Source organism: Spermophilus citellus (assembly GCF_964194105.1).
Source record: "Spermophilus citellus genome assembly, chromosome: 2".
In the NCBI taxonomy this organism is placed as follows: domain Eukaryota; kingdom Metazoa; phylum Chordata; class Mammalia; order Rodentia; family Sciuridae; genus Spermophilus; species Spermophilus citellus.
In genome coordinates this window covers 13573150-13851008 of record NC_138183.1, presented here as the reverse complement: position 1 = coordinate 13851008, position 277859 = coordinate 13573150, and the positions used below count along the sequence as shown (strand labels likewise).

The following is a 277859-nucleotide window of genomic DNA, read 5'->3' as shown; positions in this document are numbered from 1 at the left end:
GACTTGCAGAACCACAAGAGATGGTCAGTTGTCTCCCTTAGGGCAGGATTCTATTGCAGTCGTAGCATATTGTCTTTGGTGATAATGAGGGAATGGTAACCTAGGAGGAAAGACTATGGTTTTGAGAGCCAGATTAACCTTAGTTCCATTTCCAACATAGCTCTTCATTAGTTTTTCGACCTTAGGCAAATCACTTAACTTCTCTGACCCTCAACTATAAAATGGGGTAGGAACTCTAGTTCCAGAGAATTGTTGTTTAGATCAACTGGGGAAGTGTAACTGCTGACATAGTATCTATCCTGAGACACTTGCTTTACTAAGTCTAAGTCCCATTCTGCTCAGTGCAACAATAATAGTAGGGAACTCCTTTTCCCCAGTCCTAGTTTCAATGAGGAAAGGTTTGTTCTGAGCACCTTCCTGGTTCCTCTCCTGCTTTATGCATACTTGGGAAGAAGAAAGACTGATCATTTGGGTAAACATGAGAATACTTGGTCATGTGTAACTCAGCATGGTGTTTCTTTTTTTACTGAGAGAGAGCCGTTCCTATAGCTCCCCCCGCCACCCCTTGGTGTAAGGTGTGCTTTTGTCTTTGAAGCTCAGGTCTAGGGACTAGTATTAGCACTGCCCTTCAACTACCAGATCTAAAATCCTCTTCTCTAAAACAGTTATATCAGTAATAAAGGGGATAACCTGGTCTCCCTCTGCTTATACCTCTTTTGTTGCTCAACCTGTTCAGAACTAAAGCTACAAAGGGATGCCATATTCAAAGTCCTGTAGAGAGCCCCAAACAGGCATCCTGAACGAAGGACCCTGGTGGGAAAGGTCTTGTGTTCTACTGCTCCTCCCATTCCTCATCTTGGTGGCTTCAGGGATTAACTCCACCTTCCCTGAGCCTTCAAGCTGCTCTAATGCCTGCCCTCACTTAAGCAAAGGAGTCAAGTGTGGCAGAAATGGCTAATGGTTTCTCAGTACCCATTCATGTCTTCCTCCGTAATCCTCCCAGAATACAGACTAAATTTCCCAGCATCCCTTGTAGCTGGGTGTGGCCAGGTGAGTCAGCAATGGGAGGTGAATAGAATCAATGTGCATAACTTCTGGGTCATACACTTAAAGGCATGCACGTGGCGTCCAATTATTTTTTCTCCCCTTTCCTGGTGGTAGAGACACTAAGTACTGTGAGATGGAAGCATGTCTTGGGGGGTGCCTTCAAGCTGCCATATCAACTGTGGACTACCTACCCAGATATCCATGTAGAAGAGGAGTAAATTTCTATCTCATGAAAGCTGCTATCATTTGGGGGTTTCCTGGCTACAATGTCTGAACCCAGCCTCATCAACAGGTAGACCCTGTCTCCGAAATGAAAAATAAAAAGGCTGGGGTTGAGGGGAAGGTGTAGCTCAGAGACAAAGAACTCCTGGGTTCAATCCTCAGTAACAAAAAAGAAAAAACGGGCAAATAAAAGAAAGGGAAAGGGGAGGGAACAGAAAGAAATAGCAGCGCAAGAGAGTATAACAGAGCCGAGAAATATAACAGGAAACCAAACTGACAAGTCAGAAATTACCGAACGCTATAATTGGTTGTGAGCCCAGCCTCGCCTCTTAGTAGCTGTGAGGCTTTGGATGAGTTCCTTAAGGAAAGTCTCTAATTCTTCATTTCCTTGTCTGTAAAATGAGGAAGTAGAAGTATCAAATTCCTAAAGTAGTTATTAAGATAAAATGAGGCAAAACAAGAAAAACTCTTAGCATGGTGCTTGGTAGGGAATAAACACCCAGGAAGCAGAAGTGGCTATTATTATTTCTGAGACAGTCAATAGCGTCTGAAGCAGTTTCTCCATATAATTTGGGAAAGAAGAAACCTTTATCTGATATCATGTATTTGAACAGAGACCAGAAGCATTTCCAAAGAGTAAGATGAATAATTAGAGAAGAGGGAAAGAATGGGAAATAGGCCTCTGCAGGCTTCACTGGTCTGGAAGGTTGGCTAGCATCCAAGACAATCTGGGCTGGGTCTTCCTTTTCCTGTATCCCCTGTACCACCCCAAACACGCACATGCACACACACACACAACCGTGGACAGTCAGGATGGATTCAGAGTCTGACATCACAACTCCCCGTGGTCAGAAGCGAATGTTGCCTTTACAGATAGATTACTTAGGCAAGGCTAGGTTTTGGTATGTAACAAAAGACTCCCAAATTTCAGTTAACAACCACCACAAAGGTGTGTTTCTTGCTCACCTCTACATCCATAATATGCCAACTACTTCCCTGTGCTACATCATCTTCCCTCCAGCACCCAGGCTGTTGGAGCGTTCTCTCCTCCCTCTCCCTCACCCCGCCTTTGTCTCTCTCTCTCTGAACATTGCCATATTTCATAGCAAGGGGAAAAGAGACCTGGTGAACAACCTACTCAGTCTTCAAGCTTCTGCTCCAAAGTAACCCAAATCACTTCTCAAACTTCAGTCTTCTGGCCTTAAATTGATAGTATTTGGGTGTATAATTCTCCTAGATAGAGGTGAATAGATGGTCAGTAGGCCAGTTTCCCACCGTGTATTTTCTTCCTATCCAAACACACCCAAGAGCCAGAGAGACAGATAGCAGATGAGAGCGGCCCTCTATAAAATGTGGGGTAGCAGTTCCCGTCCTGTGAACCTTACCGAGAAGGGGTAGGAATTCAAATGAGACCACAGATAGAAATGCGGTTTGTAAACTGTGAAGTCCCATGCTCCCATAAGGGAGTTTCCTTACCAGTATGAGTGTATCAGGAGGGACACTAGTGCTTTTTATAAAAGACCCCACTCTCTCTCTGCACACAGGAGTGATTTGTTGGTTTAATTAGTGTATAATCAGCCACCTTGTTAAGTATTTTACTCAGATTTCAGAGTTACACTATGGGGTAGGGAATGTTATTAACTCTACTCATATCTATGGATGAATGAAATGTTGTCTGTACTTACGATGGGAAATTATTCCACCTTCAAAATTAAGTAGATTCTGATACATGCTACAGCAGGGATGAGCTTTGAAGACATTATGCTAGTGAAATAAACCAGTTGGAGCTGGGTATGGTGGCACATGCCACCTGTAATCCCAATGGCTCGGGAGGCTGAGTTCAGAGCCACCCTCAGCAAAGGCAAGGCGCTAAGCAACTCCGTGAGACCCTGTCACTAAATAAAATACGAAATATGGCTGGGGATGGGACTCAGTGGTTGAGTGCCCTTGAGTTCAATCCCCAGTGCCTGAAAAAGAGAGAGAGAGAGAGAGAGAGAGAGAGAGAGAGAGAGAGAGAGAGAGAGAGATTCTGATACATGCTACAGCAGGGATGAAATTTGAAGACGTTATACTAATGAAATAAGACAGTTGAAAAGACAAATATTGTGTGATCCGCTTAAAATGCTTAAATACATATTAGTCTGGTGATCTGAAGATGGTTTCTGCTCATCTATCAACCTCTGAATCCTTAGGCTGATGTGGTTGGTCTTCATTATCTAATCAATAAATAGAACTGAAAGTCCCCTACATTATAGGTTCCTCATGATATCATATCTCTATTTGCTTAATGCAATTATTGGGAGATTAATTAATAGTGCACAAGTAGATTTACAGATTTCTCAGGAATTTGAAAGTAACCACCCTGAAAAAAAAAAAAAAAGGTTTAGAGAGTACCAGTTCTGGGAAAGTATAAGGATTTCTGAATAAAATCTTATTTCCTTTTCCTTCCTCTATGTCTCCTTTCAACTTTTTTTTTTTTCTCCTATCCTATCTCAGGGTCACTGGTTTCCAAAAACTACTGTTTACACTGTCCTTGTCTAATCTGGTGTCAAACGGAAAACCTAGTGAGCAGAGCATTTCCAACATGCTCCACAAGAGGGTGCAGCAGGTCTACACCAGGGCAGCTCTAAAGCCAGACCGCCTCGCCTTTGCCTGGCTGTTGGTGTCCTTCGTGTTGCTCACCGACCTGGCTTGGCAGCAGACTTTCCTCAACCTCCTTGTTACTTCCTCACTTTTCACGGCCTAGGAGGAAGTGAAACAGCACTGAAGTCAGGTGGATTTGGATTAAAATCCGGCTCTGCTGTTGGCTGAGATCTTGGCAAATTAGCCAGCATTCTGAGCTGCTGCAATAAATAGGTGACTTACCTTCAAGGCTGGGGAATCACAAAATTATAGATTCTTGGCACAAGAAGGGGACTTCAAGATCAGCAAATAGAGCCCCTACATCTCATGGGTGAAGACACAGAGGCCCAGGCTGGACCAGAGCCTATATCTCTCAGCATTTGACTGTCGTTCTCTCAGCCACATCCGGGGCCTTCTCTCCAAAATGCATGAAGCACAAAGAGCATTCATTAGTGAATGAATGGGTGAATGCAAAGATGAAGAGCTCTTTTAACCAACAAGTTCATCATCACACAGCTTCAGCAGTTACTAACTTGGGCAAGTTACCTGACCTCTCAGTTTCCTCATCTTAATGGTAGGGGGGCATGATATGGAGATTAAAAATATAGCCACCTCATAGGGTATGGTAAGAATTCAGTTTGCACATGCCAAGCTCAGTACCTGGCACCTTGTAAACATCAAATAAGCATTAGTGTTTGTTTGTTTGTTTGTTTTTTGGCTTTTGTATTCCTGAGGATCAAACCCAGGGCCTCATACAGGCTTGCCAAATACCCTCCCGCTGAGGTATACCCCTAGTCTTAAATATTATTTCTTAAAATCTAAGTCTCCCAAGCTTTCCAAGCCTCGGTGTTCTTATCTATAAAGAGGAGATTATTCATAGGGTGATGGGGAGGATTAAGTGCCACAATAAATGAACTCTCAGCATAGAACCTGCTTCCTAGTGATGATACAAAATACAATAGATAATAACAAATACTAGCTTATTCCCTTTCAGGAGGTAAGGGGTGGCTATTTCTAAAACTGAAGAGGAGTAAGACCGAATTCTTACCAATTCCAAAGACCTATCAGATATCATTCCCAAGAACACATCATTATTCTATGTCTCACATTCCTACAGAGCTCCTGTCCAAGGTCTTGTCACCAGCTCTGTTTTGAGCCCTTTTAAGACCACTCTGATATAGTACCGGTGTTGTGAATCAGGATCCGGGTTCCGCTCCCCTGGTGTTGAAGATTGAACACCCAAGAAATGCAGAGGCAAGATCATAATATTTTATTTAAAGGATAAAACAGAGAGAGAGGCTCCTTGCAGAGGAGGGGGTCCAAAGCTGGTGCCCAAGGGAGTAGGAGTGTCCTGCCCCTTTTATCCTTTCTTCTCATGCCCCCTCTTCCTCTTATCCTGCCTAGTGACCAGTGACCAATAGCCAGAAGAGGAGAGGCCCAGAAAGGCAGGAAAGGAGCCACCCACAGGATACTCATTAACAGCTCCTTGTTGGGCTGGGCGTGGTGGCACATGCCTAGAATCCCAGCAGCTCTGGAGGCTGAGACAGGAGGATGGAGAGTTCAAAGCCAGCCTCAGCAATGGTGAGGCGCTAAGCAACTCAGTGAGACCCTGTCTCTAAATAAAATACAAAATAGGGCTGGGGATGTGGCTCAGTGGTCGAGTGCCCCTGGGTTCAACCTCTGGTACTGCCCCGCCACCACCCGAAAAGAAAACAACTCCTTGTTGGGAGGAATACTTCTCTGGAGGTAGATAACCTTGGCAACAAGCCAGGAGGAGGGGAAAGTGACCTGAAGGTATTAGCATTTTATTTCCTTTTGAACCAGCCCCCTTCTTCCTGACACAGTCATTCATTATCTGTGATGACTGTCCTTTTGCCCCGGTCTCACTTTAGACCACGGCATAGATATCAAACATGGCTAACAGGGGCTTGGAAAAAATCATTCACTGCATTGATTAGAATAGCAAGGTGGTGGCTACCCCATAAGCAGAGTAGCCAGGCAGCAAAGTGACCGTGCCACAGACAGAGTGGCAAGGAAGCCAAGGGTGAACAATGTCTATATAGTTATGAATCAGGGATTTACTTCTTTATGGCAATATTTATGATCATGTTGTAATCTCTTGGGGTGCCATTTTCACACTTAAATGTGTCTAAGAATGTGTTAAGCCTGCCCCCCTCCCCCAGGCCCATCTTTTAACACGGAAATGCATTTAGATGAGGGTCCTGGTTACTTCAGGTCAGAACTGCTTACCCCATTTTTGACAAACAGGAAGCCCGTTTTTTTTAGTTTTTTTTTTCCTTAAGCAAAAAGGATGCTTGTTTTAAAAAATTGTTTCCGACTTCAGCTTTAACTCTATATTCCCATCCCTGCCATTTTTTTTTTAAATATAGGACATGTAGTGCCTTTCTGTTGACTGTCACCGACTTGTAGTCCTGTGCTCGCTCCTGCCTCAGCCTCACAAGCCAACTCAGGGATAAAACCATGGTGATTCTTCTGTTCTCACCTGCTACAGCTATTGCAGTAGGTGAATTTCGTCTTTTGTCCCTGGACCTTTGCTACTGCATTTGTACCTCCGGAGGCAGGAGCAGTGTCTCTGGTGACCACTCACCCCAAGGCATGTCCTCAGGCTCCATACCACCTGCTTCTGCATTTTGCAGTCCTTTTCCCAGTTTTCCTGATATTATATCTCAATATAATATAGGGCTTCTCTCCCTAGGCTAGGTGCTTCTAGGAGACAGGAACTTGACCTTGGCTTTGTATTAGTTTGCCAGGTGTGTTCATCAGCTTTCCATCACTGTAACAAAATACCTGACTTGATTATTTTAGGTCGCAGTTTGGGAGGTTCCAGCTCATAGCTGATTGGCCCTGTTGCTTTGGGCCAGTGAGGAGGCAGCATATCATCAGGGGAGCACATGGTGGGAACACATGGTGGGAATACATGGTGGGAGCACATGGTGGGAGCACGTTCAGGAACAAAACTATTCTCCTCACCCAGAAAGCAAAGGGGAGTAGGAAGGGGGAGGTGTCCCACAATCCTCTTCAAGGGCATGCCCCCAAAGACCTAAAGACCTCCTTTAGCCCCCCACCCCACCCCACCCCCACCCCCCTTAAAGGATATACCACTTCCCAAAAGGACCAAGCTGGGAATGAAACCTTTAGCACTGGGCCTTTGGGATTCAAGATCCAAAACTGTAGCACTAGGGGCTGCCAGAACAAAAGATCACAGAATGGCTGGCTTAACCAATAGAAAACGATTCTCTCACAATCTTGGAGGCTGTACAAGTCCAAGATCAAGGTTTGAAGGGCTGGTTTCTTCCTTGGCTCATGGATGGCTCTTCTTCCGGTGTCTTCACATGACCTCCTCTGTGTGGGTCTTGGTCCTAAGCTCCACTTCTTATAAGGACACCAGGTATTAGATTAGAGTCTACCCTATGACCTCATCTTAACTTAATTACCCCTTTAAAGACCCCGTCGCCAAATACGGTTTGAGGTACTGGGTGTTTGGACTTTAGTTCAACTTGGAATGAGGGAAGGGACACAATTTGACCTTTAAGTCCTTTTTAAATTTTTAATAACTCAAAGAAATTTAGGGCTGGGAATGTGGCTTAGTGGTGGAGTGCTTGCCTCGCATGCTTGAGGCCCTGGGTTCAACCCGCAGCACCACAAAAATCAAAAAGAATTTAGAAATGTATTATTATTATTATAACATTAAACAAAGCAGGTAAAGCACAGTCCTCCCTTCCCCACCTTGACCACCCCTCTCCATTCTACACTGCCAGCTCTATTTCTAAGCCTTTGCACATATGAGTGCACCCACCCAAAGATATAGCTTTGGTGTGTTTTTGCTTTTACAAGCATATGATCATATTATATGCAGTATTTTGCAAATCCTAATCTTATTCACTTTCCTTGTGTCCACCCCACCCCTTTTCCTGACCTAAAGTTTATCTATGACTAAGCCTGTTCAGAAGAATCATTGAAATATTGAAAAGAGTGCAGGCATGGAGTATAGGTCTGCTATGAATTTTCTGGTACTTGCCTAATATTGTAGTGTCTCCTTTTCCTTGTATGCAAAATAGAGAACAATAATTACAATCATCTCCTAGGGGCCCCAAGTTACCTGGCATTTAGATGTTACCTTTCACTTTAATATTTAACCATCAAGCATCCATCCTGCATGGTCCCCTGTCACGTCCATAGCCTGGTTGTGCCAGGGCTGTGGGGTAGGTTGCGAGAAAGCCAAAGACAGTGCCCAGAGACAGCATGGGAGACTGTGATTTACTGGGAAAAGCTTACAAGAGATCAGTGACCACTGAAAGAAGAGTTCACTGACGACAGGCTGACAGATGACACCGTGGTCCCTCAAGGTGCTTCGCCAAGCAGTGCCTTCTCTCCCTCTCGGTATTTTGTCCAGCTGTGGCGGGTGGATGAGAGACACATGTCCTTTTCCACAGTGCCCTCACATCTGCACCTGTCCCTACTCTAAGAGGGGTTCTATATGTTAGGCTGCAGAAGCAGTGACATCGTCAGCATGACCAGCATCCCAAGGAGCTACTGTCCTGAGTGGAAGTAGCTTTTCAGCAGAAAACACTGACGTTTCCTGGTTCCCAGTGTGCATAAGAGGAAGCCAGGGTCTTTCAAGAGAACATGATCTGGACTTTCTGGCCCAGCCGTGCTTTCATTGTTCCCTTAGCTTGGCTAGGTTTTAGGGAACAGAAAAAAAGACATTCAGGGACATGGTATTTTACTGTCCCTTTTTCTTTAGGGACAATATACCTCCAAAACTCTGATATCTTCATTCAGTTTCACTTCTCTTTCTTCTTCTTTCCCCAGTGCAGGGAATATCCCCAGGGCCTCACGCATGCTAGGCAAGCGCTTCGCCCCCAGTCCCAGTTTCAGTTCTTGGCTGTTTCTGAGAATCCCAGGTAATGCTTCCACATTCCACAAATCCCCTGGTGGAGCGGACTCCTAGATTGTGCGGTTCTGCTGGTTCCTGCCTACTGCTTCCTCTGCGGCTCCCATACAACAACTACCTAGACTCTGCCCATTTCCCCAAAGCACATCTAATTTTTGGAGGCTCCAGTTAAGGATTTTTACTAAAGCCCTTGTGATTCTTACCATGCTCACCTCTCATAGAATAGAGCTCAGGTGAATCATTTCACGAGTCCCGTATCCCTGCATCTGCCAGAACCCTAGATGGTAATATCTGTTAACATATATATTTTGCAGGTGAGGGCTCAGAGGCTCAAAGAGGTCAAGAAACTTTCCCAAAGTCTCTTTGCCAAAGAGTGATGAGCTAGGATATGAGAAAATTAAACCATAGGTAGGAAAAAGCAAAAGGAATGACAAGGAGCTTCAATCTAAAAACTTTGTGCTAAAGTTCTGCATACCTTTCTCCTCAAGCCAGTTCTCTTCTGGGACTATCACTCTGTAAATCAGTTCTTTTCTGAAGGCTGTCACTCCCAAATTTCTGGAAAACCTACAAATCTTCACTCTCAATCTTAGAGTTACTGAAAATTCACCCGCTTATGAAAATCGCATTGTGCACAGTTAGCCTACATAATAGATTAAGCAAAGAGAAAAATGATTTTTTAAGAAACCTGTAATCTAGGGTACTTTCCAAAGTTGTCTACTAATCAGATAATGGAGACCACATCAGCCTAAGGATCTGAGAACTCCCAAACCACCATGAAACTGTTTTGTGATCAGTAGAACAATAGCTTCCCCACGTAACTTCCCATGCCCACACCTCACCAACTCCCCTTTAAAAGAAAAGTCTACACGAGGGAAGGTACCAGGAGCAAATTGTGCTAAGTGCATATGTGAATATGTCACAATGCCCCCCACGAGTATGCATAATTACAATGCACTAAGAAAAAAACTAAAAAGAATGCAAAAAATGAAGAAAAAAGAGTCTGCACACCCCCAAAGTTCCTCTCACTTTGAAGACAGCCTGCATTTCCCCCTGAATGTGTCTCCACTTTCCTAAATAAACCTGTCTGTACCTCTAACAGGTACATCCTTAAATTCATTTCTGTGACATTTGTCAAGAGCCCCACTTGTCCTGAGTTGAGGTCTCTCATTCCCAGGAGCTCCTGTCTAAACCTTTTGCCAAAGTCTGGCTATTATCAGTGGTGGAACCTCAGCTAATTTTAGCTGTTTTGCACAAAGATCTTGAGTAACTAATCCACTAGGGCAGTGATCACTTCATCTTCAATTGTCTTTTGTTCTTCTGATTAAATCAAGGAAAGCCTCGAATTGTTTCTAATAGGCCTTTAAAGGTTCTCTAATACCTGCCCAGCCTCCCTTTCCAACAAAGAACAGGCAACAAGATCTCACTAGAATTTAATCACATCATTTTGTTCCCTTTGTATTTATTTTTATGGAAATGATGCTGATTTCCATCAGAAATTAGATTTTTTTCAATTAAAAAAAATGGACAAAGTCACATAATTGTTCTCTTAAAATAAATCTATTAAAAAGGAATAGATGTGCAGAAAAATACTAAGCAAACAATAGTATGGGCCCTTCATTGAAATGGCAAAAATTGTGAGATTTGGGGCATCAAGGCTGGAGGACACCATGTTTAACAAAGAGAAACTTAAAACTGAATGCCAGAATCATCTCCGTCCTCTCCAGTGCTCAGAGGCTGCTCCTCTCTCTCCTCCATTCTTGGCAGGGATCCCAAGAAGAGGTCCCATGGTCCAGCCAAGCTCCAGCCCCAAGAAAAGCCAGTTCATGTGGGCGAGGAAAGCTCAGCCTTTCCATTCTGCAGCTTTCTTGTTGGATACTTCTCCATTTCAAGGGGGTTTCCATCTTCCTCTGCATAACAACGTTCTCTGACTGTGTTTTTCCCCAAACCACAACAGAAAAAGAGCAGCCTGTTTTCTCTTCAAATGCAATTAAATGACAGGCCGCTTTGCAAGGGCAGTATATTATTAAAGACCTGGTAGAGCATTAGGACCTCAGAGTGGCCCCCTTCCCAGTCCAGCCCCCTAATCCTACCGTTCCTCCTGATCTAAGTGAAAACTCTAAATCCCAGACCTGACTTGGGCTCTTCTGCATTCCACAGGCCCTGTTTCTCTAGCCAATCTCCTTGGCATGACCTTCGAGGACATTCACAATCAGCCCAGTAAGGTGAAGTATAAAAGCATTGGCCTGAGTTGAGGTCAGGGTTCTAGTGCTGCAGTGACACCCAGTTTGCTATATGCTGTCTCTGGGTTCCCTTCCCTCTTCAGGCCTCAGTTTCCCCATCCATAGAAAGAAGGAATGAGATTAGAAGACATTCAGTGGGCTGTCACATGAGTCTGAATTTATTAACCAGATCCAGATTGAAGAGAATGAAAGAGGCCAAGCTGAGGCCTAAGTCTCAGACCTGACTCGCCCAGCCTGGCCACTAAGAGGACTTTAATGCTTTGCCATTTTCAATAGGCTTTTTTATGCCTGAGTGCTCTATATCAGGAAAACCAGGTCTGCTGGAACTGAACCTGGCCGGCCCCCTTCCAGAAGGGACTCCTTACATCAATAACCAAGCCCTGCAGTGAAGAGGCCACTCACATTTGACCCCAGACACTGTCTCCTTCCATCCCAGTGACCACTTGCAACAAGAGAACTTCCTGGGTTGTCTTTTTAAAAATAAGATAGATTTGTGTGGTCATTGTCTATTTGTTTTAAGTTGCCATAAAGCAAGGGCCCAACATAAAAATGTTTAGAGAAAGGCTGGGGGTGTAGCTCAGCAGTAGAGTTTGGCATGTGTCAGGCCTTAAGCTTAATTCCCAGCACCAAATAAATGAATGTATGAACAATATGAAATGTGTAAAGAAGAGAATAAAAGTAAAATGGAATATTATCCATCCACCCCACCCAAGAGATCCTTCATAAACCCTTTTATACTCATCCTTTCAGGCATTCTCTAAGAAATAGAAAGGCACACATCTAGAGAGAAAGGATGGGAGAGGAGGGGAGGAGTAGGGGGGGATAGGAAGGGCAGCAGAATAGAATAGACAATATGATTGATGTATGTACATTCCATGTATGTATTATATGTCAAAATACATTCTGCTGTCATGTATGACTAAATAAATAAGAAAGGCACATATCTATCTTATAATGAAGATAGGATTATTCTGCAAATAGTATTATAATTATACTTTTTCAAAGGTAAAATTATAATGTGTACAAATATAAAATGATCACTTGTCAAAGATTTTCTTCAACTCATTGTTTAATGAAGTAACCAGTAATATATCAAAAGCAGTGCAAAGGAGAATCTGATCTATCACAGATGTATATAAAAGAATCAAGAGTGCAGGAATAAATGCAAAGTTAGTTATTATCTATAGGGCAATAACGTCATATTTGGAATCATCTAAGTTGTACATTTACTGGACAAAATCAATTTGAGTTCTAATGTGGATAAGAATAATTTTCGGGGCTGGGGATGTGGCTCAAGCGGTAGCGCGCTCGCCTGGCATGCGTGCGGCCCGGGTTCGATCCTCAGCACCACATACCAACAAAGATGTTGTGTCCGCCGAGAACTAAAAAAAAATAATAAATATTAAAAAATTCTCTCTCTCTCTCTCTCTCTCCCCCTCTCTCTCACTCTCTCTTTAAAAAAAAAAGAATAATTTGCATTGATATCACTTTTCTATAGCCCCTAGAATTGCAAAATAACCTAGAAGGCCCCTATAGAACCAGGTAACCCCTAAAGAATCTAAACAACATCCAACTTGCCATTGAAAGGACACACTCAATAGATTTCTACAATTTTCATGGGATTGTATAACATGGTTATAATACCTAACATTTTGGGTGTGCTTACTATGTGCCAGACATGATTGTAAATTCTTACTATGAATATCGTTTCTCTTCACAATGAGCCTGAGACATAGATCCTCTCATGGTTCCATTTCTACTGATGACACAACTCATGTGATGGAGAGGTCATGTAATTTGCCCAACATTGCAGAGATAGGAAGTGGGAAAGCCAGAATTTGAGCTCTAACTACTTTCTAGCACCATTGTTTATTTATCCAGCTTGCAGTTGTTGGATATTTGGGTTGTTTCCATTTTTTTCCCTATGATGTATAGTGCTTCAATGTGTATCTTTAAATCATCCTCTGCTTCTCAAGAATATATGCATTTTTATATTCCACAGATATGATTGAATTGCTCTCTAAAAAGTTGCATCAATTTAACACTTCCACTAGCAGTCAGCTTTGAGTTTGTTTTTTTTTTAAACAATGAATAATAACAATCTTTTCAATGCTTGCTGGTCCCATAGGTGGAAAAATGCTATCTCAGCATTATTTTAATGTATATTTATTTTTATTCTTTTTTAAAATATTTTTTTAGTTGCCAGTGGACCTTTATTTTATTTATTTATATGTGGTGCTGAGAATTGAACCCAGTTTCCTCGAATATGTTACGCAAGTGCTCTACCACTGAGCTACAACCCCAATCCTGTGTGTGTGTGTGTGTGTGTGTGTGTGTGTGTGTATTTTTTGACACAAAAATTCTTCAGGACTTTTCTGGAAGGGTAATTGTCAGTGCCAAAGATTACTTTGTTCTCCCTCCTCTCCCTCAATGATAGAGTTGTACACTCAAAGCAAGATGCAAACAGGAAATGGGACCTGTCCAAAGCCATCCAGCATGTCTGGGGTAGAACTGGACCCTGACCAGGGGGTTCTGACTTCTTTCTGGGAAAGACAGAGCCTTTTCTGAGGGCTCCTCTGCCACCACTGCTTCTTGCAGACGAGTGCCAGTGAGGTGACTGGGGAGCCATCAACAGTAAAGGCTCCTTTAAGTAAAGCAGTCAATGGTGATGATATTGATGAAAGATGCCTTTGAACAACCATTATTTCACAGGCATTATTTTTCCTAATCCTAAAATTATTTGGCAGTTGGTGAAGGCAAAAATGATTATTTATTTATTTATTTATTTATTTATTTATTTATTTTTGGTACTGGGGATTGAACTCTGGGGCCCTTAACCACTGAGCTACATCCCTAGCCCCCCCCTCCACTTTTTTTTTTTTTTTTGGTATTTTATTTAGAGACAGGGCCTTGCTAAGTTGCTGAAACTGGCTTGAATTTGCCATTCTACTGCCTCAGCCTCCAGAGCCACTGGGATTACAGGTGTACAAACCTCTGCACCTGGCTCACAAATGATTTCTGATATGTGCTTGAAAAGTAAAATTTTGGATACATTTTTCCTTTTTTTTTTAAACCCATTTGTAGTAGATTTGGGGGGGTTCACTGCTTAGATATTTTAAAGCATTTAATATTCCAATGTGTTAAAGTTTTCTCTTTTTTTTTTTAATAAATTGCAGAAGCTACAGAACAAAGTTTTCTCATGGTCTGTTTATTCATTCATTCATTCAAGCGTTTGATCCATTGGTGATGAGGTACATGTTGGGTGTTTAGTTTTAGTTTTTTTCTATGGTCTAGTTAACCCTTCCAGACTTGGCCTTCATCTGACTGTTCAGCTGTTTCCTTTATTGTGTTCTTTAAGGAAAGTGTTTCCCTGAGTTCTGAAAGCCGCTGCAGCAAATTTATTGAACCTGAGGAGCAGGTAGTGGAATCCCCGATTCATAGCTGGTTGGTGAGAAGAATAGGTGACCAACCTATTGCTCTTGATTGGGGTCTGAAGTGGGACGGTCTTGTGGGACTAGCCCTCAACCTGTGGGATCTGATACTATCTCCAGGTCGGTGATGTCAGAAGTGAACAACGCGACCCTCAGTTGGTGCTTGGTGGGGAAGAGCCTGGTGTGGGAGACGCCCCACGCACCCACATCTGATGTGTTGTGTTGCATGGTGTGTGAGCGAGGGAAATACACTTTGGTTTTTGGTGTTTCTTTCTCTCTCTTTAATACCTGAACAAATCAAAGGAGGATGAGTGTGCCGGAGCCTGAGCAAGACAGTTGCCTCTTGGGCTCAGCATCCCCAGCTCAGGAATTCTGGCTCCAGCATCCCAAAGAAGGTTCATTTCACTTTGAGTCTGGACATTCTAGGACCAGGAACTCACCCCTTCTGAGGTGACCTGGTCTATGTGGGGGTTGATTAGTGCATCCAGAAATGCAGATGCAACCTGCTGGCTACTGTACCTCAACAGTCAGGAGATAAACAACCAGCCCAAGTTCTTGACCTGAGCTCTGACGCAATCAGTCAACTCTCCTTTGCCAAGTCCCACTTTCCCTTCTCTGTCACTTATCCTTTGTTGTAATTACCTACTCGTAACACTCTCCACTATCCAGGAGCTCTCTGTGAGAAAGGAAGGTGCCTGCTTCTCCCCCAGTCCCAATCGGGTAGCACAGCCCCTGTGCATATGAGATGCTGCTCAGGGTAGGTTTGTTGAATGAATAATAAATGATGTTTGTAAAGGTTTATTCATTTGATCTTAAGTAACACTATCCCCAATAATAACTATGTTTTACTGAGCGTCTACTGTGTGCCTAACAGATTGCTTATGTTATCTCATTGACTTGCCTTTTGTAGATTGACATTGTTTTTCTTCATTTCCCCCTCAGCTCTTTGTTTTGGAGAAATTCAGATAAACAAGTTGAAAGAATACTACAGTAAACAACCCTGCAATCTTCCTCTATATTCTCTGATTTTGCAACAGTTGCTCTAATCTCTGTGTGTGTGCATACACACATACACATGCTCACTTTTTTTTTCCTGAACAATTTGAAAGTTGCTGATATGACTTTTCACCCCTAAGTTAGCACATCTTTCCCAAGAAAAAGGACATTTTCCTACATCATCATGGCTGTCACAATCAATAAATGTAAGATATAATAGTATCTAAAGATAACCCAGGTTTGAATTTCTCCAGTTGGCCTGATTAGGTCCTTTGATCACTTCTTGATTTTCCTCCAGCAGCCTCTAGAGCATTCCATATCTCTTTGTCTCCGTTAACTTGGAATCATTACCTCCATGTTTTGTTTGTTTATCTTTCATGGTAAAATTTTAGGTTCATTTAACATCTCTTCATTATTAGATCAGGTTATCCATTTTTTGGTAAAAATGCTGTTCAGATGATGCTGCATCTTTCTAGAGAGTCATATCAGAAAGCAAATGGGATCCACCTGTCCCATTATTGGGATGATAAATTTGATCAGTTGGTCAAAGTGGTGTCCAAGCATGTCTTTACTGTGAAGGCACCCTCTCATCTTGCTAGTCAATAAGGCATTTATGGAGAGACATTTTGAGATCATATGGATATTCTGTTCCCAAATAACTTCTCACCCAGTGACCTTAGCATCCACTGACAACCTTACCTGAGTCAGTTACCACCATGGTGTTGCCAAATGATCCCACCATCCGTCCTTCCTTCCTACCTTCCTTTTTTTCCTTCTTTCCTTTTGCCTTTCTTTTCTTCTCTCCCCCACCTCCCTCCTCCCTCCCTCCCTCTCTTTCCTGATAGACTATCACTGTGCACTCATGGATTTTTTTTTTAATCAATGTGTAGCAATCCTTTGTAGTCATGATTCCTTCTGATGTTCAAATTGTCTCCAATTTGACCTGGGGGAGCTGCTCTGCGCTGGCTCCTGTGTGCTTTGATGTGTCTCCAATAGCTTTGAGCACTTTTTTGTTTTCTGGCACAAGATATCCCAGACTCTCCTTTTATCCTTATCTTACAGAGGAGGAAAAAGACAGAATAAATGGCTTGCCTCCTCACAGTATTTGGGATATCCTGATCAGGCTCAATTCCAAATTCTTAGGAAAGTAACTAACCTAATAAGCCAACCAGTCCTAAAGTACAGAAAGGACCTTATCAAGATGTGTAAATGGTTGCAAATACAACGAAAGCCTTACCTGACTGCACAGTTTGTCTGAGAAGATGGAGACATCTGGATAATAACTTTGAACTTTGATAATTAGCAACACATTCTAAGGATATCATATCTATGGGGGAAGCTGTAGGGTGCATTTTGGAGTTGGGAAGAACCAAACTTTCCTTTAATACCCAAGTAAATTCTTCCCAATGTGTGCCTTTGGGAAAGTTACTTTGCCTTGTTGAATCCAGACTTTTCCATTTGTTTTTAATATCTCTCCAGAAATGCCTTATTAACTACCAAGATGAGTAATCATACCCACCTTATAAAGTTAAATGGATGCATTTAGAGGAAGTGCTTAGTGTAGTATTTGGCCCATGTAAATTGCTCCAGAAACAAAAGCTGATTTTACCAACAGTACTTTTGTTAATATTATTAAAATATGAGAAAATCCTGTTACTCAGTGAGTTGGTCTGGTAGAAGAAGCTGTGGATTTTGGATTCTGAAGATCTTTGTCCAGCTGTTACCTCAGACAATTCCTGTCCCCATTCTCATTAACTTCATTTGCTTCACATATAAATCAGGACTCATAATCTCTCCCTTGCAAACTCACAGCATCACTCGACAAATATCATGAGCATCTGCTGTGTGCAAGGTAATCACATTCCTAACGTAAAGCCAAAGGGTCAGCACTGTTGTCCTCTTCCTTTAACTCAGGATCTATTGATGATCTTGAGCAGATGAATTAGCTGTGAAAATGCTCTGCAAAGCTACCAAGCCCCGTAAAGATAAAGATCATTGTCATCACAGAACAGCATTTCCTCAGTGGACTCCATCATTGGGAGGAGAGCAAGAGACTGAATACGTTCTCCTCTTTTTCACCTTTGTGGTGACTGGCTTGAGTCATAGGTTAATACGATTTACCAAGGATTCCACTATCCTCCTGTACTTCAAATGATAACCAGGTGAAGGTAGCAGAATTCCAGCCCTGGCAGAACCAAGTAGCTCAACTGAAGATGTTGGCCAAAATGCCCTTTGAAATTACAATTCATTTAGGAAATTTTTTTTTCTAAGGAGGAGAGAAGGAAAAAGCAACCCAGTTTCTTCATTGGATGTCACATCTCCAGCCAGTTCAACTGAGACCTGGGAAGCAGGGAGGAAATGTGATCCAAATTTTCAGCAAACTGCTGACCACAGGATCCTGGATTATGAGCGCTTGTGGCAATGGAGCAGGCACGGGTTCCATTGCTTCAAAGATGGGGACGATGCTGGGAAGAAAAAGAGAAAGATGAAATGATAGAGAAAAATTTTAACCTTAAAAATACGAGAGGGTCTGCAACTTACCGTAGTTTGTTTCTGGAATGTTCCTCAACAGGCCCATGTTAAAGGTTTGGTCTCCAGCTTGGTGCTCCTGGGAAATGGTGAAACCTTTAGGATATGGGGACCAGTGGCAGGTCTTCCGGTCATTGGAGGCATGCCTTTGAAGGAGGTAGTGGGACCCTAGCCCCTTCCTCTTCCTCTTTTTTGCTTCCTGACCACAAAGTGAGCGGTTCTGCTACACCATGTGCTTCCCACCGTGATCTATTGCCTCATCACAGGCCCCAAAGCAACAGATCCATGGATTGAAGCCTCTGAAACCATAAGTCCAAATAAACATTCTCTCTTTATAAGTTAATTATCCTGGGTATTTTATTACAGCAATGGAAAACTGACTAATAAATACTTATTCCAGATTAATATGGGAGAAACAGAAGATCTGGTGATCCCAAATCTAATTTGTTACAATGTGGTTCAAAGTGGATTGGCATTCTTGGAGGTCAGGGCCTAGGCTTACTTCATAGGGTGTCTTCAGTGCTAAGAAGAGGGTCTTGCATCCAGTGGGAACTAAAGGAACATTGATCCAATCGAGAATGCCACTGAACCTTTTCTTGACACCTCAGGGCCTTGATAATGATTACAAAAATTGTAGTCTGCATAGATGAAAGTCACACTTCAGTTTTGCCTTGGGGAGGGGCATTAGTCAATGATTCCTTTTCATATAACTCCTATGGTGGAGTTATAAGAGTAAAAACTTGCTTGTTCTTGCATCATATGGGGGAGTGTACCAGCAAATGAGCAGACTCCAGTCTTGTCATCATTTTAAAGCTTTGGTATTTTATTATGGTGAGAACCCTTAACATGATATCTACCCTTTTAACGAATTTTTAGGTAGAGGATGCATTATCAATTCTAGGTGCAATGTAGTATGGCCTTCTCTAGAGCTTATTCAATTTTGTTATCTTGACCCAAGAGCAGGGGGAAAGGGGGCATTTGTGTGTGTGGAATTGATCAAAAGATCTTTGTTTAGTGCTGGAATTCACAGAACAATGGCAACAGTTAACCATTGACAAGAACCAAAACTTCAGGGCTCACAGGCATTTCCTTGAGGAAACATCCCCTTTTTTTCTGTGTTTGCTTTGTAGCCTGAAAAGCCAAAGTGGCCAATGAAAGCCTCAGCTTCCAAGTCAGAACACGGTGGTGTCCCCTGGTGGAAGCTTTTCCTCTAGGAGCTTTGTGGCATATGTAAGGCAGCTGCAGATTCCTTATCACTTCCTGTTGAGGGATGAAATTTGTTTCCTCTCCCCTTAAATCTGGGTTGGCCTGAGACACCTTACCAGTAACATGCGGTGGGAAGAGAAGATCGGTCAGTTTTGGAACAAGTCTTTAATAACGCCGGCAGCTTCCTCCTTTCTTGGATCCCTAAGCCACCTTGCAAGAAGTTCAGGCTATTTTGCTGGGGACACAGGCCAAGGAAGAGCACTGAGGCACTGTAGGTGCAAATGCAGAAGTCATCTTTGATGTCCGGCCCAGTCAAACCTTCAGATGTCCCTCGCCCCACCTGTCATCTGACTGCAACCTCATAAAAGACTCTAAGCAAGAACCCACCCAGCTAAGTCCAGCCAACCCACAGAGCCATGAGAGGTAACAATATGTTGTTGCTCTAAGCCACAAAGTTTTGGGGTGGTTTGTTACAAAATAATAAATGACCAAAAGAAGCCCTAAAACTTGCAGACTAGCAGAGCCCAGAGTCTCAGGACAGAAAGCCAAGCATTGGGAGTAGATGGTTCAATGTTAATCCAAATGATTACACACCTTGATTCCTGAACTAATTGCATTGGCTGAGATTCAATTTGGCCTCAATGGGCAACAGAAAGCCCCAGACAACAAAAGTCTCAAACAACTTGGAAGTTTCTTTCAAAAAAGTTCCCGTAAGTGATGGCAAAATCAGACCTGGTTGTGAAATTAAATTATAAAAATGTTATGGCAAGAAACTCAGCTATTCTCCAGGAAACCTGACCATGGGTCCCTCCCTACCTTTGGGATTGTAGATTACTTCCCCCCGGGAGGCTTACCACTCTCCTTAAAGTGTAAACTTCAGGGCTAGAGATTTATGGAAGTCCTCGTAAAAGGAGCTGGTCCTTCCCCTTATCGCACTCTGCTTCTTAAACATGCTTTCTGCTAGAAACCCAGTGTACGACTGTATACTCAGTAGACTAGAAAATTTATGACACTAGAGACTAGTTGGAAGAAACTGTGGATAGGCTCAGAATTTGGGGTTTTCTTTTCCTCCGGGCCCAATGGCACAAAATAAAGTTTGGAGTTCTCCTCCTCTCCCGGCGCTGCTTGCTGCTTTTCAACCAGTCTGTTTCCCGCAACAGTCCAGGCTGAAATATCTCCATAAGTTGTCAGGGACACTGGCCTTCTACTTTTTCCTGTGCTGTGTGTGATGTCAGCCTTATGGGTCAAGATGATGCTTCAGGCAGTAGGATGAAGGAAAGGACAGGAACACAAAGCATAACTTCTCCTGGATGACATTGTTTAAAGCTATCACATGTCACTTCTGCTGGTCAATAGATATCTTGTGGCTATGCGTAGGAGGCTGGATTTGCTGTCTTGATTCTGGAAGGCCATGCACCCAGCTCTACATCCTGCAACTTTTGATAAGAAAGGCTACTCGGAGACTCTTAGCAGACAGAGGCTGCCTGAGCGCTGTCTTAGAAAGAGAGACAGGAAAGAGCATCGCAGATGGGTGCTGACTCACAGCAGGGATCTTTTCTGCTGGGGAGCAGGCAGTTCTCTCCCAGTAAATGCTGGGGCCTCTACAAAGCCATTCTACTCTTATATATGGTCAGATACTCCTGGATCACAGGTGGGGCCCATCAGGCAAACAGTGAATCCTTTGGGCATTAGACCACGGCCACTTTTGCTGTGAAGAGAATTCCTCCAAACAAGGCAGAGTTATGTGAGATACGAGACTGTGTAGAAAGCTTTCTCTAAGCCTATGAGCTATGGTGATTGTAAAGGCAAGGAGAGCAAACCCAAATCAAACAAATATTGGACATTGCTGGGAGAACGGTTGACCCACTCTGGATGGAGCCAGTTTCCAGCTGAGCAGTAGGGAGGGCTGAGGCATGTGGAAAGTGTTAGCTTCCTTCTCCTGGAGGAGGATGTGGTTGTGGACAGTTAGTGGGTAAGGTTCCCTGAGTCCTCAGCAACCTCCAGATAATGCCATCCATTCATACAGGAGGCCTGGCAATGCCACACGCTTGGCTGACATTGAAATTAGCAACTCCTAAAAATCTGAGTTTGGCTTCAGTATCTCGAGCCCCATGTCCTTAATAAAAAGTTTTTTCACCTGGCTAAGGAGAAGTCCTGAGTTTCAATCCGCACCTTGTGGCAAACATCTCAAGACTTGGGTTTTTTTTTTTTTAATCACCCTATGTAAGAGATGCCATACTTTTGGAAACAGCTGATCTACTGGTTTCAACATCTCTAGGCACACTTTTTGGTTGTTGAGAGTTTTGGCTTTGACTTGTCCAAAGTCCTCAATGACTAAGATACACTATTTATTTACCCACTAGGGGTCCATAGGCGGATACTTGCCATTCTGGAATATAATTAGGATTCTCAGTGCCTCACTCCTCATTCAGCTCAAGAACCATGGATCAGCTAGAGGAAAAGCCAAGAGCCTGTTATAAAAAGGCAAACGCAAGTGACCTTTTCATAAGCAAAGAGAGTGGTCCAGAGCAGCCAGGAAATTTTGATTTTCCCCTAAGGGCAGTGTTTTCTTCTGTGTAGAAGCTGGGTTGCCCTCATATCTGGATTCTAGCTCATCATTTCACCTTATTCCATTAGTGAGAATTCAGACCACTCTACATATAGAAGACTGGCAAAGCAGCCATGTGCCTACAATTCTTCACGTAGACAACCAAAGGGAAGAGAGGTTTTAGTAAACATTAGCGGTCTTTACCATACATCATTCCAAATAGTTCTTCCTTCCCATGCGAATTTCCTATGTGAATTTCCTAGGACTTCTATGAAAAGTACCATACACAAAGTGGTTTAAAAACAATAGAAATTTATTGTCTCACTTTCTAGAGGGCAGAAGGCTGGAATCAAGATGTTGGTAGAGCCACGATCAGATGCTAGGGAAGGAACTCCTGTCCAGCCTCTGTCCTAGCTCCTGCCACTGTCAGGCATTGTGGCTTGTAGATGCCTCACTCCACAATGTTCTGTCTTGATACTCTGTGTATCTTCACAGTTTCCTCCCTCTTTGTATGACTGTGTATCCAAATTTCCCCTTTCAATGACACCAGTCACATTGGATTAGGGCTCAGTCTGATGATTTCATTTTAACCTGATGACCCCATAAAGATCCTATTTCCAAATATGGTCACATGTGGAGGTCCTAGAGGTTAGGGCTTAACACATCTTTTTGGAGAAGACACAATTCACCCCACTATAGGGTGTATTATTTGTAGCCAACTCCTGGGTGCCAATATATTTGTCATTTGCAACAGAAGCAAATTTCAGCAAAGAAAGAGCCTACATTGGAAGAATATTGACTAGCTCCTGAAATCAAAGGAAAACTTGAACTGTCAGACCATGGGAGAGACAGAAATCAGGGCAGCCCCAGGCTTGCCTTCCAGAAAACTCCACTCCAAAGTCCTTCTATCCAGATGTCTCTTCTCTCAAGATATACATTCTTGGAAGAGTTCATTGAATTTAACGATGGTGGAAACCAGGGCCTCTTTGGGGGCATGTAAATGAGATCATTGAAATCTTGCCAGGACCTCAGAAGCAGAGAAGAAATAGTTCCCCAAAGAAAGCGAGGGGCTGCCACCAAAAAAAAATGGAGGAGGGATATGTTGCACAGGTGTTGTCTGCACCCTGGATTCTGTTGAGAGAGACTTCTAGCTCAGACAGCTCTGTCTCAACGGCACTTCTAAAGGAACCATTTGGTCATCTGGAAAATGCGGAGTTGTGGAAAAATGTAGTGTCATGTGGGAAAAAAAAAGAGCAGTTGTGGTGGAATCAGAAGAACAGGTTTTGTTTTTCTGTTCTAAATATTTGCAGATGGTATAATTTTATCCTGAAAACTGAAGAGAATCAATTGAAAAGCTCTTGGAAATGAGAAGAAAGTTCAACCGAGTATCACGTTACTAGCTGGAAATAATAATAGTAATGCAATACAAATCAATTAGAATAAAGTGTAACAGAGCCAAAAATGTTATTCAACTCAGCTACAAAGGCAATTTGTAAAGGGATAAACTCAGCAAGAAATGCAAATTGTTGGGCTGGGGTTGTAGCTCACTGATAGAGCACATGTTTAGCATATGCAAGGTCCTGGGTTCAATGCCCAGCACCCAAACACATTAAGAAAAAAGAAAAGAAAAACAGAGAGAGTAATGAAAAGGGTTTTTATTGACAAAACAACAGCAAATTCTCCTAGGAAGCATAAAAGATGAGGGTTGGGAAGGCTTGAGATAACGAAGATGTCCTTTCTCCCTAGGTGACTGCAGTGAAAAATCTCAGCTGAAAAAACAAACAAACAAAATGAACCTCAGCTAACCAAAATCTTAATGAGGCTTTCAAACTTGAAAATATGAATCTACACAGCACAAGGCCCTGGGTTCAATCTCCAGCACGAAAAGAAAGAAAGAAAGAAAGAAAGAAAGAAAGAAAGAAGGAAGGAAGGAAGGAAGGAAGGAAGGAAGGAAGGAAGGAAGGAAGGAAGGAAGGAAGGAAAGAAAGAAAATATGAGTCTAAAATTCTTAGGATCATTTTCTATCTTTAGATATTAGGGTCTCATAGCCAACAAATTTCTTCCCCAGGTTTTGATTCTGGCTCTGTCATTTAATGCCCTGTGTCACCCTGAGCATGTAACTTCTTTGGGCTTTAGCTTCCTCATCTGTGAAGTAGGTTCGTCTTATCTCCTTGCTTCTCAAAGCCATAGGAAGAATCAAATGAAAGAAGTATCTGGAAGAATTTTAAGAATTGTAAACTTTTCGGGGCTGGGGTTGTGGCTCAGAGAAGAATACTCACCTGGCATGTGCGAGGCCCTGGGTTCCATCCTCAGCACCACATATAAATAAAATAAAGGTATTGTGTCAACCACAACTAAAAAATATTTTAAAAAAGAATTGTAAACTTTTCATGTATAATTGCTATTCTTGTCTTTGTTCCCTAATGATGCCAGATACATGGGGGAAATCACAAGGAAAAAAATGTCCATTGCTCTGATTTCAAAAACAGACACGTACCCTTTTCTCTTGTTTCAACTCAATTTAAACATATCTGCTCGGTTTGAACATATCTGCTTCCTATGAAGAGAGAAAAGCTAACTCGAGCTGCTTGCTGTACTGGAAGGGAGGGGACAGCCACTCATTAGTCACTCAGCAGAGAAGATGCTTCTACACCTCCCTGCACTTAATCCCAAGGTGGTTGACATTCCCTGTCTTAGTTTGTTTTCTGTTGCTATAACACAGTAACAGAGACCAGAAAATTTATAAAGAATAGAAGTCTATTGGCTCATGGTTCTGGAGACCCGGAAGTCTAAAAGCATGGTGCTAGCATCTGCTCAGCATCTGGCAGGGGTCTTCCTGCTGCATCATAACATGGTGGAGAGGTATCTCATCATGAGAAAGAGCAGTGTGCTAGCCTGGGTCTCTCTTCCTCTTCTTATAAAGCCACTAGTGCCATCATGGGACCCCCAATTTCATGACCTCATATAATCCTAATTACCTCTGGCTATGGATATAAGGTGCTCCCCAAAAGCTCCTGTTAATACAGGAAAATTCTGAGGTAAATTATAGGATTATGAGATCTGTAACCTAATTAGTCCATCCTTCTTTGAATGGACTGACGAGGTGGTAACTGTAGGCAGGTGGGGCATGGCTGGAGGAGGTGGGTCACGGAGGCCTGCCCTGGGAGGGTGCTTCTTCCCTGTGGCCCCGCTTTCCTCTCTCTGCTTCTTGACACCAGGAGCTGAGCAGTAACTCCACTAGTCCCACAAATGCCCTGCCTCACCTTGGGCCCAGAGCCATGGAGTCAACCGTCCATGCACTGAGACCTCTGAAACCGTGAGCCCCAAATAAACTTTTCCTCCTCTTAGTTGTTATTAGAGTATTTTGGTTGCAGTGATGATGGGCTAAAATACCCCCTCAAAGGCCCTACCTGCAAACACCATGAACATATGACTTGAGGGATTAAATTTTCAACACATGAACTTTTGGAGGACACAATATGCCATAGCATTTCCCGCCTGTAAAATGAAAGATTTTGAATTTCAGGGTATTTTGAGAGTATACACTTTAGAATCTTTATACATTGTGGTTTGAATCCTGGTGCCTGCACTTAGCATTATTTTTCTAGGTTCCAAAGTCTACTAGACAGGCATGATCATAAACATCTACCTCACAGAGAAGACCTGAGGATTAAATTCGATAATACATGCAAAGTGCCTGGAATCCAGTCAATACCCCAAAAATGAACATCATCAAAAATTAGCTGTTATAATTACCATCATTATTACTTTAAGGGCTTTTGCAGCTCTGAAATTCTAGGATGTCAGAGGAATGCTAAAACAGGAAGAGAACAAGAACAGTTTCCTTAACAGGGTTTGAGTCAGTACTTGGAAGTGGGATGCTTTTCTGCAAGATGGCCTTGTGTTCAGAAGGCCTCATTTAACCTTGGTTAAATGACTCACAACAAGGGCTCAGTGGGGCCTGCCTTCTCTGCAGAGGAAGAGAAAGGGGTGGAGCCAAACGGTGCTGGACACGGGAAGCCCTGGTCTGGAAGGCTGCAAGCAGGGATCCCTCAGAGTCTAGCTCAAGAGGTTTCCTTTGCTTTTATAAAGTACATATTAAATAAAGAAACTTTCTCCCCCCCGGGGGGGGGGGGGGCTGGGAATTGCACATGCCAGGCAAGCATTCTACCCCTAAGCCAGTCTTCCAACCCTTCCTGAAAATAATTTTTAAGGTAGGCACTATTGGTCACCAGTCCAGAGCTATGCCTTCCTCCTTCCTTAAGGGCAGATCCTGATGTTGTTCAGGATCTGGGGCTGGGAGGCTTAGGAGAGAATGGGCCAATCTCCTACAAGGGGCAGAAGGAAGTTGATTATTCTTGTTAGTGATTGGCTTAGGAAGGAGCATGTGACACAGTTCTGGCTAATGAGGCTTTGGGGAGGGAGTCAGGGGGCCTGTGCTCCAGGACTTCTGGGAAACTTTCCCTCATTCTTATAAAAGGACATGCCTTCCATTTTTGATGAGTTTTGTAAAACAGGACAGCCACTGTGGAAGGTACATTCCTTTCCTATTGCTCCTATAACAAGTCATCACAAGTATGTCTCTTTAAAATCTGACTTCCTTCCCCCAACCTAGTGCATTTGCTATTCATCCATATAGGGGTGAATTGCTGGAGTTGGGAAAGAAATACAACTTCTCCTTCCTCTTAAGTTCATGGTTTGAGCAGAGCCCTGTAACAAAAGACAGATTCTCAAGAGAAAAGCAAGCTTAGTAACACTTAGGGTGCAGCTTGGTGCACCTCATGCAAGAGAAACCTGGATGAGGGGTAACTCAAAGCAGTGGTGTAAAACTCTACAACAAAGCACAACGACTTTTAGGCAAGTAACAAGACAAGGGAAAGTGGTTTTAGACTTTTAGAAATAGGAAACAACAAGAAGGCAAATACATGGGAGCAAACTAATGGAATAAGGTTTGTATGCAGACTTCTCTGGGGCCATCTCTGGACAGATAAGATTTGTCTCCAGCAAGAGAATTTCTAGCCCATCTTTAAGAGGATAATGGAAGACAAGAGAAAGAACTCCTTCTCTGCTTGCAGCTTCTTAATAATTTTGGGTTCAAAACTATTTTGACAAAGAATGTGTTTTGTGGTCAGTAAAACACGGGTAGTCAGGAACCAGCCAGGCTCAGGAAGCGTGGGCTAACACGCAAGGGCGCATCTACAAATGCTTCCACATAAGGGAACCCTTGCTCACTGCTGGCTCATCTTGGTTCACTTCTTACATCACCAGGGTCTTAAACACGTCCCATCTGGCTTGCCAGACAAGTGCAACATGACAAGGGTCGCCTCCCACCCGAAAAGCTTTGAATTTCCCTCTGCCTTCTGTTTTGGTACAGTATTGTGAAAGCCCTGATTCACACAGACAAGGAACTGCATGCTGAAATGTTTTTTCATCATCACCCACTGCAATGTCAGGTTCAGGTCACTGTGTGTGTGTGTGTGTGTGTGTGTGTGTGTGTGTGTAAAGGGGAGAGGTGCTGGGGCTGGTACCCAGGGCCTGGTGCATGCTAGATAAGCACTGTACACTGAGCTATGCCCACAGCCCAAGGCACTTTTCAATTAAATGGATTCAGAAGCTTGAGAGAGAAGCCAGTAGAAAATGTTGGAATCCGAGTTGAAACCATTACTAGCCAGTAGTTATGGCTATTATGTAGTAGTCATTTGAATCAGGAGGAAAAGAGCACCCAAGAGTTAAGATAGGTACAAAATATAGCCAAATAGAATGATGTCATCAAATTTGCTCAGCTGTTCCACTGCAGTCCCTAATGAATCCAATTGTTAGCCTCACCTGAATCTTGTAATGACTCACTGATAAAACACCACTGACCCCCCTCCCCTCCCCACCCCAGGGCCCCACCCACAGCAGGGATTACGGACTATGAAAGCATTCCCCTGAGAGCTGGGGATGTAGTTAGTTAGGAGAATACATGCCGCACAGTGGCCAATTCATAATAACTAATATTTGCATAGAAATTGATAAAGTACTTCCACATTCTCTTCTTTATTTGATCCCCAATAAGCCTGTGCATTAGGTGGTATAGATGTTATTTTATATAGGGGACTCAGGGAAGAGCTATAATATGTCCAAGGTACTCACAGATGGAGGAGAAAACAAGCGTTATAACTTCAAGCCTTTCGGCTTTTTCCTTAATCCTTTCTTTCTTCCTTTCTTCTTTCCTTCCTCACTCCCTCCATTCTCCCTTCCTTTCCCTTGCCTTCCTTCTTTCCTTTTCCTCTTCCTCCCTCTGCGTTCAGCCCTTCCCCCTCCCTCCTTCCTTCCTTCAGCATCTGTGGATTCCTACTGTGCCCCAAGCCATAGGTTTGGACCTGGGGATTGAGACATGGTGACTCCTCAGAGAGAACACAGCAGAGGAGACAGGTGTATCCAGAGCTAAAAATGGACACAATGCAAAGGCATCCTGGAGGGAGAAAGGACACTTAACTGGACCTTGTAGAATAAGCAGCATCACTGGGCAGAGACAATGGAGATGGGAAGGGCACAGAGAGAGAGAGCAAATGCTTTAGAAGATGCAGAAACACAGACTCACAGACTGTTGGTGCAAAGGGGACAGGAAGAAGTCCTGGGGAGAGGAGATGGGTCTGGTGCCAGGTCAGGAGGTGTTGAGGCTGTGCTAAGAAATTAGGAAGGCAATGGGGCCATTGGAGAGTTTAAGCAGGGAAATGTTAGAATGATATGTTTGTAAGAGAGATCATCATGTGGTGGAGGATTAGGACAGGACGAGACTGGAGGCATTGAGATGCGTTGAGAGGCTGTTGCACAACCTACACCAAAGATCTGAGCAATGGAGGTGATGGGAGGGCGCCACTGTGCAGAAGATTGGAGACAGGATTGACAGGATTTGGCAATGGAGGTGCACCGTGGATGAATAGCAGGGCGTGCAAGACAATGGCTGTGAAGGGGGTCCCACCGTTTAATTCCTTCCCCAATAATAAGTCCTGACATTCATTTTTTCAGTCTAAATTTATGTTCATGTGTATATTTATATTTAATGTCATTTCTTTCTAAAGATACTGTCTTGAGAATACTTCTCCCTCTTTCTGATTTTAATATGTAGCAAAAGCTTTTTCTTTCCAGTCTATTTTCTGGGGTCTGGTTCCTCTGTAAATAGGCCATGGGGAGAAATAGCCATGTGTACTCCTGGGGACTTTCAACCCTGGTCCCCAGTGAGTGGACCAGGTAGGCACCTGAGCAAGTAAAGCCAACCAGAGTCTTTCTCTGGGATCTTGAAATTGGAACAAAGACTGTGGCTGCTGTTGTCTTGAAAGGAGATGGAAACCAGGTGGCTGTTGGCTGTGATTCAAGTGGCTGTTTTCTGGGAAGTAGAAAAGGCTGGGGTTCAGTGAATGAGAATAATGAAGAAAACAGGGCTGAGTGTGTCCCCTACAGCACTTGGGACCTGGTTCTGCTTATCCTGAGCCAGCATGAGATTCTACCCTAAAATACCATGTTGCTTTAGCTCCAGCTTATGTTATGGTACCCAAGAGAGCTTTACTAGATTTAGCTACAGGTACCCTTCCAACACTCACACACCAGTGATTGTTGTCTCCTAAAAGCACCTTTGTGATTATAAAACTGACTCTCAATAATTTTTGGTTTATTATTCCTTTAAAATTGAAGTATAACATACATACAACCAATGCTCTTGTGTGTGTGTGTGTGTGTGTGTGTGTGTATGTGTTGCTGGGATTTGAACTCAGGCCCTCTTGCCTGCTTAGCTACCACTGAGCTACATTCCTCAGTCCCCAAGGCTCATCTTTAAAGGACCCATTTGCAATTATTTTAAAAAATATATTATTTAAAATTAAATATAATATAAAGTTAATCAACCCCCTTCCCCAATATCTAGTGAAATGTCCCCATTACTGGTAGGTAGTGGACTAAAGGGGATGAAGGAGGCCTGGTCTGTATTACCAAGTTCATGACTGATTGGGGGTGGGTGGATGAAAATGAAGAAAAATATGCAATTTAAGTATCATTTGAAAAATTTGAAAGTAGAAGCAATTCTTCAACAAATATTTATGTAGTGCCCACTATGTGCCAGGTACTATGAAAGATGCCAGGAGTTCAGTCTCACGGAACTGAAGTGCTAACAGAAATATATACAAAGAGATGTGGCCAAACCAGGAAGGGTCAATTAACTTTATCCTGCAGGAGCAGAAATGGTGAAGATAGTATTCAATCTGGATTTTAAAAATAGAGAAGGTAGAAGAAAGGAATTCCTAAGGAATGAGGGGTTGATGGTTCAAGGACATGCTGGAAAACTCTTGTGGACACAGGTGGATGATGAGTCTGGGAAGGGGAACAGAAAATGAAGCTGGAGGCTCCTGGGGGCACATTGCCAAAGGTCTAGAATGCCACGTAGGACAGAGATATTTTCGATTCACCAAAGAGCTTTTTTCTCTCCACATTTCCCCTTCTTTTTGTCTTAGGTGGAACTCGTCCTGATTAGTTTCACCACTGGACTTTAAGTAGAAGTCACATATGTCATTTTTCAACTAACAGCATAAAAAAAAGCAAGTGTGAGTTGCACTTAGTTTTTCTATGTTGCTCTATGAAGTGAGCAAAGAGCCCACAGTTCATCTCCAAGGTGGTAGTCCCTCCATCAGCAGTCCATAGGTGCTCATGTGGAGCACATGCATTGAATATGTACTCTGGGCAAGAAGTAAACTTTTGTGGTGTTAAGGCACTAGGATTTGGGGATAAATTTGTTAATAAAGTATAGCTGGTCTATGCTGACTAATACACCAGGCTAAGAAACTTATGATTACCCTTGGAGGAAGAGAATAGTTTGACTTGGTTAATTTGTGCTGCTATAACAAAGTACCATAGACTGGAGGGCGTAACAATAGAGATTTATTTCTTCCAGTTCTGGAGGCTGGATGTCCCACTTCAGGGTGCCAGCCTGACTGGGTTCTGATGGGGTTCTCTTCCAGCTTGCAGACTGCTGACTTCTTATTGTAGCTTCACATGGTTAAAAATAGATGCAGTGTGCTCTTTTTTTTTTTTTTTTTTTTTTGTAGTACTAGGGATTGAATACAAGGGTATTGTACCCCTGAGCTACATCCACAATCCTTTTTATTTTTTATTTTGATACTGAGTCTATGTTGCTAGCCTTACACTTAAAATCCTCCTGCCTCATACTCATGAGTAGTTGGGATTATAGGTGTGTGCCACTCAACTCGTTCTTTGGCTTCTTCTTATACGGGGACTAATCCCATTCACGAGGACTCCACCTCATACTAAATTGTCTTCCAAAGTCCCCACTTCCAAATGCAATTAGGCTTGAAGTTTGAACATATAAATTTGGGAGAGACACAAACATTCAGTCCATTGCACGACCTTGGGCAAGTTTGAAGCAAATGACTAACATTGTCAGATTCGCCAGACGCCTGCCATCCAGATTGCCCCCATACTCTTACAGCAACAGTATCACTAACCTGCCTCAGGAGGCATTGAGCTTAAATTCAGCCCCTACCTTTTGTTACCCATCCTACACTGAGCACAGATGCCCAGAGCTTTCTTGTCACAACTCCACTGAGGCCAGAGTCTCCTTCTTTGCTTTGGGCTTAGAGGTTTTGTCTGGGGCACTGTGTAGGTGTGTGTGCCACCTGGAGTAATGGGATAGGTTCATACTGAGGTCACTTGGCATGGATGGGCATCTCTCCAGCCAGGCAGGTGTCCAGTGAGTTATCAATGCTGAAGCAGCCACACAGTCCCCAGCTGCCCACAGAGGAACAATGTGCACAGATGGGTCGGTGGAGGCAACAGGAAGCTCTCTCTGGTCATGGCTGAGCAATCTGTGACAATGACTCAGGTCTCATCCTCTTCCTTGCTGCTCCGGTGTCTCTCAAAGCCTTTCTTTGCTAGCTCCATTCACCTGTCTTAGTTGAGCTTTGGGTCCTCTTCCTTTTTGGTTATGCGTCCCAGATGAGCTCCCAGGCTTCGAAGCCTTGGGAACCCTCCTTTTGCTTTTTCCTACTCCCCAGTCCTCTGACTTCCTTACCGTTTTGAGAAGTCCTCCTTTCTTCTTTGTGGGCTTCCTCCATGGCACTTCTGTCTTTAGCTCTCCATTCTTCTATACTATATACAGAAGATATATATATATATATGTATATATATATATATATATTACCAGAAACTTTGATGACCTATTAATATAGAGTCTGGATCACCAGCAATTAATACAAACCAGAAAATTAGAAGGAAAAAAAAAAGACTTCCTTTTTTTAAGGAATAGAGATACATTATGGCTTCAAACTGTCATATGGGGGTACAAACAATTGTGATAGGTGAACAGAGAGAGGCAACTATGAGATGGTTCAGCTTCTGTCTGAAACAGTTGTCGGCCTTCACAACTCATCACACAGGTGATGACGGACTTGGTCTCCCTCAGTGACATCACAGCTTCTGGCATTTATGAAGAGCAATCCCAGTTCCAGGTCCAGTTCTTATTTAGAACTGGGGTTTTTCTCTTTCCTTTTCTCTCTCTCTCCCCACAGTGGCCCAAACTCCATCTCTTGGGTCCATCCCAGAAGAGGTACAGGATTATTTAAAATCAGAACTATGTCCTCATCTGAAGAGCCCAGCCTCTCCTTCATGATAGGCTAACATTTCTCTTCCAGTCTGGACTCTGGGCTTTGGCTTTGCACTACCAAAAGCCATTTAGAAGATATTTCTCCCTGACACAAGAGCAATTTTCTCCCAAACATGAATTCTTCTACCAGATGTGTAGCAACAAGCACAGATAGCAATATTTGCATGTGTGTGTGTGTGTGTGTGTGTGTGTGTGTGTGTGTGTGTCTACGGCTAGGGATTGAATCTAGGGCCTTGCACATGCTCCTATGGAGTATTCTCAGCCCTTTTTATTTTTAATTTTGAGACAGGGTCTTGCTGAGTAGTCTAGGGTGGCCTTGAACTTGTCATCTTCTACCTGGAATTACAGGTGTGCACCTGGCTCTATTATTATTTTGAATAGGTAATACATACACAGATTAAATTCAATGAAAAGAAAAGCACAGAAAAGTCTTTTTGACCCCATCTGCCAGCCACCCAGTAAACTCCTGGAAGAGACCAATATTGATAGGGACGGATAGATGAGAGCAGTGGGAACATGCAGTTAAGGGAATAATTCTATAAACTGGGCACACTGTGCTGACCCCCACTTACCTACAGTCCTGCCTGGCTTAAGTCAGTAGGATATGTTACATTCCCCAGAAAACAACCTGTTTTCTGCAGGAAAAATGCGGGCCTAAATGTCAATAAAAAGATCACAAGTTACCCTGAAGGAGGGGAATTTTGTGACCCTTACACAGACCAAATCCCGGGACTCAGGGTGATGAGGATAATTCCCTCTGACATAACATCTGTAAGATTGGGTTCTAGTTAGAACTGGTGCACATGGGCCAAAGTAACCTGGAGTTGTCATGAGAGGTGGGGATTTGAAAGTCTGATGTCAGTCAAAAGTCAAGATATGGAGCTGAGTAGAACTCTCTGGAAACGTCCCCGGGACCCCCAATAAAACCAGAGGTAGGAGGAGCGTTCCCTACTTATTCTCTCTAAGAGAAACCACACTCTTCCTTGAGAGTGTCCCTTTTCCCATCCCTTCAATAAACTCATGCCTGCTTCTCTGAGCGACATGTTGAAATCTCTGGCATGAACACAAGAACCAATTGAAGGACTGCCAGGCTGCCTCAGCCTGTGTGGTTGGCCTTTAACTGGTATCAATGTTACCGATATTTTATGTATCCTTCCAAAGTATTTTATACAAGTGCATGCAAACACTTATATGCTCCCTCTTCTTCTTTTTAAAACACATGCCAGTATTTCATATATATTATTTGCACGTTGTTTTTCACTTAAAACTATAGATAAATCTTGGGAACGCCCCATTTAACTTCTTTCTTTATTCCTTTTTTACAGTGCATTGATATACCAGTGTAGGCATGCTTCACGATTTATTTAGATAATCCTCTACTAGGGGACAGGCAGAGGAGTTCCAATTTGTTGTTACTATACACAACACTTAAATAACCTTGTAGACATGCCATTTTGACATGTTTGAGTCCATTCTTTGAGGTAAAATTGCTGAGTCAAAGAGAATGAAAGATGTTCCAAATTGTCCCTTTCTTTGCTTATCCCAAATTACACTCTTTTAAAAAAAATTTATTTTGGGGTACCAGGGATTGAACTCAGGGGCACTCAACCACTGAGCCACATCTCCAGCCATATTTTTATCTTATTAGAGACAGAGTCTCACTGAGTTGCTTAGCACCTCACTAAATTTCTGAGGCTGGCTTTGAACTCATGATACTCTGGCCTCCACCTCCTGAGCAGCTGGGATTACAGGTGTACACCACCACGCCCCCCAAGTTACACTCAACAGCCATTAAGAAATTCTGTTTTCCTTCACTCTGTGTTTCTAGAAAAATTCTTCTGTGGCCAGTAGGGATTGATTAGAGGGAGAGGACCTGAAGACACCTATGGGAGAGATAGTGGGCTGTAGGTAAAGAGAGTGTGGGGGACACTCACTCTTTTTTGGGAGGGGGTCGGAGAAGGCTTTCTGGAAAGGGGAATTTTCAACTGGGCCTTAAAGGATCGGAGCTTACGAAGCAGAAGGGGGCACTGGGTGGCCATGCTGACACTTCTTGGGAGTTTAAATTGAAGAGATAAGTTTTTGAGAAGAAAAAGTTTAGTGGGTCTGAGGGTGTACTTTGCAGAATGACCTGTAGGAATTAAGGAATAGGAGCTCATTTGGTAACAATTAACTAATCCTGATACACTCTATGGAAAAGGAAAGTAGGACAGCAACAACAATAAGAACGGTAATAACAGCAGCTACCACTTATTAAGAGCTACTTTGTGTCAGGCACTAGGTTAAATATTACATGTGCATTTTCTAGAACTCCTTTAATCCTTACACCAACTCTCTGCATGCAGCACTGTGATTTCTAGTTTGCAGGTGAGAAAACTGAGAATCAAAGATGATAAGGAATTCGCAGAACCAGGATTCCAGAAAGATGTGAGACCCCCAAAGCCCGTCACCAGCTAGAACAGCTCATTGAACTCTCAGGTTGGTAGAGTGGGCGTGATTACAAAGCTGAGAAAAACTGAGGCTTAGGTTGAATAAATTGTCAGAGGAATATAAAGAATATGGAGCAACATGGAAAAAATGCTTACTAAATAATGTAATGAGGAGAAGACACTATGTGTATAATTCTTTAAGTGTGATGATCACTACTATGTAAAAAGAGAAATATCCGTGGGTGTGCTGAATACCCATCTGGAATATTTTGGGGCACTCCTGGGTCTGTTTGTTGACAATCTTGTATCAGGTGCTACTCTCTGATTTTGGGAAAATGGGAAAGATATGGCTACTTAAATTAAGCTAAAGACTATTTTGAAGACACTTCAGTCGCTACAGTGTTTTGTTTTAATAGGAAACAGAAAAACTAAGGGATGATATCCGATACAAATCTAGGAGATTAAGGGAGCAGACATTTTGAGACGGTATCTTAGCCTTACTAATTAATGTAAATTGATATCAATGTCTTGCCTAGTCATTAAAAGGCTACTCCAGTCATTGGATTTCGGTGGTGATTGTATTTTCAAGGTTGACCTGGACCAACTCCATTATAAGTTGCTTTCCCCCGCCCCCCAACAGTACAAGTGAGCAGAATCAAAAAGAAGACATATTGATTTCAAATAGTGGAAGTAATAATTATCAGTTGGTTGTTTCTGTAAGGTTATTTGGAATTCCTTCCTTTGATCTTCTTTTCAACCTGCTTTAGGTTAGTATTCATTCTAATTCATTTCATCCATTCCTCTGATATTCACTAATGTCTAATATTCCCCATTTTGTGCTGGGCACTGGGAGCATAATAGTGAACAAGACTTGGTCCCTGACCATTGGGGATCCACTGGTGGAGCTAGAAACATAAACGGATAGTTATCACACATTGTGATAATCTAATTGAATTATCAAGTCAATTCAGTGTGTTGAGGGTCTGCTCTGTCCAGGGTATGATGCTGCCATTTTCACAGGCAGTGAAGAAAGAAATATCTGGCCCTGTCCCCAGGAAGCTCATAGCATAGTGAAGGAGACAGTAAACAAACCAGTAACCAATCATTGCAAATCATCATGGTCATGAGGGAAGGACAGGGAGTTCTGGGATGCAGACTAACAGGACAGGGAGCGACGCGGGGAAGGCCCGAGAAGGAAACAGGAACCCAGACAGGCAGCTAAGATACTTTGGAGGAGTTGGTGAAAGCTTTCCAAGGAGCCAGGGGAAAAGTCATGGTGGGCAGTCCCAAGAGACAGAAGTGGGGTGCAGAGGCTTACAGGCATCAAGATGCCAGGGAGCCTGAGCGCCCAGGGACTGGCAGTAGTTCAGGGGCGTAGGAGTTCAGAGTTCCTGTGGGAAGGGGGCGAGATGAGGCTGGAGTGACAGAGCAAGGCCAGATCGTGGGTGGCCGCCAGTCCCAGGCTAAAGAAGCTTGGAGTTTGTCTGGATAGTGGTAAAATGTAGAGCTCATCAAACCCCAGCCCTGGGCACTCGAGGGTCCCAGAGCCTTTTCTGTGTTCCCATAAAGCCGGACCTCATCGATTGTATTTTATGCCATGATCAAGCTGTACACTTTAAAAGAGATGTCACGGGTGACCTGCTGACAATTTAAAGATTTAACTGATTTTCTTTTTCACTTCTAGAGAAATCCTGTTGCTGTACTTTGCCTTTAACTGCCTCAAGGCCACGTTTCATCTTTAAAGGGGGACATGGAGGGCATTTGGAGATCAGTAGAGGGTGGTCAGAGTCCCTAAGAGGGGATATAAAAACAAATTTTGATACAGGGCTCCTGGCTGACGAGGGCCTTGGAGAACCGCTGTGTGAGAAACCAAGCACAAGTCTGGGCTAAACAAAGAGGGAGCTGGACAACTGAGCCCCATGGCATCTACCCAGTGACCTGGATCTTCAGGGTCACCTGTCTGAGGTCAGGGTCAAAACAGCAAAACTGCACAAGAAGGAAGGAAACACTTCAGCTTCCCTACCTGGTGTGGGCAGTGGTGACCCCTCCCTCCCTGGTAGGGCCTGTTCAGACCCAGAGTTTGGGGAACACCAGGCAGAGGCAAAAAGCTCCATAAGGGGAACATCGCGCTTCTTGCTAATCAGATCCTGGGTGTCTCAAGTTCAGTGGTTTTCATTTGAGAAAAAAATGAAGTGCTTAATGTGTATAGTGAGTTTCTTACAAGTTACAGATGTAAAATAAGACAATCGGGAGTGACTTGCCTGAAGGGCTAAGGAACCCAAGGACAGTTTTTTGATCTTTTGAAACAAATGCCCTCTGGCTGTCCTTGGGTCCAGAGCCCAGGTTGGGGCCAGCACAACCAGAGACTGGGAAGACTCCTGGTCCTTTACGCCAGGCATGATCTCACTTAGGGGTAGATACTTCCATTGTCCCAGTTTGCAGATGAGAACATGGAAGTCCAGAGAAGTGAATGACTTGCCCAGGGTGGGTCACTGACAAGACAGAGGTAGGAGAGTGGCGCTCCAGGGGCCCTCCTCAAGCAAGGCTATTTGGATTCCAGCAAAGTGCTGTGGCTGCTGAAGTCCTGGGTCAGAGAGGAGAGCAAGGAGATGGGGGAAGAGAAAAAAAAAAAAATATATATATATATATGGAAAAGAAATCGAGAAGCATAAAAAAGGTGGGGGGAGGAAAAGGAGGAGGAGGGGGAAAGGGAGAGAGGAATAAAGGAGATCAACTTTTGAATAAAGGCTTAATCCCATCAGCTGTCTTTTTTATTTTCTTTCTAAGTTTTTTCAGATTTCTGAGAAGGTACTGCATTGCTGGCCTGACAACACGGAGACACAGAACCACATTTGAAAAGCCCTTTGTTCCGCGTGGTGATAATATAACTCTGTAAATGGTGCGGACCAGTGTACAAAGTACCGCCCCTCCCCCCCACTGGTGACCTGCAGGGACAGCTGAATGCCTTCTGGTGCCCTGAGCCTAGACGAGTAGGGTTGGCCTTTCAGAAACAGCTGGCCTGATTCATCTAGAACAAAAGCCAGCTCTTCCTGCTAAATCCCTGGCAGCCATAGGCTGTGAGGCCACAGGCCCCTGTGCCCCTCTGCAGGAAATGTCTTCTTGATCCAACTCCAATGGTGTCAGTCTTCTGCCTCTGACAGCTTCCCACTGCCCATTCTCCGGGCTTGGCATGTTCCCAGCCCCACACAGGAGGTGTGCCTCAGAAGGAAATCTGAGTTCTAGTCCCAGTCCTGCCATTTTGCAGCCATGCAATGGAAACAAGGGACGTTGCCTCACTGAGCCTCCAGCTGTGAAGTGGGAGTGTGAAATTTGTTCTTGGGTTTGAAGGAGACAATGCCCAGAGCAGGTACCCAGGCGTCCAGTTGTTCTCCTCTTTCTTGTCACCTGGATGCATTGTGCTGTATGGCTTGGTCCATAACTTAGCCCCTGAACCTTGCAATTCCGCAGGCTGGCACATGCTTACCCACCTTAAACACCTCCCTGCCTTTCCCTAGGGGGCGTCCCATAAGGACACCAGTGGCTGTTTACAGAGCCCTTCTATGCCCAGGCCTTGGCATGGATAATTTCACTATTATCAGAAGAAACCAAAGCACCGAAAGGTTGAGTGAGTTCGGGTGTCTGCCAACACCTACAAGAACAGAAATAGCACCACATCGAAGATTTTTAGTGTGTGTGTTTAAGGGATTTTATGAATTACTTTTGTGTGTGTGCGCGCACAAGTGCGTATACTAAGATTGAACTCAGAGGTGCTTTACTGCTGAGCCACTTATTTTTCACTTTGAGACAGGATCTCTCTAAGTTGCTGAGTGTCTTGCTAAGTTGCTGAGTCTGGCTCCACACTTGTGATCCTCCTGCCTCAGCCTTCTGAGTGTGCCTGGCATGAATTACTTTCTATTTCTAAAGCATGGCACCTTCTAACCCCTTTAAAAATAGTTTTATATATTTTTTAAACAACTCCACTCCAAATACCTTCCATATAAGGAAAAAGTAAGTAGCGGCCGGGTGTAGCTAAGTGGTAGAGTGCAATACTTAGCATGTGTGAGGTCCTGGGTTCATGTCCCAGCAGAGAGATCAGTAAGTTGTTATCAATACTTGTCTAAAGTAGACAAGAAGAGGCCAACATCATGTCCTAACATTGTTGAGATGAAATAAAATAATTCCTGATCCTGTATAGGAGGCCAAAAAGAACTTACCTTGCCCTTGGCCTTCTTCACTTTGGCTATAAAAAGAATCTGTGCTTTGGAGACAGATCTGGATTCAAATCCTGTTCTATTGTTATAGAGACTGAAATGGATTACTTAACTTTTCTGAGCCTACTTTCTGATTTGAAACATGGATGATAACAATGCCTGGCTTAGTAGTTACAGAGTTTAACTGAAATAATAAAGTGGCCAGCACAGAGAAAGCACTCAAAATAGAGTCATTATAATTGTGCTTTTGGTTATTATTATTATAAATACCACTGTGGTAGGGTCAGCTGTATGGAGCTTCAGGCAGCAGTAGTAAGCCCAGCAGAAGGAACAACTTGTACTTTTGGTCTTTCCTTAAAAAATCTAACCTGGGAGGTGGGCTGGCTGAGAGATCTTCTGCTGTGTGATGATCAGTGACCTTTGCTGATGCCCATGCTTTATGGCATCTTACTGGCATTTATGGGGCATAATTAGAATTATGCCTGCTGGGAGTCCAGTGATGCAGAAATCCACAAACTTTGGAGCTTAGGACTGAGTTGTTAGTGATTATGTGGAACTCAGAGTCTTAAGTTCTCATTAAAATAAAAGGACAGGGGCTGAGGTGTAGCTCAGTGGTGGAGTGCATGCTTAGCATGCATGGGGCCCTGGGTTCCATTCCCAGAACCCAAAGCAATAACCACAAAATAATAAAACAGAGGAACAAACATTCCTGCAGAGGGCATTGGGAAACATTTGGATTGGCAGCTCTTGCATCCTCTCTTGAGTCCACCGTAAGTGTTCCAAATCCCTCTATCTGACCAAACTCTTCTCATTCACTCATTAATCCAATAAAAATGTTGCTAAGCATCTGCTCTGTGCTAGGTATTATTTTGACACTGGGATTATACCAAAAGCACAATTATAATGACTCTACTTTGATTATACTGGAAAACCAAGCAAATACACTTTCTCTTTGCACTGAGCTCCCAGTCTAATTAGGCAATACACCATAAACACACAATCTGAATGCAGAGAGTTGAACAGGGTTGGCAAGGGCAGGAAGGGGACCCAGGACACAAGTCAGTGATGTTCTGGGAAATGATAAACATTAGGTTACAGATTTTACTGATCTGTGGTATAAATATTCCTACTTGGCTGATTTCAGGCCACCAATGTGGTATCACTGATGTTATTGGAGTTGGGAAGCAGTGTGCCATAGTACACAAATATAGTATTTCTACCATCTACATAAATAGCTAAAATAATCTTAAGAGCATAGACAGTTGTGAAGTATAGTAAAATTATTGGGAGGCTATGGTTTGAGAATTACCGTTATAATTTCTTTTAATTATAAGTTTATATGAATTGTTATGGAAGGCTGTAACAGCTGGCTGTAAAAATTCCTGGAGATTTAATAATAGGCTCTTGTGACCTAGCACGAGCTGGTTCTAGTACACCAATGAAGCAAGTCCAGGGTGGAACAAAATGTAGTCTCCCCCTCCCCAGTCCTTCCAGCTCTTTCTTGCTCCAACCTCCACACCCTTGCTTATTCTGTGCCTTAGCAGAAGAGTCTGTCTCCTTCCTCACCTCCATTCTTACCCTTCCATCCTTTAAAGGTGGCTGAGACTTCTGCCTGGTGCAATCATTTTCTCTTCCAGGTTTTCCCAAACTTTTCTATGGGAATTGCACCCCTCCACCCACAGCAGCAGGAGTAGCCAGGTTTGGATGGTATGACCCTGTCACTCTGGCTGACTTTAATTGAAATAAAGAATAGCCATCTAACCCAGGTTAGAATGAGGACCACAAAAAACGATTGCATCTTGCTGCTGGTAAATACTTATTTATGAAAAGCAGAAACGTTTGTGAGACATGAGGCAGAGGAATGAAGTGGTGGGCAGAGAGGGAAGATGGGGTGAGGGTAAGTTCTGAGTTCTCTTTAGTACCCAGGCCCTACTGTGGTCTAACCTGGAAGCCCAGCTGCATCCCTGCTCTGCATTCCATGGGGTGTTCCTGACCTCCTGAGAGCACACCTTTAAATCATCCTTGATAATATCCCTGTATTGCACAGCCACATCAATGTTTATAGCAGTTCAATTCACAATAGCTAAACTATGGAACCAACCTAGATGCCCTTCAACACATGAATGGATAAAGAAAATGTGATACATATATACAAATGGAATATTACTCAGCCTTCAAGAGGAATGAAATTATGGCATTTGCAGGTAAATGGATGGAACTAGAGAATATCATACTAAGTGAAATAAGCCAATCCCAGAAAACCAAAAGCTGAATCTTTTTTTCTGATAAGCAGAAAGCTAATCCATAGTGGGGCTGGATGATGGGGAAGATTAAGGAAATTTGGTTTGTGTAGAGGTGAGTGAGGGAAGGGGTGGGATTGTAGGGATGGGAAGGACGGCAGAAAGAGACAGACATTATTACTCTACATATATGTATGATTTCACTAGTGGAGTGACTCTGAACCATGGACAACCAGAGGAATGAGAAGTTGGGCTCCGTTTGTGTACTATATGTCAAAATGCATTCTGCTATAAAATAAATAAATGATTTAATTTTAAAAAAAACCCTGTTTTGGCTCTTCTTCTAGGAATCTGCTGTAAGCCACTGGATGATCAGAAAATACATCCTTTCATAACTTATTTATTTTTTTTAAAGAGAGAGAGAGAGAATTTTTTAATATTTATTTATTTATTTTTAAGTTCTCAGTGGACACAACATCTTTGTTTTATGTGGTGCTGAGGATCGAACCTGGGCCGAACGCATGTCAGGCGAGCGCGCTACCGCTTGAGCCACATCCTCAGCCCCTCATAACTTATTTTTTAGTTAGCTCTTAGAGAAATCGACAACCAAAAGAGCCCCACTGACCCAGAAGTCCTCCCTGGCCCATCTAGCCTTCTGTGAGTCACTTAACAAGACTCTTGCTACCTTTCTCTGTGAACATGATGGAAGATGGCCAGCCTCAGAAGGGCATACTTGGCCTTGAGAGATGACCAGTCTTCACAGGCCCAATTAACCCTAATTGTCATGTCCAAGTTCCAATTACAAATTCTGATAATCCAGTTTGGTTCAGGTGTCCACTACTAATGCTGTCAGCTGTGTTGCACGTGATGAAGGTAATTGTTCAAACATGGGTGCCCAGTCAGAGCCTTCCCTGGGTGTGGCAAGAAGTGTTCTCGAGGAGGGACAGGCACCCCAGTTGTTTCTTGCAAGACCTGCATGAGGTCTTCATTTCTTCCATCCTCACTGCAGGGAGGAGGTGGTCTTCTGGTAAAAGAATATATCCAAGTTCTTTATCAGAGGAGATTCATATCAGCAAGATATTCACTCTGAGGTGAGGATACAGACAAATAGGCCTGACCGATGTCTATACCCAAGGAGTCTAGAAAAGAATAAGGACACGGCACCCAGACAAAGTGGACTTCTAGGCACCCACATGAGGCAGGCGTGACCTAGAAGGAACAGGCTGGGATATATCCTGACCGGCCATGAAACACGTGTGTTAATGCACAAAGCAAAGCACTGGGAACCTGCTTGGCCCTCCTAAATGAGTAGAGGTTATCATCACCATTGTCATCCTTTGGTGATAGCCTGTGCCTATGTGCCTTTCCAGCCACCAAATGGAGAAATCACAGGGTTAAGGGTGTGTAAGTTCCTCTTCTCTCTTGGTCTCAATTTCCCCATCTCTAAAATGAGAGGTCGGATCAGATACTCCACAATTTTTTCTCCTGATTTGATATCAATTCCTGATTTGATATTTTCCAGCTCTACAAAAGTACAGATTCAGGGCTGGGGATGTGGCTCAGGCGGTAGCGCACTCGCCTCGCATGCGTGCAGCCCGGGTTCGATCCTCAGCACCACATACAAACGAAGATGTTGTGTCCACCGAGAACTAAGAAAAAATAAATAAATGTTAAAATTCTCTCTCTCTCTCTCTCTCTCTCTCTCTCTCTCTCTCTGTCCCCCCCTCTCTCTCACTCTCTCTTAAAAAAAAAAAAAAAAAAGTACAGATTGAGAGGTCCACCTCCCATAGGCTCAGAGAAGTTTCTGGGTTTGGAAACGCCATGTTAGATAATTCCAGGGTATGTTTGTGGTGGAGCTTGTGATCAAAGAGCCCAGAGCCAAGCAGCCTGTGCTTCTGCCTTCCTCCTCCACAACTCCAAGTGAGCCACAGAGAGCCTCTGGAAAGATCAGAGTGGCAGGGAGGGTGTGAGCCTCCCTAGGGGTGGACACCCTGCTTCAGTACTCAGAGAAAGTAGAACTGGGTAGTTGCTCAAGCCATCAAGGATGGCAGAGTGTGACGTAGGACATTGAGCAAAGGAGCCGGATCAAGGATTCTTGCACAGAGGACCAGATTGCACAGTATCCAGAGAGCTACTTAACCCACTGTGGCTTGGCCTCATCATCTGAAAAATGCACGTGGTAACACAAACCCTGAGAGGCAGGCAGGGGTGGGGACAATGACAGTTGATAAGGAGCAGGAAGCCTAGAGCCTGATGTGAAGCATCAGAGAAGTGGTGGCTGTGATCTCTGCTGTTGTACAAAGAGAGTTGTGCAGGAGGAAGAGCCAGAAGGGATTCCCCAGGCCCTGCGGCTTCCCTGGCTGCTTCTCAATGGAAAAACCAGGAAGGGAGTTCTGCACTTGTTCTTTCTCTGCCATTTGAACACCACCAGCCTTTCCTGCTCTGATCTCTGGCACCCAGCAGTTACTGACTCTGGTGCATTTTGTCTTGCATCACAGGGAGTTTTACTCTGGTCAAACATGGGGCTGCTGCCAGTAACTAGACTGGGAATGGACACCTTGCCATCTGGTCCAGTCCTCTGTTTGGTACATGAGTTATCCCAAATTGGAGTCATGTAGCACCTACAAGAGACCAGGGAACTCATGTTTGTACCAGGACTTTTGAGAGACTGTCCTATGCCCTGCTCCATTATATATGGCTGTTTCTCAAATGCATGTTTGATACTGTTGTGATAAATAAGATCTTTTGTTTGTTTAAAAGTGAACTTGCACTCATCTCTCTGGCCAGTGTGGATTTTCTCAATTGACCTAAGATAGTAGGCACCATCACACTACTGAGCACATCCATTTATGGAGAACACTGTGCTCAGTCTTTCTCCCACTGAGTCTTTCCACTGCTCCATGAAGAGGCAAATAACGGTGCCCATTATGCAAATGAGTAAACTAAGACTTAGGTATGTTAAGTCAGTTGTCCAGAGTTCCAGGCAAGCAGATGCCAAGGGTTCCAACTCTGAACTTCTGACTCCAAAGCCCCAGCTGACTGTTCTCATTTTAGGCCAGAGACGCACTTGGCGTTTCTGGGTTCTTCATTCTGGATGAAGCTGGGAACGACTCTCCTTTATTCCCTTCCGTGGGTCTATCTGCTTTTGTCACATGCCATCTACTTTTGTGGGGAGCCCATTTCACCAAAGTCGGCCCTGGGCTGAAATCTGCCGCCGCTGGTCCTCGCTGAGCATTGCACCCGGCTCACCCTACTGAGCTCTTGGGCCGCAGCCCAGTTCCAGAGCAGCTGTCTGTCCACCCAACCCCTAGGCTCCTTCAAACCCCCGCCATAAGTTCCTGGCCTCAGTTTCCTCCCAAGCAGGGAGCTTGCTGCCTTCAAGCGGGGCACAGTGAGGGGTTTCACAAAGTGAAACAGAGCGCTGGACGAACGCTCGCCTGGATCCAGCGTCTCCAACCTCCCTGCTGCCCACGGGCGGGGCTGGTGCTCCTCCCCCCACCGCTGCCGGCCGGGCCGCCCCGCCCCGAGGGCGGCTCCCGCCCGCGCCCTGCCCACCGGCCGCTCACGCCGTAGCGCCCCCGCCCAGCCGCCCGGAACCAGCTGAGCACAGCTGGACCCAGCAGCCGCCGTCGCCAGCTCCTCGGTAGCAGGTAGGGGTGACCGCCGGGGCGTCGGAGGCCGCGGGATGATCTCTCTCCTCTCCCTCCTCTCCAGCTCCCAGCTTGCGCGCGCCTGCAGCTCGACCCGGCCGCCGGGCATCGCTGGAGAGGGCTTCCTTGCCCCCTTCGGGGGTCTTCCAGGGGACCGGGAATGTAGTCCCGGGGCTGGGCAGGAGCGGGGGGTTGGGGGTGGGCAGGCCTCCACCCACAGGCTCCGCTGCGCTGCTAACCTTGCCTCACCCCCCCCGGGGGGGGGGGACTGGGCCGGGGTCGCCCTCGCACTTGGGGTGTTGGACCGAGAAGGCAGGTGAGTGCCCGCCGGCGGTCTGGGCGGTGGCTTCGCAGAGGTGTCTGCGCAGCGGTTTCTCTACTCCTGGGTAACACCTTTGTCTGCTCTCCCGGGCGATGGGGAGCCTCCACCTCCTCCTTCTTTCTGGGACCAGGACTGTTAGAAAGTTCTTCCTTGTATGGGGCTGAAATCTGCATGTGTCTGTCACCTGTAGGCACTGTCTCCTCCCGGGCTCTGCAGGGTGCGTTACCTTGCCCGACGCACGCGCGAACTCCTTTCAGAGTTGAAGGCAGTGATTGGAACCCCCTTCTCGCAGAGCTCCCGTCTCTTCTCAGGTCCACCCTCCCCACGACCTAAGTAAACCACCTTCTCTCTGTCCTGTGCATGCTAGCTAGCTGCCCTAGGCAGGGCCCAGGGACTGGGGTGTGGGTGCGGAGACGTTGGCTCTGCTCAGACATCCATTCCCTATGCTGCCCTCGAACCCTCTGCAGAGCAGAGAGGGCATCTTTAAAACGCCCAACCCTCATCCCTGGCTGTCCCCACGATTGAGCTACGTGGAAGGCGGGGCCTCAGGGGAGGTGCCTCTCTCGCTTTTGTTTGGCTTTTAGTACTTTTCAAAGACTTATTAATCCTGTATGTCCTGTTCTCCCAGGACCACATTTCTGACCAGGGCACAGGGACCTTTTGCCCTTTGCCCTTTATACTGACCATAGCTCCTTGGAGACTCACCCCCATCCCCATTCCACAGTGAGGAAACTCTAGGGCCGAGTTCATGGGGCTCTTAGTCACATAGTAAGGCAGCCAGGCCAGGACCCAGTTCCTGTCTGCCCTGTGCCAACTCCTGGCTGGTGGGACTTTCAACTCTTTCTCTGGTATTCCATTCACTGAAGGACCCAGTCCACTCCTGACATACCCTTGGGGTGCTGGCTGATATTTCTTGGGGGATATTAAGGGTAAGTGGCTTGGGACAGAGGAGGAAGGATGGGAAGAGGCACAGTTGGTATCCAGTTTCTTTGAAGCTGCATTTTCCTCTCCTGGAGCCCCCCCCCCCCCATTTATAAATGCCTAGGGAAATTGTAAGCAGCTGGGGGAGCTTGGTTTGGCACTTGGGTGAGTTACATAGCAGCAAAGGTTTCCATGTGAACCAGGAAAGGGAACTTTACTCCAGAATTTTCCATAGTCTTGTTATTATGGACTAATATGAACCCCAGGGGAGCAGGACAATTAGCCTGTCATGGCATTTCCTTCCTTTTCTCCTACCCCATTGTAGTACCCTTCTGGGGCCCAGGAACCATCCTCAAGGTACTTCCCATCTACAGTGGTTGGCACAGCTGTGCCATACTGAGATCAGTTTTAGCTTGTGAGAGGGGTGACTAATTCTGGGGGAACCAGATCTCAGAAGTGAGGAGTTATTTACCAGGAAAATAAAAATGGATCCTGGGGAAAGCTATTCTAAGAAGCAGGGACAATTTATGCAAAGGCATTGAGGTTTTTCTGAACAATCCTCATGGCTATAATGGCGGGTGGGAGGAATGGCGGAGTGGTGGAATTGGGATTGTAAATGAAGATGGAGCTGAATTATAAACTAAGGACTTGGACTTAATTCTGAAGACAGTGAGGAACTGAGAAAGGTTTCAAAGAGAGCAGTGATAAATACTGTCATTAATCTGGTGGCTGATATGGGGTGCAGTGGAAGGTGCTGAATGGGAGGCAGGGAGACCTACAGGAGGCTATCCCTGGTCCAGGTGAAAGGGCAGGCAGGTTTGAACTAGAGCCAAGCCTGAGGGATTGAGCAGAGTGGCCCAGCTGAAGGTCTCAGAAGCTGCCACAAATTTTATCTAAGAACAGATAGCAATTGGAGAAAGCAAACCAGGTAAAGCGGTTACATTATTTTCAGTATGGTTGTTTTCTTCCTCTTTGTTAGTTTTAAAACAAGAAAAAAAAATTTTTTTTAAGATTTAAAAATAGAGAAGAGTTCACACGCAATTTTGTCCCTCCAAACCCTCTTCTTCCCCAGAGGTGGCCACTGGTTAACAGTGGTGTGTGCGCTTCACCGAACTGTTACAAGCAAGAGCTGTTGACCAGAGGTCTTCAAGCTTCAAGCCATGCAGGGCCATTCCATGAGGGCAGTTTGGGTCCTTCATGACTCTATGACTTCCAGGTCACAGAGATGACTTCTGGTGAGACACTCTGTTTTTACAACCTGTGTCTGCAGTTTCTGAGTGTGGATTTGCTTACTAGAGACCACCTGCTTGAGGGAAGTTAGAAGCACTGGCTTAGGAGTACAGCTGCAGTCTTAGTTCTTCTGGGTGACATTGGGTTCCTCATCTGTAAAATAGAAGGCTTTTGGTCTGCATGATCATGATCATCATTGTCATCAAAAGTTACCTTTTAATATACCACACACTGGAATATTGATTATTTCACGGATTCCTCATAACTGTTCCTCTGGGGCAGATAGAATGATTCGGTTTTACAGATGAGGAAACTGAGGTTTCCAGAGGTTATATAACGTGCCTCAGTTGTGTGGCTATTTAAGGAGATGGTATCAGGATTCCAGAAGTCTGACTGCAGAGCTGTAGCTCTTAATTACTGCACTAAATGTTCTCCCACAGGTTCTGTCTAGTCTGGGCACTGTAAGAGGTGTGGAGTGTGTGTGTGGGGGTGTCTGCTATGGCTGTTAGGAGGGATAGACTTAGTGGCTCAGCACCATAGTGGAGAGGCCTGGAGGGGCCCTCTTATTAACAACTCCTCCTTTTCTTTACCATCAACAGGGTCCCTGAGTTTAGGCAGTCTCTTGCATATTTCAGGAAATCGAGGCTCCTAGACACAGACTTTGACGGACAAGGTCATTTGGTGAAATGGGAGCCCAGCATAGACTGGTCCCCTCTTTTCACTATTTGAGCCCATGTTGTTGAAATCTATCTAAAGAAGCCAGGGAAAGTGGGGTCCCCTTGTGCCCCCTGGTTATTCCCTGAGGAAGTGTGGGCTAACGCAGAGAAAAGCAGGTCCCAGGAGTTAGGCGATTTTGGGGGGAGGGAAAGAAAGAGAGCAGTGTTTAGGCAGCTGAGGGATGTTAAGTAAAAATATCTCCTGCCTTTCAGTGAGCGAGTGTGTGTCATATTTCAGCTTGATGTGGTTTGTGAAGTTGGAGACCACAGGAAGCTCAGTTCTTGCTGCTGACCAGCTTCCCCTCCCCCGTCCCCTCTATAGGCCTGCTTGCCCCTGCCCTGTCCAGGACCACATCAGCAATTAAGGGAGGGCAGAGAATAGCAATGGGCGTGGTGGGCAAGGCTAAGCTGCTGGAGGCCTGGGCTTGGGTCCTGGCTTTGCCACTGACAGTGCTTGGTGACTTGAACTGTTGTGTGCCTTTCTCTGGGCCCCAGACTCCATTCCACACTATGGCTGGACAGCATGATGTCAGGTTTTCAGTGCTGATGGCCTCCAAGTCAAAAGGCTTTGTGTTCAGCGCAGGAGCATGACATCTACATGTCTGAGAGCACAAAATGAGCTCACAGAAGTCATGCACCTACGTTCAGCTACTCTTGAGTTTGGCCTTTTGGGGCTCAATTGAGGGCCCTCATTTTGCAGACAGGAAATTGAGGCCTAGAATTCATTTGCATACCCCTGTTCTAATAAAAAGCAATGATAATTATGCCACTGTATGTAGATGTTAGCTGTGTGTGATACCTTTTGCTTTTACTGTTTTTTTGTTTGTTTGTTTGTTTTTGGTACCAGAGATTAAACTCAGGGATGCTCCACCACTGAGCCACATCCCCAGCCCTATTTTGTATTTTATTTAGAGACAGGGTCTCATGAGTTGTTTAGTGCCTCGCTGTTGCGGAGACTGGCTTTGAACTCATGATCCTCCTGCCTCAGCCTCCCAAGCCGCTTGGATTACAGACATGCACACCGCACCCAGCTGCTTTCACTGGTTTTTGACAGTCTTGTGAAGGAAGAGGACTCCACTTTATAGATGAGAAAACTGAGGCTCTGCCTAGAGAAATGAAATAACTTTCTTTTTTTCTTTGAGCCTCACAGTATCCCTCAGGTTGTCATGAGCATATTTTGCTGATGAGGAGAACTGAGGCCCAGAGCTGTGAGCTCCCTTGCCCAGGGGTCACCTGGACAGAGAGGTTCCTTCCCAGGCCCTCCTGCCTCCCCTTGTGCTGGCTTTGCTTTTTCTGCATCACAGGGCACCTCTGCCTCTCTTGTATTCAGTACTTGGATTAAGGAATAAGAACAGTTTTTTCCTGGGCTGTGAAGTATCCCTGAAACCCATTCGTCCTAGAGGGATTCAGAAAGAATTGGAGCCATGGAGCCATGTGGACCAGGACCAGGCCAGTGGGAGTGGCTTCATTTATTCTTCTGAGCTAATTAAACAAATAGGTTTTTTTTTTTTAACTTTCTAATTTCAACAAATATATCATCTGGGTCAGGCTTATTTGTCAAACAAGGTATATATATATATATATATATATATATATATATATTCCATATATGTGAGCCTTCAGGGTGGGGCTGGGCCCAGCTTCAGTGGCTGTGGCTGGGCTGGGCTCTCGTTGGCACTCTGTAAATACTAGTTAAATTTGGGGAGTGGCTTAGTGACATTGGTGGCATATGTATTTTTCTCTTTCCTTCTCCATGAACCTTTATCCCCCTTATAATAAATGCTTTTGATGGAAAATTTAGAGGAAAAAATATTTAAAAAAATAAGACCTGACTGTAATTCTACCAAGCAGAAGCAATCACTGCTGACATTTGGGTACATTTTCTTCCTGATATTTTCAGTGCCTTTGTTTTGATGCCATGTAAAATTGTGGTCATACTGCTTTTATAATTTTCTATCCTGGCTTTTTGGGGTTTTAAAAGTCTACTATATTTAAGTAGTATCAATGCATATTTAGTTTATTTCACTCTGAATAGATGAGGGGATTAAAATGAAACGATGCATTTTATTAAAAATTTTTTTTTTTTTTTTTTGACAGTGCTTAGAATCAAACCCAGGCCCTCAAGCAGGCTGGGCAACTGCTAAACTCCATCCCATCCTTACTGTTTTAAATTATGAAAGTGATTCATGCGCATAAGACTTTTCATCACTCTCTAACATGCCATCTTTGATGTGCATATGCCATGTTTACTTGATAATCCTCTATTATTAAATATTTAGGCTGTTTACAAACACTAGTGTAATGAACACCCTGGGGCATAATTTTTTTTTGTATCTGCACAAAGGTATCTGCGTGGTCCACTGTCAAGAAAGGCTAAAGAGTTAAGATTCCAGGCTGAGAGCAGAGAGAACTTTGTTCTGCTTCCAATTTCTGCTTTGCACTTGCAATAAGACCTTGAGCAAGTCACGTCTCTGTGCTTTGGTTTCCTCATCTGTAGAGGTAGGATTTCAACACTGAGTTCATAGGAATTTAAAAAATGCTTAACATGGTGCTTGACAAGTGCAGTCCTTCAGGTACTAGGAGTTTCTATTCTCTCATTTGATTCAGAACTGCCTTGGGAAGGGGCAGGGAGGGGTAGGTCATTTCCTTCTATGGATCTGCTCATGTGTTCTTGGCTTCCTGAGTTCCGTTGGGTTGAAGAGTGCTATTTAAGAGGTAGACTTTTGTGGGCTACCCTGTGGCCCTAGCCCCACGCCACTCTTCCCCAGGGTATCTCTGTTTCTCTTACAAAGCATATTCCAGTTCCAATGACTGCCTTCTTTCTAGAATATTCTTTCAGAAGTAGAATCTATCAGCCCAGCTTTTTTAGCAGTGTTTAAAAAGACCATAGCATTCATGGTTGTATACAGTTCAGCATTAGGACTTCATCTGAGAGCTTTTCAGAAATGTGGGATCTCAGGCTCTGCCTTAGAGTTGCTGTATTTAGCAAGTTAAACACACACACAGGATGCTAAATTAGAATTTCAGATAAAAATGAATAATTGTTTAAGCACAGTATCCTTCCTGCAATATTTAGGACATACTTCTACCAGAAACTTTCACTGTGTATCCAAAATTCAAGTTTAAGTGGGCATCCTGTATTTTATCTGGCAACCCCATCTATTCTGGGCCTACTGAGTTCAAATCTGCATTTTCACAAGATCCCCATGGGATTCATGGGCAAATTCAAGTGTGAGAAACATTTCACCAGGGCCCCTGCCATCAAAGTCCAGGGGGGAGTTTTTTGGTAATGAATGCGTTTGTAAAAGAGAATGCCCTATTTGTAAGGAGACTGATCATTCCCAAATCAATCATTTGTACACATCTGCATTGTATTTGTTTTTCTGTTTTTGTTTTATAGTGGGTTTTGCAGTGCTGGGATTGGGCCCAGGGCCTTTCATGTGCTAGGCAAACACTCTATCCCTGAGCTGTATCCCCAGCCCTTAGGCTTTTTAAATAGAGGGTCCTTGCACATTGTCAGCTGAAGGGAAAAATTCTTTGGTAAGAGGCCCAGGCCTCTCTCAAAGCCTTAGTTTCCTCGTCTCTAAAATGGACCACATCCTAAGCATCCCTGCCAGTGCTCAGGCCAGGTCACTCCTCTGCCTCCACACTTATAACTGAAGGACTGGACTTTGTATTCCCAACTCCAGAGACTTAGGTATGTCTGTGGCCACTCTGGGCAGAGGACACTTCTCCTGACTCAAAACAGATTCTTTCCAGACTCCACTTTTATAGCTGGCTCTTAGGAATCAGGAATTGCCTGGCTGCATCTCATGGACCTCATGGACCCGATGTTCATGCCCCCAAGACAGCAAGTGTGTTTTCCAAAGCCCACAGCAAGCTGTCTGACTGCTGTTCTGCCACTTGTGAGATTTCAAAAATACTCACCTAAACCAAAATGCTATCAGTTATTACCAGACTTAAGCCCTGGGAGGATCAAGGAACTTGGCCATGGTCATGCCCCTAGTTTGTCTGGGCTGTGTGGTCTTGGGTAGGTCATTTCCCTCTCTGACCTGTCCCCCACCTTCCAATCCATGAACTGGGAATGGCACCTTCTCTTGTTCTACCGGGGTCTACTTCTCCACCTGTCTAGGGTCTGATTGGAGCTGTCGTGCCTCCTAGTGTGGGTGTGAGATCAGTGACCTAACACTAGGACATGAAAAATGTCTCAGGCCCCTTCTCCCCTCAGACTAATTAACCCATAACTATGAGTTTCTAGAATCTGGACAATCCTTGAAATAGTTTACTGCCTAGTTGCAAAGTGAGGCAGGGCCCTCTTTAGCAGAGTGACTCAGTAGGAAGCCATCTGAAGGGGGAGAATTCGCCAGAGGGCTTAGTGTTTGGCTTAGATAAATGTTTCCACCAGAAGGTTTTGTGCTTAAGATCATAAACATTATTCTTTGTGTATCTGTGAATGCAAACTCTAGCTCCTGGAGAGGTCCCAGTTTGTTTTTGTCCCTGAGCTAAGAATGATTTTTATATTTTAAAAAAGCTATTTTTAAAAAACAAAAAAGAAACGGGGAAGAATATGCAGCACAGGTTAAGTAGGTATGCAAAGACTTAAGTAGGTATGCCTAGCCCTCTGCAGAGGAGGTTCGCCACCCCGCATCTAGAGCAACCAAAACTTTGTGTTTTTCTCGAGTGAGCGAGAGGCCTAGCCTTACAGTTGACATTTAGTAAGACCAAGGATAGGGGAGGCAGCCTGGTTTGGTGGGAACTGTCCAAACATCTTAGCTGTGTGACTCTAAGTCTTTGTATTTGCTTTGCCAAAGGAGAACAATATTATCTACCTGGTAGAGTTATCGGGAGGCTGAATCATGGCAACTATGGAGTTTAACACTTGGTGTACAGAAAGTGATAACTGCTTGTCGGGGGTAGTAGTTTGAATCCTTTTGGCGTTACTGGACATCGGACACCTGAAAGTCCTCCCAATGAATTGGGGGTGGTCCCTTAGGATGGAAAAAGGCTCTGTCCCAGCCTCCCCCACTCCACCCCTGCTTCCTACTCCACCCTTTAGCCACCCAAAGTTCTGCCACAGCTTGCACATTTTGACTAATGAAGCAGACTGAATTGAGGGGGGGGGGCTCTAAATTTAGGAGCAACTTCCTCATGCTGAGAATGGAAGTGTGGGTTGCACCCCTAACCCTGGGAACACAGATCGCCTGCCCACTGTCTGTCTCGTGTGGGCCAGCTAAATCTTCCTATGTGCATTTCCTGCCTTTTGTCCCTCTTTGGCCAACTGAGTCTGCACATGTGTGTCACCTGACTTTCATTTCTACAATTTGTAACTTCTTTATGGGACTAGGGACAGGTGACCTAGCTGAGTCTCCCCAGTTTGGTCAAACTGCATAAAGTTCACTATTCATTTTTTCCATCTTTGCTTATTTCTGGGATCTGGGCAGAGTCCCTAGGCAAGGCTGCTGGTAATGCTAGGGGTGCACTCTGTCCCCTGGGCTGGCCTTCACACCGGTGGACGGCTCTGATGCAGAATATGCCCCTCACCTTGTGCTGGGAGTTATAATTCAGCCAATAGGCACTGAGTGAGCACCCGCTGGGGTTATGAGTACTGAAAAGAAATCTCTGTCTTTTCTGGCCCTGGTGGGAGCTTGTGGGCAGTGGACTAGAGTCAATGGTTTGTGGACCTTGTTTTTAAGTTGCTGTAGCCTCAAGATCCAAAATGGAAAACAGACCCACTTAGAGTTGGTTAGCTGGGCTCATTGTAAACCCAGCCAAGTTTGAAAACCAGGCCTCCTGCTGTCCTGCTCTTGGGGAGAATGAGGTGCTTTTCTTGCCCATAGATGGCAGCATCTGTACTCTCAGCAGGCTCTGTGGGAGTGCGTGTGGACACACGTGTTATGCGTGTGTGCTAGCATATGATTTTCTGTTTTCTTCCTTTAGTGAATCTGGAGCTGTGGTGGCCTTGGCCCAAGGCCAGGCTCTGGGATATATGAGCGGCTGACGTGTAAATACCATTCCAGTGCAGTGTGACAGGGAAGACCTGGGGGCGGTGTGGACTCAGAGGAAACAGTCTGTCTAAGGGTTGTGTGAAGGAGTCAAGGGACAGAGTGCAGTCGTGTCTGGCTGGAGCCTGGCGGGGTGCAGGTGGAAGACAGGAACCGGTGAGAGCTGAGGCTGGAGGGGTGGGCAGGGGCAGATCATGAAAGGTGATTGAAAATTATGTTAAGGGTCTTGCCCTTTGTCTGGGGGCCTTACAGGAGCCACGGCAGAGTCTGTGCAGAGAAGCAACTTGGTCTGGGCCTGCTTTGAAGAGGTTGCATTGTTGGGGAGATAGAGGAGGCAGGAGGACCAGTTGGGGTGACTGCAGCCATCCAAGTGAGAGGAGATGGTGCATGGACCAAGATGCTGGTGTCAGGGGTGAGGCGGAGGGGACAGTGAGAGCAGCAGGTGGAGGAGGGCGATCCCTGGGATCTGGCCTGGTCCCTTGTGTGTTTGATGGATGGTGGTGCTGTTTGCTGAGAGGGCGACTCTAGGGGAGAGGTGGCACAGAGCAGGTTGCCCGTGGGAGCATAGGCAGCACCTTGGGTGAGCATGAGCATGGGATTTGGGGTGTGTAGCAGAGAAGGGGGCTGGATTTGAAAAGTTCCATCTCACCCAGAGTTGACAGAGTGTGGAAGGTCATTCGTCTCTCTGCAGGAATGACCAAACCCAACTTTGCTTTAACCTATCCCTTGGAACCGGGAAGTTTCTCCAGGACTCTCTGAGAAAGGCCATTTAACTCCAGGTCCAGGGCCCAGATAAACATCTGATCTCTGGCCCCCTAGGTTTTGGGTACCTTGATTCCAGGTCCACTGCTGTCCACTTGTGTCATTAAAAATGCAGAGACTGTCAGCAATGCCTGGGCCATTTACATCAGCCTGAGAACAGGGTTTATTGTGTCCTAATCCCAGGCACTTGCAGAGCCCCCCTCATTGGGATCTTGGACTCTCCCTTTGGCTTGGAGAAGCTGGTTTGGGCAGAGAATTCTTCCAGTGTGAGCAGGATGGGCTTGCTCACCTGCTCCCCTTATGTAGATAGATGACTCTGGGTGCTAGGCATAATGGTGCACGCCTATAATCCCAGCAACTCTGGAGGCTGAGGCAGGAGGATTGTAAGTTCCAGGCCAGCCTGGGCAACTTAGTGAGACTCTGTCTCAAAATAAAAAAAAAAAAAAATTTGGAAAAGGATTGGGGACATAGCTCAGTGGTAGAGGCGCATGTCTGTGCGCGTGCACACACACACACACACACACACACACACACACACACATACACACACACGAGAACTCTGGGTAGTGAGGAAGGGCAAAACTCCAAGTTGTATCCCCTGGTCCTGCCGTGCACCAGGTCCTGTGCTGGGCTCAAGCCTCAGTGGTACAGCAGACAGAGCTCGTGGCCTGTGGGAGACGAAGACCATCACCAGATGGTGACGGTGCAGTCTTGCACAGTCGTGGAGCAGCAGAACAATAATAGAGCATTCTGTAGGTGGAAATGTCACGTGTAACAGATTGGGTCCCCAAACTGCTCACATCCAGGATGAAAAAGACACAATTCATAGGAAAAAGATTTAGGAATTAAATGACTAATAAGTAAAGAGTAAATATATGCAAAACCCTTGACTTTTTGTGTGTGTGTGTGTTGTTTAATCCTCAGGATGACTTCATGAGGTAGGTTTTAATATTATCCTGCTGGTGGGGCTCAGTGGTCGAGTACCCCTGAGTTCAATCCCCACTAATGTGTGTGTGTGTGTGTGTGTGTGTGTGTGTGTGTGTGTGTCTCAGAGAAGTGATGTGGCTTGCTTGGTTACACAGGTGAGGGGCCAGTTGGTGTAACTCTAGAGTTATACAGTCCTTAGGTTGGCTGAATCCAGACACACAATAGGGCTGCCTTAAATGCTCAAGGGATTTTAGGCTGGATGAATAGAAGCATGTATCTCAGGTGATGGAGGCGAGAGTCCTGTCCACCCTGCATGTCTGAATGTCTAATTCTAGGTCTTGTGCTGTCAGTAGGGATGGGGTTCATCTGGAGCATGTTGGGAAATGGAGTGAGGGAACTGGGTACCCTTGTGTTGGGAAGAGCTAATGGAAAGAGGATACGCAACTTGACTTGGGGGTCAAGAATCACTATTTTCAAGTGACCAAGGAGCCATTGGGAACCAGGGGGACGGAAGAGTTCTGGGTGACCCCAGAAGGTAGCACTGCGGCCAGGCCAGCAGATGCAAGTTATGAGGGGTTTTAGTGCTCCTAGGGACAATTCTTTTGTTGGCAGCCTTGACGGGAACTGAGTGCCCGGTGGCTGCTGGAGGTGAAGTGTGTGCTGAGGTTCTCGGCCCTTTGTTTTCAGGTGCTGCTGACTCCCCTGGTCCCGTGCTTCACTCTGCCCTCAGAGCAGCTCTTCTCCCTGCACGGCCTGGAAGGTAGGTGCAGCATGGCAGACGCCCATCGTCCTCCTGAGCCCAGCCCTGGCTGCCCAGGGGAGTCTGGAGGGACTCCAGGGGGAAGCAGCCTCTGGTGGCCATAGTGGATCCAAAGAGAGTCCCGGGTTTTCCTCCTAAGGCTCAGAGCACGCCTCTGGGTTACCTCCTTTGCTCCTCCTGGTCCTCGAGAGGAGGCCAGGTGACCCTGCAGGGAAGAGGCAAGGACCCGGCTGGGTGCCCCTAGGCCTGACTCCCCCCTGACTGTGCTGCTCCCTGGCAGCGTGAAGTGACTTTCCTTCTCAAGGCTCAGAGAGCTCTTCTGTGGAAGGTCCACTCCCTGTGAGGAAGAGGGACGGGAATTCTGCCCCGAGATTTTGGAGAGGCCTGGGGTGTGGCCCCAGGTCCCTGGCTGGTTGACCTTAGGAGCAGCACCTGAGAGTGAGTCAAGGGTGTGGATGAGTCATTCCCACAGGTGGCTGGCAGGGTGGGGCCACCTGACTATCAGATTCCCAGGTGAGCTGAGATGGGTGGGGCGCAGAGGTGAGGGCGGAGTCCCGGGCTGGATGCCAGGAGTGCGGGTTCCCTTCCCAGCGTGGGCCTCAGTTTCTCTGCCCACGAGTTGAGCACCTCTGTCCCCCCTCCCCACCACCTATCAAGATTGTCCTGAGGACAAAATAAGCTCCAAGATGCCAGAGGGCTTTGCAAGGTGTGAAACAGGAAGCAACACTTCCGGGGCCACAACCTTCTGCTTCTGACAACGGAAGAGAAGGAATTCTGATTAGCAGTTGTGGGGAGCGCCTGGAGTACCTGCCAGATCATGCTGTCACTCTCGGTGGCCAGAAGGAGGAAGGGATGAGTGCAGATGGCTTGCCGGTCCCTGCAGCCACTGTCTTTCTCTCCCAGAGCCTAGGTCCCCAGCCCTTTTTATGTTTAATTTAGAAACAGGATCTCACTGAATTACTTAGTGCCTTGCCAAGTTCCTGAGGCTGGCTTTGAACCTGCGATCCTCCTGCCTCAGCCTCCCAAGCTGCTGGAAGGTCGCATGCGTCCCCACGCTGGGATGAAAATGCCTTTTGATGGTCTCCAGGGTTCTTTGACCTCAAAGCCAGGGATTCCTAGAAGGACCCGTGGGCCCAGAAGGGGGCCTTGTCCTACTTCAGGTGCCCAAGGACCATGTCTCAGTTCTGATGCTCCTGCTTTGTCGCCCCCCAAAGCTGAACTGCCTCAAAGTTGTCTGCTGATAAAGAGCGTTCTAGTCTGCTCATGCTTTTGGTAATGATGTCTTCTGCCTGCCCCAGAAGGCCCAGCCTGTCACCTGAGAGCTTTGCCTGTTTACCCTGTCAGTCCTCTGTCCCCTGCAGTGTACCCACCTCACAGTCTCCAGGAATGTTGGTTCAATTGAGGAGACCCCAGTGACCTGCTGGTCAAACCCTTTTCTGCCTCTCTGGCGCATGGATAATTCCTCCTTCTAGAACTCCTTCCTCTTTGCTCCTGGGATGCTGTGCTATTATTTTTTCCCCCAATTTCTCTGATCTTAGTTGGGGTCCTGTTTTACTGTCTCAGATGTTCCCCAGGATTCTGACCACTTCTTGTCTCGAGTTGCATAAGTAGGTCCATTCATGCATTCATTCACTTATTTATTTATTTCTGAACCTGACAGATATTTAGGGCCTTAGCTGGGTGTTGATACCACAGATTCGTTCTCTCTTCAGCTATGAAGGAAATGATGGGGGAAAGGGTGGGGTCTTGTCTTGGTGGGTCAGGAAGCCTCCCGTGGGCCCCTGAGGAGGGAGCAGGAGGCGGTGGGGTGAGCATGGATGATGGAAGGATCCCCCTGGTAGAGCAAATGGCTGGGGAGGCTCAGAGCAGAGACAGGAGGGAGCCTGGGAATGCTCAGGAACTAAAAGAAGGGAGGGAGGTCCGCCAGGGAAGGGGCCATGGTGGAAGAGGAGTCAAGGGACCTGGAACAACCACGTCATGTGGGCCCTGGAGTCTGGGTTTAATGCTAGGCACCAGCGAACCGCTGGAAGTTTTTAAGGGAGGCAGTGACTTGCTGGAATCTCATTAGTAGAACCCCTGAAAGAGACACTAGGAGGACCCTCCGAAGCCCTGGGGGTGTAATTTTGGGTTCTTCCACACTGGGGTGTCCTGATGCTACACCATGATATGAGGCTTGGCCTTGGGCAGTCCTGGGAGTGAGCACTTTTCCAGGATTGTCTTGGCTCTTCTGTTTTTTTCACACAGAGGCCAAACTTCACCGACTTGGACGGGAAGCTGAGTCACCATTCCCTTGCCCTGGAGAGCCACTCTCGTCCCAGGGGGAGACAGTGGTGGCTAATGCCCGGAGTGCATTTCAGCTGCCAAGGGGCCCAGGGAACCAGCAAGGGCTTCTCTTCCTCTTGAAATAAGGAATGGGCTAAAGAGGGGAGTTGGGCACTCTGGGAAGAGGGTTGTGTTTGCCACCTGGAGGAGCCCTGTGCTTGGGGACTAGTGACCAGCATTTGGGGGTTGAGGTGGGAAGTGGCAAAAGGGGACATGGAAAGCAGGATTGGGAGAGGCCTTGGATGTTTAGCTCTGACCCTCAGGGCACCAGGGATCAGTGGATTTCAGAGCAGTCAATCACAGCAGGCGGAGGGGAGGGTGGATCGGTGAGGGCGGTGCGGGAAGCCGGTTGGCAAGAACAGTGTCACTGGGGGAACGTTGTCACCCGCCTTCACTACACACACAGAAAGATCCTCCATTCCCTTTTCTGTTCCTTGCCTTTGATGGGTTTTGCCCCCATTGTCCTGCCTGAGCTGCCCAGAGCTAGGCCACTGCAGCTGGGCTCAGGGGCAAACAGGTCTGTGCATGACCAGGGCTTGCTATGTGTCCCTTAACACTTTCTGAGTTCCTCTCAGACTCAATTTCCTCATCCGTTCAATGGGGCAATGAGGTCGTTGAGATCTAAGTGATGGGGAAAGGGGGGTCCTTCGCAGTGCTCGGTGTATGGGATGGCATCTTCATCTTATGGCTGAGGAATCTGGGGTCCAGAGAGGGACAGTGGCACATCCAAGGTCACTTCCGTGGAGGCCTCAAATCTGATCATTTATTGCAATTCCAATTTTTCAAATGGTGATCATTTAAATATTCCCAGGTCAACTAGGGGAGAAAATAAAACAGGCATCTGAGGGGCAGGGGTTGTCCCCAAACAGTTCCAGAGAGTATCCTGGATAGAAGGACCGGAGGGCATTACATCCAGCCTCCCACGTTCACCTGTGGGGACGCCAAGGCCCAGGGAGAGGTAGTGACTGGCAGCCAGGGTGGGGGTCGGGGAAGGCGGAGGCCGAGGCAGAGCACAGTGGTGTATAGTAGGCAGTGGGGCTCTTCGCACTGCCTCAGGCTTAAGAAAGTGAATTGCAGCGTGAACAATGGTTTCCCGAGGAAGTTTTGGTTTTTCACTGTGTGGAGGAGAAAGGCTGTTTTGGGAACTGCATGCCCGTGAGGTCTGTGGAGTCCGGCTTGGCACAGCTATTTCCGACTAAGCCCTGGGATCCTATTTATAGTCCAGTGTGAATAAGTTGGCCCTGTCAGAAGGCCGGCTTCCCTCTGCCCAGCCCTGCCATGACTGAGAGGAAACCCTCAGGGACAATTGTGACCCATGGGTAAGTAGCAAGTGATCTGAAGTGCTCAGAGGAGGGGCTCCTGGGAGCCTGCGGGGAGCCACACTCTTGATTTCTGGTTCAGCCACCAGCAAGGATGAAACCTGTTCCCATCCTGTTCTCGCTCTGCTTTCAAAGTCCCCACCGTCTCACACCTAAAGCCCGACTGTAGCAGCCAGGCCCTCGAGCCCCCTGGCTCCAGCTACACCTCCACACTGAGCATGCCCTGTGCGGGCCACACCGCCAGGCCTTTGCTTCTGCTGTTCCTCCCACCTGGCTGGCTGGGTCCCCTGGCGGTGCATCCTTCAAGGCTCTACTTAAGTGTTTCCTTTTCGTGGCTCCATCTGGTGTGGGTTCCCTTTTTTGTGCTCCTGCTGCCCACAGCCACTTGAGTGGCTCCCTGTCTTCCTGTGTGTGCTCCCCAGGGGGCCTGGGAGTCCTGAGATGAGGCCTGACACTGAGGAAGAAAGAAAGGAGGAACACCTTTGTGACTGAGCACCTGTCATGGCTGCTCACTTTGTGTATCTGATGGCACCTGATCTGCATGCCCTTCCGTACGAGGCACTTTTTACAGGTGTGCAGGAGAAAGAGTCAGGCTCAGAGTCAGATGTTCCTGGATGCAAGCTGTGCTCTGCACTTTTTTGTTGCCTTTGGCTGAACTTCTTTGAGCCTCAGTTTTCCTATCTATAAAATGGGATGATGTCACCATGGGTTTGGGGGAGGGTTCAGCTTGACCAATGCAAATGAATTATTATGGAGGTGTCTGGTCCATAATGAACTTCTGTGTGAGGTAGGAGATCTTATTTCTAGGTGGGGAAACAGGCTCTAAGTTGGGGAGCTCTTTATCCAGGGCCCCACATGGGTTAGTGGCCAAGAGGAGAGATCAGGTCTGGGAAGTCTGGGCCTCCTATTCCACCCTGTGTTCTCTCTCCCCGCCTTTCTTGGCCCCTTGGGCCTACTCTGTTCCCCAGATCAGGGAAGCTTTGTTTGGGATTGTTTTTCCTAAGAACTTTCCTCTGTGGTGCCACAAGATGACTCAGAGCCCTGAGTCACTGGAGGATGAGGGCAGGGGGAGGCGTGGGAGGGAGGTGGAGGGAAAGGAGAGATGGGAAAAGGAAGGGGCCCCAGTTCTAGTTCTGGCTCTCTCTTTGCCTGATTATGTGAGCCTGCTGAGTTCCCTCTCTCCTGGCCTTGGTTTCCCCAAGTATGCGAAACCTCAGATTCGGGGACCCAGCCCAGATCTACAGACCCAGAGGCTAGGGATGGGCCAGGGCATCTGTAGTCTTCCTGAGCTCCCTAGGGATTCCCCTGGTCTGCAGAGGTGTTGGACATCCACTGGCTGGTGTAATGCTGCAGGGTGCTCTCAGCTGTGCCTCCAAGTGGTAGCTCACGGGATGCTTACTTCTCTTGCCAAGGGCTGGGGCACAATGGTACACCAGAAGGCCAGTGGCTTTTATTTTTCCTTTTTAAAAAAAAAAAAAAAAAAACCAGCATTCTTGATATATACTTTACCTAATTTATTGAAGTAAATTTACATACATGTAATCCACCCATTTTCATGAATTCAATGATTTTGAGTACATTGACAGAGTTATGCAACCATCTTCATATCAAGTTTAAGAACATTTTCATTATCCCCAAAATACTCTTCGTGCCTGTCTGCAGTCCGCCCCACCCAGCCCTGGGCTGACCACTAATCTGCTTTCTGTCTCTTTGAATGCCCAGCCCCCTTGTCCTCTCCCAGTGTCACCCTTTCTGGTTCTTTGACTTTGTGCAAAGTTTTGCTCTGCTCTGAACCTTGGATTTCTCCTCATCGAGAGAGGGGATAATCACACCCTCTTTGCAGGAGATTGCTTGAATGTCACCAATGTGCACAGAGTGTCTCAGGCTCAGTAAGAACTGGGCACGTGGGAGCCTGGTGCTCAGCACACAGGACATCTGTTAACAGTCCGAGCCCACATTTTAAAGTACTAACTTTGTGTCAGGCCCTGGGCTAAGCACCTTAAATGCATTATCTATTTTAATCCTTGGGACAATCTTATTAGATGAGTGTTCATATCATTTCCATTTTGTAGCTGAAGAAACTGAGGCACTGAGGAATAGCTTTTGCAAAGTCAGGTTGGTGATGACAGCTGGGAATCCCCCTGTCCCAGAGTCTGTCCTACTTAATTGCTACACTGCTTACCTGCCCTTCTCCTCCAACTTTGAATGTGAACCATGGAGCAAGGACCTCAATGCATAGATTCAGGACAAAATTGATGACATATACTCCAAGGGATAGGATCTGGATGTGGGCATGGGATTGGAAAGATGGTACAAGTGCAGGGTATGTCATACAACAGACATGACGTGGTGCATGAAACATGATTGGGGCTTACATACTGTGGGCTGCAGCCTCCAGGTAGATACCCAGGATGATGATGTGTGGGGGACACAGACCTAGTGTGTGGCACAGTCACATGGAATATGTGACGCTGGGCCCAGTACAATGTATATGATACAGAGAAGGGGTCACAAGAGTATAGGACTTGAGATAGGGCAACCACGCAGGCTCCAAGGCAACGGTGGGACCCTTTTTCATCTGGGATCCTCCATCTTGTCAGTTCCTGGGGCCCCTGAGGGTGGTGGCAGGAGCCAATTTTCTCCTCCTCACAAAGGCCTGCCTGTTTTCTTCCCTTCTCCCCCCACCCTTCTTTGGATGCCAAAGAGTGGGAGTGTCCCAGAGGAGTGGTGGGACCAGAGTACCCACTAGCTCAGAGAGAGGTCAGGGAGTGGGGCCAAGTCCACACTCAAGAGGGGCCTGCCAGGCCCCCAGATCCCCTCTCAGAGCCTGCCAGCCAGCATTGGCTGAGCTGGGTGTTGGAGCCGGTAATTTTCCTCTAAGCCCTGCTCCCCTCCTAGCTGCCCCTGCTGGCTCACAACTTGTCTGCATTCCAGAGCTTAGGGGAGAGCGTGCTGTTGAGATCCAGGAAGCAAATGGCTAACAGCTGCTGTGGAAGTGGTAGCAGTGCAGGGGAGGAGGCTGTTGTTTTAAAACAATTTATTTTAGTTGAGATGAACACAATAATTTATTTTATTTATTTATTTTTATATGCAGTGCCGAGGATCGAACCCAGGGCCTCACACATGCTAGGCAAGCTCACTACTGCTGAGCCACAGTCCCAGCCCAAGGCACACATTTCTTGATTCCTCCTAGCACCTGGAACTCAGGACCAAAATGAGTCTTATCTGCACAAGAGCCCCACTAGCCTGAGAAGACTGAGGCTCAGAGAGGCAAAGAGCTTGTCTAAGCTCATGCAGAGAGGCAGAGCCATGGCTAGCCCCCAGGGCGCCTGCAGGCAGGAAGCTGAGGTCATACAGAGACCAGGTTAGATGGCACAGAGGTTGTTGGTGGTTTGTCAGTGGGCAATGAAGTTTTAAGGGCACGTGGGCACCAGATCATAAAGGGCCAAGCTTAGGAGTCCTGACTCCTCCTCTTGAGCAGGGAATAACACAACTTGTAGGGACAAGGGGCTGAGTGGGGAGAGAACTCAGGCCAGTGAGGAAGCTGGTACAGTGATCTCAGGACACTGAGCTTGTATAGTGGCTAGTGTGGGAGTCTAGGGGCTGGGTGTCAGGGAGGGACAGAGAGTGCAGTTGAGTATCTCTGCTGTCGTCTCAGCTCTATATACTGTCCTCATGGGATGATCCTGGTTGGGATCTGCTTCCAAGTGTCCCAGAGCATTTTAGAAGCCTACAGAAGGAGAGGGTCAGGCATCTGTGGAATGATAGATGATTGGCAGGTACCTGATTGGAGGTGAGGCCCCAGAGCACCTGGGAGAGAAGGCAACACACATTCCTGGAGCCTTTCTTTCTGTCTGTGTAGTGTTTTGAGAGGAGGGACATCGTTCCAGTGTTGTGCCTCAGTTTAAGTTAAAAGTTTGAAAAATACTTTTATAAACCTATTAGAATTAAAAGGATTAGTAACAATAACAATATCTTTGAGTGTTTGATATTGTAGCTCAAAGTTTGAGATAAATTTCAGTCTCTAATGATGCTACAGTGTTTGGATGCTGCAGTATTTTTCTTTAAAAATAAATTTTACTGTGTATATTTAAAAAATATAACACAATGGTATATGATGTATGTAAGTAGTGAAGCAAATGCACAATCTATCGCTTCACATCTATACCCATTATTTGTATCCATTTTGTGATGAGGACAGCTAAAATCTCACTTAGCCAGGATCCCAAATACAGTTCAATTTGATTGCTGTGCTTAGCTCCTACACTTCTTTATCCCACACATCTGCTACTTTGTATCCTTTGGGCTTCCTTGTCTCATTGGAGTTTTTCTGTAACCAATTTTTACTGGTATTAAGGACCAGTAAACCTGTTAGATGATCTGACCAGTCCGTGTTGTGTGTGTGTGTGTGTGTGTGTGTGTGTGTGTGTGTGTGGTGCTGGGGATTGAACCCAGGGCCTTGTGCATGCAAGGCAAGCACTCTACCAACTAAACTATATCACCAGCTCTGTCTGACCAGGCTTTACCTGAGGACACTAAAAGCTCAGAGAGGTTGAGTGCCTTGCCCAGCTAGTGGTTGTCAGGGCTGGGATCCTCGGGTGGAGCAGAAAGGCTAAGTTCAGAGAGGAGGGGTGTCATAAGGAGACACAGGAAGGGTGAGGGGAATGAGTGGCAAGGCTGCCTCTCCTGAAATGATTTTCCAACCCTGGTACCAGCCCAACCCCAGTTCTCCAGTCCTGGGTTGGAACGTCCCAGCCCTCCTCTGCTTTAGAGGCAGACTCAGGTGGTCCAGGATAGGTGTGGAGACAATAGAGCTGAGGCTTGCAGGGTCTGGATAGGTGCAGGGTGGTCATCTTTGGATGTCAGGGTTACCGAGCACTTACTGAATGCCAAGCACAATGTCAGTGGCTCCTTCCATCCTACCAGACACCGCACAGGCTAGGAATCATTATGCCTTTTACACAAGTGTTGCAGAAGGAGCCTCTTGCCTGCGTCCCCTGGTGGTAGATTTGGGCTCTTTTCAAGTTCATCCCTGGACATGGCTTGGTATTCCCTTGGTGGGAAGATCATTCAGCCTTCACGCTCTTGGTCATTCTCGTGTCTCCACCTCACGGAGACTCAGCATGTGCTCCTGGATTCTGGTCTCCCGCCTTTCCCCTCCATTTACCAGCTTTTGTTCTTCTCAGGGAGTTCTGCTTGCAGGTACAAAGTGACACCCAAACAGTGGGCTTGACCTTCCTCCCAGAGCCAAGCACTAAGGGAATCTGAGCTGTTCGGGGCCCAAGGACAGAGAAGGGCTTCATCTGGAGCCCATGACAGGAGGACGTGGCACCATCACATGATGGCAGGCACCCTTGTTTCCATCAGCATGGCGACTGGCCCTGGTGGATCATAGTGAAGGATGAACTTGATCCCCAGACAGGCAGGAGGGGACTGAGGGCAGGGGGCTTCATGTACAATATTATTGGCTTTTTGCTTTTTCTCTCAACATCCTTGAATCTCAGGGTCCCAAGGTCCTTAGAGATGGTCTGGTTTGCTTGTCACTTGAGTCCTCTTGGCTGGGTCACCATTTAGCATCTCATTACTTAGCATCTCATACACACACCATAAAATTGATCACCTTAATCACTTTAAAGCAAATGGTTTGGTGGTATTGAAGACATTGATCATGTGTAACCATCACCCCCATCCGTCTTCAGAACTCTTCCTCTTGTGGAACTGAAACTCTGTCCCGCTCCTGCAGCCTCTGACAGCCATCAGTCTACTTTCTGCCCCTGAATTTTGGCTACTCTGAGTTCCTCATATAAGCATTTGTCTTCTTGTGAATGGCTTTTGTCATTTAACATAATGTCCTCAAGGTTTTTTCACTGGGCAGAATTCCCTTCCGTGTTAAGGCTGAGTGACATTCTGTGGTAGAGAGGTGTATTTTGCTTATTTATTCATTCACCCACGTACACTTGGCTTGCTTCCATGTTTGAGCTCTTGTGAATGATCCTGCTATAAACACAGATATGCAGGTCTCTTTGAGACCTTGCTGTTGGAAATCAGCATCTTTGAACATCTATTTTATGAAAGGCATGGTCCTAGGCTCTTTCACATTTATGGTCTCATTTTGTCCTCCCAACTATCATTCAAAAAAGGCATTTTTTTTACTCATATTTTATACATAAGGAAATCGAGTTTCAGAGAGATAGAAACTCACCCAAGTGCACTGCCTAACAATAATAGCAGCTTTCTTTACATAAGCTTAATCTGCAGCAAGCCCTGTGCTAAGCCCCAAACATATTTTACCTTATTAAGTTCTCACAATAATCCTAGGAAGAAGGCATTTGCAGATGAGGAAATCGAAGGTCAGAGAACCAAAGTGACTTATCAAAGCCACTCAGTTGCTCAGAGCCACTCTGGTAGACCAGAACTTAAACCCAGGTGTTTCTGGGTTAGCATAATCACAAACACAAGGCTACTCCCTTTGTTTTTCTCCCTCTTTGAAAGTCCTTTCCCTATGTAGCTGCCTCCCCTGGCTTCTCCTGCTCCTTCTGGCTCTGGTGGGGCACCATGGACCCTGCCTTCTCCAGCAGATTTGAGGACAGGTTGTCTCCTCCACCCCCTGTCTTCTGCTGGTTCTGCACTCACACTATCCGCCTCTGGACCTCTCTGTCCTGCTGCTGGTATTTGTGCCAGTGGTGGTGGACTAGGACACAGTTATATATATAGTTTCTCTCTATATAGCTGTTGATGGATCTTTATTTTATTCATTTATTTATATGTGGCGCTGTGAATTAAACCCAGGGCCTCACACATGCTGGGCAAGTGCTCTACCACTGAGCCACCACCCCAGCCCCTAGGACACAGTTGTTTGCAGCCATTTGTAGCCCCTGCTGCTGGCCTGACAAGTCTCCCAGGGTCAGCTCCTCCCCCAGAGCAGGGGAGATTGATTGCCAAAATGGGTCCTGGCAAAAAAGAGGGCCAGGCTCATACCCATGGCCAAATCTGACTGCTTACAGGGCACAAGGTTAGGAAGTGTCTGGGTCAGGCCCTTTCCAAATGTCCTGTCCTGGCTCTCAGCACTAGGTGGGGTTGGATCCGGAAGCTGGGAAAGGGCCAGAGGCTTCAGTCCCTGGGATAGTTGCCCTCCCGGAGGAGGCTTCAGCCCAGCCCACTGGCCATCTTCCCAATATCTGTCCACACCCAGAACAGCTTGGCCAAGGCAGACACCCAGCTGGCCTGTTAGGGAGCCCTGTCACATGCAGGCCAGGCTTTGGCTCTGACCTGGTTGTCAGAGAGACCTGAGTTCTAAATTTCTGCCAGGCTCTTGCTTTCTGGCTCTGAGACATCATCCTCTTGTTCTTGGTATGATTGTCCACAAAGACAGGAAGGACCTATGACCATATTTGCTAAGAAGCCCTGCTCAGTGCTGTGCCCTCCAGCAGGCTGTGCCCATTCCCCAGACAGCCCTGTAGCTTGAGGCACTATCCCTATTTACAGATGAGTGACCTGAGGCTCACAGAGAGAAAGAGCTTGCTCCAGGTCACACAGCCCAGACCTCAGCCTAAGTCCTGCTGTGGAATCTGTAACCTTTCTCTTCCCCCAGTCTGCTGCTCTCCTCAGTGCACATGGGCTGAACTCAGGCCTCTGGGAGAACTCCTGCTGTGTGTCAGGCCTTGGGCACTCTCCTTGCTGCACGGGCTCAGTACCATTCTCCCCATTTTATAGTTGGGGAAACTGAGGCCTCAACTACAGGGGGCCTAGTCTGCTAGATTCTAAAACCTGTGTTCTTTCAAGTCCACAGGGCTCGCCAGAATTTGTTGAGGCCCTGTCCAGTTTCACCGGGTTTCATAACTGGCTTCTCTGTTTACTGACCAATGTCCTTGTTAGCAAGATCCCAGGCCAGAGGAGTGGGTGCACCCAGAAGGTCCAGAAAGATGAGCCAAAAGCAAATGAGCTCCAAGAGAGGGCTTCCCATGAATGGCTGTGTGCCTGGGAATCGAGAACAACCACGTTTGGGGTGAAGAGAAAAGAACAGGGTGGTGTCTTCCAGGCTTGGCCAAGGCCTTTTGTGCATTGTGGCCAGGGGTGGAGGTGAGGGTGAGGCACCTCCTCTAGTATCTGGGAGCTGTCCTGAGAGGCCCACAGAGACACAGAGAGTGGCCTGAGGGTGTAGAGGGAAGAAGGGCCTGGAGCTGGTTGTGGGGGTCCTGGGTCCAGCTGTGGGGAAGGAAGGCCTGCCAGAGGAACATGGCTATACCACTCCATGCTATAGCAAAGCCACCTGCTATTTGTGTGGCACTGAGGAGGACCCAGGAACAGCCAAAATCAGAGGTCAGGGGATCTCCAAGCAGAGAGCAGGGACTAGGCCTGGGGATCTTTCTGGGTATGCTTTTGTCCCAGGTACTGAAACTGTGACAGGAGAGCTAGAGGGCTTTCTTGGTGCCTCCTGTCCTGGTCTGGGAGGTGTGGCAGAGGCAGTGGCCCTACATGCTCTTGGTTGCCAGCTTGAATTGGGGTAGACTTGGGTTTGACTTGTTTAGCAACTGCAACCCTTTCTGCATAGAGCCCTGCCGCTCCCTGCTCGGGTCAGGTGGTTCCAGGGAATTCCTGCTTCATCCCCCAAGACAGAGCTGGGCTCTGGAGCAAGTCAGACATGTGTGTGAATCTCAGCAATGCTTCCTTCCAGCAGAGTGATTCTGGACAAGTGACTATCCTTCCCTGAGTCTCAGTTGCCCCAGCTAGGCCCAGAGGTAAAACAGTGTGCTGTTTGTTATGAATGCCTCCTCCCTCAAATCAGGGGCTCTAGACTGTCTGATTCAGAAGACCTGTAGAGGCAACCTGGCCCAGTGTCCCCATCTTAAAGATGGGGGTAAGAGAGGCTCAGAGACATGCAGGCTCTGGGTATGACTGCACAGCCAGTACCTGGGAATGAATGTTGTGGCTAGAAAAGAGGTGTAGAGTGGGGACATTGGACCTACCCTGTCTTTGCTTATGGAGATGCTGAGGCCCAGAGAGGACTTGTCCAAAGTCACCTGGAAGTCAGTGGCAGAGCTAGCCCTAACAAACTCCATGAATTCAGGCAGGAAGCAGAGTAAGACAGTGTTGCCCCAGCAAAGCCACCACTTCTCCATGCCCAATAGTGAGGGTTTCCGGGCTCTGGGATCCCAGGGAGCAGGGACAGGGGCTTGGTGTCCAGCTATCTAGGACTTAGAGCCGGACCCCACAGCTACATGGCAGGCAAAGTATAGGGCCTTTGTGATCATTAACTTGGGGCAAGTGACCCTGGGTTGGTGGTCCATGACCCCTGGGATCTAGGCCAAGCCACAGCAGCTCTCTGTTAATCACCAACTGGGCAGGTCCAGGCCACACTGCTCCAGAGGGGGTTACTCAACTGGGCCAGCTGCTGGCTTGGGTTCACTCTGGGGGCTGGGAAAACAAGGACATTTTTCTTTCCTGTTTGTTTGGATTTTCCAAATTGTCTAATGAGCAAGTATTGCTTTAAATATATTTTAAAAGGTATTGTTCTTCATACACTAAAAAACAAACAAACAGACAAACAAACCCATATTGGATATATATACTTGTAACATTTCAAACCCCCCAGCATTGCTTTTACAATTTTTTCAGTAAGTATCTTGAGGTAAAATTCATATATATAACAGTTCACTCACTGTGCGCATAGAGATTTTTAGTTTAATCAGTTGTGGACTCATCACCGTAATTCAGTATTAGAACATTTTCATCACCCTAAAGAGTTCCATTTGCCAACTGTAGAGGATCTGGGCACTTGCTGCAGCTGCAGGCAGCCCTGGCAATGTCCAAGAAGGAAATATCCCCTTCATTCCTTACAAGCAAACTGCCTTGACAGGTTAGCGTTTACTGGTTTCTTAATGGTGCATGAAAGACAGAAAGGAAGGAAGGAGGGAAGAAAGAAAGAAAGGAAACAGTTGAACAATAACAACAAAAAGCTCACAAGGAGGAGAGGAGCACACTCTAGTCATTGTTAGACAGTTTGCTTTTTGCACCTGGAGATCTCTCTGCTTATTGAGTGCCTACTATGTGCCAGGCACAATTTGATCTAGTTCATTCTTTTTTCTGCATAGTGGTCCATTGTACAGCAGCTCCATCATTTATTTAACCAGGACATTTGGGTCTTTTCCAGTTTTCTTCAGACAATGCTTCATTGAACATCCTCGCACATGTTTTGCTATTTGTAGTTCTGTAGGAAATGTTGAATTGTGCATTTTGAATTTGTATAATTAAATTGTTATCCAGAGAGATGAAACTTGTTTACACTTCCATCAAGTACCTGTGAGCAGTGGGGTTTCTGATGCTCCTACAGATGGCTTGGAAGAGGGAAGAACTCTGTGAATTTAGGCCAGGGCAGCCCACTTCAGGCTCTGCAGGCCTAGGGGTAAGCTTACTAGGTCTTGGAGTTCTGAGAACTCAGGTGTCCCTCTGGGGCCGATACCCTAGATACAATGGAGACTCTTCAGTGTGGCCTCTGGGCACCTGCCACCCCTTCTGGCCTCATTTCCTCTTGTTCCCTGTGTTTCAGACTGGACCCTTGTCTTCACCAGAGGTGGCCCATATTTGCCTGCCCTTTGTGCATGCTATTCTCTCTCTGGAATGCCTTTTCTTTTCCATCTTCACCCTCCCTGATATTCCGGCCCCTTCTCCAGGAAGCCTCCTTATAACCCCTCTAGTCTCAGTTGCCTTCTGAGTTCCCTTAGCCTTTGATCTGATCTCTCCCCTACTCCCTTTTAAGAAGGAGGAAATTGTAGGCTGGAGAAGGCAAACTTCAACCTGATTAGATAGAAGTTATCTAAGAGCTGACTATAGCTACGGGGACAGGCAGGGACACTCCCATTTACCCATGTGCAGGCCAGTCTGTTTCCAAATGATTTACTCCTCAGCAACTTCTGTACCCATGCAAATGTAAGATTTAGGCATCAAAGAAAGAAAGTAACTTACAAGAATCAAACCCAGATCTCCCGTGTCCCAGTTACAAGCCTGGGACTGGGAGAAGGCTCAGATCCTGTCTTCCCCAGGACAAATGGATAGGAAATGTCCAAAATGGATGAGAAACTTCAAGAAGCAACAAGGGCCTGTATTTTTGGAAACATGAAGGCAAATCCCTGAGACACCAGCTAATGGAGGTAGATAGAAATGATTGTACCCAGGAAGAGGTAAATAGAGTCAAAAGAGAACAACCTTGCACAACTATGTGACTAGGTTTTGATCAAAATGAAACCTTTGAGAAGCAAAGTGTTTTTAAAAGATGAGGGGAACCGCTGCTTTGAGTAAAGTAGAACCAGCAAGCCCAGAAGTTGGGAGATTTACAGGCAGGTGTCTAAGTCTGGCGTGCTTCACCTACCCCTCAGTGGTGGCATGCATGCTGCTGAGCTGGGGGTTCTGATCCTGACAGTAGCATTTGTTAGCGGTGTGCAGGTTGTTTAATCACTCTGCACTCAGTTTCTCCCTCCCTAAAATGGGCTGTCTTTGGTACCCATTCTGATGCACCAGTGGAAAGTTTGCAATGTTCCTGTTGTTGGCATTATTATTATTATTATTATTATCATCATCATCATCATCATCATCATCACTGGAGATAGGAACAAAGAGGCTTGTAGAGATTGCACAAGAAGATGAGACTGAGATGGGCTCTCCGCGGTTCTTTGACGCGCCCATTTAGCTCGCATTGAGTTGGCACCCGCTGTATGGCAGGCCCTGTGCTGGGTCTTCTTGGGGGAGCAGATGTTCAGGGCCGGCCGCGCCCAGTGGGGTTGGTCCGGGTGGGAACCCAGATGTCTCCGAGATCCGGGACAGATCCCCGCCTCTCCCGCGGGCCCGCAGGGGCGCAGCCCTGCCCTGAGCCCTCCCTGAGGGGCGGTCTCCTGCTTGGGCGGGATGGGCGATCGGCTACTTAAGGTCTGCGTCCCGGGGCCAGGCTGCCGACTGGGTGTTCTGCCGCCGCCGTCGCCGCCATGGCTCCGCACCGCTCCGCGCCAGCCCTGCTCCGCGCGCTGCTCTTGGCGCTGTGCGCACTGTCACCGCGGGTCCGCGCGGCCACCGCGTCTCGGGGGGAGGCCCAGGCGCAGGCGCCCCAGGGGCGGGCGTCCCAGGCACGGGTGAGTGCCCAGGGGGGCCCCCCGGGGCTCCCGGAGTAACTCTCTATTGTAAGTTCTTGCAGATACAGCGCTAGGAAAAGGGGAGTAATTCAGGTCTAGAATGGAAAAACTGTTTTGTTGCTTTGTAAGTATCTCTTGCTGCTTCCAGGGCTCTCGTGGGTGAGGGTGGGCGCCTCGGGGCCCTGGCTGTTTCCCTCCCTACAGGCTAACCCTCCCCTTGGCCGGAGCTCTTTTCCTTCGTCGCCTTCTGATTTCTTACCCATCGCTGCCGCCTGATTTCTCTTTTTCGTGTCTAATTTCTCCTCCTGTCTGCCTGACTTCTCTCCTTGCCTCATTTGATTTCTTCTAACATTTCTGACTCCTCCCCATTAGATGTCCCTCTCGGGCTCCAGTTTTCTCCTAGTGTGATCTCACCTCGAACTGCTTATCGTCATTCCTATTATTCATTTTCCCCTTTCTGCTGTCTCCTCTGCCCCGATTTCTCCTCCTCTCCTTTGATTTTGTGTTTTTCCACCACTCGCCCTTCTGCCTGAGCTCCAAGCGCAGCGTGGTCCCTCTGACTTCTCCCATTTGACTTTTACTCCCACCAGATCTCCCCTCCGGCCTGAGGAGACCTGCGCCTGCTGATTTCCGCCCGCTGACTCCAGCCTAACCCTCCTGCTCGCTGTCTCCAGCCCTAGCGCATGTCTGACAGCCTTCCCCCTCCCCTTGACCTCCTCCTCTCCAACAGGCTCCTGCAGACCCAGGCTGTGTCCTCTCCGCCTTTTCCAAGAAATGAAATTTGGGGGTGGGTGTTGGGGGGCAGAGGGAGGAGGCAGACAGCTCAGGAGGCCACTTGGGCTCATCTATCCTTCTTGAGGGTGTGATGAGGGATGGATGGGACAAGGGCAAGCTTACCACTTCCAAAAAGCAAAAGCAAACAGGGTATGTGACCTTGGGCCAGTCCCTACCTTTGTGGGCCTCAGTTTTCCTATCTATAGAGTGGGGGTAGACAATGAGCTGAGAACACTGTAGTTCTAAGAGCCATGATGGTGCTGGAAGGGAGCAGACTGAGCCCCTGGGGACCCCTAGATGTATCACTACCATCTGAGGGAGTCTACCCAGAGTAGCTTGGGGCAGTTCCTGTCCACTGTTTCCTAGCTGAGTATCAATTCACTTCTCTGTGCCTTAGTCATCACAGCCAATTGGCAATGAAAACAGAGGGAGAAGGGAAGTGGAGCCCTCTGCCTCCCCATCACCAGAAAATGCAGATCGGGGAGCTGAGCTGGAGAGACAGATGCTCACCAAGCACAGGATTTGGAGCCTAAATTCTTGCCCTGTTTGCCAACTCATAGAAAGGGGTCGACTGACCCTGGCCATGGGGAGGCTCAAGTGAGACGCTCTTGGTGCTGGAACACAGCCTCCCTCGAGCCCAGGGTCTCTCCCTGCCAAGACTTGTGCCCCTGCTCAGGCTCTGCCTTGTCTCTCCCCAGCCCAGCAGCATGGTGGTGGAACACCCCGAGTTCCTCAAGGCAGGGAAGGAGCCCGGCCTGCAGATCTGGCGTGTGGAGAAGTTCGACCTGGTGCCCGTGCCCCCCAACCTCTACGGAGACTTCTTCACAGGCGACGCCTATGTCATCCTGAAGACTGTGCAGCTGAGGAATGGGAATCTGCAGTATGACCTCCACTACTGGCTGGGTGAGGTGCCCCTGCTCAGCACCTGCCTGGTCCCAACCCCATATAGCCGCAACCTCTGAGGTGTGGTCCCAGGAGGTACCCAGGAGGCTCACTGATGACTGAGAGCTAAGTGTGTGCAGGCTCTTGGCTAGTGGTTACCTGTCCCCAGACCCTAGAGCCAATCTGGGCACGTCCTGACCTCAGCTGTGATCTGCCCTTTGGCAAGACACCAATGTCCCTGTGGCTTGGACATGGTGACACAGCTGTACTACCTCAAAGGAGGGTCATGAGGGTGCAATAAGTTATGGTGAGTAACTTGGACACAGAGGACCCCTCCACAGCTTCCCTGGCCCAGCTGTAGTCAAACCTCCTGCAGTTTGTTCTTTAGAGACAGGAGCCTGGGGTCTCTAACACTGCAGATCTGTTCTGCAATGGTGTAAGTCCTGAGCCCCATTATACAGGTGGCCTCACTAAGGCTCACAGAAAGAAGAAGCTTGCCCAGATTCTGTGGTGAGGCCAAGGTAATGCTGGAGGCACCACACTCCTGCCCCCAGGGTGCTGAAACCACTTTTGGGAAGCCAGGCTCATGCTGCTCTGATGTCTGCTAGGCAACGAGTGTAGCCAGGACGAAAGTGGGGCAGCCGCCATCTTCACTGTGCAGCTGGATGACTACCTGAATGGCCGGGCTGTGCAGCACCGAGAGGTCCAGGGCTTTGAGTCAGCCACCTTCCTCGGCTATTTCAAGTCTGGCCTGAAGTACAAGGTAAGTTGGGCTTTATCTTGCTTGAGTGGCTGAGACAGATGCATTCACGGCAGGGCTCACGAGGGGTCACCTGTCTGTCAGCTTCATAGGGCGATGGGCAGACAGGTGAGAGGTCAGACTTTGGAGTCAAGCAGCTCTGATTGTGAACCCTGGGCCCTTCCTAGCAGTGTGATCCTGGACGGATCCCATGCTCTTTCTCTGAGTCTTTGATTCCTTATCTTAGAATGAGGAGAGGACAGTTCCCTGTAACTTCATAGTGTTGTGTTCCTGGCCCCAGCAGTGAGGAGTGGGCCAGAGGTGGAAACCTAGCTCTTCTTGCAAGCCCTATTTCTGTACCCTGTAATTCTTGGGCCTTGCCAGCAAAGGACCTGAGTAAGGTATTTGGTAAGGCACTCTTGGTCACATCCCTCTTTCCAATCACTAGAATCTCTCCTGAACCTGAACTCTTAGGACATTGGTGAACTCTTAGGACATTGAAGACGGCTCTTTCCCTAAGCTCCAAGCCAGGTGGGACTGAGCAGAACCAAGCTGGGAGCCCCAGGAGGCTGCACCCTCATATTTTGTGTGACCTCCATCTAGCCACTTGACTTCCAGAGCCTACCTTTCCTCTCTGGTTACAGGTGAGCCAGTTGTACCTGCCCTGCAGGGCTGGGAGAGGATTTGGTGAAAGGGAAGCTGGGAAATGACCTTGCGTGGGGCTTGGCTCCTTGGAAGGGCTCTCTTGGTCAGGATGGGGAGGGTATCACAGGCTTTCTTAGCTAGATGAGACTTAATGTCAGGGCACAAAGCTCTCCCTTTATGGAGGGCAGAGGAGACTGAAATACAGAGAGGAATAGCAACCGGCCCAGGGTCACACTGGTACACCTCGGTGTGGGTGCTCAGACCACAACCCAGATCTCCTGACTGCTGGCATTTTCCCATCAAACCAGCATCCCTCTCATGACCAAGGTGCTAGTAGGTTAGACTTCAAGCCCTGTCTGTGCCACCCATGAGCTGTGTGCCCTGAGAGAGTTGCTGCAGGGTCTTCTGTGTCCATGGGACAGTGACCCTGTCTTCCTGAAATCAGGCACAAGGGATTGAATAATGGAGAGTGCCTGTGAGACTCAGGGAGCAAAGGGCAGGGCAAGTGCTGGCAGCAGCAGCCAGGCCTGGGGTGCTGGGCTGGATTCCCTGGTATCCACCCAGCCCCATCTGCAAGCTTCCTGCCCAGTGTGCCTCTCTGCCTTCTTCCTGAAGTGCTTCTGGGCTTTGGTGCCTGAGGAAGGAGAGGGGGAAAGGGTGAGGATCAGCCTCTGGGCTGGGGAAGATCTTCGGCAACTCCTGGAGCTGGAAGTGGGATAATCACTTGGCCAGGAATCAGACTGAGTTTCAGGTCACCCCATGAAACTGGGGTGAGACTTCGGGCAAGGTGTGTACCCCAGTGTTCTCACCCCCTTCCCAGCGGCCATTCCCTCAACACACAGTTCTGAAGTCCCTGTCACAGGGACTTTAGAGTGTGGCAGGCCCGGCACCAGGAACATCCTTTGTCCACCTTAGGTTCCACGGCTGTCCTAGGAGACAGAGCTCCACTTTACAGAGGCTCAGGGAGGTCACAAAACCAGGAAGTGGTGGAAGCCAGCTTCACACCCAGGCCAGTGATCCCCTAATTCTGGCAGGCTGTGGGCCAAGCCCTGGGGTGCCAGGGGAAGAGGTGAGAAGATGGGCAGGCCCAGGAGGGAAGGCCCAGGAAGAGCGAGCCCATGGTACATGGGTGGGCGGCAGATGGTGGCCACCTCTTGAGGGTGTTCAGGTGTCTGCCCAGCTGTCTTGCCTCGTCCTGTTTCTCAGGTGATAGCTCAGTGTCCAACACAGTCACACACAGTACGAGAGTCCTTAGGCACCGAGAACGAAGCAGCACAGATCATGGATTCCCCTGCCTTGTTTTCTTTTCTTTTTTTGTACTGGAGATTGAACCCTGGGCACTCTCCCACTGAGCCACATCCCCAGCCCTTTTTATTGTTATTGTTTATTCTGAGACAGGGTCTGGCTAAGTTGCTGAGACTATCCTTGGATTTGTGCTCCTTCCTTCTCAGCCTCTCTAGTGGCTGGAATTTCAGGCATGGGCCACCACACCCTATTTACTCTCTTTTAGAAATGAATAAGGATGATCAGAACCACAACCATATATTGAGCATTTACTACAGGATCTCATTTAATTCTTACTGTAGCCTTCAGGGTGGTTGGTAATATTGCCATTTCATAGATGATGAAACTGAGGCTCAGTGGAGTAAACTAATTTGCCCCCACATACAGCTAGTAGGTTCTTATCACCGGAAACTTGTGTTGCTTACTATGTGTCAGAGACTCTTCTGAGCGCTCTACTTATTTAACTCATTTCACCCTATGAGGCAGTTACTAGGATTAGCACCATTTTGGAAATGATGAAAGTAAGATACAGAGATGTTAAGCTACTTGTCAAACTGCAGGCTCTGGGATTCAAACCCAGGTATGAAGGGGCTGGCTCAGAGCTGGTTCGGAGTAGACATTTCAAGATTCCCTGATCTTCCATCTTAGCTCAAACGGGGCCTAGAGTCTGCATATTTAACAAGCCTCCCTCACCCCCAGATGATTTTCTGGGTTGTTCTTGACCATGTTTTGAGGCATGTTCCAGAAAGTAGGACCCAACCAGGGCTCAGATTTGGTTTTTCAGTCCTGAAAGGCACTGGTCCCTGATGGAAATGTGAGGTCCAGGCGGCCCTGTTTACTACCTTGTGCAAGTCCCCAGGCCACCCGCCCCCGCACTTGACAGGCCCAGCCAGGTTCTCAGCAGGGTGCTCTCATCAATTATAGATTCCCAAGGAGCAGGGCTTGTTACGCAAGACTTGTTCCTGTGACAGCCTCTTCCTGGGAGTCAGTTCTGACCTCCTAGTGTGAGAAGGGGCAGGTAAGAGACCGACCTGCTAGGAGTAGCTGGCCTGGGGCCCTCTTGTTCTGTGACCCCTGCAAATCTTAAAAGTCATTGCACACTGCAAGGTGGTAATCCCTCACCTTTCCATCCTGCTTGGCCCCTGCCTTTCTGTTTTCAGACAGAAGGGGGGACCCCCCTGGGGCTGAGTTATTTGAAACCCTTTGTTCAAACCCATCCTGGGCCTGGCAGAGTCCTCAGAGCCCTTGGACCAGGAAACACTATTGAAAACTCAGAGAATCATTGGAAACGTTTTCTTCTCCCATTTATTGTAAAAGGAACTTTGAATTTAGAGGGTAGAGGGGACCAACCCTGATCAAAAAAATTTTTAGTTTTATAAACAGTTCAATGTTTTTTTTTTCATGTAAATGTGTATTGCTTTCCCCCTTCTTATTATAAGAGTAATGCAAGTTTACTGTAAAATATCAAACGATACAGATGTACTTAGGTTTTAGACAGCAGAAGTCCCCCAAGAGTCTGTCCTTGTAGATACATCCCAAGTGCTGGTTCAATTTTTGCTCTCTCTCCATGAACATATTTGTTTCATTGCTTCAATTTGGAAAGTGGCTTTTTAAACAATTTATCCTATTGAATTTCAAATTATTTAATGCCAATCTCTTCCCACCTAATGATTAGACTTTTGAAAGCAATCTAAAGATTATAGTAAAAAAAATAGCAATAATCTCCAAAAAATTCCTGCCTTCCTCCAGCATTTGGAAATCCACTAATGTTTTCTCAGAGCATTTATTTATGTATTTATTTATTTTAACTTATCTTGCCAAATCTAATTTCCTAGATCAGTAAGATTAAAGGAGTTAATAGGAAACTCATGGCTACAATCATGAGAAATCAAGTAGTGTTTTATTTTATAAATTTTATACAGAGAAGTCCTCAGAATTGAGATTAATGATATAAAGTAACCTTTTTCCTTTTTTTAAAAAAAAAGTTGTGTTTTTTTTTTTTTTTTTTTCCTCGACAGCCCCCTCCCCTGCCCAAACCCCCGGGGACACTCTACCACTGAGCTACATCCCCAATCCTTTTTTTATTTTATTTTTTATTTTGATACAGGGTTTTGCTAAGTTGCTGAGGCTGGCCCCAAACTTCTTACTATTCTCCTGCCTCAGCCTCCTAGGTAGCTGGGATCACAGGCAAGAGCCACTGTACCTGAGTAGTGTTTTCTATTTTTTCATAACAAAAAGTCATGCTGAGTCAAGTTAAGAATTTTAGGGGTGTATTTTTCAAAAAGCGACTGGGTTTCCTTTGCTCTTGTCTCCTCATATCCATGTCTCTGAGGGACCAGTAGAAACAGTTGGTGGGTCCTTCTTGTACATTTTGGAAAAAGCCATTCAGAGTCACTCTCCCTTGATGACCAGCTGAGTGGACAGATCATGGGCCCTGTCCATGGAAGGGAGAACAGGGAGGTGAAACCCAGCACTGCTGCCAACTAGCCGGAACCCTGGCACATTTGGTTGTGAATCTCCCACAGCCTTCTTTTCTTTGCTGGTGACAGGGGGTGACACAAGCCCCTACCTCGTGGGCCTGTTGTGAGGATTGCATGTGTGGAAGGCAGGCCCAGCCCGGGTGGAGCACAGTAGGTGTGGGCCTTGTGTCCTCCTCCCTGGCTTCTCCTCACCTGCTCCCAGCCAGCTCTCAGAACTTTCCTGCCGCTGCCTCCCCTCCATCAGTCCCCACCAATGTCCTTCTCACTCTGTGCTGCTCACAGATCCCAAGCATCAGTGCCACCCAGTGCCTGAGACCCCTTAGACCCAGCCTGCATCCCGGAACCCCGTCTTGTTTCTTCTGATAATGGGGAAGGTGACTGGTTGTTGGTTGCTACTTAGTTGTGGGTGGCAAAGTCAAGAGTGGAGGCTCTGAGCCTCCCCTGCGCTGCACACCAAAGTCATTCACAGAGTGGCACCCACAGCTCCCTTGAGGGTGCAAAGGCAGAGTCAGCTCCAAAGGCTTGGCATAAGGAAAGGCTCTGTGCTGATCCCAAGAAGGGACACCAGGGGGCGTTCTGGCTCCTGGCACCAGGAAAAGACTTTCTACTTGAAAAATGACTCTGAGTGGAGCTTGTTCCTCCCTCTCATCTGGGTGACTCCAGCGACCTTTGTTTGCTGTAGGAAGCCTGATGTTGGGGGAAGAACGTGGGTGTCACATGCTGGGTTGGAATCCCAGCTCTACCATCTGCAGCTGTGAGATCTGGGGCGAGTCCTCACTTGTGGGCTCTGCTTCTGTCTCTGTGAGATGGGGATAATGATACCTCCCTCACAGACAAGGCCTGCAAAATGCTCGGCACAGTGGGCATTATCATGTCACAATGTTATATGTCGATTGCTGTGATTGGCATGACAGAGGCATGATTCGAATGGCTCCCTTTGCCTCTTTGCCCTGAGCAAATGCGGCTTGCATCAAACTTCACACATCCCTGGAGAGAGAGGTGGGCAGAGAGGGACCTGGCTAGGGTGGCTGCATCTCCAGTCTTTTTCCAGCATTTCCAGGGTGGACGCCCTTCTGCTTCTACCCTCCTGGAGTGTGGAGTAGGGAGAAGTATCAAAGTGGGAGTGGGAAGCAAAATTTCCAGTCTTGACTGCCACAGGCTTGCTGAGCACTTATAAGTAAGTCACTCTACTTTTCTGGGCTTCAGCTCACCATGGATAAAATGGGACACTGGGTTAGGACCTTTCTAGCTCTGATCTTGAGAACTGTGGCTGATGGGAAGAAATCCCAGCCAGTTTTTCTTGGCTTTCTGCTGAGCCAGGGGCATTAGGGACTAGAGCAGGGAAGCCCCCTGAAGGCCCTGCTCCAGGACTTGGTGATGGCTGCAGAGGGTGGGTGAAACCCTGAGGCTTACCCAAGCTGCCCAGCACTGTCCTGGCAGGGTAATTGTCTCTTACCCACAGCTGCCTCCTAAGGCTCAATTGGTGGCACTTGCTGTATTACCCCAGGAGGAAACAGGCAGATGGTGTGGGTGCGGCCAGTCCCAAAGACTTCCCAGGAATCCTTGAAGGGTGGGAAGGATTTATAGTGCATTAGCCCTTCCCAAAGTGGGTTTTGCAGAACACTTGAGCTGGAGGCAGGAAGTGGTAGAGACAGGTGGTTCTTGAGGAATGCTGTGTAAGGCCAGGGAATGCTGTTTAAAGAGGTGGCCAGCAGTGCCCCCACGGGATTTGCCAGAGCCTCATCTGTGCTCATGTGTGTCGGGTAACAGTCAGCAGCAGGGAGTAAGGATCATCCTCTACACTTTCTGATCATGGAACCCTTTCCTTGCAGACTATCCTGGGGGAGTTGGGTGTCATGGAACATTCCTTGGGAGATGCTGGTTTTGAGAAAGGAATGTTTTCAATTTTTTGATTTAGGGAAGTGGCTCCAGGGATCTTTTTAGTGGAGTGGCTGTGAGATTCAGTGGGACACAGTGTGTAGGGAATTTAATACTTCTAGCTGTGTGGCCTTGGACAAATTTTGTTCCTTTTTCTAAAAGTCAGTTTCCATCTCTGAAACGGGCATGAGAATGTCCCAGTCTCAAGTGGTCGTGGATGTGAAAGTCCTGCGTTGACTGGTTGTCACTGTGATGCTGTCAGGCCACTGGTCACAGGCACAGTTTCCTTCACCTCGATTCTATGCCCTTGCTGCTGGCTTCCCTGAACCCTGACCCTGGACTCACGCTGCCTCCTTCACCCAACAGAAAGGTGGTGTGGCATCAGGATTCAAGCATGTGGTACCCAATGAAGTGGTGGTGCAGAGACTCTTCCAAGTCAAAGGACGGCGTGTGGTCCGTGCCACCGAGGTGCCTGTGTCCTGGGACAGCTTCAACAATGGTGACTGCTTCATCTTGGATCTGGGCAACGTGAGTTCTGCCTGACCCTTCCCCAGGGGCTACTGACACCAGGGAGGAGGATACACTCATAAACAGAGGCATAGACTTGGACAGGGCAAACCAAGGGAACCAGCAGGCCCTGTGCCCTGTGGGCCAGTCAGAGACCCACGTACAGATGTGTCCAGCATGCACAGATTCCTACACATGTAGACTCAAGCCCATCATGTGCATGTGCATAGACCTGAGTACACCTTGTATGCACAGTGTACTTGGGATTTGATTGACGCCTAGATTCCCTGACACTTTCATTTATATCTCTTGTTTACCTTCCTCCCAACACATACTGGGGAGTGAACCCAAGGGTTTATTTATTTATTTATTTTGGTACTAAGGATTGAACCCAGAGGTGCTTAATCACTGAGCCATGTCCCCTTTATATTTTTTATTTTGAGTCAGGATCACACTAAGTTGTTCAGGCCTTGCTAAGTTGCTGAGACTGGCCTTGAACTTGCAAATCCTTCCTGCTGCCTCAGCCTCCCAAGTCCCTGGAATTCCAAGTGTGTTTCACCATGCCTGGCTAACCCAGGGTTTCTTTAGCACTGATTTATATCTCCAATCCTTGTAAATTTTCACTTCTGGAATAGGGTCTCACTAAGTTACTGGGGCTGACCCTAAACTTGCCATCCTCCTGCCTCAGTTTCCTGTACCTTTCTACACAGAGACACACACTTATAAGTACATGGCCAGCATGGACAAAAACTATCAACTCTTGCCCACCAGATGTGGACATCTGCACCACAACAAATACCCTCATGCGTAGCCCTGGGCCCACACATATATGTCATACACATGGTTGCACGTGTACATCATACATGACAATGCACTTCCTTAGATGACCCTATAAATGGATGATATAAATTTGTACATACTTGTCTCACAGATCCATGTGAGCGCAAATCTGCAAATGGACCCACAGGACATTCTACCCCAAGACTCCTGTGTGTATATGCCCATGGTCAAAGCCCCTCCTTGAGTTAGCATGGACTTTTTAATCAAAGAGAGTAGACACACAGAAAAGTATATGAGTCCTCAGTGTCCAGCTCTGTGGATTTCACAGCATGAACACACCCGCGTAACACCAGATCAAGAAACTAGCTCACTGGGCCTTCAAGGCCTCTTTTGCCATCTTCCAGTCCCTTTACCCACAAAAATAATCCTCATCCAGAACTCTCTTAACAGCATAGATTAGTTTCACCTGTTTCTGAACGATACGTGCCTAAAACCTCACTCTTTTATGGCTTACTTCTTTGGCTTAACATTGCATTTCTGAGATTCACCTGTCTGTTGCATTTTGTAATTCAGTTATTCTTCTCGCTATATAAGATTCACTTTCATGGTGTCCCACAATTTATTTATTTTTTATGTTGTTGATGGGTATTTGGGGTGGTTTCTGGTTTGAGCTACTCTGAACATCCTTTCCCTTGTCCTTTGGTAGACGTGTGGGTACAGTTCTGTCAGATATGTTCCTAGGAGGTTTGCTGGCTCATAGGGTGTAGGTATAGTGAGCTTTGGTAGCTATGGCCACATGGTTTTCCAAAGCGCCTGTACCAGTTTGTATTCCCATCAGCAAGTGTCTTAGTTCATTTTTTGTTGCTGTAACAGAATATCTGAATCTGGGTAAATTTATAAAAAAAAGAAAAAGAAGTTAATTTTGACTCACAGTGCTGGAGCCTGAGAAGTCCAAGATCTGGTGGCTGCATCCAGTGAGGGCCTTGTGCTGCTTTGTAACATGCCAGAAGCAGGAAGGGCAAGCAGGAGCATGTACAAGAGGCAAGACACGAGGAGTGGCCTTGCTTTAAAACAAGCTGCTTTCCAAAGAATGAATGCATTCCCACAGAAAGAAATGAACCCTTATAATGACTTAGTCGCCTCTTAAAGGCTTCTTCCCAATACCGCCACAGTGGCATGAGTTTTAGAGACAAAGCATTTAAACTGGAGCAGCAAGCAGACATTTTTTGTACATAATCTATAATGGCATAACTGTGATGTGGTTATATCTGTGAAGTCACATCTCCTGTAGTGTAAGCTGCACACTGATTGCACTTGGATAATGCACATGTGTGCATTCTGCCAGCCTTGCCTGGGCAAGCGCAGAACAAGATGGACTTGTGCACACCCCACAGCCTCATCCTTGCCGTGTCACCAGGCAGGGCTTATATAAAGTCTGTGGCACTGACTTCCTGGGATCTCTTTCTTACAGAACATCTACCAGTGGTGTGGTTCCAACAGCAACCGCTATGAGAAGCTGAAGGCCACACAGGTGTCCAAGGGTATCCGTGACAATGAGCGAAGTGGCCGTGCCCGAGTACATGTATCCGAGGAAGGTGCCGAGCCCGAGGCCATGCTCCAGGTACCCATGGGAAGTGGGTGGGGTGGACAGGGTAGGCTGCTCTGGATCTGGTTCATGCATTAGGCAATCGGAGAAAAATGTGAGGAAACCGTGTTCCCCACGCCTCCTTCTTAAGGCCTTTTGTTTATCCACCAGGCCAGAACACTTCAGGGAGTGGGGAGGATCGGCTTCCCTGGCAACTTCCAGACCTCCTGAGAATTGCACAGATGTGGTGCATGCTGGGAGTGTGAGCCACACCCTCCAGTGAGAGGGCCAAGTCCTCCAAAGGAGTGGGGGAGGAAAGTCTACCAGCATCCCCTGGGGTCAGCTGAGACAACCAAGACCCAGTCCCTAATTTCCTCCCTTGGCAGTTCCTGATAGATTATGGCTTGTTTAGTTCATAAGATGATGGGATCACCAGTCATTGTTTTGAGACTTGTCAAGAGAGGCAAAGTTCACCACCCCCTACTTGCCTCCTACTTGCCTGGGAACATCCAGTTCCAGTTTTTGGAAAGAGCAGAGGGTTGACTATATGGAGAAGGAGAGCTTGGACATCAGCCATAGTTTTGGAGGGACAGTAGCTGTTGCTGTTAAGACTGGACACACCCAGAATGGAGGAGTGAACAGAGGCTCTGAAGTGAACAGGCATCAAGGTTCCAATTCTGACTTAGCCACCTCGTAGCTGTGTGGACTAGTGACTTCATCTCTCTGGACCTCAGTTTCCCCTTCTGTGAGCGGAGAGTGATACCCTATGTCTCCTGGCATGCCGTCTCTTAAAGCCTGTGGTTGGAGGTGTTCAGAGCTGCAGCCAGCTCTAAGAGAAGGCAGATGACCTGTCTGAAGGGCTGTCTTGGAAGAAGGGGGACGGGCGGTGTGTATGTGTGTGTGTGGGGGGCTTTTGACAAGTAGATCCAGCAGGAGGCCTGTGAACAGATGCAGGATGTTAAGGGAGATGGGCTCCACCAGGAGGGTCACCGTGGGTGCCTGTGTGGTACCTGCCTGCCAGGGGAGCTCTCTCAGGATCCCTCCCTCATGGCCACCCTTCCTCTCCATCTCCTGTAGGTGCTGGGCCCCAAGCCAGCTCTGCCCGGAGGTACTGAGGACACAGCCAAGGAGGATGCTGCCAACCGCAAGCTGGCCAAGCTCTACAAGGTGAGCTCCTGGGCGTGGCGTCAGGACCAGGTGCCAGGAGACCTGGCTGTCCCCAGCTCCTCTGCTGTAGGACCTTAAGCAAGGCAGAGCCCCTGGTGCAGGGAGTGGGCTCTGCTTTCTGTGTTTCTGGTGGATGCTCATGTATTTCCCTGTTGTCCCCGAGCGTCAGTCAGTAGACCTGGCAGAGCAGTAAAGGAAAAAGAAAAAGGAGACCCACAGTGCTCAGAGGTGGCGGGCAGAAGCAATGGGTGTTGATCAGCCATGCTCCGTGTGTGGGCTTGGGCATCCTCTAGCTGACGCTCACATGCTCTGCTCACCTCTCTGTCCCCTCAGGTCTCCAACGGAGCAGGCAGCATGACGGTCTCCCTCGTGGCTGATGAGAACCCCTTCGCCCAGGGGGCCCTGAGGTCAGAGGACTGCTTCATCCTGGACCACGGCAGGGATGGGAAAATCTTTGTCTGGAAAGGTACGGCGGCGGGGGAGAGGGCAGGGCCAAAGTCTCACCTGGTCTCCAGGAATTGGTCTCCTGTGACTGTCAGGAGCTCCTCCGGGGGAAGGCAGAGTTTTAGAGGCACCCTGGTGCTCTGCAAATCAGGAGTCTTGTTGAATATCTTGGCTTTGCAGTTGACTTGCTGTGTGATCTTGGGTACTTTATTTAATCCTCTCTGGGCCTCAGATTCCCTATTTGGGCTCACATTAGTGTTTCCCAAGCACATTACAACATCAGTTCTCGGAGAGGTTCCCTGGTGTCATGTAAAAAGATGTGAAAAATGTCTAACTCGGTGGTCCAGTACGTTCTCGGACCACAGTGAATTGGATGTTAAACGTCAGACTTTTAATTTGCTAGTGTACATTTGGCCTCTCATGAAGGTGCTTGGTTTCTGTTTGGGGAGCATCATGCTTGAAGTCTGCAAAACTCTTTGAGGAATATTTTATGGGAGGCTCTTGGAAAACGTTGGCTCACATGATTCTGAGAGGTCTGAGATGTTGAGGGGATCCCTCTGTGTTCTCCCCGCATTCTCTAAGGGTAGTCACAGGGAGGATGACAAAGGGAGGAAGGCAGTGGGTGGACAGAGAGCCACAGTGCTTGTGGCTGTTATTGTTAATACTCTCTGGGGCCCTGGGGCCTGGGCTAGCTGACCTTGGTCTTGACCTTGGCAATGGGAGGTCTGGGCACTAACTGGCAAGGAGCTTTCAGAGTTGAAAACTTGAGCACAGAGAGTGGGACAGATTCCTCGCTGTAGAGGGAGGGAGGCTGGAGTGTGGAGTGCAGGGAGTCTGGGTCATGGGAGTCCCACTTGCTGAGTGGTCTGGGCTAAATCACGGAGCCTCTCTAAGATCCTAATATTCTCATATGTAAACGGCAACAATAATGACATTGGTTGCATGAAGTGTGGTCTGGATTGAATGAAGTAATCCATGTGGAGTTGTGAGCACAAAATATGTGCTCAGTAAACAGACCCACAGTGTTTTTATGGTTGCTGCTGTTGACCAGGGTCCCAGCTGGACACCCAGGAGCTCCAGGTGCCGTCAGCTCTCGGGGAGGGGGATGTATCTCTGGTCTTGGCTGTCCACAGACTAAAAAGAGTTTGGCCTCCAATGCTCCATTTCCCTGGAACATTGGACATTAGCAGGACCCCAGGCCCCAACCCTCTATTGCCTTCTCTGGCTGCCAACAGGCAAACAGGCCAACACAGAGGAGAGGAAGGCTGCCCTGAAAACGGCCTCCGACTTCATCTCCAAGATGCAATACCCCAAGCAGACCCAGGTGAGCCTTGGGGGTCCGAGAGGGGTGGGTCCAGTTTGGGGGATATGTGCTGAGGGGCGATGTCCCACCCTCCGTATGGACTGGGTATCTGAAGACCCCTGCTGGGCACCCAGCCACATCCTCCTTCTCCCCCTTCCCTTCCCAGGTTTCAGTCCTTCCCGAAGGTGGCGAGACCCCGCTGTTCAAGCAGTTCTTCAAGAACTGGCGTGACCCAGACCAGACCGATGGCCCAGGCTTGGCCTATCTCTCCAGCCACATTGCCAACGTGGAGCGTGTACCCTTCGACGCTGCCACACTGCACACCTCCACCGCCATGGCCGCCCAGCACGCCATGGATGACGATGGCACCGGCCAGAAACAGGTGCCATTGGGGGGTGGGGCGGCGGGGGTGGCTTGCACAGGGAGAAGGACACTTAGGTTGGTATCAGAGCAGGAGTAGGAGTTTGCCATGGAGAGAAGGGGCGGAGTGATGGGCATTGCGCGCAGGACTTCCTGTTTGGGGAAAAGGCTGCTCTGGAGAGGCCCGAGCTGACGGCAGCCTGTGGGAGGTGCTGTGACAGCAGGCTGCTGGACTTGATCCTGGACCTGACGGGATTTTCTTTTTTGCGAAAGCAGACTTATGATATGCTCTGTTCTGTGCTCTAGAAACTCACTGCGCAAGTGGTTAGGAAGTGGGTGAATGGAGATAGAGAGCCTGTGGGGATGCCGTTGTAAGAATTTAGGGGAGAGAAGGTGATGCCCTTGAGACTCAGGAGGTCACGGTGAGGATGGAGAGGTGGGGGTGAGGCAGAGTCCACTTCAGGGCAATGTGGGCTGCATTCCTATGGCAGGAATAACAAGGTGTCCATTTTGATATACGATTCTTTTGATTGTTTTCTCGTTGGTGGTGTTATTCATTCACTGCTGCACTGGGTTGGGGAGGATGTAATGAAAATATATTCAGGGCAGGGCAGTGTAGAAGGAGCCTGGCAGCCTAGCTGTGACCTGGAACAAGGTATTTAACCTCTTGGAACCTCACTTTTGCCTGTAAAATGGGGTTAATCCTGCTCCATTACTTTCAAGAATTTCCAAGATCCTGAGACTGTGGGGCAGTTTCCCAGGAACTGGAAGAACTGGTGTCTCTGTACCACCAGGTGGCACTGCAGGGCCTCCTGACCACTTAGAAGTGCTGCAGAGACCTGCCAGCAGGGGTCTTTCTGAGGCCACTTAGTGATGGCCCTGTCTCTGGAGGTGACCTGTAAAATCCAGGAGATTCAATAATGATACAGAGAACGGTAGCATTAGTAATATAATAATAGTTATATTACATCTACAGAGCAGTGAGTTGGTGCTAGCACCCTGTTGGACTTCCATGAACGAACTCTGGGACTTCACAATGCTTCCAAGAAGCTACTGTGATTATCCCCATTTTTCAGATGAGAAAACTGAGACTCAGAGAGGTTTAACAGGTTGTCCAAAGTCACAGGACCTGTAAAGGGTGGAGCCTGATCCTGGGTCTGGGCCTGGCTCTTAACCCCCACCGAGCTACATTCCACAGGAGCTACCCTGATGCTCCTTCCCAGGGGAAGGTCCAGGATGGGCTGGGGGTGTGGTTTGAAGATCCAGAGTCTCATCCCTGCCCCTTGGAGGCTCTTGTGCTTTGGGCAAATTATTTAACTTCATCCTGAGTCCAAGTCGTGTTACATGGGGAAAGCTTGTCCTGTGTCCTCCATGCCGTGGTTTCCAGGTGGCCTGCGTTGGGGTAGGCGTGCTGCATGGTGTCTGACCCCAGCTTTGCCCTGACAGATATGGAGAATCGAAGGCTCCAACAAAGTGCCTGTGGACCCTGCCACGTACGGGCAGTTCTACGGAGGTGACAGCTACATCATTCTGTACAACTATCGCCACGGTGGCCGCCAGGGACAGATCATCTACACCTGGTGAGGGCCTGGGGCCATCTGCTGTGTTGGGGGGAGTAGGGGGCACTTGCTGGGCCTTGGGCGTAGCAGCAACAGGAGGAGAGTGGGCAGGATGGAGGGAAGTCTGGGGTGTGTGGGCCTGAGGTGGGACAGCCATGCCCTGCTAGGAGAGCCCACAGTGCTACCTATTTCTCCAAACAACATCTAACTCACTCTTATCAAAAGATGACATCGTCAGCAATGCGGTTAACAGGTGGAAACAAACAAATCCTACTTCTCCCACAGTCCAGGCCAAGCACCGAGCACACTCGGGCTGACCCTTCCGTACATTTCTATACCCATAAATACGTACAATTATTATAAACATATCAACTAAAAATAACTAACTAAACCATTATTTTAAAGTAGAGGGCACACTCATGTTGTTCTGTTACTGAACTCAGTTCCTGGACCCAGAGTTGGAGGAGGATCGCTGAATCCAGAAAGAACTGCAGTGCAGCCCAGGCTGCGTTGAGGGACTTGGGCTGGACCAGCAGGTAGTCGCAGCACTGATAGGAAGGGTGTCTGGCTAGATCCGGTGGAAAAACGGTCAGAAACTTCTGCCCAAGGCAGAAGGGAGACTGCACATGGGGAAAAGTGATCCCAGGCTGACTCGCGCAAAGAGCACAGGGGACGCGTTTCATGGCACCTCTGGGGTAGGCAGGTACTCAGTCTCTAGGTGTGATCAGCTGCACCAGCGCCCTTCCTCCTGCCTCCTCAGGTGTCCCGTGTCTCATTTCCATCTTGAGTCTCTACCCAGGATGGGCCTTCTACTCTGCTAATAAGGTGAAAGCAGCTGTGGGTTTCTTGGGTGACTGCCACATCCTGCATTTGCCCCTGGTCACCTGGAGTTGCCCTTCTCATTGGGGAAAGTCTCCAAGGTTGTTATCTTCAGAATAGTGCAGACCCTGCCCTGGCTGGCTGGAGCTGGCATTTCTGCTGACCACAGTCTCAGGAGGCTGAGCTGCCTTTCCTGGCCACTGTCCCCCGGTGAGGTGTCTCACCCTCTTTGCCTTGTAGACTGGCACACCGCTAACTCCTCTTGTGGCTGTCAGACCCCGAAGACTGAGAGCTGGCCCTGCTGTCTCATTTCCCTTGACAGGTGTTTATCCTAAGGGATCCTATTTTCACAGGGGTCCCCTTCTGTGTCAGCTCCCAAATCAAAATGATAAAAAGGTATTATTGAGAAATCTCACTCACACCTTCTGTACCCCATGCACCAGAACACATCCTGTAGGAGTCACCACTTTCAGTAATTTCTGGCACATTCTTCCAGTTATTCTTTATGCAAATGTAAACAAATATAACTTTATATTCCTAATTTCCTTCCTCACACAGAACATACTGTGTATATTGTTCTGCACTTTGCTTTTTGGACTCAGTTCTTCCTGGAGAGGAGTCAACGTCATTGCGTAGCTTTCTCTTCTTGGGGTGGCGGCGCTGTGGCTGATTGAATCTGCTTCCTGCTGAGACAGAGTTGGGTTGCTTCCAGTCGTTAGCTATGACAAGCATCTCTGAGATTAGTAATCTTAAACAAACATTATGTGGAATGTGTAGAGAAGTCCCTCTAGAGCGAGTTCCCAGAAAGGGGGTTCTGGGTCGAAGAGCTGGTGCACCTGTCACTTTGATAGATGGCGGCCAATTTCCCTGGAGGGTATTTGTGACGTTTTGTATTCCCACCAGCAACATGTGACAGGCCCTGTTTCCCTGTATCCACACCCCTGGACTGTGCTGTTAAACTTTTAGATATTTTATCAACCTGATAGTTTATAACTTGATGTCTCAGTGTGCTTTACATTTGTGTTTGAGGCTGAGATGTGGCTCAGGGGTAGAGCACTTGCCTGGTATGTGCAAGGTCCTGGGCCCCATCCCCAGGACCAAAAAACAAAACAAAACTCCCCAAATAACCAAAAAAACAAAACCAAAACAATACTAAGAAAGATTTTTTTAAATTGTGTTTTGCTTTGTATATGGTCTTAGACTTTTTATTTGATTATTGGCTTTTGTATTTCTTCTTGTTAAAACTTCTTATTCTGAAACAATTTTAGGCTTTAGGGAAGTTGCAAAAAATCTTAGACAGTTCTTGTACACCCAGGACCCAGGTTCCCCTGCGGTCACATCTTAGGTAACCCTCATTCAGGAACCTACCATTGTTACAATGGCTCGTGTTGTCTGTGGGCTTTCCTGGAATTCCCCCAGTTTTCCCACTCATGTCCTTTCCCGTGGACCCAGATCTAACCCGGGAACCCACATGGCATTTACTCCTCGTCTCAGACTCCTGGACCCTGTGGCACTTTCTCCCTCTTTCCTTTTCTTTTTATAACCTTGACGTTTTTGAGGAGTGTCGGGCAGTTAGCTTGTAGAATGGATCTCAGTTTTTGACAACTTCACCCTTTTTTAAAAGCTGCTTAAAAATTTTTAAAATAGATACTACGTGCACATGGTGTAAAGTCTTAAGAAAGCCCTTTTAAAATAATTGGCCATGGCAGCACACTGATTTGTCAGATTTTGCTTATTCAGATAGTAGACGTTGGTAGTGGGTCATTTAGACAGCACAGGAAGGGGTGGGATAGAAAGCCCAGCCACCCCTAACTGTCCCCTCTCTGGACAGTCACCGATCTGTGCAGACCTCTCTGCCTGTGTCCACATGAGGCTAAATCCACTGATGTCTTTTCCCACAGCTGGGCTCAAGTCCGCTTGCTATTCTCCGACCTGCCTTTCCACACAGAGAAATGTCCTGGGCCATTTTACTGGATCTCAGATTTGTGTCTCAGAGCACCCTCTCCTGTGGCTGTCCAGCACAGGATCACCCAGCCAAGCCCCCGTAGGGCAGGCACATTGAGGAGAGGGAAGCCAATCTGTTGTACTCAGATCTGTGTAAGACCAGTGCTGAGCCAAGAGCTGGCCGTGTTGGTTTGGCTCCTGGCTCTGGTTTCTCTCTCGAGAGCCCCTTGCTTTCTCTAGCTCGGTTCCATCACTTGCAGCGTGGAGCTCTGTGGGTTTCTCAGGCCCAGGACTCTGTGCAAACCTCAGTGCCGAGTCTCACTTCCTTTTCCAGGCAGGGCGCCCAGTCTACCCAGGATGAGGTCGCTGCGTCTGCTATCCTCTCTGCTCAGCTGGATGAGGAACTGGGAGGAACCCCTGTCCAGGTGAGCCAACCCACTGCCTCTCTGGGCTGTGGCCTGAACTTTGTCCATCTGGTCACTCCTCTGTCTGTCCATCATGCCTGCAGGCACCCTGATGGGCCTTAGAGTCTAGGGGAAGGTAAACATTCAGCACACATGTACACTGATGGATATGTGGGCCATACACGGTGACTGCACAGCCAGCAAATGATAAGACACTGTGGGAGAGGGCAGTGGGACAGGCAATGGGGTGGTTATAGTAAGAAGATGGGTGTGGAGCAGCCCGCTCGGGTTTGAACGCTGTCTTCATCTCTGGGCAGCCTTGGCCAAGTCGCTTAGCCTCTCTGTGCCTCTATGTTCTCCAAATAGGGGTGATAATGGTACCCACCTCACAGAATTCCTCTGGTTGAGGAGTAAGAGTTAACATTTGTAAAGCAGTTACAATCTCGCCTGACATGCAGGGCTCCTCCTGTGTACATGTGTGGTAAGTATAAGGACATAAATGCCCCCAAAGATCTAATTAGATTTGAGAAGCCATTCTCCTGCTCCCAGGAAGGAACTCTTCAGGTGGGGCCTAACAGACAAGTCGGAGTTGGCCAGGCCAGGAGTGAAGGGAAGTGCATTCCAGGTGGAGGGAGGAGCATATGCAAAGGCCCTGAGATGGAGACAGCAGTTGGTGTGAGGGTGACATGACTTGAGGTTGGAGGGGTGGTCAGAGGGATTGGACCACATGGAGGCCACAGTGATGGATGCTGACCTTGACCCAGAGAACAGTGGGGAGTTGCTGAACGGTGAAATTCACCTTGGGTGAAGGGATTTCTGGTTAAAAGGTCACCCTGGCTGCTGACTGAGCCCTGGAAGGCCACAGAGCCAGGCTGTCAGGGGATTGTGGGGGAAGTAGACAAGAGTTCCACCTCCATCCTGCCCTTGGGGCCGGTGGGGCTCTGCATGTGGATCAGTGATCAGCTTCCTGATGACTGGGACAGTCTGGGTACCAGACAGTGAGAGGGTACTGTCTTTGCTCATTCATCCCAACAACAGCCTTGGCAGTAGCTCTGGGCCCCACTCAGAGAGGAAGAAGCTGACAGGTTGAGGCGGGGCCAAGTGCCCCCATCAGGTGGCTCTGAGACATGAGCTCCAGCCCAGCCAGGGCAGGTGGCTGCCCCGATGTAGTGAGCAGAGACCACGCCTGGGCTGGAAGTGAGGGAGGTGCTCAGGCAGAAACAGATGTGACACATCTTGGGGTAACTCTTGCTCCTGTCCCTCCACCACCGAGCCCCGCGTGCAAGAGGGGTCTCTCCAGATCTGGAAGTCCTCTGTTGCACCGGCTTGGTGTCTGGAACTGACGTCACCATTCTGGAAGAATGTCCACCACCAATCCTTAACTTCCATTTAAGGGAATATCTGCAAACATGGGCTTCCCTGGTTCTTGGGCTCGACTCAGGGTCAGTGAGGCAAGTCCTCATGGGGGTAGAGAGGGGGAGCAGCCAAGGCAGCGCCCAGAGGACCTCAGGAAATAGCATTGTTTCCAGCCTTCCTGGAACCCCAGTTTCCCTGCGCAGCGCCTGTGTGCAGCAGGGTCACGTTCAGACACTGTGTGATGGCCTTGTTTGGGGGGTGGGGGTGGGTGCAGTGCCACACAGAAGGACTGATCAACACCCCCCCTTTCCCGACTTGCTCTCCTGTCTCCCTCTAGAGCCGTGTGGTCCAGGGCAAGGAGCCTGCTCATCTCATGAGCTTGTTTGGTGGGAAGCCCATGATCATCTACAAGGGCGGTACCTCCCGCGAAGGTGGGCAGACTGCCCCTGCCAGTACCCGCCTCTTCCAGGTCCGGTCCAGCAGCTCTGGAGCCACTCGGGCTGTTGAGGTAATGCCCAGGTCCTAGATCCCAGAGGGATTCCCTGGAACCTGCCAGGCTTGATGGGCAGATCCACAGGCCCAGGAGTAGGTGGGGATGGGTGAGGGGCTGCACATGTTCTACCTTCCTACACTGGCAGCAGGACTGTCTTAGATGTCCCCCTGTTTCAAGGATGCCCAGGGTCTTTGCACATCCTCCATAACACAGCTCTTTCCCTGTACCACCTGGACACGGTTCCTGATCCCATTCTAATTGCACTGTCCCTTTCATGGTGGGAGGCACAGACCCAGATATAACTCTCCAAGATGGTCTGAGTCCTGGAGAAGAAGGGTGAAGCTCTGTTAATGGAGCCTGGAATTCTAGAATCATCTTGGCTCATCACTGTGCATTAGAGACTCATGGGAGTCAGCTGCACCCCTCAGTTTCCAAAGTCTGTGCACTCAGCTATGCTAGGGTGTGTTTTCCCACACCTGGGCACTGGCCCCAATGCAGGGTCTCCTGGGCTGTGAGGAGGGGCCTGGGGCTTTGTATCTGGTTCCTGACAAAGTGAGCGCTTTCCTCACAGGTAATGCCCAAGGCTGGTGCTCTGAACTCCAACGATGCCTTTGTCCTGAAAACCCCCTCAGCTGCCTACCTGTGGGTGGGTGCAGGAGCCAGTGAAGCTGAGAAGACGGGGGCCCAGGAGCTGCTGAAGGTGCTGCAGGCCCAGGCTGTGCAGGTGGCAGAAGGCAGTGAGCCAGGTAGGAGCCGGCAGGCTCTGCAGCTGTCAGCTTTCCCTCCTTCCTTCTGCTCAGGGCTCCGTCTTCCCACCTGTCCCCAGCATGTGTTAGAGAGAAGTGATTGGATTAAAATGGGGGCGGTGGTCAGGGAGAGGGTGGTCTCCAGGAGTTGGACAGGGGAGTGCAGCACAGGCAGGGGCAGTCTGGGAAGGATGCTGGAGGAGGTGGTCACTTGCCAGGAAGCCACCAGGGCTGATGGCATGAGGGCAGTCACGCCATCAGGCTGCTTCTCTTGCTGAATTTAGATGAAGAGCATCTTCCCTTTTCTGGGAATGAGGAACTAAACTTTGGTTTATATTTAATTTTGATGAGTTTAAACATCAGTATGCTCGTGTGGGCAGTGCAGGCAGAGACAGAGCAGGTGTAGTGGGAAGAATATGGAGATTGAGATCAGAAAGGATTTGCATCCTGGCTTACTGATTACCAGCTCTGTGCCTTGGCTGAGTTGCTTAACCTCTCTGAGCCTCAACTGCCTCATTGATAAATGGTGACAATTATCCCCCCCATGTGCTGTCGTGCTGGCTGTGTCTCTGCCAAGGGTACCCTCTGTAGGCCTCCCTTTCATCATCTTCAGACTCCCCAGGGCCCCTCCCCTTGGTCCCCGGGGATTTGAAGGTGGAGTTGGGGTGCAGAGCAGTTGGTTGGGCTCTGGTAGGGCTTGCCACCCATCTAGTGTGACAGTGGCATCCCTCAGCAACCACTGTGGCCTCCCCTCATAGACAGCTTCTGGGAGGCCCTGGGCGGAAAGGCTGCCTACCGCACGTCCCCACGGCTGAAGGACAAGAAGATGGATGCCCACCCTCCTCGCCTCTTTGCCTGCTCCAACAAGATCGGCCGCTTCGTGGTGAGCCTCTGCAGAAATGGTTCCCAGGGGGCCAGTGGGCCCCAGGGGCAGGAGAAAGGATCCCCTGCCTGGGAGGCAGCCCTGCAGCTCCCTCCTGGGGGAAGGGAAGGGTGCTGATGCCCTTCCACCATGAACCTCCTTCTGTCTTCCCCAGATCGAAGAGGTTCCCGGCGAACTCATGCAGGAAGATCTGGCTACCGATGACGTCATGCTCCTGGACACCTGGGACCAGGTGAGTGAGAAGCAAGGTGAAGGCCAGAGGGAGGGGGAGAGGCTGGACCTCTAGCTCTAGGTGCAGTGGCCAGGTGACCTGCAAACAAGCAGCACCAGGTGTTCTCAGGAAAGTCCCCCAGTCGGCAGGCCGCTTCCCCTCCAAGCCTCTGCTTCATCTGCCGTAAATGGGAGTGAGGGTTCCTTACCTTGGGGACGCAGTGCACCATGTCGGTGCAGATAGTGAGCGCTCACCTAAACCTGTTGGTAAAGAAGGCTGAGCTCCTGTGTCACCTGGGGATGGGGGGCGGGATTGGAAGTGCCCCTCTTTCTGTTTCAGAGGGCTCTGGGCTCTGCTTCTTCTTACAGGGGGACTGTTTTGCTGGACTCAGTTGGGAAAGTACTGTTCATTCATTCACTTAACCAGAATCCATTGAGCGTGTGCCTGCTTTGTGCCTGGTGCTCTCTGTTTTGGATGGTGGGAATAGAGGGATGAATGGAGTCCTTGTCCTCCCAGGGCTCATTCTCAGGGTGGGTGTTGGGTCACCCCTCCCATCAGATTGCCTTCTCCCAGAGTCCTCGGGGTTGTGGAATAGATGGCCACTGGGGCATGAGCCTCCCCATCCCTGCAACAGGGCTGCTTCTTGGGTTCCTAGCTGGAAGATCAGCACCAACATGTCATTGATTGATCCATGAGCTACTTAATCAGTTTGTCCATCTGTTTATTGGTCCACTCAGCCAGCACCACCATCTTCCGGGCAAATGCTGAGTGCTGGGAATCCTCTGATGAGCCAAGTAGATACAGTACCTGCCTTGGAGGGGCTTCCAGTTTAGGAGGCAACACACTGATAAATAAAGAGCCATCGAGTCAGGCATCTTATTGTCCAGGGCCATTCAAGGCAATGTTAGAAATGCATAAAAACAGATGACATAAAAATAAGCTGAATAGACTTTTATGTGAAATAGAACTTTTCATAAGGCTCAAGCGGTGGTAGTGGTGGTGAACTGTTTTTATCCCAAGTCTTAGACCCATGTTGACCCAGACAGAGATGGGCATGTAGGAGACTTTGAATATATATATGTTGGGTGAATAAATGAATAAGAATGTGTTACTCATTTGTTCAACAAATAAATCTCTTTAAATGGATTGTTCATGAACTTTTTGAGAGGTGTCTCCAACTCAATATCTGATGGCACCTGGTCAGGCGGGGGTGGGGAGACGGGAAGGAGTGGTGGAGCCTGAGGCAAACTGCATCTGCCCAGCTTCATCCAAGTGAGAGTGGACACCCAGGGCGGCTGGATCCTCTAATTTCTTAAGCGAAGTTGGAAATCTAAACTTCTATGTCATCATTGGTTCCTGAATTTGTGGAAGAAGATATTACGTATGGCGGGTGGGCAAACACATTTGTAGGTCACCACTTTGTGACCTCTGTTCCACATCCTTCCAGCTCTGGGCTCTGTTAGTCGGCCGAGGGCTCTGTCTTGTCCAGTACCTGGCGCCTCCCCATTCCTCCTCCAGCAGGGAATTTGGTCAGCGCCCCTCATGTACTTTTCATTTCATACCTCCAGGTCTTTGTCTGGGTTGGAAAGGATTCCCAAGAAGAGGAAAAGACGGAAGCCTTGACATCTGGTGAGGATGTCTGTGTGATCTTTGGCTGTGGGGTTGTGGGCACAGCTTAGGGCCCTGGTCTGGAAGTTAGCATCAGGAGTTGAGCACTTCCTCCCTCACAGTCAGTCCCTCGTAATCCCTGCCTGGGGTGGTGTATTAGTCAGCTCTCTGTTACTATTAGAAACACCTGAGACAATCATTTTATAAAGAGAAAAAGGTTTATTTTGGCTCACGGTTTTGGAGGTTTCAGTCCACTGTCAGTCAACCCTGTGGCTTTTGGGCCTGTGATGAGGCAGCATGTGGTAGAGCAAAGCCATTCACCTCAGGTTGTGACTCAGAAAAAGAGGAGGCAGCAAAGTCCACTGTCCTCTTCAAGGGCACAAGTCCAGTGATCAGAAGACCTCCCCAAAGGCCCCATGACCACCCACTCCTTCCAATAGTGCCCAGCTAGGGACCAAGCATTGCATAGGCTTGTGGAGGGCATCCAGAAGCCTATTATATAGCAGGCAGTGAAAAAAAAAAAAAACACGTCGGTTGCTTTAGGAAGCCTCAGGGGAAGGAAGGGCCAGAGGAGAAGCTGCACCCAGTGTCCAGGAGGTCTGAAAGCTGAACTCAACAGGGTTCTGATGTAGGAGAGCAAATCCCTAGTGGTTTCATGGAGCTGATTTCGGAACTGGGAACGTAAATGCAGGTTCTCTAATGTCTTCCAAAGGACCGATCCAAGGAAGGGCTGAGAGTTTTGTGGCAGCTCATGTCCTGAACCACCCTCTCCCTGGTGGGGGAGGCACTAAAAATTCTTGGGGGTTCCTTTTCCCACATGTGTGTCTACAGCTAAGCGGTACATCGAGACGGACCCTGCTAATCGGGACAGGCGGACCCCCATCGTTGTTGTGAAGCAAGGCTTCGAGCCCCCCTCCTTTGTGGGCTGGTTCCTCGGCTGGGATGACGACTACTGGTCTGTGGACCCCTTGGACAGGGCCCTGGCTGAGCTGGCTGCCTGAGGAGCAACAAGACCCACCGGGGTCACTGTTCAGTGCCTTTTAGAACTGTCTGTCTCCCAGAGTGATCTTCCGGCAAGCTAGACGTGTGTGAGTGTGGGGTTTTTTTTGTTTTGTTTTCTTTTTTTTTTTTTTTTTTTTACAGTAGACAAAAACAGCCCTGCAAAATCTCAGGGTTCTTGCAGAATTTCCTCAAATATCTTCACTTTGAAAATTAAATTCAATAAAAGCTTTTTGAAGTGTGTTAACTTAGCATGCCTTACCTGTTCTCCTTGTGCAACAGCCCTGCACACCTGATAGCAACAGTGTCTTCCTGCCTGTGTCCCTCGTAATTCGGAGAAATGCACAGAGAGGCACCTTGCATGTGCTTGGGAACCAGTAGATGAGCTACATGCACCCTGGGTGCTAATCCTGGTCCTCCAAGAAGCAGATGCTGATCTGAGATGAGATGAGCTCAGACTGTACCGGGGGAAATGCCACGCAGGAAGACTGGGAGGGCCATCAGACCCGGATGCAAGTATGACCTAGGTGGAGAAGGAGAGCAGGCTGGCAGAAGCATCCTTCCTGACGTCAGGAAGGTTGAGCAAAGTTTTCAAGCAGTCCTGAGCCACAGTCCTATTTTTGTTGTTTTTGGTTGTAGCTAACTATACGTATCAAAATATATATCCCTTCAGCCATTTCTAAGTGTACAATTCAGTGATATTATCCACTATGTAACTCAGAGTAGCAATCACACTATGTTTTTCATACCCAAATCTTTTTCATAATCCTCAATATACGTAATGTAACTTGCACATTAATCAAATGATAATTCTTCATCCGCCCCCACCCCCGCAAACCCTGGAAATCTCTGTCCTACATTGTCTCTGAAGTTGCCCACTCTGTGTGGAGTCGCAATAGCTGTTGTCTGTGTTGGACTTGTTTCATTTAGAATAGCATTTTCAAAATTCATCTGTGTTGGAGCATGTACCAGCATTTCATTCCTTTATCTGGCAGGATAATATTCCATTGTATGTATACGCCACATCTTGTTTATTCACACATCCACTAACGGACACAAGGGTTGCGTCCACACTTTGGCTGTTGTGTTAATGCTGTTGTGAACCTAAGTGTACAAATATCGGTTTCATTCAAAGTGTTGTGGGCCAGAGTCAAAGTCAGTCAAGGAAGGAGTTGCATGTCTCTCACAAGCAGGTGTGTCTTATGTCCCCACTGAGTTCTGTCATCAAGGGGCATGGCCTTGAGGCAGCTGTGGGGTAGCCTAAAGCCAGCAGTTGGGGCCCTTAGTTACATTCCCTCATAGAAACTGGGCAAGGTGCATCATCATAGCTGTCACACCCTGTGACATCTTTCTGGATCTTTCTCTCTATTGCTGGTTCCCACAGGTACATTCTGCTGTCCCAGAGCTGTTTGTAGAAATCTCTGCTGCTGCAGCTACCATCCTAAGAGCTGTCCCTGGTTGTGCCCAAGTTTGCAGGCTTTGGGACGTGGGGGAGGGATTGCTCAGTGCCCTGTGTGATCTCTTGGGTTTGAATCTCTGTTCATGCTCAGGGTGTCAGAAGTCCCTCTTAAACATTTTCATGAACTGCTTCAAAATCTTTTCCCTGTGGACATTGCAAACCAGTCCAAGGAACCTGCTGGAGGGCAGAGCCCATTCCCTCTCCTCCTTCATCTGGATTCTTCTCACCAAGTTTCCCCCTCTTGTTCCATGCTACTCCCTGCACCCTGTCCCAATCCAAGTTATGAGTGAAGCTCTTTTTTTTGTGGGACTGTAGAAGAACAGACACCAGTGTGAGGGTGATGTGATGGGAAGAGAGAGAGTGTGTGTGTGTTTACACTGTTGTTTCCAAAGCTGGTTGGGCCCTGAAATTATCCAGGGAGCTTTTTAAAAGCATGAGTTCCCATGAGCCCTACCTCCTGAGATTCTGATTCATCACAGAAATGACGAGGGTAGTGGAGAAGGAATTTTCCGGGTGAAACATGGGGGATTGGTAAATCCTCTCGGGCAGAGGGTGCAGCAGGGACACCGGCAGGAAGCCAGGAAGGAGAATGGTGTGCTCAGGGGCAGACAGCGGATGTGGCTGGATAGAAGCTGGGTGGTGCCAGGCTTTGGAGCTGAGCCACTTGTGGGCAGGGCCCTTGAATGCCACATGGATGGGTTTGGACTTGATCCCATGATGTCTGCTGCCTGCAAAAAGTTGCTTTCAAGTGGTCAAAGCAAGCAATCAACTTAACACTTGGAACACAATCAGCAATTACTAGCTGAAGCTTGTAGGGATTCCCTAGAGGCAGGTGGACACCTGTTGGAGAAAGCCAGTTTACTTCCTGGGAATTCATGGGAGGTTACTGGAGGTGGACCTTCCTGGCAGTTCTTTTGGTCTACACGGTGGTGCAGGATGTGGCTGTGACTTCTAGGGAGAACTGTGCAATGCGCTGAGAGAGGAAACTGCCTGGGGCCACTGGATTGCTCTGACTTCCTAGTTTTCCTTCAAGGGCAAAAGAATGAAATCAGTAACAGTTTCACTTCAGCCATATATTTTCTCTTCCTGATACTTTTAGATTTTAGCTGTCCTACAACTGAGATTTCACCATCACTTTAGACTGTCCCACAACTGAGAAGCCACAGTGAAACTAGAACTAGATGCCAAAGTGGCATCTCTTAGAGATAGGCCAGGATCTTGAAGGATCCTGGGTGGGATCTTGGACAATTCAGTTCAACAGATAACTTACTTTATACTTATTTTGTGCAAGCCATTAGAAATTAATTAAAAATTCTCTGAGCTGGGGGTGTAGATCAGTGATAGATTCATATTTAGCAGCATGAGGTTTCAATCCTTAGCATCAAAAAAATTTTTTTTCTGAACTTCTAATTCTTCATTTGCAAAATGGTAATGTTGTATTCATCTGTTACCTCCTGAGAGGCGATATACTATCGTGGGCAATAGCTGGGCTTGGCATCAGGGTTCCGATTCCAGCTCTACCACTTCTTAGCAATGCGGTCTTAAGCTCTTCAGTTTCCTTAGATGCAAAATGGGAATGAGAACAGTGTCTAGTCACTGAGAATTTTTATAAAGATACAGGAGGCAACACCTGACACAATATATGACCAGAGTAGGTGCTCAAAAATGAAAAATTTAAAGTGTTGTCCATGGTATACATTTATGGAGGTAAAGGCCCTGGGTGCTGTGGGCCAAATAGGATGTATTAGGCTGAGAGCAATGGGAACCAACTCAAACCAAATCAAACCCTGAGCACACCGCAGTGCTCACACATATGACAGTCCAGGGTTTAGGGGGCCTTTGTGGTTGACTCAAACCAAAGAATCCTGTTGATTCTCCTGGCTCTGCCCTCCCCAGTCTGGTAGTGAAATATCTGGCTCTGCACACATGCATGGCAATGCCCAGAGGAAAAGCGAAAGGATGTTTCTAGAATTTTTCCAAGAAAGGGAAGAAGAAGCCCCTCCCAAATTCACAAGACTCCATATTGGGTCACATGGCCTACTGTAGACCAGGAGTGAGGAGTTATCCATGGGCTAAATCATCCCAGCTGCTGGGGGTGACTCCTCTTCTGAGGTAAGAGCTCTAAGGGGGCGAGGGGACAACTAAACAAAGTCGTGGCTCCCAGGAAGGAGGAAGAGGTAAATGAGTGCTGGGTAGACAACTATTTTAGTGGAGACATTTTGGATCCTGATGCTGAAAATAAAGAATATTATTGGTAGTGAATCCTTATAATCTCGTGGCATCTTGTAATTTTCAGGGGGCTTAATTTATAGCCATTTTTTTTTTCTCTAGGAATGTTTTGGGAAACTTCCTAGCCACTATGGTTACTAAACCTCTAGAACTTTCTAAAAAAAACTTTTTAAGATGCTGGAGGTCTAACTCAGGGGCCTCAAGCATGCTGGGCAAGCATTCCACACTGAGCTAAGTCCCCACCCCCAACACCTCGGTTTTAACAGTGGTTTCAGTGTCCTCTCTCCTGGCTGTGGAGTAGTTTGAAAAGGGCTGAATTTTATTAACAAGTCCAATTCCTTTCTTAGCATGATCTGAGGCTGGATCTGCTGTGGGCCTGCTGTTATCAGCATCATTGTATGAGATGGTCACAAATCACCTCAGCGAATCCAGGGGTTTCCCATGGCTTGGTCAATGCACTCAAATGGGATCATGCAGAAAGCTTGGCAATCTATTCATAGGGTTCCTTTAGCCTTCTTGGTTTCGGTGAAGTAAGAGCAATTCAGTTAGCTGTATAGATTTGAAGTTAGGACCTTAGGGATGATCTAGTCCAGTGGTACCAAAGTCTTTGAGTAGATATTGGTAGTGGGGTCAGTGTTCCCCATTAAGTGTACAAATTTGAATGTGCATTCTCTGCATGCACTTTCCAAAGATGAAGCTCTGCAACTTTCAACAGATTCTTGTGTGTGTGTGTGTGTGTGTGTGTGTGTGGTGCTGGGGATTGAACCCACCCATGGCCTTGTGCATGTAAGGCAAGCAGTCTACAAACTGAGCTATGTCCCCAGCCCGTCCAACACATTGTTTAAAGGTCTGAGACCCAAACAGGTGGACTGCAGTCTCCTTTTACAGGTGAGGAAAATGAGGCCGAGAAGGGATGACTCCTCTCGGGTCACATTGCAAGCTGTACCCGATAGTTAATAAACCATGCCAGAATTCTGAGGTGTCTCCATGATTTGAAAAATATGATTCAAATTTTATCTTTCAAGTGGTAATAAGAATCACTGATACTTAGAAGCAAAACAGAGAAATGAGTTGAGTACAGAGGCTGATTTAAGATTATAACTCTTGCATAACTCTGATTTACTTTACAGGGTTATAAATGTGCATTTAAGAATTTAACCTGGTAAAAGGTAATTTAAATCTTTTGCTAGAATATAGTTTCCTTTTGAAAAAGGGGCTTGCTGCTAAGAAGAAGTTTGAAAACCATTGATGAGTAGGAAGGACTCCAAGTTCACTCTTAACTATCTGACCTCGGGAGGACCTGGTGCCATGGGCATCACAAGATATAATATACTGCCAAGGGCTGCATAAGCTCAAAGTCCACAGAACCCTGATTTCCTTCCGCTCAGGCCAGTGATTTGTTAACACACTCTGGTTACAAACACCCACTCAACTACCCTCATTTGTACTGAACTTTGGCTAGATCAGATGACCCCAAAGTAAAGTTTAAGGCTTGCTTAGGCATGACAGTTTTGAAAAACTTGTGATCTACATAAAAAACAACCAGTGGTGTAATGCATGTAAAAGGGATGGAGGTAAGCAGTGAGGATATGTTAAGACACCTCAGGAGGTTCTGGCATTGAAGAGATCTTGGTTTGAATGCCAGCTCTGTTCCTTACCACCCATGTGACTTTGGCTAAGTTTTTACCTTTGAACCTCAATGTCCTCATCTACAAAGTGGGGATAACAAAGTATTTCATGAAACTGTTTTGAGAACATATGTACCAATATTTGACAAGGCCAGGTGATTGGTGTTTGGTGCTGTACAAATGGAGGTCACCATTCACTCATGACAGCTCTTCAAAGGTCAGATGTTGCAAGTGAAACCCATTGGTTTTATGTCATCATTATTATTATTTTTGGTATTGGGGATTGAACTCAGGGGCACTCAACCACGGACCACATCCCCAACCCTATTTTTGTAATTTTATTCAGAGACAGGGTCTCATTGAGTTGCTAAGTGCCTCACCATTGCTGGGGCTGGCTTTGAACTCACGATCCTCGTGACTCAGCCTCCCAAGATGCTGGGATTACAGGCCTGTGCCTGGTTTATGTCACGATTTTAAGTAGAAGTAGGTCTGTGTGATTATCTGAGTGACAGTAAGAAGTAGGTTCCTATCCCAGTTGGAAAAAGGCAAGGGGAGATGAAGCTGGACGAGGCTCTGTGGGGGTTATGTGGTTCTCAAACTCCTCAGGGAGAGTGTGGCCAAGGCAGACAGTCAGCTCCTGGGAGATCTGATGGGACACTTCTGAAAAATGAAATACACATATACTAACTAGGCATGGAAATAGACTCTCACCCAGAGAAAACGAGTTCAAGTGCACACACTTTATTATGTACATTTTGGGAAGGGGAGGCCGCGTGGAAAGATCCCTTGCACCAGGGCTCTCATCCCAGAGCTACCTATATGCTCCCCATCCCTGCCATGTAGCCTAATGGGCTAGGAATACACAAAGATGAAAAGCGAAGGTCATTTTGTATCTGCAGAAAGGGAAAGTCACAGAACCAAGAGCACTGTTGCTCTTCATCTGAGAAGACAGTCTCATCAGGATTCGGGGTTTCTTGGTCCTCAATGGCCAAGGGTGAGCCCCATCACAAAACAAACAATGCCATCATTCAAAATTCAAAATATAAATGCAATTCGAGTCCCAAGCTGAAAGGCTGCCTAGGCTTCTAATATAGCTGGGAACCTGGATACGGCATTCAAGGCTTTCTTAAAAATAAGATTGGAAATGGGGTGTAGGGGAAGTGACATCCACAGGCTGGGACCATCAGAGGGCTTTTAGCTAGGGGCAGGAATCAAGAGTGGTGCCGGGAAAGGAAACTGTTATTTTTAGACTTCTGTAGGTGAATTTAGAGCCTCAGAGAGGAAGTGTCGCAAATGTCACCAGATAGCTGTCCAGGCCAGGTTGCTCAAATTTATAGGCACTTGCAAAATGGAAGGAGCTTCCTGATGTTACAGACTAAGAAACTGTGGTCCAAAGGGGCTGACCCCTTCCTCTTTCAGCATAGGCATATGTGATTGAGAAAGTACAACGAGGCAAACGAAAATCTCACATCTATCTTGACATCCAAAGCTTAACAGGGTCTGCCCCAGATCATTGGGAATTACATGCCCAATATATGGTGAATTCCTTGTACAGCTAAATGAATGGGATTGGTAATCAGAATATTTCACAGAGTACTGCAGTTAACAGCATGCAGACAGGAAAATATAATAGTTTTCTGAAGACATTTATAAAAAAGTCTCTTAGCCCTTGGTGATTCAAATGCGTATATAACAATTGTTCATAGAACTTAGAAAAAACTTTTATTAAAAAAATCAGAACTATTCAAAACCTGATATATGAAAATAGGCAAAAGTGAGAAAAAAACACATTTGTTTTAATGATCATATTGTTTTTATGATCACTATTTAGCTGGCTTGAAGGAGACCACGGAGGAATCATTTACTCATGAAGGAGGCTCAAAGAAGTTAAAAATGTATCTACTATTTTCAAAGGGACTGCCCAATAGTGACTTTAAAAAGTCGTTTTCACTGATCTTGACCACTTCCTCAAACTCTGGTAGTTGTAGACAAGAAAATACCTACCATCCAATGAGCATCATTTTGAAATATAGTCTGGGTTCAGAAAGTAAATGGACATTAAGAAAAATGTCCTTAAAAGATTCCCTAGAAGTAAGGCACATGCGGCCCAGAGGGGCTGGTTATAGCACAAGGACATCACTGTCTGCAAATCATGTATCCGCCAGGGTATCAGGTGGCAGTCCTGAACTATGCTCTTGCCTCTGGCCTGGCTGTTGAGAGAGGGTGCAGAACTACTCAACAGAAGTGGAAAGAAGAAGGACTTAACCTATTACAGACCAACTTACAAATGCAAACTTTTAAATATTTAAAATGGTAGATTATCATATAAATCACCAATCTTTCTCAGTATTTATAAGCTATCAATTCTTTCATCTACTTTTATGATCACTATACATTCTAAGAACCCCATAATCCACATACATATAGAAAAGGAAAGAGGGAGGATAATCAAGGCTCCCTGCCCTACTCTTTGTGAGCTGAAGGCTAATTTGGTCCCCTACTTCATCCTTGGCAGCACAGAGCTCACCTCTGCACTGACCTAGGTGGCTCAGCGTTTTGCCCCCATGATGCCTTGCAGCATATCTATGGGCAGAGGGAAGACAATAGTCGAGTTTTTCTCCGCAGCAATGGTGGTCAGTGTCTGAAGGTACCGGAGCTGAAGGGCTGCAGGAGACTCGGTGATAACTATGGACGCTTCTTTCAGAGCTCTGGACGCATTCATTTCTCCCTCAGCTGCAATAACCTATGGAGGAGGGAGGAGAGGTCAGCCTAGAAAACCCCAGGTGCCGTCATGCAGCCATCTTCAAACTGGGGTACCTTAGGTGGTACCCAAAACTGCCCAGGAGTATGCCAGAATAGTTCCAAGGAAATCAACTCCTAGATTTCTAGATACTCAGCTTCTAGATTTGGTTTCCTAACTAATTTGCCTGAGGCTATGCCTGGCTCAAGACACTCTCTTTTACCAAGGACAAGTTACAATACTGTGTGGAGGTTGAGAAAGTGAGCGACTGTGAGGACTGGATACAAATCCTCTAGCAATCAGACAGCTTTCCAATGCTTTGATTTCAAAGAAAGAAAAGAGAATCTTACTGAACTACAAACTGATAGATCATTAAAAAGTAAAAATATATTTTGACGAAAGATTGCTCTATGACTTTTTACCACACTTTTTACCATGCACTAAGAATTGCATGATGTTACTTCAAACAAAACTTTACTTCTCATAAGTTTTCCTAGTTCTTATGTTTGTAAAACTAAAAAAGGGAATAAAATTGATGCTGAATTGTCATATTCTAGCAATAATAGCCATACACATAGTTATGGTTTAATTCCTCATTTGTTGCATTTAAGAGAACCATTTCTAGTAAAAAAAAAAATGTTTCTTATTTAGGAGAAACTCTGAAACATTTTTAGAATCTTATTTATAATCATAGGAAAAATTTTAAAATTAATTCTAACATATACTAAATGTGTCACAATACGGTAGTAAAATATACTAGGGAAAGAATGTCTGGGGAGGTGGAATGGAAATATAAGCTCAAGAAGAAAAAGACACAATATACCTGATGTTAAAAAGGGTGTATCCACATATTTTTAAATAGGGGATTGAGTCATTATGTTGCTTAAATTTCATAGGATACATTTATAAGAATGATGTTAACAGTTTCACTTTAAAATGTCAATTTTTACAACATGCCAGAAATTAGATGCTTGGCAAGTACCTACATTGAAGATAAAAATTTTTACATGCCAATTTGAAGTGGAATATATAACTTTAAAATTCTTTAAGGGTTTATATGGGCAAAAATATTTGCAGATCACTGGATGGTGGAAAGAACAGGGGTTTTGGAGGGAGCTAATGATACTTAAGCTAAAATCCCAAATGTAACACTTACTAGTCGTATGTTCTCAGGGATTATTTTACATCCGAATCTCAGCTTGTTATTCTTTCTTTTGGGTGGGGGTTGGGATTGGGGATTCAACCCAGGAGCACTCAACCACTGAGCCACATCCCCAGCCCTATTGTATTTTATTTAGAGGCAGGGTTAGTGCCTCACTGTTGCTGAGACTGGCTTTGAACTTGGGATCCTCCTGCCTCAGCCTCCTGAGATGCTGGGATTACAGGCATGTGCCACCTTACCTGGCTCAGCTTCTTGTTCTTAAAACAAGACACAACTTATTCATTGGACCAGTGTGAGGAAGAAAGAAGGTATATAAAGGGTTACATGAATGAGTGGAAATTGCTACAAAAGAATGGCAAGTGACAAGCCAAGACCTGATCTTGGAATCCAACTATGCTTTAATTAATGCACACAAGATTTAGAATCTAAATCAAGGCTGCTAATTTCAATTCATAAGTCCTAGAAGAGGAAAAGGTACAAAAATACCATAATTATCAAGATTAAAATTGCAGTTTCACCATGTTGTCCCACAGGGATCTCAAAATACATACTTCATAGTATTTTGTGATTATCAGAATGGCAGCAATGCTCTTGTGCCCAGTGAGATTTCATTTGCTTATACAGAAAACTTTGGGGGCCTTCTAGGTATTAGTGAGCCCCTGCAGGAGCTGGGGGTGGAGGGCAGCAACACTGGCTTCCTACAGCTCCTGGTCAAGTAGGGGACACAGAGCTGGGACAGACCTTTTCTTTCTAGTGTGATAAATGCTGACAAAACCATGACAAGCTGAACACTGTGAGGAAGAGGTGAACAGGGTCAGGGCTCCCAGGGCAGTGAAGGCCAAGGTGTTTGGTCTCCGTTCTGTAGATGAGTAAACTCATCAGTTCTAGCTGGAAAACACTGAGGGGTGCTGAATTTAGAAAGGAAGAGATTGGGAGCCGTTAGTGGAACTGCTTTTGAGGGGTCAGTGGGATTCACTGGTGTTGGGGACTGGGGACAAGATGGACTGGGGAGTGATGGGAGTGGGAAACAACAGTACTTAGAGGCTGACTGGGCATTGGGAGGGAGCAGACAGGGGCTGAGTCCCAAGTTTTGAGGTTTTGGTTGCACTGGAAGTGCCATTAACAGAAAGACAAGGGATAGTACTTAGTGAGAGAAGGGACACAATTTGCAGGATAAAAACCTTATCAAGGCAAACCATTGTGTCCTAGCTAGCTCTATGAGAGGGGCGAGTGCCAGACACACTTAAAGAGAACTATGTAACTGTACTCCAAGGCAAGCCTTACAGAGGCCTGCATGGGAACAGCAGGCTCTGATTTTTTTTCCATCTCATCTCATATGTCCAATTAGGCACTTTTTTCCCTCTGGACATGGACCAACTGCAAAGATATCTCATTTCCCACCACCAATCAATACACAATCTCTTGGCCAGGAAGCCAGACCACCAGGATGGGCACACATTTTGTTTGTAGAAAAGCTGCTCTAAGCAAGCTGCCAAAGACGTGAACATAACACCGCAGGCTTTGTCTAGATACAGGCTGAGTACACTCCGTTCAGCAAAGCAAGCTCCTTGTGGGTGTGTGCGGCTTTTGCTAAGTGTGCAGTAACTGCACATCAATCAACACTCCATGTTCACAGATCATCATTTTATTTCTTTCTTTGTTTTTGTGGTGCTGGGGATGGAACCCAGAGCCTTGTGCACGCTAGGCAAGTACTCTACCACTGAGCTTCACTGCCAGCCACACAGATCTGACGTCTTAAATAGTAACCTTTTCACATGGGATATAATAAACTTTCCCACACAGACTACATAGACTATCAGCACTTGAAAAATCCTCAGATTCTATGAGACTGGCATTGCCTGTAACCTTCCTGAGACCAGGTGGGCTGGTCAGAGGGAAGGGAAGAGAAAAAAGATCTTGTGTGGTTTTGCCCTCCATTCTTTCAATAGACCACTAACCCCAGAAATACAAGCTGGACAGCACGTGCCAGGCATTTTTTCTGAGAGCTATCAAAAGAAGGAAGGGAGCATGAAGCACCGTAGATGCTACATTCTGAGTATAGGTCTAAAAACTTTAAAAAGAGGTTTGACTAATGTGCAGTACAATGTGTGGAAAATTGGTCCTCTTTTGTATCTGGCTGCTTCTCCTCAAATTATGTCACGAGCAGTTACACATTCATTTTCTGCTATAATGTTCATTCATGTGACTCAACCACAATTTATCTCTTCACCTAGCAAGGGACATTTGGGTAGTTTCTAGTTTGTGTCGACGAGGCAGTGCTACTGTGAATCTCCTAGTGCCTGCCTTTTGGGAAACGAAAGAATGAATGAAAGCATTTCCATAAGATACATACTTACCAGGGTGGTATGCAAACTTTCAGTTTGGATAGATGCTACTAGACTCTTTTCCACACTGCTTGGACCAACAGACACTCTCCTGAGCAGTGAATTTCCAGTTCCTCTCCTGCCACTTTTGGTCCCTTTCTTACTTTTTTTTCCCCCCAAGCCATTCTGGTGGCTATCTAGGGTGGCATCTGCCTATAATTTGAATCTGCATTTCTCTGATGGCTAATTAACTTCAGGAAATTTTCTCTGACTTTTCATCTATAGGTTCTCCTAACCCCTCTCTCTGTTCCTCTGAAATTTATTTGTTGAAGAAATGATAACCCCCTATTTTCCATGAGAACATGAATTTATGCCCATGGCTTCTATTTTTGTTTTGACAATGATGGCAAACAAATTTCATTTTTAGGGCTAACTCCTAGCAGTTGAGGGTTGTTACTTAGAGTGTTACAGAAGGATTCTGAGGTCAAGCTTAGTGGAAAACATGCTGTGCTTAATTACTAGCACAGGAACAAGGGTGTGTATGTGTGCACAACTGGGTGAGGTATGTGTCACTTTTGGAAGACAGTTTCTGAGGATTCTTCAAGTGCTGACAGTCTATGTAGTCTGTGTGGGAAAGTATATTATTTAATATGGTTTAGAAAAGGGGCTTTTGATTAATGACAGATTCTAGTAAAAGCAATTCCTGATTTTCAGAATAATTAGACACTAATAGGGAACATTTGATAACATTGTCATAAATATAATTAGTCTTTTAAAAGGGACAGGTATGTGTGTGCACGTGCACATGTATGGATTGAACCCAGGGCCTTGTGCATGCTAGGCAAGCTCTCTACCACTTAGCTACATCCCCAGGCCTTTTAAAATTTTCATTTTATTTTTGAGACAGGGTCTCACTAAGTTTCCCAGACAAACCTCAAATTTGTGAGCCCCTGCCTCAGTCTCCTAAGGAGCTAGGATCATGATGTGTGCTGCCAGCAAGCTTGGCTAGAAGTGACAATTTTGAAAGAAGACACTTGAGGATTCTTAAGTATCTTCAGGTGATTATCATGAACACTGATGATCACATTAGGAAAACCTAAAAATTATGATTAATAGAATATTCTGGAGGCAGCATGTCAAATGGGGTACTTTTCTATTTGGTACTAAGAAAATTATAGTGACCAATTTATCATTTAAAGGGCATCCTAAGAGAAGAGAAGGACAGGGTTCTGTGGCAGAGTGGGGCTGTGGGGCCATGTTAGTATATGACTTTGCCCTTTGGCCAAAGTTGGATTGAAGAGAATCTTTCTTCTGCACATATGCAATCAGGACTGGTTGGCCTCCTTTACTGGTCACCTGTGGATGCAGGTGAATCCTGGAGTCAGATGTCCTCCCCACACAGCTATAGAGCGATGTGGGCTCAGAAATGGGATGACCAGCTCCCTTTAGTGTTAACGCCTTCTTGTTCCTGCATCGGGTTTTGGTGAGGCCTGACTCTACTTCCTATCTTGGGGTTTGGTGAGATATTCCTATATTGTTATACATTAATTTCTCAAAGGCAAGGAAGGTGACAAAGAGAAAGGAGAAAGAGCAAATGTCAGAGAAAGGAAAGAAGAGGAAGAGGTAATAGGAAGAAGGAAGAAGGTCCTGAAAAGAGAGTGAAAGAGAAGACAGAATAAGTGAGGAATGGATGACAACAAACGGACGTGATGCTCATCTGCTCTCAAACTGTCAATCTGCCCTTGACAGTGGGCTGAATAAAGTTGGAATAAAGAATAAAGTTGGGGCTCACTGTCATGAAAAAATGAGCTGACTCTAATGGAATGATATGTCCATCAGATATTAAGGGAAAAGAGCAAGGTACAGGGCACTATGAACCCTGTGACCCTGCTTCATAAAACAAACAAGCCAATAATGCAACAACCCAGTCAAAAAAACATCTCAGTACACTGACATGTCAAGAGTGTGGCCTCTGGGGAACAGGATTTGGGGTGATGAGGGGTGCTCCCACTTTCACTAAACACTGTGGAACTGTTTTGATGTTTTACAACAAGTGTGTTTTACTGTATTTGAAATTTAAAATTTCAGTAAGAAAACAAACTAAGGGCAAAACGGAGGGAGGGGAAGGGAGGAGGCATGGGGGTAGGAAAGATGGTGGAATTACCCTAAGTACATGTATGAAGACACAAATGTTGTGACACTACTTTGTGTACAACCAGAGACATGAAAAATTGTGCTCTATATGTGTACTATGAGTTGAAAATGCATTCTGCTGTCATGTATAATACATAATAAATAAAACAATAAAAAGAAAAAGAAACTAAAATAAATAAATAAAATAATGAATAAAAGAAAAACAGCCCAGGAAACATTACCTTGGCTCGAGCCTCCCGGGACGCTTCTGCCTCGGCAGCCATAGCTCTCTGGAGCTGCACGGGCAGCTTCACATCCTTAATTTCCACACGCTCCACCTTTATTCCCCAGTCGTCGGTGGCATCATCCAGAGTACACTGTCAGGAGGAGAGAAGGCAAATAAATGTGGACAGCCCAGCCCAGCCCAGATGGCTGCACCCATTGGAATGTGGAGCAGATAAGGTGCTGGGGGAGAGTGGCAGAGGAAGGGTTAACCTGCAGTGGAAGGAATATGCTGGGGAGGGACTGGGTCACTGGAGAACTGACCCTGACTTGGCTGCTAATAAGCTAATGCAGGGCTTGGCATGCTTCTTCTAGCAGGGCCGCACAAGATTCGCTTCTTTGCAGTCTGGTCACAACTGTTCAACCCGCTGCTACAGGTCAATAGCTGCCATGGGAATACACAAGGGAATGCACGTGGCTGTATTCCAGTGAAACTTTACTTTCAGAAACAGGTGGCCAGGCTGGGGGCTACACATATGACCCTAAGCTCATGTGTAAACCATATTACTTCTTTGTGTTTCACTTTCCTCCTTTAAAAAGGCAGAAATGAAACCATATTATTTCATAAGGTTGTAGAGAGTATCAAATGAGATTTGACCCACAATGAAGTCTGCACAAATAGTAAGAATTCAGACTTTTAACTCTTTACTTAACATCTTCTACTCAAGCAAGATTGGGACTCACACACAGAATAAAGCTTCAATACCTGCCTGCCTTGCAGGACAACCTCTGAACTATTATGCTTAAATAAAAAGATTAATACTGATACAGGAAAAAAGAAATACAAAAGTATATGTATAAAAACGACACTTGTGTCAGGGTGTTATGAACCCATGAACTCTAAGTGTGAAAAGCATCTCCTTCCATCAAGCCTGAGGAACCTTACTATGAAGGTAAAAAAAAAAAAAAAAAAAAAAAAAAGGCCATATTCTCACACAACCACCAGCGCTTTGCTTCGGTTTCCAGTCTCTAGTGGGTGCATTCCTTACCTGCATGTTGTGTGCAATTTCTTCTCTGTCAGAGAGGATCTGAGAAAGGTTCTTGGTGCCCAGAACATTCCTGAGAGTAGTTTGTGCCAAAAGACGGGTGGCTGAGTCTGCGTTGGTGATATTTGCCACAGCCAGGGTGGCATTCTGAACGCGGTAATAGACCACCCCATCCACGCTGATGGTCACCGAATCCTTTGTAAGGATCTGCAAGATGACGGAAGCAATTCTACATCTGTCAACCAACCATTTCCTAATTGTAAGAAATGTTATCTATAGAGCATGGTAGAATGCTAGCTGACTTTCTTTAATAAAGTATCAGAAAGTTATCTTCAGAAACTTAATAAAACACACTCATTTATTCATTAAGTCCATTAACCCCTTCAGTCAATCAACATACTTTGAGATGCCACTCAATAGCAGGAACCAGATTAGGCATAAAGGTTTGAAAAAACTTGGCCACTACTTTTAAGGCTGTGGGGGATTCAAGGAGGCTTTAAGAGATGAGATGGGACGCTTATTCACGCAGGGGTGAAAACTCAACTGAATCCACACATACTTTGTGATGCCAGAAGTCATTTTTACCCACATCTTATAAGAACAAGCCTGAGAACTCCACATTATTCTCTACATTTTTTATAGCCATCTTTCAAGGAAGATTGACTTTCAGATCCTTCTGAAATAAATAAATGGAATGAATAAAAATGTTCTGAGGGTGGAGCAGCAAGGGTTCAAGGCAGAGAGAATCATGTGTGAAAAGACACAGAGGCAGGAGGGAGCCAAGTTCTCATGAACCACAAGTAGCACAGCATAACTTGAACAAAAGTGCATGAGGAATGTTTATAGGGCAAGGTCAGGGAAAGAGTATATTCACAGCCAGGCACGGTGGTGCACTCCTGTAATCCCAGCAACTGGGGAGGCTGAGGCAGGAGGATTGCAAATTCAAGGCCAGCCTCAGCAACTTAGTGAGACCCTGTCTCAAAATAAAAAGAGCTGGGGGTGCAGTTAAGTACAGAGTGACCCTGGGTTCAATCCCCAGTACATCAAAAACAACAAAACATATGTCTAGATTTACAGCATGATACATAAAAATGCTTAACATGGCAGAACTCTGTTTTGAACTAAAATGTTTTCTGAGTGAGAGGCACCAGGAAAACCTCTCTGGGATTCAGTTTCCTCACTTATATAGTGAAGACTAATAACAGTACCTGCTTCCGAAGATCATTCTTTGAATTAGTGCGTTAATCCATTTACATGCTAAGAATAGTGCCTGACACGTGACAAGAGCTATCTTTATTATTATTTTTTTCCTCTTAAATAATGATGTTAACTGAATTAGGTAAAACACCGACCTTGTTAGCTGTAAGAAGTTAAACAATGAGGAAAAAAGCCATTTCAATTTGTTTGGAATTCATCCCCAATATAGCAGGTTGACTTAAGATAGTTCAGCTTATTTATGAGGTTCAAAATCAATAGGTGTTTAGTAGAAACTGAAGTTCAAATTTTGAATTCCGTCCAGCAATATGCAGTGTCATGTGAGTCTCTTATGACCCTGAGGAGCAGCAGTGAGCTGCAGCTCTCAGTTGGCCCAGGACCATGAGGCAAAACACCCGATGACTCCCTGTAGCATAGGGGTTACTATGTGGCTCAGTAGGGTGGATGTCTTAAATGCACAATATTTTCAACTTGTTTATCAGGATAAAACTGGGCCATGTAAAGAAGCACCTGTATCTATGCAAAAATGGTCTTGCAACTTCAGCCCTAATTCAGTTATCTCTGACACAAATGCTTCAATGGCTCCCTACCACCTTCAAGATAAAGTCCTTTGACATCTGGCCCTATAATACCTCCCTGCTCCTGCACACTTCATATCAGGCCACATGTGGGTTCCCTGCATACGCCAAGTTTGTGTCCCAAGGCCTTTATGCTAGTACTGTCCTCTGCTCTGTCCCTCACAAAAAGAGACTGGCATGTTTCTAGTCATCATTCAAGTGTCCCTCTCTGTGCAACTTCCCAGCCCCATCTGCCAGAGTCAGCACCCTCCCCTGCACATCCGCTGCACTGTGCTGGAGTAACATTGTTTAATGGTCCCTCCACTTCTATATTAGACTGTGCATTTCTTGGGGGAGGTTTTTCTTTGTATCTCCAGCACTGGCAGAGCGCTTGATACATGGCAGGTGGTCAGGAAGTGGGAGATGAACCAAATTGAAATGTGGTCTCCGGAAGAATGACGGGTGAAAAGCACAGGCGTGAAGTCCAAGCCCTGGACTGTGCTTCCAGCTCTGTGTATCCGCCCCCGCCCCCACCCAGGTGACCATTAGCAGTACTTTAAGCCTCTGACCTAGACATCCCTCTGTGGGGCTAATAGTAACTGCCCAATTCTACCCAAATTTCTGTTAAGATTAAATAAGGGGCTGGGTTTGGAGCACTTGATTGGCATGCGTGAGGCTGGGTTCGATCCTCAGCACCACATAAAAATATAAATAAAATAAAGATATTGTGTTGGGGGGATGGGGGCTGGGGTTGTGGCTCAGTGGTAGAGTGCTCACCTAGCACATGCGAGGCCCTGGGTTCGATCCTCAGCACCACATAAAAATAACTAAATAAAGATATTGTGTCCAACTAAAAAATAAATATTTTAAAAAAGATATTGTGTCCATCTACAACTAAAAAAAATTTTAAAAATTTTTTTAAAAAGATCAAAAAGAAAGACATTTGTGAACAAAGTCCTTTTGAAATTGCAAAAGAGCCATGTAAATAGAAGGTAATTACAATCATGTTGCTATGTAGCTGTTTGGCCCTGCCAAGCATCAAAGCAGTCATCTTTTTTTTTTTTTTCTGTAATCTAAAAATACCTATAACTTGGAAGAGAAATGAGGGATTTCAGTATATTACCATCTTGTGTCAAAATTATTTCCCATGATGTGATGGGAAAACGAGTGTCACTCCTAAACAGATTCCTGCCACTGTGACTCTGCCACAGCTGCTCTCAAAGCAGCAGCTTCTCGACTGTTTATGGCAGGCAGAGTGTTTATCTTCCTTCACAGTAAGTTCACAGGGGATCAGCAAAAGGAGAGCTTGCCAAGTTCCAATCCACTCTGGCTCAGCAGCCTGCAGGGAGGAGAGCAGCTGGAAGGCAGAAGCTCTCAGCAACCCAGCCAGATGCCTGCACTGTTTACAGAGGAAAATGCCAGAATTCCCAGCAACCCTGGAAGGGGCTCCTTCTGAGAGTCAATCTTTCTTGAAAGATGGCTAAAAAAAAAAAAAAAAAAAAATGCAGAGAATAATGTGGAGTTCTCAGGCTTGTTCTTATAAGATGTGGGTAAAAATGATTTCTGGCTTCATGAAGTATGTGTGGATTAAAAAGTCTGACCTCACCAACTATGTGGATCAGTACCAACAAGGGAGTCCCTGAGTGGGTTTCTACCTTTTGTGACAAGAGAAGGCAATGTGGCCAGGCTCTGTCATTATGCTAAGGATCTGGCCTGTGGCCAGGAAACACAGACAGTACCATTCCATCCCTCTCTTCACCAGGTTCACAGGTTTTTTGTCTGCAGTGGTGACCGGTGCCTCCTGAGACGTGGGTCCCAGGACAGCCATCGCTTCCCCAAGGCCAAGGTGGAGCTAATGTAGAATGCATTTAGCCCTGGGCATGGAATCTGAAGGGCTGGAGTTCAGTCCTCATTCTGCCCTCTGTTCTGAGGGATTCTTTTGTCTCACTGCAACTATATACTTTCTAGGGATTCTGTTGTGTCAACTGTGACAATATTTGGAAAGTAGTAAAAAAAAAAAAAAAAGCACAAAATAACTACCAATATATCTAAAATGCCAAGTGAGTACTTCTCATTGTTTGGCTTCTAACCAATTTATCTAGAATAAAGTCAAGAACCTTAAAAAGGAAAAATATTGGGGCTGGGGTTATAGCTCAGTGGTAGAATATTTTCCTAGCATGCATAGGTCCTGAGTTTGATTTCCAGTATCACACATGCACACACAAAAGAATGATGAACTAGGACTGGGATTACGGCTCAGTGGTAGAGCACCTGCCTAGCATATATGAGACACTGGGTTTGACTCTCAGTACCGCATATAAATAAATGAATAAAATAAAGGTCCATCAACAACTAAAAATAAAATTTAAAAAATATTGAATTAAATAGGATTTTCTACCTGAAACCTATAGAGAATTGTGATAGTAAATTATGACAAGAATGATGGTTGTAAGCATTACACTTCCATTATCATTACACTGTTTTTTAATAATAATAGCAAGTAACATATAGTGTTTGCTCTTTATTGGATGCTGTCCTAAGCACTTCACATATACTATCTCATTAGCTTTCACCATAACCCTATAAAGTGGACCCTACTATTATAACCTTCATTTTATAGATGAGGAAACTGAGACACAGAAATTAAAGATCTTGCTCAAGGTCACGGAGGTGGAAAAGGGGAAGACAGGACTGAAATTGCATGACTCTCAGTGGAAAGCACGTTCCCACATGATCCCTCATTTAGCCATACAGAAGACAACCTCACCTCCTGAGGAGGAATGTCAAAGGAGATGGTTCTCATGTCCACTTTGATGAAGCTGTCCGTGCAGGGAAGAACAAAAAACAGACCTGAAAGAAAGATGCACAGAGCATAGAATCAACCTCATCAATGGAAGCCACCAGCCCATTTTAGTGCATGAGCCAGAAGCCTGACTCCTCTTGCTTACTGCCCACTCTGATTGTCCCCACTAGGGCTCTATACCACTGCTGCTGCACCTCTTCCTTCACTTGGATCAGTGTGATTGCTCCCAAAGCCACCTTTCTCTCCTACAACCCATTTCCTAAGCTGCAAGCAGAGTGCTCTTTCCTAGGATACAAACCTTGCCCCATCTGTGCTCATGCATGACCTGCTTGGGTTCACCTGCTCAGCCAGGTCCCTTCTCTTCATCTCCTGCATTCTGACAGGACTGAGCTGCAGTATTTCCTCCCTACACTGCTACACACTTGTTGCTATTTCTGCTGGGAACAGTCAACACCTTCATGTGCCTCGAGACTCAGCCAAGCTGTCAACCCCAGAAAGCATGGTGTCACCTATTCCTAGTTTGGGGCAGTCACTCTCCTCTGAGTTTCTGTCTTCTCAGGGTTCTGTGTAGCTACTTGATCATAGTACTTATGATGTAAAATGTACTAGCTGTTTCCTTCTTGGTGTCCCACTGCTAGATAATAAGATCCTTGAGGGGAGGGACCATGTTCTAGCCTCCCTTAAATTCCCAGAGCCTAGAATACACAGGAGCACCATCAACATCTGCCAAAGGAATAACTAAAAGACTTTCTCTGGTAGAATTCTCTGCTCAGACGTCCACAGCTATAGCTATTCTGGCTCAAGATAATCTTATCAGCTCCAGTGGGATGGGGAACAATAGACTGGCTCTAGAACCGCTGCTACTGAAAGGCAACTTCTGCTCTGCTCCCTGAGAAATCACATCAGTAAAAAGAACTACAGTCTCCAGAAAAGCAACCCAGAATCCCGGGACTTACCAGGTCCTTTGGCTCCTCCTTGTAAAATACGACCCAGTCTAAAGATGATGGCTCTTTCATACTCTTTTATAATCTGGAATAAAAACATGGATGATAATTTAACATGAGTGCAAACATTTATATGCATAGCTTCTTAAATATATTTTTGTTCTAAAAAGGTTAGACGCTTCATTATTTCTTCCTCTATATCCAGATGATGTCTATAAATAATATGTTTGAAGTTGTCCAATGTTCTCCAAGCATATTCATTTACTATTTTTGACTGATTATAAAAACAATAGACACTCATTGTATAAATTTGGAAAGTACAGAATAACATATGGAAATAAATTTATTACCTTACTCTTCAGTCATTAATATTATTATTCAATTACTCATTTATACAGAAAAAGAACTTATTATTTTTCTTCCAATACCTTTGTCTTAATTAATTTTTTTTCCAGTGCTAGGGATTGAACCCAGATGCCCTACCACTGAGCTACATTAATGTAGCTTTTAAATTTTTTTTCTTAAGGCAGGATCTTCCTAAATTGCTGAGGGTGGCCTTGAACTTGTAATCCTCTTGCCTCAGTCTCCCAAGTATCTGGGATTATAGGGCTGTGTCACTGAACCCAACACTCTGATACTTTTAATTATAATAATACATTTATCTGCGAATGCTTGGAGCCTATGTTATATTTTTAGGATTATGTAAATGAAAATCATTTATCCAAGAATTAACAACTTTGTAGAAAAAAAAAAAAAACCAGCATGAGAGCACTTTACCATGTGCCAGGCTCTGCGGTAAGTACAGTTTGGCACACTAGTTCATTTAATTGTCACACCTGCAGAGTAGATACTGTTATTTCTCCCATTTTACAAATGAAGAAACATGGCAAATATTTCCAAATGATTCCCTTTCCTGTATATGAAACAGTTTCTGATTACAAAAGGCAATGTGTGCCTCACATGGTAAACAGCAGAGCCAGCAGTCAAACACCGTCCCCCCAACTCTGGAGAACTTGTTCTCAAAGGCCACCTCAAACCCCTGACCCAGAATTCTACCCCCTGCTCCCTGCCATGGCATTGGGGATGGCACCCAGGGCCTCCTGCATGACAGGCAAGCACTTGACCACGGAACTACATCCCAAGCCCTGGCCCAGAAAATTTTTAATGATGATCCACACAGACAAAGCAGGCTTACATAGGTAGGCGTTTAACCCCTTTGCTGATATGAGTGAAATGTTCTTTCACCTTTATGCACATCCATATTGATATGGGAAAAGTTATAAGCGTGAACAGGAATGAGACAGCCACCAAAATCCATCCACAAGGTCCAAGGCCTGTACTGGGGCTATCTGTTGAAAACAATAACAGAGCAGCTCTTATCACTGTTATCAGCCTGATCACCCCCAGCTTTGTCCCTGCTATTCGTGAACCTCATGTGCTTGGCCTTCTGCCCACTGCTTCACATGAACTTTCCCGCTCAATTCCCATTCACCTCTGAAATGCAGGTATATTACCTTCCCTGGTCTACTTACCACCAGTACTTCCCCACATTACTCGTTACTTTCTCCAGCAAACATTTATTAAGCACCTCCTATTTCCTCTGCCCTGTGCTTGATACTAAAGCAATAACAATAAATAAAACTCAGTCCCAGCTCCCAAAAAGGTTCAAGTACAGTGGGGAAGAAAGAAAGAATTAATTATAATCCTAGGGAGTAAGTATAGAGTATCTGTTAGGAATATCTTGAAAACACAGAACAGGGCCACACACAATACAGGTGACAGTGGAGCGGGATGGTGGGGACAATGGGAACTGTTGTCCGTCTGAGGGCTTCCTGAAGAAAGGAAAAGTATGGAAAAAAAAGGAAGAAGGAAGGAAAAGGGCACTTGAGTCCAGGGTATAGCATGATTCAAGGTGAAAACCATTATATATGAAAAAAATTGTGTGGAGCTTCCTTTTAAAAATTACACCAGCAAAATATGTCACTGGGTCTATGAACCATCATTTATTATCCATACCCTGATCTTCACAAAGGTTGCTTCTGATTCCCAACTACTGAAAATAAGGCTGTAATGAGCATTTTCCTACACAGTCTTCTGCCCACATTTCAAACTGTTTCCCTTCTCTGTGTGTGAAAGAGGGTATCTGTCTGGTTCCAGAGAGTAACACACACCCTACTGCAAAAAAATTCAGAAAAATAATAGTGAGAAAAGATACTCAGAATCTAGAGACAAGAAATGCTCTGGTGCATTCTTCTAAACCTTTTCCTTGTACATACAACCATATTTTAAAATCAAATAAAATCTGTAAGCTACTTTTCTCTCCCTTTGTTATGTTCTTTTACCTCCTTTTTTAGCCTCTGTAGCTGTTTTGTACTTTTCCTGTTTTTGTTTTAATTCTTTATCAAAGTTACACTTGCATAAAATTTAAAAAGTCAAACATTCTACAAGATAAATGAAAAAGGGCCGTCCCTGCTTGCCTCTTCCCATTTTTCCATCTCAAAAGTAATTGCTCTTTTGGCAAAGTATTTTGGTATTTACCTTCATGCTTTTAAATAATGTGTGTGTGTGTGTGTATTTTTTAGTACTTCTTGCTTTATCAGTTTTTTAAAAGTATTTTTTTAGTTGTAGATGGACACAATACCTTTATTTTGTTTACTTTTATATGGTGCTGAGGATCGAACCCAGTGACTCACACATACTAGGCAAGTGCTCTACTGCTGAGTACAACCCCGGCCCCTGCTTTTTCAGTTTTAAGAATTATCTATTAATTTTCCTCTATGGAGAAGCATTTAGTTCTTTTCCTTCTCCCTCCCCCACATGCACAAACTCACTCTTCTGTAGTACATCATCATTTTGGTTACATGTATATAAAATGTTACATTATCGTGAATATGAAAATGCTATTCAAAGCTAACTCAGACAGTATAGATAATCAGCTTTCTTTTTTTTTTTTATACCTTTATTTATTTATTTTTATGTGGTGCTGAGGATGGAACCCAGTGCCTCACATGTGCTTGCTAGGCAAGCGCTCTGACACTGAGCCACAACCCCTGTCCCTGATACTTACCTTTCTTTTCCTGTACAACTTTTTATTTTTACTTTTTGTAATGTTTGGTTTTTCCCTTGCTTAGTCTTCTATGTACTTTTCCCTGTCCAACCTCAAGCCCTTCATCCTTGTCTGAATCTCCTTCCGAAACAGTCAAGTAGTCTACTGATATCTTCTTCTGAAGGAAGTCTCTGGGAGCCTGGTGCGGACTCCTCTCATCAGGTCTATACAGTCATCATTCTGTGACTGCCCTGTGCGGTCATTCTGGGAATTCGCCATTGCCTCTTGTGTTGGGTTTTCTATTTTCTCCATCTAGTGTCTTCCTGATTTTCAGTTTGTTTTTCCTTTCTTGGAGACTATAGGAACTGAGAAGGCCAGATTGATTTTTTAAGGCTTTTCTGCCATTTTTTCAGGAGCTGTTTTGATGACACAAGTTTGACAAGAAGGGAAGAGGCAGGCCTCCATGTGTACTACTTAGAAGGAAGTGCAAAAAAGCAGTGAGACAGGCTTTGGAAAAACAGGAGACCAAGAGATATGCAGAGGGTGTAGGCCAGGAGCATGGGAGAAGAGGGGGCCCATGCTGGCTCCCAGGGCAAGTGCTCTGGAACACAGGATTAAAAAACAAAACAAAACAAAACAAACAAAAAAACCCCACACACTGAGAACCTTGGTCATATTGAATTTGTAATTTTTGATTCTATGTCAGAGAGAGGTTAGTGTCCTCATGCATAAAGTAACATAAATTAATCCTGGAGGTTATTAAGCTATAGTTTTGGGGGTACAGACATTCACTGAGCAAATATTCAAAGTTGGGCCTCTGCACTCTTGTGGAGAAAGCCCTGTCAGGCACTATCACAACTGATAACACAGGAGCGGATCACAAGGGTGTTCTATACCCTAGGCATTGTGTAAAGTTACTTGAGACGTGTATCATTTAACTCTCACAATAGCCCTGTGAGGCTAAGTATTTTAACCAATGATGTAACGAAGCAACCTCACTTTCCCAAGGTCACCTAACAGAGCACTGGGGATTCAAAGAGAAGTCACTGACTCCAAAGCTCCTGTTCTAAATCTTGATCTTTCACCACTGAATTTAAAGACCTCATTAGAGATGTTTTCAAGTTGGGAGCACTTTCTTGAGAAAGGGTCCAAACTGGGATGGCACGGCAGGAGATTCGAGAATGAAATCTAATATTCTTCGGAGGAAGTCCTTTTAATTCCAGCTGTGCCTATTTATAGTAAAAGACAGATTCAAGGCTCTGTGCCAGGTTCTGGTCTAGATTTTGAGTGAAACAGATTCCAAACAAGCAACAGATTGGCCACAAACACTTATCTGACAGCATTTGGTGCTTTCCAAACTACTGCCTCAGGTCTCCCATATTCTAGGCAAAGTATATAGCTCTGTGTCCTGGAATTACTACACTGAAGACCCCTGAGGGCAGAGATGGTTCTTATTCTTTTTTCTTTCTTTTCTTTCTTTCTTAGTACGCCTTGTGCGTACTAAGCATGAGCTCTACCACTGAGCTATACCCAGCACTTCTTGCCTCTTTCTGTATTTCCAATGTCTAGCACAGTGTCCTGCAGAGAGTGGGTATAAAATAAAATACTTCTTACCCAGCTTTCCAGCTAGATGTGTTTTTTTCTTTCCTCTAAATCCTGACAACACTTAAAAAAAATCTCTCTATGGCACTTAAATTTTGGCTAATACTTTAATTTCTTGTGTATTTATACCCCTCCTTAGACTGAGCTTTCCTGAGCACAGGGAGTGTGTCTAGGTTTGAATTTCAATTCTGCAGCTTCTTAGTTGTCTGACCTTTACTTCTTTGAGCCCTAAGTTTCTTCAACTGTAAAAAAAAAAAAAAAAAAAAAAAGGATTATTAGGTCTTATAGAATTGAGATAGTCCTCAGTAAATATAGATGATAGTTTTCTGGAATTCTTCCATTTGACTCAAGTGTTTAAATCACCATAATGAAAAATGGAAAAAGAGTTAGTACTTAACCTAAGAGTGCTCTACCACTGAGCAACATCTCAAACCTTTTTCATTTTTTATTTTGAGAGAGAATCTCCCTAAATTGCCCGGGTTGGCCTTGACTTTGCAATTTTCCTGCCTCAGCCTCCTGAGTTGCTAGAAGTATTAGCGCATGCATCACTGATCTCAGGACACTTGATATATATATACATATAAATTATTTGGTATCAGGGATTGAACTCAGGGGCACTCAGTCACTGAGTCACATCCTCAGCCCAGTTTTGTATTTATTTAGAGACAGGGTCTCCATGAATTGCTTAGCGCCTCACTGGCTTTGAACTCACAACCCTCTGTGTCAGCCTCCAGAACAGCTGGGATTACAAGCATGCGGCGCCACTGCACCTGGCTGACTTTTTATTTTATTTTTTTAATGAAACTTCTTAAATGACTTTATTTGCCCCTTGCTTTATGCCATTCCTAGCCAGCATAGAATTGGCAAAAATACTCGAGAAGCACATTTACAAAGAGATCCACAGGGGACAAGACAAAAGATCAGGCAAATTTGTTCTGGGCTGTGTTCATTGTCACCCTGTGTTCATTGTCACATGTGTCACACTGGCTCAGTGGCAGAGCGCTTGCCTCACATGTGTGAGGCACTGGGTTCAATCCCCAGCACCACATATAAATAAATAAAAAAGAATGGTATATCAACAACTAAAATATATTTTTTAAAAAAGTATAAGGGATTGCAAATCAAGAGGAACAAGAAGTGACATGGATATTGTGAAAACTGGGCTTGCTTCTTTACACAGCAGACACTCTAGAGTGTGCACATGCTGGGGAAATGACATTTTCTTATTCTCCTAATGCCTTCACAACAAAACTACCCCATTTGCAACCCTCACAATCCTTCCCAAACTGGTTACTAAAAAAGGTGCTTAAACCACATTCCCAAGAGGTGAGACTTAGACACTGCAAGGCTGATAAGTGAACCTCAGTCACCTGCCATTCTTCCTTACCCACCCAGAGAGGAAGATCCACTCTCAGTCATTTCATGAAATTCCTGCCCTTCAGGTTTCCCACTCACTACTTCAGAAGTGAATCCTTGGTAACAGCTTTACCAGGTAAATGACAATAGGCAATCAGTATTCTTGAGATATTTTGGTTGATATACTTATCAATAGTTAGCCAGGTGCAATAATCTTAAAGATTAGGGATCTGATGATGCTAGGTTGTAAATACTACTTTGCTAGGTTTAGAGCATTTTTTTTTTCTGCCAAGATCTTTCCTGAAAGCTGCATTAGAATAAATTTTTAGCCAATCAAAGCCAGGGTCTGGATATAAGCCTAGATATTTAAATTTTTGTACTGAGCATTCAAATTAAGCTTATCTCCAGGAAAATAATATGTATTTTTAAAAAAATATATACTTTTATGAAAAGCCAAATAGTCACTGTAACAATTAGAAAGTACAGCTCAATGAAAACTTATGTATACTCTCATCTCTGGATGGGGTGATACATTATTTAAAGCCTTTTGTATCTTTCCCCCACCAAAAGTGGAATAATGGAATACTGAATGATTTAAAGTTTATACCCCACATACTGTGAACATCTTTTCATTCCGGGACATAATCTTTATCATTATTAGTGGCTGTACAATAGCCTATTGTTGCATGTGATGAATGTTTAGGTTGTGTCCAAATTTCTCAACTAGAAACTCTGCTGCATTGAATATGCTTTTAGTAAAACTTCTGAAATCCTTATTTATGTATTATGTAAATTAATTTTGCTGAAAAGATGAAATAATACAATTAAGTTCCTCTCATTCTGGTATCTTTTATTACTACCAATAGCAACTACCATTTCTTTTTCTTTTTTTTTAGTACTGGGGATTGAAGTCAAGGTAACTTCACAGTGAGCTACAGCCCCAGTCTAATTTTTTAAAAAAACTTTTAAAAATAAAAATACATATTTTAGTTGTAGATGGATATAATATCTTTATTTTGTAAATTTATTTTTATGTGGTGCTGAGGATTGAATTCAGTGCCTCACACATGCAAGGCAAGCACTATACCACTAAGTCCCAGCCCCACAATTATTTATTTTGACACAGGGTTTAATTAAGTTGCTGAAGCTGGCCTCAAACTTGTAATCCTCCTGCTTCAGTTCTGAGTTGCAGGGGTCACTATGCCTGGCAATAACTACTATTTTTCTTTTAAAAAAAAAATATCTATTTTTTAGTTGTAGCTGAACACAATACCTTTATTTTAGTGTGGTGCTGAAGATCGAACCCAGGGCCTCGTACACACCAGGCAAGCACTCTACCACTGAGCCAGAACCCCAGCCCAAATGACTACCATTTCTTGAATATCTAATATGTGTTAGCTCATCATATACACTATTTCTAATGCTTACAAAAATCTATAAAATATTCCTCCTGAATACCTAAAATAACAAAGCAAAAGATCTGTGAAGAAACCAAACCAAACCATAAAGCAGATGAAAAAAGAGAAGTTGTATAGTAATTTGTGTTGGATCAGCTTTTAAGGAGAAGCAGTGACACATTCTTTCTAAGATCATAACCCAGGCCAATGTTCAGAGCACTGTATGTTGTCAGCCATCCTATAACAGCAGATTTCCTCTAAGATATATTGTACTTGTCACGCCTGGAAGTCATATGGAGTAATAAATCCCATGAATCATTGGGACTTAATTACCCTGAAGTTCAAAACACACTGGATTTCCTCTGCTGAGAAAGGCCAGAACCACACCTTTCACCATGGCTAAAAACTGGACTCCAGAATCATATTCATTATTGCACAAAAAGAACTGGATGGGCTCAAGAGTTATTGAAATAACCTAAGTTGCAACATTTAAAGGCAATCTTTTCCTTCTCCTTCCAGAGTGTGTGAAGCACTCTGTGTTGTAAACTGTCAACAGTGTGGCTGGGTGGGGAAAGATAGGATGGTTGGGAATTTTATCTCAAAACAAATGCTATCGGTTTTAGCAGCATTTTATAAGGGGTAACAGTAGGTCAAAATAAAAGGTCTAGGCAGTTTTTGAATTTTCTTCTTAAAAGCAATTATATTCAGGATATGAGTTCTTTGGGGCCATTATTATTCCATATCAGAAATTCTACAGCAGGATTGGGCAATCGGCTCCTGTAAAGAGCCAGAGAGACATGTTAGACTTTGCAGACCATCAAGTCTGCTACCATAGCGTGTGAGCTCTCACTGGCAAAACAGACATAAGCGAACATGGCTGGGCTCCAATAAAACTTAATTTATGGACACTGAAATCTTTCATAGGCAATGCAACATTATTCTTTCTGTTTTTGTTTCTTAAAGCCATTTCAAAATACAAAAGCTATTCACACCTTGTTGGCCATACAGAAACAGCCAGCCAGCCAAGTTTGCTCTACAGGTTGTTATGATCCCTATTCTTGTTCTATGTCATACCGTTATTTATTTGTGAAGGAAGGCTTTTATAAATTAAACAGTGCGCTTGATCTTTCTTCCTGCTATTCAAATAGGGATGTTTTCCAGCGCCACAGTTTCTCTCCTTGGCTTGTTTTGAAGCAAATCTTCCTAAGATCTGACAAATAAAATCTCAAGGTAAAAAATAGTCAAAAGGTTCATTTTCAAATGGAATTTTAGGAGAAAGACCAAGAAGGGAAGAAAACAGCAGAAAAGAAGGAAAATAAGAGAAACAGGAGAAGAGGAGAAAAAATAAAAATGAAGGCTGCATCCCACAAAAAGACAGATGAAAAGACAGAGGGGAGAGAGGGCAGAGGTTAGCACATGGTAGGGTCTCTACTTGGAGATCACAGCTTGCAACTCATGTAGACAGAGGATTTCAAAGCAAACAAGCCTACCCTATAACTGGTTTTTCAAATGATTATTTTCATTAGGCCCAGTTGTTATTAGAAAGCCCTTATTCTTAAATCTCCAAGGAAGAAATTATTCTCTGGCCCAGAATGACTTCAAGCCAGAAGCTATCAAAGAGCCATCTGAAAACTGTCACTTTCTCTCTATCATAAGCCATCTATAGCTACTGATGACGCTAGTCCAGAAGAACTGATTTGACGATGCACTACATGGTTTAAATTACAAAGCTTAAAAATGTGTTTACCATGAAATTTTAAGGCAAGGAAATGGACTATTTTTGTAAAAGATTTTCAGCAAAATTTGAAACAAAGGGAATCCTTTTGCTTGGCTTAAAAATAAGGAAATTAAATAAGCATAAATATTCTATTTCCAAAACATTTTGAAGACTTTCTGCAACTTTCTTTCATTCGAATGTTTCAGACCATAAAACAGGAGGGGAAAAATAGGTAACAGAATACCAATAATGTAAAATTTGGATGCCTACATCTTTCTAAGCTGCTATAGATCATTCTACTCTGCTTAAACAATGTTTATCCACACTTATAAATATCTTATTCAATGTCTGTCCTCTTCACGATATTGATCCTGTTAAAACATGTAGCATCATAATGGCCTCATGGGAAAGTACCTTATCTTTCTGTGCCTCAGTCTACTCATCTAAAAACAGGGTTAACAAGACAGCCTCCTCAGAGGGTGAGTGTGATGAAGAAATGAGCTAATATGGAAGACACCTAATACATAATGGATGCTCAAAACACATTTGTTAAGTAAACAGTTGTTGAATGGTGAATTAAACCTGTTTCTTTGGGGAAAAAAAGAGACTACTTATCACATAAGACAAACTAACAACAAGGGTAAAAAACTCAGGCAGGGAGACAGACAAGCTGAATACAGCCTATGTCTGGAAACATCAAAACATCTATGTTCATAAAAATTGGAGAGAAAAACAATTTCATAATGGGTATTAAGTTCATTAAATTTAGAGGAGGCCCGAAACACTGGGACCAAACCCTCCTACGTTCTAGTGCTGTTTTGTTCCCAACTCTTTTATTTGGATATCTTAGAAGCATCCATAATTAAGTTATTCTCATAAAAGTCTTTGGAGGGTAACATTACTCTCACTTAAAAATGGAAAATGCGAGCCTAAGGAAACTAGATCAGAAGGTTCTGGATTCTTTCCTGAAGATGCATGGTTAAGCAGTAAGAGTGTGAGGTTTTGGTATAAGATTCTAATTCTGCCACTACATCTTTTCAGCAGTAAAATAGGAGAAAATGGTGGTAATGATTTCACATAGTGTTATGAAGATTAAATGAGTAAATAGGTAAAGTGCTTGACACTTCAAAGTGTCCAGTAAGTGTGGTAAGTATTATTATTACCACAACTTTAAGATCATTATTGATCCAGTTTATAAGTGAATTGTCTTCTGGGACCTATACACCATGGACAAAATATCAAGACTTAACAATCTGCTTGGGGACTCTATCTCTGGAGGAGAAAAGACCATGCTCAGGGTGGTAAGTCAGAATTCCAAACTTCATTAGGCCATCTGTCCTACGAATCTTTCAAATCTTTCTCTAAATTTGAATTTACTGGAAAACAACAAGGCTTTTTCAGTAGTACTCCAAATATACTGCTTTAAGTTGTAGGTCTAAGTCATTGTTTTTTATTTTTTGTTTTCTCCACTAAATAATGTCTTAAATTTTTTATTTTAAAAATTTCAAAAGGACATGTTTTCACACTTGATACCTAAATTCCTGCGAGATTAAATAGGGCAGTAAGATCATGCCCAAGATATAGATGAGAAACTGACTCTCTGGAAGTTGAGATTTGTCCAGGGTGACCCAGACAGAAGGCAAAAACACTGGATTCTCAATCTAGATCTTTTCATTCTAAATTTCACCTACACTACACTCACTACCTTCCTGTAAGTGCTCGTTTTAGAACGGTGGACTAGTTTGGTATCATTTAATTGTCTAACTTGAAAACAGGCATTTTCTTGGTTGTATCTTCAAGGCCAATCTACTGAAATCTCAAGGCAAATGCTATGCTAGGGGTTCAAGTTTTTTTTTTTTCCTTAAACTAGTCCCAGAGCACAAAAATACAAAAAGATTGAAGAAAAAGTCCATCAACAGAGAATTAATACTTTCTCCTTTTTATTGACTGGGATCTCTAACTTCTTTTTTTCCTTGTTTTCATAAATGAGGTTCCTTACTAGATATATTATCCTGACAATTACAGTCCCTTCTCTGTTAGTAACACAAACCCAAATAGTCTAGTTATAGTAACAATATGTAAAAAGGAATGTGATGGTCACACCCTGAAACCAACAGTTTTGGGTAGAAGAAACAATAAAACAAGTTGTCGACACTTAACACTTAACAAACATTTAGCCATGTGATTTAGTCTCCTTTTGCTTCCTTTTTCTTTCAACAAATGTGCTCATGTATATGTATTTGATTCGGAGCAATTACAATAAAGAAGGACATAGTCTATTTTCAAAAGCTCTCATGGCTTTTGGGGGTAATGATAATTATAACACTATGTAATAAATATCATGATAGAGGTATACACAGGATTCTAGGCAGATATAGAAGTGTACGGGTTTTTATGGTTACAATAGTTTTTAAGAAATTGTCTTCTAGGGCTTAAAAAACTGATTTTTGTATTCCATCTATGTCACTTTATCAACATCTTCAAAAATTTTTTTTCAAAGCTGACTAAGCAGTCGGTTTTTATAATGTAAAATTTACACTATTAGGTGGTACCAAGAACATACTTAATCATTAAAAAAAAAAAAAAACCACATAAGTGACAGTTTTTGTGGTGTTGGGCTCTGATATTTGAGTTAATTTCTGATCACTATCAGTTTAACTCAGATTAATTATTGAAGAAGTCAAGAAGTTCTCCCCAATCTGATCAGCTATAACAACTGAAATAAACAAATCAGTCCCATGATTCTACTTATTTTCAGTGATTCTCCCAAAGGATTTATCCTGTTGACATGCTCTTAATTATAATGATATATTTCTTTGCAATACACCTGCATGATTTCATTACAAAGTGAATGTACTGGCTTTAGGAAAATCTAGTCCTGTCCTGGGTTTGGTTATATTTACCTGCCTGGGACTAATTCCCAAAAACGTCAGGAGATAGAGTTTGGGTTTATGTAATTCCACTGCTCCCCTCAGAAGCAGTCCTCTGGAGTTGCCTTCTCCAAGAGGTCTTGACTGAAGCTGGGCTTTCTTTGTTTACTTTCTCTCACTTTCAGTGAAGTTTTGAAGTTAGACAAGACCCTGAACTTTGGTATTCATGTTCAAGAGTTCTAGAATGGGAAAATGGTTTGGAAAACCAGATACACTGGATTTGAAACCCACCTCTGAAACATGAGCTGTTTTATTTTATCACTGTCAGTTTCCTTATGGTAAAATGGCAAATAATGACATTTTCCTTTTGCACCTATTGCATAATTATAAGAGATAAATGTTTGTAAACCACTTAGGCTGTGTTTGGCACATGACCAACATTCAAGAAATTCTATTTAATACATTCTAGTAATAGTTTTCCTACCAGTGCCCACTTTTTGAGGTTTACCATTTAAAAAACAAGAAAAAGTGACTGAGCAAAATTTCCTCTGTATGTGTACTTTCCCAAGAGGATTCATTTGTTTTCATCAGTTTTTTAGAAGATTTCTATCTAAAAATTAAAAAAAGTTAAGTGAAGAATCAAAAAAAAAAAAAAAAAAAAAGAACTTAGAAGTAAAAAACTGATATGTGACCGGGAGAAAACTAAATGAATATTAAGTACAAGATCATGTTTATTCCCAAAGAACTCCAAACTGTTTTCCCTACCTAATTAGGAGATCAGGGTACAGAGGAAAGGATCCTATCCACCTTCTTATCTAGGAAAAGACAATGAAGGAAGAGATGGTCCTGTACTCTTTTTTCCCTGTTTAAATCTGAACTTAAAATTAAAATTTAAAATTTGGCTCCACTAACCTTAACTCCAATAGTGTGACTTTAAGTAATTTAACCTCTTTGAGTATCAGTTTCCTTGAATATAATGTGGTGACAGGAATAGTACCTACCATGTTGGTTGTGAGCATTCAATAAAATAATGTATATAAAATATGTGGCACTGATCCTGAGCTATTTAATGTTCAAAATTTTTTTATTTGTATTTTTTGCTATTATTCTCTCTAACTCTCAATGTTCATTTGGGAAGCTATCTCTACAAGGTGTATAGTAGATACAGGAACTGACGAAGATTTCTTTAATTCGTTCTTTTTTTCTTTCTAAGGCTGATCTACACCACAGCCCTCTATAATTTTTTTTTTTTCATACTCCTGGGAAGGAATTAAAGCCAGGGATCCCTGGGTAAGGAAACGGCACTTAAATTAGGCAGGTGGACAAAGCTGGCTTTACCAAAATAAGCAGAATAGATGATTCCAATACAGTGTTCTTTGTGGGGTGCTGGAGAAGCCACCCAGCCCCCTAAGACTGCTTTCATTATATCCTCCTGTTTGAAATTCCATCTTTAGAAAGAATTCCTTTGAAATTCCTAAGGGCTCCTAAGAGGATAGCAATACTCCTGGGAGGGTTATCACCTCTTTCCCTCCACCCTAAGGAGTTAGCCAATAAAGGCTCAAGGTGGAAGCTCTCTCATCAAAGGCACTAATTTCTTCACAGTGGAACAAGATTGCCACTCACAGTTCCTGCCTTCCAGACAGGGAAGACCCTAGTCTCCTGGTGAGGGTCCTGAAGGAGAGTTCCCTAATACCAAGAGTAAAGTGGAGTGGGGCAGAATGGGGCAGAGGGTGGAGCTAGAAGGGGAGGGAAGAGAGCCAGAGACTCCTTTCTTTTGCAAATAAGGCCTACTAAGTGTGGGGAGCTGGAGCTTTGCATCTTACTATAAAAAAGGCTAGGTTCTAGAAGTGGGCAGTGGCCGTAGCGTGCAGGGGTTCTGATCACGTCCAGAGGGGCTCACATTGGAGGCGGTTGAAGGCTGAGTGGAGGAGATGGCCTCCGAGGGGTTGGGAGGGATAGAAAGGGGAATGGACAAGGAGTGATAACATCGGAGTCCCCACTCCACCAGTCTCTGGCTGCCAGTTACTAGTGCGTTTCCTCGACCGCGTGGATGGCACAAGATAAGGAAGCGCTGGCATCTGGCCTGGCATCTGGAGACCTAAGAATAACAAGCGCTTCTGCACGGTCTGTGCATTGAAACGCCCCCTGCCTTTGGCGCATCCACCAAGTGGAGGGCCAGGATGTGCCCTTTGTCCTCCCCCCACATCATGCCGAAATCGTGACCCCTGGACTGCAAAACAAGCTATGAGAAAACCTGGGCTTTGAGAAGCGTTCGTGCATCCAAAAGCGGCGGAGACCAGCCCTAGAGCTGGGTTGTCAGACCTCGGAACTCAAGCTGCAGGCAGGGGCTTGGTCCCTAGAGGAAGGTTAAGGGTTGGGGGACTCTCGGGCCTCTCCGGGGGCGTGGACTCACCCTTGAAGGAGTCTGGGAGCCGCCGGGCCTGGGTTTCCTCGGTGCGCCGTTTATCAGACATGCTGCCTGAGCTGGAATCCACAACCACCCAAGCCTGAGCCTCCGGGAATGCAGCAAGCACCTCGAGGGGCGAAGACCCAGGCTGCGGCCCCGCCCTCTCCTAGGGCACGCCCCTCTCCAAAATCAGCCAATAGAAGCTCAAGAATGAGGAGGGCACGCCCCCGCTCTCCGCTCTCTCCCTCCCGCGGGCTGCGCGGCGCAGCGCCGCCTTGGCTTCTCTGGAGATTCGGGCTGAGGGGCGTGGCCTGAGCGGCGTGGCGCCCCCTGAGGCGGAGCCGGCCCCTGAGGCAGCGCGGGAAGGGAGGGGCGGAGGCTCAGGGTGTAGCGGAGGCGGCTGACGGGCTGGCCTGAGGAAAAGGTGAGAAATAGGGAAAGGAGCCCTACTGGGTAGAGTTATTAGAGCCAGGCGCCTCCGCCAGCGGAGGAATTAGCGGAGAGAAAATGGCACCCCCCGGCGACGGGAGGGGGGTCACCGACACGCCCAAGAGAGCGCGCTGAGGCACCCCCTGAGCCGCGAGGGCGGGTGATGAGAGGGGAAGGGCCTGACGAGACCACCCTCTAGCCAAAACGCACGAATTCGAGTGAGGTGCACTTGGCTGTATTCAAACAAAATCGTTTTTGAGCCCCTGTCCTTTGGCGGTGGTGTGCGCGCTGCTGGGGATGCCGGACCGGGCGACCCGCGTCGCCTCGAGGAGTTTAAATTCACCTGGTGGCGGGTCTGTCACCAAGAAGCAAACGGAGCAGGACACCTGGCGAAGGGCGCTGGGAAGGGAGTGACAGCGGGAACCTACTCTGGTTAGATGGATAAGGGAAGGCTTCTGTAGGGAGGTGGCCTGGAGATGAGAAGAAGCCAACCTCGGGAAGGGGTCGGACTGTGCAGGAGGGGAAAAGGGGGAATCCAGAGAGAGGGAAAAGCACATGCAAGGACATCCCCAGCCTCAAGCTTTCTCGGTCGGGGGTTGTGACTGAAACATCACATTTGAAAAGGACACTATGTTTTATTCTCCATGACTTGTCCTAATGCAAACTGTTCAGGGTATGCTAATGTACACAAGAAGGTGCACCTTTAAAACAATTTGTTTTGAATCAAGTACAGAATTACTGGAAGTCACAAAGACAACAGAGAGGTCATACTGTACCCTGTACCCAATTTTCCCTGTAGTTACTTATTACTTAACTATAGTCTCAGGGCCAGGAAGTGTACAGTGGCACAATATAGTTATATGTCAGTTTATCATATGTAGGTTACCAAGGTAATCAAGATACAGAACTATTTCATCACCACAAAGATCTACCTCATGAGAAGCATTTAAAAAAATGCGTTCAATATTCAGTTGTCTCATAGCAGCCACCTTGTGGTGCTTAGGTCATGAAATGGTAGACTTTCTCTGATTTTATGGCTCTGGAGACTTGAGGCTGTCAGAAAGGAAACTGGAACATGCACAATCAACAGAGAGGTGTTAAAATGATCTTTGATTGAGGATGAAGGTGATGTAGTTTCATAAAAAGCCTGATTCAGAGCTTTCAAGTTGACTTCCAGTCAAATGGGGCAAAGAACTGTTTATATTCCTGAAGATGTTATATAACTCATGCAGTCACTTTGCTGTTAGCCTTCTGAAGATAAGGAGAGAAGTACAATAATTTAATGATCCTCTTTTCTTAATCATTCTTGATAAAGTGCACAGCTTCATTTTTTCCATTCTGCCACGGATAAGACCCAGAGGCATGAACTTCCTGTTTATGCTGTGGTTCCCAGGAACAAGGAGGAAAACATGGGAGAAACCAAGTAAACCCTTCAGTAGAGAAAGGCTTGATTACAATTGCATATTGCAAAGAAAATATTTGGGTTTCATTTTTGCTGGAAAGAAAAATGATATTTCAAAATGAATTCAATATCTATATGCCTCCCTGCTACGTCAGTTCAAGTCTCAAGGCAATCCCAACAGCGTCACTTCTGAAGCTTCTCCCTTTGGGACAAAGACTTTAGTAAACACTTGTTGGCTGGATTCAGATTGCATCAGTTCTAGAGCTAATTCAAGGCCCCAAACTGAGAACAAGTTTTGACTTGATCTTCAAATTACTTTCAGAGAAGTTGAATGTTTCTAATTTTGATTTAAATATGTTGACTTCTACTTGCCCATGAAACTTGTATATTTTGGCTTTCTCAAAGTATTCTATGTAAATATATGTGTTTAATGCACTTTTAAAATAAACATTAGCAACTCTCTTCCTTTAGATTTTTTTGGGGGAGTGGGGTACCAGGGATTTAATTCACGGGCACTTGATCACTGAGCCACATCCCCAGCCCCATTTTGTATTTTATTTAGAGACAAGGTCTTACTGAGTTGCTTAGCACCTCACTTTTGCTGAGGCTGGCTTTGAACTCAAGATCTTCCTGTCTCAGACTCCTGAGCCACTGGGATTACAGGCACGAGCCACAGTGCCCTTTAGATTTTTAATCCTAAATTTTCTCCCAGTAATGACTTGAAGTTAGAATTTTTTAAAAAACCTTATATTTTAAAAATGAAAGCACATAAAATTATAAATAAATTGAAGGGAGAATTACTTATAATCTTATCACCTCAAAAGTGTTATTGTAATTTTGGTGAATTTTTCCTGTAATTTTTATTTAAAGAATATTTACATGTAGTTGAAATCAGAACATATACTCTAGGTTAATTTTATATTTTATTTTGCTGTTATTTGTCTACCATATTTAGGTACCAAATTAAGTATTGATTGATGATGATAGTGATGAAATTATGACATAGAGATGGAGTTGTGAGGATGTATCATGAATCCATAATTGAATAAACCAGAAGGAAATTTAATTAGTCTTTTTCCTGTGCTAATGCTTAGATAAGAACAACATGAAAGTTCTTACTTATTTTTTCCTTGAAACCTCTAATCCAGGCTGTTCTCAATGTCTTTAATGAAGTCAGCTAATCTGATACTTTGTGGCAACAGCGATACCAGCAGTTTGTGACATTCTACCCAGGATGGGACTAACAAATATGGTCTGTTTCTCTATATGGATTAATTTACATTTATTGCATTATAGTGAGGTTATTGTCTTATTTCTTCTTCAGGAAATTACTTCAGGACTTGAATCATCACAAGAGTTTCACTAGAGGATTTTATACATTTGGGGTGTGGAAGCAGATTGATTATATCACTTTACCTGGTAAGATACTAGGAGTCCTGGTCCTCATGTCTTATGAAAATAGAAAGCATTACTGTAACATTGGTGGTATTTAATAGTTATCTAAGGGAAGAATCTTATGTTTTTTAATTTATGAGTTCACTCAGAAAATATTTATTAAACACCAGCTATGTGCCAGGTATCATACTAGGTGTTTGGGATATATCAATGAACAAAAAGACAAGAATCCCTATTCTCATGGATCTTACATTATCGTATTTCTTTCCATATGTACCAGTTTGCCAATGTTTCTATAACAAAATACCACAGAGTAAGTGAACTTAAACAACAGAAGATTATCTTTCTTATGGTTCTGAAGGCTAGAAGTCCAAGACCAATGTGTTGTCAGGGCAGTTTCTTCTAAGGGCTGTAAGGAAGGAATCTATTTCAGGCCTCTCTCTTTGACTTGTGGGTGGTTGAATTCTTCCTGTGCCTTTATAACATCTTCCCTCTGTGACTATTTCCAAGTTTCCTCTTCTTATAAGGACACAAGTCATATTGGGTTAGGGGTCATCCTAATGACCCATTTTAACTTAATTATTTCTTTAAAAATCCTGTCTGCAAATATAGTCACATGTTGAGATATTGGGGCTAGAATCCTAGCACAAAATACAGCACAAAATATCACATAAGGCAACAGTATATCCAAATCTTTGTCTGGCTTGTTTTCTTTTTTGAAATATGCACAGCCATTTATGTTTACCTGCAAAATATGTTTTGGGAACCTGTAATTATGAATGATTTCTTTTCTAGACATGGCTTATTTTTAAACAATATTAAAAAGAAAAGTCTTGGTTAGGAAGGATTACTCTACTTGGAATGTTGCTCCATCTAGTGTCCATCATATTCTTTACTACTTTTACTAGTTATAAAAACAAATTAAGGGGAAACATGTTGGAGAAGGGGTTCTCTATTCAACTGTTAGGTTATTATTCACAAAGCAGAAGGATTTATGGTAATATATATTTTAAACTATATATATAGTTTAAAATACTGTATGTGGAAAGAGGGACCTATATAATTTATTCTTAAAAAGTCAGGTAATATCATTATCATCATTTATCATTACCACCAGTTGCTATTTATTTTTTTGGAGATGTGGGGATTGAATTCAGGGTCACTCGGCCACTGAGCCATATCCCCAGCCCTATTTTGTATTTTATTTAGAGACAGGATCTCACTGAGTTGCTTAGCACCTCACTTTTGCTGAGGCTGGCTTTAAATTTGTGATACTCCAGCCTCAGCCTCCCAAGCTGCTGGGATTGTAGGCATGCACAACCACACCCAGCTGCTATTTGTTTTTTATTGCATGAGGAGACTGGAACTGGGGTTTGTCACTTGCCCAAGATCTCACAGATTATAAAGTGATGGAGATACTGTGCCTCAAATCTGCTGGCTTTGATCTCTTAGTTATTCTGAATGTATAAAAAGAAGCAAAAACGACATAAACTTGTCAGAATGCATTCCTGAGATATGAACACACTAAGCATATATCTAAATAGGTATTTAACCTTTATCTTATATTGCAATGTTTATTCAGTATTTGTATCACTGTTGGTATACTGTATCAAAATGTGTCCGTCTTAGATATTTAATTTATAAAGGACAGGACATAATCCAAAGTGAGCTCAGCATTTTATAGTTTATTTCACTGTATATCTCAAGTTAAATTTAAAAATGTAAATAAATGTTCAAGTTTAAATTTTTCTCTTCAGTTTCTTGTTTATAGTTATGGGGGGGGGGGGGTACTGGGGATTGACCCTAATAGTGCTGTACCACTGAGCTATGTCCCCAGACCTATTTATAAATTTATTTTGTGACAGTGTCTCACTAAGTTGCTGAGGCTGGCCTTGAACTTTCCTCCTCCTGCCTCAACCCCTTGAGTATCTCTTTGCAGTTTTAAAGATTAGTTTTTGGTTTTTTCTTCTATAAGTTGGATGGGACAACTTAACTGCCTAAAGCTGTCAGGAAAAGTTTCTAAGGAAAGCAGAATTAGTAGATAAATTTGAGTTAGGAAACGATGTTTTAGAAATACAGCAAAGCTTGTAAATGCATAAGGGTTTGCTAGAGCTTGATATTTTGAGGGAAATGTAAATAGTTACACGTCAGGAGTGGTGGTGAGAGATGAAAAATTAAAAGGCATATGCCAAATTTAGAAGGTAATTGTGAAGCTGCTGAAAGATCTTAACAAGAACATGGAATGAACATATTGGACTTATCAAAACATCGTGTTACAGCTATTCTGAATAGGCCTATGGCTAGTAAAGAAATTGAATAAATAATAACGTAAAACAGAAAGCACTGGGCCCAAATGCATTTGCTGGCAAATTATGCCAAATATTTAAGAAAGAAATTGTAACAATTCTCTAAGATCTCGTCTATAAGACAGAAGCAGAAGAAATACTTCCTAAATCATTCTATGAGGCCAGCATTATTCTAAAAGCAAATAAAACAAAGACATTACAAGAAAAGAAAACTAAAGACCAATATCTTTCATGAATATAGATGCAAAACTCCTCAACAAAATATTAACAAATTTAATCCAACAGTATATAAAAACAATTATACATCATGACCAAGTATGATTTAGTCCACATTTGCAAGATTGATAACAATATTTGAAAATTAATGTGGGATGGGAATGAAGCTCAGTAGTAGAATGTTTGCCTATTCTGCACAAAGACCTGGGTTCAATTCTAGCACTACAAAAGAAATAAATATGAAAGAAGAAAAAGAAAATCAACTAATGTAATCCACCACTTAAACATGCTAAAGAAAAAAATCACATGATCATATCAATAGACAAAGAAAATCATTTGAAAAAATCCAACACTGGTTCATGATTAAAAACCTCTCAGCAAACTAGGGAGATAGGGAATTTATTCATCTCAATTAAGAATATGCATATAGCCTGGACATGGTGGCGCAGGCCTGTAATCCCAACAGCTTGGGAGACAGGAGAATCATGAGTTCAAAGCCATCCTCAGCAGTTTAGGGAGGCCCTGAGCAATTCAGCAAGACCCTGTCTCTAAATATATATATATATATATATATATATATATATATATATATATATATATATATATTAAATATATATTTTATATATATATATATGGCTGGAAATGTGGCTCAATGATTAAGCACTCCTAGGTTCAATCCCTGGTACAAAAAAAAAAAAGGAAAAGAATATGCATATAAATCTTACAGTTTACCATCATACTTAATGGTGAGAAATTGAAGGTTTCCTATGAGGAGCAAGACAAAGATTTTACTTCTCACCACCTCTTTTCAACATCATGTTAGATGTCTTAGCTAATATAATAAGAAGTCGAAGGGATATACATAAGAAGGAAGAAAGTAAAACTCTGTCTGCAGATGACATGATTTTGTATGTAGAAAATCTGAAAGAAACCAACAGAAGTCTTGTCGGGACTAATAAGCAATAGCAAAGTGGAAGAAGTAGGTTAATATATAAAAGTGAATTGTTTTCCTACATGCCAGCAATAAACAAGTAGAGACTGAAGTTAAAAACAAAATGTAATTTACATTAACACTGCAAAAACTAAATATTTAAACATAATGCTAACAAAAATATATAAGACCTTTATGAGGAAAATTACAAGACTCTGATGAAACAAACTAACTAAAAACTAAATAAATGAAGGATATTCCATGTTCAAGAATGGGAAGACATTGTCAAGATATCAGTTCTTCCCAACTTGATCTATACATTTAATGCCATCCTAATCAAAATGCCAGCAAATAATTTTCTGGATACCAACCAACTTATTCTTAAGTTTATATGAAGACTCAAAAGACCCAGTATAAGAAATAATATTGAAGGAGAAGAACAAAGTTGCAAGTCTGACAACTATTCAACTTCAAGATTTGTCATAAAGATACAGTGTGATATTTGCAGGAGAAAAGACAGCTCAGTGGAACAGATTGTAGAGCCCAGATATAGGCCCACACAAATATAGTGAACTGATCTTTGATTTAAAAAAAAAAAAAAAAAGCAAAGGCAATATGATGAAGAAAAGGCAGGGTTTTCAGTAAAACGTGCTGAACAACTGGTATTCACATGCAAAAAAAGTGAATCTAGATACAGACTTTACATTTACTGCAACAAAATTAACTCAAAATGGATCATAGACCTATATGAAAAATGCTAAAAATGGATCATAGACCTATATGAAAAATGCTAGATGTTAACATAGGAGAACTTGGGTTTCTGTTGAATTTTGTATTCTAACACCAAAGGTATAATTCTTAAAAAAAAATTGATGAGCTGTACTTCATTAAATTAAAAACTCACTGTATGGGCTGGGGATGTGGCTCAAGCGGTAGCACGCTTGCCTGGCGTGCGTGCGGCCCGGGTTCGATCCTCAGCACCACATACAAAAACAAAGATGTTGTGTCCGCCGAGAACTAAGAAAAAATAAATAAATATTAAAAAATTCTCTCTCTCTCTCTCTCTCTCTCTCTCTCTCTGTCCCCCTCTCTCACTCTCTCTTTAAAAAAAAAAAAACTCACTGTAAAAGACAACATCAAAAGAAGGGAAAAACAGAACACTTGCTGGAACAAATATTTGTGAAAGACATATCTGATAAAGGACTAGTATCCAAAATATTCAAAGAACTCTTAAAACTTAGGGATAAGAAAACAAACAACTGATTTAAAAATGGCTAAAATATCTGAACAGATACTTTACTAAAAAAGACAAACAGGGGCTGGGGATGTGGCTTAAGCGGTAGCGCGCTCACCTGGCATGCGTGCGGCCCGGGTTCGATCCTCCAGCACCACATACAAACAAAGATGTTGTGTCCGCCAATAACTAATAAATAAATAAATATTTAAAAAAAAGACAAACAGTTGGCCAATAAGCATCTGAAGATTTTCAACATTATATGTCATTAGGGATTTACAAATTAAAACAACAATGAGATGTCTCTGTACACCTATTAGAAGGTCAAAATCCAAAACACTGACAACACCAAATGCTAATGAGACATGTGGAACATAGGGATGCTCTCATTCTTTGCTGGTAGGAGTGCAAATGGTACAGTCTGCAATAGCCAGTTGGATGATTTCTTACAAAACTAAACAAATTTTCACTGTATGATTCAGTAATCATGCTTCTTAGTATTTACTCAACTGACTTGAAAAGTTATGTTTGCACAAAAACCTATACATGGATATTTGTAGCAGGTTTATTCATAATTGCTAGAACTTGGATGTAACCAAATAGTCTTTCAAATAGAAAGGTAAATAGAAAAACTTTGGTACATCCAATGGAATATTTTTCAGTGACAGAAAAAAATGAACTATCAAGCTATGAAAAAACATAAAAGAACTTTAAATGCATATTATTAAGCCAATATGAAAAGGCTATATGCTGTGTTATTCCAACTATATAACATTCTGGAAAAGACAAAACTATAAAGATAGTAAAAAGATCAGTGGTTGTGAGGAGTTGTAGGGAGAGGGAGGGATGAGAAAAGAAGAGCACAAAAGGATTTGGACAGTAGTGAAAATACTCTGTATGGTACTATAATGATGGTACTATAATGTGCTATTCATTATATGTTTATCAAAACCCAAAGAATGTCTATCATCAAAAGTGAACCCTAGGCTGGGCCCGGTGGCGCATGCCTGGAATCCCAGAGGCTCTGGAGGATCGCGAGTTTAAAGCCAGCCTCAGCAAAAGTGAGGTGGAAGTTACTCAGTGAAACCCTATCTTTAAATAAAATGCAAAATGGGGCTGGTAATGTGGCTCAGTGGTCGAGTGCCTCTTAGTTCAATCCCTGGTACCCACCCGCGAAAGTGAACCCTAATGTAAAGTACAGACTTTCGGTGATAATAATATGTCAATGTAGGTTCATTGAGTGTAACAAGTATAGGATATGTTAATGGGGAGGCAGTGGGGGAAAGAAGGGGATAAATGGGAATTCCCAGTACTTTCCACTCAATTTTTCTGTGAACTTAAAACTGCTCTGCGCAGTAAAACTAATTTACAAAAAAATATGATATCAGTAAGCCACCCCAGATTTCAAAGTTTCATTCTTGAATGAATTCACCTCAGGCATCCTTTTTACATAATTTTAAATTGATTTTGAAAAAACAGATTTAGAATTTAACACTGATGATCCTGCCAGAAAAAAACCTTCTTATATATACCATAAGGAAACAAAATGCAGGAGGGAATTAAATAAACAAAAGATTCAGAATAAATAGTTTTACATTTAATATGGTGTTGACTCATGTAGTTTGTGAATTAATATGTGAAGAAAAGATTATTTAAGCAAATCAATTCTGGTGTATCATCTGTGACTAACTGAGCATAAAATATCCTGTTGTCCTTAAAATCTTTTTTCTTGGGCTTTCAGACATAATGGCTTGGGAGTGACTAGGTTTTCTTACAATATAATTGGGAATTTTAAAGAGTGCTGATTGTTTATATACTGTATCTTTATTTTTTAAAACTTGTCATCATTTTAATATTGGCTATTAAGCAATGCAAGCAGAATAATGTAGAATTTGATTGTTATATTTTTGTTACATATGTTTTATAGTATTGAATTCCTTTAGGACTTGACAAGTTCCTTTATAAGTTACATTTATGTTTTACTTTTTTATATTGACTAATTTCTTTTTATAGAAGAGGTAAATGAGTGACACATTAGCTAATATAAAATAATAGCCACTATAACTTAAATGTATACTTTATGCTACAAATCATATTAACTACTTTATAATTTCCTAAAAACCTCTGCATGGTAGCTTTCATCTCCATTCTAATTGGAGGAAACTGAGCTTCGAAGAGGTCAAATAATTAGTCAAAGTCACATGGGGGGGAAATTTAGAGTAGTAGTTAATAGCATAGGCTTTGTAGCACTATTTTATAGAAATTTTAGGTTAAGACAGATTAGTGAAGTATGGGGTCTTGACAAATAGAAGAGATATATATGGGAGAAATTAGAATTTAGAAAATCTCAAACATCTAGATTAATCTGAAACAGAATTCTTGACTATGATACTAGTAATATTTTGGACTGGATTTTTTTTTTTTAATGGGGAGTTTCTCTCTGCATTGTAAGATATTCAGCCACATCTTAGATCCCCACCTGCCAGACGACAGTAGCATTCCATTCCTGAATCATGACAATCAAGTGTCTCTAGATATGGTCTAATGTCTCACCAGGTGAGTTGAGGGATGAAATTGCCTCTGGTTTGAAAAATGCTGGTCCAGAATATTTTCCTATTGTATTATTCTTGCCTGAGGAAATTATGGCTCAGTGAGAGAAAATTAAGGTCAGGTGCAGTGGCGAACACCTGTAATCCCAGCAGCTCAGAAGGCTGAGGCAGGAAGATCTAGAGTTCAAAGCCAGCTGCAGAAACTTAGTGAGGCCCTAAGCATCTCAGAGAGAACCTGCCTGTAAATAAAATATAAAAAGGACTAGGGATGTGGCTTGGTGGTTAAGTGCCCCTGGGTTTAATCCCTGGTGCCAAACAAAAAAAAAAAAAAAGAGAGAGAGAGAGAGAAAAAAACTAAGATGCCTGTGCTAGTCATCTCTATTGTTGTGACAAAATGACTGAGATGATCATCTTAAAGAAGGATCATAGTTTCAAAGGTTTCATTGGCCATGTTGCTTTGAGCCTATGACAAGGTGTTACATCATGAGCATCTGGAGAGGAAACTTCCCCTGGTGGCAGAGAGAGAGAGAGAGAGAGAGAGAGAGAGAGAAGAAGGAGGAGGAGGAGGAGGAGGAGGAGGAGAAGGAGGAGGAGGAGGGGAGGAGGAGGAGGAGGAGGGGAGGAGGAGGAGGAGGAGGAGGAGGGAGAGAGAGTCAGGTTCCAATATCTCCTTCAAGGGCATGACCCCTGACCCTATAACCTAACTTCCTTCCACAAGGTACTATCTCCTAAAGATTCCACCATTTCTCAATAGTGCCACAGGCTGGCAACAAACCTTTAGCATCTGGGGCTTTGGGGAACATGTAAGACCTAAACCATAACTTATGCCCTTTTTCTCATTATTGCTTATTGGTAGCTAGGATGTATATTTAACATATTTGGGAAGGCAAAATGTAGGATCAAAATAGGGAAGGTTATATGTTATATCCACAAAATTATTAGAATTTTCTAATTTATATTATGAAACTATGGGGAATGGTTATTTGAAAATGCCTGACTATGAAAATGGCGGTATGATTTTAGTTTAAGCTGAATTTATTGACTAGATCACATGTGCCAGAGGTTTGGCAGTCCATGAACTTGTTTGGGTAGCCAGTGATAGTTCTAACAGTGTACTGAGCTGGCTAATGTCTAAAAGGCTAGAAAGAATTTGGCCTAATGTAATGGGAAGAATAAGAAAATGTTAGGGAATAGGAGTGCTAGGTTAGATCTATCATGCAATTTTCCTATACAACCCTCATATGTCCTCTGATATGGTCCAAAAGACTGTTTACCTTTGGCAAAAGGATCAGATTAAGGAAAGAAGTATATGAATCTTTAGAAAGTGCTATTTTTTTTTTTCTTACTGGCTACCATTTCTAGACTGAGAAGCCAATGAGAAAGATTATGTTTGAACTTGAGTCCTAATCTCAGTGGGGGTGGCAAAACCCTATGACAGAAATGGGCATGGTTATCAAATAGACAGCAGGATAAGGATGATAATCAAATCTTGGGAAGTTCTATCATTAAAGTTTTATTTCCCCCTAGCTTTATTAAGTTATAATTAACAAAAATTGTATATATTTATCATATACAATGTAGTATTTTGATTTAAGTAGACATTGTGCAATGATTAAATAAAGCTAATTAACATATCACCTCACTTGTAGTTTTTATAAAATTTATTTCTAGTTATAGGAGCAATATATGAATGTTTCTTATTGTTAAAGATTCAAACAGAATAAAGTTCCCTCCCTTGATTCCTTTCTTCTAATCCCTCTTGCTTTCATGAAATGCTCACCAGAAATTCCCCACAGCCAAAGAGACATTCAAGTTGCCTCTCTCTGAAGATGCTAATTCTCTACTGTTTCTAGGCAGCCCAGTGCTTGCTTAGTAGGCAGTAAACAAAGCAGCTATGTGTCAGTGACAAAGGTTGTAGCACTGGTTTCAGCAAATGCACTTCCCTTCTGGTCTGGTTATGACCATTGCTGGGGATTCAGTCCTCAGCAGCAGCAGCCAATTCTGAGTCCTGACTTAGCATTATAGAGGGTCTGTCCATCTCTCTTTTGGCAGATGTATTACATTAGAACCCTTCTATTGTGGGGACCAGAGACCCACATTTTTAGACTTCACAGAGGACAAACTTTCTTATAGTTGAGGATTCTTCTTTTATCTGTCATTTTCTCTGTTTCCTCTATCTTCTTAGCATAATTTTTGGTTAAGTAACTATACAGTATTTACAGTGTCCCATGCAAATGTTTTCATAGCTGACCATTGTAATATATTATGATCATAATCTTTTTTAATTTTTGAGATTTTTTAAAGTTAAGAATTGCTTATTAAAAAATTGCTTATGGGCTGGGGTTGTGACTCAGTGGTAGAACGCTTGTCTCACATGTGTGGGGCACTGGGTTCGATCCTCAGTACCACATAAATAAATAAAACAAAGGTATTGTTGTCCATCAACAACTAAAAAAAGTCTTTAAAAAATTGCTTATTTTACTTGTAGTTGTTGATTCAAATAGCCTTTCAATACAGTTTCATGTGGCACAAGAAAAATGCAAATGGAGGTCCACACCTGTACTAATCAGCTTTCCATTGCTGTGACTAAAATACCTGACAAGAACAACTTAAAGGAGGAAAAGTTTATTTTGACTCCTGGTTTAAGAAATTCAGTTTGTAGTTGGCTCACCCCATTACTCTGGGCCTCAGGTGAGGTAGAAGGGTGTGGGAGAGGAAAGATGCCCAGCTCATGGAAGCTGGGAAGCAGAGAGAGGAGGATCCAGGAAAGAAATTTAACCCTCAGTGACCCACCTCCTCCAGCTATACCCCACCCAGTAATCTATTCAAATTATTAGTCTATCAAATGGATTAATCCACTGATGAGGTTAAGCTCTCATAACCTAATCGTGTCCCCTCCAGACCTTCCTGCATTGCTTAACACATAAGCAACTCATATCTAAACGAATGACACACTACCTATATAATATTTAAAAGCTATAGACCAGGGCTAGGATTGTGGCTCATGGGTAGAGTGTTTGCCTAGCACATGTGAGGCCCTGGATTAGATCCTCTGCACCATATAAAAATAAATAAATAAAGGTATTGAGTCCAACTACCAACTAAAAAAATTTTAAAAAGCAATAGATCAAACTACTAAATAAAATCTCTTTTCTTCTGCCTTGCCATATAGACCTTCACAACAAAATTGAAAATTTTATGCCAAACTGTGTTTTTTATATGGCTGAAAGTCTGTGAAATTATCAGACATTTGAGTTTAATTTTATTTAAAAGGTCTGGGTAAATGATATTTAGATGAGTAGTAAAGGCTTTAAAAACTAATAAATTAAAAAAAATAATTTTTCATAATTTTAGCAAAATATCACAGTGAGCCTTTACATACATTTTGACAATAAGGCTAAATTAGACCCTTCCTAGATCATTTTAAACCTCACTTATTTTTCTTTTAAAACATTTTAAATATTTATTAAAGTTAAAATGCAGGAACAAGTTATAATTAAGGAATATAAAAATTTAAATAAAATGTTTAAAACTGGAACTTTTAATTTATCATTTAAAATTTAATTAAATAATACTAAAGATTATATAAAAGTAAAAGAATCACAATTTTAGAAGCAATGTTCATCGGTCAGTGCAAAATACCAATAATTTGCTTTATATATATTGCATCTAGATATACACATACAGATTTAAGAGTGATATGAATTGTTTAATATTACAAAGTTTCCCAGCTGCCTTGTATAACAGTGTTGAATAGTATACTAAGTAGTGGTTATTACTGGATTACTGGAGACTACACTGGAACCACCTGAAACCTAAAAAAAAAAAAAAAAAACAAAAAAAGGACATTTTATATTCTCAGTATTTGATATCCAGTGTCTATTTTACTTTGCTCTCAGAGAGAAGGGATTTGTCAAACTAATTCACTTGTATTTTCCCTTACCAAAGTACTTCTACTGTTCAAATTTTTCCATGGCCCGAAGCACAGTCTATCTTTGGCATCAAAGGTGCAACCCACAGACCACATAGCATGCCAGGGCAGTCATCTTTTATTAAGAACGAGAGATGTGCATTTTTAAAACAATTTTAGATTTATAAAAAGGTCTTAAAAATGGAAAGAGAGTTCCTAATACCCCTCATTAAGCCTTTCCTAATGTGCATATCTCATACAATGATGGTACACTTATAAAAACTAAGAATTAATATGAGTACCTTGCTATTAACTAAACTACAGACCTCATTTGGATCTCACCACTTTCCTACTGATCCTTTTTTTGTTTTGAATCTCACATTGCTTTTAATTATCATGTCTCCTTATCTCCAATCTGTGATAGCTTTTTGGTCTTTCCTGATCTTGCAGTTTTGAACAGTTCTGGTCAGGTATTTTGAAGGATGTTCCTAGTTTAGGTTTTTTTGATATTTAAATTTTCTTTGATTAAATTGGGAATATAAGTTTTGGGGGAGAATACCACAGAGGTGAACTTCCCTTTCTATTGTATCATAGCAGGGAACTTGATATCTACATGGCTATAACGTGCTGTTAATCTTGATCACTTGTTTAAGGTGGTCTCTGCAAGGTTTTCTACTTACTATTTTATCTTTTCATATTCTGTTGTTTAGAAGCAAGTCAGCCCACATGCAAGGAATGGGGAATGTATTTAAAACTTTAATTCTACCAGTTTTATTTGCTACCCTTCTTCACCTCACTTCTAATACTTCTTGAGTCTTTGGAAGATTCTATGGCATATGTCAGTTTAATTCTTGGCTTTCGTCACTATATCCTAAGCCTTTTTTCTGTAGTTCAGCTTCCAAAATTTGTTCCTATTGTCTCATTTTCTATCTGTATTTACAGGCTTATGGGCTTTTAATAATCCCTTTATTATATTTTAGTGGGGTTTCAGAAGGAGTGAAATTGAATTGTTATGTTTAATCTGCCATCTTTACCTAGAAGCTTTGGGGTAAACACTTTCTAATCAACAAAGTTGATATTTAATCTGTGTCTGTATTTGTCGTTTCTGTTTGTCATAATTGTGCCATCTATATAATCCATAGAATCATTGAATGCTTTTGTTTTGTACTATTGTTGTAGTCTATGAAGCATTGAGGTCAGTCAGAAACTCAGTTTATAGCTAAGAACTATTTGATGTGACGGGCCCTGATTTACGAAGGTAAACCAGGGTTTCTATGATGAAGTGGGACTTGCAAGGAGTTTAGGGGTCTTCCTCATACTACCACACCCAGTTGTTAAAGTTAACAAAAAGGAAAGCAGGTTTGGACACCTCAGGAATAAAAGTTTGGATCATTTTGACAGGCAAGAACCTCAACAGGCTTGAGTTAACCAAAGGTCATCAAAACTTGAATGGGTATAGGAGGGGAATTCAAGTATCTGCTGTGGAGTCTTGACGGGCTACAGGAATGAGGGCTGTCGTCCTCTGTATATTGGCTCTTCCTTTCTCCCTCCCTTCTCTTTCACCTTTCATTTTCCAACAGTTTTACAAAGGCTTTTTATATTAGTTGTTTTTATCATTTAGTGATTTAGGTTGCTTTCTTCTTCTTTTTTATATATTTTAATAAACTATTTCTATTTTCTTTCTTCCTCTCTCTCTACTGGGAATTGAACCCAGGGGTACTCTACTACTGAGCTATACATCTGGCCCTTTTTTTTTTTTTAGAGAGAGTGAGAGAGGAGAGAGAGAGAGAGAGAGAGAGAGAGGGAGGGAGGGAGGGAGGGAGGGAGAGAGAGAGAGAGAATTTTTAATATTTATTTTTTAGTTCTCGGCAGACACAACATCTTTGTTGGTATGTGGTGCTGAGGATCGAACCCGGGCCGCACGCATGCCAGGCGAGCGCGCTACAGCTTGAGCCACATCCCCAGCCCCTCTGGCTCTTTTTATTTTTATTTTTGAGACAGGATCTTGCTAAGTTATCCAGGCTGGCTTTGAACTTGGGACCATCCTGCCTTAGTGTTACAAGTGGCTGGGCTTACAGGTATGCACCACCATAGGCCTGGCTCATTAGTTTCTTAATAGGGAGTATGTGTGTGTGGTTTTTGAACCAGAAAAATGTGAAAGAATAGGTATTGAGAATTCTTGTTGTTGTCCCTAACTGCCTCTTTACCCCCTTATTCTGTCCCCTATTGTAAATATGTTTATTAGTCTCTTCTTTGTGTTTTTGTTATTTCTTTATGCAAATACAAACATATTCTTATTCTCCCCCTTCTTACACAAAAATTACACAAATTATACTGATTATACTGTTCTGTACTCTGCTTTCCTTATTGAATAATATGTATTAGTATGTCGGGAGTTTCCTTATTCTTTTTTATGGCCCTATGGGTATATCAGTATTTATTTAACCAGTTCCCTATAGCAAATGACTTGGGTTTGCTTCTCATTTTTTTTTCTTTACAAACAATACTGCCACAAATAACCTCATACAAACCTCATTTTTAGGTGTGTAGGTATATTTGTATAAAAATTCCCAGATGTGGGAGAGTTGCAGAATATTGACTTAGTATTATGGTATATCTAGAGTGGATTAGTTATAATCTCTTTTATTAGAGACAATGAGGAAAATAGCAATCATATGTAGCATTTATAATACAGAAAACTTTATTCAATGTTTTCTTGTTTTAAATTAAAATTTTTTTCTTTTTCTTTTTTTTTTGGGGGGGGGGTTGTTACCAGGGGTGGAACTCAGGGGCACTCGACCACTGAGCCACATCCCCAGCCCTATTTTGTATTTTATTAAGATACAGAGTCTCATTGAGATACTTAGCACCTCAATTTTGCTGAGGCTGGCTTTGAACTCATGATCCTCCTGCCTCAGCTTCCAGATCTGCTGGGATTACAGGTGTATGCCACCATACCTGGGAAATTTAAAATTTTTTGTTTTTTACTTTTTTTAAAAAAAAAAAAATTAGTTGTAGTTGACACAATATCTTTATTTTATTTATTTATTTTTATGTGGTTCTGAGGATCGAACCCAGGGCCTTGCATGTGCTAGGCGAGTACTATACCACTGAGCCACAACTCCAGCCCCTGTTTTTTACTTTTTAATGGAGAAAATTTAATGCAGAAAGTGGTTACCAGGTGATGGAGGAACTAAACACCTAACTGCAAAAGTGACAGAGACTAGTAGCAACGGAAAAAACATAGTTAGAAGCCTGAAAAGCCTGAAGTTAGAAGGCCAAGTCACCAAGTCCCAGAGCTGGGGGTGGGTCATTTGTTGGAGGCTAGGGCCTCTACTGACCTGTGTGGTAGGAGCTGGGGCCACTGAGAAGATGCAGTCACTGCCAGAGAAGTTCCTGAGATAAAAGGGTGAGATAGACAGCTAGCCATAAACACCAGCTGAGAGCCTGGGAATCGCAGTCAGCAGAGAAGGGGAAGGGCAAGCGATGAATCTGAGCACAAATGGACTCAGAACCCTTGTGGTCTGCCCCTTTTTCTCTTAGTGTTCAACTTCGTCCTTCTACCCATATTTAATATGCTCATTCAAACAAGAAGAGAGACTCAAAATCCCATCAATCATTGTAACCAGCTCAGGATCAGGACCGGTAATGCACATTCCTCTCCATCAGGACCAGATATGACTTTCTGTGGCCTGGTGACCTATGACTTAAATTGTTAATTAAATAACCACCAAGGGGAGGAAGACAAAGTAGAAGTCATTAGTTAATATATGCATAACAAAAACAAGTATAAGTGCTTGTTTCATGAAAAAAGTCAGAAGGTCATGATTGATTTTTGTTACCTTTTTCTTATTATTTCAAATTTCTTTGGTTTTACAGTTACTAGGACCCAAGTGATTAGGTTTTTTTTTTTTTTAACTTAGTAGTATGACTGTATCAATTAGGAAACATTCATAACAACAAAGATCACATTTGGTGTTTTAGTGGAGAGATTGATGGTAATGGGAGGGGAGGGGGGTATTGGGAGGGCAACAGACACTAGTATTGCTGTATGTATATACGTGGCTGTATACAGACACTAGTATTGCTGTATGTATATATGTGGCTGTATAACCAATGTGATCCTGCAATCTGTACATGTGGTAAAATGAGAATTCATACCCCATTTGAATCAAATGTAAATATGTCAAGATCATTGAATTCTCTTGAGCAACTAATTTAAAAAAAAAGAAATTGGGTAAGCCATTTGGGGGAACTGACCCCCCCCCCAAAAAAAAAACAGCGCAATGATGATGATGCTAAACCAACAGAGACAGTATCTATAGGAGTTAGCTACTACTCCTAGAGCTGAAAGGGCTGAAAAGTAATTTTGCCAAAAAAGAGGAAACCTGAAGAAGCAGCTTCAGCCTCTGAGGAGGGGCCACTGCCAAATGTGGCTGCATCTTTGCTTAGCTATGATGATGCCAATCCTAGGGGTACCCCACCCACTACACAAAAGCTGGGTATTATAGTCGGTAGCCACTTGTCAGGGGAGGAACATATCCTCCCCTACTGCCTTGAAAAACTTTTCAGAGGCCAAATAGCAAGGTAGAAATTCTATTCTCATAGTCCTGGCCCTAGTAGCACAAGAAAAATATTGAGAGTGTGAGTTTGGGCCAAGAGACAGTGGCATAATAACTGGGACGGTGAATTACTTTGCCTACTCAATAGCCTCATGCAACCTTCTACATATATTTGAACTTCCCATGCAGTAATAACAAATTTCCTCAAGAATATACTATATTTTGTAGAATATACACTCCCACGCTTCCCCCCCCCAAAAGAAAATTCCAGTGTCATTACATGAATCTCCAGGTTATATTAATTACTCCTCAATTCACTTGAAGTCCCAAAGATGAAATTATAAAGTTAACCACTGCCATGAGTTCTTAAAATTACAGTGGGAAAGAAGTAAAGTTAATGTAAACAAAAATACATAAATATACACATTTACACATATACACTAAGCAATGAATAAAATTATATTTAGGTATTAGTCCTTTAATCTGTCTCATCAGTGGTCCTGTCTTTTCCTGTTTAATTATAGTTTTCCATCATATTTTAATATCAGCAGTGAGAATATCAAGAGGTCTCCAAAGCATCCCAAGATACTTTGTACTGAATAGATTCTTACTCTGGGTATGGATTTGCCTTGCCTGCTCATTGTGTTTCTGCCAGTACTACCACATGATCTCTTACTGTCATTAATGTTCCACATAATATTCCATCCCTTGGCGTCACTGTGTAGCAGCAATCCAATTTTTCTTTAGTGATCAGTCAGTATCAGTCATTCTTTGCTCCTTGGTTCAGTTGCATAAGGAGTCCAAAATGGCCATGGAGCTGTTAGAAATTCAAAGAAATCATTCCTCCTTTGGAAATTAAGACTTCTAAACCAACAGAATTTAAGTTGTGAAGTTATGAGAAACAGAAATTTTGTGAATAAGTGTAACAGTGAGAGAAGCTACTTTCTCTTCCATTCCCAGACCATGGACCCATGTATTCTGGCTATGGGAGAAATGGCACCGTATATTGTTTGATAGTTCAACACATATGTGGGTATTTTTTTTCCCAGTGCTGGGGATCAAACCTAGGGCCTTACACTTGCTAGGCAAGCTCTTTTCTTCTTATTACCCTAGGCCACATATATTGTTCTTTTAAGATAGAATCTCAACCTTACAAAATGTCCCTTGGTTAATGCTCCAAGTCTCAGTAGGCCACCCCATTATTGGATCAGGCCAGCTGTCAGGGTGATGGGGTGTGTGTAAGAATAGTGATTTCTGGGGCTGGGGTTGTGGCTCAGTGGTAGAGTGCTCGCTTAGCATGTGTGAGGCACTGGTTCGATCCTCAGCACCAAATAAAAATGAAATAAAGATATTGTGTGTCCACCTTCAACTAAAAAATATTTTTTAAAAAAGAATAGTGAAATCTATAATTTGTAAAACATAGTCACACTTGTGAAATGATTCCTTGGTCAGAAGCTGTGTTGAGTAGAATATTATGACAGTGAGTGAGGGATCATGTGGTGGTATCGGCAGAAACACAATGAGCAGCAAGGCATATCCATAAACAGAATAGGCATCTATTCAGTACAGATTGCTTTCCCTTCCATGATGGAAAAGTACACTGTAATGAATCTATCAACATATTGTTGACTTATCCCCTTGAGAAATGGTGCTGTATTGGGTACTGGCAGTTTAGATTCTGCTCTTGGTAATTTGGGCACTCAACAGTGCCAATAGCCAGGTTAGCTCAAATGCAGAAAAGTCTGTGTTTCTGAGTCCGTTTCCATCCCTTCCACTATAGATACTTTGTACACAGGCCTATTAAACATAGTATAAGGAAGGATGATGACGGACAGCCACAAGACCAGCTGTCTTGCTCACCCCTATTATTGAGACCTCCTCTGTGGTTGCTGCTTATTGGCCAGTGTTCATATTTTGTGCTCATTTCTGAAAGATCATGTATGTATCTCTGCTTTAGACTTCCTTGTTATCAGTCTTTTAGGCTTGTTTTTTCAAGTTCCTGATTTACTAGAGTATTATTGTCTTTGAATGAGTATACGCCTCTATCATAGGTCACTTCTCTCTCCTGGATAAGGAGACTGCAAGATGAACTGCCAGAAGTTCTGCCCTCTGAGAGGATTTTCCTTCACTGTTCTCCTTCAGTGGCATCCCTGAGTGAGTATGCTGGTGTCAGCAGAGTGTGGACACCCTTTTGTGAATTAGGCCCACGTTTTTTGTTTTTTTTTCTTCTTCAGCAGGTCATATGAAACCATAAATGTGGGGTGGGAGGGACCACAAGGCAGCAGGAGTAGGTTGTGGGGGCCTGAGCTACCTACTTGTTCATGTTCTACTGTGTCTCTGAACTTGCTTGACCCTGAATTTATATATACAATTTCCATTTGATGATAGATTGCTGCTGCAAATGCCCAGCCTTGGCACTGTTTTTAATGCCTTGCCCAGATAACTCTTGTTCATAATGGGCAGTATAGGTCATATAATGGTTTTGAATTCCACATTAAACATTCAGTTCCTGCCAGGGCATAGTGGTAAGCTACAAGTTCCTTCTCTAAAGAAGAATAATTACCAGCATAAGAAGGCCATGGTTCTCTTTCAAAACCCTAGATATTTATTCTTTAATTTTCCTGTAGAGGCTTGCAGAGGAGCCATGCAGCGTTCTTAATCACTGACAATTTGGGCATAATTGGATAGACTGTAGTGAGAGTGTGGCTCTTACCACTGCCCTGTCCTACTCCAGAGCCACCTTCTGTTCCAGGCACTATCCAGAAGTAGCAGCCATGGAAGTTACTGGGTATAAACAAGTCAGAGCTATTCACCTGAATGTGGTGCATTTGTACCTACAATGTCTAAAGAGGCTCAGGACTGGCATGCTATTGGAAAACAAGGATTTCATAATATTACTTGTCCCTAGTAAACTGAGACAAGTTGGTCACACTAGATGTAATTGTCTGCTTTCTCTTCATATGTGGTTGTACATAGCATAGCACATTTTGTTAGGTAGCAGCTTTTTGGGACTTATATGATGGTAAGAAGGAAGAAGGGTACATGTGCATCCTTCCAGCTAAGGGTGGAATTGAGAGGACTTTTCTTTTTTTCCCTTTTCTTTTCTTTTTCTTCCTTTCCCTTTGTATACAAAGCACCCTCTACTGTAGGCAAAATTCCCTTCCTAAGTAGGTATTTCTATGAGTAGAAGTTACCAGATAGAAGGCATTCTAGAAAATGACAACTACAGAAGCAAAGGTCTGTAGGCATGGTGGGTTCTGGGAGCAGCAATTTGTTCAGTATGACCAGGAAGTAGCATTTTGGGGGAAATAGCACTCCATATAAGGAGTGGAGAGATGAGAGATAAAATTGGAAGGATTGGGTAGGACTATACTGCAATGAGATGTATGTATCATGCTAAATTATGAACAATATTCTAGAGACTCAAGGAATGTAGTTGATGATTTTTTGTAGGGTTATAGTATAATCCAGTTTGTATGAAAGATAATCTGTAACAATAAGAAGGGAGAATCAGAGATGAGCAATTCTGGGGGTGGGATCATTGTTTAAGATTCCTTAGTAATCCTGAGGTAACATGATGAGGCCTGAACTAAATAGGGCAGTGAGAATCTAGAGGAGAAAATGAATTTAAGTGACACATAGGAGGTGAGATTAAAGGACTCGGTAAGTGACTACATGTGGTGTGGGAGAAGAGGACAAGAATTAATATATATGATCAAAGAATTTTATATCTGGGTGGCACAATCCTGGTTTGAGTGAGTTAGATTCAAACAGATCTGGAGCTAATTTAAAGCTACCAGCTGTTTTGGTTTGTTCCAGAGTAAGGAGTTTCTTGGGATATGAGAGTTCCTGCACTGAAACTGGGAAAGTCCCTAGCAAACTGGGACAAGTTGGTCACACTAAAGTAATATGGGTGGGAAGATTAGTGGCAGGAGCTTATAGACATAAGCACTAAGAAACCTTGGATACCAATGACCAGTAAGAACTTTTAGTGGTGCAAGGGAGTGGTAATTTTCATTACTGCATGGTAGCTGCCATTTAAATCCATTTCCCAATGTATTCAATCTGAGTTTCCAGGGAGAGAGGAGATTAGAAGTAAAATACAAAAGAACTGATTCACTTATCTGTAACCCACTCTAACAGATTGTAACCCAGAGGGGATAGATTCTTTCTCAACATAGATCACCTACAGCTCTGGAACTTGAGGGCTTTAGTATACTGGTGAGTTCAGTTGACTATAGGTTGGGAGAGTTGCAAGGGATGGGGAAAACGGGGAAGAGGGAGAAAGAAGAACTTGGTATCCTGTACTGGCACACGGGAGAATGGAAATACTTAGAAGAGCAGAATAATATCCAGCCGGGCATGTGGGGCATTAATCAGTGAAAATTGAGCTGTTACAACAAAGGCACAGTTAACTGGCTTCTCCGGAAGCAATTTCATTCATGTGTTGATTAGGGTTACTTTCTTTGTTATGTTGTGCCATCTAGTGTCAATTCTTATGTACTTCTTGTGTCCTAGTTAGAGGATTGAGAGAGGCAGATGAATTAAGAATCAGGACTGTTTCCAAAATTGTCATTTGTTCGTTTATTCATTCATTCATTCATTCATTCATTCATTCATTTGCTTGTTTGATAAATTTGATTGAATATGAATACCTTCTAGGATATAGAAATGAAAAGATCAAGAAGAACCAGGACAATCTTGGAAAAAGAAGAATGAAGCCAGAAGGCTTTCTGTTTGGTTAAGATACCCCTGGGTACTTATGCCCCCAGACAGACCACAACCTTGGTCCTGTCCTCCTTGCCCCCATAGCTTACATTCTAGTGAGGGAAAATAAATAAATAAATAATAAATATTTAGTACTTTAAATGGTGATAAGTGCTATGATGAAAATAATTAGAGAAGGGGCTCAAGTGGTAGTGTGCTCGCCTACCATGCGTGAGGCACTGGGTTCGATTCTCAGCACCACATAAAATAAAATAAAGATATTGTGCCCACCTAAAACACTAAAAAATTTTTTAAAAGAAAATAATTAGAGGGCTGGGGATGTGGCTCAAGCGGTAGCGCGCTCGCCTGGCATGCGTGCTGCCCGGGTTCGATCCTCAGCACCACATACAAACAAAGATGTTGTGTCCGCCGAGAACTAAAAAATAAATATTAAAAATTCTCTGTCTCTCTCTCTCACTCTCTCTCCTCTCTCACTCTCTCTCTAAAAAAAAAAAAAAGAAAATAATTAGAGAAAGGGACAGGAAGGAAATAGGTTGGAAAGCAATTTTTAAAATGCCAGGCATGCAAGACGTTACTGAGGTTCCATGTTTTTTAACTTTTTATTTTGAAATAATTATATATTTACAAGAATTTACAAAGATAGTTCAGAGACTTACAGCTAGCCTTCACCCAGTTCCTCCCCAAAGTTGTAACTTGTATAACTATAGTACATTATCAAAACCAAGAGAGTGGCAATGGTACATAGTGTGTGTTTAGTACCATGCCATTTTATCATGTGAACAAACTCCTGTAATCAATACTACAACCAAGATACAGAACTATTCCATCACCACAAAGATATGCCCGTGTTTCTGAACACAAGAATATCTTCACAGTCATTCATTCCCCTCATTCCACCATCCTAAAATCTGGCAACAATTAATTAGTTCTCCATCTCTATAATTTTGTTATAATGTTAAAAATGTTATATGGATGAAATCATACACATGTAACTTTTGAAATCATCTTTTTTCCCCCACTCAGTGTAATGCTTTTATGTTCACTCATTGAAGTACATTTTGGTTGTTTCCAGTTTCTAGCTATTACCAGTAAAGCTGCCATGAACATTGACACATTGTTTTGGTATGGACATAGATTTCTTGGGGATAAAGGTACTCGTGGTACATTTTAGTTTTTAAAAGAAACTGCCAAAAATATTTTTCAAAGTGGCTGTACAGCTTTACTAGCAGTAGAGAGATATTATCTGCATCCTCCCAGAACATGGTATCATTAAAAATTCTTATTATAGTTTTCCAATAGAACTTGGCTAATTTGAATTTATTTCAGAATTGAAAGATTAATTTGGATTAGAAAATTAACTAGCATTAATTAACTCTAACAAATAGTGGAGAAAATTACTTGATCATCTCTATGGGCACAAAAAAAATTGATGATCTTTATCAAATATTCATGATAAAAATTTTCAGTAAGCTAGAGTAAAAAAAAAATTCAGGCCGAGGATATAGCTTGATGGTAGAGCACATGCTTAGCATGCGTAATTTCCTGGGTTCAACCACCAGCACTGAAAAACAAAGAAACAAACAGAAAGAATGAAAAAAGAAAAAAATTAAGTTCCTTAATATAATAAAGGGTTAGTACACTGTAGTACCAAGAATAGCCTCTTTAAAAAACAACCTGTGAGAAACATATTAAAAAAAATGTTCAGTAAATCAAAGTGGAATTCAAACATATGTTCAACTTATCCACAGGAAAACAAGAAAAAAGAAACAGAAGAAATAAAAATAGGGGGAAAACAAAATAAAAAGTTAGATCTAAACCCTAACATACAATATCAATAATCAGAGAGTCCAGGATTCCATTATTTGTTCCCTGAACCTTGCTCAAGATTTTCAAAAGCACCACTCATTCCCTTCATGGGCTTTTCTTGAGTAGGAAATGACCCAGGAGAACAGTCATCTCAAGTGCCAGGCTCGCCTTATTTCTGGGCCCTCCTGTCTGGGGAATTCTTCATAGATCTCTTATGCAAATTTAAAGCCAACACTTTCCCCAGCTTTGTAATTGTCCTCAGCCTTACATCATGTTGCCTAGTGCAAATTTTCCAAATTTTGGTGACCTTACTTATCTAATGTTTCCTCTGTTCTTTTAGATACTTAATTTTTTCCCTGCCATTTAATGAGATTTGGGGAGGACCACAAGATAAAAATGTAAGGATGTACAGAATCATTCCTTTAGCTTACATCTTCTTGGATCCTGGTCTGGGAATTAATTCTACATTGTCTTGTTCACTCTGTTATGTTCCCAGTTGATAACCATTGTATCTTATTGCTTAACCTAGAGAATGGCAAATTAGGGCCTGTGCATTTTTCACATGGCCGGGCCCATGAGCTACTAAATTAAAAAAAAAAAAATCTTAAACTTTTGTTTTCAAATAGTTGTAGATTTACAAAATAGTTGTAAAAATGGTACAGGGAATGTATGGTATGTTTGTCACAATTATTGAACCAACATTGACACATTATTAGCTAATGCCTCTACTTAATTACATTTCCTTAGCTTTTATGTAATGTCTTTTCTGTTCTGGTATATCACATTACATTTAGTTTCTTTAGGCTCCTCTTAGCTGTGACAATTTCTCAAACTTTCCTTGACAGTTTTTAGGAATATCAATTACTGCACAATTTTACTTGTCTGCAGATGTCCCTTAATTGGACTTGTCTGATGTGCTCATCACACTTAGACCAACATTGTGGGTTTTGGGGGAGGAAGACCACAGAGGTAAGTTGCCTGTGATACACAACAAAGTACTACAACCTGGGTGACTTGAAACAACAAGAACTTATCATTCTTCACAGTTCTGGAAAGTCCAAAATCAAGGTGTAAGCAGGATCAGTTCCTTTGGAAGTCTGAGAGGAAGAATCTGTTTCATTACCTCTCCCTAGCTTCTGGTGATGGTCAGTAATCCTTGGCTTGTAGACACATCACTCTGATCTTTGTCTTTGTATTCTATGGCCATCTTCTTTGTGTGTCTGTGTCAAAATTGGCCTCATCTTTTGAGGATATAAGCCATATTGGATTAAGGCCCACCCTAATGACCTTGTCTTAACTAACAATACCTGCAAAGACCCTATTTCCAAATAAGGACACAATTATAAGACTGAGGCTTAGGACTTGAATACATATTTTTGAAACATAATTAAACTCTAACAGTACCATTATCATTACAGCATATGAAGGATATCCGCTATCAACATGGTTTATCACTATTGACACTTACCTTGATAATTTGGCCAAGTTAGATTTTTATCAAATTTCTCCACTGCAAAATTACTTTTCTTTTTCTCCACTTCTCTATTGTTTTTATCTTTGGAAGGAAGTCACTATGTATAGCCCATAATTTATTGATTTTGGACTTGATTTGGGGGAGCTATTCTCCATCTCCTTGAAGACAGATTATCTGAATATATTACTCAGAATTCTTTTGTAATTATTCACTTTTTTCGGATATGTATGGACTCATGTATATTTGTTTAAGACTTTGGGTTAGAATCCAATACTATATTATTTATTTTATTGTTCAAATTGCCCCACTGGAAGCTCTTTCAATTGACTTCTGTGTCCCTTGAACATGTTTCCATCATTGTGATTCCTTTCTCTTTCCCTTTTCTTTTCTTTTTCCTTCCTTCTTTCTCTTTTTCCTTTCCTGGAGATTGAACCCAGAGCCTCACATATGCTAGGTAAGTGTTCTACTTTTGAGCCACATCCCAGCTCCCATCATTGTGTTCTTTTTGTTCTTTCTTAGTTTCTGGCACTAGAACATATTTCAGGCTCATCTTGTATAGTCCCTATGAGTTCTCTGGAATCAGCCATTTCTCCAAGGAACCCCTGATTCTTTTTATTAAAGTATTAGAAACCAAGATGTAGGTGTGAGATCTACTTGTTGCTACTGCAGTGTCATTGTTTCTAAGTCCCTCTCAGCTAACATAACAAGGAAATATGTGTGTTTCTACTAATTTCTGTACAAACACATATTTATGAGTATTTCTACAAGATGCATTCATATCTATATTAAGCTAAACATGAGTTCATATGATGTCTTCAATTTTCATGGAAATCATGGACATCATTCTGGCCTCCTCTTGCTTGTCCGTAACTTTACATTTTAACAGGGAAACATCTTGCTCCCACCATCTACCATCCATTTGCTTAATTGTTCAATTTTGATATGTCTGTGTGGTATGACCTGAGAATTATTGATCCATACCCCTATGAGAAACAATTTTACCAACTAGAGTCCAGATTTTATGTGTAGTTCTTTTGTCTTTAGACTTATGGTTTCCATTTATTTCCAAAGTTTCAAAGTTAGGTTAACATGTTTTCTATTCAACCTGTTCAGTGAGGTTATTTCCTACATTTGTAATACAATTAGATTCTTTTATCAGTGTTCATATATCATCCTGGGATCTTCTGACCACTTATATTATTTCAAAGAAAATTACGTGCATAAATGTCCATTCAGTGCTGTGAACATGTGCACAATGACATGGATCCATCATTAGAGCATCACACAGAATAATTTCACTATCCCCCCAAATCCCTTGTGCTTCAGTTATTTAAACTTCCCTTCCTCAAACCCCTGGCAATCACTGATCTGTCCATTCTCTACAGTTTTGCCTTTCCCAAATGTCATATAAATGAAATCGTGATGGTTAATTCTGTGTGTCAACTTGAGTGGGTTAAAAGATGCCCAGATAGCTGTTAAAAGATGCCCAGATAGCTGCTAAAACATCATTTTGGGGTATGTCTGTGAAGGTGTTTCTGGAGAAAATTAGCATTTTAATTAGTAGATTGAATAAAGAAGAACTGTGTACACACATTTGTGTATGTGTGTTTATATACATTTTTTCCTTTGTATTGTCTGTTTTATTGCAGAACACTGACTAATACAATAGTTAGTTCCTGGCTTACTTTTTGGGGTGTGTTTCCAATGGAAATACAGTTTCAGAACCAATACAGAGAGATTCTGGTTTGCTCTGTTCACCTGGTACTGCTGAGACTCCTGCTTGATCCTGCTGGTCCTACTTTCAGTTTTCAGGCCTGTTCCTGCTAGGTGGGGTGTGGGAGCATTCTGGGCCTTGGGGCAGTGAGTGCTTCTCTGAGACTGCCCTCTGGACTGCTTGTTTTCTGCTGGTGTTGCTTGAGGGGTGGAAGGGGCTTTCCTGGGCTCTTCAGTACTGCTAGGTGGTAGGAAGAGGATGCTGGGCCTATACAGCAGAGAGTGTTTCCCATGGCCTGCTCTCCAGGTCACCTGGTGCTGATGGCTTTTTCCTCAGTTTCTACTGTTGCCCCTCAGAAAGTGAAGCATCCACCTGGGCTGAGGAGGGTTAAGAAACATTGGGCATGGGTCACTGTGTAGGTTAGGAACCTGGACAAGGCTTAACTGGATCTTCTCTCACAAGGCAGAAATCAAAGTGTTAGATGGCAATGAGGTCTCATCTGAAGACTTGACTGGGAAAAGATTTGCTTTCAAGCTCACTTATGTGGTTGTTAGTAGTAGTCAATTTTTTGAGGGTTGTTAGACTGAGGACCTCAGTTTCTTTCTGGCTGTCAGCTGGAGGTTGTCCTCAGTTCCTTGCTATGAGGGCCTTTTCAACATGGAAACTAACTACCTCCAGGGCAGCAAGAAAGTCTGCTAGTAAGATGGAAGTCACAATCTTACCCAACCCAGTCATGAAAGAGACATCTCTTAATTTATTGGGTGGAAGCAACTCACTATGTTCAGCTCATACTCAAAGGTAAGGAGCAGGGCAGCCATATTATGCAAGAAGATGAATGCCAGAACTGGCTCATTTGGGGTCCTCTTAGATCTGCCTGCCACCATCGTCATCAATAATCTTTACAATTTTAATGTTTTATAGCTAACAATACTTATTATTTAAAGAATACTTACTAAGCTTCAGTTTTTCTCCCATAAAAGGGACAAAAATAATGACTTACTTTGGTTTTACAGCCTCTAGTTTTTCTAAATCTCCTATGTCTCACTAAACTTATGAAATTATTTATGACATAATTGTGATGACTATATGTTCTTACAGAGTAATCACTTCCTTTCCTGAGTCACTATTGCATTCTATCTATAGCTTCCTGTGATTTTTTTTTAGCACTTTTAAACTTGCAAAAGAAACACTAATAAATAGTCTTATCGCCCAGAGGACAAATTTTTTAAAAACATTTTCCTATCTATCCCTAACTGCACTCAGAAGAGTACTTTTACCTTAGAGTTCAGTAAATGTCTACTTAAACAATAACACTCCTGTTTTTGCATTAAGAAATATGAACTCAAGATCTCTCTTTATAACAATAAAAGTAAGATATTTATTTGGAAGGATATCGGGTTTTTTTTTTTGCTCTTTCCTTTTTCTGGTATAGGGGATTGGATCCAGGAGTGCTCTAACACTGGGCTACAGCCCCCATTCTTTTTATTTTATTTTTTTTATTTTGAGACAGAATCTTGCTAAGTTGTCCAGGCTGGTCTTAAACTTGCAATCTTCCTACCTTAGCCTCTGGAGTAGCTAGGATTACAGGTGTTTGCCACCAAGTCCATCCTAGAAAAATATCTTTAATTTGCCTAAATTCAGTCAGATGTTAGACTGATTGAATACTGATTGAGGTTATTAATCACAAGCAATGTATATCACAATGCTGAAAAATATCGTAAATATCTGATGTACAAGTTTTTGAATATTAATTTTTTCCTTACACATTTATTTTGATGTTGTATATGTATAAATATACATATTTCCTCCTGAACTAGGGCCTATGTTTCTTCATAAAAATCACTGTATACCTCCAAAGGTATTTCCACATTATTTTTAATACACATATAATAACATTATATAAGTAATAATTTCACAAGAAAATATCTTCTATTTATTCTTTATCCAGCCCAGGTAGAATTAAACAATGCAAAATTGGAAGGAGAAAAGTAATTTATTTTTGAAGTTTGTACATTTTTCTGAGTTTCTGAAAAACTCAAAAATTTCACAAGTTATATAGTTGAGGAATTGTTGTGATTCCTTTATTAATTCAGAAGCCTAATGTAACTATCAAGTCATTTCTGACTGCCATACTATTTTAACATGTTTTATTTGTGAAGGAGTTTTAAATTTTGGATCCCAATTGTATTCTGGTGATAACAGTTTAGTGGGTTTATTGACAAAAAAATATTTGTTTAGGTAGCTTTCATACATGCAGTTAAGTTCTTTTGTGGTGTCTTGCACAAATCCTTTTAGATATTGTCTAATGAAGTTTAAAATCATATGTGGTGTTCCACCAAAAATAGCACGATGGTAATAGAAATCTCCTTGTCCGAAGGGAATGAAAGCTGTTGATTTAGTTCTTCTCTCATAAGGATACTCTCTAGTATTTTTAAAATACCACCATGCATGGAGTTGAGCTACTGATTTGCCCAGAGATTCTACTCCAAAATCACTCTTAAAGATCTGGTTTATAGTCATAACGAAGAAAAAGTTGACTTCATGCTGGATGCTGTCTATGAGATTCACACTCAAAGTCTTCATGTATATGAAGTCACTGTCTGCCAATGATCCTTCTTCAATTAGAGGCAATATTTTATACGTTCTGAAAGTACCTAACTCCACTAGAGGTATTCTTTTGGTGTTATCAGTGAAGATGTAGAAGATAACATTGTAGCCAACCATAAAGTGCTTATTAGCAGATTCTAGGAACTGTTCCAGGTATAGATTTGTAAATCTATGAAACATGAAAAAAGGGATTGTTTTGCTACAATTCATCAGGAGAATATATGTCACTTAGCATGCTAACGTTTGCATCAAGGATGGTAACAAAGGTAAGGGTAAAGAGAGGCTGGGTCTACAACTTCAACTATATTTGTTAGTGAAAAAGACCTCAAGTACATGTATGAAGACACGAATGGTGTGGCTCTACTTTGTGTATAATAAGAGACATGAGAAATTATGTTCTATATGTGTACTATGAATTGAAATGCATTCTGCTGTCATATATAACAAATTAGAAGAAATAAATTAATTACTTTTTTTTAAAAAAAAAGAATGGGAACATGAGAAGAGCCATAAAGTTTATTGTGAAGAAAGAGAGTTAAATGGATATTAATGAAAAGATTTAGAAGTAGCATTAAGGACTCAATTAGGCTTGAGAAAATAACCACTATACAGTTAGACAGCCAGAAATAATGATCAGGGTTAATCATAAGTAATTCTTTGCATATAGAAAGACCATGCATGTTCATCCATATTTTTCCAAAATAAAAAGGACAAATATTAGTATCACCTACTTTCTAGTAGCAAGTGTAGCCAAGCCTATGGTAATGTTCAGCCTTTTGTAATATTTTTCCAGGACCTGTCTATTGTAAGTTTCTTGCCATATGATTGGAGCATGCCAGTCAGTTATTGTTATAACATCAGAACGTTTTCTGTGAAACAGAGAAGAAACAAATCAAGCAACGTCACTTTTTTTTTTTTTAATGAGAGTAGAAGTTGTCCAAGTGGTAATAGCTAGAGGTTATGGAGCACTTACTGAATGCCACGTACCATGTTTAAGTGCTTATATAACAGTGAATCCTTTCAATGTCCTGTTATTATTATTAAATGCTTTTATTATCGTTATTTTTCATATGAGGAAACATGGGTACAGATTAATTGAATAATTTGCTTAGTACCAAACAGCTAATAAATCTCAAGGTCAGTATTTGAGATCCAGCCAGTCTAGCTTCAGAGTCTGTGCTTTGGTTGTTCTCCCATACTGCCTTTTGAGCTCAAGGGTTATTTTCTTCAAGCTCTAACTACATCTTAATTTTAGGAAGTCCAGTGTCTGAACATTTCTGTGATTATTTCCTCAAGCAAATAGTACCAATGTCTCCTTATGTATTCTTGTTTTTTTCTTCATTGTCCTTTTTCTTTTTTTCTCTCTTCTTTTCTTGGGAGATCTAGAATACTCCCTTTTAAACTTTTCCCTAATGTTTTAGACCCATATATGCAACCTGGAAGAAAATGAGGTTAGTCCAAAAAGGGAGGAAAAACATGAGGTTTACTTTTTTTTTTTTTTTAATGGTGCTGGGGATTGAACCCAGGGCCTTGTGCATGCTAGGCAAGCACTCTACCAACTGAGCTATATCCCCAACCCCAAGGTTTACTTCTCATGATAACAAAATGATGGAAGAAACAGCAGTACTAATAAATAATTTGAATGGAGGAGGGTATTAAACTATTAAAGCAAATTAAGACATATATTTTGGAAGGAATTGAATACAAAGTCATTTTTATATTGGGGACTGCAAGCTTTAATTACTAATATAGATCTAGACAGGGTAGGTTTGGCAACCCTTACTAGTTATTAATAATGGTTATTATAATATGTAATAACAAATCCTTCAAATTTCCCTCTCTTACTATTTTAGAGATTCTTTAATTTATATATTTATATATATGCAATACTAGGATTGGGCCCAGGGGTGCTATAATTCTGAGTTATATTTCCAGTCTTTTTTTTTTTAATTTTAGTTGTAAATGTACAAAATACCTTTATTTTTATGTGTGAGGTGAGCATTGTGCCACTGAGCTACAACCCCACCACTCCAGTCTTTTTCATTTTTTAATTTGAGACAGGGTCTTACTCAGTTTTCCAGGTTGGCCTTGAATCTGTGATCCTCCTGCCTCAGCTGCCTCCTGTAACACCATGCCCAGTTTATACAATAATTTAAAAAATCCTCTATACTTACAGCTTATAGGCACACATTTCTCCTTAAACAACAATCTAAAATTTTATCTAAAACCATCCAGATGTATCCTTGTCAAAATGATGGCAGTTATAAATTAGTATGCTAATTTATAAAAATATAAATTTGAAAAAAAAAATATCTATTTGAAAGGATTAAACACTTTGAAGATTATTCCTTTTTTCTAAATATTGTGTAAATAAGATTTAAGGTTTGCTGCCAGATTGAAACAAAAATATCTCTGAAAGTAGGAGGCAATTAAAAATCTGGGCTAATAAATTGTTTAATTAAAGACAAAACAGAAGAGGAAGTAGGAGAAGAAACATTAAGCATTATATCTGTAATTTAGATATAAAGCCCTTCACCTGGGAGGTAAATGCTGGCCAGAGGGCATCCTGTACAAAAAGGACTCTCAGTAGTCTGGTGACAAGATGACTATTCTTTGAACCTGTCAGCATCTTCCCTAGAAGTCCTCATTGCTGGTTCAATGAGCCTCTGTACAAACTGGCCTCAGCTACAGGAATGGAGATTACACATGGGCTCAATAACATGGACATCTTACTAAGGTTGTGCTATAACCAGTGCTGAGCACCCAATCTGCCACAGCAAGGGCTGACTCAGAGCCCACAGAATGATTCTGTTTCCCAGGGGAACTACCCAGCCATCAGATAGCTGTTTGACTTCATTAGACGGCATCACAAAGGGGATATCACCTTTTTCTCTGGGAAAATACTTTTATTTTCTGGTATGGATTTGCTTTGTCTACAAATCTGCCAGCTTCATTGACTTGCAGAATATCTTATTCATTTTCATGGTATTACACAGTTGCCTCACCCACATGTTTTATGGTAAGAAAAGTGTGGCAGTTGGCTCACTTCCATAATGTTCTCTGGTCTTCTACGTGCATTCCTTTTTAGAAGCAGCTGGCCTGGTAAAAAGTGGAATGATCAGTAGAAATCTCCGTTTCAGTATTAGTTGAGAGATAATTCTCTGAAAGGTCGAAGTACTTAATGTCTGTAAGATGCCATCCACACTTTGAATCAACAACTGATATGAAATACTTTTTCTTCCAAAGCTACAATATGTAGTCCATAAAGTAGGGTGGATTTGGGAATGCTCTTGCTCATGGTTACACCTAATAACTCACTTATGGAATGTTTGGTTACCATTGTTATGACCTTGTGTTCTGTAGGTTCAGAGTTCTTAGTTCTCAGGGGAGGAAGAGCTCCTTTAGGGAATAAAGTCATGGTTCCATAAAGCTAATAGCAGTCATTTGAGGTTTCTCATGATATTGAGCCAATAGGCAGCCATAGCATTACTGTGCTGGCTGTGGCAACCAATTCTCATCCCCAAGGAGATACTGAGTTGCTTTTTACACAGTGATGGCAAGGAGGGATGCATATAGAACCCAAAGAATTATCTGGGGTGCCCCTTAGTACTCCCATTTCCAGTAATAAAGGAGTATTAATAAAGGGAAGTTATGGCATCTTGATAAGGTGTGATCACTAGGGGATCCTAATCTTCAGGAATGGAGGTTTGGGTCAGCATATCAGAACTGTGGCCATCAAAGATATTAGCATGGTTAAGGAAACCATGAAACTGATTATCATCTACCTCCTTTTATTGTCAATCTCCTGAACAGCTACAGAAGCAGTAATTATGTTCTTTATTTTCTCCCTTTTCCCTGTTACCATGTATGAAGAGTACTAGAGGTGGCTAATGTTACAATTTAAATTCAAATAGGAATGTGACTGAATTGTCATCACCTCCTGATGATAGAGTACAGATAGGACTTTGTGTTTCTCTTATTTGGGAGACATAAGCTTCTTCATCCAAATGAAAGTGGAGAAATTCTGCTGAGTGGCAGAAGGCCTGGATTATGCTAGTTATTCTCCATTTACCTTCTCCTTATCCATTTTTACTCCTCCTCTGCCTGGCTGTATGCTCTGGGTGCAGATTTGTCACCCACAGTCTCTTTAAATAGGGTTTCCAGTGGGTTCTGATAATGAGAAGCACGAGTATAAGGTTAGAGGGCAAGAAGAGAAGCTGGGCTATCTGATTTCTTTCTCTCCCTCCAGGTTTGTTGAGACTTAGAAAGTGGCTGTGTCCTTCTGCCTTCAGCTTCTACTTGGATGCTCTTCTTTCATGGTTCTAGCAAACTCCAGTCTCTGTCAACATCATTTCTGCTCTTGCCCATTTAGAGCTGGGAGTGGTCACAGCTTCCTGCTGTTGCAAGCCTTTGGATGCTTCTTATGTCCCTTTGGGGTCTCTAAAAATCTCTACAATCCCATCATTAAAGTTTCTGTATCTCAGTTTCTCTTATACCCTGACAGATTTAGTATCTGAGGCAGTTTTAATGCACTGAATAAGGCCTAAGCAGATGATATTCAGCAGGGCAAAAGATAACCTAACCACAAAGTATAATATTTGCAATGAAAATTTCCAGAAAGAAGGTATACAAATAAAATGTTAAAAGTTTCTAGTATTATGGAGTATCATAGCTGTGATAAAGAAAAGGCATAGCAGTAAGGAGGGACGATATATATATATATATATATATATATATATATATATATATATATATAGCCTAAGATAGCAGACACATTACTAGTAGAAAATAAGTATTTAAATGAATTTGAAATTTCAATGCTAGACGGTATCAGTAAAATTTGATAAGCTAGATACATGGGCTGGGGATGGATATAGTTCTGTTGGTAGAGTTTTTTACCTCGCATGCATAAAACCCTGAGTTCTAATTCCTAGCACCACATTTTAAAAAAAAAATCTGTCCCTGGGGTGGACTCAGCAACACATTGAAAGCAATAAATGAAGAAAAAAAAAATTAAAAAAATATATGATACATGATAATAGTGTGGGAGAGTATAATTTTTTCAAAAAGTATATTTGAACAGAAATAGTAGTAATTCCTATTGTAAGTCAACATTATATTGACCTATATTTAGAAACAGGAAACTGAAATCTAAAAGGAGAAACAGAAGTGATATAGTAGAAATATACTATAAACTGATAGAATAGTGCTAGAACATTTTCAGGGTGTATGTTACCCACATTTACTCTTGTTCCATTAGTATAGTTTCTCCATTTCCTGCCTTTCTGGCTGGATTGTCATATTAGTAGCCTAGTTTGTGCCTTTCAATTTCTTTCTTCATACTTATGTAATTTTACAAATAACATGTGTATAATATATACATATAAAGAGATACATATATCCATCCAGGCTTTTAAATTTTGTTTATTTTACGGTAGAGATAATGCATACTTTTCTGCATCTAGCTTTCTTCACTCAGTACCACCTTTTGGAAATCCCTCCAAGTATTCTGAAATAGTTCTCACCAGTTACTCTTTATTTTGTTTTATTTTTGTGGTACTATGGATTCAACCCAAGGCCCCTCACATTCTAGGCAAACATTTTACCACTGAGCTACATCCCCAACCATTCCAATTACTTCTTAAAGACTGTAATTTTTCACATTTCCAACAGTATTTTCCCTACATGTTTAGGTTCTAGATTTTAAAATTTTTGCTTTGATAAGTATAAATAATAGCTCATTCTTGCATTTTACATTTTTCTGATTTCTAGTGAATTTGAGCGTTTTTTCATAAGCTTATTGGCCATCTCAATTTGCTGTACTGAGTTTCATGTTTCTCTCTTTTTTCTCAGTGATTTATTAAAAGAGTTTCTTATTTTTAGATAATTACACTGTCATTTGTATTACAAATAATTTTCCCCCAGTGGTTTTCTTTTCTACTTAATTTTGTAGGTTTTGTTTTTTTGGTTTTTTTTTTTTTTTTTTTTTTTTTTTTTTGGTACTGGGGATTGAACTCAGGGGCACTCGTCCACTGAGCTACATCCCCAGCTGTATTTTGTATTTTATTTAGAGACAGGGTCTCACTGAATTACTTTGCACCTGGCTTTTGCTGAGGCTGGCTTTGAACTTGCAATCCTCCTGTGTCAGCCTCCTGAGCCCTGTGATTTTTTTTTTTTTACACAAATACAATTTAAAAACTTTTGTATGGTCAGATATTTCTTTTTAAAGAGCTACTAGTCTTCCAGCATTAGTTAAGATCTCTTTCTTGACTAGATTCGTGTGTTGTCTTGTAGACTTTTGTTTTTTCTTTCTGGTTTCAGAGATTGAACCCAGGGACACATTCACAGCCCTTTATTTTTAGCTTTGAGACAGAGTCTTAGTAAGATGTTAAGGCTGGCTTTGAACTAGAGATCCTTCTGCCTTAGCCTCCCAGATTGCTGGGATTACTGGTATGTGCCTCTGTACCTAGTGTCTTATAGATTTTCTAACAAGATTTTTATTCTTTTATTTTTTCATTCATCTTAAAATAAGCAAATTGATTTTATTAATTAAGTAAATAAAATTGATTAACTTTAAATAAATTCACCAGGAATAAGATGGTGTTTGATGGGGTCCACTTTTTTCTCCATTTGGATTGCCGGTAGTGCCAGCATTAATGATTCGTCCTTTTCTCACTGATTTTTAAAACACTATCTTTGTTATACTTTCACATACACTGTGATCTAATCCCAGGTTCACTATTCCTCTGACCTATCTTGTTGATTTACTTAAATTGGTGTTAAAGTATGTTCTGATATTTGTTAACATAAAATTTTATTAACTTTGTTTTTCACACTTTCCTTGGCTATTCTGAGACATCTGTCTTTCATTTTAGTTAAAGCTTATAGTTTTTTTTTCTTTTTAAAAGATCTGACAATATGTGTCTTTCCTGATACCTCACACATTAAAGAAGTCATTTCTTTTCTTTTCTGAGTACGTATCTTCATATAACAGCCAATGTGATGCTTAATTTTAAAAAGTCCAAGCCTTCCAATTAAAGAACACTGACTTCACCATTATTACAGTTTTAGGAAGTTAGTCACTGCAACTAGACAGAAGGCTTCATACATTTCTTTATTCTACAAATATTGAGCCTCTACTATGTCTAGGTACATTCTAGTGAAGAGAGACAATAAATGAACAAGCAAATACATGGTATGCCAGGCTATGTCCATAAATACAATGGAAAGAAGAAAGCTCGGAGGGTGTGTCATTTTTTTTTCTACTTATGGATTCTTGGTTTTATTTATTTATTTATTTATTTATTTTATTATTAGTTGTTCAAAACATTACAAAGCTCTTAACATATCATATTTCATACATTTGATTCAAGCAGATTATGAACTCCCATTTTTACCCCGTATACATATTGCAGATTCACATCGGTTACACATCCACGTTTTTACATACTGCCATACTAGTGTCTGTTGTATTCTGCTGCCCTTCCTATCCTCTACTATCCCCCCCTCCCCTCCCCTCTCCTCTCTCTACCCCATCTACTGTAATTCATTTCTCTCTCTTGTTTTTTTCCCCTTTCCCCTCACTTCCTCTTATATGTAATTTTGTATAACAATGAGGGTCTCCTTCCTTTACCATGCAGTTTCCGTTCTCTCTCTCTTTCCCTCCCCTCTCTTGACCCTGTTTAATGGTGATCTTCTTCTCATGCTCTTCCTCCCTATTCTGTTCTTAGTTGCTCTCCCTATATCAAAGATGACATTTGGCATTTGTTTTTTAGGGATTGCCTAGCTTCACTTAGCATAATCTGCTCTAGTGCCATCCATTTCCTTGCAAATTCCATGATTTTGTCATTTTTTAATGCAGAGTAATACTCCCTTGTGTATAAATGCCACATTTTTTTATCCATTCATCTATTGAAGGGCATCTGGGTTGGTTCCACAGTCTAGCTATTGTGAATTGTGCTGCTATAAACATCGATGTTGCAAGCAGTATCCCTATAGTACGCTCTTTTAAGGTCTTCAGGGAATAGTCCGAGAAGGGCAATAGCTGGGTCAAATGGTGGTTCCATTCCCAGCTTTCCAAATTGGCCGCACCAATTTGCAGTCCCACCAGCAATGTACAAGTGTACCTTTTTCCCCACATCCTCGCCAGCATTTGTTGTTGTTTGACTTCATAATGGCTCCCAATCTTACTGGAGTGAGATGGTATCTTAGGGTGGTTTTGATTTGCATTTCTCTGATTGCTAGAGATGGTGAGCATTTTTTCATTACTTGTTGATTGATTGTATGTCCTCCTCTGAGAAGTGTCTGTTCAGGTCCTTGGCCCATTTGTTGATTGGGTTATTTGTTTTCTTATTGTCTAATTTTTTGAGTTCTTTGTATACTCTGGATATTAGGGCTCTATCTGAAGTGTGAGGAGTAAAAATTTGTTCCCATGATGTAGGCTCCCTATTTACCTCTCTTATTGTTTCTCTTGCTGAGAAAAAACTTTTTAGTTTAAGTAAGTCCCATTTGTTTATTCTTGTTATTAACTCTTGGGCTATGGGCGTCCTATTAAGGAATTTGGAGCCCGACCCCACAATATGTAGATCAGAGCCAACTTTTTCTTCTATCAGACGCAGAGTCTCTGATTTGATATTAAGCTCCTTGATCCATTTTGAGTTAACTTTTGTGCATGGCGAGAGAAGGGGATTCAGTTTCATTTTGCTGCATATGGATTTCCAGTTTTCCCAGCACCATTTGTTGAAGATGCTATCCTTCCTCCATTGCATGCTTTTAGCCCCTTTATCAAACATAAGATATTTGTAACTTTGTGGATTAGTCTCTGTGTCCTCTATTCTGTACCATGGTCCACCCGCCTGTTTTGGTACCAGTACCATGCTGTTTTTGTTACTATTGGGGGTGTTTTTGTTACTATTGGGGGGTGGCATTTTATACAGGGTGGTTGAGAAGCCTTCACTGATGAAGTAAAATTTGGGAGGAGTCTTGAAAGAAGTGCAAGAATGAGCCATTTGGCCATTTAAAGGAACAAAAGAAACAAAGTCCTGGGAAGAGAGCAGGCTTCACTTATGTGAGGGATAGCAGAGAGGACAGAGTGCTGCAGTGGAGCGAGTGAGGGAGACAGTAGTTAAGATGAGGCCAGAGATAGATGTCGGGCAGCAGTTTTATCTATATGTAATTGAGGGAAAGCACTTGTGATGCACGTCACTGACAGAGAATTAGTATCAAAAACATATTTTATAAATAAACAAACGGAATTCAAATAATTTGACAGAAACAGGTGAAAATATATGAACACATTCACTGAAGATGAAGCACATAAAGACATATTCCATTGCTTTATTGATCAGAGAAATGCAGAAGGCCACAAAGAAAAAGTTTATGTCCATTCTATTGGCAATACTGGGTATCTGAGAGCATGCACACCCACAGGCTCTCTTGTTTATTGCTGGTGGATGAATTTAAGTTGGTACACCCACTTTGGAAAATAATATTGGCACTCACTCGTAGGTTCAACATTCACATTCAGAGATTACACTTCAACTCAAAAAGAAATGTATATAAACATTTATAGCAACACTGATCTTAATATTAAAAACCTAGAAATCATTCAAGTGCCCATTAATAGGACAGCAAATAAATAAATTGATAAATTGATAGTTGCACAGTAAATTATTATACAGCCATCAACATGAATGTTAGTGATAATTTCCAGATGAATAAAGGGGAAAAATATAAGTCCCTGGAAACTACACGAAGCATGATAACCTCTTAATAGTTATAAACAACCAAAATTTTTAAATGGACTTTTCTCCCAGAACACATATAAAGGATATAAATATATTTTTTTTAAAAAGAAGCTGGGCATGGTGATACTGCCTCTAATTCTAATAACTCTGGAGGCTGAGACAGGAGGATCAGAAGTTCAAGGCCAGCCTGGGCAACTTAATGAGACCCTCTCTTAAAATAAAATTAAAAAATAAAGGGCTGGGATGTAGCTCAGTGGTAGAGTGCTTGCCTAGCATGTGAGAACTCTGGGTTCCATACAAACAGATACACATGAATGATGAACCAATTTCAGGAAAGTAGCTATTTTAGAGGGTCAAGTGAGGAAGATAGGAAAAGACACAAAGGCAGATGTTGAAATTACTAATGGCTGTAATTTTTTTTTTCATTAAAAATAAATAAGCAAGCCATCCATGGTAGCACACACCTATAATCCCAGCAGCTTGGGAGGCTAAGGCAGGAGGATTGCGAGTTCAAAGCCTGCCCCAGCAAAAGTGAGGCACTAAGCAACTCAGTGAGACTCTGTCTCTAAATAAAATACAAAATAGGGCTGGAGACATGGCTCAGTGTTTGAGTGCCCCTGAGTTCAATCCCTGGTATCCCCCTGCCAAAAAAATAAATAAATAAGCAAAATGGGACTAGGGATATGGGTCAGTGGTAGAGCACTTGCCTAGCATGCAGGAGGTTCTGGGTTCAATCCCCAGCATTGCCTAAATAATAAATAAATAAACAAACAAATAAATAAGTAAGCATGACAGCAAACAAATAAATGGTATATGGGCTTCTTTTGAACCAATGACAATAAATGCCATGAACCAAGGATTGTTGTTTATCTAATTTTGTGTACCTGCAGTCTGTTAAAAACATAAGTTTGAAAAAAATTCACAGAAGAGGCGATACAAATAAATTATAAAAGATGCTCAAACTCAGTTTGAGAAATGAGAATAAAATTGAAATATCTTTTAACTGTTTTGCTAATAATAAAATATTTGATATTACTAGTCTAGTACCAAGAATAAATATAACAAAATAAATAAAATATTAATAAAATTTATCCACTGCTGATTAGAAAATGAATGGTACAATTATTAAAGAGTAGTTGAGCAACCTGAATCAACTTTACAATCTATATCCTTTTGACTGATGACTCACCCTAGGAATTTATCCTACAGATAAATTTACACAATGATATAATAAATATACAAGGATATTTATTGGAATATTACTTACAATAGCCCCCCAATTGCAAACAGTACAAAGTTAACAGGGAATTGGGGAAATAAATTGATATATGACCATAAAATGGAATATTAAATAACCATTAAAAATAATAAGGTTCTTCCTTGAGTGTTAATACCAAAATCAAGAGTAGCCACTAATGGCATTTTCATGCTATTTTAAAATACATTTCTTTCCTCTAATAATACCAGGAATGTTAAACAAGGTAGAGTATGACAGCTTCCTCATTACTACTCTCAACTGCTTGATTCTTGGTAAATGGACCCTATATTTATATGTAAAAAGCTTTAAAAGCAGAAAATCCTAATGGTACCTCCATTATGTACAATTTGTTGATAGAAAAAATTCCCCTTCTTCAAATTGAGTTACAATTTTGTGAGCAGAATTTTTTGTTCTTACTTAGAATTAAACCATTTTGAGAGCTGAGGTTCTTCTATTTGATCATTCCTAGGTACAAAGAGAAAAGTCAAATTGAGTAATCCTTTCTCTCAATAAATATTTGTTGAGTTTCTATAATATGACAGGCACACTCTGGTGCTGGTCCCACAACTATGCACAGGAAGCATACAGAAGAGCAGGAAAGAGTACTGATAGATACTTATGGGCCAGAGGAGAAAGTGCTAATAGAGAAAAGCAGAGTTTGGTTGATGCATCAGAGTCTGGTGAATGAGTGGGGCATCCAACATGAAAAGCAGAGTCTGGTGGATGAGTGGGGCATCCAACATGAATTTGAGGTTAAGGAAAACCCTTTTGAGAAGGTGTAGGTAAAGTGGGCCTGGAAGGATAAGGGCTAGTCCAAGAAAGAGGAATGTGTTTGAAGTCATGACCAAATTTAGAAAGGTGAGGAGGAGCATGGTTCTTGGGGGTGGGGATGAGTGGGTGGAGACATATTTTTAAAATGAACAGAGTAGATAGAAAGATATAATAGATAGAAAGTTAGAAATATAGATTTAATTAATTCATTTTAATCTTTAGTAGCTTACTATGTGGTAGGTACTCTGTTATGTGTTGAAATAATTGGGTTGGAATAAAAAAACAGGAAAAGGGCAACTAGCAGGACAGAGACTGATTATTCTGCTCCAGCCAGATACTGTGGCCTCCATCTCTACAATGCCCTTGTGGGTGGATGTTTCACCAGAAACCATGGAGGCCAAAAGGAAGTGGCATAGTGCTCCAAGAAAGTAACTGTCAACCAAAATGTCCCTGGTGAAACAAACTTCGATGCATTTATTTGTAGAATCTCACCCAACAATGAAAAAGAGGGAAGTATTGTTAAACACAACAACCTGCTTCGAATTTCAGCCTTATGCTGAGTGAAAAAAAGCTCATCTCAATAAGTCATACACTATATGACCTCATTTATAAAATGCTCTCCAAGTGCCAAATTTTAGCATTTGAAAATAAATTAGTTGTGGGGCTGGGGATGTGGCTCAAGCGGTAGCGCGCTCGCCTGGCATGCGTGCGGCCCGGGTTCGATTCTCAGCACCACATACAAACAAAGATGTTGTGTCCGCCAATAACTAAAAAATAAATATTAAAATTCTCTCTCTCTCTCCCTCTCTCACTCTCTCTTTAAAAAAAAAAAAAGAAAAGAAATTAGTTGTAATACCAGAGGGTAAGGAGGGTCTGGAGGAGAGAGTTACACATGAGTTCAAATGGGACATTTTGTGGTAATGGGATGCTTTTGTATCTTGATCGCCATGGTAGTTACATGAATCTACACATATGATAAGATTATATAGCTATATATGCACCTGCTTCAATGTTAATTTCCTGATTTTGATGATTTGAGATGTAACATTGGGGGAAACTGGATGAAAGGTATACATGGTCTCTGAAACTGCTTATGAATCTGTCATTATTTTGAAATAAATTTAGGAACCTTAAAGAATGCTTTTCTTTATATTTTCATAGGTGTCTTCAGCTAAAAATATTTTGTTATTGGATTCCTCAGGAAGCTGATCTTTCAAATTGCAAACATTAAAAATATACAGTGGCAAATATAGGACTTTTTAAAAGTTTATTCTTTTGAAGGTTGGTTTCACTATTTTGGGGTTCTTACACCATGATCAATGGTAGAAAACACAGTTGATTAAAGGGAGACTATCATAATCTAAAGAAAAATGTTGTACTTACTGGATAGAGACATCTGAACTACAGCAAATGTCAAAAACTTGTCTAGTGTAAGTGGAGTGTGTTAAGTGAGCAAAATTTGGAGGTGTTTACATACACAAGTTTATATAAACTCGTAGATACAGGTATGCTCATGAGCATAGACTATTTCTGAACTGCTATCCAAGAAATTTATCAGTGGTTGCTTCTATGGAATTCAATCTAGTTTTCTGTTTTCTCCACCATCACTATTATAACCCATCTAATTGCAACCAATTTGCCCTCAGTAGTTGGTAGAGTATTTATAGGACAGATTCTTACCAGCAGATATACATCTTCTGTAAGTGATTCTTTATTCTTTAGATAAACAAAAAAAATTAGTTTTAAATTTAAACAAATGCCTATTATTATTGGAATAACATTACAATATCTAGATTTTAATTTCATCCACCCACTCTTTTGTTAGCCATAACAAGCTAAACACTTTTTATATGTTAAGCATAATGCTACAGTTATGGAGTATGTGACAAATCCAGGCCTGCAATAAGCTGATGATCTGTTATTTCTATTTTACTAAGCCCTTTATTATCTTCAAAAATTAATATTATATAACTGGCCAGCAGCCTGTTTTCATTAAGGTACAATACCCTTAGAGGGTAAATAATGTGTAGAATATAATATCAAAGAAATAGGGTTTATTTAAAAAGTCATTAGCTCTTATATAGCTCTTACAATATAGCTATGATTCAAAACAGCATTCAGTAATATTGCATTACTTATGAAAAAGATCATAAAAGGACAACATGGAGGAGGTCAGAATTTGAATTTTAATTTTTCTATGAGAGAATTTTAGTAGGTTAACAATTTTTTTCTCTGGTATAGCCAGGTTTCTATAGCAAGTTGCTTTTAGTTCTGTTCACATTGGATGGAACTTTTAAGTTTAAAATTTCCCCAAACAGCAGTCTGAAACTATCCTCTTTCCTTGCCTTATTTCTTTCTGCCTAGAATTATTATATAAAATATAATATCCATGACATTATATTATATACTTCTTTGCTTATTTTCCGTCTCCACATAGAGTGTAAAGCTCCGTAAGAGAAGTTACTTTAGGTCATTGCTGTTTTCCACCACCTAGAACAGGTCCTAGCACCAAGAAGAGGGTCAATAAATATGTATTCAGAGTTAAAAATATGAAAATAATTAATGCATTGTTTCCTCAAATAAGAGATAATTCTGATTAATTTATTTTTTGACTAAAGCTCATTATTTTAGATCAGTTCTATCAATCATTAAAGATAAAGATTCATCAATATTTTATATTTACCTGAAATGATGCTCAATCCATGTCAACAATAAAGCAAATAAAATCAATAGCAGTATTTTTTTTTTAGAATTAATTCTTTTCTAGAAAAGGAAGAGAAAAATTTTTTTGGAAAGTAAAACTGCTTCTTCACCCTCTTCTAACATATTAATGTATGGAAATTTGGTCACCAATCTCAGTGTCTGATTCTAGATAACTCAGCCTCAGGAAGAAAGCATACTTAATTAAGGGAAACCACCTCTTCTCCTTGAAGTGCCTGAAAAATTTTTTAGGATGTCAACTGTTGATTTTTGGATTAGGGATGAAGTGTCTGTGGAGCTTCCTTTGCATTCCTTTATCAAAGTTCACCCTGACTGCATAAAGGACGTTCAATAAAACCCTCCTATTTCACTTATGCTTTTTTGAGAATAAAAAGGTAATTTTGGAGACATGTGTCAGAAGCCGTCCATGATTGCATGTGGGTCACTGTGCATGAAAGCCTCATGGATAGACACATCTGGTGTCTGGGAATGACCAGTGGACATTTCCTCTGGCCAACTGCTCAGGGACAATGAGAATCTCTATCCCACTCTACTGTGGTCCACACTGCACCTGAGATCTTCCAAGACGTCAGTCAACCTGCCGACTGCAAGACATCAGGAGCAAGACTCCTCCCTTGAAACCTTATCCCTGCCTTTGATGTACCCCTTAAATAAACCACCATAGCCATTTTCCCTTTGCCTAGTTCGAGAATACATATGGACTAGATCTGTCAGGGGCTTTGCTTTCTGTAAATATATTTGAGTATTTGTGCTTTGTTATTTACAAATTATTTGAGATTGTAAATTTTATGGTAGCTTGGATTATCCTGGGCAGGAAGAAGAACCCCTTAATGAGATGCTGGCCATTGTTGCCTGATAGACATGCCCTGGGATCTATACTGTCCCAATGTTGATTTTATATGTTTTCTTAATAAAGATAAAAAGACCAATAATTTATTCAAAGACTATAAGAGTAGTAACCTAAAAATATTTGAGCTCTCACCCAAGTATATCCTTGTAAACAGTAATTAAAAGTCTAAATTAAAGGTATTAAATTCTAAAGTGGAATCTTTGGCTCCAGCCATTGCATTGAGCTTGTTTATACTGGAGGTATTAGATGTTCACAAGCATAAGATGGTTTTTGGTAGGCGTCCGCCAACAGTAGGTTTTGCCTTCATATTTTGTATTGGAGTAAAATAGAGGCTTCTGATATTTAATTTTTGAACACATTTAATGAGCAGATGTTTTAAATCTGTACTTTATAATACAATGGCCATTAGTCAGATATGGCTGGTATATCCTTATAAGAAGATTTAGTAGGAGAAAAAGAATTTAAGATGTCTCATAAGTTTTTATATTGACTACTTGCTGAAATAAAATTTCGGATATAGTGAGTAAAATATTAAAAGCAATTTAATCTGTTTCTTCTTACTATTTTTCAGTATAGCTCCAGAATACTTAAAGTAACATATGTGCTTTATATTTCTATAGCTAATATCACATTGGGCAGGCTTCATTTGGGTATAACTTTAGTGTCTCAGCAATGACACTAAAGATCATTTGAAACACTATATCAAGACTGTGGCCCATCTAGCCAGATTATTTTCTGTCATTATAACCTCAGTGACTTTTTTTTTTAAGTCCAGTGATGTTGATGTGTTACATATTATTCTATACAGTGTGCTTTTAAGGCCAAGATTTGGGGATGAGCGCTACCTATGATTTTGCCATAATTACCCCAAATTTTACATAGTTACTTCCTAAAAGTACTTTACCTTCAGTCTTGATGATCTAAAGAGAAGTACTAGGATAGATTGTTTCCCAGGCATTATATTTTTAAGTGTATAGAAGAACAGAAAATTGAATTCAATACCACTCTCGTACTGTTTGAGCCTTCTATTACTGATGATGTCACCAGATTCTTTTGATGATGAAAGTGTTAGAAAGGCACTGTCATAATGAGTCATCTGGTGGCAAGTCGCTATCATTGCTACAAAACAATAGAACTTTGTCTCATTTGAAAACTTAAAGGATTTTAAAATGTTCTACCTTTAGTTACCTTTGTTGTACTTCCTTAGCTTTGTGACTGATCTTTATTCAAATGGTGTGTTATGTGTATATGTGTGTGTTTGACAGGGATAAAGTGCAGCAGTCTTTCTTTTTTATCCTCATTTAGATGTTGTCTAGTTATTCTAGGCAGACCAAATCTTTTCTTTGAGTGTTTTAAAAGTATTTATTTTATGATTATAGAAATAATACATTTTCCTGTTATAAAATACAAGTACATAAAAACACAAAGGAAAAATGATCACTTTTAATCACACTATTCTGACGTAGTCATGCTTAACTTAATATGCACCATTGTTCTCCCTTCCCATTTAAAACTAAATTTGTTGGGCTGGGCTGTAGTTCAGTGGTTAAGCGCTTGACTCGCATGTGTGAAGCACTGGGTTTGATCCACATAAAAATAAATAAAGATACTGTGTATTCATCTACAACTAAATAAATATTTGGTGGGACTGCAAATTGGTGCGGCCAATTTGGAAAGCAGTATGGAGATTCCTGGGAAAGCTGGGAATGGAACCACCATTTGACCCAGCTATTGCCCTTCTCGGACTATTCCCTGAAGACCTTAAAAGAGCACACTACAGGGATACTGCCACATCGATGTTCATAGCAGCACAATTCACAATAGCTAGACTGTGGAACCAACCCAGATGCCCTTCAATAGATGAATGGATAAAAAAATGTGGCATTTGTACACAATGGAGTATTACTCAGCACTAAAAAAATGACAAAATCATGGAATTTGCAGGGAAATGGATGGCATTAGAGCAGATTATGCTAAGTGAAGCTAGCCAATCCCTAAAAAACAAATATCAAATGTCTTATTTGATATAATGAAAGCAACTAAAAACGAGCAGGGAGGAAGAGCAGGAAGAAAAGATTAACATTAAACAGAGACATGAGGTGGGAGGGAAAGGGAGAGAAAAGGGAAATTGCATGGAAATGGAAGGAGACCCTCATTGTTATACAAAATTACATATAAGAGGTTGTGAGGGGAATAGGAAAAAAAAACAAGGAGAGAAATGAATTACAGTAGATGGGGTAGAGAGAGAAGATGGGAGGGGAGGGGAGGGGGGATAGTAGAGGATAGGAAAGGTAGCAGAATACAACAATTACTAATAGGGCATTATGTAAAAATGTGGATGTGTAACCGATATGATTCTGCAATCTGTATTTGGGGTAAAAATGGGAGTTCATAATCCACTTGAATCTAATGTACGAAATATGATATGTCAAGAGCTTTGCAATGTTTTGAACAACCAATAAAGAAAAAATAAATAAATAAATAAATTTGTTTTTCTTATTTAAAAAGATGTGCGTGTGTGCACACAATAAAAGATTCTAAGAGAAAAAAAAAGAGTGTTATAGTGTACATTGAGTCATCTTCTACCCTATCACCTGACTCCTCTTGTCGCCCCATCCCCAGTATTGACCACTCTTCACAATTTCTTGGGATTTATTCTATAATTATTCTGTGCCAATAGAGACATGTATATTTTTATATAGTTCCCTTTTAATGCAAATGACAGCATACTAAATATATTCTTAGTACTTTCAATTTCTCACTCAACAAAATATTTTGAAGATCATTCCATTATACTTCATACAAATGTGGCTCATTCTTTTTCTGTGGGTGAACTGTTTTTAGTTACATGAATGTATCATTTATTTAAGATGTTTTCCATATTGCTAGACATTTAGATTGTTTACTATTTTTGCTCTTATAAGAAATTCCACAGTGAAGTGCTTGAACATTCTTTATAAGCACTCATTGAACAAATAGTGAAGGACAAGTTCCTCGTATTTATGTTGCAAGATAAATTCCAAATGAAATTTCTGGGCCATAACTTAAACTCATTTAGGGCTGGGGTTGTGGCTCAGTGGTAGAGCGTTTGCCTGGCATACATGAGGCACTGGGTTTGATCCTCAGCACCACGTAAAAATAAAATAAAGGTATTGTGTCCACCTACAATTAAAAATATATATTTAAAGGAAAACTTAAACTCATTTAAAATTTAAGTAAATATCATTACACTGCTTTCTATAGAGGTTGTATAATGAGCTTTCGACATCAGTGTATTGATTTATCCTATTAATACTATTATTGGGCATCTTCTCACTTGTTTAAAGCCATTATATTTTCTAAACTGCTCATAACCTGTTAATTTTCTATTCAATCTTTGTTTACATTTTTAAAAGTTATTTTAATTTTGACATAATTTTAGATTTGAAGACATAGTAATCAAGACCACATGGGATAACTGTGTTTATATGGGTATGTCTCTGTGACTTCTATTCTGTTCCATTGGTCTTCATATCTATTTTTGTGCCAATACCATGCCGTTTTTGTTACAATAGCTCTGTAGTATAATTTAAGGTCTTGTATTGTGATGCCTCCTTCTTCACTTTCCTTGCTAAGGATTGCTTTGGCTATTCTGGGCCTCTTATTTTTCCAAATGAATTTTATGACTGCTTTTTCTATTTCTATGAAGAACATCATTGGAATTTTAATAAGAATTGCATTAAATCCATGATACAGCCACATCAGCTTAATTCACAATAGCCAAGCTATGGAACCAACCTAGGTGTTCTTCAACAGATGAATGTATAAAGAAAATGTGGTATATACACACAATGGAATATTACTCAGCCATAAATAAGAATGAAATTAAGACATTTGCCAATAAGTAGATGTAACTGGAGAATATCATGCTAAATGAAATAAGACAGTTTCAAACAACTAAAAGCCAAATGTCCTCTCTAATACATGAATGCTATACCATAACAAGGGAGGGTAGGAAAGGGTGGAATAGAAGTCTATTAGATTAGACAAAGGGGAATGAAGGGAATGGAGGGGGGAGGCAGTAGGAAGGACAGTAGAATTAATTGGACATAACTTTCCTATCCTTGTATTTGAATACACTATCAGGGTAACTCTGCATCATGTTCAACCAAAAGAATAGAATCCTAATTAGAATAAGTTATATTCCATGTATGTATAATATGCTAAAATACACTCTAATATCATGTATATCTAAAAAGAACAACAACAACAACAACAAAAGACCATATGGTTTTTAATTTAGACAAAGAGGTTATTGGAAAAGAATAGAGTCCATATATAAACCCACATATACATAAACAACTTACTTTTGAAACATAAAAAAGACAATTTATTGGAGAAAGAATAGTTTTTTAAAGTGGCTCTGGAATAATTGAATATCCATAAGCAAAAATAAAACCAAAAAGTCAGTTTGTCATCATACACAAAAATTAATTCTAAATGTATCATTGACCTAAATGTAAAATCTAAAGTCATTAAATATTAAGAAAACATAGTTCTTCCATTTTCCCCACCCACCCCACCAGTTATGGATCAGCATTCACTTATCAGAGAGAACATTTGGCCTTTGGTTTAGGGGGAATGGTTTGTTGAGCATGATATTCTCCGACTTCATTCATTTACCTGCAAATGCCATAATTTTATTCTCTTTTAATGCTGAGTAATATTCCATTGTGTATATATACTACAGTTTCTTTATATATTCATCTATTGAAGGGCATCTAGGTTGATTCCACAGTTTAGCTGTTGTGAATTGAACTGCTATAAACATTGATGTGGCTACATTACAATAGTATGCTGACTTTAAGTCCTTTGGGTATACACTGAGGAGTGGGATAGCTGGGTCAAATTGTGGTTCTGTTCCAAATTTTCCAAGGAATCTCCAAAATGGAGGAACTTTGATTGGACTGAGGGGAAGGGAGGAAACATGGGCAGGAAAGATGGTGGAATGAGATGGACATCATTACTTTAGGTACATGCATGACTGCACATATGTTGCGACACTGCATTGTGTACAACCAGAGAAATGAAAAGTTGTGCTGCAATTGTGTATAGTGAACCAAAATGCATTCTGCTGTCATATATACCTAATTAGAATAAATAAATATTTAAAAAAATAAAACAGAAAAAAACAATAAAGAAAGCTTCAGATTAGGAGAAATAGTTTTTTAAAAAATAGACAAAAGATTTGAATAACCACATCACCAGAAACACACACACACACACACACAATAAGTGTAGTCACTCCTTAGTATTTATGAGGTGTTGGTCCCAGGACCTACAAATGCCAAAGTCTGTGATGTTCAAATTGCTTATATAAAATGGTGTAGTATTGGGGTATAAGCTAACATACACTCTCCAGTATACTTTCAATCATCTCTGGATTACTTATAATGCCCAATGCAATGTGTAAGTAATTGTTATACTATATTGTTTAGGGAATATTGACAAGAAAAATTCTGTGCATGTACAGTACAGGTATAATTTTTTAAAAAATATTTTTGATCCACAGTTGGTTGAATCTAAGGATGTAGAAGGCCAATGTATACATGAGAAGATGGTCAATGTTGTTAGTCTTCAGGCAAATGCAAATTAAAACCAGAATATTAAATTACTGCACTCCTAAGGGAATGGCTAAAATTAAGAAAACTAAGTGCTGGTGAGAATATAGAGAACTGGATCTCTCATATGCTGTTGGTGGGAATATAATATGATACAGGTGCTTTGGAGAAGAGTTTGCAGTTTCTTAACAAGCTAAGAACACACTTATACAATCTGGCAGTTTTACTCTTAGGTATTTATTCAGATAAATGGAAGTATATGTCTATAAAAAGAGCCATATGTGATTGTTCATAGTAGTTTTATTAGTAATAGCCAAAAACTGGAAATAGCTTTCAATAGATGAATGATTAATAGATGAATGATTATCCTACTCCTGACACCAAGACAAAAAATGATGAATGATTAAATAAACTGTGGCATATCCATTCATTAGAATACTATTGAATAATAAAGAAGAGTGAAGTATTGATATACACCACAACATAAATGAATCTTAAAATAATTATACAGTGAAAGAAGTCACGCACACAAAAGAGCTCATACTGTATAAAATTCTTAAACATAAAACATTCATACTACATAATGTACATTTTTATGTTTTAGTTGCCCAGAATCTGAGCATCTTTCTTTTAGAGATAACTCTGAATCTGAGAAGCAGCAGTATTCTTCTTTTCAGTGTGGAAGCTGATATGAGCAGAAATCTCCTCTTTCTCTTCCCACTCCTTGCAGTTACTGATGATCCTGGTTTTTGGCTTTCCTGTGTCCTTCTGGCACTAGAGACCGTCATACCTTCTCAGTTTCTTTGTTGTTCCATTTAATTACTTAGCAATTTCATCATCTGTATAACCAATTCTGACACTAAAATATCTCATTTGAAATACCCAGATTTTCTGATTCATCCTTCTTGATATAATTTCTAGTATCAGAAGTGGTCTGGTAATCAGCTTTTACTGTAAAACGAACAACCCAAAACCTTAATGGGTTGAAGCAACAATGCTTTATTTTTTTTTCATGAGTCTGGCCATTTGTGTGCTTCTGTTGATCTGAACCAGGCTCATTTAATCTTATCTAGGGAGCACTCATGGAACTACAATCATCTATTGGTTTCTTAGGGCTTTCTGGCCTGTATTCACATGTCTGACTGTTAACTGGGGGCAATGCAGAATGTTGTAATGAATTTATTATGTTCAATCCATTCCCCTTTCTCCTATGGCTATGGATACAGAGAGGGAATAATGGTATTTTTGCAACTATTTACCAAAGACCCTTAGAATCAGATTTTCAGAATGAGATTTTAGGATTGGGTTGTTCACCCATTTGAGTTGGACTAACATAAAACCTTTTTACAAGTAGAACAGGGTTGCTACAAACCTTGGGCATACAGTGGCATCACAGTTATTTAGATTACCTTATCATCTATAGAAACTTGGGAAGAAAAATCAGTTGAAGGGAAGACTGAGAACTAAATTGCTGCTGTATTATAGCACCACGTTGTGGTTATACTGAGTACAAGATGTGTGGGAAGGAATGCCGCATCTGATTGTGCAAAAGGAGTTGTGGAAATAAATTAAGAAATCCATAGAGATTTAAACTCTCAGATTGAATCATAGACACAGAGCCAGATGAATTTTGGGGGCCATTGTGTGTGTGTGTGTGTGTGTGTGTGTGTGTGTGTGTAAAGCATATACAACTGAGAATAAGGCCAAAAATATAATTGTGTGATGTTGTGACGTGGTTAATCAGAACTTCTCAAAGTATCTTGTGTTAAAATTAGAGAACTTGGAAAGACTTGGACTACAAGTGGGATGAGAATACTTGGGTGGAGTCAGATGAATCTGGAGTGTCCCTTGTCAGTAACATATTTCTGAGGAGACAAGACTTTTCCTGCTTAAAAATGCTTTGATATTCCTATCCAAAATAATTGGATCTCCAAGGGGCTTTTGTTTTCATTACCTGTAGACCAAATATCTGGAGTCAAATACATGTTAAAAAGTTTGATCTCTAGGAGACAGCTACTACCATAAAAGAATTTCAAGCTCTTGCTAATGTGTATTAGTATGTAAACCCATAAAAGGATGGATTATAAGGATATTATACCAACATGAACGGAATATAAAATTGGACTGAGTTACAGTTATTGAAACAAGTATACTTACTTGAGATTCTGGATTTAATGTTATCTTAGTTAACTGTGACAAGGTCTAAGAATTTTCTTGATTATTAAACTAAGATTTGAATTCAGTGGTAGCCTACAATTAATGAGGTTTAGATGTCATAATTTCACTGGCATAACGTAGAAGAAATCCAAAGGTTTAGGGAGGCAGGAATGTTGGAATGAATTTATTATGTTTAATCCATTTCCCTTCACCCTGTGCTCCCCAGTGAGGGTGAGGCTTTGAGGACATTTTCCTTCACTAAGTCATTGAGAAATGAATCAGTGTGGGGAAATTCTGAAATGAGCCTTCAATTTCAGTAAGAACAATGGGTACTATATTACTGAACAAAATCTAGGCCTGGAGATGGTAATCTAACTTGAGTTGTCATGACAAATAGTTATGGGGGAGGCTGAGGCAGGAGGATTGCAAGTTTGACATTAGCCTCGGCAACTCAGAGAGACCCTGCCTCAAAATTAAAAATAAAAAGGGCTGAGAATGTAGCTCAGTGGTAGAGCACACCCCTGGGTTCAATCCCCAGAACTGAGTGATGATGATGATGATAATAATAATAATAGTAATAAATGGTCTCTTGATATGTTCCTGTAACTAAGTCAGTTTACAGACTATGAGTCCTTTGAATAAAGGGGAGTTGAGATGCTGCATTTAATGTTATCTTAGTTAACTGTGACAGGGTCTAAGAATTTTCCTGCTTATTAAACTTGAGGGAGGACATCAAGTCACTTACTAGAATGACTGTGTACTTGGAGGAAAATAAAGAATGGATGCTAGTTCTGAGTTGAAGCATTATTTCTAGAGTCTGAAAATGCCATTGTGGTCTACTGAACAGAATTGAGACTTAGGGAGAGTGGAGGATAAATTAAAATTTGCCCTGAATTTATTTTAGAGAAGTCCCAGAATTTATAAAAGTAAAATCTACTGCTGAATTTATGATTGGAATATTATACCTAGCAACTTGTAGAATATTTGCAATAGTGTCTGTCCCAAGGAGTAAGGGCTAAAGTGCTAAGAGTCAAATGAAAACCAGTAGAAAATCTCTCCTACTAAGATAGTAAATAAAAAGTATTGGGCTGGGGATGTGGCTCAAGCGGTAGCGCGCTTGCCTGGCATGTGCGGGGCGCTGGATTCAATCCTCAGCACCACATAAAAAATAAAATAAAGATGTTGTGTCCACCGAAAACTAAAAAATAAATATTAAAAAAAATTCTCTCTCTCTTAAAAAAAAAAATATTAACACTTGTAAAGATTAGTGTTGCCATTTAAAGACTTGAAAATTAACAGGCTGTTAATTCCCATCACATCCTTGTTTAACTTACTTGTGTGGCCATATAGAAGCCAGATGGATTTGGAAAATTAATCCCTGTAAAGTTAATTAAGTGGTGACTCCAATGATAGCTACTTTTCCAGGAGCATCTTTGTTGGAGCAAATCAACTAGTAGTTGGTATTCAGATAAATGTGGTTTCCCCATATCAATTAGTAAAGACAATCAAAATCAGTTTGCTTTCACCTTAAACCTCAGAACTGAACTCATCTAGACATTTCACAGGATATGATTGTTGACATCAAGCTAATTGGATCATTTGAGTAGAAAATAGCAAGAATCGCAGATGTCATGCTAATACAAATATAGCCCATAAAAACGTAGGAGCCTGACACATCAGTGACATTTCTGAGTAGCAGGTACGCATATCTGCTCTAGACAAGATCCTGTACCTTGCACCACTTTTAACTAAATTCAGAGGCATAGTGCTCTGGATATTGGAGGCAACATCTACTGCATTTGGGTGTGCCACTCTGACCTATATATTGAGCACCTGGTAACCCTGCACATTTTGAAGAGAAGGCTCTATGAAAGGTTCAGTATACACAGCAAGGTCTGTACCTCTTTGCATGGGCCAGGTAGAGAATCGATGCTTGATCCATGGGTACTTGAACTATTTCTTCGCCTACCCATTAATAATTCAATGCTCTCTGATCGAACAAACTAAAAGTGTGAGTGTATGCATCTGCAAGCCATTGAAATATAACTTTATATGAGATTGAACTTGGACAGATTGGAAAATTGGTGAAAAAATATGAAGTCCTTTATGGACTTAGGAAATAGGCACACACAGCGATGATTTATGTGTCCCATGAAAATGTTCTCCAAAGAGCAATATCAGTAGAGGAAATCCTCAGTAATCCAGTAAATGAGATAATCAATTCTGCAAGATCAGCCAGCCTCTTTCTGTAGATACCACAGTGCTTCCTCAATGGGTCTATGTACAAAGTGGCCTTGGTGGCAGGGATGGAACCTGTTCCTGGGCTCAGTAAGGTAGCTTTCTTTTCATGAACAATGGCCTTGATATCTCCTCTGCTAAATATCCAACCTGCCAACAGCTGGGATCCTCCATCATCTGGGAATCCTAGACATCTGATATGGTGTGGGACCTTTTGGGGAAGAAAGTGCTTGTTCATTTGTGCAAAAGATGGAAGGATAGGTTTTCAAAAGGAAAGTAAATAGCATATTTTAGTTTTTCTTTCTATAAATTTTATTTTCATTTGTTTGTAAAACAATATATATGTATTTTTTTGACTGACTCAAATTTTCTTAAGTAACTATCTGCCCATCTTTAATGTCTTCAAGGTTTTACCTACTGGTCGTATTAGCAAGAATCTTCCTTTCCCCATACCACTAAACAACCCCTTTTCTTAAGCAATATGAGAAATTTACGTCTTCTTGGATCAATTAAAATGTTTCAGGTTTTATTTTATATTCTGTTCTTGTGTGATCTGACAAATAATATTTCTTCAACATTCACACAAGGTTTGAAACTACTACATCTCCATCTGATTTCAATAAACTCATTCTATAATGACTATGTTCCACATTATGTGACTCAAAATGAATGTGAGGAAAAGAATGTTTGTTGTGTTGGTGGGCCTGACTTTTTGGTAGTTGAACTTTTAATGCTAAAATTCATCCAGTGCTAATTTTCTAAGCAATAAGACAAAATGATGCCCAGAAACATGAAGGAAGGGCTATAAAATTAATCATTCACTCTAAGAAGTTCATAATTCTTAATATCCCAAGAGAGTTTAATGTTTTTAATATCAGAAGTCCTTTTTTGATATAAATCCCAGCAGTATTCTGGTGATAAGATTTTAGTGGGTTTATGGAGAAAGAAATATTTGTTTAAGTGGCTTTCATCATGCCACACTGCTTCAATGTTATTTTTCTTGTCATTCATGATTCCTTTGGAGCATTCCCTGGCAATATTGAGAACCTGAATGGGAGTACCACCAAAAACAGCAGCATGATAATAAAAATCTCCCTCACCCATAGGTATATAAGCTTCTGATAACTGACTTCTCTCATAAGGCAACACTGTAGAATTTGCCTTATACCAGTAAGTATGTAACTGAGCTACAGACTCTCCCAGAGTCTCCAAACCATATTTTCCTCTGAAGATTTGATCCACATCCATGCAGAAAAGGAAGTCAACTTCATTCTGGATGTGATCCACAATATGTTCACTGATGATCTTCATGCGCATCATACTGATATCTTGCCATCTCTCTTCTCGTTTAATTTTAAAGACTTTGAATGTGTGGAAGCGGCTCAGAGGCATCCAATGAATAGTGGAAAAGTTATCTACCATGACATAAAAGATGACTTTCTGGTCGACCATGAAAAACTTATCAGCAGATGACAAAAAACTGTGCAAATAGAACTGAAGGTATCTGTGAGGTAAATAAGAAGTGAAGTTTGTCTTCTTATATTTTAGTGGAACACATATAATCAAAATACATGAACTGTAACTTATCCAGCCATGCTACTTAGATACGCTTTTTGAATATCATAGAAGATAGGGAAATTATCCACGTGTTCTTTTGCTGTTGGAGTTCTACAGATCATACAATAGACATTCCTCATAAGAGAAATGAAACTTAAATCAGACCCCCCGAAAAATAACAACAACAAAAAAAAACAAACAAGAGCCAGAATTTTCAGGGTTATAAGAGCAATGAAACTTGTTTTGGGAGTTGCAGGCAGGAAGTTGTTGCTGTCCACAGCTTGTGTTATGAATAGTTATGCATACAAGATCTGAGATGGTATAGTGAGCAGTGCAGAGAAAAACACTCCACATTGTTTTTCTTAGTTTGTATTATGACTCTTTCTATGGTGCTAAAATAGCAGGGATGGAAAACAAAATTTCTCATTTTCAGTCTTGCAAGTCAATAAAAGATTTCAGAGTAAATAAAATTTCTTAGTTTAATTCAAAAGAGGAAAGGTGGCTCAACTTCAAATAAAGGTTATATAATCCTTAGAAATAAGTTCTGGATATTGATCTAGATTTTTAAAAATATAGCAGACTACAGGTTGGGAGGAAAGTTTTTAGTTCAACACATCTAAAATTATTAGGGAAACTATGAAAAATATCACTTAAAATATTTGACTGGGCTGGATGCTAGCACATGAATCCAACCAAAAAAGTCCAGCTTATCTGTGTGTGTGTGTTTGTGTTTGTGTGTGTGTGTGTGTGTGTGTGTGTGTGTGTGTGTTGGTTAGATTTTTTGTGTCTTATCTTAGAAAGCTTTGCCTCCTACTTAAGGTAATGAGAATGCTCTACATTTTCTTGTAGTAGCTTTATTGTTTTACCTTTCGAATTTGTTATCCATCTGAATTGATTTTTGTATATGAGGTGATGTAGAGAAAATTTAAATTTTTTCTAGTAAACAAAACTTTCAACTTTGGAATGATATTAAATGTACATAAAAGTTGCAAATATATGATTGATAGCTCCCATATATACTATCTAGCTTCTCCTAACATTAATATCATTAATGATTGTACATTGTATATGGAGAGAGAGAGAGAGAGAGAGAGAGAGAGAGATATTGATGTGGCTCAGTGGTTAAGTACTCCTAGGTTCAATTCTCAGTACCCCCCACCAAAAAAAAAAAATAATAATAATAAGATTGGCAACAGTCTCAGAAAATTAAGTTACTATTGGGAGAAGATTGCAAAATCAATAATGGATATATGTGTGTGCTGGGGATTGAACCTGGGGCCTTGTGCAAGGCAAGCACTCTACCAACTAAGCTATATCCCCAGCCCTGGGATGTCTTTTGAGTGAACCTACTGGGTGATGATATTTAGACTTATAGTAGGAACTGGCCTAGAAAGAATAATTATTAAGTGAAGTTATAAAATGCTCAGTAGATTACCTCTCATTGTCTGCAACAAAAACCCTGAATGTAAAGTATATTTGAATCATTACCTACCTTCCCACAGCAAATACAGTCAATCCCACAGTAATTTTACGATTTGCATAATAATTTTTCAAGACTGACTCATTGTAAGTACCATGCCACACAACTGGAGCTGACCATTCAGTAACACTCAAGTTATCTGTGAAGTTCAGTCTATGTCTGTAAGAAAGAGAATTTTTTTAATAAGATACATACAATAAAAAAAACAGAAGATAAAGCCTTGATAAGCATTGATTATCCTTGATTAAGGAAGTTCTGAGATCAGAATTTCTTTACATCTAACCCTAAGCCTTGACAGTTTTTCTTTTGTGGGGGGTGTACTGGGGATTGAACTCAGGGGCACTCTGCAATTAAGCCACATCCCCAGTCTTATTTTTGTATTTTATTTAGAGATAGAATCTCTCACTGAGTTGCTTAGCACCTCCCTTTTGCTGAGGCTGGCTTTGAACTTGCAATCCTCCTTTCTCTGTATCCTAAGTTGCTGGAATTACAGGCTTGTGCCACCATGCCTGGCAACAGTTTTGATAAACTAAAGAAATAGCATATCAGAAATGGCAAGATCATTCCCAAAACACATGTATATTAGTTATACTGTGATTCCAAGGTCTTTGGAGACATAGTTAAACTGACCACCCAAAATCTAAAGTATTGATTTATTTTATGTCTAGCTAAGATATACTGTTTTGCTTTCTGACATTATATTCAAAAGCCATGTTTTTAAAAAATGCATGTCCTAGTTTTTGCACCCTGAAGTGCTACCAATGCTAATATTGCTGTAATACTGTTGTTATCAACTTTATCAGAACTGTGGAGAATAGTCAAAAGTTTAGAGCAACCAAGTAAAAGGTAGGAATAAGGAGCCTTCATGGTCTTCTAATATAGCCTATCCCCAACTGCCTCCCCCGTGTGGCAGTGGTATTAAAGACAGGAGATGGTGTCTGCAGTGTGGGTATCTGCTTCTGAAGAGAGCAGAGTGGACCTCTTCCCAAGGAGATGCGTCTCTTCTGACTTGTCAGAGGGCTCTCTGAAGAACTGACGCCAAACTCAGACTTCTCTCAGAGTGGAAAGGTAGCTAAAGGAAGGGTGTTCCTTGAAAACTAAGTCGAAATGCATTCTGCTGTCATGTATAACTAATTAGAACAACAACAACAAAATCCTGCCACTCTGCAAAAAAGTTATAGTTGTGGCAAACTAGAAACCCTGGAACACCTAGGGAGAGTCACTTTGGACAGTAAGGGTTCTGATAGTCTCCAGTGTATAACAGGGAATTCAGAAATTCATGCACATGCCAAGGGCAGGATACATGCTCAGTAAAGACCTGAAAATGCTTTAAGTTTTCACCTCTGGTTGATATTGAGGCCCCGTGAAGCAGGAAGTTAGGACTAAGGCAGAATTGAGAACAGCTGGGCTAAGCATTGAAGGAGTACCCAAACAGGGCAGTCTGCAGACTGAGCCATATTTTCCTTTCCTTCCCTCACCTTTCACTCCCTTCCCTCCTTTCCCCTCCCCTCTGCTTACTTCCCCTCCTCTTTTTCTCTTCTTTTTCTCCTTCCTGCTCCCTTCCTGTCTCTTTCCTTTCTTCCCTTGTCTTCCTCCTCCTCCATCTCCCTCCCTTAATTTTTCTTCCTTCTCTCTTTATCTCCACTATCCCCCACTCCCAAGTATTTAGTGAAATCTCTATTAGATATTGGCTGACCACAAGCTAAAGGAACAGAGATTTCAGAGACCAAAAATGACAAAGAATACAGGCTTTAAAACTGGTTTAGAGCTGGCCATGGAGGCCCACGCACACCAGCGTGGGCTGAGACAGGAGGATCCCGGGTTCAAAGCTAGCCTTAGAAATGGCACTGTGCTGAGCAACTCAGTGAGACCCTGTCTATAAATAAAATACAAAATAGGTCTGGGGATGAGGTTCAGAGTGGTAGAATGCCCCTGGATTAGATCCCTGGTATCCAAAACAAAACTGGCTTAGAAAACAACCAAACACAACTATAACCCAAAGAACTCTGAGGAGCATAAAGAATAATTTCTAGAAAGACCATAATACAATAATCAAAATGTTCACTTATTATCAAAAATTATGAAGCAGGGCTGGGGATGTGGCTCAAGCGGTAGCGCGCTCGCCTGGCATGCGTGCGGCCCGGGTTCGATCCTCAGCACCACATACCAACAAAGATGTTGTGTCCGCCGAGAACTAAAAAATAAATATTAAAAATTCTCTCTCTCTCTCTCTCTCTCTCTCTCTCTCTCTCTCTCCTCTCTCACTCTCTCTTTAAAAAAAAATTATGAAGCATTAAAAGAAACAAGAAAATATGGCCCATTCACAAGGAAAAAAATAACAGAAATTGTCTCCAAGGACCTCGTTGCACAACGGTAGCATGTCTGACTCCAGAAATTGTCTCCAAGGAATCCAGACATTATATGTACTAGAGAAAGATGCTAAATCAACTATTTGATATATGTTTCAAGAACTAAAGGGAACTATAGACCAAAAAATTGGGGAAATGATGGCTTAGCAAATAGAAAACATCAATAATGAGAGATTATTAAAAGTAACCAGTAGAAATTATGGAGCTGAGAAGTCAAATAACTGAAATGAAAAACTCATGATAGGGTTTTAGCAGAAGATTTGAGCAGGCAGAAAAAAATCAAAATATGCACAGAACACTTTACCTAGCAAGAGAGTATACATTCTTCTCAAGTACACAAAGAACTAGGCTCAATTATATGCTGGATTAACACAAATCTCAATAAACTTTTAAAAAAACTAGAAACACACAAAGTATCTTCTTCATCAGCAATGGAATGAAATGAGAAATAAATGACAGAAAATCTGGAAAATTTACAGTATGTAGAAATTAAACATTATAGTCTTAAACAACCAATGGGTCAAAGAAGAAATGACAAAGGAAATTAGAAAATACATCTTGTATCTGGCAATGGATTTTTATATGTGAAAACCAAAACACAGGCAACAGCAACACAACAAATAAATTTGGACTTTATTAAAAAAGCAAAACTTGCTGGGTGTGGTGGTGCATGCCTGCCTGTAATCCCAGGGGCTTTGGAGGCTGAGGCAGGAGGATCCTGAGTTCAAAGCCAGCCTCAGCAAAAGTGAGGCACTAAGCAACTCAGTGAGACCCTGTCTCTAAATAAAATACAAAATAGGGCTGGGGATGTGGCTCAGTGGTTGAGTGCCCCTGAGTTCAGTCCCTGGTAACCAAAAAAAAAAAAAAAAAAAAAAAAAAAGCAAAACTCTTTTCATTAAAGAACACAATAAAGAAAGGAAAAGACAGCTCATAGTATGGAAGAGAGTACTTACAAATCGTACATCTGATGAAGCTAATAACCAAAATATATAAAGTCTTACAACTCTATTGTCTTTTTACAGTAAAAAGACAAACAATCCAATTTAAAAATAGGCAGAGACATTTTTGTATACAAGAGGCCAATAAGCACATAAAAAGATGTTCAGCATCATTAGTCATTAGTCATCTGGTAGGAACAGAGAGAAAGAGAGATAAAACTGGAGCTTTAGAAAAGCGAATATCTAAGGGGTCAATACTCATATGAGAAGGTGTTCAGTATTAATGTAATCAAGAAAAAATGCAGTGGGAATTTAATTTTATCAGATACTAGCCTATTTGGCATCTATTTAAATGCTTACATAGTTTCTCCTTTATCCATTGCTGTGATTAATCTTCACCTTGAATTAATAGGATTTATCTTGCTGATCTTGTTGATGGGATGCTGTAGCATTTATTAAGCTGTTGTCTTTCATAACTAAACCCACCATACACTACTCTGCTTTCTTTTCCTGGGGCTAGGACTCTGCAAATCCTTTTTCTCCTCTGCCAGCTGGTACCATTAGGTTCTGCTAATAGAGGCCCACACAAAACAACAAGGCTGAAGGAAGAGGAAACTTGCTCTTTCCTATTTTTTGCAGGTTTCTTGTCTGCTTCCTGTTCCTGCAAGACCTATCCCAGTAAGCCTTTTTTGCCACAGTATCGATTTCTTCCTAGAGCAGCTCTTGAATCCAGTTTAGTGAGCCCCGCACATTTGGGCTCTGCTTCTCTCATTGGTGAAACCAGGAGAATCAATCATGTGGTTTCAAACATATGCTTACACTTTTGGTCTGCCTCTGTTCTCGCACCTTTAAGTTTATGTAATTTAAACTGTCACTCAAGGAGAATATGGGTCCAAATACCCAGCCCCAGTGAGTTGGCCACTGCCTATTTTTTAGAATATTGTAATCAGAGATCTATCCACTCTCCAAAATCTGGAATTCCAGTAGTGGTATTTGTTATCATCTATTACTTTTATGGATTAACCACACGTGTGTAAGATTTGAATTCTTACCTGGGATTAAACCAATCAGATAGATGCAATTCTGTTTTATTTTTATGAGACCTAAAAGGAAAAATAATGTAAAGAGTCATACTCTATCCTCTAGCTTGAGGTAATTGAGTGTCTATGAAATCATGGGCTGTATTATAATAAAATGCAAAATAAGAGTGAAGTAGGAAAAAAACAAAAACACTGATGAACTTTGATGGTGGTAGCATGGGAAAATCATGGATTCCAACCTCAATTTAACTTTGTTCTTTGCTGCCCAGAAGTCTTTGTGCTTTCATAGTTCTCATCCTCATTCATCTCATTCACAGAGAAAACACCATCAGATTAAAGCTTCCTCAACTTTCTGACATGTCATCTTCAAATTTACCCATAGCACTGAACTGTTTTCCTTCTTTAACAATGGAAATATATCCCCACTTTCCATCTAAGGTTAGCCTTAAATATCTTATTTGTCAGGAGCCTTGATTTGGGATTTGGCAATTATTCTCAGAGGGTTTCTCCTAATCCCTCTATCCAATCATCTGGCACTCTCTTCTGGCACTTTGCTGTGGTTTCAGATTTTTACCTACAGCTAAAATCTCACCCATGAACTAAAGACTTGTGTATCTTGCCGTGTTCTAAAGCTCTGCACTCAGATTCTTCAAACAAATACACAATGAAGATGTTTAATTTTAAAGTCATCATTTCTCCAAAGTACCTCCTTTTTGGTTTTGCCTTTCTGTGTCTTACGGTTCATGGCCACAATGTGTGGCATGACCCAGTCTTTACACTATTTCAGCCATATCTCCTTCCAGACCCTTATAATTTGCTTAAACATACTACAACTTTAATTAGCTAATTTCCACATAGCCTTCAGATCCCATTTTAAATAGCCCTTTCTAAGGAAAGTGTTTCTTAATCTGCTAAATGAGATTAGAACCCCTTGATTAATAGCTAACACCCATTGAATACTTTCCTAAGTATTATCTAATTTATCTCACATAGCAGCCCATATGAGATGGGTATTATTACTATTATTATCCCATTTTACCAGATTAGGAATTGAGGTAGAGAGAGCTTTTATTATCTTGCCCAGAGTTACACACGAAGGCAAAGACAAGCAGTTTCACCCGACTCCTTCTATTTCCTCTTTACCATACATTCTAATGGCACCCTGGCTACAGAGCTGGAGCCCCTCTGGAGAGCCTATCCTGGGATGAGTTAAGGAAGTGATCAGGCAGCTATGGAGCTGAGTCATATATCAAGAGATTCTATCCCTAGGTGCGCAGAGAGGAGTAACTGCAATGTCAAGGGTGTGACTAAGACCTGGAGTTCTATTCAAACACCCACTACCATTGCCTTTGGATGATGCATATTAGTATGTTAAGGCCATAGAATTTTGAACTAACATTAATAACAGAGAGACTTGTTGGTAGGTGGTATTGCATTAAATACATTTGCCAGAAAACATTTTAGATCTATTCCTTCTCCCAGGTTCTATGATGCAGACTTCCCTTTAATGTTTCAATCTTTGCCTAGGGGTTTGCCTGTTTTCAGGTCATTAGTCACTGTTCCCTGTTTGTTGGGGAGATATATATATATATATATATACATATATATATATATATATATATATATATATATATATATATATATGTAAGTTTATATATATGTATATATATAACATATATCTTAATATCTTATTTTCATGCATGGCACAGATTACCTAGTTATCTAGTCATGCTCTTAATAGGGCCCTTGTAAGTCACAGAACCATCAGAGAGACAAGGCCTTGGACACAATAAATATCAAAAAGGAAAGTTAATCTTCATTTTACTGTGGGGTTCCATGACTATATGAATAATTTGAAGAATCTATACTAGTATTGGATCTTGCACAATCTTTGGGAAAGTTTTCCTCTCTGCACATATTTTTGATGGTATGATTGCAGAGGTGGTGTGTGGTTAATGACATCCCCTCCATCTCTCTCTCTTTGGTATCAGGGATTGAACTCAGGGGCCATGACCACTGAGCCACATTCCCAGCCCTATTTTGTATTTTATTTAGAGACAGGGTCTCACTGAGTTGCTTGGCATCTCCCTTTTGCTGAGGCTGGCTTAGAACTTGCGATCTTCCTGCCTCAGCCTCCCAAGCTGCTGAGATTAAAGGCGTGGGCCACTGCACCCAGCTAGTGACATCTCTTGAGAGTCATTTAGCAAGCTTTTACTCCTGTTTGCCTAGAGCTTTCAAAACTCAAGGTTACTGGGGGCCAAGTTCTGGCTCCTGGAAATGTGATTCCCATATCCCGTTCCCATTCCCCATCAGACGACACTTTGCTAGTCTATGCTTTCTTTGGCTTCTGGTATTCTTAGTTTATCTCCAAGATGTGTTTGTAAAATTGCATGGTTTACTGCCAATGTCTTGGCTGGGCACAGAATCACGAGCCACCACACACCTTGTAGATTCAAACAGCAATTCTTTATTCCCGAACTCACACCGGCCTCTACACACGTTCTGGGGAAATCCCAGTTCTGCTGCCGCTCAATTCACCTACTCCACGAGGCTTTTTTCCAAAATACTTTCTGAATCTCAGGAGAACTCAACGGGAGCTCAGGTAGCAGGAAAGCCCTATTTCCAGCAGCAATAATCTTCAACCTCCAACTTCCCTAAAACCCATATTGTCTTAAACCAGGAACGCCCTAAACCCAAGGACCGGGATACTTCCTCAAACCTGATCAGATCTAAACCCGGATCCGCCCTGGTCCTTGAGCAAGGTCACCTCACATGCAATGTCAACAGCGAAATTCCAAGGCAAGTCCATTTAACATGGGGTACGCTGGCAAGGAAATTTCGATGTGTCATTCCTACTTGGCAATGGCCCTCAGCAGTTTACCATGCCTTCAGGAACCAAGGACTCACAGATCCTCATGCCCTTCAACAGAGTTTATCTTTGAAGAAGAGGTTGTAGCATGTTTGTAAATAATGACTTACCAGCACTGATACATCATCCATAGTTTCTTTGAGCTTAAGACAAAAGAAAAACATGTTATTTTTGAATGTATAAACAGTATTTCTGAATATAAGGTGACTGGAGGACTACATCAATCCATTTATTTTATTGCCTAATATTACCAAATCTATTATGTGCCAAGTACATGGTGGTTATAGAGATACAGTATGAACATGATGAAAATCATTACAGGTAGGACCTCACATGCTGTACCTTTAAAAAGAACACATCTACAACCTAAGTCTTTGAGACACAAATGAATGAGAAGCCTACTTAATATCATTAGAGCAGTTAATCACTGATAGGTCTATTTGTCTCTAATTATGTAAGGTAAATATAATATATATACCTGAAGTCACCAACATTAGGATTTTTCTTAAAGATCTTAATAATTTCCAAATTTTTCTCTGACATTACAGACATTAAACTGCCACAAAACTTTAGCTTCTTATTGCTTTTCCTCACACAGGAGGGCTTACACATGTAGTGCGCCTTTGGGCCCACTAGAAACAAAGGATTTGGATGCTGAAGGCTAGGTTTATGTTGATGTATTTAGGTATATTGTATATGTTCAGGTACTATTGGACTCATCTATCTGGATGCTGATTTATTTATGGGCTTTTTACCTTTTGACATAACAGATCCTTTCCAAGTATCAGAATAAAACATTCATTAAATTTTTATAGTTACCTGAAATAATACTTTGTGTGCAAGGCCCATAGATACAGTAAAATCAATGATATCATTATTTTCCTTTTGTATTTCATTCTTTTCCTGGGAGGGAAAAAAAAAGATGAAAGTAGATTAAACTTAGCACAGTATTAAGAGAGTAAGCTCTTGGTGATTTAAACTAGATAACTAGACAATGGACCACAATTAAGGCACTGTTGCTCCTCAGGTGTTATCTACATGAAAATCGAGTTGAGTCAGTGGATGCATTTGGTTTTATTTTGAGCCAGCTGCAGGAAGTCTTAGAACATTAGTGGGTTTTAGATGTTCTTGGTTTAAGAGATTCGTATTTCCTAGATTTAAAGGCTTTTTCTCCGGAAAATAAATGTGAAAATCCCTTTCCTAGCCTAACTCTAGGGTAGAGTGTCAGTGAAAAGATAATTATGAAAGGACTTACCTGGACTCTAAAGATTTGTATGAAGGAAGATAATTACTTTAGTTATGTGGCATTGTGGTGTTGAACACTACAAAAAGGTGATGAGACTGATGACAACATAAAACATATGCCCCTTTGTAAAAGTTCTTGAAAATAAAATTGATTCAGAGCACTGGCTGGAGACTCATCTGTAATTTTTAGGTTATCTGTGCATTGACCTTGAATTTTTAGTCATGAATGTTATAAAACTCCTTTAGGGTATCTAAACCACCAATATGAAATTGTCTAGGCACAGAAGAGGAATTAGGTGTGGCTAAATTTGGTTTAAATTAAAATCTCTTACCTGTTGTTTTCCTCAGATCATGGAGGAATTTAGACAGATTCTTTAGTGGAGATAACATTTATGGTATAAGATGTGTTTGAAGAGATGTGGAAATTGTATGAGAGCAGACAGTTTTCAAGCAGGACATTTTGAACCCCTTGAAAAATCATAAATCAGATGCCCAGTACTGGTTCTATGTTACTCTCAAGCAGGTGTGTTTAGTATTTTAGTCTTCTGTGAATGATGACATCATCAGGTTCTTTTTTGATGATGAAAGAATGTATGATCAAGACAATCCATATTCCAGTAACCTCTTTTTTATTCTAGGGGACTATATTTTTGTCCTGTTCCTAAAAATAACAGATCCTTCAAGCTCCTTTTGTTTTGAGGGGATTTTTAACAGCTTTATAATAATTTTAATTGAGTTATAATTTACATAAAGTAAAACATGTAATTTAAGTGTGCATTTCATTGTGCTTATTATATATATACACATGTGACTAACAACCACCTTAGTTAAGATGTGGACCATCTCCAGGACCCCAGTTACTTTCCTTGTGCCTCTTTCAGTCAGTAGTCTCTCCTTCCTGGCAAGCTGGTATAATGAAGATATTGAAAGAGATCATCAAGAACTTAAAGGCAGGGGCTGGGGATGTGGCTCAAGCGGTAGCGCGCTTGCGGCCCGGGTTCGATCCCCAGCACCACATACAAACAAAGATGTTGTGTTCGCTGAAAACTAAAAAATAAATATTTATAAAAATTTGTTTTTTTAAAAAAAAGAATTTAAAGGCAGCTATGATGAAAAAATTTAAGGATTTAATAGAAAAATTTGTCAAAATGAATGAACACATAGGTATTCTCAGCCAAGAGATGGAAGCTACAAAAACAATGGGCTTCTAGAACTTTTAAAAATATGTACTTATATTTTATATACTGCTGGTGAGGCTTACTGACAGATTGAACCCTGAAGAGTAAACGGTCAATGAAAGAAAAGATAATTCAATATTAATCATCTTATTAAAAAATAAAGGAAATGCTTTGTTAAAATAAATAAAACAAACCTCAGTACCTATAACAGAGTTATCAAGTAGTCTAATATGCAAGTATTTGGATTCCCAGAAATGCAGAAAAGAGAAAATGGAGAAGTAAAACTTAAAGAAATTATAGCCCCAAATTTCCAAACTTTGATTTTACAGAAATTATAAACTTTCAGATTCAAGAAGTTTAACGAGTCCCAAACAATAAAAATGCAATTTTCCCTCAAGAAAAATTGCAAAAATGCAAAGCAAATGTAGGAATTCAGGGCAAATTGCTGTATTTTGTGCCAGTCATTCTCTAACTGCATATTTGAATCATATGGGAAACTAAAAAATCCAGCATCCAGGCTTTACCCCATGCCTATTGAACAGAAATCTTTGGGATGAGACCCAGGCATGAATATTAGTGCTCCAGGAAATTCCAGGCCTCAGCCAAGTTTGAAAAACAACACTTTATGCCTCCTACCACTAAGAAAGAGGCACAGCTGGGTTTTGGAGGCATTACCCCACACGTGTGGATGACCAGGTATTTCCCATTCACCTGAAAGAATAAAAACAGTGAGTTTCTATGTAGAGCTCTGGACAGGCCTTTCAACTGATTCAGATTGCAAGCAAGTTACTCTGCCACTTAAGACCACAGTGAGCTGCTGAGAGCCATTGCCAAGTAGGAATGACGCATTGAAATTTCCTTGTTAGAGTACCCCATGTTGCTTAGAGGAAGGACTCCTGGAAATGGACTTGCCTTGGACATTCGCAGTGACATTGCATGTATGTTTGAGAAAGGTGACCCTGCTCAAGGACCAGGGTGGATCCGGGTTTAAGGAGGATCCTACTGGATTAGGGCGGATCAGGTTTTAGGGAGTATCCCGTCCTTGGGTTTAGGGTGGTTCCAGGTTTAAGGTGTACCCTGCCGGGAATAGGGCGTATCCTGCTGCCTCAGGCACGCCCGACCCTTGAGTTCCCGTTGAGTTCTCGTGGGATTCAGAAAGTATTTGGGATTCAAAGCCTGGCAGAACTTGGATTTCCCCAGAACGTGTTTGTAGGGGGCCGGTGTGAGTTCGGGAATAAAGAATTGCTCTTTGAATCTACAAGGCTGTTAGTGCTGTTTGAATCTACAAGGCTGTTAGTGGCTCGTGGTTCTGTGCCCAGCCAGACTGCGGCAGTGAGCCTTGATGGTAAACTTGCTGCAGAGGCCCGCTGAATTCCAGAGAGCAGGAATGCTCCTTGTCTTGATGTGTGCTGTGTTGCTACAGCAAAATATTACTGTCTAGGGGTTCTGGGTTTGTTCAGCAAAGGATTGAAGAACAGGATACAAAGATAGCAAGCAAGAAGTAGGTTTAGTGCAAAAGTGACAGAGATAGACTTCTCCAAAGAGAAGGGGCCTCAGAGCTGGGAATCCAGTGTGGGGGGCTCTTGGCCTATTCTTTTTATGGTCTCTGGAATTTCCTCCTTTCCTTATCTCCTCCCCTGTCCATGCTCTCCTCACTGTTATTGATTGATGCCCTCTCTGTCCACATGTCGATACTGCCGGTTATCGGTGACGAGTCCTGCTTCCCCACATGTTGAAGTATGAACATTAGAGAAGCACGCCGAGGCAAGCATATAAAGCAGGGTTTATTTTAAAGGGGTAACAGAGTTCTTCCGCGAGGGAGAAGGGGACCAAAGCTGGTATCCTGGTATCCCAAGAAGCGAGGTGTTCTGCCCTTTTTATATGTCCTAGGCTTCCTTTGTTCTCCTGCCTTTCCCCCCTGATCTTTCTCCTCCTGCTTGGCAGGATGGAATAGACAAGGACACATTAAACCTTATAGCTCCCTGTAGGGAGGGGAAATTCCTGGGACAGGTTACCTGGGTTGGAGCAGGGGCAGGTTCTTGATAAGATCCCTCAGGGGACCATCTCCAACTTCCCAGACTTACTCAAAATTGGCTTCCTAGATCTGACCTGACTCGATTTACCTATCTACACTGACTGACTGTCTAATTCTGGCTTCAATGTCTGTTTTAGTTTTTCTCTTGGATCCTCTGTTTAAGAGCATGAGTACGGAAGCATCTGTCTGATTGTGTTCCCTGCTTGTGTCCACAAGCACTTTTGTCAAGCAGTAAGTTGATGTCATTAGAAGACCCTCTCCATGCTCCTTTCTTTTGGTCCTGCCCACAACCTCCTCACTTGCCATCTTGCCCTGGCTGCCTAAGCCCTTTTACCTGTCCCTTAAAAATACCAGACTCTGGGCACTTTATATAGGAAAGAGGTTTATTTGGCTCAGTTCTGGAAGTTCAAGAGCATGGCATCAGTATTTGCTCAGCTTCCAGTGAGAGCAACAGGACAGTTCAATCCATGATGGAAAATTGCAAAGAGGAAATGGGCTCATGGAGAAGAGTATGTATGTGAGAGAATCAAGGGAAGGTGCCAGGATCACTTGAGGAGAACCCGCTCTCACAGTAACCAGTCCGGTCCCATGAGAACAAGAACTCCTCCTGAGAGAAAAACATTACCCCCTCTTAAAGGCCCCAAGCCTCATCATGTGGTGACAAATCGTATTCAAACCATAGTACACCTTGAGCAGATAATCATCATTTCCCTCTTTTAAATAGAAGTTATTGTAATTTACTCTTTCTTCCTTCTTTCTGTCATTATTGACTGACTATAGTATGTTTGAGTGTAAGCTAATTTCCCACATATTTTACAAATCTGATAATCTGTCTAAGAAACTGAAAGAAATGAAAGACTCTGAGAAGCTTGGCCCTAAGACACTAACTGGATTCAGTAGTCTGCCATTAGGAAGGGGGTGGGCTGGAGTACAGCAGAACATTCTAGACCATAGTGGGAGGGAGGGACTACTTTAGTTGTGTAGGAAGAAATAACTTATGCCCAGAAGTGGTAGATAGATAAATGGAATGCATAGATATTTTAAGAGGGTAAATACCTAGCTTTCAACAATAGATCCTTCTTTGAGAACCCCCACAGTGTGATCACCCTCCAGTGAACCTACTCCAGGAGAGAGCTGCTGGGAACAGAAGCAGATGCTGTGCCCTATGTGGATTTTCTTTCCAATGATTTTAGTTTTGAAGGAAGAAACCCTGAGATTGGAGATAGTTGGAGCTGGGTCACATTTATGGCAGACCTCTCGGGAAGTTCATGATTTCCAGCTGATGAGGCCCCTGAGATTCCCTGTTTTTTGCTCATGGCCTGGTTTTAGTGATGTGCTTGTAAAATTTTAACAACTGACTTTAAAAATAAAGAATAAGGAAAGTGAAGAAAAAAGAACCCCAGTTCCTAGTGTTTGCTGATTTCTGTTGTGTAAATAATTTCACCATATGTGTTAGTTAGCTTTTCATCATTGTGACCAAAATACCTGACAAGAACAACTTAGAGGAGGAAGTTTGAGATCACAGTTTCAGAGGATCAATTCATGGTCAGCCAAGTACATTGCCATAGGCTCAGGATAAGACAAAACAAGATGGCAGAAGGACATGGTGGAGAAATGCTGCTTTGCTCATGGTGGACAGGAAGCAGAGAAAGGGAAAGGGAAGGAGGCTACAGGGAATGCCCCCAGTGACCCACCTCCTCCAGCCATGCCCCACCTACCTATACTTCCCACCCAAGCAGTCCATTCAAACTAGGATGGACTGATTAAGTTATAGCTCTCATAATTCAATCATTTTACCTCTGAATATTTCTGCATTAACACAGAAGCATATCCAAACTGTAACACCATGCCTATTTTAAGCCATCACAATGACATCACCAAACAAACAGGCAGTTGGGAAATAATGTATAGAATTGGCTCTCACAAGCCAGTGTGAACTGGTTTCAGGACATCACTGACTGTCAACTCAACTCTTACTTGTCTTTGGTGAGAAACTCTTCAGAGCCTTCAAATATGCTCCCTTAGGGGTTTAGACAGAATAAGGGTGCTTCAGTTCCTCGAAACCAAAATATCTTAACCTCTAACCACCTCTTATTCTAAACAGTCAATTCACTGAGAGTGTTATAACTTTGACTGTTTTCACAGCTACATCCTTTAAACATTTTTAGCTACTTTCATTTATATGCAGAATTAATATCTATTTCGTCAAATGTGCAGTCTTCACCAGCTGCAGAAAAGAATGTTTTAATCACTGAAGTTGCTTAGGTTAATAGGGTCCTCTTTGGAAATTTCTGCCCTCTGAGGTCTTGGATAGGGAACTATTTTATTTTAGCTGTGAGTTCTATTTTATTTTATTTTTGGAGCATTATAACTATACATAGTAGTGGGATTCATCCTGCCATGTGTGTACATGCACATGACATAATTGATCAGATTCATTCTCCTGTACCTTCCTTTTCCTTCTTCTTCTCCTTCCCCGGTCTGCTAGCTCTGCTCTACTAATCTCCCTTCTACTGTTACTATTATTTTAATTAGTGCATTATATTTACATATAAAAGCTGTATTCATTGTGGCTTATTTATACGTAGACATAGCATAGTTTTGTAGGTTTAGTTCTCCAGTAGTTCTCTTTATCCTCTCTTTCTCCCTTCCCCTTGATTTCACAAAATCTTTTTATTTTTTTAAAATTAATTATTTTTTCTTTTTCTGCCTTACCTTGTGAAAGGAAACATTTGGTTCTTGACTTTCTGAGTCTAACTGATGTCACTTAGTGTGTTTTTCTCCAGTTCCATCCATTTATCAGTAAATGACTTAATTTCATTCTTATTTATGATCAGGTAGAACTCGTTGTGTATATATACCACATTTTATTTATTCATTTAAGCCGCAGTCTAGCTGGGCACAATTCACGAGCCACTTATCAAGCAGAAACAAACTTTATTTTTAGAACACACGCTGCTGCACCACATGAGCTCTTCAGGAATTCCCTCAGAGCCCAACTTCCACCTCAGAGCCCAACTGCCACCTCAGGCACTCCCTGCGAGCACCTCCCCCAATCTCTTCCCACTCTTGAGGCCGATTGGCTGGGTCGCGTGGGCGGAGCCAAAAGAGTCCCCCAATGAGCAGCTCTGTGTTCTGAAAGGGCGGGGAACCAGCCTAAAGAGCATCACCTTAGAGGAGTCAATCAGCTGGTTGCTGGGGCCCCGGTGAGCCAATCAGCTGGAAGTTTGCTGGGGCCCCTTAGGCTGTGGCTCTCAACACATTTGTCTGTTGACTCTTAGGCTAGTTCCATACTTGGCTATCCGTGAATTGTGCTGCTATAAACATTGGTATGCATGTATCACAATAGAATGGTGATTTTAGTTCTTTTGGATAAATGCCAAAAAAATGAGATGGCTGGGTCATAAGATGGTTCCAATCTTAGTCTTTTGAGGGATCCCCACACTGCTTTCCAAAGTGGATGTGGTAATTTGCAGTCCCATCAATAATGTATAAGTATCCTTATCTCCCACATCCTCACCTTAGCTGTGAATTTTAATGGAAAAAAAGGAGGTGAGCTAGAGACTCTTGATGTCTATCAAAGGACTGTCCCCAGGGTATGGAGAGGCAGGTATTATTACTGGCTCCCCAGTGTTTCTTAATGAAGTCTAGGAGAACTTAATGCCAGGGTTTCTTGATCTTGGTACCAATGACACTTTGATTCTTTGTTGTGGGGGCTGTCTTCTGCATTATAAGTTGTTCAGCAGTTTTCCTTGTTTATACCACTAGATGCCCATAGCAGTCCTCCAACCAATTGTGACAACCAAAAATGCCTCCAGACATTGCCATTGCCAAATGTCCCAAGGGGCAGGAAGGGAAATGATTCCTAGTTGACAACCACTGTTCTATGCTGAGGAACCAAATGTAACTCCTGCAACTCCTGGTCCCCATATGTGCACCACAGGAGGAAAACTTCCAGGTGCCACATAGAAAACCATCCACCTTTTTAATAACAATTGATAATCAAAATTAAAAATTAAGGAAAAACATTTCTTATGAGGCATGATGCTGATACCGCTGTTGACCGGTGACGAGTCCTTGCTTCCCCAATGTTGAAGAATAACACCAAAGAAGCACGCCGAGGCAAGGTCAGAGTAGAAAGTAGAAGTTTATTAAAGGACAGCAGAAAAGACTTCTCCCAGAGGAAGAAGGGGACCCAAAAGGTGGAATCCGAGGAAGGGCTGTTGTCTCCCCTTTTTATAGTTTTGGTGATGGAATGTAGGTGGGAGGGGTTGGGACACAGGTGGGCCAAAGAAGTCATCTGGGCAGGAAGGACTTCATTATCACTTCTTTGGGATGGGGTATCTTTAAGTTTGCTGGGGGCTGTTTATTAACACTTCTTTGTGATGGGCTATCTTCAAATCTGTTGGGGGCTGTTTCCTGGGCTCCATTAACATTCCATTGTCCTGTGTTTTTCCTGAGTCATTCTCAGCATGGCCCCCATTTTCCATTTCACTTGATGTTAGACCCGATTTACCTAACTACACTGACTACCTAACTTTAAATCTGGCTTCAATGCCATCATCCACTTGTTTATTAAATGACCTCATTGGGGGCTGGGAATGTGGCTCGGGCAGTAGCGCGCTCATCTGGCATGCGTGCGGCCGGGGTGCGATCCTCAGCACCACATACCAACAAAGATGTTCTGTCCACCGAGAACTAAAAAATAAATATTAAAAATTCTCTCTCTCTCTCTCTCTCCTCTCTCTCTCTCTCTTTAAAAAAATGACCTCATTGTTTAAGCACTGCCTCTGAGCTAGGTGACTTAATAGATCCTGGGGTTGATGCAAAGACAGATGACAGTCCTGCCTTTAAGGAACTAACAATCTGAGAGTGATTCAATGGGAATATTTTCATTAACAGGTGAGAGAAAGGTCAATTCCAACTGGCTTAAACAATAGTGGGACTTTACTGGTTGCACACTTGAAAAAGCCCACAGGCAGTGTAGATGTGAAGGTTGAATCTGGCCAAGGTTGTCCCCGAGAGTGGGTTCCCTAGCTTCCCTGCTCTTCCTTCTCTGTTGTCAGTCCCTCATAGGGCAGCTTTCAGTTCACATGCTTCCTCATTTCTAGCAAAAGAGTTAAAATTCACTTTGTTGGGCTCATTTAGGTCACCTGGCAACCCCTGAATTAGTCATTGTCACCAGGGGAATGTAAAGTGTCAATGGATGTAGCCTAGATCACTTACTCCAATTGTGGCACCTGTTTCCATAGAAATCTCAGGGATTCCTTAAAGGACATCAGACTGCAGGGAAGGAAGAGAGAGCCATACATCCTGGGTGACTGTGTCACCAGCCAGCCAGAGCCCTTACATGGTCTTTGCTTCTTTTCACACAGCCTCTTCCAGGTGATCTCACCAGTCCCAAAGCCCTAGCACCATTTTTGTAGATTTCTATGAAAGCCTTATGACAACTTTCTGTGCTTCACTCCTGCTGCTTCTCTCATTCCATCCACTCTTCACAGTGATCCCTTCTCTTCTTTCAAAGCTCAGTTCAGACTCAGCACCTCTGGGGCTACACCTGCCTGACACCCTTTCTTCCTCCATACTTTCCTAGTCCAGTATATATTTACATCATATACCTTGCTCAGGTTTCAAGTTTCCTTGTCTCCAACTATAGACTTAACACCCTGACTTTGAAAAGTTTTTAGGTTTTCTGCTCAATTCTTTATAATGCCCACAACAACAACGAAACAAAAACAATTTTTGATCGTGATTCATTTGGTGTCCCCAAATTTCAAAAATAAGGTGGTTAAAGCGTATGCGTAAGAGACAGCGAGGAAGGTAGTCTGCAGATGTCAAAAGACCACAGGATCTAGAGTCAGCAGTCCTGGGTTTAAATCCTAGCTCTGCACCTTTTCAGATCTGAGACTTAGACACCAATCAATCCCCACTTAGCCCTATTATTCTCCTGAAAATTTATACAGAGCATGTTACACATTCTGTGACTTTTCATGCCTTTTTAATTCATTTACATAGGGCATGTTTGATAGAACAGTACACTTAGTAAATGTTTGCATCTAAAAGTATTGCCAGAGCTGAGGTTCCCACATAGTGACTTTGGCTAGGAGAGATCCAAATGTGTCATTCCAAGGACAAAGAAAAGATCTTCATGCCCTCCCAGCTGCATATAGTTCCACAGTTGAGGTGGAGTGGAAGAAGGTATTGAAGCCAAATTTAAAATTAGGTAGTCAGTGTAGTTAGGAAAATCGGGTCTAATATCGAGTGAAATCTAAAATGGAGGCCATATTGAGAATGAATTTCTGGAAAAGTTGAGCAACTCTCCTGGAATGTTAATGAAGTCCAGGAAACAGCCTCCAACAGATTTGAAGATAGCCCATCCCAAAGAAATGTTAATGAACAGCAAACTTGAAGATGCTGACTCGGAAGTGCCCAGATTACTTCTTTGGCCCACCCCTCGGGCCTTCCCACCTACATTCCATCACCGAAAACTATAAAATGGAGAGACAACCGCACTTCCACGGATTCCATGTCTTGGGTCCCCTTCTTCCTCCGGGAGAAGTCTTTTCTGCTGTCCTTTAATAAACTTCTATTTTCCACTCTAAACTTACCTCGGCGTGCTTCTCTGGTGTTATACTTCAACATTGGGGAAGCAAGGACTCGTCACGGGTCAACAGTGGTAACAGTATGATGGTCCCATCCACCCACCCTGATTCCTGATGAGGCAGTCCTAGGCAATGCCATAGAGTAACAGCCCGGTGCAAGCATGTGGTGCTTACATAGCTCTTTATGCACAATATAAAGAATAACACAAACTTTTTTTTTTTTACATGATGCAGTTTAACTTATTTAATGCATTTGGAGCAGGTTTAATGCATTAAAAGTGGGACATAGGGCAGGCCTAGGAAGATATCTAGCTTTTAAGATATTCTTATGACCAAAAATACCCTTTATAAGATTCTTTTACAAGTTGTATTTATACTGATCTGAAACATGGCCCTGTGTATTTATTGTGTCAACACACTGTGACCTTGTGAGCTTCTTGGTTGAAATTTCAGCTCAGTCACTTACTAACTGGGTGGCTTAACTTTTCTGAATCTGATTTTTCTCATTTATATAGTCGACTAATTCTCTACAATGAAGAAATCATACCTTGTGCATCTCACTATATCAGCCTGGCCACCTTTAATTTTCGTATTACAAATACATTTACCCAGACTCCCTAGAAAGCCATCCTTTCCCCCTTGGCCAGCTGTGTTCCCCAGAGGTCAGAACTAATAACTCCCAAATATAGTTCTAGGATTGTTTTCTTCCTCTGCCCTGGCGCCCCACCCTGAGCCTCAGGGTCAAGCCTCTGCCCAATGGTCTTTCCACTGGCAATTAATTATCTCAGTACATCACTTTGAAAAGCTCAATATAAGCATTTGTTATTTTTAAAAGTTGGGGCTGGATCTGCAGCCTGTTCTTTGTATTATCTTTGTAATGCAACACACTTTTTCAGAAAGGTGTGAGGGCTTTTCAGAGTCTAAGAACCTAAAGTTCTATATTTGACCATTCTGAACATCTTTGGGAGAAAATGCATAATCCATGACCAGACCAGAATATACTGAGAAAATAATTTATTCAATTATAAATCAGAAATTTGATTAAAAAGTATTTAAGCATTATCATTAATTAGATCTTGAATTTGTCCATTGTGGATTTAAATTTAAGTGAATTTAAATTAAAAAAAAAATTCCCTCAAAATCCCTTTACCCCTTTTCTCTAAACTTTCAGGATAGATTACTTCTTTGGTTCAGGATTTAAACCATTAAACTCTCCCTACTCTAGACTGGTTCCAACATATCTTGAAAAAAAGAGAAGCAAGATTCTTAACTAATGTGCGATCTCCATTTTCTTTTTTAAAGCCCACTAATTCAGGATTTTTGGTATTTGTTGGAATGTATTATTTTTTTTTTTTGCAACAATTGAAGGCACAGTGAAATAGTAGAGAAAATGTAGGTTTCATTTCATCAAAGAGGTCCCTTTTGCTGTTTATCAAGCCAAGCAATGGCTCTTCAAATAAATTGCTTAAAAATGGAAATGAATGATCCAAACAGGAACAAAAGCAAAATATAAATATATGTGCATATGTAAATATGGCCTACCAACTTCTTTTACATTGGTTTGCTTTAACTTACAATGTGTAGGATGTCACCACTTCTCCTAGAGAAGGGTACTGATGCTCAGCTCTTTAGTCATGATGACTGGGCCTCCCATAGCTATCCCCTCATGCTTTTGTTACAAAATCAGTTAACCATTTTGTAAAATACATCTGGTTGTTACACTTCCATAGTGCAGATGGAATAGGGGAAAGTGAGGGGTCACTCAACAGGAGGACTTTTCTCCAGTCCACTCCTTGATGTCATCCCTCCAAGTTAGGATGGGATAGGCTGAGGAACCCTGAGATTTAGAACAGGTGCTTGGACCAGATAGTGGCAGATCATCCTCTGATGAGCCCTGGTCCCCACAGGCCTCTTCAGTCCATTGTGTGCCTTTCCCTTTGCTGAGTCCATCCACTTCCCCTCACCAGGGTGCTGAAGATACAAGTCTGGTAGGCCAAATATGACTTGAGAAACACAAGAAGCACCTTCCATTCAGCTCTTTGGGGTTGAGGAGGCTGAAGGCCTCCTGTTTGGTGCCTGCATCTTCAGAGTAAAGTGCCAAGGTCATGCCCTGTGTCCCTCCAGAGTGACATGGCCCCACAGTGGTTAGCCCCTCTCTTTGCTATTTCATGGCAAACTCATTGTTGAGGCTTTGTTTCGTGTAAAAGCTGAGCCCACTGCCTCATCAGATTCCCTGGGACTCTGAACATGCACCACAGTGATATCCATTGGGAATCTCCTCCACTCTTTTCCATGGAAGCCAAACAGCATCCTGATGAGAAAAAATATGGATTACAAATGGTCCAAGGCAATCAGCTTTGAGGCCTTTGAGGATTGCCAAGGTAGGCAGTGTCCTTACTAGGGTTCTTTGGCTACAAATAAACTCTAAGCTGCTTTAGACACATCAAAATCAGGAAGACATTGGAATCAAAGGGCCAGACACCCCTCCACACACAACTTGTTGCCAAACACTTCCCTTAGCGCACTTTTCTTCAGTACATTATCTGACACACATAGAATGTTCTGGCTTTTCTTTGCCTATGGCAAATTCTTTTTGATTTAGCTAATAATATTTTCCCTAAACCCAGAAGAGAAGAAATTACTGGGAATTTACATCTGATTACCATAGATTAATTCTTCCATATTACAAGGCTCAAAGTACAAGGAGGAATAGTATGTGTCTGCCATGTTGGTGTCTTGTTAGTATTTTTTTTAAGTTAACATTAAGTGTTATTTTTCTGAGGAACTAGCCAGAATAATACTTTCTCAAATTCAGAAACCTATTGGCCCAATTTGAAATCAGACATTATTCCTAACCAAATTATACTCTTTCTGCTGCCAAGATATCTTGACAGCTTTAATATCTGGAGGTAAACCTATATGATAATCCCAGCAGAATTCTGGAGATAAGATTTTAGTAGGTTTGTTGTGAAGGAAATACTTGTTTAGATGGCTTTCATCATGCCACTCAGCTTCAATGTGATTTTTCTTGTCCTGGAGGATTCCCTTAAAGCACTCCTGGGTGAGGTTGAGAACCTGAATGGGTGTTCCTCCAAAAATGGCTGCATGGTAATAAAAATCCCCCTCTCCAAATGGAATATATGCTGCTGACTCACTCCGCCTCTCATAGGTAAATTCATCAGGATCTGCTTTGTACCACCAGGCCTGTAGCTGAGCTACTAACTGGCCCAGAGTCTCTACACCAAAATTATCTTGGAAGACCTGGTCCACATCCATGCAGAAGAGGTAATCAACCTCATGCTGGATGTGGGTTAAGATGTGCTCCCCAATAGTCTTCATGCGCATCATGCTGATGTCCTGCCATCTCTTCTCAGGCTTGATCTCAAACACTTTGAAGGAACGCAGACGACCCAACTCTATCAAAGGCATCCTGGAGAGATCATCTATCATGATGTAAAATATGACTTTATGGCCAACCATGAAGAACCTGTCAGCAGATACTATGAACTCCTTCAAGTAACGCTCAAGGTATCTGAAACAAAGAGGAAAGGATGAATTTAATCTTTGAATTCTTTCAGGAGACCACATGCCACTATGATCCAATTATCTACATTTTACATTTAGAAGGGAATGATGTCTCCCCACATAGATGTATACTATCATGTAAAGGGACATCTGATAGTGTAACATTTCTGGCTACTTGCCATCGTTCCGTCACTCAGTATGGGGGAAGTGGAATGATTTATTTGATTGTCAATTTTGGAAGAGCAATTAGGCATGCACAGCCCTGTCCTCTTGCTCTTCTGGAAGCTAGGTAGTCTGAAAGAGCATGTGTTCTTAGTTGCTCTGCCCTGCAGTAGGCTTAGTGGTATGGGTTCTAGTCAAGGCAGGTTGTTTCTAATGCTGCAGGTGCCAGTTTTTCTAATTCTTCAGTCTTGTTTATCAACTGGTTCAGACTTTGGGCAGTCCAAGGAGGGGTGCTAATTCTTGAACCTCCTTCAAAAACCTCCATCTACACCTCAGTATTACTACTGCCAGATCAGATGCAAAGGCAATATGACCCTTGGGTCCACTAGGGATGCATTAACCAGATCATGGCACCATCTCTTCTACCTCTGTGTTTGGTTAAGCCTAGCCAACTTCACTGTCTCACCCTCTTCTGTGATACACAGAATGAAGTATGGAATGTGGATCTCCTTCAATGTCCCACAGCCATCTTGTTGGTCATCCAAAATACCAATCCACTGTCTAGACACCACCATCATAAAATCAACCTCTGATTTTACCTTATTTTAACTATGTTTTCTCTTAAAAAGTAATTGATTTTACTTTTTAGAGCAAGTTTGGGTTCAGAGCAAAATTTAATTGAAAGTATTGAGAGTTCCCATATACCTCCTACCTGCACACATACAGCCTGCCCCACTATGGACATCCTTGCACCAACGTAGTAGGATGAACCTACACTGATACATCCTCACAACCTCTGATTGTTTATCTGTCTCCATAGTTTTGCCTTTTCCTGAATGTCATAGAGTTAGAAGTTACATTATGTAACCATTTCTGACTAGCTTCTTTCACTTAGTCATAAGACATTCCTCCATGTCTTTTCATGGCTTGAGAGCTCATTTCTTTTTAGCACTGAATAACAAATATCCTACTATCTGGATGTACCACCATATACTTTACCGTTTATCTATAAGAAGATAACTTGGTGGCTTCAAAGTTTTAGCAATTTAAATAAAGCTCCTAAAAATATCAGTATGCAGTGTGTGTTTATGTTTGTGTGTGGGTGTGTACATAATTTTCAAATCACTTGGAATAGAGTCACTAGCTCATATGGTAATAGTATATTTAGTATATTAACTGCTGAACTTTCTTCCAAGGTGGCTGTACCAGTTTTGCTACAGACTGTCTTGTGAAGCTATGCTCTGGAGCTTATAGGGAAGAAGAAAGTCAAATGGCTTAATACAACTCATCCAAATTTAAAACTCAGCCCTGGTGAATATGGACTGAATTTAATCTACCGATCACACTACCAGCCAGTCATGATGTTTGGAAGTAACAGTGACTGGCACCTGGCACTTTTCTTTTTTGGGCTGCTTTTATTCTTGGCATCTGGAAACCCAGGGATTTTTAGTATTGATTCTTTAAAAGTAGAGCATGTATCTGAGCAATACAAAGAGGGAGTTTGACATGGCTCTGAGACTGGTGGCCAGGACATTCTTCCTTATAATGGAATTTTAAGAAAAATCTATTGTATCCCCAAAGCTTGGGAAACAATACCAGGGTGAGCAGGGGAGTCACTGTGAGGTTTAAGATTGCTTAGAGATTAAAGCACTGCAGTTGGCTCCATGCATCCTTATTTGAAAAGAAACCAAACTTCACACCTCCTAAAAGTCCAAATCTGCTTCTTGTGGGGATTTATTGCTGCTAGTACAAACAGCTCTCTCTTGCCTGGCAGACATAGTGCTTTTGCCAGAATGTGTGGTTTATGGTTTTGTTTTGAAACGTTGCAATTGGAAGGTTGAAGCCATTGTGGGGCTAGGGGCAATGTTCTATTCTTTTTGGGAACGCCAGGATCAAATCAATCTACAATGTGTTTGGCTTTTGCTCTTTTGTGCCAAATAATTAGGTGAGTTAAGCATTGGCTTCTGTCCCATAATACAGATCGTCTGTTAAAAATGTTAAAATTCCACAATCACCCTTCTCTAGTAGAGACACCCTTAGGCTGCTGGGATTGGCACATTCAGCAACATTAGAACTTGAGTAGTATTGTTCATAACAGTGATTGCAGTGTCTGCTGGGCTTTGGTCTGGGGAAGTTTGTCTTTGGAGAACTGTCAGATCTTTACAGATTTCTCTTTGAGGCCCTACCTTGACAGTGTTCAAGTTCCAGTCAGCTGAACTTTCAATTCTTATTGTACAAGGCTGGGGGATCAATTTACCACGTGACTTTTTCCAGAAGGTACAGACGGAAAGGCCCAGAAGGCAGGAAAAAACAGGAAAATTGAACTTTCAGTATTATTTTAGAAAAAAATATTTTAATTCTCAAAAAGGGTAAAAGAGGCCAGGCATGGTGGCTCATGCCTATAATCCCAGTGGGTTGGGAGACTGAGGCAGGAGGATTTCAAGTTTGAAGCCAGTCTCAGCAACTTAGCAAGGCCCTAAACAACTCAGTGAGACCCTGTCTCTAAATAAAATACATAATAGGGCTGGGGATGTGGCTCAGGGGTTGAGTTCCCCAGAGTTCAATCCCTAGTACAAAAGAAAAAAAAAATAGGTAAAATAGATTATATTTTTAAACTAATATTTTAGCTACAAATTTCAAGTGAGAATGACTACAATTTTTCCTCATCAGGTGTTTTGAACAAGGAAATGGAAGCTGGAACCAGAATCTATCCAACCTCAGAAATAGGAAGTTCTGACCAGTCAGGTCTCCCAGGGCCAAATCCTCCAGGATGATCAGGTGGAAGGCACCTAAGGAATCCATGGGTGGTCAGCCATGCTCCTGCATGGAAAATCACGGTGTGTAGCTCCTGTGTATCTAGAACTTGCTGTAAATCCCTCTGTCCTTGGTCCTGCCCCTTAGAGAAGGAGAAGAAAGAGGTAGGTTTAGGCCATCTAGCAGCTGGCACTTTTGAAATTTCCAAAGGAAGCCGTGGAGATTGCGAAGGAGGTGGCTGCAGGTGTGCTGTTGACTCTGGGTTTGGGGGGGTGTTGCAGACATTTTTTTCCTGCAACCAGAGACATTCTCCCTGAGGCAGGAACAGGGGCTCACCTACTATTGTTTTGTTCTCAGTTTTAGGGGCCTTAGCAGAAAGAAGACTGAAACAGTCCCACATAATTCAGAGAAATCCAAAACAACTTCATGAAGCCATGTGTCCCCTCATAACCATTTTGATAGTAGAACACGAAAGTCAAGGACAATTTTGTCAGCAATACCTACTTTCCAACAGCAAAAACCGTCAGCCCCACAGTGATTTTCTGTTTGGCATAATAATTTTCCAGGACGGCTCTGTTGTAAGTGCCTTCCCATACAACCGGTGCCTTCCATTCTGTCACTGTCAAAACCTCTGGGCGTTTCCTGGTGATAAAACACAGTCACATGAGTCAGAATAGTTTCACTAAGGCAGGACAGACTGTCCAAGAAAAGAAAAAAAAAAAAAAAAAAGGGATGGTCATGATCTTCATCAATTGTCCCTGAGTCCCAACTGTAGTTTAACCCCAAGCACTTGAATGGGAGGCGTGACATCTGCAGGGGCAGCCTCTGGCCCAGGTGTCTCCAGGGACTGTCCTTGGAGGCCTTATAGGATCTTGCCTATACATCCCTGCTCTCTTTGTTCTCCTTCTACGTCTAAAACAATCCCTTTCCCTTTTCCCCAGCTGCTGAGCTGTCAGTGTCATCTTTGAGTTGTTATTTATCCCTGTTGGTGCCATCTGAGTCTAAGAAGACCCTAACCCTTGATCAAGTGGGATGAGAAAGTGACGCTAAAGCTGAGAAAAAAGGTTGTTTCAATTTGCCTTTGGCCAAAAAGGGATTTCTGGGTAGAAACCTGGTTATTGGCCAAAAAGGGTCCAGACTAAGGGGATTCTGTTACTGTTTATTTTACAGACAAGGAGACAGCGCATCCAGAAAGAAAAGGACTTGACAGCTTCCCAACATGGCCAAGGCCAGGGCATGGCTCTGGCAAAGGCTCGCTCCTTAGACCATATCGCCTCTTCACTAGGAACATCAAGGGGGCCAGAGGGAGATGTGTTTTCTGCACTCAGAAAGCTTGAAAGGAGGACTGGGGATATAGCTCAGCTGGTAGAGTGCTTGCCTGGCATGCACAAGGCCCTGGGTTCAATCCTCAGCACCATCAAAAAAAAAAAAAAAAAAAAAAGCTTGAAAGGGACTTGGTAAAGCCAATGCAGACACAGAAAGTGACAAAGTATGATACTGAAGAAAAAATGCAGAAAGGGCAGAACAGGAGAGGACCTTGCCCCGTGGCAGGGCTAGAGCTCCAGGTAGTAGGAGCAGCAGAGGCTAATATTATAGCTACAAATTTCAAGTGAGAATGACCTGTTAGCTGTTAGCTGACACCTGTTAGCTCAGGAGGCAGCTGCAGTTCCCCTCAGGAAGAGGAAACTGGCACACAGTTGCTTAGATGCAACTCCAGTGCGGGTTCAGTCCCTGCTTGGCATTTGCTTCTGCTTCACTTGGGGAGCATCTCAGTGAACCGGAGAAGGTGGCAAGCAGTTGAGACAAAGTCCTGCTGGTCCTAGCCTGCTGCGCTGCTGAGGCTGTTGGGAGAGACTGACAGGAACATACCCTGCTCCTTGCAGTGTTAGGCAGGGCGTTCACTCAACTGTACCTACCTACAGCCAGCCTGATGGGCAAGGCTAGGTTACCCCTGCCTCACCCAAGTCTCAGAGGGGCAGAGGAGCCTCCGAAGATTCTCCCCCATGCCTCCTGTCCCTATCACAAGCTCTGTACTCTCTAACTCTTCTGCTGACTCTGCCCTCCCACCCAGCCTATGTCTGCCTCTGGGCCGACATAGCTGGGCCACCTCCAGCATAGCGCAGTGTGGCAGAGATGACAGAGTGGGGGGACTTTTAGCCTGTTCTCCTGGCTGCTCAGCTTGTCTGGAGCCTGAGACTCGGCTCAGTCCATAGCACTCCAGGTGTTCCTGCTGCACGGAGAACACAGTTGCTCTCAGTGAAAGGCGCAAGTACAGACTCTGCACTAACCTGTTTTCCTTTAGTCCTTGCAACAGTCCTGTGATGTATTGTGTGACATCCAGATAAGAAAACCAAGGCTCAGAGAAGCTGAGCAAGGCCACATAACTAGTCACTGATGACAGCAACTAGCATACATTGAGCACTTCCTGTGTGACCAGGCACTGTGCAAAGGGTTCATCCTTCTGAGACAGGGTGACTTTGATTTCCATCTTACCAATGAAGCATCTATAGCACAGAAAGGTTAAGTACTTTCACAGCTATAAAGGGGTAAATCTAGAGTCGGGTACTCTGAGCCACCACCCTATATTGTTTCTTTCTTTTTTTTTTTTTTAAAGAGAGATGAGAGAGAGAGAGAGAGAGAGAGAGAGAGAGTTTTTTTTAATATTTATTTATTTTAGTTCTCGGCGGACACAACATCTTTGTTTTGTATGTGGTGCTGAGGATCGAACCCGGGCCGCACGCATGCCAGGCGAGCGTGCTACCGCTTGAGCCACATCCCCAGCCCCATATATTGTTTCTTACCTAGACATTTAATTGCTGTGCTAAAGAAATTAGGGTTTAAACCCAGTTTTGTCCTGGTCTGAAGGTAACACTAAGTCCACTCAGCAGCTTTGGTATTTTCACCAGTGAAAACTGGGAAATGCTCCATTTGTATACAATGAGTTGAAATGCATTCTGCTGTCATGTGTGACTAATTAGAACAACAACAACAACAAAGACTAGAAAACGATGAACTCTTGTGTTGTTGATTTTAGAAACTTAACATGACCTTAGAAACTTAACATGACCTAGCCTTGCTCATCAGGCTCAGCGTGGAAAACTCGGCTTTGCTGAAGGGTAGAGCAATTGTGTGAAGACCTGGCCCTCCGCAGGCTATTTGTTGGCCTCTCCCAACAGCCTCAGCAGGGTCACATGAGACCAGCCACACAAGACCCTCAAGACTTTGCTCCAGTGGTGCTTTTAGTCCTGTAAAACCCTAAGCTTTGTCAAATGACAAATTTCAACCTGCCCCCAGACAGAAAAAGACAATGTAAACATGCACATAGGGCTCATTATTCTCCTGCCAGTGCTTTTGAACCTGAGCTTCCTTGTTCTGTCAGGCGTCCACCTCATTCACTGCAGTGTTCGTTTTAGCCTGTGGAAGATTTTTCGGTAATTCTAGCCCAGCCTTCTTGCTAAGGCTTGTTGTATGTGAACCAGACATTTGGTAATCAGGTAATACAACTAGCAAAAACAGAAGAGAAAGAGGAGCAGGCACACTTATTTAATACTTACTGTGCCCCTGGGGACCAAGTACTTGGCTCCTGCTCTCTCATTTAATCTCCATGACCACCCTATGAAGTGGGTGCTGTCATCAGCCATTTTACAAATAAAGGGAGTAAGGCTAGGAGAAGGAGAAGGGGACTAAGCTTTTGGTCATTTAATTTATATAAAGGGCCAAACTGGGACTAAGTACTGGGATGAGGGAAATGAGAACAGTCCTGCCTCTTGAGAATCTTGACAGTCCCAATGGGTAGTCAAGTGCATGCTCCTCAACTGCAGGATCACTTTGACCACATCTTCTAAAAAGAAGTCAGAAACCCAGTATCCAGTTTGATTACTTGGATGGGAAGGATACCTTCAGGCAGGAAGAAAAAGTAGCAATATTAAAAATTAATGTTTAATTTAGAATTAAGGTGTGCTATTTCCCAGCTGTTAATTACTCAAATCTACTGACAATTCCCACAATTCCGGTGACCCTGACTAACAGCCAGATGACAGCCTGGTAAGGAAGGCAGTGGAGAAGAGAAGGTACAGGGAGAGAGGGAGGATGAGGATGGGATCAGCTTCCTGGGCAAAGCTCTGCATTAAGGAGTCTCAATCATGAAAACTCACTACCCCCACCCGCCTCGCAAAAGAGGCGACTTAGGAAAACCCACACATGTGCAAAAGCTTGTCTTTGACAATGTCAATTGCCAGAAACATCCAAGATAATGAGGATGGGGCTCTAAAAGGAGGGGGAAATGCCAGCAAAGAGCTGCCCAAAGGTCTTCCTTCCAAACAACTGTGTGACCTCTGTGTGTGCAGTTCCATCATTATAGGCCAAAAGCTTCCTGAAATATAATAGGGTTTCTGCTACCAAAACACACATGTTCCTAGGTTATTGGCAGCTTGTTAATTGTCTTTATTTATGGATCCATGTATGTGGTACCCAAGGGTTGGTTAGAGAAAATATTAAAATTCAATGAACCATGAAGTAGGTATAAAAGGATGTGGAATCACACCACCTATTAAGCAGCAGCATGGTAAACAGCAAGACAGCAAAAGAGCTGATGGCAATGTGAACAGAGATAGCAGCTATGGCATGCAGAGAAGGGAATGATGTGGGAGGGATTTGGGAGCAATGATCAACAGAACATGCTAATGAGTTAGACTATGGGGTGGACAAAGGAAAACATCTCCTGGCCTCTGACTTGAGCTATTTACTGCGATGGGAAATGAGGAGAAGAACAAGGGTGGGGTGGAATTGAGAAATATATTTGGGTCATGTGAGACATGCAGAGATGCCAGGTGGGCAGGTAGACACAAGTCAGGGCTTAGAGGAAATATCTGTGCTAAAGATACAAACGTGACAGTCATTCTCTCATAGGTGGAGTATGATGCCAGGGAAACGGAAGGGAATATATTGGAACATGGTGCACAGAGAAAAGAGAAGAAGGTACACTTAGCCCCATGACTAATACCTGATAGCTGAGAAGAAGGAGATGGCCCTAGCAAGGAGGCTGAGAAAGGAGAATGGAGAGGAAGAAAATGAGGAGGCAAGGTAGGAGATTATGCCGTGAAAATAGGTTGCACAATACACTGTGATATGTCTGAGGTGTTTCACAGAAAAGGATGCACTAATATGAAATTTGCTAATTATTTCATCCAGACATACAATTATGCTAGAAATAGACTGGTGGCCCAAGAAGGCTTTAATTTGGTGCTGATTCAGACTGATATTGTTTAAATATTTGTTTGACATTCATTTGGAGGTGAGGTCTAGCCATGCATGGCAGAGTGTGGACACAGTAACAGCTGGCAGCCATGGTCTCTCTCCTTTCTTCCCCTAGCAATTCAGCCTTGGCCCCCACCTTCCAAGTCCCATTCAGCAGAGCAGGTGGCCATAGTAGAACTATCCAATCCTCCTTAGAAGGTGCTTAGACACCATTTCTGTCTCATCCAGTCTGCCTGCCCCTTTGGGGCCTCAGTTCTCTGATCTAAAGGGCTTGTCAAAATAGAATGCTTCCATCTTCTTACATTTCTAGTAGTGGTTCAGCATCTCATAGGTGGCTACCCTGTTGTACAACTCACCAAAAGACAGACGAGAAGTCAAAATTCTCATCTTTTCCAAACTGGCATGAATCTTCTACTCCAAAACAATACAGACTTGCAACAACATATTCAGTCCCCGGAACCCACAATCCTTCACACAGGAATGGATACTGGTCCCTCCTGACCTCCTCCTGCTCCTACTGGTCTCCATGCTCCTCCATTTGAACACCTCTTCCTCCTGCAGCTACTTGGATGCCAATGTCAGATGGCCTTTCCCTGGGTGGCCTCATCCAAGCCCACAGATCCCTCTGGCAGGTAGTCTGATGATGATGCCTCCAATCCACACCCTCCACTGGCTCCTGGAAACCCTGAGACTTTCTGTCTAGATGCCCCATAAGCACATGGATCCACGCACAGCCTTCATGGAGCTCGTCACCTCTCTGAACTTTCAGGCCTGCATTTCTTCTTCAATTCCCTCTCCTGGTCAATGACATCATCACCCACCAATCTCTCAGGTCTCACAGTCACATTGAAAAACTTCCGTCTCCTCAGCTCCCAAACCACATCCTGCCAGTCACTGATCACATCTCCTTACCAATCCTGGCAAATATTAGTTTTGTATCTATTCCACATACAAGACCCAAGTGAAGAACAACAACTTCTTTTTCTTTTTTTTTTTTTTTTTTTGTGTGTGTGTCTGTGTGCTGAGACTCAAACCCAAGACCATGAACGTCTTGAATACAACCATATTGGGAGATTTCACCTGTCTTCTGTGCCTAAGACAATGTCTGCCACAGTATATTTTTTACCATAACTCATGAAATACATTTTATATCACAACCAAATGCATGCACATACTCTTATATACAGAATCAAAAATTCCACTAAATAATACTTACCCTTTGGTCTTCTATTTTAATTTTTTAAAAAGCTAGTTTTGATCTAATAAGCTAGTTTCTGAATACACAAATGAGTAGTTACTGACAATTTGAGAAGTACCAACAAGCACATCATAAGATTTAGTTTGTTTTGTTTTGATTGGTGGGATGGGTACTAGGGATTGAATCTAGGCCACTTTACCACTGAACTACATCTTAGTCCTTTTTATTTTTCATTTTGAGAAAGCGTCTCATGAAGTCGCTTAGTGTCTAAGTTCCTGAGGTTGGTCTCAAATTTTCAATCCTCCTGCCTCAGCCTCTGTAGTTGCTGGGATTTCAGCTACTACATGGTAGCAATGATGCTACCATGCTCAGCAGCATCATAAATTTTTCTTTTTTTTTTTTTTTGGTACCAGGGATTATACCCAGGTAACAAACCACTTAACCACTGAGCCACATCCCCAGCCCTTTTTATTTTTTATTTTGAGATAGGGTCTTGCTAAGTAGCTAAGGTTGTCTTTGAACATGTGATCCTCCTGCCTCGGCCTCCTGAGCCCAGCTACAGGTGTGCACTACTGCACCCAGAATATTGTAAGTTTTGATAAACATTTTTTGTATGGTTGCTCAATGAATGAATTTATGGTTCTATGACACTTTTGTTTTTAAGTTGCAGATGGACACATCTTTATTTTATTTATTTTTATGTGGTGCTGAGGATCAATCCCAGGGCCTCGGGCATGCTAGGAAAGCACTCTACCCCTGAGCCACAACCCCAGCCCTTCCATGACACTTTTTAAAAACAATTTTTTTTAGTTGTAGGTGGACACAATACTTTTGTTTTATTTATCTATTTTTATGTGGTGCTGAGGACCGAACCCAGTGCCTCACAAGTGCTAGGTGAGCGCTCTACCACTGAGCCACAACAGCAGCCCTTCCATGACATTTTTAAAAAATGAGTTAACTTAATCTCAGAATTTCCCCCCAATTCCCAATCCTGTGGCTTTCCACAATATCTTTGGCCTATAAGAAAGACCCATTCTAGCACTAATATTTTGTGACTGGTTGGCTGCCATTGGCCATTTACTGTCAGAATTACTGTGCTACTCAGTACAGTGGATTCAAAGTATCTAGGTCCCTGTTTCTTATCCAAAGTCTTATCTAAAGTCTAATGCTAAATGCTAAGACCGTTTCTCCCAAGTCAGGGATGTTCTCAGAGCTGCCTGCATGGCCTGCTCCACTCCAGGTGAGCCCTGGAACCACTGCATGAGGAGCCACACTTCTTACTTCGGATTAAACCAGTCCCACAGTTGAAGCTCTTCATCTTCCTTTCTTTGTTTCTTCGCTTTTCCTTTTTCTATATCCTCCTCTTCATCTCCCTGGTAATTGTGGGTCCTGAGTACAAAGGGGAAGACAGGTAAGGTAAGGAGGGTGGTGTGTGGTGGCAGGGCAGTGGGGGACAATCTCATGAAACATGTCCCGAGGCAGAGGGTGCATGTACCAAGTGCACTGGTTGGAGATAGGCTCATGATGCTAGGCATTTATTCACAAGAACATACTTGAGATGAAAACACACAGTATTCGTCTTTCTTATTAGCCTTGCAAGTTAGCAGTTAGCAGTTTAATGACCCAATAACCCCTGGGTTATTTTAGGGGGCAGGGGAGACTTGTTAAAATAGCCCTCCTAAGAATATTTCGGTTTATGATTTTCTTTCCTTCCATTTAAACTTCCACTCACGCCTCACTCTTAAGTTAGCTGGAAATTAAATGTCCTAGCCCACCCACAAAATGGATTCCTTGTATAATTTTGATAAGCAAGAAATATAAGTGACTGGGAAAGTCATGAACATGGAGCCATTTCAACCAAATTCTCCACAAAAGTTGGTAGGATGGACAAACATATCCATAGTCCGATCTCCTTACCTATTTTTTTTTCTTAGAGAAAGAGAGAGAGCGAGAGAGGATTTTTTAACATTTATTTTTCAGTTTTCGGCAGACACAACATCTTTATTTTATTTAATATGGTGCTGAGGATCGAACCCAGCGCCCCGCGCATGCCAGGCGAGCACGTTACCGCTTGAGCCACATCCCCAGCCCCTCCTTACCTATTTTTAAACCAGCTTGGAAACCACCAGCCCTTCTGAGTGCTGCCGTCACCAACTGGATCCCTAAGAAGTGAAAAAGAATGTAAACATTTTTAGAAAATGATCAGTCCCCAAACTGGAGGGATCCCAAACTTCTGTTTTTTTTTTTTTTAAATAGCAGAGATCATTATTTAAAAAAATAATTTTAAGCTGCTAATTCAGAAAACGAAAACAAAAGTGAAATCCTTTAACTGAATGGGGGAAAGAGAGCTGAAGACCCCTCGGCCTGCTGTCCCCAAGGCAGCCCAGCACTCCACTCATCCAGTGAGCCCTAGCAGGACAGGGGAGAAAGAGGGCAAGGGAGGGGGGCACCGTGAACGCACAAGCCTGAGTTCCGGATCTGCCACTCACCGGCTGTACCACTGTGGTAGGACATTTTCCCTCTCTGAATTTTTACTTTCTATTCTGAAAAGTGTTTTTAATAACAATAATAAATCTGCCATGAAGATAATTTTGAAGACTGAATGAAATATGGATAAGAGCTTGATAAGCTGAGAGTGACTGTAATGAGTTGTAGTGTGAATAAGAAACCAAGCATATTTTCAAGAATCATCTGATACCTTGACTTAGTCACCCAGGTATGTAATTGCACATGACCTTGGTCATCCCCAATAAAAGTTTTACCTTTATTTTCAATTTACAGCTGAGATATTGGCTGAGTGGATTTGAGCAATTCACCAAGGTCTTGTGGAATGTAAGGATAAAAACCAGAAGTAATACCAGGTGCAAACTGCTGAGAACATGCACTCAAGAGCTTCCTGGCAACCAAGCCAAAGACAGGAAAGTAAAGATTTAGTTGGTTGTAGTAGTTCATGCTGTGATCCCAGTGATTCGAGAGGCTGAGGCAGGAGGATCCCAAGTTAGAGGCCAGCCTCAGCAACTTAGTGAGGCCCTAAGCAACTTAGTGAGACCCTGTCTCAAAATTTAAATAAATAAATAAAAAGCTCTGGAGGATGTGGCTCAGTGAATGTCTCTGGGTTTAATCCCCAGTACCAAAAATTAATTAATTAATCAATTTTTAAAAATTTGCACACACAGCTCTCATTTTCTTTTTAAAAAAGTGAGGGAAAAAAAGGAGCCAGGGTTGTGGCTCAGTGGTAGAGCACTTGCCTAGCATGTGTGAGGCACTGGGTTCGATCCTCAGCACCACATAAAAATAAACAAATACAATAAATGTATTTTAAAAAAGTGAAAAAAAATTCTAAAAAGGATACACACTAATTCATCAAGAAACCCAGACTTCCAGGTATGGATCATATGCCAAAATATACCCTACTGTCATATATATCTAAAACAACAAAAAATAAAAAAAAACCAAACTTTTTTTCTTGCTCTTACACAGTTCTTTAGACAACGTATATAGAGAAGAACGATGGAGATTATATCCCAGATTCTTTTTCTCAGTGAAACAGGAGTATTCCCCCCAAATAACACCACTTAAAGAGGCCCTTGATAAGAACCCAAGGCAAAACACAAGTTATGCTTCTATAAAGACAAGTCTGGGGGGCTGGAGGAATACAATCCAGAGCCCCAGATTCCTAGGACCCTTCCCCTTTTTGGCCTGAGCGCATCACTGGCGGGTGCAAAGAGACTGCGGATGGTGAGAGAGCACATATGGGAGTCAGCCAATGGACACCTAGAATTCAAAGCACTTACTTTGAGTGATAAATCCACAAGAAAGAGCCTTCTGGGCTAAAAGCAAAGGAGAAATAAAAACATCATGTTACTTTTAGTTCCAAGAAAGGCTATTTTGTAACCATTATCACTGAGCCCTGGGCTGAGCAGAGAGCCGGGTTCTAGCTTCTCCCAGTTTCCACCTTCCTCTGAGATATACCCAGTGGAAATAGGAATTTCCACTTGCAGTTGCTTCCAGATTTCCAGGGAAAGAGGGCATCTGGAGAATCTCAAGTTGTGTGTGTGTGTGTGTGTGTGTGTGTGTGTGTGTGTGTTTTTAACAATCAGTTCTCCATTGCTCAGGGCTGGCTTCACTGAGGGGCAGAGGCTCCACAGAAGGTCCCCTCCTGCAGCCTACTCAGCTGTCTGGCAATGAAGAAGGCCTGGAAGGTGGAAGCACCCTGGCCCAGCCACTCCTCACTGAGGATTTATCTTTACCCAGAAACACAGCATCAGTTGCAAGGCCTACTACCACCCCCAGCGCACAGCCTTCCTCAGCTCAGTCCCCAAAGGCATTTCTTCAACTCATGAAAGCAGGGAGGCTGGGATAGGTCATTGGCCAAGACCAGTACAGTCCTCAACCTTGTGGAACATATAATGTAGGAGGGAAGGCAGACCTTGGCCACATAGTCACATGGTTACACAACCTCATACTCCAAGAAGCACCATGAAGAAAAGCATAAGCAAGCACAAGTACTCTCTACTTCTGTCATTCTTCTTCTACTTAGTAGCGTTGGTTATTTATCCACACATCCTGTTGCCCCATTCAGATCATACCTGGAGGGCAGGAGTTCTACTTGGCCCATGTGCCATCCCTCATATCACTCAGCACAGATGAGGAGCTCCGGAAGGAGTTGGGGACAAAGGATCAGGAGATCTGAGTTCTAGTTACAACAGGGACATAAGTTCACTAAAAAGACACTTCACCTATTTGGTCCCCATTCTGTCACTTGGAAAATGAAGACTCAGCTAAATGAAGGCTGTGTAGTGGGTAAGAGATTAAGCTGCAGACAGCCTGAGACCTAGCTCTTCCTAAAATGTGATCTTGAACTTTAACTTTTACCATTTGGGGACTTCGTGTCCTTATCTGGAAACTTGGAATAGTACCAACTGTGCAGGACTAGTATAAGAACTGGAAATGATGCCACACAAACTCACACTAGAAACTAGTACCTGCTGTCAAAAGATTTAATGAGCCAGCAGTGATGCCATTAGCATCACTATTATTGTAATTTTAAGTCTAAGATTTTTTTTTCCATCCGGCCTCAAATCAAATGCTGTCCTGGGTGATATTCTCTCAGAGTGCTTTATTGACAACATTAACTACTTGGTAGATGTGTTCAATTTATTTGTTTTTAAGATTGTTCCGAACTCAGTGCCGCCCATCCTTCTCAGGGTAATGTCCTCAGGTCACCTTAGGCTATCTCATGACCAGTTCTTAAATGGCAACCATCTGCTCCCTTGAAGCCTCTTGCAGACAAGTGGATTCTGCGCATCAAAGAAAGATGCAGCCAAGGTCCAGGTGCCTGAAGATGGCCCCAAGGATCAGTCAGAACCTGCTATAGCCACTGTGCTGAAAGAACAAGCCCAGCATTGAAAAATAACCCCCTTTCTGAGAGGCCAAGGCCAATATACACATTTAAGCCTTTGGTTCCCAAATATGGAAGTACAAATCTGGCTACAATTCAGAACCTCCAGCAAAATTATCCAATCAAGTATTCAGATTCGGAGACAAACCCTCAGCCAAGCAAGTATTCCGGTGAGCACCCTAAAGGGCTCATGTTCTCTTGCTTGTGACTGCTGGAGTCGTCTTTCTCGGTCAAAATCCCCTGTCATGTTTTGCCCTCAGCAGCAAATGATGATGGTTGTGACTGTTATGAAGTGAATGTTCATGTCCCCCCAAAATTTATGTGTTGAAGCCCTGTCCCCAGTATGATGGCATTTGGAGGTGGGGCCTTTGGGAGATAATTAGATTAAATAAGGATGGGGGCCCCATGATGAAATTAGTGTCCTTATAAGAAGAGGGAGATACTAGAAGAGAGCCCTTATATGGGAACTAAATCAGCCAGTGCCTTGACCTCGGACTCCCCAGCTGTAGATCTTGGAGAAGTAAGTTCCTGTTGTTAAGGCCCCCAATTTATAGCATCTTGTTATAATGGCCTGAGCTGAGGAGGAAGATGCTGGTGATGGCATTTGGCATTTATTAAATACTTATGAAGTCCAGCCACTGGCCCTGGTGCTCTGTACACAATAATATTTAATCACAATGAAGCAGGTACTATTATATTCCCTATCTTTAAGGGTAGAGAAACCAGAGAACAGAGTAGTTGAGTAACTTTCCCAAGGCCACCGAGGAGGTCCCCACACCTAACTTTGAGTCATCTCTTCTTTGAACTCATTTCCTCAATTCAAAAGACCTAGTTTCCAGATGCTTTTAACTTGACCACACTCGAGCTTGTCCTATTTTCCTTAAAATTAGTGATTCAGAATGAAACAAAAAAACATTCTAGAAGTGGCTAGATCTGTCCACATCTGAAGATTTTGTTTCTGCATTTTGGAGATTCCTCCTGCTATTGATGCACCCAAAGTTGCAGTTCTTTTTTTAGTAGCAAAGACAGTCCTGCTGGCTCATTTAATCTTAGAATTTGATGTCTAAAAATAATATTCACCCTGAAAATAATAATGGTGCTGAGACAACTCAGCACAGTGGACTTACTGGAAACTGAAGGCTGAGCTTTATCATTATATCTCAAGTCAAAAGCATCACACATTTCTGTATTTATGTGGAGACTTTTGGTCAGAAGCCGCTCTAGCTAGAATCTCCAAGGCAAGGTGGTTTCAAAAGCACAGAGGTAGTTCTTATATTTGAGTAGTCCGCAGATGAATTTGAAAACTCAAAAACATTCTGTTCATTCTGCTCTCCAGAGTTAAAGATAGAGAGAGGGAGAGACCCAGAAGTTTCAGCCAGGCACAAATGAATCACCAGCAACTCAGTGTGTATTTTTGCAGCAAAAGTCAATAACTCAAAATTGTTCTGTTAAACTCTGCAGATATCTTAGGATTGCAAAATTCAGGGTGGATTTCTCATGGAATTCCTGTCTGAAATTTCTTAAGATAATTTCTTTATCTAATCATATAAACCATTTCAGATCACATTTGGAGCTTAATTGATTTTCCTCTTTCTGGATCAAGCCTACCAGTATAAATGTCAAAATAATGGGAACACAGCAGGAAGAAGATGATTAATTAGCCAGAAGTTACTTGGGAGCCTGGTGATTTTTAACAACGATCCAGGAAGGTAAGAAGGGTGGGCCCCATTATTTATGGTTTCAGTTAATCTCAATCTTAACTTTACTTGATAACTTGGCTGTAACTAGTAAAACAGAATCAAAGCAATATTTCATCATGTTTCATAATTACCTGTTGATATATTCCCAAAACACAACAATCACAGTTGAGACAATCAGCATTGACAACATTAATTTTCCTTTGTCATTCATTATTTTCTCCTGTGGAGAGGGAAGAAGAGAAGAAAAATAGATTAAATATAATGAAATCCAGAGTGACACATGGTTTTGAAGAAATGCTTCTATCCACATCCTAAAAGGATAAATTCATGAATAATTAACTAGGGCTGAGGAGGGTGTTCTACCTTAAATTACATGAGCCTGCAATGGCAAATTAGGCCAACTCAGTTAACAAGGAGGCTGCCTGTGTGGGAGGGATGCCAAGGCCACATGGGACCACATTGGGGCTTAGGGGGAAAGTATCCTGATCCACCATTGATGTAAGAGAGTGGAGTGGAGGAAAATGGTTCCCAGGAATTCCGGTTACCTCCCAATTCAGCTCGACTTTGACATGTGACTGCAGGGAGGTGTACTGACTACATGTCCCCTTCACAGTCCTTTACAATCTAAGCCTCCCCCACCTCCCAGCCCCAGACATTTCACCCGACCACACTCATAGGCAAGCAGTTGGCACACAGCAGGTACATGGATTTTTTTTGGATTACTGCGTGAACTTGTGATCAAAAGGAAAGGGGTGCTGTGTGGAGAATAATGGATTGGGAAATACCACCTGAATGATCAGGTGGTCAGGGATGGCTCGCTGCTAAAGGGACATGGAAACTGAATCTCAAGAGATAAAGACAAGATGAAAAAACATGACGTGTGCCATGAGAAGGAAGAGAATCTAACAACAGTGGAGAAGAGAAACAGCTTCTGTGGTTAAGGAATGAAAACAAAACAACCAACAAAAGCTGAACAAGAGAAATATACTGGTCTCAGAGTGGTTGGAACAGGAGGGATGGTGGTGGGCAAGAAGATGGTGAGCAGGGGCAGACGGAACCTTAGAAAGTGTAGGTGGGGCGGAGACAGGGAGCCACCAGAGCTTTTGAAGGCGGAGAATGACAAGATCCAGAGTCACTCAGGGGGACGTTTCTGCCTGCTGGGCTGTGAAGGATGGATGTCAGGGGAATAGGAGTAATAGTTGAAGAGGCACAGATTCGTCTAATGGCCAAAGAGAGGGGTGGATGTATTTACATTTAGACATCTTTAAAATTTTTTCTGGGTAGGGACAGACTACCCTTCCCAGGGCTCTCCAGTTCTTAGGGAGAGTAAGGGCTTAGCCAGGAGGGAACATGCCTTGGATATACAGATGGTTATGGTTCGGGTCTGGAATGTCCCCAGAAACTCATGGTCCCCAATGCAGCAAGGTGCAGAGGTGGGGCCTTCAGGCAATGATTGGGTCATGAGGCTCTGACCTCATCTGTGGATTAATGATCCATTGATAGCTGCATGGACCACTGGGAGTTGGGACCTATTTGAAGGAAGCTGGTTGGTCACTGGAGGCCTCTAGCCTCTCTTGCTCTCTCTCTCTGTTTTCCAGCTGCCATGAGCTGAGCCAATTTCCTCTGCCACACCCTTTTACCATGAAGTTTCTGTCTTGGAGCCAGCTGACCATAGACTTAGTCCTCTGAAACTGTGAGCCAAAATAAATCTTTCCTCCTCTAAGTTGTTCTTGTGGTGTATTTTGGTCACAGCAATAAAAAACTGACTAACACACACACACACTAGCCAATCTAGAGCAATGCCAGGTAGCAATATGAATAGGCCTTCATCATCCCGGGGCCAAGGACCAGACTATTAGAGACCCCCCCCAATAACTTAGAGCCTGCCAAAGTTATTGCGACTAACCAGTCCTGAGCTGTTCCCCTGCCCTCCACTGCCTTTCCACAGAAACCCCAATAAGGGCTCTGGCCTCTTGTTTTCCCTTGTTCCCGACTCCTGCCCACCCTGGTGTCCATGCATGGTGTGCCATGTCTCCTTGCCTAGGTCCTATGAGTATAGCACATTTTGCTTTTTCCTGAGCCTATTCTCTGTCTCCTTTGGGGTACATACCTGACAATGGAGTAAAAGAACATAGAATGATGCCCTGGGCTAAAAAGGAGGCAGAGAAATGGGCAGAGGGAGATTCAACCACAACTACCAACCACTCTGAAAAGCAAATACCTTTTTATAATCTAATTGGTATTAAGGCTCCAATCAATATGAGGACATTTACAATCTTTATCCCACTGAATGAAACTGTTTAAACATTTGTATGCATAACTGTTGATGTATTATGCGGTGTTGCTGTACTAGAGATGCTACATAATAGACAATTTATAACTCACATCCAAAGACTTCTGAATTCCAACATGTCTACCCCAAGGTTTCTGATAAGGGATTGTGGATCTCTACCGGACCACATTAAATTGATTCCTTGTCTTTAAAATGGGGATACAATAGTGATCATCATGACAGATAATGCCTATAAAATGCTCAGCACTGTGCCTTGGCATAGGATAAATGCTTAAAAAAAAAAAAAAAGCTAGTTCTTATACTGGTGCTCATAAAACAGGCTGTTGGGAGGATTAAGTGAGACAGCAGCACAATGCCTGGTATTAACAAGTGCTCAAAGTGTATTTGAAGGAAAAGGAGCGAGTGTTCCGGAATAAGAGCATACTATACAATGAAGTGCAAATAAATGCAAATAAGAGACTGGAAAAGCTTACCCATCTGTTCTGAGTCTCAGCCAGATTAAAAGCCATTCGGAAGTGGGACTAACTTTTTCCCTGATCAAGCCCCAGGCTCTGCTACAAGACTGCAGGCGTGCTGAGAGGCAGGAGTGCCCCTGGCTGAGTGGCCAGCTTTACCAACTCCACCTGCTGAGGATCAAATGCAAATTGTCTCTCGACTGGAAAGAGCATTAAACAAAGCCACACGAAAACTCTCCTCGTGCAGAACACTGATGCTCATGTCAGAACCCAACTCAGACCCACTCCCTAATCCTGGCCCCAAATGTGCAGGTGTTGATACCTGTTTTCATTTCAGGAATAAGCATCAGAGGCAACCCATTTCTTTCTGGCCCTCATAGATGGCTCAAATCTACTTACTCTTTTGCTAAGGCCAACCTTTATAATTGAAAGCTGTTTGAATGAGCCAATTTTGTATCCTGTACACTAGAAATGGGTATCGACATGCTTCCTGAAATCTGGAACCCAAGTCTCCAAGAAAAGAAGGGTTGGCAGGGCAGCCAAGATGACTTTTTAAACATTTTTTCTCTGTGAAAAAAACAAGGCATTGGACAGCCAGTGTGGTCAAAAAGTCCTTCTTCTATATGTTTGTCTCTCAGAATTTTCAAAACTGTTTAATTCTGAAGACTGATGGTGGACTGTCACCTAATGGGGAAAAAAAACATCAATTTGTTTCTAAATTCTTGTGAAGGGCAGTCCTCAGAATTAAGAGCTGCCCAGTACCAATACCCTGTTTTAAGTGGGAGAGTGGAGCTCTGACGTCCTCTGACCCTACTGCTGGTGAACTCAGCCAGCCCTGGGTGCACAACCTGTGGGACCTCCTGCCACCTCAGAACTCTGACTTAACACTCATGTTTCTCTCTAAATCCATTCTGTAGCCCCACAGGGGCTGCTCTCAGACCACTCCCAGGACTTAGCCACCCAGAACTCGGTTCCTGTACTTGGCTTCCAAATAGAACCATTCACATCCTAGAACGTGTGCAGACCAAGCTAAAGATGCGGGGCATTTTGTAAGGCAGAGTCTCACTATAAAGCCAGCATTTTACCACCTCCGCTGCTCTGTGTTCCCCTCCTCCTTTTCTGCTGATATTTCCCTGAAGGGTCAGACAGACCTTTCCATGTGGTCCCTACATTAACTCTCTCCTCCCCACCTCCTTCCTGTCTCATCAGAACAGCACACACTCCTTCAGAGAACCTCACAGGTCCACCCTGACAGGGTGAAGTGCAAGTATTCCTTCCAAACAGACTTCCTCTCTGGAAGAATCCCAGTAGACAGGGAAAACTCTCAGCTAAATAGTCCTGCACTCAGAGGTCTGAAAACACCATTATCTCTGAGTATAGGAGTCAACAGGGTGAAAATGGTGGCAGAGGAAACCAAACCTTCACTTTGCTGCAGCCCAACCAGCCCAGGTTCTCTTCTCTGCCCATGATCCCTCTACTGTGCCCTGGAACCTCTCTCATCCCTGAGGGGTTACCACTGCTTTGTGTTTCAAGCATTTGGGGCTTTTGGAATGGACCCAGGCACAGCCTTGGCCCCTGATAGGTACATTCTGAGTTCTTGTGAACAAATGAGTAAGGAGAACCTGAGGAGCTTCAGTCTTGCTGCCCCATGGATCCAACAACCAACACGGAACTGAGCTACTGTACACCAGGTGGTTCTTGGACCTGGAGACCTGTGAGTAAAGACCACCATGGAGCTTCTTCCATTCCTGGGACTCAACAGGGTAGAGTGTCAGGTGGTGACAAGTGTAGCAAAGGAAACGAAACAGTAAGTTGTCCCTGGATGTTGATGACCCTGGACAAGACTCCATTCTTTTTTGTTTTGTTGCTGTTTGGTGGTACTGGGGATAGAACTTGGCATTGCACATGTGAGGCAAGCTCTCCACTGAGCTCCAGCCCCAGCCCCAGCCTGAGATTCCATTTTTTGGTCCCCCATGCCATCCATTATAAATGAGGGTATTTAGATCCAGCATTCTAGGTAAAAGTTAGCTCTAAGACCTACATCAGCAGAATCTTTGAACAAGCCACTTTCACTCTCTGAACCTTTGTCTAATATGCAAAATGCAGATGCAAACACCCTCCTCAGAGAGAGTTCTGGAAAGGACAGAAGTAGACCATGACTCTGAAGCACATCATGTCCAGCAGTCAGAAAATTCTCCACAAAAGGAAGCTGTAATAATGATGGTGCTTCTGTATTATTATATATAATTATTAGTGCATATTAATTGTACAAAATAATGGGTTTCATTATAATAATTTCATATGTGCATATAAGACATTCTGATTGCAGCCACTCTCCCTATTGTCCTCTCTTATCCCCCCCTCCCCAAAAATGATGCTTTTTAAGGGAAAAGACTTGAGCCCTGCACGCAGAGCTGTGGGTTTGCCTAGGACAGCATCCTTGGTCCTCCAGAGCAGCTGAGGGCACCAGCAGCCACTGTGTATTGTGATAAAGCCTGGCCAGCTGCATGGCTCCTCCTGTTTGCAGGTACTTGCACTAATGTGGGGCTGAGGAGAAAGCTAGGGCTGCTTCTCACAGGAGACTTGCTGGTTAGCCTAGTGCCTCAGTCTCCTTGTCTATGAAACAAGTCTTTGGACTAGACTTCCCTCACGGGCTTTCCTGATTGACTCAGGACCCAATAAGAAATTAGCTGCAGGAAAGGAAGCCTCATTTTTTCAAAAGAATAGGTCACTCCGCCACATGAAGAACATCTTGCTGCAGTGCCCATGTGAATTCCTTGATGCGGTGAACAAATAATAGGATTCCTCAACCGATGTGTACAGGTTGCAGAAGCGACTAATCAGGAGCTGATGAAGCTTGGGCATGGGATCCCTTGCTGCATGGGTCCCCTTGCAAGACCTGGCCTGATTTCTATTGGGGTTGGGGTAGTGAAGTCCCAAATACTTCCTAGAGGCAGAGGGTGCTGACCCTGCCTGGAAGAATCACTGCCTAGCTCTGGTGGCCTCTGCCTCTGTAGGCAGACATGAAGGGCTGACCCAGCTTGTATACCTACTTGGGTCCTAGGTACAATCTGCCCAGGCTTGAGCACCCAGGATCCTCCCCTTGGGTCCCAAGGACAAGGAACTGTACTATGCGTGCTGCCTTCCCTGCTCAGGGGTGGCTGTGGTCCTGGCCCCACAGCCACCGCATGCCTGCCCCATCCAGGAGGTCCAGCTGCTTACTGTGCCCAGAGAGGATCAAAGGGTTGAGTTCTCTGGAGACCTGGCTGGAGCCACCTGAGTGAGAAACTACCTAAAGCTTTACAGATATAGCATCACCAATAACAAACGGTGAAACCGAAAGAAACTCTTCTAAACTCTCAGTGATGGAAAAAAAAAAAAAAAAAAAAAAAAAACACTGATGAGCTATACTAGAGGCAACATTGATTTATCTCGTGTTCAGGCTTCTATTGAAGATGACACTAGGAAATCCGCATCAAGATAATGTTATGGGCCAGGCAATATGGGCAATGACCCAACAGACTCCATTTTACCCTGAGACTCCATATCATGTAAGAAATGCTTCTCCCGTGGGAAAGCCACATCCCTGTACCCATTAATAGTTACCTAGCATACTTGGCATAGCATACTTGGCAACACAAAACAGCAATTCTTATACAATGAAAATTATTCTCTTTGGTTTCCATTTTTCTTGGGTAATGCACCTTGTCAGAGATTGATTGTCTAGACGTTAGTAACCATTCTCTAACTTGTACTGAATTAGGGTCATTTTGACCCCCTTCCCTTCTGCTTGCTTGCTGCTATGCCAAGCTGGAAAGTCTGTGGGAAATACCAGTGTACCCATTCATTGTCTCACTAACTGCCCAATCCAGCTTCTGTACCTGTTTGCTTGCAGCTACATCAACCCAGATGTGGTTTTTGCCTTTAAATATCCTAAAATTCTCAGGCTTGGGGCTGTTCCTTGCAGAGACAGTTATGGGTCCTGCAGGGAGCAGCTGCCGGCTGGCCGGCTAAATAAAGACTCTTCAATTTGGACAAAACTGGGACTTGATATGTTTTCTGAGCGACCTGCCCCACAACAATAAGAGGTAGAGAGTATGCAGCCAAAATACGACAGGTGCACCCAGCAGCCAAGAAGGAGGAGTCAGCTTTGTCTCATTTTTCCAGCATTTTATTATTGTGTTATTTTCTGGGTTTTTGTCATACTTGGGGAATTTGTCCCTTTTGTCATTTGTTGTGATATCCCTTCTCATAGTCTCTATATTCACTCCCATACCTAATACTGTATTTGCCACTGTGCATTTCTTTCCTTAAGGAGGCCCCCAAATGGAATCAGTGAAAGCCCTGCAATGCCTGGAGCTTTCTCGACTGAGCCAGGCCAGGCCGGGCCCTGGGCTCAACTCTTTCCAGCATATTTTACAGATGTGAAAACGGAAGCTGAGAAAAGTTAAATAACTTGTCCAGGGTCATACAGCATAAAGTGGTGAAGCTGGGGTTCAATTCAGGGAGCCAGCCTCTGTGCCCTCTTTTAATCTCTCAGGTGCTCCCATATCATGGGGGCTTAGCCACAGAGTCACCATTCATATCTGCTTGGGGCACCCTCTCTTCTTGCCTCTTATGATTACTACTTAGCAGATGACCCAAAGCTAGCCAAACACCAGCTGGACTCTCTGTAGATCCAGCTTTTCCTTGAACCACCTGACTGTCTCAGCTCCTGGGTATCAGGTGTGGGGCATCCTCATACACATCATCTTGTTTATTCCTCATTATGGTGGCTTTCTTTTGGCTGAGCAGACTGAGCTTTAGGGAAAGGGAGTAGCTAGCCTGAGATCACTAGGCACACCCAGAAGTTATGGATTTTAAAGGCGGACCCTCTGCCTGCAGGCCCCTCTCAGCCCTAGGACCATACCTGGGGGCGGGGGGAGGGAAGGGACAGGGCTATATCATCCTGAAACCACTCCAAACTGTGGTACAGGGAAACCCTCCCCACTGAAGGAAGCCTGGTGCGATCGTGGGGGAAAAGTGCAGGGAAGCCTGTTTTCAGGTCTGTTTTTCATTATAAGGGTCAGAGTAAACACAGACACAGGAAAATGAGAGACAGGGCTCAGACTAAATACATGGCTAACCCTCATGCAGCCATCACAAACAGAACAACCTGTTCCCTCAGTTACATCTTGTAGTGCCTTTTCTTGAATCCCCTTCAGGAAATCTAAAGCCTGGATCCAGCAGCAGCTTTTACTTGCTGCCTGGCCCAGAAATCACTGTGCGAGGATTTTTCCAAAGGGAACCGAAGCAAGAGGGAGGTGCTGCACCATCCTGAGGGAGCTCCACGTCCACCCACAAACCCCACCCCCAAGATCCCAAGACTCACACCCTGCCTCTGCATTGTCACCTTGGATCCGTTAGAGAAAAGTCCAGGCCACAGCCACTGCCAGCCACAGCCCTACGAGATCCTGCCAAAGGAAGCAAAATAAAATAGAACTTACAGCGAAAGACCCTGAGCCAGCATCCCACCAACTACTGCTTCCAGATCCAATCCTGGGGAGAAAGGGACTTGGTTCCCTTCCAAAACTACTGCAGGGACCAGGCAGAGGCTAGGGGAATAGATCTTTCCCCAGGTGGGTCCATGTGGCAGCCTGCTCGCAGTTCGCAGTGACCCAGGCCTGGCAGAAGCAAATCATTTCAACATTTCACATACCTCATTGTCTGCTTCTTTCCTTCCAGAGCAAAAGGCAAAACAACAAAGTTCTGTCGAGCTCGGTCCTGCAGAAGGAGGGCTCAGAAGAAGGGAAGGTAGCGCATTCCAGCTCCTGCCAAAAGAATAAACATCTGTTTCAGGAAGAGGCCCTAGGAAATGGGCTGTTTGTCAGGTCTAGAAACTAGATATAACCATTAAAGGCTGGGCCACCTGCCTGAGAACTTTAGCTTCAACGACTCTCCTTGTACAGGAATCAAAAACACTAACCTTTGGATCTCCTATCACAGTCCACTCTCCATATCACCTCTGTGAACTCAAAGGCCTTCAAACTCTTCCTCCCTCCAGGATTCTTTCCCATATAGTTGCCCCTGTAGAGGATTCTACACTGACTTTTCAACCCTGTTCACTGATTAATCTGGCAAGTCTTCTCCCTTCTCCCTCAAAACACTCCCATCCTCTGCTCCACTCCTGTGTAGACCCTAGAAGAGCTTCTACCTCACCCTACCCACATTCGAGAGAGGCCCCTGCCACAGGCCACCTGCACAGTGTTTACTGATGGAAGCTCTTTTCTTCACGAGGGCACCCGCAGGGCTGGATACGATGTAGTATCCTTAATGAAATCATTGAGGCCAAGCCTCTACCTGGCAACGCCTCCAACCAACAGGTGGAACTTATCGCTCTCACGAGGGCCTTCGCCCTAGCTCAGGGCTACACTGTTAACGTTTACACCAACGCCAAATATGCTTTCCACATTCTCTTGTCACACTCAGCCATACAGGAGGTGGAGAGGGGACTCCTCACCACCAAGGGGACCTCACTGGTTAATGCTTCCTACATCGTGCCCCTGCTGGAGGCCTCCCACCTCCCCACTGCAATTGGAAGACCTCACTGCAGATCCCATCAAAGCGACACTTCTTCTCCCATTTCCAAGGGAAACCACAAAGCTGATGAGGCAGCAAGACAGGCAGCCTTGGGTCCCCCCGCAGAGGCCCCCATCAGGACACTGTCTTCCTCACCTCAGACCCAAACCCCAACCACCACTAACTTACCTACATAACCTCTTTCACCCCAACCTCTGCCCTGTGAGAATACATGGAGTTCTATATTCCCCTCTCCCCCGAGGACTCAAAATTCCTAAAGACCTTCTCTGTCTCTTGCGACATCTGCCAAAGGTCTAATCCCAACTCAAACCTTCGCCTCCCTGCCTTCCGGTCCATCAAGCCCAGGGCCATTTGCCCGCATCTGATTGGCAGATGGACTTCACCCATATGCCCACAGTAAAGAGATTTAAATATCTCCTGGTCCTGGTAGATACCTTCTCCAGCTGGACAGAGGCCTTCCTGACTACAAATCAAAGGGCCCAAATGGTAGCTGACACCGTAACAGAAGAAATCATTCCTGCTTTGGGTTGCCTTGGTCACTGCAGACTGACCATGGCCTGGAGTTTACGTCCAAATATCCCAAATCATTTTAAAGGCCCTAAATATTCCTTGGCCTTTTCACATTCCCTACTATCCTCAGTCATCTGGAAAGGTGGAACGAACCAATCGAACCCTAAAATCAACCTTGGCTAAACTATCACTAGAATTACATTTAGACTGGCTTTTAAAATTTAGACTGACCCTACTTAGGGTTAGGGCCCTACCAAGAAAACCCCTAAACATTTCCCCCTTCGAGCTAATGTACAGTCGCCCCATGCTCCTCCTGCATTAGCTCACCAACCCCCCGCCTCGTCTAATGACCCCTCTCACACTGACTCAGAAATTTACTATGAGCCCACGCTGATCAACTGCTGCCCAATCCTAAGGCCTCATGCTCCTCTGACTCCAGGAGTTCTCTTCTCTCTAGTCCTCTTCTTTCCCCACCACACTTCCCTCCTTCACTAACCTCAAAATGGAAGGGATATTCAGGGTAATCTTAACTACCCCCTCTGCAGCCAAACTCGAGGGCATTCCACACTGGATTCACAATTCCCATCTCAAACTGTTCACACCATCTCACTATACAGCAACCCCCACAGGACCTCTGTCTTTGTACATTTCCAAAACTTTGACTTTCAACCCTCCAAAGCTCTCCGCTGATTCCTAAAGAAGACTCTTCTAGGTCAGAGGAGGCCACTACAAAGACTACCAGCCCCTGACGCCCAAGACGGAGACATACAACTCCTCCAACTCCTTCAACTCCAGAGACTCTGCCCCTACCTAAAACCCTCCGTGATCCCCTTTACAGGAATGAGATTCTTCGCCCCTAACCAACAGGAAGAAGCTACAGAAGAAAGACCATCATCCCCAGCCCCAGTATCTATAAAAACAAAAAGGAGGAATATTGGCATCAGATTTGCCATTTTATCTAGAAGCTCCCAGGTTTCAATTCTGAGGCAGTGCTGCTTAACTTCCCACAAGAACCTGTGCCTGCTAAACGATCAGCCCCACCCCATCTTATGACACAACTCCTAAGCAGCTTATGGAATTCCTCTTGGGGCTATAAAGCAGCTCTGTGAGGGCCGACAGGCGGCTGCTCTCCTGGGAGCCACAGCCTTGTGGGTTTGCTTCATGCTTCTGACAATAAATCTCTTGCGTGAGATTCCAGTGTGTGATGTGGTCTTTGAACTTTGCATGGACCCTGCGAGTGACTTTTCAGTACAGAGGGCCCTTCGCCACTTTCACAGATGAGGCTCTGAGAGGCTGGGGTGTCTCCCTGGTGACACAGTGCTGTTCTTCCTTCCTAGGGGCCTCCAGGGGACTGAAGGCTAAGGCTCCAGGCTGGTTAAGCCACAGCACGTCGGACCAGCAGGGCAGGATGTGACCCTGCAATTCCTGGAGGATTCAGACCCAGCAGCCTTCCTCCTCCCCTGACCCACTCTCCTCCTCTAGCTCTCAAATCAAAGGAGCACACGATTAGGGTCATTCCTCAACTCAGAGGCAGGGGACCATAGGTGCTCTGCCAATCCAAATCCAGGGCTGCCCAGCCATGAACGGAATAAGGAATCTCATCACTCCAGTCCTGGCAGCACACAGATGTGTCCGAGGGCAGCCCACGTTCACCCCTTGTCCGTCTTCCACCTCCCAAGTCAGAGAATCCCAGGGCCTCAGCACTGGGTGGAGGAAGCCGCAGCCCTGTGCTGGGAGCCCTGGCTTTGCATCCCTGACCACTTCCTGCTGGGAAACAGGAAGGTCAAGATTTCCACCCTGCTTGCCTCTGTGGCAGGGTGAGGGTTAACTGTTCTTGGCAAAAAAACATATAGAAATGAAGCTTGAAAGTTGTCATTGTTTGTTTCATCCTAAATATGTTTAGGTGGTCACAGAAGACATGCTTGCTGATGCTTACAAGTGATAAAGCAATTTGGTTGGTTTCCTGCTCTGAAATGGGAATCATCACAGTCCCCACCTCTAAGGGTGACTGAGGTGCTGTAAAACACGCTGATACTAAGGACAGACTGCCTGACTGCCCGACTGTGTATCTGGCTCTGCCCCTTATGCTGTGCGATCCTAGGCATCTTACTTAACATCTCTGTGCCTTCACTTCTACATCTGTCAAAAGGGAATGATAGCATTTGGAGGGTAGGTGCTATATATAATACCCATCATTACAAGAATTAGGTAGTCCTCAAAGACATGCTGCGTCCCAAAGTGCTCAAGAATTGTTAGCCCCTGATATTCAACTAACCCAATGTTGTCATCTTCTCATTTATACATTTTTGTAAAAAAAAAAAAAAATACATTGTGATCACATCAGTCCTGGAAGAGGCAGTGGAAAGAGAAAAAGAGGTCTTCCATGACCATAAGAGCTAGCTGCAGACTCAGGGATCTAGCTGAAATGATAGTGGCAGCTGACCTGACAAACCACTGCAGTCAGAAGAGTCTGGGCCCATAGGCTGTGTCCCCACCGAGGCCAGTCCAGGCTGGAGGAATGAAATCATCATGACTCTCTCTAAACAACACACAGCAAGCCATCTTGAGATCTAGCTCTGTCCCACCCAGCCTGGGACAAACTGCACAACAGCCGTGCTGGAGAATTCTTTCTGTGGCCACAAGCCTCCCTCCCCAGCTATAGTCCCTTGCATAAGGAAGTCCCTCCCTGGGACTAATCCCCTTCTTCATGCTGTAGGTTAGTCTCTTTCTAGATAAGAAGTTGGCATTGTTGACATTTTACAAGAGCTCCCACCCAAGGACAAGGCTCAGAGCACAGATGGCAACCAGTGGAGGATTTCCTCACCTGCCCTCCTTGGGTTCCTACCAACACTTCCTTGGGCAGATGACCCTAGATGGGGGTGGGAAAAGGGCCCCTGATGGCTCTGATCATGACCTAATCCAGAAAGCTGTCCTCCCCCTCTAGAAAGGATCACCCCTCCCCTGGCTTCAGAGAATCTTGACAAGCCATGCAGGCCAGCCCCCTGCCTCAGAACTACATCTTTAACAGATGAGAAGCTCAGCTTCCGTCAAGGGCACAGTCACATCCGGTTTAGAGCCTCTTGCTATCAACAAAGCCTCATCTGACTTTCATTCAAACCCAAGATAAAGATTATGATAGTCATGAAAAAGGAAACTGAAGGTCAGGTCAGAACCCTACCCAGTTGTGTGGTTTCTATGGGGTCTTTCCTTGACTCTACCCCACCTTGACCTCTTCTACCCCTGTCGGTGGGGAAGTCAGACCAAGCCAGGATGCTAATGGGTGTGGTTCAAGGCAGGGTTGTCAACGTCACTCACTAGAACAAAACTCCGATCAGACTGGGACAGTCTTGCCCTTTTGTTCACTGCCGGCTTTTCAAGTTCCTGGAATAGTACCAGGCCCCTGTTAGGGGCTCCTAGACAGCTGTGGAGTGTGAGTGGAAATCTACAGGGGCCTGGGCGGCGAGGACGCATGAACTGACCAGGTGCAAGACAACGGGGGAGGAGTGGGCGGGCGTGCGGGCCACTCGGGAACTTCTGCCAAAATCACAGCAGAAGCAGATATTTTTTTTCTTTTACATATTTTTTCTTTTAAATATTTATTAAGATAAAGATCTGGAGGGAGTGGGAGGGAAAAATATAAAGATCTGGAAATTAACGAGCTGGAAAGCCTACTTTATTAGAAAAAGAACTGGAGAGTAGACCTAATGGAAAAGAGGAGCATGCCATTGCAGTCCCACAGACGTTCACAAAGGACATCCCGTGGCTCATTTCAGGAACCACTATGTCCAGACAAGGACCGCGTTAGGAAGGGGACCTGCAGGCCATTTTCACTTATGAATATGAAGAAATCAGATTTTCAGAGGAAAGACAGACAAAACAGCTCTGCCCAGTGGCACTTCCCCAGCTGCCAAGTGGGGGATGTTGCCCTTGGCGATTCTCCCTTCAGGAGAAAGTTTTGTGCAGGATGCTAGAACTGTCAGGATTGCTTGTGTGACCGAGGCACGTCCCCCTCCTTTGCCAGGGCTTTCCCCTCCATCTGTGAAGTAGGCGTCCCTTCCAACTCCACTGTACTTTGCCTGGCCAGCGCCTGGAGTGCCGCTGAGACCCAGGCTCCCACAGAAGTCTACCTGGGGAATCTCTGGAGGCTCCCTGGAGGAGGTGACGTGGCTGGACCTTCCCAAATTTGGAACCTTCTTCCTTCCAGAGGCCAGGCCACCCAGGCCCTGGGCCCTCTCCCCCTTCCCACATGCTTCCTGACACCAGCTAGGAGGCCGCCCACTCTGCAGGATTTAAAGCCTCCTCCACTCAGGCCTGGCTCCCTGCAATCCTTCCTTATGAACCGGCCAGCTTTAGCTTTCTGTGGGGGACAGAATGCCACAGAATGGCCAGTCCACTTAGGGGCTCCCTGATCCCTCCCCAGGGAAGTCCCAGTGAGAGAAAAGAGGAACCAGGAACCAGGGCTCTGGTTCTGACACGGAAATGGAGGCCAGCAGACACGCAAATCGCGGGGAAACCCAGCTTCCTGAGACAGAACTCAAGGTCTGGTAGGGCCTGGAGAGGACTTCCCTCCCACGCGGGTCATAGCAAAGGCCAAGGTGAGGACACGGAAACTCTGGAGATGACGGAGCATGCAGTGGGCCTCCCTCCTTCCCAGCCTGCAAATCAAATGGCTTGAATTGAGAAAATGTTTAAAAAAAAAAAAAAGAGTTTAAATCAACGCTAACAATACAACTAGCAAAAAAGAGAATCCAATAGCACATGTAAGAGGCCAATGGCCAGGTTCCTAAGCCACATGACTTTGGGCAAGTCCTTTCCCCTGCTTGACCCTCACAGTTCCCACCCAGACACAATGAGGTGAAACAGCATTCCCGGAATCCCTTGAGGCTCTTTGATTTGTTACTTTTTAGGTAGCAAGGGCTTGGCAGAAAGAGCCCATTCTCACTTGCATAGCAAACCTGGCTGGGAAACGTGCAGGCTCACAACCCAATGCCACCTCCTCACAGGTCTGTTTTCTGCCAGAGCAAATAGTCCCCTGGGTCCCCGTGGTCCATGTGTGGCTGCTCCTTCCAGGTTCCTGTAGCACAGGGGGCTGGGCCTGCCTCCATCTTCCCTCCAAGGTTCTCAAGGACAGAGTGATGTGCCTTCTACCTTGAGGTGGTCCTTGCACAGGGCCTGGAACTAAGGAGGTGGGGGGAATGGAGGACAGGTGGACGGGCAGTGCATTGGCTTTCTGGAGCTGCAGTTACCCCAGACTGGGCAGCTGAACAACAGACATCTGTTCTTTCACAGTTCTGGAGGTCACAGGTCCCAAATCAAGCTGTTGGCAAAGCTGGTTTTTTGGGAGGCTCAGAGGGAGAATCTGTTCCATGCCCCCTGGCTTCTGGTAGTCTCGGGCAATCCTTGGGGTGCCTTGTGGCCACCAACCTTTAAACTGCCTCTGTTGTCACGAGGTATCCTACCCATATGTGTCTTCTGTGTCCCAATTTCCCTCTCTTAGGAGGATGCTAGCCATGGAGTGGCACTCACCACAATCCATTGTGATTTAATTTTAACTTGAGGACACCTATAAAGGCCCTCTTTCCAAAAAGGGTCACATACACAGGTACCAGGGGTTGGGACTTGAACATATGTATTTTGGGAGACAAGTGTAGCCTGCAGAGGAAGTTGCCAATTAGCTATTGCCTTTAACCTCTGGCATCAGGAAACTCAATGCAAGTGCGTAGCTCAATGCAACGTTTCAGTGGGCCCCTAAGTGAAAGTCAGGTGAGGTCACTTTAGGGACCTCTTTCAAGATGCTTGTCTGACAAGGGTTGGAGATAGGGTGTCAGCTAGAAGAGACTGGAGAAAAAAGGGAAGTATTTCCAGAGTACAAAGCAGATGTGGAAGTCATCTGAGAAGTCAGAGCCAGGAGGAGAAGGAGCTGGAAGGTTCAGAGGGAGAAGACAGGGTTGAAGGCATTCCTGTGGGGCCAAGTGGGGTTGCCCCAGGCACAGGAAGAGGGCAGAAGGCTTCTCCTTCATGCAGAAGGAAGGAGATAAGGATGGGTGGTTGCTGGTAAGTTCAGGGTACATATAGGGAACAGGAAGTTGGGAAGTTCTGGTCCAGAGCAGCTGAAGTATGAGGATATACTGGGTGGGCAGCGGGGAGGTGGGAGCTGGGAGGAGATGGAGGACCTCGCAGAATCTCATCATGAAGCTGCATTTCATCCTAATAGACTGGGGGATCCTTCTGTAGCATTAGGCAAAGCATCCTACACAATTTCCTTTTTAGCTGTAGGGTGAGGGTGAGTGGGAGAAGGAAAACCTCCAGCCTGGAAGACTAGCCAGGAGGTACTGTCAATGTCCAGGGGAAAGACGACCAAACCAACGGAAGTGGCTGGAAGATAAGGAAGCAGCAGTGGGTTGGGAGAAAAGAAGAAAGTGGCATCATGTGAACTTCTGTCACATGAAATGAATTCTCTTTCAAATTTTGCTTAAATGTCACCTTCTTGGTGATACCTTCCTTGATTTAAAGTTGCTTTCTTTTGGTAGTTTTCTTTTCTTTTTCTTTTTTTAGTTGTAGATGAACCCAATATCTTTATTTCATTTATTTATTTTTATGTGGTGCTGAGGATCGAACCCAGTGCCTCATATGTGTGAGGTAAGCGCTCTACCACTGAGCCACAGCCACAGCCCTGGTAGTTTTCTTAATTATCTTTTAAATTTCTTTCTTTCTCTACCAGAATGTAAAATTCGGGGGCAGATATTTTTTGCACTAATACGGAAGCTCGCAGCAGTCAGTAAGCATTTGTAGGTTAAAAGTCAGGCCTCCTATAGGTTCCATAAATGATATTATTATCATAATAATGATAACAGTAAGCAGTGGGATGGAGGAAAGGAGACAGGAGGAAAGAGCCCAGTGTTGCTCAGTATGGAACACCATCAGTATCCACTGGCCTGGAGCCTGATAGAAACGCAGCTCCCTGGGACCCACCCAGGGCCACCAAACCTGAATGTCAGGCCTGGGAATCTGCATTTCAGATTCAGGTGGTCTCAGATGACCTTCCCCCCCACTTCCCACTATAGTTTGCAAAGCTCTGCTCTGAGCCGATGCCCAGCCTTCTGGTTGCAGTCGGTGGTGAGTGGTGTTGCCATTGGCTGAGAAACAGAATAAGAGGTTGAGAATGGAGGAAGTAGTGGGTTCTTTTAGATGCACTGAGTTTGAGGAACCAACTGAAGATAACCCTGCAATGGAAGAGCCTTCTGGAGCCGGATTTGGCAGTTCCAGTGTGCTGGTAAAAGATAAGCCGAGCTGGGCGCAGTGCTGCACACCTGTAAGCCCAGTGGCTTGGGACGAACCTCTGAGACAAGAGGATTGCAAATTCAAGCCCAGCCTCAGAAACTTTGAGAAGCCCTAAGCAACTTGGTGAGACCCTGTCTCAAAACAACAAAAGGGCTGGGGAGGTGGCTCAGTGGTAAAGTGTCCTTGGATTCAATTCCCAGTACCAAAAAAAAGGGGGGAACGGGGAAAGGTGGGCAAGTCTGATGTGGGCAAAGACAGAGAAATGGAGTGGGGAAGGGGGGAGGGTGGTCCTTAAAGGGCACCACCCTGAAACGAGAAGGGCACAGTCAAGTGGCAGGACATCCAGGAACAAAAGCATCCTGAAGGCCAGGGGAGGACCCCAAGTGCTGCCAACAAGTTCACCCGTTGGAGGGCTGCAAGTTTGAGGATGGGAAGCTGCCGTGGGATCCAGGCTGGATTCAGTGCCCCACCTTGGCCTGCTCATCTGACCTCTGGAAGAGAGAAGCAGCAATGGATGTATGACTAGGCAGAGTGACTGCTGTCTAGCTGGGTGTCAGGGAGTAGGTCTGATTCCATTCTGAGCCTGCCCTGCTCCCATGCACCGTCCTCGGAATGAGGAATGCCCACCAAACATCTGGAGGAGACCAGAGCTGGCGGGCAAGGTGTTCCTGCACAAACAGGAACAGGTGTGCACAAAGATGCCCAGGGTACCTGTGGACCCTGACTCCCAGTGACCCGCTGCCAGGCCTGGTATGTGTGTAGCAGGGTCCCCGATGCCAGCTGATGGAAGCCCTGCTGCTGTCTCCTGGGGCCCCATCCCCTGCTCTCCTGTCGTTTAGTTAGTGTCCTAATTTTGCTTTGGCGCGTGCCTCTTTACTCCCGGCGCAGGCATTTTCTTCCCTTTACAGATGTAGAAGTGAGGTTGGGGAAACCCCTGTAAAATCAGGGTGGCGGGGCTCTGGTTTGTTCCTGCCCTGAATCAGTTGACAGGTAATTTTAGTTCTCCCTTTTATTCTCGGACGGGCATCCGTCTGGAGGATAAATCACAGGGTCATCCCATGTAAAACAATTCAATGAAGTCTTCTTCAAGCACCTTCCAGCTTGAACCCTCTGGGATTCAGGGCTTGTTTTTTGTTTTTTGTTTTTTTTTTTTTTAAGAGAGAGAGAGAATTTTAATATTTATTTTTTTTTAGTTCTCGGCGGACACAACATCTTTGTTTGTATGTGGTGCGGAGGATTGAACCCGGGCCGCACGCATGCCAGGCGAGCGCGCTACCGCTTGAGCCACATCCCCAGCCCACAGGGCTTGTTTTTAATGCCTACTGGTTTAGGATGCAGGGTACTTCCTGTGGCTGCTCAGAGGTGGTGCAATCCCAGCCCTTGTGTGAGTCTCCCTAACCTTATTTCTCCTTCTACCTGTGTCCCTGAAGCCAGGAGGGCTCGGCTGTGCCCGCTTCCTGCAGGACCCCCTCAGGCTCCCCCTCACTCCTGCGTGCTCACAGCCTCTCTAAATTGGTTCCCTGCCAACTCTGTTGCTCACCAAGTGAGGTAAACTCAAAAGAAGTGGCTGCGTGGCCAGGGGTATTCAAAGTCTAAGAATTCACTAAAAATCCTGAGGTGGTTTTCTCTTAGATTTTTTTTTCCTCTATTAGATTTTCCTGGGTCTCTTGTCATAAATTGTCTCAGCATAAAAAACATTTCAAGAATTAGTCTCTAACGAAGAAGTTGCAGGAACCCTAGCAGGAAGCTAAAAGCAAACCAAAACAATCTCTCCAAACAAACAAATGAAATAAACAAGTCTTCATTCAGGCCACCATGAGAACGGCTTTTCTTCCTACCCGTTCTTAGCATAAGACAGCCTCAGCTTCAAATCCCAGGTTGCTGTGTGAACCTGGGTTAAATCATTTCATCCTCTCTGAGCCTCAGTTTACTCATCTATAAAATAGGGACAGTTCCTTACTCGTGGGTTGCCAGTGTAGCTCAGAGGTAGAGCATTTGCCTAGCATGCAATCCCAGTGCTACAAAAAAACCCACAAAAAGTAGCAGGGCCTCAAGTGGTTCACGCTTATAGTCCCAGCTACTCAGGAGGCTGAGGCGGTACCACCCCTGGTGCCTAAGGGTCTCCACCTCCTCATGGGCCAGCATTTGAGAAGCCTCTGGCTGTTGACTAAGGGCATTTGGGCCAGTGACTTGAGCTTTCTGAGACGTGGTTTCTCTCATCTGTAAAATGAGTATAAGGATACCTCTCTTAGACCAGAGACAAGATGTGCCCATAAAGTGCTTGGGGCAGGGTCTGGTATTAGCAAGTGCCCAATAAATAATAGCTCCTCAATTCCTGCTGATGATTATTCCAGAACTCTCTGCCACACAGGCTCTAGCAGGCACAAGCTACTCTGTGTATCCAAGGAGTCCACTGTGTGCCCATGTCCTCAAATGGGACTTGGCAGTTCCAGAGCATTTTTTAATCCTCCTTCCTGCTGGGTCTCCACCACAGCTGGAGGACAGGGCCATGCTGCTTGGTGCCCTGCGCAGCCAAGGAGCCTGGGACTTGCCCAAGGTGACTCAGTTGGGATTGGAGCTGGGTTTAGGTAGAGTCAAGGACTCCCTGACCTCGTCTTACCCCATAGAAAGTCTGCAAGCCCTTGATTCAGTCCCAGGGACCTATGTGTTCATCTGTTTATTCACTCAAATATTTATTTAGCACCAATATTAGCATCCACCATGTGCCAGGCACTGTTGGGCTGTTGGGTTTACAATGACATGGCCTCTGTTTGCTGGAGCTCACTGTCCAGTGGGAAGCTGGGCCCAGCAGCCAAACATATGCTTCTAGACATGTTCTTCCACCCAGGGAGTGCCCTGTGACAACCAGGACGAAGGCCTCCTCACCACCACATCCAGTCACCCCCTTAATCTAAGCTCCATGGACTTCTGGATGGCTCCGACAATCTCACATGCCACTATGCTGGGTTGTTCTCCTCCCGAGCATGTCCCCAGCCTTCTGAGCTGCACCGTTTTACGCATGAGGCCCCAAGGGAGGGATGTGACTTCTCCAAGTCCACTCAGCCTTGAAGTGAGGAGGCCGGGAGGGATTGGCACCTGGGAATCCAACATGGCTCTGCTGTAAAGTGTCTCTTAACCACAGCACACGAAACCACTGAGACCAGGGAAGCAGCTGGGTGTTGCTGTCAATCATCTCCTTCCTGGGTTTCCTCATCTGTGCCCTAGAAAGCCTCAGAAACCTCTGTGAGAGATGGCCACCTCTCTGTCCTTTCTTCCTCACTGCTCATGATTGGTCATGGGATGCCCTGCCGGTAAGAGCATAGGGTGCGGGGCTGGGAATGTGGCTCAGGTGGTAGCGCGCTCGCCTGGCATGCGTGCGGCCCGGGTTCGATCCTCAGCACCACATACCAACAAAGATGTTGTGTCCGCCGAGAACTAAAAAATAAATATTAAAAATTCTCTCTCTCTCTCTCTCTCTCTCTCTCTCTCCTCTCTCACTCTCTCTTAAAAAAAAAAAAAAAAAAAAAAGAGCATAGGGTGCCATGGGGAGAAGTATGCATGGGCTGGGGGTAAGCAAGGTATAACATTCAGAAAGAACATCATCACTCAAGCAAACCACAAGACAGAACCAGCAAGAATACATATTCTCAGAGGCACTCCACTCATGAGATGGCGCAGGGGCCCTTCTTCAGAGCCCCGTTCCAAAATAGATCCTACCTCATCACTTCTGCCCCCTGCAGGGATTGTACCCCCTGAAGGAGCCTGGAGCCCTGCAGGTACTGTCTGCCCCCTTGCTGGTTACCTCCTTCCTTGCTGAGCTTCTGCCTCTTGTTTCTGCAGAGCTGAGGGCAGCCACGGGCACCCTTTGGTTCCTCTGCTTAGTGCTACAGACTGAGAAGCAGCTTTGGGGTTTTTCTTGTCTAGGTGTGGTTTCCTAGCACTCACAATGGAAAGCCCACAGGCTGCTCTGTCTGTGGGACCCAGGCCAATACCTTGGCTGACTGAACTGACATCAGCAAGCTGGGCTCAATGGGGAACATCCAACTTAGGTACTTTTTAGTGCTGTTCTCCAGATATTTCCAGTTCCCTACCTTCACAGGATTTCATTTCCTGGCTGCCTTGTGGTTGGTTGGGTAGGGCCAAGCAGCTAGTCTGACCAAAAACATGGGAGTGGGCCTAAGCATTTAACTGCCTGTGCAAGACCTTCTAGGGCTCTCTTAGTGCCATGGAACATTCAAGAAGACAGGTATTCCATCAGCCTAGTTCCTTGAACATAAAGTATAGCCTCAGCTGGCCCAAGATGCTCATATTAACTGAACACACACACACACACACACACACACACACACACAGGGGCCTGAAGATGTAGGGGTTGTTTGTTACTGCAGCCTAACCTGCCTCATCCTGACTGATAACACTACCCATCTCAGAGAGTAAGAGTATGTCTAGATATTAGTGACTCTTTCCTAGAACACTTTTCTTTTTAATAAGAATAATGTGTGATTAAGGAAAACAAAGTGGAGGCAAGAACATTTCTCCAATGCACTGTGGAAATCCCCTTCTCCTTTTGTCCCCAGAGTGGAGAACATTGAGCTGAATTGTAAAGGAGTTACAAGGAAATTCAGCATGTTCTCTCTGGCCTCCCTTTCCTATAAAATAGGAAGGTCGGTCTTTTGGTCAGAGCAGGTAGGTGGAGAGCAGCTGCCATAAGCCCTGGGGCAGGACACTAACCAGGGATGGAAACACAGGTGCCACGCAGCACAGCAACCTACTAGGGTCACCACAGAACCAGCCACACGGTCCCATTCACCAGTCCGGTGAATAGTGGCAGACGTGGTAACTGACGGGTCCATCCACAATTAGGGACTGACTGGTCATGTGAGAGCGCCAGAAAGGCAAGGAGTGGGTGATGCCTAAAACCTGGGATGGGCATGTGATCTAGCCAGTTGTTCACAGGAGGGGCGGTGCTCACAGCATTCCTGGGAGCAGATTCTATTGTCTCCATTGAGACAGAAGGAAATGCAGCCTCAAAGAGGTTCCGCCCCTTACCTATGCTCAGAAGGCCAAGGGTCAAAGCCAGGACTGCTCCCAGGCTGGCTGGCATAAGAGCTTAACCGTTAATGTTCTTCTCCATTGGGGGCAAGTTCAGTCTTTCTGAATTTCCTTGCTCTTTATTGGGCTTCTTTTCTGCATCCTTTACCTCATTCATTAATTACTACCACATCTATGTCTTCTCTCCAGTTCCAGCTTGTAAACTCCTTATAAGCAGGGATCTGTATCTTACCTAATCATATTAATAATAATAACAATTGTAATAATAGCAGTAGGAGCAACAGCAAAAGCCACTATTAATCATGGGCTCACACACCAAGCCGGGTTCTAAGCACATTCCGCTCATTATTTCATTCCAGTCTCGCTAACTCTATGAGATCAGTACTGGAATCCTCCCCATTTTCAGATGAGGACACAGCTCAGTTCAGCCAACCTGAGATTCAACCCCTAGTGTCAATAATAACTACTGTTTAACATGACTCATTTCTGCGCTCATCCTATTTATTTCAAATTTACATGTAAAAACCATTCTCAAAAGAGGTCTGCAGGGTTTCCAGGATGCGGAAGGGGCCCAAGGCACAAGACAGGTCCTCCATCCATCCCGATGGAATCCAGAGGTCCTGGATGAGACAGAGCGGAAGAATCCTCTGTCATGTTTGCCCAAGGGCGAGGAGTGACCAATCACTACTGCAGGACATCCACACATCATAACCTTCTTTGAATTTCCGCAGTGTGACACATCTGTAACATTCATCATGATAATTAACAAGTTCTACTTTTTTTAAAAAAAGCACTCTTCTTTTTTTTTAACACTTATTTTATTTATTTTTATGTGGTGCTGAGGATCAACCCCAGTGCCTCATATGTGTTAGGCAAGCACCACAACCCCAGCCCCACAAGTTTCACATTTTATCCCCAATAAAAAAAAATCAATTTTTAACCCCCAGTGTGCTAACTGGAAAAACACCAGTTGTTGATCCAAAGACAGGGTACAGGAGGGCTTGTAGCAGCCGCCCCTGGAGGTAACACGGGCATCCTGGAGGGCAGGTTTGCTGACCACCCCAAGGGGACCTGCTTTCTTGGCCTCTCACACTGAAGTGGGCCTCACATGCTATCCCATAATGTTTACTCTGAGGTGTTGGAAAGTAAATTGCAGGTATCAAAACAGGTATGCCAGGTCACAAACCATGCAGAGCTCCCTGGGGTTCAGAAACCCCTGAGCTGGAGACTGGCTTCTGCGGGACTCAGGTGGATGGGTTCTGGAGACAATAGTCCCTGACCACACCAGATAGCTGCCCTCCTTGTCGGATGGTTAATGCTGGGAGCTGGGCCCTCGACCCTTGAGCATCTGATGGGCTGCATGACTTCCATGCTGCCCATATTTGGACCTTGGTTTTCGAATCCTCCAAATATGGGGTTATACTAATTCCAGTCAATAAACAATGACTAAGCACCTACTGTGTGCTTGGCACTGTGGGGAATACAAGGATGAGACAAACCCCTAAGGTCTCCTCCTAGGAAGCTTACATTCTAACAGGGAGCTAGGCCTGGAAATTATGAACTGTTACCCAGGACTGAAGGAAAGAAGAGTGGGTGAAGACAGAAGTTCCATGTTCCAGGGCCACAGAGGAAGAAGTAAATCATCCCACATGGGGCTGTGCAGGTGGGTTTCAAAGAGGAAGGGGCAATTTTGAACTAGGCTTCAAGGGTTAAGGCATCCTCAGGTTGAAGGACAAGCATCTGCAAATGTAGGCAGCTGAAATGGGGAGCAGCACGCGAAATCCAGGATGGACAGCAGAGGTAGGAGCTCCATCCTGGTCTCTCTCCACACCTACTTCCAGAAAGAAGAGTTCTGAGAAAGAAAGAGTTCCCAAAATAAGAGTTCTGAGTGATTCTGACATGCAGGTACTGAGTAATGACTGAATGAATGAAGAAATGAACTTGACCTCAGGCAAGTCTCCACCTCTCTTGTAGTGTCCAGCTCATCTTTAAATGAAGGCACTGGACTAGCCTGGTGGGCTTTACACTATGTTCCAAAGAACCTGAAGTCCTTCAGAGACCATGGAGAAGAGACAGGGTCTCAGGGAGTAGACCCCCCAACCCCCCATCTCTCCTTCACGCTATCCCTCTGTTCATCTGTCTGCTACCATTCATCGTGCCTCCATGGGCTGGTTTGTTTAAGAGTTCCTTGGCTTAAAACAAAACAAAACAAAACAAAAACCTTTAAAAACCACTGAGTTGGATGAGCCCCAAGAATCATCCAAGAGAAATGGAAAGAACTCCTTGAAGGCATCAACCTGCATTGTTACATATTTCTCAAACAAGTAATGTACTGTTAGGCTATTTACCAGAAACAACTTATTTATCACCACCATTTAAAATCTTTTGCTGAGGTCTAAAAGTCGATGAGTGGAGAGAAAAAATGTGACCTAGCAATGCAGTGCAATATTATGCAACCTTTCATATATGACGTTTTTTTAAGAATAGTGAATCAAGAGAAAAAGTGAGTAAGAAAGTCATGTATTAAACTGTACCAGATCTCAACCATGGAACTGATACACCAAAAATGCTGGACAAATATGGCAGCACCTCAAAAAATCAAACATGGAAATACCAGATGATTCAATAATCCTGTTCTAGTTATAGCACCATCCGCCCCCCACGTTGAAAGCAGGGGCTCAAAATTGATAATTGAATACCCATGTTTAAGCAGCATTACTAACAAGAGCCCAAAAGGTCAAGCCAGCTCAGCTATCCAGATGGATAAATATGGTGTAGTATGCACACACAATGGCACGTTTTATTCAGCCTCTGAAGGAATGAAATTCTGACACATGCTACAAGATGGGTGCAGTCGTTAGGCTGGTATGGTCGTTAGGCTAAGAGAGATAAGCCAGAAACAAAAGGAAAAATAGCGTATGATTCAACCCATGTGATGTACCAAGTCAAATTCATAGTCAGAAAGTAGAATGGTGGTTACCAGTGGCTGGGGACACAGAGAATAGGAAACTATTGCTTCATTGGTACAGTTTCTGCTTGGGATGATGGAAAACAGCAACGATGGTTATACAACATTGTGAATATACTTGATGCTACTGAATTGTCCACTCAGAAAGGGTTAAAGTGGTAAACTGTATTCTGTATGTATTCCAAGAATGCACTGCTACTTGGATATGAATGTGAGCTTCACTTTCTGTATTTAACGAATTCAAGGGGTCAGGTTTAGGGACACCAACTAAAGTATACTCCAAGCTGCTCGGTCCAAATAAGGCTCATCGTTCTCATCTATATTTAAATAAATTTGAAATAAAAACAGAACCAAAATAAATCCTGTAATAAGCCTCCCCAGAAGCTGTCTGGCTTGGAAATATTCAACCACAAACTGAAGAGAAAAGGAGAAGTGCAGAAATTGGGCAGTGGAGAGTGTTTTTTCGGGACGTCAACTCACTGCAGCTGGGAAAGTGACTTTGTCAGGGAATTTCTGTCTTTTCTGCTTGACAAAAGGTTCCTGTGTAGGGCAGAATCCAGAATCCAGGAGAGGCCCACCGCTCTTACTCATTGCAAATCCATTTCCTCCAACACTCCCCACTCCAGATAAATGTTGAACAAATATTTAAAGAATATTGGTTTGAAAGGCAGCCAGCATCTCTGCCTGTCGGGGTGCCCTAGGTCCCCGCCACAGGGGTCCACCTTTCCTGGTTCCTGGGCCTTCTGCTCAGAGTACAGCCTAGGCAGACAGAGCAGAATCAGCCTCCAGGAAGGGTTTGGGGGGCTGAAACACACCCCCTGAGTCGCTCTGCCCCACCTGACTAGGTGACAGTGTCCTTAGGTGGTGTCCCTCAGAGCTCTGGGGTTGCTACTCCTTCCAGTGTGCAGAAGAGTTTTTGGGGTGAGGAGTCTGTCATGCATGCAGTTCAAGTTCCTTTGAAATACACATCTTAAAGGGGCCACTAGGAGGAGAGGAAGTTGCCAAGTAGCCAGCTGGGGGAGGGGCAGGTTAGGGGATTACAGTAAGACAAGGGGGTAGAGGCAAGACCCCCCAGACCCAGCCCAGGAGGGGCGCCCTGCAGCACCCTGCCTGCCCTGCCCTAGCATCTGCACAACTGGACACAAACACCCCCACCAAGGCTGTGCAAGACCAGCCAGGCTCCAATCCCCAGATGAAGACAAGGACATTACTAAGGTTCCCATTCAAGGTCACGGTTAGCAGACAACAAGTTTGAGGGTTTTCTAAAATTCCCTTGGCCTGAGGGAGGAGCAAGGTCCTGCCACCAGCTCCTTGTTGTGCTCATTACCTCCGCCTCTTTCCTTAAAAATAAATTTAAAAAATAAATTAAAAAGGGAGGCAGTCTTCACCCGTGATGAGCTGGGGCTGATGGACTGGCCCTCCTCACCACTCAGGTGCTAGGTGGGAGGTCCAGCCCAGAGGAGGTCTCCCACGTCTCTCTCCCTCACAGGGCCCTCTTCTCCTTTGGGGCGCTGGCCACTATTTGGACATGCATGATTACCTGATTGATGTTTTGATTTATATTTGCCCCCCACTGGACACAGTCCTCCTTAGTCAGCAGCCACGAGCTCTCCGTGGCATTTGTTACATGCTCACTGGAGGCGTGTTCTTCTCTGGGCTGTGCCAGCAGCCAGCTCTGGAATCTGCAGAAAGTCCCTTCCCCACCCCGCTCAGATTCTCCTCGAAGGCACATGGACTGGGGAACCTCCGAGTTTTCTGCCAGCTCCCACATTCATGGCTTTATCATCTCAAAATTTAACCAAAATAAGTAAAAGAGAGAGAGAGAGAGAGAGAGAGAGAGAGAGAGAGAGGGAGGGAGAAAACTCGTGATTCCGGCACACGTGTGAATTAAGTCAGGTTCTCACATTCTTTGAGGCTCAGTTTCCCCATCTACAAAATGAAGGTTTAGGCCCAGTCTTCTAGGCCTTTTCCACTTCTGACCATTGTGATTCCGGTAAGGAAGTTCCGCCCTCCCCCACCCTCCTAGCCCTTCACCTAAAACTCCACTTAGGTCCCTGTGCACAAACAGGAAATGTGCCCCAGCAGCGGATGCAGCAACTCTCGCTCTGTCGCATGCACCAGCTGAAAGGGAAATAAAGAGGTTCTGAGCTTCCCAGCTAAAGCCAGACTCCAGGTCCCAGGACCTCTCCCAGCCTGTGTGGAGGATTCTGTGATCCTTGGCTTCTCAGCATGCAATGGGCAGATTAGCAGCTGGGGTGCTACCCAGCCCCCAAAGCAGATGGGACAGGACTCCTGGGCTCCAGTCTGGTTTTCTCTGGGCTGGGCTGGGCTTCCCTCACTCCCTGCCACCTGAGAGGTTTTCTTTCTGCAGGTGGTATGATACCATGCTACTGCATGCATCTTAATCCCAAATCTCTTGACCTGTGTGACCCTAGGACATTTCGGAATCTCTCAGGGCCTCTGTTTCCTTATTTCCAAAACTGGAACAATAACCATCCTCACCATCGTGGTTCTTGAATGGAAGGTGGGCCTCCTAAACAGTGTCTGCAGAGTGAAAAACGCGCCCCCCGCACCTCCCATAGGCAGGATCTATCATTTATTTTAATTGGTTCCTGGATCACTTCTCCTTCCCCATTTGTCCATCTGTAAAAAGGGCAAGCAGAGCTCCAACAGCCCTGTTAGCTCTGCAGACCACAGTCCCTCCCCCCTCAGAGAAGGTAAACATGGGCTCAGGTGGATTCCAGCATGCAGAAGGAAACTGTAGGCCGAGGCAGGAAATCCTATAATGCTACTTCAAAGCAGATGGCTTTGGGGACTGGCTATTGCCCTGGTTGCCTGAGAGGCTCCAGCTGCACCCAGACTCAGAGGTACCAGGAGAGTTCCTGGCCCAAGCCCAGTCCATTCCACAGAACACAGCAATTGGAGGTGGCAGAAGATGCTGGCTCTGGGTTGGTCTCTGCTCCTACTCCTTCCCTGAACCTCATGGGTGCACAAGAAGGCTGGACTCCTTCATCTCAGCTTCCAGAAGAATGGCAAAGGGTGTGGTGCCTCTGTCTGGTGGGCTGCTGTCTCTCATTTCTGGGGCATAGAAGGGGTGGGTGGGGCCGCGTCCTTCTGCTCCTAGTGGGGAGTGCCTGGAAGCCTGCCTGTGCCTCCCTGTTCTCACCTGCCAAGTACAGAGACTCAAATAGAGATGTCCCCCGACTGTGTTGGTTTGACTTAACAATTTTTTGACTTTATGGTGATACAAACGTGATATGCATAGAAACTGTAAGTTGAATTTTGACCATTCCTCAGGGTAGCTGTCCGTGGTAAGATACCCTGCTGTGATGCTGGGCAGACACAGCGCTTCGATCACAAGGGTAAACAACTGGCATTCATGCTGCTGTGCTAGGATGTTCAGCAGGTGGGGTATATGAAATGCATTTTCAATTTGTCATATTTTTTTTTACTTAAAATGGGTTTATCTGGATGTAACCCCATTGTAAGTTGAGGAGCTTCTGTTTTGGCTTTGCCAGTGGCTGTGAGAGTGAAAGCCAGAGGCAGCTGGTGTCTCCCAGGATGGTGGCTCTCAAAGTGTGGACCCTGGACACAGAGGCTGTTTATTCCTCCATGAGGAGGCACAGAAACCGAGTCACTCATTTTTACTGTATTTTATCAAAATCCCAATCCCCAGAGTTTTGGAAATAAAGGAAGAACTGTGCTAAGATGGAAAGCAGACCACCCTGCCTCCGACAGCTGCCCATTTGGCTCCACTGGGCTCTGTGCTCAAGATGGACCTGTGGGTCCCTAACTCACTGGACCCTCTCACCCCGGCAGACTGAACTCCTTGATCCTGGAACAGCTTATCCAGGGGCAAAAGCCATGGGCTTCACAGTATCCACTGAGAAACAGGGACTTTGTCATCTTAAGAGGGCTGGCCCCCTCTCAGCAAAGCCCAGAATGCTGGGCTGGGCCAATCATGATGCCCAAAGGAAGCCATTTTGAAATCAGTGTTAAATAACTGCCCTCAGAGGACAGGACAAAACAGATGCTCTAAGAACCAGCGCCCTGGCTCCCACCCGTGAAAGTGCTCAGTTGAGGACGTGCATTGGGCTAGGCTATGTGGAGAGATGTCTCCATCAGGACAGAGACTTCTACAGCTAAAGGCAATCTTAGAAGTCTCCATTCTAACCCAAAAGATGCCCATTCAGAGAAGCAGGGTGCGAACGAACCCTTGCAGTCTCCTTGGCCTGACTCCATTCATTCAAACAACCCATGTTTTTTGAGGGCCTATTACACGCCGGCTAGTGCTGTAGTACTGTAAGCACTGGGGATTCTGCAGTGAACCCAACAGGCAAGCAGACATTCCAAACAGGCAAACTAACTGGTAAATGTGCCAGTCAGTTTTCCATCTCTATGACAAATACCTGAGATAATCAACTCATAAGGAGAAAAGGTTTATTTGGGCTCACAGTTTTAGACTGTGACTGGTTGGCCCAACTGCTTTGGGGGCCTGTGGCCAAGCAGCAAATCAAATCAGAAAGTGCCTGGCAGAGTAAAGCCACTCAACTCATGGCTGGGAAGCAAAGGAGAGGAAGAGAATGGGACTGGGGTCCCATTATCCCCTTCAAGGGTACGAACCCAATAACCTGAAGGTCTCCCACCAGGCCCCACCTCTCACGGTGTCTACTACCTCCCAACAGCACCACCCTGGGGACCACGCCCTTAACATGTGGGCCTTTGGGGAAACTAAGGCTCCAAACTGCAGCAGTAAACAAATAAATACAGGAAACAATTGCAGGCGTCAAAGATGGTGACAAAGCTGGGCTGGTGATGTAGCTCGGTGGAGGAGTGCTTGCCCAGCATGCATGAGGCCCTGGGTCCCATCCCCCCCACAGCAAAACAAAAGGTTAAGGAAATAAAAGATGTTGACATGACTCAAGATGTGAGGAGGCCCTGTGTTCAGGGATGGCCTCTTTGTGCTGGCTCCTCTGTAGGATCACTGACGCCAGTAGTGTGACAAAGCAGATTCACAATGGCTTGCATGAGCCACATGTTAAAGTTGTTGTTTTTCTAATTCACACACAACCATTTATACACATTCATGATGTGCAGTGTGATTTTCTTTTTCAACTCACATATACAACATTTAGTGATCTGATTGTTAGAATTTTCAGGAAGTTGGCAAGCCAGCTGTTAAACACAGCCCATACCAAAAACTTAGATACATTTAAATGAGTTACACTAAGCACAAAGAAAATAAGAACTCCTCACTTCCTAATCATCTTATTACATTGTACCCTATGGAGGTTACTTATCTATTATATCCAGGCAGAGCGGAAGATACCAAACCACAGGGCAGGGCTGCACACCTTCTCTCAGCTCCTGGAGCAGCAAGTGAGAAAGGGCTGGGGTGGACATATTTACACCATGGAAACTGGCCTGGCCTTTGGGTATTGAAGAGCTGGCCACCAAACACCTGCAGGCACCACACCGCCCCCCAGTCCTCTGTGTCTGAAGGAGGCTGCATTTCCCAGTGGGCAGCAGGGGGCTAAACTCTCCTGGGGACAAGGTGGGTGCCCCCTCCCTCTTTAGGCCTCTGCACTGAGGAAGCAGGTCTGGGATGCTAAGCAGATCATCTGCCCTGCAAGACAATGGCCCTCTGCAACTGCACGGATCAAAGATGTGTAAGAGGTGACTTCCTGTTATTTGTTTCTTTATTTTTGACAAATCAAATCCTGTTTTTATGAATCCTGGGGAGATGAAGATTTAGAGGAGCCTTGCTGAGAATCTCCTTGTAAGAAACGCCTGTGGCCGCTCCTGAATTCATCTAGGTTTTCATACATTGGATTTCATTCCTTTGAGGACACAGCTATGGTCATAATAGTTGAATGAGGTCACTCAGCTGTTCTACAGCCAATAATGACAACAGCAGCTGCTACTTCATAGCGACATATAGCTCTAAAATCAATCCAACCCATGTCACACATGAGAACGCTGAGGTTTCAGAAGTTCAGTGAATTGAGTGAGGTCAGGCTGCCCCTCTGTAAGTTCCCCTCAGGGCTCTGTGCCCCCCTCTTAGACCTGTCGAATTCTGAAGCACTATGAAGTCTCCATCTCTGGTGGCACTGATGGACTTGGTGGCTGCCCAATTAGTGTCAGGAACCTCCCCATCCACTACCAGGGAAAAACAAGATGGAGCCTCCCCTGTTCATCCATCTGCACCTGGAATGCAGGAGCAGGACCTAGGCCTTGACCAGTCAGCATCCCAAGGAGGTGGCAGGGAAGCTGATAGAGACACGTTGTGTACAGCAGCCCTGGTGGCCACTCCTCCACAGACCCTGCGGTGTGTATTGCCCAGCCTTTGTCGGTTCTGCTGGCCTGGTTTTCCAGGGAGCTGTGAAGGAAATCTTTCCCAGGGTGCCTCTTCTGTCTCGGGAGCTACAGGCTCCTTCTGTTGCTTACAACCACAATGTCTGACGGCTCCACCTTCTCAGGAGCGACTAAATATTCTCAGTCCCAGTCACTGAGCACTTCCCATGTGGAATTTACATGACGGCCACAGAATGAATTCCATTCAATTTGCATTAGAAATATCATTTCTCCCTTCCTTTACACGGCTCTGGCTGACATACGAGAATCGAGTTTGTTACACAAGATATCAATCTAGAGACGGCCATCAGCAAACCCAAACCCTACTCCCGTTCTCAAGGACCCAATTCCACCTTAAAAGGAACCCTGCCCCTCATTTTGGAAGAGTCCTGGCTTTCCCCTCAGATGCCAGGGACAGCTGGCCTGCCACTTGAGGACTCGGGACGTCCCTGAGACAGGAGGAAAGCAGGCAGCTGCTCTTCCCACATTGCCAACCCCGGCGTCACCACTCTGGGCAGCTGTTCGTCATCCTGGACTTGCTTCTTCCTCTGTGCCCTCCCTCTGGGTTCTGGAGAACTAGAGGGACAGCAGGATGGTTGGTTCTCACTGCCTCTTCCTCTGCCTGAAACACAATTCCCTCTGCACCCCCAATGTAAAGGTGATGTCCTCAGGGAAACCTGCTCTGGCCACCTCCCCACAGAGGATCAGGCCCCTGTGACAACATTCTTCACCTCTCTCTATACAATTATCTCTTCACCACTGTCTCCCAAGCTGAATTCCAGCCTCCATACGGGCAGGGATTGTGTGTCTCATTCACCACTACATCTCATTTCTTGCCCAACACTTCGTAGGTGCTCAGTAAATCCTGGGTGACTATTAATAGTGAAGGAAAGGACGGGAGGCAGCTCAGTGGATGTTGAACAAGCACAAGTCCCCAGAACTGGTGCATCTCCTAAAGCCTTAGCTCCTGGTGCCCAAACTCCCAAGAGGAAGCTGAAAACTTGGGGTCCCTCTGGGGATAACAGCTACTTCTTCCTTGTAGGTTTGGGTTTAAGCATCCATTTCCTGTGGGTTTGGACTTCCTTTTCCTGCCTTTTTTCCAACTGCAGAGAGAAGTTTGCTGGGTCTGTGCTTTGTGCCATCTGGCTGACAGGGACACTGAGGCAGCACCAGCACTGAGTGGCTACGACCACCTCACCTTCAGCCCAGAGCATCTCATCCCTAGGGAGAGCCCCACCCAGGGTGGTTAAAGCAAGACTCCCAAGGATGGGAGCACCCAGGCTGAAATGGGTAAAAACTGGTCTCAGAGTTTGGCCTCTTACCCCAGCCTCTTCCACCTAGAGCTTTCTCTCTGGCTTACTTCTGTCTGAGCAGCACCAACCAGGAACCCTTTTCTGTGCCCCAGTGAAGGTCACTACAGCTCCCCCCAGCATCCCTCTACCTTCTGGGAGCCACCAAGGGCTCCAGCCACACTAGAGGCAAATCTGGCTTTCAGGCCTCAGTTCTACCTGTGTGTGGGGTGGGGGGAGGCGGGTACTGGGAATCGACCCAGGGCCCTCCACCACTGAGCTATGTCTCAAGCCCTTTTACTTTCTTATTTTGACACAGGGTCTTGCTAAGTTCCCCAGGCTGGCCCTGAACTTGTGATCTTCCTGCCTCCACCTCTCCAAGTCTCTGGGATTATAGGCACATGTCACCTTGCCAGGCTTCTACCATTAATTCTTTGAGAGTCTTTGTCCAAGGCCTTAAAACTGGAAGCCTCAGTTTACTCATGTGTAAAATCAGGAAATAATGTCAGCTCTTCCAACCTCACAGGGCTTTTTTTGTGAGGCCCAGGTGAGATAAGTATGTGGTCTCTCACTTCTCAAATTGTCAAGCAGGATAGAGAACTGTCATTATAATGATTCTGAAGTTAATTTTCTGTTTTCCCCACAGTCTTACTGTCATCCAACTAAGTTGACCTCTTCTGGGCCCTTCTTTCCACCCACCGTCTCTATACCACTCAGCTCTCTTGGCCACATTTCCCAGAAGCCCTCTCTCTGAGCTGGGCCTTGCTCCAAGTGGCAGTTCTATATCTTTTCCTGTCATTCACATCTGCCAACCACACACAGCTTTGTAAAAGAGCCACAGGAAGCACGTGCCTCCCACCCAGGTCCCTTGTGAATGCTGCTGAGGGGCTCCCCCGGGGCACAAAACTGTGAGCATGAGGCACTGGCTCTCCACTCCCTGCTACCCATGCCTCTGCTTTATGAGACTCTGCTTGGCAATAAAAGTTAACATAAAGGTTGCTAAAGCCCTAGTCCAGGAAACTCCCATGGCCTGTCTGGACTGCATGTCCCTGGGTTCTGAGGCCTCTGCATTTCGTTAGGACAAGCTGAGCAGATCAGCTCTTTGGCTGGAGATTAACACAATATAGTTTAACTTCCTCTTTTTTTTTTTTTTTTTTTTCTTAACTGGAAGGATTTTCAGAAATAGTTCTGGGTTAAACATACTGACCTTTTGCCTGCAACCCATGCACTAAATCTACATAGCTCTTTGACTTCCGAAGGGAACTCCACCGGCCTCCCTCTCAGGAGTGATGCTCCCATCAGCAGACTCAGGGCACAGGCAGAGGGGTGACACACCTTGCCCCAGGTCTGACAGTCATTAAAGATGCAGTTCAGGCAGCAGGTCCCTCAGGCCATACCTGACCACCAGAGTGTGTCAGGTACAGAGCTCTGTGGTCATGTGAGTAGTGTACTCTTTGAAGGAAAGAAAGAATGACATGTGGCAAAACTGTAGCTGGGGCTGTGTGTGGCAGGATGCCCAGGTGCTGGGGCATGGGGCGGGGGGAGGAGAGGATGCTTCATTCATGGGGTGGGCGCAGGCGCAGGATGAAGGCATTGGCCTCCCAGAGAACGCACTGATGAAGCTAGATCTTGAAAGATGAGTGGGAATCTGCAGGTGGGTTTGTGGAGGGTGCAGCGAGAGCGCTTTAAGCAGGAGCCGCAGCATGGAGGAAAGGCTGCAGGCATAAGCCAGGAGAGGGTTCCAGGAACGGCAGTAATTCCTGAGGCCAGAGAAGATGTTCTGAGGAGCGGGGCAAGGAGGCCAGAAGTTCAGAGTGTAACTCGTGCAGGATCTTGGATGTCATGCAAAGGAATATGTGCTTTATCCTGAAGGAGAGGGAGCCTTGGAAAGAGCAAATCACCCAATGAACTGGTGCCTGGCAGGAAGACTTTGATGCAGTGTTGAAGTGTACTGGGAGGGACGGGCAGGAGACAACAGCCACCCCGGCTGAAGGGGGTGCATCTGAACTAAGTGGGAACAGTGGGGCTGGGCTTCGGAGGACTCTCTGGGGAGCTGGTAGAGATGAGCCACTACAGCAGGCCAGAGATTTGGTGGTGGGGGTTGGGCGCTGTAGTTGGAATAAATTTCCTCCCAAGGCCCTTGTGAAAGCCTTGATCTCCAGCTTCTGGCACTGCTGGGAGTGGCAGAAGCTCTAGGAGGTGGAGCCTGCAGAAGTTAGTCATTGGGGGTGTGCCTTTGGAGGGCATATTGGGACCCTGATTCTTTCTTTTCCTCTCTCCCTTTGCTTCTCAGCTGTTGTGAGGTGAACAGGCTTCCTCTGTCATGTGCTCCTGCCATGATGCACTCTGCCTCCACAGGTCCAAAGCTTCAGGTCCAAAACCACAGGACCAAGTGACCATGGACTGAAACCCCTGAAACTGTGAGCCTAAACAAACCTTTCCTCTTTTTAGGTTGATCCTCTCAGTTATTTTGTCACAGTAATGGAAAGTAATGGGGGATGACACCTAGACAGAGAGATTCTATTCCCAAAGATATAGAGACTTGAGAGGACATCACCGTGTTTGAGCAATTGTCTCAGACAGTAGGCTGTGTGAAGGGGATGAAGTTGGAGAGCAAGAGTTAGGTGGACACCTATATCATTGAGTTTTAATAGTAAACTCTTATGGGTAGTTTTGCTTTGGGGGGTTTTAATTACTTATGATCAGCCATTCTGAAAGCATTAAATTGAAAATTTCAGAAATAAGCAAGTCATAAGATTTAATTGTGTACCACTGAAATGTGCATGCTAGTACAAGAAGAAATCTACCGCCATTCCACTCTGTCCATCCCAGGAAGTGAAGCATCCTCCATCCAGTATGTCCCCCACTGTATATATGTCTGACTTTAGTTTCTAAATAGCTAGAGGAAAAAACATAGTGTCCATAGGGTTTGGTACTATCCAAGATTTCAGGCATCCACTGGGGGTCTTGGACTCTATCCACCATAGATTAGGGATCACTAGTATATTAGCAAACACATGGTCAATTGGATTATTGTTTCCAAATATTCATTCCCTGCCAATAGGCAAAGTATACATCTCTATCGAGTTGACTTTGGATCTGGTTATATGACTGACTATGACCAGTAGAAAGTGGGAAATGGCAGAATGGAAGCTTTAAGAGGTATCATATCATCTCTTTCTTATTCCAGCTTTCACCATAAAACAATATTTACCAGACAGAAGCATCTCCCTCAGCTTGGGCTCCAGAATGAGAAGCCACTTGGAGCAAATCTTTTATCTCTCTGGCACCTAGAGCAAAGCCACAAAACCATGCCCTACAACTGTTCTGCAGCTAATGCCTTATGTAAATAATAAATAAACAGCTCAGAAGCTAAGCTTGGGGATGTTTGTTTTGCAGCATGATCGCATCAAAAGCTAAATGATACATGCTATATACATGAATGAGAAGTACACAATATAAAAATCCACACGTGCCATGACAAGGAGTTGTGAGCTGTGGGGAATCAACAAAGAATGTTCTTATTGGTGAGTCTTTGCATCTTACGCACAACCAGTTTCACAGAAGGAGACAATCCATTCTGTTTCAAAGTCATCTCTCCCCATTGCCTCCTGCTCCTCCTAGCACCTGGTTTTATCCACCAGCCCTTCCCTCTCCTGGACTGAATCCTTCCCCTGAACCTATTCTTCACCGGTCTTTTCCATTTTAAAAATCCTTTCCTTTACCCTGTCTCCCTACAGCTCCCTACAGTTAAGTCTCTCTCCTGACCTTCTCAAATAAACTTCTTAAAAGAATTGACTGCACTGTCTCCATATCTTACCTTCTCACCTATCAGCCATCTAGCTTGCTAGTGCTTCACCAAACCAGAACTGCTCCTAATCTCCTTATTGCCCAATCCAACTTCCAGGCTTTACTTGCCTGGACTGCTTTCCATCATTTGGTGTGGAACTCAGTTCATTATCATCCCCCACCTTAATTGCTCAGCTTCTGAGCATGCATCAGTGATCCATGATAGAAAGCCACCGTGAGATAGTGAATTCTTTCCTGGTCTTGTTGAGTTTGCAGAGCCTTGCGACATACAAGAAGAAATACTCCAGGGGCAGTTAAACATGGATTGGGAGCCCAATACGTGAGGTGAGATGAATGCTGCAGAAGTCGTATCTAAAACTATGAGCATTCCTCAACTTGTCCAGTTTGTAGAATATGTAAAGTACCAAGTCTGTAAATCCCCACTGATATACAGAGACCTCTCCGGAGCCCAGAAATCCCTATTCCTGTGGTCACCGTGCAACCACCACTTGGTTCCTTCTCTGCTAAATCATGGTGCACAGTGGCTCTCACACCACCATCTCATATTTCACCCCTGCTCATCTGTCTTCTCCAAAAATTAAAATTTGATTAGAAAAACAGAAAGTAAAAATCACCAACCAGTTCATCAAAATAGCTAAAATCAAAAAGACCATCAACACCAAATACTGTCGAGAAAAACATTCCTAGTTGTCACATATGCAGGTGTCCCAGCAACTCCACTCCCAGACTTGCACAAGAATGATCACATAATATCGTCAAACTGGAAATAAGCAAGATATTCATTAGCAGAAGAGACAAACTGAGGTATATCCACACCTCGGAATACGATTCAGCATTAACAAAGTGCAGTTTGTTTCACATACAAAACATCACACCCAGTGATGTGATTTGAGACCTGAAAGAGTACATTCCAACAACAGGCAAAATTAAACAGTAATAAAATCAGAAAATGGGGGCCTCACAGGGTAGAAGAAAAATTAACTGGAAATAAGAATTTTCTAGACTGACGGAGATAAATATTTATGTCTCATTTGGGGCGGCTACACAGATGGAAACAACTTCAAAACTCATGGAACAAAACTCTTCAGATTGGTGGATTTTAGCATATGTAAATTATACCTTAGTTAAAAATTTAAAAATAAGCATCTATAAACAATCACCAAAATAAAAAGAAAGCACAGGGCAGAAAACATTCATATTCAAACAAAATACTATTTCTGCTATGAATGCACCTGTATAAATGCCTAGTTAATACATTTCCCGGTTCAGCCATTGTCCCCCACCCCTACTCTGATCTGGATGACATCTGTCCCTTAGCCATTTTATAGTCATCCTGAGAGATGCTGAAATGGAAGAACTCAAGCCTTAGAGTCAGGCGGAAATGTATTCAAATCTCAGCTGCGATTTAATAGCTGAGGGGCCGCTAGTGAGTTACTGGCTCTCTGTTGAATCTTCATCTCCTCTACTAGAAACCAGTTAGTGGTGCCTCGCACCCCGTTAGGCTGGGAAACCTGTGAGACCAACCCATATTTTAAAGTCCCACTAAAGGCCTGGAAGTACAGAGATCGAGAGTCATTTCTTCTCTCAGAAGGTTAGGAAGGCAGCCCAGGAGCCCTGGAGTTTAAATATAGGTGAGCTGGTGCCAAGAGCTGGGGGAAGCCAGAATCACCACGGCCCGGCCCGGGGAAGGCCACTCCTGGCCTAGGACTCCGGAGACAGGTTTCCCAGCAAGGTTCACCCACTGGAAGCCCTTCCCCTAATTGCTTTGCAGACCTTTGACCTCAGACCCTTGATCTCCACATAAAATGACCAGAGAAGAAGGTATAAGGACACCTTCCCAAACACCCTCTGGAACTCACCAAAACAAAGAAGAGATAAAGGTGGACCTGAACTGGTTTTGTCAGAAATGAGAATGGGGGTGGGGTGGGGCAGAGCCCTGCCTTCTAGGTTCCCCTCCCCCACGCTGATGCTAGGCCTTCTGGGACACAATTTGAAATCTCCTGGAGCAGGAAATCCCTAGGGAGTCTTTCAGCTCTGCCTTATTCAGCCATTGAACATCTGTTACCTGTAACAGAGATAACTTAGACCTGCATCCTGCCCCATCTGGTAAGAGAGGCAAGGTACTTCCCCCCAAGAAGGTAGAAAAAGTGCTTAGTATAGCCAGAAAAGCAGAGAAGTTAATCAAGTCCTTTACCTCAGTCCCTTTCAGGTCCTGGCCTCTGGCAATACACTTTGCATTTGCTTCCTGGGAACAAGGTCTCCAGCATAATCTATTTCTCAGTGGAGGAACCTGCGGGTCTGCCTGGGAAATCGTCTGCCTGCAAAAGCAGCAAGGCCAGGCCTCCACCCAGCATCTCCTGCCTCCTGAGACACACCTATTACCAGGTACAATGAAGGAGGCAGCCAGGCCTGCTCAGGAGCCAGAAGGAGTGGGCGCAAACAGCAAGCAAAGCCACAAAGCCTGGGTCTCAGTTCCTTCCTGGGGGGAGGAGCAGCACTGACACCCTCTGCCCCGCCCCCACCCGCCAGAGGGAAAATCGGGGAATCTCAAGTTGCTCTGCTTTCTCTCTCTGCGCGCTAACATTTTCCCCCCTTTACTGTTTCTTGGATGCTTTTCAAGAGTTTGTGCAATCATTCTGTTTAGCTGTTTTCCTGCCATTTCCAAACGCGGGGTGGTGTCCTTCTTGAGTGGGAACGAGGTAGTTTGAAAAGTTGAAGGGACCCTTTGCCTCCCATCACCCCCACCCCGCAGCAAGCACTTTGGCTGCCCAAGTTATACAGTGTCCGAAACTTTCCGCAGGCTGGGTTTGGGTTTGGCCCTTGGCTCTGCGAAACCCTGCTCTCCGGGTTGAGGCACCGCTCATTTTACGCCCACCCCAGCTCCCCTTTCCCAGAGGTACCCCCTTCCCATCGTGTCTCGGGCAAGAACCAGTCTCTGTCCTGCCAGGGCAGACACCTCCTGCCTTTCAGGACTTCATGGGTGGGTCATAACCTGTGCTCCCCGCGACCCCCCTCTCGTGCCATCCCTACCCTACCAACGCCAGGAGGGACAGACCTGGGTCCGCAGTCTTGCAGGCCGTAATCTCCAAGGCTGGACAGAGGCAGAGACAGGCACAGTCTGGCGACAGACCGGATCAGATCTGGGCACCAGAGCAAACCACCAGAACAAAAGCTAGGGCCAGAGGCAGGGCAGGCACCGGGCAGGGCTGGAGCGGCGGCCCGCCCCGCTCCCCCACCCCGCCACCTCCGCCACCCACGCGCGGAACCGGGAGCCTGGCCACTCAGCGCCAGGCTCTCCACGCGCGGCTCTCAGCTTCGGCGCTGGACCGGCGCCCGGGGGACCCACCTGATCCTCAGAACCTGAGCGCCAGGGCCCGCGCGCGGCCGCGGGCGCTCGGGGCAGGAACGCGCCTCGGCGGGTGGTCCCGGCGGCGCCCTCCGCTGACCGAAATGTCGCCGCGCCGCCAGGGCCCGAGGCGGCCGGGCGTGCCAGGGCGGGGTGCGCGCCCGCCCTCCCGAGTGGGCCCGTGGCGGGCCGGCGCCTCCTCCTGGCCGCGGGCAGCAGGCAGCAGGCAGCCGGCAGGGGCGCGAGGAGCCGGCGTGCGCTGGACAGCGAGCGCGCTCCCCGTCCCGCCGGCCCCCGCCGGCCGTGCCAAGCCAGTCCCCGCCCCGGACACCGGCAGCTAGGAGGCCGGCCGCCCGGGCGCTCGAGGGCGAGGGCGTGTGTGTCGCCTGCTGGGGAGGGGGTGGTGTTTGTTTCATTTTCACTCAGGCAGAAAAAAGCCTGAAACCAGCAAAAAAGAAAATAAAGTCCCCGGTGAGGGTTGCTGAGCCTCTTTTGCCTTTGCAGGCCTGCACGTGGTGATGATGGTGGTGGCCGAGAAGGGACCGGGCGGGGTGCGAGGGGGGCCGTTGAGGGGTGATCATCGGAGCGTGGGGTGGGATCTGTCACCCTGTACTGCGGGGAGGGGCTCGGGGGTCCTGGAGCACAGCCAAATGCTGGGAAAACTGACAGCCTGGGAGGTCGGGTCCACCGTGTGCTTCCCAGGGAAGGAAAAGGGCAGATAAAGACAGCAACAGGCTGGGAAGGCTGCTCTGGTGCCTCTGCTGGGGATGGGGTGGGGAGTCCCCCAAGTCCTGAGCTCCGGAAGTGAGCGGCTGGTCATCGGGCACTTAGCGCACCGCCTGCCTCTGTTCATCCACAGACTCCAAGGTCTTTGAGCCCAGAGTTCCTCAAACAGGGCACCACACAGCCTCAGGGATTCTCTTCTAGAATTATTTAGAAGACAAGCAAAGAAATTTCTATTTCAGAGTTTGAGTTTCTGTGGTTCACTTCCAGTGAGTTGATGGAGGCACTTCAGGCTGCCTTCATTTAACTTGTCCCATACTGCTAAGGACAGTGACCACCCTTGAGCTCATATAGATTTACTTTACTGGTAGAAAACTCAAAATTTTCTTTGCCAGGATTATTTGCCATTGAACATCATTTTCATAGGCTAAGAAATTAGCTTCTTAAATAATTGAATATGTTGCAACTGTAACTTGACCTCATGTGAATGGCACAGAGCATGGGATGACCTATAATGTCAGTTGTCTCAGGAACAGAGGCCTGGTTGAATACTTGAGAGACAGGACACACAGAACCAGGACAGGACAGGACAGGACAGGAACTTCAGAGAATGGAGTTTCCTGGTGGGCCCACAGAGTACAGTGGTGGGAGAAACTAACCACCAGCCCCACACAGCCTCTCAGGAATGAAGAGCTCATGCTGCCAGCACAATGGGCCCTTTGCTAGAGGATAAATTGCGCCATTATTGTCTTTTGTGAACATACTTGCCATAGTTCATTAGCAGTGAGTGCCACAGTAAACACAGTGAGTGACATGAGGCTAAGTGCATTATTTCCCACTTTCCATTACTGCATTTGAGAGAGCATTGTTCAAATTGCTGGACCCATCTAATTGGATCATAAACATAAAAAAAAAAATAAGAGTGTGAGAGTAGCTCAAATGATAGTCCATTGTGATCAAAATCAAAAGATGACACAGAAAATATGACAGCTTCCCAAATCACTCTACTCCTGTTGAAGCCAATGTCAGAAGCTTACTTGGTCTCTTAATATGGTGATGATTGGAATTTTTTAAATTGGCTTGTGGTTCTGTTTGTGTTTGCTTTGAAGACTTGTGTTGGTTTTATGTTGGTTGATAGAACCATGAGCATAAGAAAGTCAAGTTTAATTTTAGATTTATATCTACTTTAGTAAAAATTTAAAAATAATGTGAGTCAATACTGGTCAGTTTGTTGTTGTTGTTGTTGTTTGTTTCATTTTTTGAGAGGAACCATATAGTTCTCAAAGTCAAACTAGCAATTCTACTGACCAAATGTCTGATCTGGAAAATACCACAACGATTATCCGTGTTGGGTTTGGGGTCAGGAGCTCTGGCTTGAAGGTCTCTGATGAGTCATTCCGCCTCTCCTAGACTCCTTCGCCTCATTTGAAAATTTGGAGTAAGATGTCTAGTTTGTGGGAGAAATTAAATAAAAATGAGATGGTTTCAGGGAACAGACTTTGTAGCCTCCCAGCATCACACAGCTGTGAGCCTGAGACATTCCCGGAGGAGAAGAGTGGGCCAGGCAAAGGCTTTGGTAGCCCTGACCACTTAATAGACATGGCTCTAGGACCTTTGCATCAAGACTGGTTTACTCCCTGGCCCAAGCTATAAGGTGGACACTAATCACATCACATCCCCTTTCCCAGGGGAAAAAGGAGAGACACAGGAAGTTCTTACTTTGCCATCTCTAGGCATGGCAAACACCCTAGGGCCTGAAGACTGTCCTCTCTCATTTCCTTTATTCTTTTTTTTTTTTTTTTTTGAGAGAGAGAGAGAATTTCTTAATATTTTTATTTTTTTAGTTTTCGGTGGACACAACATCTTTATTTTATTTGTATGTGGTGCTGAGGATGGAACCCAGGGCCCCGTGCATGCCAGGCAAGCGCGCTACCACTTGAGCCACATCCCCAGCCCCCTTTATTCTTTCAACAGATATTTAATGGTTCCCTGTATCTGTCAGCATGGAGGTCACAGGGCCATAGCTCAGGAGGAACTTGCAGCCTCCCAAGAGGCAGATAGCAAACCAGGAACCACCCAACTCCTTGGGTCAGGACAGGGACGCCTGGGGCTCAGAGGGGGATCCAGGCTACAGAGATCTCTCCAGAAACAGATAACTGAGACCTGAGGAGGGAGTTGGCCAGAGGGACAGTGGGGGACAATTAACCCCAGCAGAATGGTGTGTGGAAGTCTCAGGCTGGGAAGAAAATGATTTATGAATTTTCTGGGAAGTTTCAACATTACAAAGATGGAAATTCTCCTCAAGCCACTGAAAACCCAAACCAAAGCCCAGTCGAATTTTTGTGAAGTTTGATGAGCTTCTCCTCAAATTCATATCAAAGGTAAAGGCCCTGAGTTAAATAAGACAGAGAGGGGAGGGAGGGCAGTTGCTTGACCAGTTATCAAGATGCACCGTGCAGCTGTAACGGTTTAGGTGGCACACCCAAGGGGAGGATGTTCCAAGGCACCCAGGGGATGCCTCACTTAATTTTTTGACTTTACAGTAGTGCAAAAGTACGTCTGTACAATCTTTCTGTTTTTCGCTTTCAGTATAATTCAGGAAATTACAGAGGTATGTAATACTTTATGATAAAATAGGCTGTTGCATGATTTTGCCCAGTTACTGGCTAATGTAAGTGTTCTGAGCACATTTAGGGTACGCTAGGCTAAGTTCTTGTGCTTCACAAACAAAGTGTATTAAATGCATTTTCAACCTACATGGGACATACTCCCAATAAGTCCAGAAGCGTCTTATATAGAGTACTACAGTTTTTCCTGTCCCTATGTAGCTCTGCTGTGATAAACTTATAACTTAGGTCCAATAAGAGTCTCACAACAATTATTACAACGTGTTATAATAAAATTATTTAAAACTTGTGAATCGTTTATTTCTGGAATTTTCCATTTAATATTTTCAGTCCAAAGTTGACCCTGGGTAATTAAAACCCCAGAAACTACAGTGTTAATACTACGATGGATAATTAGACCAATGGATCAGGATCAGAAGCCTTGAAAGAGAGACTCACACATGTGTGGAGGCTGGGTCTGCTACAGAGGTGAAACTGCAGATCTGTGAGGGGAAGAACAGATTGTGCAAAATGTATAGTTAGCAACTAAGATCCTTGGAAGCTGGTGTGCAAACAAAACATTCGTACAGAAATGTTCGCGGCATAGCCACTCACAACAGCCAAAGAGTGGAATCAGCCCGTGTCCATCAACAGTGCGCTGGATAAACAGAATGTGTCCTGTCCTTGCCCTAGAATATTACACAGCTTCAGAAGGAATGGAGGGCTGCGACCTAGTGCAACAGGGGCGAACTTTGAAAACAAGGTGCTGCGTGAAGGAAGCCAGACTCAGAACACCATGTATTGTATACCGTCATTCATCTGAAATGTCCAAAGTAGGTGAATTCATAGAGACAGGAAGCCAGTAAGTGGTTGCTGGGGCTTGGGGTTGGGGAGGGGCAGAGCCTCCCTAATGGGAACTAGGTTTCCTTTTGAGTTGATGGCTAAGATGGCTAATGCTCTGAAACTAGATAGTGGTAACAGTTACACAACGTTCTAAATGCTGCTGACTTAGGCACTTGAAAATGATTTAACCAAGGTAGGTGCAGCTCTGCACGTTTGTAATCCCAGCTACTTGGGAGCCTGAGGCAGAAGGGCCGCAAGCTTGAGGCCAGCCTGGGTGGCTTAGAAAGATCCAAGTCTCAAAATAAAATAGAAAGGGCTGGGGATGTAACTCAGTGGTAGAAGAGTCCTCAGTTCAATTCACGGTACCTCAAAAATAAATAAATAAAATGAGTTACCATTTAAAATATGATTTTACGTTATATGAATTAAACCACAATTTAAAAAAGTGTTAGCTATCCATACAAAAAATTAAAATAAGATCCCTTATCCCTTACACACACACACACACACACTCTCCCTCTCCCCTACCCCCTGTCTCCATGTACTATGTGGCTAAAAAGACCAGAAAGAAGGAAATTGAAAGGTTTTAGAAGAAAATAATCTAAATGTGCGCGCGCGCGCGCGCGCGCGCACACACACACACACACACACACACACACACACACACGAGCACTGCCTGTGAAAAAATATAGATCAAATTTTCTACGTTAAAATGCTGAGCATACAGAAAAGATACCTCAGCAAATTAAGAACCAGATTCAGAGATCAAGAGATTCAGAGATCAACCTCAGGAGCCAGCCGATGATTGGCACGACATAAAGAACTCCAGCCCACCATCAGGGAAAGACAGTCTTCCTCCATTTTTCCCATCAGACTAAAGTTCTGGATGACGTGTCCCCTGGTCAGGCACTCTGTCACAATGCAACAGACACAACTTTTTGATTAGCAGCACACCCACAAGTCGGTGGCCCCATCTCAGCCTGGGGCCGCAGCTCCAGGACACACTCCCAGGCACAAAGAGAAACGAAATAAACAGGTGCTGCTGATGGGGGACAGATGCCTGAGAGAAGGCAGAGCATGCCGGGAGTCCAGCGGGGCCTGGATGGCGGGCTGCTTGAGGGCAGGGTCACCTTGGGCTCATTCTTTTGACCTGTGACTTGGTAAACATCTTGTCCACTCCTACAGGGTGTCCTCTTCCGGGGGCACTTGGCCTCCAGCCTCCACCTCTCGGCCTGCCTTCCTCTCTATCAAAGTGCTTTGCTTCCTCAGCTTCTCCATGTCAGGAGCACTGAGGTGAGGTGGCCTCTGGCAGCAGGGTTTGGAATGCACAGCCAGAAGGTTCTTGGCAGGGAAAACTGCCTCCTAGGGACCTTGGCAAGAACCGTCCAGAAGCATGGGCAGAATCAATGTCCCTGAAGTTCGATGGGTCCTTCTCACAGAAACACTGAATGAAGAGCATCCCCAACTTTCCTAGAACCAGAAAAACACACAGCCCTGGGCCCCCAGAGATGGCTCGTCCGGCCTCATTTACAGATGAGGAAATGAGATCCAGATGGGGGAGTGACTTCTCAAAACCACAGACAAGGAATTTGCAGAGCCAGGATTCTTTCTTAAGGCGCTCACTTACCCAGAGGCAGGTGGGGAGACACCCAGGTGCACAGGGGAGGGACCTTTCAAGAAGCTACCAGAGGGTGGAGATAGCCAGGAAAAGCCAGGTGAGGTGAGACCAGGCTCTGGGAGGAGGTGGGCGAGCAGAGCTTTGGGGAGAGGACTCCAGGCAGAGAGGACTCCCTGGGGCCTGGTGCAAGGAAAGCAGCTCCAGGAGGCGCTGGGGAGCTGCATGGCCAGCCAGGGGGACACAGTCCAGGGGTCACCACAGCCCGGCTTAAGGAGAAGACCCGGGGGTGCACATTTTATCCCATCATTAGAGAGGAGGCTCTAGAAGATTCCCCAAGAAGGGAGGGTAAGATGCGTACAGTGGTGCACACTTGTGATCCCAGCGATCCAGAGGCCAAGGCAGGAGGATTGCAAGTTCAAGGCCAGCCTTACCAACTTAGACCCTGTGTCAAAACAAACAAACAAAAAATTAAAAAGGGCTGGGGATGTAGCTCCGTGATAGAGCTTCCCAGGGTTCAATCAGAAGAGGAAGGAGGTGGGGATAAAGTTGGAAGGGAAGTGTCCTGCCCTGGCCAAGCAAGAGTCACTGCTGGGAAGTTAAGTTATAGGGAAGGAAAGAAACAAGGGAGGAGAGGAGAGAGAGAGAGAGACTAAAATAAAGAGAGGATGGACAGGGGTCGGGAAGAAAGAGGGAAGAAAGGGAAAGCAAGAAGGCAAGCAAGAGAGGCTTTCTGGCTCAGGACTGGCCACAAACCATAGCTTTTCTTCTGGTTTGACCATAAATAAGATGAGCTGCCCATCAACATCTCTGTCCCTTGTTGACTGCCCCAAAGAAAGTGCTGCTAAAACCATTATTTCCAGGAGAGGGAATGTTCTCTCTCTTTACCTAGTTGTGTACTTGGAAGTCTTCCGTTTTCTAAGGTTATTAAATTCCACCACTGGCATTTACATATCTAATTTTAAAAGGCAGAAACAAGGAGAGAGCCAAGTATTTTTATACCCTTGGGTTCATTTTTTTAAAACTGTCTGTGTTCCAGGGCCAAAGAATTCGACCAGTTGAAAAAAAAAAATTTACCTGCGTAACCAAAATTTATAAACTCACATTCCATCAGTTTTAAAAGTCTCCTCTTCCCAAGTCTTACAAGTAAGGTCATAGAAGTAATTAATTCACTTGAG

The 277859-nt window shown here is 43.6% G+C and overlaps 4 protein-coding genes and 1 long non-coding RNA gene across 7 annotated transcripts; 2 read left to right on the top strand and 3 right to left on the bottom strand.

Annotated features, from left to right (window-relative positions):
• The first annotated feature begins 56504 nt into the window (after nt 1-56504).
• GSN (gelsolin) lies at nt 56505-98438 on the top strand. Of its 3 annotated transcripts, none has more exons than XM_081282470.1 (17): nt 56505-56577; nt 73810-74014; nt 74602-74756; nt 81386-81547; nt 83778-83927; nt 84969-85058; nt 85392-85524; nt 86738-86826; nt 86972-87187; nt 88612-88745; nt 91822-91912; nt 93585-93755; nt 94312-94486; nt 95245-95369; nt 95524-95601; nt 97149-97209; nt 98020-98438. In XM_081282470.1, the coding sequence occupies exons 2-17, from the start codon at nt 73819-73821 to the stop codon at nt 98187-98189; spliced, it is 2196 nt and encodes a 731-aa protein (XP_081138596.1). In that variant the 5' UTR covers nt 56505-56577; nt 73810-73818; the 3' UTR covers nt 98190-98438. The 3 variants fall into 3 exon arrangements, with proteins under 3 accessions (XP_081138596.1, XP_081138594.1, XP_081138595.1); XM_081282468.1 differs by lacking the exon at nt 56505-56577 and adding an exon at nt 72160-72337; XM_081282469.1 differs by lacking the exon at nt 56505-56577 and adding an exon at nt 72423-72461.
• A 5785-nt stretch (nt 98439-104223) lies between these two features.
• On the bottom strand, nt 104224-133201 carry STOM (stomatin). The gene is made up of 7 exons (XM_081278491.1): nt 133051-133201; nt 119895-119998; nt 118662-118734; nt 117670-117752; nt 113134-113337; nt 112105-112239; nt 104224-106246 (listed from the first exon to the last, which is right to left on the bottom strand). Exons 1-7 carry the CDS (start codon nt 133109-133111, stop codon nt 106052-106054), a joined length of 855 nt encoding a protein of 284 aa, XP_081134617.1. The 5' UTR covers nt 133112-133201; the 3' UTR covers nt 104224-106051.
• A 118-nt stretch (nt 133202-133319) lies between these two features.
• Nucleotides 133320-214474, top strand: LOC308640460. Its single transcript, XR_014020284.1, has 4 exons — nt 133320-133468; nt 136200-136294; nt 154030-154132; nt 214336-214474. It is a non-coding gene; the product is annotated as an uncharacterized lncRNA (long non-coding RNA).
• Nucleotides 163810-213068, bottom strand: LOC308634380 (N-acetyllactosaminide alpha-1,3-galactosyltransferase-like 1; the record flags this gene model as incomplete). The annotated part of the gene is made up of 4 exons (XM_081268218.1): nt 163810-164476; nt 165039-165176; nt 175729-175776; nt 212986-213068. The coding sequence occupies 4 exons, from the start codon at nt 213066-213068 to the stop codon at nt 163810-163812; spliced, it is 936 nt and encodes a 311-aa protein (XP_081124344.1).
• On the bottom strand, nt 213478-271180 carry LOC308640427 (N-acetyllactosaminide alpha-1,3-galactosyltransferase). The gene is made up of 9 exons (XM_081278489.1): nt 270895-271180; nt 239404-239515; nt 239077-239158; nt 231089-231177; nt 227651-227686; nt 225956-226018; nt 225138-225245; nt 217907-218044; nt 213478-214493 (listed from the first exon to the last, which is right to left on the bottom strand). The coding sequence occupies exons 3-9, from the start codon at nt 239089-239091 to the stop codon at nt 213800-213802; spliced, it is 1143 nt and encodes a 380-aa protein (XP_081134615.1). The 5' UTR covers nt 239092-239158; nt 239404-239515; nt 270895-271180; the 3' UTR covers nt 213478-213799.
• Between the last annotated feature and the right edge of the window lie 6679 nt (nt 271181-277859).

Coding starts and splice junctions, on each gene's coding strand:
- GSN (XM_081282468.1), top strand. CDS start 72,194: ATGGCTCCGCACCGCTCCGCGCCAGCCCTGCTCCGCGCGCTGCTCTTG. Junction 74,015..74,601: donor TGACCTCCACTACTGGCTGG/GTGAGGTGCCCC, acceptor GATGTCTGCTAG/GCAACGAGTGTAGCCAGGAC. Junction 85,059..85,391: donor AGCTGGCCAAGCTCTACAAG/GTGAGCTCCTGG, acceptor CTGTCCCCTCAG/GTCTCCAACGGAGCAGGCAG.
- STOM (XM_081278491.1), bottom strand. CDS start 133,111: ATGTCTGATAAACGGCGCACCGAGGAAACCCAGGCCCGGCGGCTCCCA. Junction 117,753..118,661: donor AGGAGGAGCCAAAGGACCTG/GTAAGTCCCGGG, acceptor TCTTTCTTTCAG/GTCTGTTTTTTGTTCTTCCC. Junction 112,240..113,133: donor AAATTGCACACAACATGCAG/GTAAGGAATGCA, acceptor TCCTCCTGACAG/TGTACTCTGGATGATGCCAC.
- LOC308640427 (XM_081278489.1), bottom strand. Junction 227,687..231,088: donor TTTTGGGAATATATCAACAG/GTAATTATGAAA, acceptor CTTTGCTTTTAG/CCCAGAAGGCTCTTTCTTGT. Junction 225,246..225,955: donor CCAAGCTGGTTTAAAAATAG/GTAAGGAGGGGC, acceptor CTTTGTACTCAG/GACCCACAATTACCAGGGAG.